General features: G+C 38.3%; 9 protein-coding genes and 3 long non-coding RNA genes across 18 annotated transcripts; 6 read left to right on the top strand and 6 right to left on the bottom strand.

The window, feature by feature from the left end:
• The first annotated feature begins 1,321 nt into the window (after window positions 1-1,321).
• On the top strand, window positions 1,322-46,612 carry cicb (capicua transcriptional repressor b). Of its 2 annotated transcripts, XM_084385012.1 has the most exons (21): window positions 1,322-1,599; window positions 7,949-11,813; window positions 24,344-24,493; window positions 24,788-24,944; window positions 25,939-26,047; window positions 26,439-26,621; window positions 26,728-26,860; window positions 29,733-29,920; window positions 29,995-30,127; window positions 30,297-30,394; window positions 32,956-33,796; window positions 38,272-38,411; window positions 38,507-38,667; window positions 38,859-39,040; window positions 39,513-39,980; window positions 40,390-40,706; window positions 41,240-41,394; window positions 42,633-42,784; window positions 42,897-43,031; window positions 43,128-43,253; window positions 44,722-46,612. In XM_084385012.1, the coding sequence occupies exons 2-21, from the start codon at window positions 8,051-8,053 to the stop codon at window positions 45,006-45,008; spliced, it is 7,878 nt and encodes a 2,625-aa protein (XP_084241138.1). In that variant the 5' UTR covers window positions 1,322-1,599; window positions 7,949-8,050; the 3' UTR covers window positions 45,009-46,612. The 2 variants fall into 2 exon arrangements, with proteins under 2 accessions (XP_084241138.1, XP_084241139.1); XM_084385013.1 differs by lacking the exons at window positions 1,322-1,599; window positions 7,949-11,813 and adding an exon at window positions 21,150-23,655.
• A 3,886-nt stretch (window positions 46,613-50,498) lies between these two features.
• Window positions 50,499-61,341, bottom strand: znf526 (zinc finger protein 526). Its single transcript, XM_084384695.1, has 8 exons — window positions 60,935-61,341; window positions 58,600-58,972; window positions 58,349-58,509; window positions 57,243-57,350; window positions 53,727-54,517; window positions 53,511-53,637; window positions 51,455-53,041; window positions 50,499-51,371 (listed from the first exon to the last, which is right to left on the bottom strand). Exons 2-8 carry the CDS (start codon window positions 58,853-58,855, stop codon window positions 51,210-51,212), a joined length of 3,192 nt encoding a protein of 1,063 aa, XP_084240821.1. The 5' UTR covers window positions 58,856-58,972; window positions 60,935-61,341; the 3' UTR covers window positions 50,499-51,209.
• Window positions 61,342-61,888: 547 nt separating this feature from the next.
• On the top strand, window positions 61,889-78,318 carry gsk3ab (glycogen synthase kinase 3 alpha b). The gene is made up of 10 exons (XM_084435438.1): window positions 61,889-62,319; window positions 65,267-65,454; window positions 66,486-66,569; window positions 66,721-66,831; window positions 66,964-67,094; window positions 70,712-70,916; window positions 71,001-71,096; window positions 73,962-74,148; window positions 76,415-76,492; window positions 76,595-78,318. Exons 1-10 carry the CDS (start codon window positions 62,145-62,147, stop codon window positions 76,657-76,659), a joined length of 1,320 nt encoding a protein of 439 aa, XP_084291564.1. The 5' UTR covers window positions 61,889-62,144; the 3' UTR covers window positions 76,660-78,318.
• Window positions 78,319-80,863: 2,545 nt separating this feature from the next.
• On the top strand, window positions 80,864-98,288 carry znf574 (zinc finger protein 574). 2 transcript variants are annotated; one of them, XM_084385191.1, is made up of 7 exons: window positions 80,864-80,936; window positions 84,273-84,436; window positions 86,739-88,119; window positions 89,271-89,727; window positions 92,460-92,554; window positions 95,255-95,685; window positions 97,426-98,288. In XM_084385191.1, exons 2-7 carry the CDS (start codon window positions 84,275-84,277, stop codon window positions 97,942-97,944), a joined length of 3,045 nt encoding a protein of 1,014 aa, XP_084241317.1. In that variant the 5' UTR covers window positions 80,864-80,936; window positions 84,273-84,274; the 3' UTR covers window positions 97,945-98,288. The 2 variants fall into 2 exon arrangements, with proteins under 2 accessions (XP_084241317.1, XP_084241316.1); XM_084385190.1 differs by having other exon boundaries at window positions 89,268-89,727.
• Window positions 98,289-105,482: 7,194 nt separating this feature from the next.
• grik5 (glutamate receptor, ionotropic, kainate 5) lies at window positions 105,483-179,003 on the top strand. Of its 2 annotated transcripts, none has more exons than XM_084385989.1 (22): window positions 105,483-105,763; window positions 105,968-106,058; window positions 109,732-110,964; window positions 159,973-160,137; window positions 160,817-160,975; window positions 161,745-161,842; window positions 161,938-162,103; window positions 165,459-165,637; window positions 165,895-165,948; window positions 167,264-167,425; window positions 167,513-167,665; window positions 167,860-167,964; window positions 168,532-168,639; window positions 169,087-169,290; window positions 169,476-169,589; window positions 170,833-170,942; window positions 171,122-171,295; window positions 171,433-171,598; window positions 173,699-173,924; window positions 175,707-175,835; window positions 176,585-176,706; window positions 177,661-179,003. In XM_084385989.1, the coding sequence occupies exons 4-22, from the start codon at window positions 160,020-160,022 to the stop codon at window positions 178,264-178,266; spliced, it is 3,153 nt and encodes a 1,050-aa protein (XP_084242115.1). In that variant the 5' UTR covers window positions 105,483-105,763; window positions 105,968-106,058; window positions 109,732-110,964; window positions 159,973-160,019; the 3' UTR covers window positions 178,267-179,003. The 2 variants fall into 2 exon arrangements, with proteins under 2 accessions (XP_084242115.1, XP_084242114.1); XM_084385988.1 differs by having other exon boundaries at window positions 176,585-176,751.
• Window positions 179,004-179,271: 268 nt separating this feature from the next.
• Window positions 179,272-186,780, bottom strand: LOC311306714 (uncharacterized protein). The gene is made up of 6 exons (XM_084435257.1): window positions 186,643-186,780; window positions 185,665-186,027; window positions 184,816-184,924; window positions 184,418-184,443; window positions 180,710-180,741; window positions 179,272-180,552 (listed from the first exon to the last, which is right to left on the bottom strand). The coding sequence occupies exons 1-6, from the start codon at window positions 186,686-186,688 to the stop codon at window positions 180,307-180,309; spliced, it is 822 nt and encodes a 273-aa protein (XP_084291383.1). The 5' UTR covers window positions 186,689-186,780; the 3' UTR covers window positions 179,272-180,306.
• Window positions 186,781-188,140: 1,360 nt separating this feature from the next.
• On the top strand, window positions 188,141-204,332 carry LOC311275570 (cell adhesion molecule CEACAM20-like). Of its 3 annotated transcripts, none has more exons than XM_084384694.1 (8): window positions 188,141-188,207; window positions 188,414-188,734; window positions 200,001-200,276; window positions 200,392-200,646; window positions 200,923-201,037; window positions 201,378-201,418; window positions 201,584-201,618; window positions 202,112-204,332. In XM_084384694.1, the coding sequence occupies exons 1-8, from the start codon at window positions 188,156-188,158 to the stop codon at window positions 202,259-202,261; spliced, it is 1,245 nt and encodes a 414-aa protein (XP_084240820.1). In that variant the 5' UTR covers window positions 188,141-188,155; the 3' UTR covers window positions 202,262-204,332. The 3 variants fall into 3 exon arrangements, with proteins under 3 accessions (XP_084240820.1, XP_084240819.1, XP_084240818.1); XM_084384693.1 differs by having other exon boundaries at window positions 201,581-201,618; XM_084384692.1 differs by having other exon boundaries at window positions 201,578-201,618.
• A 5,322-nt stretch (window positions 204,333-209,654) lies between these two features.
• Window positions 209,655-211,780, bottom strand: LOC311276149 (cell adhesion molecule CEACAM16-like; the record flags this gene model as incomplete). The annotated part of the gene is made up of 5 exons (XM_084385687.1): window positions 211,683-211,780; window positions 211,281-211,601; window positions 210,286-210,561; window positions 209,916-210,170; window positions 209,655-209,710 (listed from the first exon to the last, which is right to left on the bottom strand). The coding sequence occupies exons 1-5, from the start codon at window positions 211,732-211,734 to the stop codon at window positions 209,655-209,657; spliced, it is 960 nt and encodes a 319-aa protein (XP_084241813.1). The 5' UTR covers window positions 211,735-211,780.
• A 27,808-nt stretch (window positions 211,781-239,588) lies between these two features.
• Window positions 239,589-242,237, bottom strand: LOC311276351. The gene is made up of 4 exons (XR_014625061.1): window positions 242,074-242,237; window positions 241,869-241,927; window positions 241,516-241,681; window positions 239,589-240,090 (listed from the first exon to the last, which is right to left on the bottom strand). It is a non-coding gene; the product is annotated as an uncharacterized lncRNA (long non-coding RNA).
• A 4,426-nt stretch (window positions 242,238-246,663) lies between these two features.
• Window positions 246,664-276,898, top strand: LOC311306944 (cell adhesion molecule CEACAM20-like). 2 transcript variants are annotated; one of them, XM_084435593.1, is made up of 9 exons: window positions 246,664-246,745; window positions 246,987-247,307; window positions 250,489-250,764; window positions 250,880-251,137; window positions 251,272-251,398; window positions 251,734-251,774; window positions 274,226-274,248; window positions 274,474-274,624; window positions 274,786-276,898. In XM_084435593.1, exons 1-9 carry the CDS (start codon window positions 246,694-246,696, stop codon window positions 274,821-274,823), a joined length of 1,287 nt encoding a protein of 428 aa, XP_084291719.1. In that variant the 5' UTR covers window positions 246,664-246,693; the 3' UTR covers window positions 274,824-276,898. The 2 variants fall into 2 exon arrangements, with proteins under 2 accessions (XP_084291719.1, XP_084291720.1); XM_084435594.1 differs by lacking the exons at window positions 246,664-246,745; window positions 246,987-247,307; window positions 274,226-274,248; window positions 274,474-274,624; window positions 274,786-276,898 and adding exons at window positions 249,938-250,336; window positions 252,020-252,042; window positions 252,249-252,399; window positions 252,559-254,809.
• A 3,614-nt stretch (window positions 276,899-280,512) lies between these two features.
• Window positions 280,513-281,924, bottom strand: LOC311275626. The gene is made up of 2 exons (XR_014624959.1): window positions 281,830-281,924; window positions 280,513-281,754 (listed from the first exon to the last, which is right to left on the bottom strand). It is a non-coding gene; the product is annotated as an uncharacterized lncRNA (long non-coding RNA).
• Window positions 281,925-286,499: 4,575 nt separating this feature from the next.
• LOC311276527 lies at window positions 286,500-287,443 on the bottom strand. The gene is made up of 2 exons (XR_014625071.1): window positions 287,268-287,443; window positions 286,500-287,061 (listed from the first exon to the last, which is right to left on the bottom strand). It is a non-coding gene; the product is annotated as an uncharacterized lncRNA (long non-coding RNA).
• Between the last annotated feature and the right edge of the window lie 915 nt (window positions 287,444-288,358).

Genomic DNA, 288,358 nt, shown 5'->3' with positions numbered 1-288,358 from the left:
TTTAAATTTGTATCAGTAAAAATGTCTAGAAAAATGTGCCGTAAAGAACTTTACCTTAGTTATTTGAATAGCCTACATCTACTACACTACCACACAGTGTCGCGTGCACGTATGTTGATAGCTTTGTGCATTTCAACATAAAACCGACAGAGGTCGCTGTACATTGCCTTAACATTTCAGGATGGCGCTTGTACTTGATTCTGTCTACAACAGCGATTATGTAACGACTTCTTTGCTTCTCGAAGGAAATTCACAACGAACATCCATTCTTTGAATGTAGTTATACGCTTCAAGCGTCCATGTGTCTGAATATGACGTTCTATATTTAACTAAACCGAACCGTTTGAAAAAAAGATTAAAATCGGTATTTATATTTCAACTAATTTTTTTAAAGTAAACTAATTTTCCTACGTGTTTTAAAACTGGCTCATGTCACTTTCATCAGTCGCTAGTATGTTGTCCTACTACGCATCAAGCATGGGGTTAGACGAGTACGTCAGGCCACGCCCCTTCCATCCAGCTGGTGGCAACATGCTTGATGACTTCATCGCTGAGTTTGATCATTGGCTCGTCACGGTGACCCTTCTGGCCAATCGCACAGCGGTACGATGACGTCACCTCCAAAATCCTGCAAGGGTTGTATGGATGGGGCGGGGCACAACGGCACATACGTTAGAGACAGCGGAATACGGCGCAACGATTGGCTCTCGCACACGAGGTGAGGGGCTGTTGCTGAGAGAAAAGAGAGGCAGAGTAGAAAAAAATCGAGAGCGAGAGCGTCAACAGTGTCCATCCCGTATTCATAGTAGTGTGAAAGTGAAACGGTTAGTCAGAGACCCGCACAAGAGGAACGTTATTGTGATTAAACGAATCAATTTAGTGAATTTGCCTTTCTATTTCACCCTCAGAACTTGATAGACGACTAAATTTGTTTCATTTGCAAACGGTATTAAAAAATGAATAAATAAACACCCCGAGTTGATCAAATTAAAACTAAAACTAAAGATTATTGAGAAAACTATTGATTTTAAAGTGATGTGTAGTGCTGTCGCTTGTGGTAAACACGCACCTTTATTTAGGTAGCGAAGACTCGTATCGCGTTATTGGCCAGCGCTTCTTGAACACCTCCCTAGTGCCCGCCCACACCCTGTTCCTATGGTTCCCAACGCTCTCATTGGATACTGTAACTTTTGGAGCGAGCGCCGGCTTGCTATCTAGCCTCATTGCGATTGACCCAAAGTACCTGGCAATCAAATAGAATAAGCCAATGAGAAACGCCTCTGAGTTTGTGCGGTCTCATCCATAGGCTACTGTATCTGTCAGTGCGCGCTGATTGGCCAGGCTGGCCAGCTGTTAGTGGTTCATTCACCATTTTGTGACTGTAGTGGAAAAGGGATTCACATAGTTTTTAATCCCTGTCTGAGTTGCTGTTGGGAGGGGGGCAAAGATGTTTTACGGAGGACCGATATAAAGTAAAATTCCCGACAGACAGAAGACATGTATGGACGTTGCACGCCACTTCAGACGAAAGGACAGAGCCCATCTGGAATTTGCACCGTAAATTCATCGGTTACCTCCTAAATATTTCTGCTTGTTTTGGTAAGTAGTTATTACTCAAAAGAACCCACCGCTAATGTTAGTGCCAATCCGTTTTTTAGACATGACTGTTGTGTGCAAAGACAAATGGAGAACAAACCAGCTCACTAAAATATCAAGGAAGGACCCAGAGCAAGAAGAAGGGAGGGGGTGGGGATGCAGAGTTAAACTTCGTCAAATGTTTTTAAGACAGCGTTCAAACCAAGCTTTTGGTTGATTCAATAAGTTACTCCTTTCCGAATTGTTTTGACTGAATGGCATGAGTTTGAGCAACTTGAACAGAGCAGACTGGCACTCATGCACTGCGTTACGCACTGGCAGGATTACGCTCGAGGAAGGATTGCACTACAGTACTAGCGAGTAACAACGTCACGGCGCCAATGTAAAAACAAACAAATTAATAGTTCACTCCGTATCTGACACTATTACTCGGACTTACTACGCGCTGTCATCGGCTCATTACCAGGACGGCTCCTAAAGGTGGATAATTTGCAACTTTTGCTGCACGTACGTCCTTTATAAACATGAACAACCTTTGCGTAGTGTGCACGTAAGTACGAGTGTGTTTGAACACGTTTTAAATCTTTCTTTTACTCTCTCACAAGGCCCTGCTTGTCTAATTTAGCTGTTTCGAGTCCTTGGCATAGTACTCCCGTGCCGTGACATTGCGAAGCGCTGCGAGTACTAGTACTACCACCGGCGGCTTCCGTGCGCACTCTGACGGTATACGCTTTTTATTGTTGTGCATTATTCCAGCGGCTCATCTCACAGTCCATACATTTCGGAATACACCCCTATAGAATGATAAAACAGCCTTTAATCCGAACAACAGTTTTGTAGTCAATTAATATTGTAATATATTTAAAAAAAAGTACAATTCAGTCCACACGGGCCTCCTTGAATAGAGTCTTGTTGATACAAGTGGCTTCATGTTACACTGTTACTCTGAGATTTTGCCATTTTTAAAAGATGCACGTTAATATAATGCACTCTGATGTTAAAGAGTGTGTCCATAACGATGGCTCAGTTTGCCTGCATTAACACCATCCGTCAACTCATTTTTCATCAGGTCATATGTGCAACTATGTATGCTTTTAGTAATGGTAGGTGTGTGCCACTTTTGGTCATGGTGGATAAATGAGTGAAATGCTTCCATGTCTGACTGATGGTGGTGGAGTGTTTATGGGATGTTGTTTTGGACAGCCTTGCTTCTACGTCACTCTCTACATGTACTGCTTCAGCATCCATACAGTACGCACTACATGTTTAAGTGTAATAATTATGTTTAGCTACTGATTTGAAAGTGTCTGAACTCTTTTGCAGGGTATTTTTGGAGTGTAAACTGCTCGACTGCTGATTTTTCAAAGAGCGTGGCATGTGTCCCTGATGCCCCTGTGTCTGTCGTCTCTTGAGTTTCTCCATGTTTTTACTGTTTCATGTGTGTGACTGTAACACCTCCTTTGGTGACCCACTTTAAATAGTCCAAATAAAGCAGGTAATACAGTTGGAGATGGTCATGCTTTTTTGGAGGAAGGAAGCCATAGCACCCATGCATGCCCCTGAGCTGCACGGCACTGCACTGCTGCAGCCCTGCACCCTCCTGTATGCCCCAGAATGCACATTTGCAGAACAATCTGTGAATGAGCACAAAATGAGTGTTGATACGCAATGTGTTTTGTGGAGTGGGCAGATCGTCGACTTGACAATTGCACATATTGTGGTGTATGGCACTGTCGTGGGTGGTTTTTGTTGCTGTTTTTATTTGGTAATCTGCAGTTTTTATGTTTATTTTGCTTCGTAACACTGCGCTGGAGCGACTCACTGTAAGACTTATTCTTCAATTAAATCCGAGTATTGCGAAAGGCTGGCATACTGGCATCACCACTGCGTGTGAGTCTGTGTCCCCCTTTTCTGTTACCCTGTCTCACATCGGTTCGAATATATAGATAGGTGCTTTTTTGACCCCTGAGGGCAAAGAGTGTGTAGATGATACACGGTTGTATGTTCATTTGAGCACACGGTTGCTTTATTGACGACTGGTCCACCGTGAGGAGTGTGTATGTGTGATCTTGCGTGTTTGGCATTGGTGTGTGACGCACAGTATATGTAGGCTTCGATTTATTTTTTTCATTAATAGGCTAATTGTGCAATATCAGTAAGTATTAATCATGGTGTATTAAAGCTCGATATTAAATTGATATCACATTTTAATCTGTGTGAACTGAAATATGTTCTGGCTCATTTGATTCACCTTAATAAATGTATAGTCTCTGAATAATGACTGTAATTGAGAAGGAAAAACAAATGGCTTCGTAGAGCCTTATAAAGGGGAAATGTTCATTGTTAATTCTGAAATAAATCATTTGACCTTTTAGGATCAAGGTAGTAGTTCAGTGACGGCTGAATGTATCTTGTCTATTTATCAATTTAAGTCAAGCATATATGTGTTTCTATTGTTTTGAAGTGGATTAAGGTTGTAATGAATACTGTTGTTGGCCTGAGGAAAAGGATCGCAGGTTTTACAACAATGTTCACACAGACCCATAACACAGCAATGTTTCAGGTGAAAACTCTCCGCTTAGAGTGTGTGCTTGGATTGGACTTCTGTCATATGGCTGACGTCAGTTTTTCTTGCTTTAGTTAGACCTTCAATACAGGTATCATGCTAATATCTAAAATGCTGAGACTTAATTCAACCAGCTGTATTAGTCACATACATAAGAGTCAGAGCTGTCACAGTCACAGGAAGTGGACCCAGGATTAGTGTGTGTGCGTGCCGTTTAGCATGACCATTGTTGCACAAATTAAATATATGAATGTTTTTACCTATATAGAATCTCATTTGTAATATAATTATTTTCAAAATACATTAACCTGTCTACTTATAACTATATGTTATAGGCTAGATGGATATCACAGATTGCTTTGGTCTCATGTTAGAGTTTTTCGTTTGTAATTCCTGTGCTATTTAGAGTTGGTCCTATATAATATAATTTTTAATAATTTTTGGATACTCGATAATTACTATTTCATTAGTCTGTATTTTTTTTCCCATTTACCTAGAAATGAGCACATCTGAATATTTGGATCTAGAAATTAAGGAAGCTATAGGCCTGAGATGATAGTGATTAAATTATCAAATGTAATTTCCTGCTAATTTATCAGTGGTTCAAATTCAAAAGACGTAAATCTTTGGCTAAATAGTGATTTTGTGGATTGTTCAAGGTCACATGTTTCCAAGATTGTAGGTTGTGCAGTTTGACATCATCCATGGGGTTTTCAGTTTCCTGAGCAGGAATTTCTAGAAGCTGCAGGGTTCTCTGAATTTATGCAATCATAGCAACACTTTTTCACAACACGCTTAAGCTTCACAGTTGAGAAGAATATATATGATCATGCTATATTTCAGATGGCTGTGATGCATTTCTGATCATGGGCATGGCATGAATTCTGTCAGCCACAAACAAGAAGTTGAAAAATCGTTAATACTAAATTATACCCAAACTTAAGGGGTTATGTTGGTTCGACATCAGTTAGGCAACAACTTCCCTTATCATATATTAATAGACCAAGGACAAGTGAGACACAGCATGTTCAGAGTTTATTGTAAAAGACTGTCATATCCTTACACTATACAATATCTTCATTGCTTTGGATATTCCAGTTATGCTTTCACTTTTAAGAACAATATTTATTAACATGAATGTTGTGAATCCCATCAGTTGTTTTAATTAATGTTTTATTAATATGAATATATCATTTCATTTAAATGATATGCATAGTTGAGTGACTCTAGCTGAATATAAACTTCTAAAGTAATATTGTAATACACAACCAACGAATGTTGTTCTTGAAATGTGTAATAAAGCAGTCTTTTGAGGTGAAATTGGGATATGTTGCCAGCAGACATGTGTGGTAACTTCCTTTTTGAAGATTGATCATGTAGTTTACAAGTTTATTACCACATATAGGCTTTTTATTTTATTTTGAATTTGCAGATTCTTAGTGTGTTTCATTTGAACTGTTTTAGTTTATGGATCAGATCTGGCCCTTAGTATTTTGTGCCATTATTTGCTTTCTTTTTGACGTCCCGAAAAATACACTGGTTACTCATGGGCACTCACACATTCCTTATTGTTTTAACATTGCCAGGACTTTCTGACTCCTCATCAGTGGGGAAAACATGATATAAAATTACACTGAGGAAAGAAAGGCTTAATTTTTTGACAGTTTGTATCTGATTCATACATTGTGTTCTGATATGTGCATAAGTAATTAAAGACTATAATTTTTTTTTAAATAATGTTTTGTTTTTTTAATCCCAAAATAATATGCTGTCACAGTCTCTGAACTAACCATTTCAACTTTCTCACAAATTCACTGTCTGAATGTTCAAAGATAGATTGTTTATAATGGGATCCTGAATTTAGAGTTGAGCTAATAACATTGTTTTCTGTATAATATTCCATGTAGTGACGAGGAAGGAAATCTCTCCATTGCAAATAAACAGTTTAAGGTCACTAGGAACAGTGGGTGGGGTGTCTCTTGGAATGACTCAAAGAATTCCCCAATTCTCCTTTTAAAGCCATCTCTCACAGGAAAATCCTGTGCGTGTTTTGTTTGTGTGGGAGTGTCTTTTTGCACATTTTTTGTGAGTGGGCGGGAGTGTGGAATAGTAGAGAGAGTGAGAAACTGAGTGTAGAGGAGTGTGATATCACACACGTGTTTGTGTGTACGAATGCATAAGGACTGGCGGTAAAGGAAGACTGCTATAAAATGCATTTTATGCGTAGAGGAGCGAATGTTTGTGTGTTTTTTTTCTTGCTGAATTCTGAGCCTGATTTTCCCCAGGTTTGTGTATTGCAGCGTGACAGCAGATGCTAAATATGTCTGTTTTGTGTGTGTATGTGATGTGGTGGGTACGGGAGAAGCACACACACACTCGGGTGCCCACAGTCTGTACGCAGAAGGGTGCTATGGATCCCCCTCACAGCATGTGCATGTTTGTTGATTTTGGCATTTCTGATTTCACATTACAGGGCATACTTCAATATTTACAACCCATACAAAGCATTCTTGACAAATTATAATTAGCGTTATTTAGACTGTGAAAGCATGCAGGTCTACTGATGTCATATTGATCATTTTTTTATTTGAATACACTCAAGAGAAGACATAGCCTATATGTGGAATTTGTTTTTCGGCAGCCAGCATGATTAAGAGTAACCTCGGTCTTGCCTAATGCAGCAGAATCCAGGGCTTAAACTGCCATCATATGCCATCAAATCTGGTTATCTTGATTTTGGAAGTTGGGATAAAATTCAGACATTCTAATAATTACTTTGAAATGATAAACACATATATTTAAATTTATTTATTGACCTATTTATTTAAAATATCTACGGTGTTCTGTTTTTGACAAGCATTTAAAGTTTTTTAGGCATGTCAGCTAATACATGCCACTCAGAAAATCCACAATGTGCCAAAATTAAAAACAGATATGATATTTGTGTTTTTCCTACTGATGTGGTCGTGGATATATTTTTCTTCTGGGCCCTTCTGTTGTCCCTGACAATGTGACGACAGTGGATGAATATTTTTTTAAATGTCCAAATTATACATTTGTTATTATTTTTATGTGCATTTGCTAAAATTCAATATTAATTATTTTTTTTATTTTTTTTTGCCTCAAATGGAAACCTATAACCTTGAATTTAAAAAGCTATATCACTGACCTTTACCTATAAATTTAACATAAAATGAAACAACATTATAAATACTTTTTTAAGTGTTTCACCTATATGACATGGAAATTTACAGTACTCTTTCAGAACAGAAAAGTAAAATAAATAAGCAAAATATCTAGAAAGACTTAATATCTGTTCTGCACACCATGGAGGTCACGTGTCTATCACAATGCATCAAGTCTAAAATTGTTATTCTCAATGGCACCGATTGATATGTGACTTTCACCCGGTGTGACTTTCAGTGTGTCCTACAATTATTATGTTTAATTTGTTTACAAAAAATAAAATTATTTTTAACTTTACATGAATATACTTTGATCATCCAACCTCACTGTCAGAAAAGTACTTGATGTACTGAGGGAGTGTGTCCTTTGCTGAAGGTTTCTTCATTGTGCATATGAACTATGAAGTTTGTCTGTGTTATAATTTAGCACACTCACATTTTACACTGTATTCTATTTAAATAATTTTAATCTTATCTAAAAATCTACTTAAATATAGACATTAAATGACTTGATGTCTTTTACCTTTTTGTGTACACAGCACTACTTTTACTATTTGGTCACATTGTCTCTCTCTCTGACTCTTTTCCTTCTTGTTAACAGGTTGTTTTGAGAAGAAATAAAAGAAACCTCAAAAGAGCCAATTAAAAGGGAGAAGAGAAAAACGACAAAAGGGGGAAAAAGATATTTGCCAAACTAAAAAAGATGAGGCCACCAAAGAAACAGAGAGGACGCTCTCCTTTATCGGCAAGAGCAAAAGGAGCAAGAAAACGAGTGGGCAAGCTTGAAGGACATTCACAAACAACACCGCCTGCACCTTCACACCAGAAATGCACTCCATCCAAAGAAGATAGCTCTCAGGACAAGCACATCAACAGTAGCAACATCTTAAACAGTGAGGGGTTAAATAAGCAAATAAGAGAAAGGACAATGGAAACATCAAAATCTGAAGAGAATGCAGTAATTGTGAATAAAGCAAAAAGCCCCAGGAACATTACCACTAACAATTTAACAGATAATACAGACTCAATCAAGATAGCCAGCAATGCACAGGAAAATTTACACAGTAATAGCACAGACATCTGTAACGCAAACACACAAAAATGTACTAGCACAAACAGTAAAGCTAGCAACCAACATGTAAACAGCACTCCTAGCAATACACAAAACACAAATAATACAGCCAACAGTTTAAATAAAAGCAACTCTTCCAGTGCCAACCATACTTCCACCACACCCTCCAGTCGAAAAACAGCCACTTTTAAAGCCAGGGTACCCAAGAAGAAATACATGTATGAACATCAAGCTTCCAGTACCTCTTCCATCAGTTCGATCCCTGTAGCCCAACTCACTCTTCATAGCAATCATCTAAGTTCTCCACACAACTCCATTTGTCAGAGCACTACTCCTGTGGTCAGAAATGATTTGGTTAAAGCAGATTCTGATCTAGACAATAGTGAGAATAGTAGGAGAGAAATGGGCAAAATAGCAAGCACAGAAACTCCAAAAGGAGATAGAACGAAGGGTGATATGTTGAAAAGTGAGGTGCCTTCTGAGAGAGAAAAGGTGATGCAAGCGGTGGAAGTAGATGGATATGGGGATCAAGCCCCAAATTCTGTGCGCTCATCATCCACAGACACAGCCAGTGAACATTCTGTGGATCTGGAAGTACCTGAGCCCTCTTGTGTGCAGCTAAATTCAGGTAACCATGTAAGAGTGTCAAGAAGATTCAACCTGTCCAACAATTCAACCCTGTCTGTCCTCCTGTCCCCCAATCACACTCAAACTGAGAAGAGAGGGTCTGCAACAATAGCGGAAGCATTAGCTAAAGGACTGAAAAACCAAAGGGTGCTAGCACGTAGACGGCCAAGATCAAATTTAAAGGATGATGAGAAGCTGATCAAGGAATGTGTATTTATTTGTGGTGTGGTGCGTGGGTCCAGTAGAGAGCAGCTGAATGTAGAGTTGCAGATTAATGGGGAAGGGACACTGCTCTCATATCCATTTCATACTTTAGTAAGTCGCCCACACCAACCCATTGACCTCATTTTAGACGCCCCACCCCCAGGAAGTGATCTTGTGGAGGTTGGGACGCGTGTTTGTGTGCCTTATGGAGGAGAAAATGGTAGGGAGTGCTACAGAGAAGGTGTGGTTACTCAGGTAGACTCTCATTCAGTTTGCCCCTACATGGTGCTTTTGCAGGAGGAGTTAGAGCAGGAGAAGGAGAGGTGTAGTAATGAGGAGACGCAACAGACATCAAGTTCACAGACTGTATGCGTTGCCCACCAGAACTTGCGCCTCCTTGTTCCACCATGGGATGGGGTTATGAGAGAGAAGGAACGAGAAGAGAGAGAGCACAGAGAGGAGATAGAAGTGGAGAGGGAACTATGTCAGTTAAGTGAGGGAATGGATTTGGTAACTGCAGGTACTCCCAGGGAGAACTGCAGATTCCCATCTCCACACACAGGGGTTCATCACTATGGAAGCACACATCTTTCATCTTCAACTTCACCAGCAGTTGTGATGGTAGCAAACAATATGTTTACTTTATCAGCTAGGATGGAAGATGAGGGAACTGGGAATAGAGAAAGAGTTAGAGAAAGAGAACACGAGCGAAAGCAATTGCAGTCTCCAGAGGTGGACATGGAGGTTTTGCGGCTCAACATGGCACCACTCAGAGATGGTGGAGGACACTTAGTCTCAGGGGGACCAAAAGCATGTCCTCCTAATCAGCACAGACAAATTTTTTCCAAACCTCCTGGGTATCCAAGTCCCATTACAGTGATGCGAGGCATCTCTGGGACATCTTTAGGAAGTCCACGGCCAACCCCTTCACCTGCGATTTTAGGGTCTGATGGAGGGATCTCTCACCCTATGCCACCCTCTGTGCCTCCTTCCCCTAGCTCCAGGGGTTCTCTGACACCTCTGGAAAAGACTCCTACACCTTCACAGACCTCCACCCCAATTCCAGGGAGTTCTGCCTCTTCTTCTGCTTCTTCCTCAAGATCAAGGACACCTTTGTCAGTTGCCCAACAGAAATACAAGAAAGGCGATGTGGTTTGTACACCTAATGGAATCCGTAAGAAGTTCAATGGAAAGCAGTGGCGGCGCCTGTGCTCACGAGAAGGCTGCATGAAAGAGTCTCAGCGTCGTGGCTACTGTTCTCGTCACCTCTCCATGCGTACCAAAGAAATGGAGGGAGCAGTGGGAGAGAGAGGGAGTGGAGGAGGTGGAGAGAGTAGCTCAGGGACCGTCACCCCTTCAGATCTTCGGGGTCGTGCTAGCAGTGAATTTGATTGGGATGAGACTTCTCGCGACAGTAGTGAGACAAGCAGTCGAGGTACTGACTCTCGTCCACGTCTTGGCTTGCCTTCACTGGTTCCTCAAGATTACTCTCGTTTTGACTTTGATGAATGTGAGGCTGCAACTATGCTGGTATCCCTGGGCTCAAGGTCTGTAACATCCTCATTCTCACCAATTTCAAATCAGTCCCCATTCTCACCTACACCTTCCCCATCAGCATCACCACTTTTTGGCTTTCACCCTGCAAATTTTAGTCCTATTACTGCCTCTCCAGTCTTGCCTCCTCGCCGCCACAAACACCCAAGTGGTACCAACAGTGGTGTCCCAAAACATGGAACAGGAGGTACAGAGAGGGAGAAAGACAGACACCTGTCTGGTATTGTGCCATCCTTCCACACCAGTCTAACCTTCACTGTACCTATGAGCCCAGGCAAACGCAGGACAGATGCCCCTCCTCCCCCAACTCCACTGTTGCAGGAATATGCCAAATCCGATCAGGAACAAAGCTGTCGTGACCCTTCCCATGTAACAAATCTCTGCATTATCTCTCCTCAGACCACTACTGTCACACACCCCCAAAGACTGCCTTCAGCCACTGCCTCTTCCCCACCAGCTTCTCCCCTAGGCTTAGAATCAGGTTCACAATTTACAGTCTCCCAGCAGCCTTTGAGAGACTCTCCAGTAATAGTGAGAAATCCTGAGGTTCCTTTAATAAAGTTTACAGAACTCCCACTGGCTAGAGTTGCAGCGGTGGACAGGACCAGTTCCACAGAAAACAGCCAAACTGGTGTACATCTAGAGACAGGACTACAGGTTCCTGTTCCAATTAACGCTGCTTCCACTAATGGATCTGTCTTACTGCAGAATCCCACCTCAACTCTTGTTCTAGTGTCTACTACCTCTTCCATTCCAAATTCAACCCCTGCAGGTCTACCTACGCAATCCAGCGCCACTTTAGCCTGCATATCAGTGCCTAGCCTCGTCCCAGGGCCTGGTCTCATTGGTGCGGGTGATGGAGGGGGACAAGATAAGAGTGCCCAAGTGACGCTGCAGCAGCCTGTCCCTTGTCACCCTGCTCCTACTGCCCTGCTGCCACTCATACTTCCCACAGAGACCTTGCATCCTGTGCCATGCAAAGACATCATCATGGGGCGACCTGGAACTGGTAAGAGAATTCTATATTTACATTTAATGCTAACACCAAATATTACGTTTTTATTCCCTTGACAGATGTTGTTTTGCTTCAATTACATGATAACACATAGGAAAATGCCAAGTTAAACTGATTCAATAAAAATTTAAAATAGAAACAATTTAGAGAATATAGATACACCATTATTGAACAACTTTTGTCTATGCACACAAAGTGTCAAAACAGATTGAATGTCATTTTTAAAATGTGTTTTAAAAGACTACCACAAATATCAGATTTTAATCATTAAATTAATGTAGTGAAGCTATTAGTCATAATTGTTTTAATGGAAAACAGTTAACATTGCTCTTCTTGAAGTTATGTAACTTATCAGTAGCAAAACTATTTTACTGATTAAGTGTTTTGTTAGTAATATTTTTAGTCACACACAGTATTACATTGATAATATACCCTGGCATTGGTGAATGTTTGGTTCTGATTGGTTTTGATTTTTAGATGTTGATTAATCTTCAATAACTGCAGTATTATTAATAACTTAAAGAGAGTTTTTTGGGGGGGGGGTTATTTCTTTGTTAAATTTACCAGAAAAATAAAAATAAAGAATAAAGAAAAAAAGAGTTCACAATTTTTTTTTATTCTGTCATGATTTGCTAACCCTCATGTTGTTCCAAACCAGTATGACCTTCCTTCTTCTGTAGAACATAAAAATATATATCTTTGTCCATAAAATGGAGGTCAATGGTAACCAAAATTGCTTGGTTACCAACATTCTTTAAAATGTCTTGTGTTCCGCAGAAGAAAGAAAGTCATACAGATTTGGAATGATAAAAGGGTGAGTAAAAGATGACAGAATTTCCATTTTTGGGTGAACTCTCTTTAAGTTATTGAAAATACTGCAGTAATTTAAAGATTAATCAACGCCTCAAAACCAAAACCAGTCAGACCTTTTAACCAATCAGAACCAAACATTCACCAATGCCATAGTATAAGATCAATGTAATACTGTGTGTGACAAAAAAACATTACTATATTCTAAAACATTCATTCCCATTCAATTCAGTATAAAACATGGCTTTCTAGAATACTTTTCATCTCATTCTGCAAAATGTTTTGTATGATGACCGTTAAACTGTATAATTGACTATGGTAGTTTCAAGTCTCTTTTTTCACTCCACAAACTATTCCTTTTACATAAAAATAATTTGAGCTCTGTCAGTTTTTTTGTTTTCTCGATAATGATTGGCTAACAGTATATTTCTTAATAATAAGGATATTTTTTAAAGAGGATATATATGTTTATTGGCCCTAACTGGTTTTCTCATTATACTAAATTACAAATGTAATATCAAAATATTTTTCTTTGTGATATTTTTATTTGAAAGCACTGAAAATTACCATTTATATTTAAAAAAATAATAAATATGATTGAAATATGTTTGCATACATATTTTGTATTATTACAAAGGATTCTGCTTCAGTTTTTACATTTCCCTGTATTTTTCACCAACCACATTTTAACATGACGATTAGTTTCTGCTGATGAAAAGCAGTCCCACAGCATGGTCTTTCTATCACCTTTCCTCACATGGTATCTTTTTAGTTGTTTCAGTGTTAGAATGTTGCTGTGAAATCTGACTTAAAGACTCTATCTTTGTCTCATTTTGCCACAAAATATTTTCACTCATAGCTGCTGGCCTGGGTATTTTGTATTATGTGTTGTATGTATTTTTTTTTATTACAAACTTTTACACATCCTGATATGGTTGACCCATTCTCAGCTATAGAATTAGTGTACCTATAGTTCGAAAGTAATTTAATTTAACTGTCCTGTAATTTCCTGATAATTTAACCAACATTTAAATTATCCATAGTCCCCATTTGTAAATTCAGACACATAGCCTACTCTTTCCCTAAATTATGCATTTTTTTAACTTTAGCTCTTTGAAATGCTCTTTTGTCTTTATTTTCTACTGCTTTATTTCAGATTCTCAAATTGCATAATGATCTGTTTTTTCTTAATAGAAAAAAAGACACTATAGGACCAAACACTTGTTCAAACATTCCTTTTTTCCCCATTTTTAATTAATATATTCTAATGGCACATCAAAAGTATGATTTCTCAGTTTCAGTGCTTGTAAATAAAAAAATATCACAGAGAACTATATTTCTCCATATTTCAGATCATTTAAATAAAATCTAGTTTTAGGTTGTGTTCTGCTGGGTCTTGGATTTTGCAGTGTGGTTGTAATCATCAGTTGCTGTAATAGTGGGTTCGATTAGACGTTGCTCTGGTTGTGGCACTTGCAGTGCTGTTTTTAGCACAATATTCAAAACATGGTCATTACATGTTACATGGAAAAAAGAGAAAGTGAAGTAAAAAAAAAAAAAAAAAAACTGAATTGAATAGCCAAACCCTGAACTAAAGTGTTTGATTTAGTTTAGTTACATGTGTTCAGTTGTGAATGTGCTGTGTGTGCTAAGGAATGATGGAATGTCAATTATACAGACATAACTGTGTCAATTTGATGGAAGTTGTTTTGTATGTGGCTTGAATGCTAAGAGTGTTTATATATATATATATATATATATATATATATATATATATATCGTGTTTGAATGTTTGATAAACCTTATTAGAGGGAAAGGGAGTGTGTGTTGTGAAATGATAACAGGGCCTTTGTAAAGATTTAGGCCTGATCGCGTAGGCCTGCCTTGACACGCAGGCTCGTGAGAAGGACGTTAACACAGAGAGACAACACACACAGTCTGTATAACAAAATTGCAGACCTGCACTGTAAAAAAATTGCCAGGAATTTACAGGATTAAAGAGTATTATTTTACAATAAATTACTGTAGTCAGACATTTACAGTGAAATTAATGCATGCTGGGTCATTTTCTTAAGAATTACTGTTAATCAACAGCATAATGATGCAGACATCACAGTAATTTACTGCCCTCCTTTTACTGTGAATTCACATTATAAAGTTGACTTTGTAAGAAGTTACCACTGTAAGAAATTATATTGTTTAGTACTGTAATTGTTTTGAAGTCACCATAATGGTGATTAGTGTTCCATTTGCTTGGGATCTTGGACCTTGTATATTCATATTCAAATGTCTGATCTAGCCACGTCAGAAGTGTGACAAATGAAACATTTGTTAAAACAATGACAAGCTAGAATATAAAATAAGCTAATTGGCTGATTTTAAGTTAGTCAAACTATACTATTATTAGCGTTTTTTTCAACATGAAGATATTTTATTTCAAATTCATAATTGTTTGTAGATGGATATTTCACAATAGTAAAGCGGCTACTGAGATTTATCTTGGAAAGGTGTGACATCATGTGACAAGACTTTTTTTCTTCCCTCACCTAATGATGCACAGACATCAATACTCGACATACAAAACACATCAGTGGTGGCACTCAACAAATAATAATACAAAAAAAGATAAATTCTGAACATTACAAAATAAACAAACAACACAAACTGCTAAATGTGAACCAAAAATAAGTTCAGCAGCACAGATAAAACCAACAAGAATCAAGAACAGCATAATCTATTCATGCCGCACTGCGTGCTGGGTACCTTCATAACACCATATGCACTGTAGACATACAGTATGATATTTTAGATTTTACAAGACATTTCCAAAAGTGAGTTAGATACAAGAGAAGTCCTACTGTGGAATTTCTGGTAAAGTAATGCGAGTAGTAACCTGGAATATACTGTAATTTCTCACTAAAATTTGTAACAGTGTGCTGAAAAGAAAAATAATCCATAAATTTATAGAATCTGCGCTAAAGGTTTTTTTTTTTTTTTTTTTTTTTTGCCTTTATCTTTTTAATGGAATTTTGTATTGCTGTATACACTAATGAGCGCTAACCTCTGAGGTTAACCTACAAAGGATTATAGGCATTATAAGAGACCAGTACTCTGAAATGTAATTATTGAAATGTAAATGATAAATATTGTTCTGAAAAAAACAATTATTAATATCTTTTTAATATATCATGCAAAATTAAACAGAATATGCTGAACTCTTTTTTCTTTTTCTTTTTCTTTAGCTGATCAGCTGATTGTGGTACAAATAAAATTTTGCAATGCTGCCAATGTTTTATGATAATTGGTAACCTTTTAAATTCATACATTTAAAAAAACATTTTTATTTTCAAAGTTTGTTAGACTGAGGAGTCAGCATTTATTTTTAAGAGACAAATAAAGCCTATGTTATGGGGACTAATAAAGTATAGTAATATCAGAAATGTTTGATCTCGTGGGGAAATCTTTTGGTCACCATGAGAAAAACTGCTTATAAATCATATATATATATATTTTCAATGATGGTTATCCTAAGGGTTAGAATATACAGTTTGTACAGTATAAAAATCATGTATACAATACAGTATAAAATGTCCTCGTAATGATAGGTGCATCAACGTGTGTGTGTGTGTGTGTGTGTGTGTGTGTGTGTGTTTGTACATAACCATATTTTCGGGACTGTTGTTGTTATTGTTTCTTATTGTAAAAATGCAGAAAGTTTTCTGTTAAGATTAGGGTTAGGTTTATAGAACTAGCTGTATATAAAAACAATAGAAGTTTATGGAATGAGCCTAACTAAGTAAAATCCTGTTGTGTGTGTGTGTGTGTGTGTGTGTGTGTGTGTGTGTGTGTGTGTGTGTGTGTGTGTGTGTGTGTGTGTGTGTGTGTGTGTGTGTGTGTGTGTGTGTGTGTGTGTTCTTATTTCAGATGTATTTACGTAGCGAGTGAATGTGGATGTTTAGGATTAAAGAGAAGATTAGTCCATCCATATATATATATATGTGTGTGTGTGTACGTATGCATTGTCCTAATCAGTTATGCATGTTTACTGTTATTTTCCCCAAAAGTGCAAAGCAATTTTTATTTGATTTATTTCATAACTACATGAAACATCATGAAACAGTTACTATAAACATCAGGTTTATGTTGCACATTTTTAACTGATAAAAGAGACTGTATAAATATATACAATCTTCAACTCATCACTTTAATTACATTTTACGTATTGTAGACTGTTTTTATTTGGGGCTATAGTGTAATTTTGTCCGTATTTGATGCAGGGTTTCCGATAGGTCTCTGCCTCAGTAGTGCATAGAACAGGATCTCTTCCATTTATGTGCAGAGTTTCGAGTCGCCATCTGTCGTGTAGTCTAACTCTGCAATGTTTATCACAAATATGGTAGAACAGTGTCTCCCTTTTCATCAGTGCTGTACTCATTCTCTTTAATTTTTTCTTTTCACCCACTTATTTGTGTCGGCCTTTTCTACTCTTTTCCCTCACCTATTTCTCGCTCTCTATCTTTCTCTCTCTCTCTCTCTCTCTCTGGTGCAGTGCAGAAGTCTTGCTGTTCTTTCTCTGATCAGAGTTTTCCTGGGAATGCCAGCCATTCCTTTTTTTTTCTTTTTTTGGGGGGTTTCTCCTTGACAACACAAACATGTATACATTTCTATAAATATAGGCAGCATGTTATATAGTGTTTTTTTCATTACTATGTTTTATGCCATTTTTTCCTCATAATCTATATTTTAAGGTGCATGTTAGAATTCACTGAATGTTTGATTTCTATGTTATATCTCAAGGGAGATCGCAGGATCTAAAAATGTATTCTCGTAAGACTCTTGCACATACATTCACATAAAAGCCCCCATCTCTGGCTGTAATCTCTCCTTCACTCAATTGTGTGTCTGCCAGAGCTGTGATCGCCTTCGTTTTTTCCCATAGAATGGTGCTGCCACCATGTGAGAAGAGTGTGCCATTACAAGCACTCAAGAAACCTACCTGCATACAGTTTCATAACAACCTTTCTTTTTTTTTTTCTTCTTTTTTTTTTTATCTGTGGTGCATTTCATGGACCTGCACCAGATTCTATCTGACGTTCCTAGCTGTGGTAATAATGTTATGAGTAAGTGAATCAACAGATATGTACAGAAATCCAACATGCTGGATTTTTGGTTAGCCACCATTTTCATTTCTTTTCCCCTCCATTTGTCCTTTGGAAAATAGCTGGAATGCTGGTACTGGCAGATGGCAGCAGCAGTAGTGATATAAATATCTTACAAAAGGGCTGTGTGTGTGTAGATGCCATGGTCAGTGGTCACCAAAGCGGCATGAGTAACAGTACCCATAAAGCTGTTGCCATGGAAACGGGGAGTGGGATTTTTGAGATTGTCTTTTAATCACATTAAAACAATGATTGGATAGGAGGAAAAGAAAGGTTTTGGAGCACTGGGTTTACACTATTAACCCTTCAGTCAGCTTCGGCCATCTCTGTTTGTGAGAACTGTCACTCACAATGGAGTAACTGTTTATTTTTTTATATTTTACTGCCATTTTCATGTATTTAGATATGTACATTTTATTTAAGTTAGAAGTAGTGACTGATTGATGTTATATTTTGCTGTGAGTCATTCTGGCTGGAATCAGCAAGGAAAGAGTTAAGAATTTGTTTACTATAATCATAGTCTGAGCTGGAAGGTTTTGGCCTTCCCTCATTGGCTGTTGCCAGGAGCTCCACACAAGCTCAGTGGCTGAGAATGAAGAGCCCCTCCCATTGCTCTGACATTGTGTTATATAGAGGAGACATGTCTCTTAATAACCCATTCTTACTTCAGTCCAATGTACATGGATTTCAGTACATCAGTTGAGACTGTGTAAGTATGTGTACCCACATAATCACGTTTTCTATCACAAGTCCTTATTTCTTAGTCCATTTGCAGACTTTTTGTCTCTCCTTTCCTGACGTTCGATTATCATCTTCCCACATAGAGCGAGTGAGGCCGTTTTCACAACTTTCACAACTCCCTCCTCCCCTCCTCTCCATAGAATGACTCTTGTTCTATTTTTACACACCTGACTTGCACAGTTTCCCCTTCCCACCCATTTTCCCTCTCTTTTCTCAAACATTCCACGACCACTGATATTTTTTTTCATCCACTTTTGAGTGTCTTTCTGTTTCATACTAGTGTATGTAATGTGTAGGATAATCTTCTGGCAGAAATATAGAGTGGAATGTATTACTCAGATAATAGTATGTGGTAACATTATAATATTATTTGGTCACTGTGTTTGTGTGGAAAATGTCACTACGCTCATGTCTACAATGTCTCTGTATTTTCTCTCTCTCACACACAAATCTTCCCCATTGTAGCGTGACTGTTTGTGAGGGGACTGCCTGACACTGGGCACATGGCCAATACCCCTCTGACCCATACAAACAAACCAGTCAGTGAACTCAGCACACACACATAGACCCACACACCGGCCTGCTGACACTCATAGGCGCCGTGAGCATGCCCCTGTCATGCTGCCTGAGAGTTGTATACACTGATAATAGTGTTTTTTACAGTCACCTAACCACTATCAGCCAATTCGTGGTCAATGTCCTGATGGCAGTAAGCGTGGTCACGAGTTTATTCTCTGACCTATATTACTGCACTCAACCAAAACAAAGTTCGCTGTGCTTTAGTATATACTATATATAGTAAAAGATGGGGAAACACGATGGCATGTGAAGAATACTTCTCTCTTTCTTCATTTGGCTTTGTTTTTTGCTGGTCTGCTTAACATTTGTGACGTATGTCCAGCTGTATGGTCTCCAAGAAAACCTCTACCCAATGACAAATCTTATTTCAGTCCTATTTTCTTTTAACCAAACACACTAGCCATAGACCAAACCCATACACTTGCCCTCACTTTTCACTCCTGAGAAGTGTTACAGCAGACAGGTGTTCGGTTCACGGTTTATTATATATATTTTTTAAATGTATGTACATTTATAACACTATACTTTGTATTATATTGGCTTTGCATCAATTTACAAGAAACTAGTTAACGCTGCTGTGAGGGTGTTTCTAATACAGCGGTAAAATGTATGTCTTTCTCTCTTCTGACTGTGGTTATCAATCTCTCTCTATTTTTTTCCTCTCTTTGAAAGTTGTGAAAACACTTGTGGAGTTGTTCTTTTGCTATTTGAGCACATGGAAACACAAATATATATATATATATTTAATGTAGTCTCTCATTCACTTTTATAGAAGTTTACCCAACTATGATGACTTCCGCTTCTGAGAAACAAGGAAATGTGAAAAGGGTCCATTGTGAACTAAAGTGTTGAAAATTGCAGTGTAGAAAATGTGCAAATTGTATAGTTGAGTTTACTTTGTGAGCAATGAGATCAGTTTGCATTTGTTGGCAATGCTTGTGCCTTATTTTGACAATTCATATTGACTGGAGTTGATGTGGCTTTAGTGTGAGAGGAAGTTAACATGTTCAGTTTCCTCAAGTTATTTTTGCATTAGTTACACAAACATTATTAGTGATGTATATTTTTTTGTAAAAATGTAAAAGTTATTTCAACGCCAAATTTAAGTTAAATGTATTGCAATTACTTACATTTTCATTTGTTTTATTTACTTTAATGTGGGTAAATAAAATATAAGTTTGTCTGTTTCAAAAGTACTATTAAAGGGATAGTTCACCCAAAAATAAAATTCGGTCATCATTTACTCACCCTCAAGTTGTTCCAAACCTGTATGAATTTCTTTCTTCTGCTGAACACTAAATAAGATATTTTAAATAATATCAGTAACCAAACAGTTGATGGACCCCATTGACTTCTATAGTATGGAAAAAAAAATACTATGGAAGTCAATGGGGACCAGAAACCATTTGGTTACCTACATTCTTCAAAATATTTTCTTTTGTGTTCAGCAGAAGAAAGAAATTCATACAGGTTTGGAACAACAACCATTTTTGGGTGAACTATCCCTTTAAATAGATGTAATATTTACGTGTGTTTATGGCGCCCTCTTCTTTGAAATGACCACAAAAAATAGTATTGCATTTTAACTACTGTTATGAAGGGAGAGAGATTGTCCAGGCTATATGAGGATTTGTTGTCACACATGCCTTTGAGTCTTATAAATCTGTCCTAAAATAATGCATTCGTTAACCCATAATAAACGCAAATCCCCGAATATGTATCGTTCCTGTTATGACCTGCTGTGCCTCTTTGCCAGTTAAGAGTACCGCGGCAGCTTCAACGTCACCGTGGGACCAAATATCACGAGAACCCACGTAAAGTCATGCCCCAGATTCTTTCGGGTGTTAATGATTTATTAGCTCGTTTTCAGCCGCGTCCAGTGAGACGACGAAAGGCAAAGCTGATTTGCATATGACTGACATTCCAACGCACGCTTTCACCAATCAGCGTGTCGGATTGTCTTACGATAGGTTGCGTCGTAGACCAATCTAAGAAAGCATTCGAAGAGTAAAAGGCGGGTCACGGGCTGGGCGAGGTTGACACACACGCTGATAGAACGAAAGAGGGCAGTCTACTATACAACAGGAGGAAGAGGGAGGGAAAGAGAAAGAAAGAACGGGTTTGCGAAAGAGAGAGGAGAGCGAAATCGAGGGAAGAGTCGTGGCCAACTGAGTGATGTTATGAGACAACGGCTTCTTTACTACGAGCACCTAACTTACAAAGCGAGCAGAGAGGAGCGCGTGAGCCGTCGCGGGTCGCCTCGGATCGGAAAGTGACCCTGATGCAGGAGAATCGCACTGGACTTTAGGGGCTGTTCTTACTATTAAAACCCGTCATTTCATCACAACAGCACTGCGCCGGATCATCTCTGACCAGCTTTTCTTCTCTGTTTTGTATTTCCCCTCCGTTGTCCGTTGCGGGTTAGAGCACGGCGGAGTTTGGCCGTTTCGCGCAGTCATATGTTAGTGGGTTTCTTACTAGTTTCACGAGTGTGTCAGAGGCGAAGGCGAGGAGTTTACTGGACGATTAGCCCTTTGGATGAGACCTATTGGGGCCGGGGTGTGTGCGAGGGAGGGGGTGTCGGAGCGGGCATTTAACAAGAAGTCGCTGCAACTAGAATTCAGTTTAAGGGAAACGTGCTTCGTTTTTAAGCCCGATTCAGATTGAACTTGATCAGAATAAACCCTCCAAGGGAAAAGTGTAAGATAAAGGAGAGCAAGACAAAACGATGCTTTCCGCGTTAAGGATTAGAGGATCAGCGTGCGGTTGTACAATCTACAGGGGTTTCATTTTCTTTGACAATATGAGATGCTGCTATTATTCTGGATATAGTCAGAAGTGGAATTTTGTGGCGAACTAGTATTTATAGCAAAGTGTAGACCATTTCAGTGGCACGAAGACTAGTTCAAAATTAGGAATAAAAAAGATTTTGTGTGTATCACGAACAGTAATTACAACAACGAACAGCTACAGTGCTACTACAGTGTAACTAATGATTGTTGGTCAGGTGTTGCTTGCCTATTTCTCTGTCTCTGTCTCTGGCTTTGGTAGTTTCTCACTGCCGGACACGGTCGTTTCTTCCCTTTTTTAAATATGGGTGTTTTGGCGTAGTGCTACAGTTTTGCGCCGTGACATGAGGACAGGTTCTGTTGTAGCGCCCGGCGGTGCGGATGCGATACCAGGGGCGTTCCCGAGGGGACGGACTCATCTGGAACTGAGCTGCTGAAACCAGGTCCGGATCTCCCACATGCAGCCCCTAAACCAAAGTGGCAGTACAGAAAGAGTCCGGTTACTTGTATGCTATGCAGGATGTAATTATGCGTTTGTCAATCAGATATAAGTCGGGAAACCAGGCTGTGTTCGCCAAACTGATGAATTTGGATCAGATGTGGATCTGATAAAGTGCACTGACAGCCAGGGAGAATAATAGTGGCCACGTGAAAAAGACAGATGTGTATTACATATGGCCTTTTATTATTAAGCATTTGATACATATCACTTCCCTGCCTGGAGGATATTATCTTTCGTTAATCTTTTTAAATAGAAAATCGCTTCCGTTGTGTGTCGCAACCCAAAGAATAAATTACACTCGTACTGCGGGTGTAGTAGCACCATGACCATGCTAACCTGCTAATTTGGCAGATTTGGGCTTCCCATTTTCGCGACGATTTACTGAGATAACCGTGTTCACGTTTTAGGCATTGGTTATTTAATGCCTGTATTGCTCTTTTATTTTTATAAATGTAATTTGTTGCCAAATTAATTATTAATCGTGATCTTGTACATGTATACCCGCCTGGGCTGAGGTGAGCTCAGGTAGCGGACTGTTGCACTACTCGAGCCCGAGGATGACCGAGAGGCCTACTTAACCCCTTCATCCCCGCAGCTATCCGTCAATGTAAACAAGCTCGGACAAGGAGGGGGCCAACAGGACCAAAAATATACTACATCATCCAAATAAACCAAACCCGTTTCCGCATTTCGAACAGCAGTCTATATAATAGTAACTGTGCACCCGAAAGTGTTTTAACGCCAAGATCGTCATTTGTTATAATCTGCGCGTGCCTGGAGGTGGAACGGCGCTTTACTCTTTTCTGTGCGGTACCTGATAGCACGCTGTCATCATTTTTACTCGAATATGATCTGGTGTCTGAGCCAATAAATCTGAGAAAACAGAAGGACGCGATCATGAACTAAAGATTAGTGTGGCTACATGTCATAACAAGAACATTTGGTACCAACATGAAACTCCAGTAGACGGATGCTGGCAGCATCGATTATGGCCGCGTATTTTCATCGCTGGACTCAACATCACCTGTCTGGGAAAAGCATCATGTGGATACTTCATTTTTAATTGATACTTCATCATTTTAATCAAGGACTTGTTTTTACCTAATATCAGATGCACGTTTGAAACAGTACTTCTGTTTAATATTACATGTTTGTGGAGTTTTTCTTTAAAAACAAACAAACATTTAAAGCCTCTAACTCAACCATGTTTTCATCGGAAAGCCCGCAGTATCTTCGCCAAGGACTCAGCATGTTTGGTCAGTCATTATTACTCAACGTGTCTGCAATTTTTTCCCCTTATAGAATGAAAAAATGAACTATTTTGCAACTGAAATTAAGTATTCGTAAATAGTGGTATTGTAGTTGTAACAGCATCACAAAATATTTACTGATTCAAATTATTTTGAAGTGATTATTTGGCGCCAAATACTGCTTTCTTCATATCATTCGGGAACAATATGTCCATACACTTACTGTATTCATGATAGTCAGACTTTTTTTGTAATGTATGACACTCGTGAAACAAAACTGAGCTTGAAGCTACATTAGTTTACTCTTATAATGTTAAAATATTTATGATAGCTTGGTTTAACAAAATAATAGCTTTCATAAATAATATTAAACGTACAGTTAGCCTGCATCTTTAATAATATGAGATGTTTTGGTCCGTTATCCTTGCTCTTCCTTTTTCATTTTGATGGCTTTTGTAAAATTACTAATGGTTTAGATATTATGGAGAGTGACACTGAAATGTTATATCATCAACATAAATAAATATTGAGACATCTTTTTATTCCAAGCAGCCAATGGTATAATATTTATTATATACATAAACATCTAGTCATTTATGTGGCTTGTCAGGATTTGATTTGGCTGTTGATATGGTTTATTATTTGGTGTTAATACTGGCTTGAATGAATAATGCTCTGTTATTTTCTCCTGTAGTGTGGACTAATGTTGAGCCCAGATCGGTTCCAGTGTTTCCTTGGCATTCATTGGTCCCTTTCCTGGCACCCACCCAATCAGATCCATCGGCACAACCTGGTGAGGGCCAACAAACTGTCAGTCATCCGCAGACAGCTTCTCTGAAGAAAGGTAATTTACTTTGTACATCCATTGTTTGATTCCAAAATTAGTTTGTTATCCTTTTGAGATTATAAAAAATATATATTTTTGTGGTGGATATTAAAAACATTTGGAAGCATATTTCCTGGGATAGTCCGGATTCTGTTATGTATTTGGCCTCCCCTATCACATCTGCAGTGACTCTCTGTAACTCTAGCCTCTGTAATTTAGCCATTACCTAGTGCAACGATTGACCCCCGAGGTTGCCAGATTGGAGGGATTCATTAAAGATGCTGTAATGAATAACTCGTCTTTCACTTTCAGAGTCTCAAAGCGGGTCAGTGCTGAAGGAGATTATAGAGGGAGCACATGACCCTTCCTTACGCCCCACACCCTCCGCTGATGAACTGCCCCCGGAGAGAGAGAAGGATGCGGAGCGAGAGAGACCTGACAGTGAAACAGAAAGTGACGTGGATGATCCGTGAGTGGTCTAGTGTGTGTTGTGTGTGAGATGCGTCATTTTGTTTGAATGTGTTTTGTTGCTGGTATTCCTTTTTGTGGAAAGAGCTGTATAATGGCAGCACAAAGAAAGGGAGAACAAAAGCATTCCACTTTCTCCTGTGTCTATGAATGACAGCAGCATTTACATTAATGAACTGTCATCTGAATACACTTCTTTCACTTGTTTTTCCCTCTCCCTTATAATTCACATATAAAATTCTGCTCCATGTGTAATCAAGTCATCTGGTACAGTTCCTGCTAAATGCGTTTTACCCATTAAGCTTATTGTATTATCTTTGCATTAAGGTGTTATTGACATGTGAAGCATCCATCTCTTTAATATTGTACACTGGATATTACAGATGTGCTCTGTGCAGCTCTGTGCTTTCTGTCTTGGCGGTGGGCTGCAAAGCAGTAGCTCATTGACACTGTGCATTGCAGTTTTCAGTAATTGGCTCGGTGCTTTCTGCTGTATTGTTTCACGGCACAGTGAAGGGCCCTGAGGGTTGCAAAAGTGAAATTGGAGGATCTTTTGAGCCTGTTTTGGTCCACAGTAGCTATACGGTTGTGACAGTGTAATAATTATCAGTTAACTAATACCAAAATGCTTGTATAATAGAAAAATCCATCTTAAAAATCATGTACATGCAAGTAGAAATACATTATTCTAATGTCTCTGCAATTAATAAAATAACTCGGATGATGATGGTGGGTTCTCATGCTTGTTTAAAATAGGCCTCTTGGATCAAATGCTTCTTTTGTAGTGATGCTTGTAATGTGAGGAAAAATATTCCTTGTAAGCAAGAAATTGAGATTGTTTCAGAGTGAGCTGTTTACATGTTTAGTAGAGGTAGATGGGGGGAAATATATCAGTATTTGTAGTAGTATTATACTGGGATAATCAACTGATTCTGGACCCCCACTGATTCTCCTCCTCTGTTAACATTTAATATTAACTGGGATTTTTGTGTCAGGTTTTTCCCCGGTGTTCTTCCTGATCCGCCAATTTCTGCATCTCCTGGAAAGCGTAGATCTCAGTCCCTCAGTGCACTGCCCAAAGATGACAAAACCAGTCCTGGCAAGGTAAACGTTTATCATTTAAAAGTTTGGGGACGCTAAGACTTTTTAATGTTGGTGTGTTTTAACATATTTTAAAATGTAATTTATTCATTTTTAACAGCCATTACTCCAGTCTTCAGTGTCACATGATGATCCTTTATGCTGATTTGGTGCTCAAGAAACAATTCATATTATTATCAATATTGAAAACAGTTGTGCTGCTTAATAATATTTTTGTGAAATTCCTATGAAATTCTTAGATTAAAAGGAAGTTCAAAACAACAGGATTTATATGAAATAGTCATCTTTTGTAACAATGTACAAGTCTTTACTGACACTTTTTGATCAGTTAATAAAAACTCACTCTCTTGCACAGACACATTCACTCATTCCTTCTTATTCTTTCACTTTACAGAGGGAGAAAGACCACATCCGGAGACCCATGAACGCGTTCATGATCTTCAGCAAGCGGCATCGTGCACTGGTTCATCAGAGACACCCAAACCAGGACAACCGCACTGTCAGCAAGATACTTGGAGAGTGGTGGTATGCCTTGGGACCCAAAGAAAAACAAAAATACCACGACCTCGCATTTCAGGTTACTCCAACTGTCTTACATTTGCAGATATGCATGTTTAGACACCTAAATAACCCCCATTAAGTCAATCCAGCCCTTTGTAAATGTTTCTGCCATTCTTTCACAGGTGAAGGAGGCACACTTTAAGGCACATCCTGACTGGAAATGGTGTAATAAGGACAGAAAGAAATCCAGCAGCGATGGACGTGGTGTTCCAGGGGGCAAAGACATCCGCGAGAGGAGCATGTCAGAAACCACAGGTGTGGAACAGGACAAGCAGTGCAGCTGTCACTGTGTTAATGTGAATTATAGTTTAACAACTGATGCACTTTTTTAAAAGTAATTGTGATCTAATTGGTTCAATATTTTATAAGCCTTTTTAATAGTTAAAAGGATTTTGAATTTTAATTGCTCAACAATAGGGATTTTATTTATCACTTGGCTGATATTTTGCATCAGTAAAGTTTTTTTCAATTATACAAAGATAGCTGCAAATTATATATTTATAATCAATATTTCCAAGAATCCCAAAGACAGCAATACACTGGGGGGAAAATGATGGCATACTTGGCAAAACATTAGTTTAGTTTTGTAGATTAGTCATTCTTCAAGCTAGATAATTTGACATTTTTTTTAAAGTGTTTTCAAGGCATAAAATGCATATAGATGATCAAGAAATGTAAGATATAGGGCTGACCGATTAGGGCAAGTTTGGTCTCCGCTCCTGCCCCAACCCCGAGTCAGTTTCCCATAAATCTTTTTATGGAATTGATTTTTAATGATAATCTATTGTGAGCTATGAGGTTGTTAATCAATGGTAAATGCTTTTGTTGAAGCCATCAGCCCACAGCTTATTTTTTTTTAATACTCATATTTAGCAGCACAATTCCTGGTGAAAAACTACAGTAGCCATGATTGTGCCAAGAAATCTGCACCAATCAGAATTGTGCAGTGCAAATGCACCAAAAGAGCTCTCGGCAACCGCCCACTCCCATGAAGCACTGCGAATGGCGAAACAGAGTCAGTCTCCCCACGTTCTCAAACTAATTCATTGTTTGTGTATATATGCATTTTTTTTGCAATAAACTTGAAATTTAGTTTTTATATACATGATCAACAACTGAAAAGTGCCCCTATTATGCTAATTTAAAGGAACACTCCACCGTTTTTTCATATTAAACTATGTTATTCCCTTAACTAAGACGAGTTGATTCACACCTCTCTCGCCTCAGTGCGTGCACTCAATCGCTCTGCCGCGCGGCGACACTTTGATAGCACTTAGCTTAGCCTAGTTCATTCATTAGGATCCAAACAGAGATGAAGCTATAAGCGACCAAACACCTCCACGTTTTCCCTATTTAAATACAGTTACACGAGTAGTTACACGACCAAATATGGTGACACAATAAAACGTGGTGCTTTTCTAAGCGGGTAAAAAGGATAACTATAATGTATGGCGGAATAGCACTTGGGAGCACTTCGACTCGGCGCAGTAATAGCATCACTCCTGAAAAATCCTCTCCCCCTCTCACTTCTGTTATTAGAAACAACGTGACTTTTTACTGCGCCGAGTCGAAGTGATTGTTGTGATTGGTCTATCGCTTACAGCGTGTGTCAGAAACTAAATGGCCATTACAATATAACAAATGTACACACTGTAAAGACAGTAATGATGACACTGATTTTACCATATCAATTTGAGCGCAGGAGTGATGATGAAACATTGGAAGATCTAGTTGTTCAACCCAAACCTCCATCGCAAGGATGAATTCAGCTGGACATTTCTCAGTGATACACTACTCAGTTTGTCGTACATTATGAGATGTTGCAACTGTAATTCCTCTACATCAGCATTAACAAGTGTATGTCCATCAACAAACCGATGTGTATATTTCTGTGTTGTGGGAACTGTATTATTAACATTATCAATAACAGTGCTTACGTTAGCCAAGCACTAACGTGAATTACTGTTGTAACATTAAAGTTTGTAAAACAAATCTTGCTCCATCCTTTATTATTACTCAAAGTGGTAATAATAACAGACAATCTGCATTAAAGGGATGATTCGGAGTAAAATCAACCTACGGTCCTTTGCACCATGACCTCGAGCCAAACCCCCCCCCAGAAGCCGTTTTTCCCTTGATCGAACATTATTAAAGTTAGAGCTTATTTAGAGATATCAGCCGAATGGCTTAGTGCAGGCGCTAATGGATCCAAGGTTCTATCTCGTAAATTACCCCACTAATAATGCCCAGAATGGTACCAAACATCTACAGTGGTACAAATAGGTTCTGTACTCATAAAACGAGGCATTGGAAAGTTTGTAAGTACATCAGGAGTTTATTTAAATAACACTTGCCTGATGGCTCATGCTACTGCTAACCCGGACGTCAAGGTCACTTCCGTGATTTGGGAAAAGCCCGTAAAAGTCCTGGCAGAAAGCGATGCATAAGGATGTAGTGTAAAAAAAGCTTCTGGGGGGTGTTTGGCTCGAGGTCATGGTGCAAAGGACCCTAGGTTGATTTTACTCCGAACCATCCCTTAACACAGTTTTAGGTAACAGTGGCCCACAGCTGATTAGCAGAAGTATTTCAGTAAGACATTAATAATGTGGGTTAGCCGGAGACCTACACAATATAAATCCCCAAAACTACTAATTTGCCAATCCTGTGTTAACCTCGCAGAGATTTGAGAAACAATCCTCCTGTTGTATCTCTGTGGTAATTTTAACTACTGACTCTTCACATCCTCATCCTTTGGAAGTGTTTACAAAGAGAATATGCTTCTGTAGCGCAGAAAACAGCGTCTTCTTGACATGCACACAACACCAACAAGCTGCAGTGTTTTAGGGTGACCAGTGAAGACCATAGGTGGGAATTATGCAGATTTGTTACATTGTTACGTATGCAGGTCAATGAAGTGAGACTGGAATTACTGACGGCTCGTTTCGGCAGTTCACAATCGATTCTTTCTTTTGAGAGACAATAACTTTATGTATCGTGCTCTTTAATCTTTAAAACTTTGCAGACCTTTTACATTGAAAAAGGGAAAAAGTGGATGGGCACTTGTGGTCTGTTGTTTATTTTTTCCATTGTGAATGCACAAAATATATAGTAAATTCTTCTATTTCAGAACCTCCATCTGTTTCAATGGGGATGGAGCTTAAAGGTGTGGGGCCTGGCATGGTGAGCGTGTCAGAGCGAGGCGGAGGTGAAGGACATGGTCAATTGCCCCGTCCTCGTGCCTTCTCTCAGAGCGCCATGCACAATCTGGAGAGGAGCGAGAGAGGCAATCCACAGGCACTCGCTGAGCTCGCACAGGTATTAGATGCCCACTTGCGCAAGTGACACATTTTCAGAGATTCATGCTCAACTAACTCTTCCTGTATTTTTAGATGTGTGGTGATGGTGGTCAGGTTGCAAGGCGGGGTGCTCTCTCTCAGACGCAGAGGGGGGTAAGTGAGGACATGACAAGCGATGACGAGCGTATGGTCATCTGTGAAGAAGAGGGGGATGATGACGTCATTGGTAAGTCAGACTTCATTTTTCTGAGACACTTCCTCTGGTCCTTGATTCCATAAGGGTCTTAAAAATACATTATTAAGTGAAGATGTACATTTCTTTTTGTAATTATTTATTAGCAATTGCGTCATTCTGTTGTAACGGTTATTGTTTGCTATTGTCGTGTCTTGTTCAGAGGACTCATATCCGGGTAGCTCTATTGACCTGAAGTGTAAGGAGAGGGTGACAGACAGTGACAGTGAAAATGGATCTGGAGATGAAGGAGAACGCAAGGTACCATCTCACATATTTTATATCTGTCTGTGTTAATTGCACAAAAATGTGCTCCTTAAAGGGATAATTCACACAAAAATGAACATCTTGTCATCTTTTACTTGCCCTCATGTTGCTCCGGAAAACAATTTAGGGTAAAACTGCTTGTCCAAATAGTGAAAGTGAATGGATTTGCTGAAATCAAAACAGGGATGTGATGTAATAGGTGAGCCAATTTCCACCCACTACCAAAGAAACCGGCAGTGGCTTCTGCTTGTTCTTAAAGGCTGAATAATTCCAAAATGAACTTTGGAATTTGACAGAAAAATATAACAAAGAATATCATTTACATGTAGCGCATCAATTCTGCGTGGTAAGACTCTCTCACTCTCTCTTTGCGTGTGTGAGAGAAACACAGAGTGGTCTCAGCTAAGCAACGGCACTTTCACACTACAGTTTACGGTGCGTTTAATATGCTGCAATTGAGATCAATTGCAATAGTGCACTTTAAAAATATATCTGTGCTAAACCTAAACTTAGCCTCTAACTCAGAAACTGGCTAGTGAAATCTAACAATTTATCATCCAATTGGCTAATGATAGGCATTATTTAGTCGCCTAGTAGGAAAATGTAGTCAAATGTGAGTGATTAAATTGCGTTGTAGAGGGTTGCAGTGGAATTGGCGTTTTGTGCCGCTTTATAAAGGCAGAGCACCAACCGGTATTCACACACTTGAACGTCGTTGCAACGGCTGTTTTCTGTGTTTTTTTCTGCCAACCTCCTGCGCCCCCCTGCAGTGCCTGTGTGCCCCTACTCCTCACTGGAAATGAGATTTACAAGCTACTGCTCTCAGAGTTCATTGTCAGTGAACAAAGACTGAAATTATGGTCTTTTTCTTACACAAATCTATCGAATGGCTACCAAAGACTTGAAACATAGAGCACAGTGAGTGTGTATGGAAAAGAGAAGCATTCATACTAAAGGCCTGTTCACACCAACACAAATGTTTGGCATGAAAATTCAGTTCACATGTGATTTTCAAACCAATGCATAAAAACGGTTGATGGGCTTAATGAAAATGCAAAATCACTGTCTTACAGTAGGTGTCGCTGACCCCAGAATATGCATTTGCATATTTATTGCATTATTATATGAATAAGTCGGTGTGTGTGTAAACCTTTTGAATTGGATGATCACGGTAAATTGTACTTTTGTCATTAGGGTAATGTAAATATCTCATGTAGCTTCTAAAGGACAGTGATAAAAAGATCTTTAAACAAAATGAATAAAGCAAATGTACAACCCACAGTCTTAATGCATCGTGTTGCCATCTTGAGCACCAGTGAATGTTTTCACCTTCACCTAATAGTCTCTCAGTTGTCCACAGAGTAGGATGATGGATCTCAAAATCATACTGTTAAAAAGGGTTTAATTATGCAGAAGATACTAGAAAACCAAAGAATATAAGGAACCTGGAGGATTTTTCTGAAGAACAGTGCTCAGTTGAACTGTTCAGGACAAACAAGTTACTCATGAACAACTATCACAAAACATAAAAACAGTTGTTGATCATCCAGGTAACAACTCGCACTATTAAAATTCAAGGGTATATACAAATTTTAACGGGTTCATTGTGTAAGTTCAGTCCTTATTTTGTCTTTTGGACTATGTCAACATCTCTGTTGTTATGTGAAACAGCTTATTCAGGACAAAAACTAATTCTAAATAAAAACATGCAATTTTTATGATCCCTTTTATTTTGTCAAAATTATTAAAGGTGCTCTAAGTGATGTTGGGTGACGTCACTTCTTGTTGGCGTTCAAAGTATTGTCAAACAAAACGGAGGCTAGCTAGACCCTCCCTCCTCCTCATCCGTGCACTAACCGCCCAACCCCCACCCCCAAATCCTTCTTGTCGGTTATTGGCTGGAACAGTTTGTTATGTTTCGTGGTGCGGGTTAGCCCAGTTTGTTTTTGTTGCCGTTTGTGGAGCCTGGGCTGTCTACAGAGACCGTGTTTTTTACAGCGTGTTCAGGGGACAGGCAGCTAGTGGATGGTGAGGAGATGTTTGCTGTAATTGACAAAAAATGTTTTGGCCTAAAAAACATGTGACATCGCTTAGAGCACCTTTAACATCTTGCATATTAACCCCTCTGTAAAAGAAATTCAGCTGCGTTGACTATGCAGATGTTGGTGTTGGTCTGAACAGACGCATTAACAGCCGTTCATTCAAATTAAAATGTTTATCAAACTGAATTGTTGCACCAAACATTTGTATTGGTTGTGAACGGGCCTTAAAAGTAAATAATTACAGCGTTTTGGTGAACTATCCCTTTAAGATAAATATAGTCCTGCAAAATAGTGTGATATGTAGAACGCTTTGCTTTCTGTTAAAACTAGAAAATTGCTTGTAGTCCTTAAGCTTTTTTCCAAAGTTAATTATTAATAAAGTTTACAGAAGGTCATTATACAGTATTTTTATTAACTGGTAAAAGATCTGTGTCATTGCATTTGCCTGCTGCCTATGGCAAATTTATGCTCTTTTTGCATACGTGCCACTTTTCTCTTATTCTTTTTCATCAGAGAGTTTTTGCTCCAGTGATTTGCTCCTCGTCTTACGGCCCTGGTCATGGTCGGAGCGTGTCTCTCTCCTCCTACCCCACTTCTAGACGTTTTAGCGACACTTCCTCAAAAAGAAAACGAACAATGGAGGGAGGTGATGGAGAGCGAAGGGAAGGTGAAGGAGGTGTGTCCCAGTCCTCTGCAGGTCAGTCCATCCTGGTCAGTTCTGGCGGGGGAGTGTCGTCAGTTCTAGGAGCGGTGAGAGTGGCGTCCACTGTCGTCACAAATGTGGTGCGTCCTGTGGTCAGCACACCAGTGCCGATCGCCAGCAAGTCCCCTCACGACAGAAAACCTGCTCCGCCCCAGACACAGCTTTTCATCGGTCCTGGTTCCACAGGAAACGTGACAACAGCTTCTGCTGGAGGGGGTGGGTACTCTTCCTCATCATCGCCCAATCCTGTTAGTGCATCAGCAGGTCAAGGGGGGCTGGTGACCAATCTAGTTTTGGGAGGCACATTCCAGGCTCCGCCCGCTGTACAGCTTGTCACACCTCCTCCTCCACAAAACTCTGTTTCCCCAGCATCGTTTACTCATAGTAACGGTCCGCTGCCTCTGCCAGTGCTGCAGTCGCACATTCTCCCCTCTGCCTCATCAGGCCAAAAACCGATAACACAGGTCCAGTACATTCTCCCTACCCTCTCTGCCAACAATCCCAAGAGCCCCTCCCCTCACCAGGCCAGTCAGCCAACCAGTATCTTCACCCTACCCACAGCTCTGCCCACTCACGCCTCACTGGCCAACGGGAAGCAGTCGGGGTACGTCTCCAGTCCAGCTGTGGGAGTTGTTAGCCCAGGAGCCAGAGGTGAGGATACATACATTTAATAAAACAGAACTCGAATATGTGTTAAATACATTGGTATATTAATAGAGTACTGCAGGGATGACGTCAAAACCCAGAAGGCTAATTCGCTACTGGTTCCTTCGAGATTTTCCTATGGGTTTTTATGATGGGGTTTTTCAATTTATGAGTAAAATAAGGTCTGTGGTAAACATAATTTGATGATACTTTTTGTTCTACTATGGACATTTTGTTCTGCAATGTAAACTGCACACACTCACACCCCAAACATTCTTATCTAGTTACTTATTAAATACATTTAAAAAAAATAATCATAACAGATTCAAAATCCGCGTGTTTGATATGAGTGTGTATAATTTACGATGTAAAGAAAAACATCCAAGTATTGTCAAGTTATGTTTAAAACTAGGGCTGCACGTTTTCAAGTTTTTCATTAACCGTTAACCGAGGCCCTTAGCGGTTAATACTCGGTTAACCATAGTGTGCGCGCCGCGGGTGAGACATATCCCCACGACCCCACCACTATTTTCTAAGGTCGATATTGTATAGAGGGTTTTCACCTACGTCACGATTTGGTCAGTTACCCGGATGCGCGGCCATATTGGAGGTACTCGGATGTAAACAACGGCATGGATTGCACTGTTTATGTACTATTGAACACATTGTTACACTCATTTCTGATGTCTAAACCATGGGAAAAACACATGGAAGCTGCGAAATCATATAGAGAAGGACTTGGTAAGCAGGAAAGAGCTCAAAATTTTGACAAACTTAAGGTAATATGTGGTAAAGATCTGAACGATTTTTTCGTATCCCGACATTGGCTACGTTCAGATTGTCAGTCCAAAAAAAAGCACATGAAATCAGTTTCAAGCTACATCCATATGTGGTTTAATATCCTATTCAAATCACATATCAGGAAATCCACCAGTCTGAACGCTCTTTCTCGTGGTTTATGTGACTTTCTCACGCCACGTAAAATATAAACATCAGACGTTGTTATAGGGAACATGCTGAAAGTCGCTGCCGAAACAAGGTTGTGTTAATGCAAAGTGCCGGACGAGCAGAAAATTATTATTTTTGAAAAGTATTTTGAAACCGGCGCGGATGAAAAAGAGTTGTGCATACAGTAACCTACCAGCCTCCTACAGTTCTGCAGCTCGAGACACAGTAGTCCAGCGCGGCGGCTATACATTTCCATATTGTAAAATTTAAATAAGAAAACATTTATATTGCAAATGCAAACCCCTCCATCAACGCAACATCATTGCCGTATTGTCAAAGAGCTGCGTGGACACACAAATCGGTTCTGAACAGTTGCAATACAGTGTGGACATCATTTTAGATCATATTCCAATCGGATACAAAGATAATCGGATTGACAGTGTGTATGTACCCATAGTTAACTATTATACGTCAAAATTTTAGCCATAGTTAACGCTTCATTTACACATGTGGCTGATGCTGCGCCTCTCTCAACCACAAACGCCATCTTTCATCAGTTTTTTGCACTCTTCTCTTTAACTTTCGGCAGTCTATAGAACTAGAAATGTTTTTTCTCGGTGCGACCGATGAGTACAGACCAAAACTTGACCATTTTTCAGAAGCAATAATCAGCCAAATTTGCGAGTCCGTTCAGTTCAATGGCACTGTTTACGTTCAGTACCTCCAAAATGGCCGACTTCCGGATTGATGACGCGTCGTGAAAACCCTCTATTGTCCCCACCACTTTTGAAACATCTCGCGGCAGGAATACCAATACAAATAAACAAAACATCTCCAGTTAACTAGCAGAGCATTCATTTCGTTCGTTCGTTTTTTTTTTTTTCTTTGGCGATCTAGCGCTGAAATGTTTTGTTTTTTAAATCAAGTGATCAAAGTGCTCGTTGCCGCTGCGATCGAGAAGGGTCTTGTAAAACGTGCGGAGGTATTATTAATTCGTGGCCACGAAACAATTCACCTGAATATTCACCCGTTCACATCACACACACACACCAAAAAAAGGAATAAAAAGCTGTACGAGAATAGTCGGCCTTCACTGAAGAGCTATCTTCACAGGTAAGAAAAACAGTTTAATAATTATTAATTCGTGGCCACGAAATAATTCACCTGAATATTCACCAATTCACAAAAAATAGGTCTTTAGCATTCACTAATTAATAGTATCAAACTGTTTTTGGCCACGTTGTAATTCGTTAAATCAAAATGAGGGAGGGAATTTGTTCAACGTGTCCACGATTTATTAAAACGAGGGAACAAATAAGTCATCGTAACAACTAATTATTTAGATCAGTGGACAGGGCGCATAAGAACAAACAGTGAGAGAGCCCCGGCCGCGCGCGCGCACTCTCACCGCCTTCAAACAACACGAGCGCTGTATTGCTCTCTCTCCCTCGCGCATATCAACACAATAGTAAAAGGTCGGAAGACCGATTGTGTTTTATAGATTAGTAGTTTGTTCAGATAAAGTGTTTGATTAGCAAGTACATGTTTAGGAAATGCATAATACAAATTGTATGGGTTAATGTAACGGTAAACGGACTCTGCGGGTAAAACTGTTGTGATGAAATTGCGCATGCTCGAGGTAAAACTGCTGGGGTAAAGCTGTGGCTCTGCGGCTCTGCAGACAGATATTATTGTGCTGCCATCAGTGGCGCGGATACTATGTTTGTTTCTGGCTCGCGCACGCTCGCGCACAGCCTTCACTCTCGCACAGCCTTCACTCTCGGACGCGCGCTTTCTTTGCCCGCTTCATATTAGAAAACTGGTCTAGCGGTCTCTGGTGGTGCAAAAATGTATTACAACTAAATTCAGTGCACGCCATTGACGCCACTTAACCGAGCAAAATGTTTCACTCGGTTACGCAATTTTTAACGGTTAATCGGTTAACCATGGACACCCCTATTTAAAACAGAACTTAATCTACTTATAAATGTAAAAGCCCATCTTGAGGGAATCACTGACAAATTATTCTTCCGGGTTTTGACATCATCCCTGCAGCACTCTATACTTTTCCCATTTAAAAACAATAGCCACGTTCACACATGAAACCTGTTAAATTGCAGTAAAATTCCCAGATTCGCTTTTTTTTAATCATCTGAAATATGCTGCGTACTTATATAATGCTGAATGCGTGTAGTGACGTCGCCACTCAGGTTTGGTAACTTGTCCGTTACCTGGCTTCCAGTTTCACTGTAGCTGGCGAAATGCACTATTTGAGCGAAGTAAACACAAGTTAATAATACAGTTAAAATAAATATCTGATTATCCTCCATAACGCGTGGTTGCTATTTTCATCACTTACAGTCTGTAAACTCTTTATTTTATTACCAAGGCAATGACTGACGCATTTGTATTTCATTCATAAGAGCTCTGTTATCAGCCCCACAGTGGAAAATTAAACCGGCATGGAATAGAACGGTTAAGCAACGAGAACGGTTTGGCCCGGCAGTGGAAAAACGGCTATAGAGTACACATACACGCACACAAATACGAGCGAAAAACAAATCAGTTTTAGCATAGGTGTCACTAGTGTCGCAGGAACTACATACTTCACCTTTAATGTTAATCGTGGGCACATAGCCAGTTGGCCTGAGCTGGAGGAGAAAGTTTACAGAACAGTGTGCTGCGGCTGGGCCAATGTTGACATGTTGTGGACAAACTAATTAGTGAAAAACATTCTAGGCACATATACAAGCTGAGCGCGAGTATGTGCGGTTGGAAATGTCTGTGTGTGCACGTATCATGCTGATGATTACAATTCCGCCACGCACTGTATGCATACCCTAACATTACAAATAAAAATTGAAGTATACACTGGGCTTAATTTGGGCAATTATAAAATAATACGAATAATTTTATTTGAGACAGACGAGGAGTTTAAAGTGGCCGAAGTAACTCTGCAGCATGTCAGAAATGGAAATGTGTCAACTGACTACTACTGACACACTATTTAAACTTGCAGTGTAGACCGCTTTATGAATTATAATCGGAGGGATTTCATTCCGATGCACTGGTAATCATGAAATTGCTGGATCTGTTGACACATGAACTCCAAACAGAAAAGAAGTACTTTAAAATCTTGAATTAAGGATATCTGCATACATTCATGTTGTTTCTGTTCTGTTTACCGTAAGAGGGGTTATTGCTGCTCTCCCTGCTCTTATCCATGCTAGGCTGCATGGATGCGCAGGGAGTTCTTGCCCAGAACGGAACCATACCGCCAATCCATACTGTATGCTAATTGTCAATCGTATTTTACGATAGTGGTCCTGACAGAAAAGGCTGTATGTGTGAAAGTGCCTATTGTCTTCTTCATTGTATAATTACATTGTATCATCATGTTGGCTTTGGGTTTTACAGGTACTGTTCTCTGTAATTTTGTACTATGCCAGATAAGACAGTCTGTGCAAGACCCAATTATTTTAAACACTCTTTTTCTCTCTCCCCCCCCCCCCCCCCCCCCCCCCCCCCCGCAGTGCAAACACAGTCACCAGTCTTGCAGGGCAAGATGCTGGTTCCCATGGCAACAGTGAGGGCTGCTCCTGCCCCCTCTCACCAGTTTCCCCTGGTAGCCCCTCCTCTTCCTGTTCAGAATGGAGCACAGGCAGGAAGCAAGGTGAGATCTCAAATGGGACATTCTTAAATAACAAATTTACACTGAATAGCATACCTGTATTATTCAGCATGTTTTCCTGTTTCCTTTCTGTCAAGATTATTCAGATTGCTCCGATGCCTGTCGTCCAGTCGCAACTGCCCTCCACGGGACCAGCGCAACCTGGGAGCCCATTTTCTGTTACTATGGGAACAGCTACAGTGGTCGCCCCAGGCTCTACCCCGTCTCAGACCGTGCTGCTACCGCCCCCACCAACAAGGTAGATTGCACACTCTCACAGGCATACTTATACTCACCTAGCCGCATACGCACAAACATCTCCCCCACTCTTATTTTAACAACTCCTACACTCCTGAAGTGCTGCAGCACTAGAGAATAACCCTGCCTTGCTGCTCTCTCTATAAAAGCTGTCTAATCTGGTTTCTGTGAATATTACTTTTTCTCCCACAGAATCACTTATGTACAGTCCACTCCTGGGGTTTCTTCTCCTTTGCCATTAGTTTCCACCACAACAGGCTCCTCTTCTCAGACAGCTCCAGCAACACCTGGATCTACTTATGTGCAATCACCCCTGGCGACCTTTGCAGCGATCGCTCATCCAGGACAAACTTTGGTGCAGCCACTGATTGCAGGTCAGTTGACTTATAATGAATATAATTTAATAAATAAATAAATGTATTATCTATTTAAAGTGTCACATGATCCTTCAAAAATCATTCTAAAATTACATTATTATTATTATTAATGTTGAAAACAGTTGTTCTGCTTAATTGTTTTGTGGAAACCGTGATGCACCTTTTCAGGATTCTATGCTAAATAGAAAGTTCAAAAGAACAGCATTTATGTTAAATTAATCTTTTGTAACACTGTACTCTTTACTGTGACTTCTGATCAGTTTTAATGCATTCTTGCTGAAAAAAAGTTTAGCAAGCTTTGCAAATAATAAAACAACTTCCCCCACACTTTATGGACTTAATTTCAGTATTTTACTTTTTCAAACAAATCATCGATCAAACGATTGCAAAAATTATTGTTTGTGTTGTCTTTTTTTGTGTTAATTTGCATATTGAACGTTTGTAAGTGTATTGTCTTCTGTTTCCCTAGGTCAGCCGTCGCTGCTGGCCCCAGCCCAGTCTCCCAGCGCCCCTCACGCTCCTGCCATCACCGCCATCTACACCCCTACAAATGTGACCTTGGCAACTGGGGTGGTGTCTGTGGCGACTGTGTCTCCAAGTGTGGTGTACACAGTGTCCAGTTCCTCTGGCCTATCTTCACACATCCTTCCTAAACACACAACACCAAACTCCATGACCTCTGTAACCTTGGATAGGCAGGGGAACATATCTGCACATTCTGAGAGACAGTTGCACCAGGAGAGAACACTGGACCGGCAGCACACGGACAGTCAGGTCTACACGCAGTCGTCTGAGAGACAGACAGAGAAGCTCTCTCTTTTACAGCCTGACAAACAGTTCCAGGTCCCGAGTAAGGGCAGTAGCAGCTCAGTTGCCCCTCCACAGGGCACTTCAATGCCACTGCAGCCTGGAAGCCCTGCTCAACCCTCTCATTCTGGTATGATAGACCTTAAAGAGGCCAAAGTATACCATTTTACAAAGTCTTGATTTAGTTTTTTGGGTGTACTAGAATAGTTTTTCATGCTTGAATGTTCAAAAAACACCTTATGTTTCACATATTTTGCATTGCTGTAGCACCTGACCCAGTCTGTCTGTATTACTCTGTATAGTTGCTGTCTCTATGAAGACCCTCGTTCAGAAAAAGTGCTTACTGATATAGAGAATAACTCTCTTGTGCTTTGTAACTTTGCAGACCTTTTTCATGCTCAAACAGCAACACACTAAAGAAAAAAAAGCATTATAGGTCCTCTTTCACATCATATACCCCATCTGTTTTCATGGTGGGTATGCGCCCAGTGGCGATTACTTTTAAGACTACACACAGTCCCTCTTTTCTCTTTCAACAGGCAGTGCTCCGGGGACTCCCAAACTGATTACTGCGAGGCCTCCTCAGAAAGTGAAAGCCACAGTGGCCAACATCCCAGTGGGCAGTTATGATGGAGGAGGGAGAGGCAAAGAACGAGACAAGGAGAGGGACAGGGAGAAAGAGAGAGAGCGAGAGCGAGAGAAAGACAAAGAGAGTGGTAGTCGGTTCTCATTTGAGATAGACAAGGCATCTGAGACGAGCTCTCCAGCAACCCTTCCACCAGAGGAGGGGTCCACAGACTCTGTAGCAGAAAGTGGTGCACATAGTGGGCGTGGCAAAGAAGCAAACGCTAAGGAGGTTAGGCTCATTAACTTGACTGTCAACTACATGATAACCTGAGTGATTAATAGTAGTTATATTATTTATTATATCAAAATATTCCCCCACTTTCACAGATAAGCCTAGTCCCAGACTAAAATGCACGTTTGAGCTGTTTTAACTGAAAGCAACTTGCACTGGCATATCTTAAAATATAACAGTGCCATTGTTTTGTCTCAAGATGCACACCAGCAATGTTTTTTTTCTAGGGTACATTTATAAAAGCTACTTAAATGTCCTAATTGAATCAAGGCCTAATCCTGGCTTACTCTAAGCCCTGTCTGTGAAACTGGGCCATTAGGTTTTAAATATCAGATATCACTAGGTGCAGTAGGCAAAATAAACAAGTTTGTGTATATGTGTATATATATATATATATATATATATATATATATATATATATATATATATATATATATATATATATATTTATTCATCGTTTTTATGATAATGCTAATTATTTATTCATTGTTTTTATGATAATGCTAATTCTGTTTTTTTACTCTACTCAGGCTGAATGGAAGGACTCCCACCCTTCTTCTCCATTACCTCCTCCCTCTGGGTCTGATCCTGCCCCACCTCAGTCTCATGGTGATAAAGATGCACCACCTAAAAAAGTCAAGGCCCGCCCCCCACCACTCAAACGACCATTTGATTCTGTTGACAAGTATGTTTTTCTGAAATGTTTTTTTCTGGTTTTTCTTGAGACTGCTGTGATTTATTTCCAGCTTAATGTATCTCTAGTCATCATATGTTTGTACTAATTTATCAAAAGTCTTAAGGTGCAGTCATATTGATAAAATGTCTCAGACAATAAGGTCCATTGTACAATGAAGTCACCTTAAAACCAAGCAGCTTTCTGTTGGTCAGCGTGGTAAATTCGTGTGACCAACTTGAACCTGATGCGAAATCTGCGTGTGGAAATCTTTCGCCCTCTCAAGAAAATTCTAATCATGTGGATTTCAAGTTGCTGAACAGTGCAGTGTTTCCCACAAGATTTTGTGAGACAAAATTTCAAAATTAAGAACTCCAACCCATGTTCAGTGTGCAAATTGAACAAAGAAATTTTTTGATGAATTGACCTGCACCTAACCTGTAAAGGTGACTCAAACCTCTTTTTAGTTGTGATATAGTGTCTCTGTCTATATTACATTCACCCTGGTGTTTTAGGAAGCCAAACATTTATACTAATATTATTAATATTCCTATGACAGTAATGTAACCATATATTGTAAAGCAAATTCAAGTTTAAATAAATGAAAATAAATTACCCTTTTGTGCTAATTTCTACACTTTTTGTAGAAAAGAGCTTTTATTTTGATGGAAACTTGAGACGTTCTGAGATGCAGAAAATGCCGGATCATGAGCTGATGGCGTGAGAAAAGTGAGCACTTCACTTTGAAACACGCAGCGCAAACAGACTATATACTTTTATTCAATCACCGTCTTTTGCGATTTGGTAAGGGCACAAAACCATATTGCACTTTCGATTTTAGTTTGTTTGGCAGATACTTTGCCAAAGCAATGGCATAAAACAACATTAGAGACCTTTTATGTTATTACGAGAAGTTTGAAATATTTTCGGATCATTATGAAACTGTGGTTCATTATGAAACAAATTATTCTAAAAGTTTTTGTGCAAAAATTGTGTTCAGAAATTACAAACTTTAGAATTTCTTTGTGATTCTTGGTAATTTTTGTACAAAGTTGAGTTCACGCAAAAGTGTCACAAATTACCTCGTTTGATTGTTGACTTGGAAATATTGCAGAATCATAAATGTTATATATAAAAATGTATTAGTTGCATTCCTATTTATATCCAGGTTTACATGAAAAAAAGAGAGACTTTTGGACCCCACTGCATGTGCAGATTGTTCAGAATCTTGTGACTGGTCATGTGTGCAGGGTCCTGTCAGAGGTGTACTTTGAAGAGCGCTTCGCAGAGCTGCCAGAGTTCCGTCCAGAGGAGGTGCTGCCCTCTCCAACCCTGCAGAGTCTGGCCACCTCCCCACGAGCCATACTGGGCAGCTACCGCAGGAAGAGGAAAAACTCCACTGGTGAGAGTAACATTCAGACCTCTCCACAGACTGATGAGTTATTGAGTTATATGAGTTTTCTTGCATATCAAATCAAAAATCATATAGCCCTCAACCCCACTTCTGTATGCAGACCTGGACTCGTCCACAGAAGATCCCATCTCTCCAAAAAGGAAAAGCCGCCGCAGATCTAGCTGCAGTTCAGAGCCCAACACACCTAAAAGCGCTGCAAAGTGTGAGGGGGAAATTTTCACCTTTGATAGGCCAGGTAATACTCCACTACCCACAAAACCTTCATGATTCTGTAGCCTATGTTACACGGATTCAACTACATTATAATAACCCTTCTCTCTCCCTGGTAAAGATGGAGAGGATGTACTGGGGGAGCTGGAGTTTGAAAAGGTGCCCTACTCCTCTCTCAGGCGAACTCTTGATCAGAGGAGAGCTCTCGTCATGCAGCTATTCCAGGAGCATGGCTTTTTCCCTTCAGGTAATGCACACATTTGGATAGAATCCTGTACCACCCACACAGCTCACAGAGCACACATAAAGCTCATAAGTGCAATAAAATACAAATAATTTGCAACGCTAATCTGATGTTATGGAAATAACATAATTCATTAGACCCACAGTTTTCATCCAGGGGGTTCCTGGACAGATACAATAAAAATATGCAATCTTCTTTAAAAATACAATGTAATAGTAAACCTATAATAAAAAATGTTAAATTAAAAATATATTATGAATATCTCAGAAAGAATGCATTTCACTATTTCTTTTTTTCTTGGTTGAATAAGCATAATTATCTGCAAGATTTGCCCGATTAAAAAATTCACTAATTAATCGCACATTTTTCTATAATTAATGGCGATTAATCGCAGCTCACGAAGTGTTTTATATAATTTTATAAAATCTTATTTTTTCAATCATTCAATTTCCAAATTAATGTTGAAACGAGAAATAAATGCGGTATATTTTAAATATTTGATCTAACAGGTAGGAAATATACAGAAATTGGATAGTTATTAAACACTGCACAGTTTTCACTGCATAAATTATAAATTAAATATAGATAATTTTTTTTACAATTCAGTCTAGAGCAGTGAGTTTTGTCCGTCCAAGCGCGAAAGAGTACTCAATGCGGCTGGCTCGCGCTGTCTAAAGCAGCTTTCTGTGCGTGTGTGTCGTGAGTTGTGTGTGTGTGTCACACAGACAGGAAATTTAACAAACAGTTATTGGGAAACTGTGGTGGGTGGACCTCGGTTCCTCTAGGAGGGTCCGGGGGCATAAAAATCTGTGAGAGAACTTTCTGTGATGAAATGTAATAAAACATGAATCTCAACTATGTTTGTGGTTGTGGCAGCTGAATAAGTGCACTTATGTGTCACAATAATGTTTCATTTTGATTTGATTTTAATATAAAAAACATTCATTTGAATTTCACTGCTTTACTAGTTTTCATAATGTAGAGTGTGTTCATTTATATGATGAATATAATCAATCAGGAGACAAGATGAGGTCAAATAAACCCTGTGTATAAACTGACATTCTCTTGATTTATGCTTCCATGAAATAAATAAATGTATGAAATGACAACTATCATGATTAATAATTGTAATTCAAATTTTTGGCATAATAATTACCAGTGTAATCAGACAGTCATCTGTCATTTTTCTCACCATCAAATGGTGGAAATCTACAAGTATGATTTCTCTTTTTTCACAAAAGGAGAATTTTTAAATGCTGTGCTGATCTCTCATTTCCATGCAGTTGCAGTTGCAGTTGCTCAGTTGTGTGAGAGACAGAACAAAAGTTGTTGCTCTTCTTGATGTTGGCTGAGTCCAAGTTGGGCGTCCCTGGGATAGTCCAATAGTAGTTAACCTCTCCTTTTCAGTTCCTGACTCCATCTAATGCTGTCTTTCTCTCCCCCTTTCGCCCCTCTCTCTGTCGGTCAATAGCTCAAGCTACTGCTGCGTTCCAGGCGCGATACGCTGATATCTTCCCCACTAAGGTGTGCTTACAGCTCAAGATCCGTGAGGTCCGGCAAAAGATCATGCAAACGGCAGCTCCGTCGGAATCGGCTGGCATTTCAGATCTTTCCTCGTTACCGGGGCCTTCTGGGGTGGCGATCGGTGACATGGCTGTGGGGGCAGACCCTCAGGAAAGAGATGTGGAGCGAGAGCGGGAGCAGAACAGCCCCGAGGAGCCCAGAAACGCTGGCGATTCACAGGACTCCACCAGATGAGGTTGACGGGCAGACGGATGGCTTGAAGACCAGATGTCTCCCCTCAACGTCTGCATGATCTACATTTGTTGTCTTGTCTCTGCTATGACCGCCTGCGAAGGACATAGAGAGAAAAAGCAAGAGCAAAATTTTCATGTCTATGGAGAAGATGAGGGGAGACGCCTTAAAACACTTTAGGGTTTTGAAACTTTTCAGTATTTTACGTGACATTGAATTATGAAAACGTTACATTTGACACGCGCAGACACTTGCCTACATAAACACAGACACTCTTGAATTTACAGCATTATCCTAGTCATTAGGCTTCCTTTGGACTTTGAAACTAGTGGGCCTGTCCTATACGCCAGTGAAGTCACAGTGCTGCTGATGTCTCTAGAAAGGCGGGATGTATGAGGGCACCCAATCCATTTTCAGACTGAGTTTTGTTCATATGGCCTGATTGGCAGTAGTTTGGCCACAGGTGTTTTTTTAAATTGGTTCGTGGGTTACTGCAGGTCATTGTGAGGCGGGCCTCCATTGGCTGAGTTTAAGTGATAATGAAGACTTATTGGACTTTTATTTTTGATATTTTGTGTTTTTATTTCTTCTGTGGTGTTTTAATTTTGAAGACTTTTCACGGAGAGCTTTGTTAAGGCACTGAAAACCTTCGGAGAGGGACTCTGAACTGCGTGCTGCCATTTGGAAACCTTTCGTCCTATGATTGGCTTTAGTGGTTGCCAATCAAACTGGAGTCATTCCAAAGCCTCTGATTGGCTAGCCATGAAGGAAAAGGTCATGGAAGGGAAGTCAACAGGCACATTATTGCCATTGATTTATGTTTTTCCATATATTAAGAGATTCCACATATTTAAACATTTCTTTCTTTGCCTTTTTTATTCAACTTTTCATGAGCTGGTGAAGCACAGAGCAATGAGAATGTTGGGAATATATTCTTAAATTTACCATAATAATTTTATTAACTTTTTAGAGAAGAAACTTGATTTTTCAACAAGTAATGCTACAGGTCATTGTTATAAAATTATCTCTCATTATTACTGTTCTTATTAATGCTTTGTTGTTCTTGTGGATCTGATCCTTATAACCTATATATACTGTATTCCTATTAATATACTCTTTCTTTAGCAGAAACAGAGGGATGAGTTCACCCTCTTCCCTCACTCCTAGAGGCCCTTCCACTACCTTTTTTTTAAACATGTTTCTCTTTATCTTGGTATTCACAATGTTTTATTTCTTACCAGGAAGTAATTACATAGGCCTTTGATGTAAGACACTCCAAACATCTTTCTGATAGTTGTATACTTTTACTATTATTATTATTATTATTATTAATTCCATTTGCCACTTACATTCCTCCCTTTCATTCCTCCTCCTGTCACTTTATCGTTCTTTTCTCAATCACTTTAAGGCTGTAAGGTGGGACTGGGAGGCCATCAATGGTAATCTTCTCCTGCACGCTGGTCTTTGTTGTACATAAATGCCGTAAGAGTCCAAAGACTCTACCATCAGATTAAAGAGCAAAAGCATCATTGGAAGGAACAAAGCCAGTAACAGGAAATACAATTGTAAAACAAAAGGATAAATAAAGAAATATGGTTATAAACTGTTATTGCGTTACCTTGTTTTGCTGCTTTACATATCAAAGAAATACTTTATACTGATAAGTTCTACATTTTAACTGTATCTCTCAGTATACAAATAAACAGATGTTCAAATAAACAGCCTCTTCTCCGTTATACGCTGCACACACACACACACACACACACACACAAAAAAGACTAGTACTATCTCTTCACTGGACAGTGATTGGGTGATGTCATACACGTGCATTTTGATTTTCTTTTTAGTAAAACGTCATTGATCTGTTTTTGTGTGTGATTCTGGGATGTAAATGTTCTTTTTGAAATGTGAAAAAAGGTTTGGAAGGCTCATAGTTCATCAAGCTATTAGATGCTTCTCGTGATTTTTAAGAATAAAGGGATGATGGGCTGTGTCCATATGCTACATTGTGGGTATTTGGTGTTGTACAGGAAATCAACCTACAAAGCCAATTACAGTATGGAGAGACTAATAGATTCCATGTAACATCAAAAACAGATTTAAAGTTCACTCAAACAAAGTTACAGTTTTTCTCGATTGTTAAGACACATTTCTTGAAAGCTGCTCTCCTTTTCTCTAAACTGAACACAAAACCCAATTTTCAAGCTACATTCACAAAACCTCAGACTCTTCTTGCAAAACCAAACTTTCACCTCAAAACAGTTCAATCTGTGCTCAAAACTGAACTATGTTGTCAAATCACGCCCCGAGTCAATCAAAATTAAAAACACTACTGAACAGTCACTAAACACTACGTAGAAAAATAGAAAACACAATGCTCAGGACATGAAGCTGGAGAAATAAATGTTTGTTCACTGTAGGCTAAATGCATGTTGCAAAACAAAAAAAAACCTATGCATTTAGCACTTGTACAAAAAGACAAAACAGAAATCTTGTGCATTTACACGTAGCACTTGTAAAAACAAACAGAAATCTTATGCGTTTGCCACTTTTGTACAGTAAGCCCATGTAAAAATAAAGTACAAAAATATACAAATAAGTGCATTACTCAGCCACAGCATCATGTCTCCGTACTGGGTCAGGCCACAGGACTTCATCCACATCACAGGCCACATTTTGTCTGGCCAGGCAACGGGGGAAAAAACCCCTGGCATGCCGTATCCAGGCTTGGCATGCCTCCACACCTCTGTCACCACAGGCAAGTCCCATGGCTTGCAGGAGATTTACCCTGGTGTAAGGTTGGCGTTCATATACCTTCCACCGCCATGAGGAGAAGAATTCCTCAATGGGGTTTAGGAAAGGGGAGTACGGTGGAAGCCAAAGATTGATAAAACCTTGGTTCATATCGAACCACTCTCTAACCTGGAGGGCTCTGTGAAAACTCACATTGTCCCAAACAACAACATAGATGGGATGCTCATCCTGCTGCCCTAACAGAGCATCTCGCATGTGATTGAGGAAAATGAGGAGCCGGTGAGTGTTGTAGGGCACCAGGTTGGCATGATGGTGGACAACCCCATGATTGCTGATGGCAGCACATAATGTGACATTGCCACCACGCTGCCCAGGAACACCAACAATGGCCCGATGGCCAATCACACTACGGCCTCTCCTTCTCCTTTTGGTGAGATTAAACCCAGCTTCATCCACGTAGATGTATTCATGGGGTCTTTCCATTGCATCCAGTTGAAAAACCCTCTGTAGAAATAGATATCGTTTTGGAAGTGATACAGAAAAAGTGATTTAGGCCACTACAGTAAATCACTACTTAGGAGTAATCAACATTGAATGTGTCTGGATATATGCCAACCTGTACATACTGGAATCTTTGCTCTTTGACTCTGTCTGAGTTGCGATCAAAGGGCACTCTGTATAGCCGTTTCATGCGCAGTCTGTTGCGCTTGAGGACACGATCAACAGTAGAGAGGCTGACACTGTCGATACCCTCAAAATGTACATGGTCCTCAATGATCTTCTGCTGAATTTCACTCAGTTTAATGGCATTGTTCTCACGGACCATATCAACAATTAGGGTCTCTTGGTGTGGGGAGAACATACCTGTCCTCCCACCCCCATGTGGCAGTCTTTCAATTCTACAAAAAGAGAACATGGAGTTACAAAAAAAATATACATGGAATACTAGGCCTACGAACAGTTAGACCAGTGGTTCTCAAAGTGTGGGGCACTCCCCACTGGTGGGGAATAGAGACGTGACAGGTGGGGCGCGCCAAACGGGAGGAAATTTTCCTTTTTATGCCTTTCTATCTTTATCCAGACATCCCAACTGTCCCGGAAGTTCCAGGAGTCTCCCACATATTGATAGCGGCTCCTTGACGCCCGCAAATGAGATCCAATCACCCGGAATCGTGCACTAGAGAGTGACTGCGCGCGCATGTGTGTTTGTGTGACTATAAAGGCATATTAATATTAGCGGAACAAACTTTCGCGCCCATAGATATATGTGTAGCTATATCTATGTTTCGCGCCGATGGGTAGCAGGCTAGTGTGGGCAATAAATAAATTGTGCAATGCAAAACAGGCTCATTGCCGCCACTAATGCAGGGATAAATAGACCTGTCTTGCCAAATGTATTTATCTTCTTTTCTTTTTTAACAGATTGCAAAGTGGCACTTTTATTGCTTTTCTATTTTTGAACTTGATACAAATTATGACACAGCTGCACTTTTATTTTCTCTATTTTTGAATTTCATGCAAATTATGACACAGCTGCACTGTGTATTTTTTTAACTTTCTGTTATTTGATGTAGATAGTTTGTATTTAGATATAACTTGTTACTATACTGATACTACTTGTTAATTCAATAAATTTGAACATTTTATTTCTTTAGCATGTTGAGGCAGGTGGGGCTTGGAAATTCCCCCTTGTCCAAAGTGGGGAAGAATTACCGAAAAAGTTTGAGAACCACTGAGTTAGACCAACCCTCCATTACAATACTACAGTACATTGGTACAGTGATGTACTGAAACATATTTACTTACAGTATACTGTGGTACAGTATATAGTATGTCATACAGTAATTGCTGTCAACATTTACATACTGTACTATAATGTCAAAAAAAGGTAATTACCTGTTCTTTTCTCTAAATCTTCGGATTATGGTGGACACAGTGAATCTACTGATGTTTGGTTGTACCCTTTGTCCAGCCTCCCTCATGCTCATACCATGGACAAGAACATGGTCAATCACAGTAGCTCTGATTTCATCAGATATTACTGTTCTTTGTCTTCGCCGACCTCCTCTCACACAAACTCTTCCTCTCAGATTTCTATCCATTGTAGGGCCTCACAAACAGTGCTCTCTGAACTGGCTTACTGTATATGTTCCCTCACATCATTAGCCACAAGTGTGATCAATTTTGAGTTGTTGTGTTCAAGTGGTGACACCTGTGCTTTAATTGTGTTTGACTATTGTCACCTGTGCTCAACATTATGCAGCACAGGTGCATCACAATGAAAATGTGTTGGCAAGTTGTGTCTAAACAGGTGAAAAGTGCTTATGGTTTTGCCAAAAGAGTGATTGATTCAATCAGTGGGTTCAGGGAACTGAGCATTTGGTTCAGACAATAGGGTTTAGTGTTTTAGCAATTGAGAAAAACTGTAATATACCTACCCTCACATTGTTCCAAACCTGTATGACTTTCGCTGTGGAACATTTTCAAAATGTGTCGTTGTGTTTTTGTACATTCAATGAAAGTCGGGGCGTTCCAATGTTATTTCGGCAACATTTGACTTTAATTGTATTAACCAAAACAGTTGAAACATTCTTCAAAATATATACCTGTTCCACAGAATAGAGGAAATGATGACAGAATGTTCAGTTTGTAACTGTCCCTTTAAGGTGACATCGTGATTTCTGGCTAGTTCTGTTATAACTGCACTTCCTCAAAGCAATTACAAGCGAGACAAAGACGAACAGTTAAAGTTTATTAGCAAGACTTCTCCAAATCAGCATCATAACATTAAAAAAAGCTACAAACATTCAGTGTACAGACAGAAATGTGATGTATGTAACACATGGGGTTCCTTTGTCCATCGCAGTGATGGTGCATAATGTCTGTCCATGATGAGCACTAACATGTTTTGTTTTCCCTCTTCCCTGTTGTTTTGTTCCTCAGCTCAATGCCCTTAAACTACCTCCTCGCAATAACTGCAGCTCAAGAATGTAAACTAGGAGTCATTTTCAGCCGTCCTGTGGTATCAACTTGCTCCACTGTCTATGGGTGTATTTCTTTCTAAATCTGTGTCATCATGCCTTCTGTCAGAACAAGAGTGTCATCAGCAAGCCAGACTGTCCATTCCTAATCCCAAAACAGGAGCAATTTTATCACAGACTTCAGTTGCATCCTCTAAAATCAGCCCTATTTTTGTCTCAAAAAAGTCTAAACAAGGCTGAAAAATATTTGAATGGATCTATTCGAGTGGCTTTTTGAGGTACACTTATTCACACATTCAAGAACTTCAATGGAAATCAATACAACGTCTTGAATTTGCAACACCTTGTCTTAGACGGCCTAATTCAACTTGTCCTTTTTTGTCTCGATGCTTGTTCTGACCCATCTGACATTACTTAAGCTCATTTTAATCATGATATTCAAATCTCCAAGATGATGGTCACTGTCCTCTCATAACAACTGCAGGTTGTCCACAGTGATGGCCTCCATGTTGATGCCACCCTCCAGTGCAGTGTGGTACAGCTCGATGGCCTCTGCCAGGTCTCCGCTTGTCTCAATGATGGCTATAGTCTCTCCGAACTCATTACACATGATAGTGGGAGTGCCCTGAGTCTGAAACAGTGAGAAAATATAAACCATTACTTGGTGCACAAAGATTTGACCAAAATTGCACAAAGCAAAACAAGCATACAGACCTGTGTCAGGTTAGATGTCTGTATCTGAAAGACCTGCTGCTGTCCAAGCTGGCAGAAAGAAGGTATAGCTGTTGCCATGTCCATATCGGACGCCTCCACAACAGTGACGGTTTCTGAGTTGGATTCTGCGAGCACTGCCTCTCCGCTGTGCTCCGGCTCTTGTTGCTTTTGGGAGCGAGCGTGAGTCTTCCGATGGTTCCTAAGGTTGGAAACGGTTTTGAATGTCTTTCCACATTCACCGCAAGCATGCGGCCGCTCGCCCGTGTGTGTACGCCGGTGTTCTGCCAGATGCATGCTCTGCACAAAGCCCTTCTCGCAGAACTCGCATCGGAACGGACGCTCACCCGAATGGGTGCGGAGGTGCTCCCGCAGGTGCGTGTTCTGGCGGAAACGTTTTCCGCAGATCGCACAAGGATACGGACGCTCGCCGGTGTGAACTCTCTGGTGTAGCGTAACGCTTGAGGCTGAAACGAACAGTTTTCCACACACCGGACAGGGATGAGACTTCCCAAGGCCGGAGTTGGAGCCTCGTGGCCGGCCGGGCCCAAGTCCGTGACTTAGCTGGTGCAGGCGAAGATTTGCAGGAGAGTTTAAGCGCTTGCCGCAAATAGTGCAATCCAGATTGGGTTTGGTCATTGAAGGAGCGCTTTGTTGCTCGGTGTCATCTGTTGAACCCTGCTGACCTCTAACCTGGGAGTCCTGGGAGATGCAGTGAGGCTGAGTCAGGTCGGGATGCTCCTCCAGACAGTGTATGTCTCGCTGCCGCTTGCGCAAGAACCCCTCGGGACAGTGCGGGCAGGGGTAAGGTGCCGGCGACCCTGGGTGGTGAAGGAAACGATGAGCTACGAGTTTAGCAGGACGGATGAAAGTGGCAGAGCAGTCTGGACAGGGCGAGGGTGTTGCATTGCTGTGAAGATGCTGACGGTGTTGACGTAGATTTGACGACTGGCTGAAGGCTTTGTGGCAAATGTCACACCGGTACGGACGAACTCCCGTGTGTGTGAGTCCATGGCGGGAAAGATTAGCAAGAGAGGAAAAGGTCTTTCCGCATACGCTGCACTGGAACGGCCGCTCGCCCGTATGCGTGCGCAGGTGGTTTCGCAGATGGATTTGCTTTTTGAACGGTTTCCCACAGATGTTGCATTTAAAACGCCTTTCGGTCATATGAGTCGTTCGGCGATGGCGCAACAGACGGACCTGCGAGGAGAATCTTTTTTTACAGATAGAGCACGGAAACTTTGGATCTTCCTCAGCAGCAGGAGTCCTGCGTTTACCTTCCTCTTCTCCCCCTCCTCCTCCTTCCACATAGGCAGTAGCTGAATGGTTTGGGTCGTCTGTCAGCATTTTCCCTCCATTTTGGTCTTGTTCTGTGTTTGAGTGTTCAGCATAAAGCCCATTCTCTGTCGGCTCTGAAGACTGGGAGACCACGGCAATACCTTCAATGAGCACAGGACCTGTGTCGCTTGACTCTTTTCTGTCATCTTTCACAGGAGGAATTGTCACCAACTGTCTTTCTTTCCTCCAAGCAGTCTCTCGTTCTCTTGCTCTCTGGATGATAGATAGAGGAGACTGCTGTGCCAGTACAAACTGCAGAGGGGAGATACATATTTTTTCTTGTTGTTAACAGTTCACATTCAGTTCCATCTTAAGGAAAGAAAAGTATATAAAGGGTCCTTGTGGATAAAACAAATAAAAGCACTAACAGTGTACATTCAATTGATTTTAGTTTTTAGTGTTATTTTTTATTTAGACAAAACAGTATAGAATTTTAATATGAGGCATTTGTCGCTTATCAGCCAAAAAATGTAACATAATTATCAAAATATCAGTTTTGGACAGAATTGTAATATCAGTGCATCCCAACTGCTTTTAAAGATCGAGTTCAATTTTGTGAAGGCCAAAGATAATCTAACGGATATAATAGGGGAAATATTGCCCGATATATATACAATATTGACCAATAAGGATAAATTAGACAAATTTATCTCTAATATCGACTGATAAATAACACGATGCTGATCTTGTGCATTGCTAATTTCCTAAAACCGACAATTACCTGAGAGACTGGAGTGGTTGGCTCACGTACTCGGTGAGTGCGGCGATGGTACAAGAACTTGGTCATGTTGGTGAAGGTTTTGGCGCAAAATGGGCATTTGTGCAGTGGCTCAGATGTATGGGATTTCCTAAAAGTGGGGAAGACAACACAAAAATGCAATGTTTGATTTGCAAATCACAAGCAAGTTATGATATTTGGCTGTAGAGTTTGTATTACCTGTGTATCATAAGAGTCATCTCTGTGGTAAAACCATGTCCACAGTCCACACACAGAAAACGTGCCTCACCGGAGTGTGTGCGCATGTGTGTCTGAAGGGACACCAACTTCTTAAACACTTTATCACACTCTGGGCACTCGTGTGTTCCTTGTTCATGCACACGAAGGTGTGCCACAAGCCGATTGGCAGAGGTGAACGTTCTTTTGCACTCCTCACACTGAAGATTGCTGGATGAGACGGACGCCGTCAAACCCAAAGCAGCTGAGCGGGCAGTGTACGTACGTCTCCCACCACTAACTTTGCCAACTTTGCTGCATTCTTCTGATCCGTCGCTTCTTCCTTCATCTTCCTTAACCCCAGAACTGTCATCATACCCCACCATCACCCCAGTGTCCCCACTCTCTTTGTCCTGGCCTAAGAAGTGCTCCCCCTGGTGTTGAAGGAAATCCTCTGGTGTGCTAAACAGCAGATTACACTCAGAACACTCATAAGGATGGATAATTAAAATTTCCTCATTTTCCTTCTTTAGTGTGTTCACCTGGCCAGAGGAAGGGAGAAGGTTCAAAGTGGTCACATTGTCCAGCCGGATAGGATCGGTGGGTAAGAGAGGGGCGAGGAGTTTAGCTTTTCGGAGAGTAGCTGAGGCAGAACCGTCAGCGATGGCTTGGGCGGAGCAGAACTGTAGACGGAGCATCGCAGAAGTGGAGCCGGGCATGGAAGCGTTTGCTGGCACTAGCATAGTTCTAGGAGCGCCTGCAGTTTTAGATGGGGTTTCTTGCTCTCGTAGAGCCTGAAAAATGAAAGCAACAAGGGTAAGCTAAGAAATAGGGATCTACAACATCCTAAAACAATATGGCAATAGGCACAGACATTATCACGCTGAACCTTCAGAATGAATAAGATGGGAACAACCTGGTGGCCGAATTCAAGATATGTCTTAAGCGAATTTCCTGGAAGTTCGTAAGAATGTTCCCAAGCACAATTCTTGAAAAAATATTAAAGGTGCAGTAAGCGATTTCTGAGATTCATTGTTGAATACTGTAGATATCCAAACAAACACACCCCCCTCCCTTCATTCTTCTTTATCATAGCAGAGTTTATACAAGCAAGAGTTCGTTGTTAGTCGCCAGCAGCACACACACGAAAACCAATGTGACTTCCGTATGGAGCAGAGACAACCCAACCTCAGCGTCAGTTTTCAGGCCTTCAGGTCTCTCCAGCGCTAGAAAGCTTTTCTTATATTAAAGGAACACGCCGACTTTTTGGGACTTTAGCTTATTCACCGTATCCCCCAGAGTTAGATAAGTCCATACATACCCTTCTCATCTCTGTGCGTGCGTAACTCTGTCTGACGCACCCACCGCTAGCCTAGCTTAGCACAAAGACTGGAGGTAAGCGGCTCCATCTAGCATTCTGCTCCCAATAAGTGACAAAATAACACCAACATTTTCCTATATACATGTTGTTATTTGTATAGTCACAGCGTGTACGAATAACAAGGTCACATGAGACACAGCCATCTTCTAACCGTAAACATACTGGGAACTATATTCTCAGAAGGTGGAGCACTGCTACTTCTGCGGAGTGATTAAAGTCCCAAAAAGTCGGCGTGTTCCTTTAACATGGGTCCTAAACAGTGTTGTTTTCGTCAACGATGACGATAACGAAATGATTTCGTTGACGCACCTTTTTTTTATGACGATAACGCGACGATGACTAGCTAAAAATGGCTCCAAGGTGACTAAAACATGACGAGACGTTTTCGAGTTTTCGTTGACGAGACGAGATGGAACGAAAATTATTACACGTCTGACGGTTGAATCATCACGTATTTGACACAATAAAGTCTTGTTCCGTTCCGTATTTTTGAGAATTAATTCAGTGCAAATCCATGACAGACACATAGCTTCTAATATGTCAGACTATGAACAAAGACATTTGTAGGCTATGAGAAAAAAAACCGACGGTGCGGTAGATACTAATTTCTCCCCCTGTTTGTCTATGATCAGCGTAGCTTTTTTAACATCTTGGAACATCATCAGAGAATGCCCTTTTAATTGGTCGTTTCAGTCATTGTGAGTCACGTATCGTAGCAACGATGACGACAAGTGACAACAGCGGGAAATGTAAAAATGACCTCCGAGCAGCCGGCGAAAAAGAAAAGAGCACAGAAATGTAAAATTGAATGGGATTAAAATACCCGTGGCTGGAATGCGTGAGGGACAATGAATACAAGGCCAATTGTACCATATGCCGTCGCGTTTTTTTTTTTTCGTTTGTCACGGCGGAGTGTGTGATATTAAGCAGCACGCATCAGGAGATAATCTAATAATTCTATTGAATAAATTCGCACAGAAGGCTACAGAAAACTGTTGTGTTTATCTTTCTTCAAATGCAGTCTAAGCCGGTGAGTTTTGAATGTTATTGTATTTGTTTAAGTTAAAAATAAAACGTATTATAAACTAAACAAATCCATGGTTCATTGTTGGCAAAATGATCATGATAGCCTTTATATTTCACATCTATGTGGTTCAGTCTTGTATATTGATTAGGCCTACTTTGCTATTCTATAAATATAAAGGCATTAGGCCTAATACGTTGTATTATAATATGCTATATGAAATATATTTATCTAAATGTATCAATTAGTTTCCACAGTATTCACCAGAAGTAATCATTTCAGGGGTTATTTTTCACAAAAAAAAATTATGAATTGCAACACTTCCTACAACCTGTCAAACCTAAGCCTATTTCCAATACTTTTTAACCTAAATAAATTGTTAAAGACTTTTTTTTTTTTTTTTTTTTTACTAAAATTGACTAAAACTTGACTAAAACTTTTTTGTGTTTTCGTCGACTAAAACTTGACTAAAACTATCAAATTTATAAGTGACTAAAATGTGACTAAAACTAAAAAGCATTTTCGTCCAAAAGACTAAAACTAAGACTAAAACTAAAAGTGCTGCCAAAAACAACACTGGTCCTAAAGCTCTTGCCTGATCATAACCCTTCATTTTCCAGTGATATTCCTCTGACCTTTACTCTTTTGTAAAGTCTCTCAGCCATCTCTCTTTCTTCAAATCCCCCTCTTGCTCTCTCTCTCTACTCTCTCATCAAGAGTGTTGATTGGCTACAAGTTTGTTGTGGTGCTCTTTCCGATCCACTTTCAACAGCGTTTTACAAAAATGGCTTACTGCACCTTTACTGAACTGAAGTTGCCAAATACTGACAGGCTTTGGTGTTTATCTCATTACATGGCAGCTGTGGCTGAAGATTTGTTGATTAATTCAACGAAAACCATCTCAAAAAATATTTTTGTCACGAAAAGCTTGATGGAAGTTCAGCACTCAACATTACGTTTTTTTAATGTGTCGTGTATTTTAAGTATTTTTTTATTTTTTATCTAGATTTTTATTCTTTATTTTTATACCCGTGAAATTTTGTGACACCATATTTTAACTACAGAAAGAATGTATTTGTTGTGTGTGTATAAATGTATGTAGTATGCAACAGACCTGGGCTAGGGTCAGGATCTGGCCTGCCCTCTGTTCATCCAGAACTAGATTTTGCACATTAAGCAACTGAACCGGAGTGACTGTACCATCTGCCTGAAGAACATATTCCTGAAACAGAACACAAAATGAAATTAGACTGTTTAAAAGATAACAGTAAGAGTTTCTGATTAATCACAATATTCATTTGAATGATCTTGATAATGATTCTTTAAATGACAAGACAAATCTTTTATTCTCTGAATATGTACCCACGCAACTTGTTTGTTGAGCACCACAAGTGTAGACAGCTCACATATATTAATAATTGATTTCTCTATTAGACAGCAATATTGTCTTACTGACACTACAAGAGTTATTAGCTCGAATCTGATATTACGGATTCGTTTTGTTTATTTAGTATGTCAATATTAGATATATATATATATATATATATATATAAGGTTACATTTAAAGCAATGGCTGAAACTGAAACAATTCTGTGAACACTGACTGTACAGGATACAACACAATGCATACAAACATAAAGTTGCATATGTTAGCATGCACAGACATATACACACTTTTGTGTTTTGTATTGTTAAATGTGTCTAGACTCTGTTTTATAGTGATTTCTACATCCATTTAAGCCCATATCTTATTGCATGTATAGGATGTATTTATTGTATGTATTTTAATAGTTATACATTTTTAATTCAATACTCTGTCATTTCTGTTTTAAATTTTACAAGCCTAACCAGGGACAGGGGTTGCAAATTAGTCATGGCTATAAACCTGTATGCATGGCATCTACTTTGTATTCTTTATAAAGCAATGTTCTATGCATTTGTCCCTGTCAAATAAACATTAAATAAATAAAAATATCTACACTACTTCTTAAGTATTGTTTTATTTTGCTGGTATCCACATAACTGCATAGTTTGTTCATTTAAAATTCCCATTTTCATAAACAACTCAAAAAAGTCAAAAGGTTCATTAGCTGAGAGAGAATTTCTTTCATATACAAATTAAAATTACAGCTGGAGCATTCCCAAATGAACCGGAAGCTGAGCGAATCAGATCTGCATGGATACCCAGCTCTGTTTATGTGTGTGTGTGTGTGTGCTCACTGTGTCAGCGTTCAGGCTGCTGTGGGTGGTGCTTCTGCTGTGTGTCTGTCTGTGTGCCAACCACAGTTCAGGTGTCTCAAAGAGAGCCAGGCATTCCAGACACTGGTACTGGATTGGCACTTCTGCGTCGACAGAATCCACCTCTGTGACCTCACATAGCTCTGAAAATAAAGCATTAAGGTGCTGATTACACGCACTTCCAAAGGAAACAATCTGACGTGTACAGCACACATAATAAACACCGCACTCACCCTGGCCTGCCTCTCTCATGTGCAGCTCTTGATGCAGCAGCAGTTCGTCAGGGTTCCTGAGGATGGCTCCACACTCCAGGCACTGATACTGGCTCTCTCCAGCGTCACAGTCCTCAAAGCTCGGCAGGATCTCCACCTCGTCCCCCTCTGCCCCGGTGTGGATCTGTTGGTGCACCAGCACCTCCTCCAGCGTATTAAAAAGCTGCTGGCACTCACTGCACATGTACTGATGCTCCACATACTCCTGCTCACTCATGGTAACAGTTTAAACCTGTTCAGATGCGAAGACTTTTGCTGGGGTTATGATGAGTCACAGCCACTGGGTTCAGTATATATTCTCATGCCAGATATGAATCTTAAGCCTAAAAACAACCTGAAACAAAAAAAAAGAAAATCCAATGTATACAGATTTGTCAGAAGACAGAGTCCCAGACAAATTGTCTGGCCTTGCACTTCCATTTATCGTTTAGGAGCAGATTTCCACAGGCCAATAATTAGATATTACAGACATAATTTATATAATCATCGAGACATGGGACAAAACATGTCAAACCACTTTATCTGCCATTTAGTTTAAAAAAAAAAGTAACATTTCCACTTTGAGATGGTCGCTATAACGTTCTTAACACAACTGTACAATTTCATTTGATTTTCTCTTTATTTTATCATTCAATACCAGACCATAACCCAGTAATCCATTTATATCAGTGTTTCTCAACCTAGTAGCAATATTAAGTTTAATATTCGAAGTCCGTCCTAAGCTGATATGTACCCCGGCATACAAATCAGCCTAGGACGGGCTTCGAATAACTTAAAACGCGCAGCATTGTTCAATGTGTTGACGTAATTTCCACTGAAACAGGAAGACAGGGCTGGACATATCCAACAGATCCTCCCCTTTTTTTAAAAAGCCAATAGCGTTTAGTTTATAACACAGCTCGGCCAGAGCCGTTGAGCTCGTTAAAGCCGCAGTTTCCTCCTAATCTCTAATCGTTTCTCCTCCTAATCTCCTCCATATCACTTTAAAATATAGCATTCTGTGCAGAATTCAAAGGGGTGTGATATGTTTTCTGGTCTGTTATCCTCTCTGTGCTGTCGTCTCTGGACCGGAGCAGACTGTGTGCGCGCTGTGGCAGTTTGCATGACAATAACGTGAAACCAGACTTCATTTGTCTAAATGTAAAGCATATTTACACTGTTCGAACCATGTAGAAAATAGTAATGTGTGAACAAGTGATGGATTTTAGCCGCAGCTTCAGCATCTATTTATAATGTAGGGGGTTGGACGCTTTAGATTCTAGAGAGCATTTGATTGGACAGAAAATCTTATAAGAAGCTGAAGTGCAGAGGGATGTCATCAAAATCATTTATCCACATTGGCGGAAGTGAGAGACGGTGGCTATATCTGAAGTCAAATACTCTCTCTTTAGGTACTTATTTTGAATAAGTTATTACTTTACGACCGCTAAAAAAGTATGTGTAATAAGAATGTGTGTAGTATGAATGTAATCTGGACATACTACATTCACCATGTTGTCACCATCATGTGACCTACCAGCGTCAGTTACGTCGCTTCACTGCCAGTCCTCTCCTGTGGCCTCACGGGATAGTAAAGTGTCCATCGTATGCACACTTCAGAATCTCGCCGGAAAAAGTAGGTCAACCGGATACTTTTTGCCTGCTCTTTTATGAGTACTGTGAATTCAGACATACTTCTTTTGTCACATACTGTTTTTCGCCTACTATATAGTAAGTATGCGATTTCGGCTGCATCCTACGTTTTAAATGCTTATTGCTTATGTGAATTTTGTCATTGTTTTGAATGCTTAAGTGAATTTTGTCATTGTTTTGGAGCACACTAGCTTATGGATAACAGTAAGGCTAACATATTCATACTGAAAGCCAAAAAAAATAAAAAAACGTCACATTTGATTTCATGTGGACTTTAATATTACTACTAGGTCTTGAGAAAAGAAGGTTAGTATTTTTATATCTCTTTTTTATAAGGTTTCACAGCTGTGTCCCTACTTTTTGTCAACACTGTCAGATATTTATGAAAATATTTATTTAATATTATATGCACATCAAGTAGAATTCTCATACTTTAGCTTCATATTTTACCTAATCCGTTCATGACATATGGCAGTTGTGTAATATAAAGAGTCCACATTTTGCTGTCTATCAGTATCAATAAACGAGAAGACTATTACGGGTGCAGATATTGAAATCCAACTGATTGACAATACGCATTATTATCAATCAACTTCTATCTAGGCAGTAATAATGTAGTGCACACAGACAACAGCATTTAGCAGGTTTCACACGAGTTGTTTACCTTGTGGCGAGCAGTTGGTGGCGCTCTTCAGATTTTGCCAGAGTTTATGCAGCGCACCGCTGTCTCCTGAGCGAGCCACCCCGCTGTACGGCGGTCGTCAGGCGGCGCTCTTCACTTTTCCCCGCAGGTCTAAGATCGCTGAGGGGAGGCCTTCTTTCCCCAACCGTTTCCGAACCTCGCCTCGCACGCTGCAGATGGGCAATCCCTCGTGCAGCGCTCGTCTTTACGGTGTTCACAATGCGTTTCTCACCGCGAGAAACCAGTAGTAATCAGCGCGACGCACTGCTCGTTGAGTATTTATTAACGTAAACAAGATCGTGGGTATGGAAATGTACCGTTTGTCTGGCCTCTGTTCTTGCTCTGTGCTGCCCCGCCCCATGGGGGTTCGCGTGTGGCTTGTGCAAGGCGCTGATTGGATAGAAAGACTGCCTGTCAAACTCTAGCTGCTGTGATGGACAGTCTAGTGATTGAAGCATTTTTGCATGCTAGGGTATGTGAATGTGAGGCTGTATCATGATGTAAAGGTCCCTAAACCACCAATAAATTCGTTAATAATGAAACATCCCAAAACACAACATGTCCTGCTATGAGAAAACTCAGATAAAGAGGCCATTTACTGGAAGTAAAGTGAAAATAGTCACGCAAATGATATAAATTGACATCAAAACATTGCCATTCTCATTTCCCAAATTACTAGAAGGGAAAGCACTATTTGACTTTCATGCAAATGGCCAATTTAGACTGTACTGTTTTAGGGTTCTGTAATGCAGGTCTTTTCATTCTTAAATATTAAGGGTATTAAACATTCTTTCATTTTTAAATCATTTCTTTTTATTTTACTGCAATGATAATATAAAAGGCATTTACTGATTTTTCATACAACTGTATTATTATATTTTGGGGTCCTCCTTGGCATGAAATAATAATGAAAAGCTGCCCATTCTTGTGGTGCAGGATCTCTGCACGTGAGAGCGTTGTTGAACTTCACTACCCAGAAGACAATGCGCTCAGAGCGTCATTGTGCGTCAGCTCCAGTTTCCCAGCCAGCAACCACACAGAAGAAAGAGGAGGCGCACAACCTTACCGATAGAATAGTTCAGGGATCTTTATTTTTTAACGATTATTGCTGTTTAAATTGACATATACACTACGCGCCTGGGCCAGTCTACCGGCACTCTTTACCCCCGCTCTGGCACACACGAAACCCGATATGAGCGGCAGCGGGCGGCCCAGGACTAGCTCGTTTGCTGAGCCTCCGGGGGTCCCTGGAGCCGCTGCAGCCGCCGCCGGATCAGCCGTCGCCGGTGGAAGCTCTTCAGGAAAGACGGGGGGCGCGCAGGCCTCAGCCGGGAGTTCGTCTGGTTTCGGAAACCTAAAGCTGGGCAGTGAGTATCATTCAATGACATCACACGACGATCACAATAAATGTGATGATGGTAGACTAATAAAAGCCGAAGTGCTAGTCAGTGTAGCATGATGTTCATTAATTTGTTTGATTATTTTGTAATGATCGCGTTAACCTACTTTAGGCGGCTAACTGGCTAAGCTAACGTGAGCTTGTTTTTGTAGACGGATCAAGGGCTTTGATTGCGCTAACTATATTAGCTCGACAATCCTTCATCAGAACAAGGGCTAAACACATATGTTATGATCGATATAAGTGCATCATATTTTTGGCCCATTTCAGAGCTGTTTTAAAATACGAATCGTGGTCTGTTGGATGTTTAGACGTCGTTGTGTTCTTCAAGATGTGCTCGCTTGGCAACAAAGCTCAGTTAGCAGAACATCTAACAGATTGTATCTTCAATTCTGCTTTTAATGTAAATATTTTTTATCTTATGCCACCCTGGATGCATTTAATCGCATCATAACTGTCCTTAACATTATTCTGACCGTGAAATTATGTAAGTTAAGAATAGAGAGAACTAAAGTGGTGTTTGCTTGTGCATATAATTAAAAGGAAAAGATCAGAATCAATATTTACAACATGTTATGAATGGAATGTTTAACGACTCCCTAATCACAATCTAATAGATCATTACTAAGCTTTGAATTTAAACACACTGTCCTCCTATGAAGGAAAATTACCATTTTGTAAATTTGTGGTTGGGCTACTGTGAAAACTAGTGTTTTCCCTGGAGGCATAAACCTCTTCATTTGGTGCTCTATAAATGATTCCCAGTGACTGCAGTGCTGGCAGCAGCGTTCATCTGCACTGGTGCTGACTGCTGGATTTCCATGGGAAGTGGTGATGGGTGTTATTACTAGGAATGAGGGGAGAACAACTGGGTGGATGGATGTCCGACTGTAACCCATGGTCCTCTGAGAAACCTTGAACCAGTTGTTACAACACACAACAGCCATTGCTGTTTTTGTCTACATGTTTTCTTCAGCCTAATATCCATTTTTTAATTGGCCTGCTGACATTTTGCACTCGCAACCTGATACATTTTAGCCACATTTTTATCAGGAGAAAAGCAGTTGAGTTTCCTTTTACGTGCATATTCCTTTACATATGTGTAATATATATTATTAGATTTTTATTTGCAAATAGATGAGGTATATATACACAGTTCTGCTGAAATCAATGGCAAAAGCATCCTTCAGTGCAGCTTTTTTCACTGAAAGCCACTAAGTAGCATAAACATGACCGCTGACTGAACACAAGACAGTTTCGTTGAATGGCCTTAAATCTCTCTCTCTCACACACACACACACACACATCATGGGAGGTAATACTAGCAAGTATTTTAATGACAAGCTTTGGTTCTGACATTTCAGAATCATGACAGTACAGGTTCTATGTGGTGATTTTGTGAGTGAATTATTCAGTCACGTGACTGGTTTAGCAATTTATTCTGTGAATGTTTCCCTCATAGTTAATGCGCTCGTCTCTCTGAATAAAAATTGATCCACCTAAAATGTAAAAGTGTATTTTGGTGTTTCTATATTGCTTTTTTAAATGCAACATCCAAAAAATTTCATTAGATCTTGTTTATGTGATGGCCATATTAACTGGCCATTAACTCACGGTATCCCGTATCCCACTTGAAGCAGTGTAATTCTGATAAAAACTCAATAGCAGCAACCCGTCTCCATCATGCATGACAACAGCTGTCTGCTCCGCTTTCATCCAGCAAATAATAATTTTGCCTTGTAATGAAACAAAGCATTTGTTTTGGTAAATCTGTCATTCCTTTTCTAAATCTAAACTGACAGGAATTGACGGACAAAACATCACCCTATGGCTTTGTTTGTCTCCAGGCATCCCCATTATCCAGGTCTGCTCTTGTCCACAGGTGGAAATGTGGTCAGATTTTAGCTTTCTCATCCTCCACCCGTGTTCAAACAGACTTAAAGGTGTTTCTGCTATTTCTAGTGATAAGCTCTGCTCGTTGTTCTGTTGTGTTTGGACACGCTTCTTAACATGGGTGTTGGATTACTATTAACACCTGTCAGACAGAGTGGCAAAAAGGCATAGCCTGCTGGATAAGAGAGCGCCGATGAGTTTAAAAAGATCTACCTGTTGTAGATCAAACACTGGTTAGCTGTTTGCTTGACACAGCCTCAATATTTTCATGTTTAATTGAATTTCAAGGAATAGTTCACCATTTACCCACCTTTGTGTCAATCCAAACATGACTTTCTTACATGGAACACGAGGAATCGAGGCATTTCCTGTGCAATTATAATAAATGGGCACTGGTCATTTCAGGCTTCAAAAAGCATGTAAAGCACAATAACCGAATCATAAATCTTGCATGCGACTTGTCTTTTCAAATCACCTACTGATTAGAAGTATTACTAATGTTTTTCTCAGTTGAAATTACATGGTAGCTTCATAATTAATACTGTCAGCCATTTTACTGTGTTTTTACCATGAGGAGCTTGTCTACCACAAATCCTGCCGCATATAATGACTACATGGACGTTACACAATTCTCATAGAACACAAATTACATTTTACACTCACATTTATTGTGCCAAGTAAAAATTTCCATTTTCTGGTAGTCTTAGTCAAAATGCTGCGTTATCATCCCAGAGAAATTACATTATTTTCCAAGCGGAGTAGTGAATAATGTAAAAAAAAAATGAAATGAATGCTACATTTTTGTTCATATAGGCCTGGTTTCACAGACATGGCTTAGATTAAGCCAGGATTATACCATAGGTTGCTGACCCCTGATAAAGCATTTACTTCAGGTTGTACATGCTAACACAGGCTCGCATGGTGTCAATCTTCATTGTGATTCTATTGATCTATGACAGTCAGATGTTTCAGTCAGTGACCATTTGTTTTGTTTTTTTAAACTCATTTTGTTGTGTCTTTAGGGGATAGTGGGAAAGTGACAACGGTAGTAGCCACACCAGGGCAGGGTCCCGACCGTCCTCAGGAGGTTTCGTACACAGACATCAAGGTGATCGGGAATGGTTCGTTTGGAGTGGTGTACCAGGCTCGACTCATCGACAGCCAGGAGATGGTGGCCATAAAGAAGGTGCTTCAGGATAAACGGTTTAAGGTAAGTATGAGAAAACATGCATATGTGCAAACTAATGTCAGTATGATAATAAAAACACCCTGAAATATATCAAATCTGCATGCACACACAAGGCAGAATGCTGCTTTCCAAGTCCAAAATGAAAGGTTTTTACTTTTAATGCTACATGCCTTTTAAATCGGGCTCCTACAAGCACGTTGTAATTATTTTGACAAGTTGCGATTTGAACTGTGATATAAACGTTCAATATCTCGTGTTGCTTTTGCTTAGATTTCAAAGCTAAAAGAACAAAAAGGCTTAAGATCGCATCGAAACACCCCCTTTCATGTTCAACAGCTTGTTCATAAAATACAAAGTAGCAAGCAATGCCTTATGACTCCAAAGTAAGTTGTTTTGTTCAGGCTCGGCTGCCTTGAGGAAGTGTTGCTCTTTACATTTTCAGAAGACCTGAACCTCTTTCAAATAGACCCCAAAGTGAACCAAAAAAAAAAAATGTTTTCTTCCCTTCAACATTGTACCTGGGCTTAAAGTCTGAGCTTAACTTTTTTTTTAAATCCTCTTTAGTTGTAATAGGGTATGAGTCCACATTGTTTTTCCACTTAAATATTAAGTAATAATTACAATTATTAAATTATGTAATTATTCAATATTTAAGTTGAATTAAGATATACAATTAGAAATGTAGTGTAATATAATGCAGTCATAGTTGATCTCATTCTGTCTGCAAAACTTGATTTTCTGCATCTTTTACATTTTGTATAGTAATTTGTAAGTTATTCAAATGTGAGCCAGGAGTACTTGCCGTTCACAACGCTTGTAAAGCTTTAAATGGCAATCTCTCATCTCAGACCTGAGACGCATGTTAATATCAAATGTAAATGGAACCACTCTGAGTGTGAAAACACTGAATCATGAGTGTGTGTGGTATCTTACAGCCAGCATAGGGCTGCACATTCAGAGCAACACATTTTCGCAGATGAATTCATTATAAGATAGATGTTTGATTTTCATCCGCTTTTACCGTTCTTCACACGTCATTTCTTTGTCTACAGAACCGTGAGCTACAGATAATGAGGAAGTTGGACCACTGTAATATTGTCAGGCTACGCTACTTTTTCTACTCCAGTGGAGAAAAGGTAGGTTTTTCTATCCAACCTTGCTTTTTTTTTTCTTCAAGTTTTTATATCCCATCAATATTATTTTTTCAAATTGAATAATATGTTTGAAGAATATTATTTTTCTTTACCAAACTAATCTGCATTCTCTTCTCTCTCTCTCTCTCCTCAGAAAGATGAAGTGTATCTAAATCTGGTGCTTGATTTTGTACCAGAAACCGTGTACAGGGTGGCACGCCATTTCAACAAGTCCAAGACCACCATCCCCATTATCTATGTCAAAGTAAGTCTCTGTGTTATCATGACTGTTGCTACTGTGCCCATTCATATGTACATGGACAGTAAACAATAACATCTTTCTCTTCTTCTCTCTTTCCTCCCCCACAATTTTTCTATTTTTCTCTTTCTATCTCAGGTGTATATGTATCAGTTATTTCGCAGTCTGGCGTATATTCATTCCCAAGGCGTCTGCCATAGAGACATCAAGCCACAGAATCTCCTGGTGGACCCAGACACAGCTGTACTTAAACTGTGTGACTTTGGCAGGTGTGTGTCCTGACACTTCTCTGTTTGACATGTATTTGCAGTGCACCCATATATAAGATGGTCTTTAGGCCCCAGCATACTCCAGACGAAGTTCTTTTTTTGCTCTTTGCTTGGGGGCAAAAATGTTTGAAATACCTGAGCTGGGGTAGCCTATACTGTTGGCGTACATCCCAATGCCGCCCATTCTGCTAGGAGCAGTGTTTGGCACTCCAGTCAAATCATGACACGTTAATAGCACTTTATACAATAAATTGCTTTAAAACAAGCAGCTTTATGGTATTAAAGGGTTAGTTCACCCAAAAATGAAAATTCTGTCAGTAATTACTCACCCTCATGTTGTTCCAACCCCGTAAGACTTTCGTTCATCTTCGGAACACAAATTAAGATATTTTTGATTCAATCTGAGAGCTGGCTCACTCCTCCATAGGCTTCTATGTTATTGAAACTTGCCGGCCCGGAAAGTTAGTCAGTCCCTCCAGTTTTCCGCGATTCCGCGATCGCTGAATACAACGCAAAATCAACAAAATGTCGAATTTTTTTGCAATCCTGCATAATTCCTAATTTAACTGCAAAATAATCACAAAAATGAAAAAGACCTCACAAAACATTAAATTATAATCACCCAATTGAAACATCTCTAGTTTAATAAAAATTTCAATGCATTTTTACGTGGATACAGATGTTGCGGGAAAAGGGGAAACTCCTTTTCCTCGATTTACTGAAGCCTATAATGTAAAACGCATTTTGCAGCTGCACAGCTAGCACAGTGAGTGTCTGGCTCACTCATTGGCTGTGCTGCGGCAACTGCACATCCAATGGTGCGGGCGCCTCTATGATATTAGTCCCCGCAAAAAACGCCGTTTTAGCAGGTTTAACGACTGAAGGGACAACTTGCCAGGTTACTATAGTACGGCCGGCTACGCAATACTCGTTCCCTACTCTCAGGGAACTGAGGTTACGATAGTGACCGAGTAGTTCCCTTTCGAACGGTCACTTCGTATTGCGTAGCTATACACAGTGGGGACGCCATGCAAAACGCCGCGCTATAAGTAACTGGTTTCCTTAATGCCTTCTGTAGAACTGTGTGTAAATCCTGAGTTGAGGGGTCCTGAGCTGCAGTATAAATTACTACACCTGCTGTTAATATTTACATAGGTCAGGTAGAAAAATTGCCCATAGGTTGTTTTAAAAGTTAATTTGAGAATTTGATTAGACCAAAATAAACAAGCTTTATGCATTTTGTTTGTGATTTGTGTCATGTATGACTATTGTGCATCTGACATAATACTATTATGGTAAATGTGATGTCCTAATTATAAAATATAAAAACCGCAAAAAATGTCACAAATTTCTGGAAGTTACCACCACAAAATCAGTCATTTTGATCGCAAAAATCGTGAAATCCTGGAGGGACTGGTTAGTAAAGACAATGTTTGAAGTATAACAGCGCAGCGCTTCTGGGTTGTACGTCAGAACGTAGGCTCACTATTGGCCGACGCTGGTCATGTGTGTGATTCTGGCCAATAGTGAGCCTACATTCTGATGTACAACCCAGAAGCGCTGCGCTGTTACACTTCGTGAACTCACTCAGAGGCCCACATAGAAGAAAATGAATAGTTGAATAAAGTCGTTCTTTATTTATTTTTGCGCACAAAAAGTATTCTCGTCGCTTGATAAACTTATGGTTGAGCCACTGTAGTCACTTGGACTATTTCAAACATTCTTTACTAACTTTCTGGGCCGGCAAGTTTCAATAACATAGAAGCCTATGGAGGAGTGAGCCAGCTCTCAGATTTCATCAAAAATATCTTAATTTGTGTTCCGAAGATGAACGAAAGTCTTACGGGGTTGAAACAACATGAGGGTGAGTAACTACTGACAGAATTTTCATTTTTGGGTGAACTAACACTTTTTTTTTTTTTTTTTAGCTTTAAAGGGTTTGTGTTACTTTCAATTAGAATTACAGCTCTTCAGTGTGTTTTTTTTATTTATTTATATTTTTTAAACTCGCATCTGTCCTTAATGGACTGAAAAGAAGTAATGAACCTGAGAAGAATTCTGGAGACCTAAAGCACACCTAATTATGGCCACCTAATTCGCCACAGGCCAGTGATAGTTCGAAGGTGTTTACCAGCCAGGAAGTTTGCTTTGGCAAGCAGTTTTGAACATTTTGAAGAATATCAGGCCAAACAAAAGTCACAAGTTTGTTGTTTGATTATGCTTTAAATGTATTAGAGCCTTTACACTATGATGGGTCTCGTAACAGATGGGTTTGCTTGTGTGCCAAACTTGTGTGTATTTGTGTCCTGGATTGGGGGTCTCACAAATAGATTTAGGGTGCTTTCAATTAAGTGTGAAAGCAATTTGGACTTGGGTGCTGCTTTGTTCAGGAAGTAAAGTGACCTGCGCTTGCATTTTAGCCAATGACGACATCTTTAGTTCAACAAAACACATGTAAGGGATGACAGGGGTGGGGATTTCCCTTGGATGTGAGCGTGCATTGTAATCGCGCATAGTGAATGCAAGCAGAGCGGCAAATGAATGGCTCGCAATCAGCGGTTTCCTTTAAAGTGTTCGTTAGCAAGCAGCATAAAGCCGCCTTCATGTGACGCTCATACAGTAAATCCAAGTGCGGTACACTCTGCTTTTGCATAATAGCACTAAATGAATGAAAAACTAGTGATGTCAATCGATTTGAAATAACTATCGCACATTTTTCTGTAATAATTTCACACTGAATGTCAAAATTCATGTAGAAACAACAGAAAGACAGACGGTTTATTTTAAATGTTACTATGGATGAAAGGCAGTAATAAAGACAGACTGCAGCAGGTAGATGAGGCTGCTGTCACTTTAAGACCTGATCATGTACATGACGTGGATCTGACATGCATCCGATTTTTCTCAACTCTTTACATCCATTTAAGACTTTTTAACCAATTTAAGACATCATTTTATGTTTATATCCATTCAAGTGCAAAAGATAACTCAGTGTGGTACTGGCTAGCTGTCTGAAGTGACTTTCTGTGCTTGTGTCTGTTGTGTGTCAGAGACGCTTTACAGACAGCACGCCAGTTCTGAATTGAGTTCTCTTTTGCACCTTATTGCCCTTGAATTGTTTAAAAGTACTTGAATATATGATAGCATGACCATTTAATGTAACGCAGCCAAAGAATGCCAAAAAAAACCACACAAAAAACTGATGCTCTGTTAATCGCATTAAATATTTAAGTGTTAAACTGATAAATAAATAAAAACTCAATTCATTCGTTTTGACAGCCCTATACAAAACACAATGTATTGACCTGCGTCCTGTTTTCCATCATGCGGCGTGCTCGTTTGTGATGACGTTAGATGAACGCAAATGCACCAGGGTTTGATAGAATCAGGTTGAGGGGAGCACCAGGAACGATCGCGCTCGAACCACAGCAAACCTGCCCAGTGTGAAAGCCCCCTTAGAATCAGATCTTTGATGTGATTGATTCTCAATGCAGTTTTATTTTTTAGCAATGGTGTAGGGTTTTTTGTACACCTTCATATGCTGCCCACTACATCAGTTTTACACGCGTGTCTCGTTGATAACATGTTTATAATCCCCCGTCGTGTTGTCTCCACAGTGCAAAGCAGTTAGTTCGTGGGGAGCCCAATGTGTCATACATCTGTTCGCGGTATTACCGCGCTCCTGAGCTAATATTCGGAGCCACGGATTACACATCCAACATTGATATCTGGTCAGCCGGCTGTGTATTAGCAGAGCTGCTTTTGGGACAGCCCATATTCCCCGGTGACAGTGGAGTGGACCAGCTAGTGGAGATCATCAAGGTGAGAGGAAAATCGGCATTGTTTTGTGTTTTATGAGTAAGCATAGACGCACATTATAATTTTCTCTCTGTCCACCCTCTGCAGGTTTTGGGGACCCCGACAAGAGAACAGATCCGAGAGATGAACCCCAACTACACAGAGTTTAAATTCCCACAGATCAAAGCACACCCTTGGACAAAGGTAAAGCACCTGTTGCTACACTAGCCATGAAGGTTCTCAGTTGGCTCACGGAAAGAAACATTTAGGTCTTTACTGAAGGTTAAATTGGTGATGCACCAAAATGTTTTTTTACAGAAACCCTCATTTATTAGCCTGGAAATCCAGACCTAAATCTAAAAGATTAATGGTCTGGCGTCGATTAATGAAAATCGGCCAGCTCGAGGGGCGGCACCAAGCATGCATTTGAAAATCTCACTGCACGCAATTGGATAACACTACGACCAATCACAACAATAAACCCCATACGCTACCAGCGGAGCTAACTGGTAGATTATACTCTTACCGTATCCGGTCGGCAAAACAGCAAAAACGATTCGAGTGGCGTCTTCTGTTCCTGTTTTAGATAAAAAGCCAAGTCTAACTCATTCATTATAGCAGCCAAAGCCGTTTCAAGCATCTGGTTTTCATCCATAGCCATCTTGCAATGTTTACTAATGACTTCGACGTCACCGCTCTGTCGTCATCTGTTTAGCTCGCCTCTGGCCCGCCTATATCAGATAACCCGATGTGATTGGTGCAGCTCAGATCAAGGGGCATATTTAATGAGCATCATTACTTGACACCAGAGTAACTCGCTGAGCAAATTCAACTTGTGCTCTCGCGAGAACTCTGGATTACCAGGGTACTCATTTATATGAAAACTGAAACAAAAAAAAATCTTTTTTTAATAATGAATTCATCAAATTTCAATACTTTAAATGAAAACAGTCTTCTATGTTAACTAGGGCTGCACGTTTTCAAGTTTTTCATTAACCGTTAACCGAGGCCCTTAGCAGTTAATACTCGGTTAACCATAGTGTGCGCGCCGCAACCCCGAGATAGGCGTAATTTGCGGGTGAGACATATCCCCACGACCCCACCACTATTTTCTAAGGTCGATATTGTCCCCACCACTTTTGAAACATCTCGCGGCAGGAATACCAATACAAATAAACAAAACATCTCCAGTTAACTAGCAGAGCATTCATTTCATTCGTTTTTTTTTTTTTTTAGGCGATCTAGCGCTGAAATGTTTTGTTTTTTAAATCAAGTGATCAAAGTGCTCGTTGCCGCTGCGATCGAGAAGGGTCTTGTAAAACGTGCGGAGGTATTATTAATTCGTGGCCACGAAACAATTCACCTGAATATTTACCAGTTCACACACACACACACACCAAAAAAAGGAATAAAAAGCTGTACGAGAATAGTCGGCCTTCACTGAAGAGCTATCTTCACAGGTAAGAAAAACAGTTTAATAATTATTATTAATTCGTGGCCACGAAATAATTCACCTGAATATTCACCAATTCACAAAAAATAGGTCTTTAGCATTCACTAATTAATTATCAAACTGTTTTTGGCCACGTTGTAATTCGTTAAATCAAAATGAGGGAGGGAATTTGTTCAACGTGTCCACGATTTATTAAAACGAGGGAACAAATAAGTCGTCGTAACAACTAATTATTTAGATCAGTGGACAGGGAGCATAAGAACAAACAGTGAGAGAGCCCCGGCCGCGCGCGCGCACTCTCACCGCCTTCAAACAACACGAGCGCTGTATTGCTCTCTCTCCCTCGCGCATATCAACACAATAGTAAAAGGTCGGAAGACCGATTGTGTTTTATAGATTAGTAGTTTGTTCAGATAAAGTGTTTGATTAGCAAGTACATGTTTAGGAAATGCATAATACAAATTGTATGGGTTAATGTAACGGTAAACGGACTCTGCGGGTAAAACTGTTGTGATGAAATTGCGCATGCTCGAGGTAAAACTGCTGGGGTAATGCTGCGGCTCTGCAGACAGATATTATTGTGCTGCCATCAGTGGCGCGGATACTATGTTTGTTTCTGGCTCGCGCACAGCCTTCACTCTCGCACAGCCTTCACTCTCGGAAGCGCGCTTTCTTTGCCCGCTTCATATTAGAAAACTGGTCTAGCGGTCTCTGGTGGTGCAAAAATGTATTACAACTAAATTCAGTGCACGCCATTGACGCCACTTAACCGAGCAAAATGTTTCACTCGGTTACGCAATTTTTAACGGTTAATCGGTTAACCATGGACACCTCTAATGTTAACCATTTAAAAATTGCACCTAAGTTTTTATATCAACTTCTTAATGATATCATTTTTTACTCGGATTAATTTGAAATATTAACAAATTAAACGGCTGTAATAAGTTTTCATGACAGATTTATTTAAAAATATCTTAAATAACAACAGTTGTAAATGTTTCTCTCAACCTATGTTTATTTGTGTTGTAGCTAGTAGTAAAGTGGAAGAGAACTTTACAAGCTCTGCAGCTTTAACTGAGGTGTCTGCAGCAATCTTTTAAGCCACATTCAAAAGCGTCAAACTACATTGTTTGAATTTCATTTTAAAATTGATAGAATTTCAAAGCTCAGACTTAATGATGTTTCAAAAGTATATCAGAGAAAAAAAAAAAAAAAGCTTATGGCGATTGTTGTATGGCAGGTGCGCTTTAAATAATGTTTAGTGAAGTTTTGTTCACGCCGCAGCTGAAAACGGCATAGCCTAAAAGATCTTTGTTCATCAAAATGAAGATCATCAAATTTGAGAAATCGGTATTGTCAACCCAGCCCTAGCATCCACACAGCTGACATGTTTCGCTGGTGTAGCTTATGTGCACGAAATAGACACTGACTAATTTGCCATCACTGTTCCGGCCAATAGTTTTGGCCCTCCAAAACTGTATAGAAAAGATATTTTCGGTTGCTGAAATTTTGGTGCATCACTAGATTAATCAATACCCGATGCTATAGATGCAAGTCTTTAACTTCTAAACTGGTTAGATGTGACGTTTCCCTGTGAATCTGTGCGTTTGTGTTAGGTGTTCAAGCCGAGGACCCCTCCTGAAGCCATCTCATTGTGCTCTCGTCTGTTGGAGTACACGCCGGTGACGCGGCTCTCACCGCTGGAGGCCTGTGCACATGCCTTCTTTGACGAGCTGCGCCAGCCCAATGCACGTCTGCCTAATGGCCGAGAACTTCCCCAACTCTTCAACTTCAGCCCTGTGGGTGAGTTGAACTGAGACAACTGCCACTTCTGTTCAGATTCAGCCTTGTCGGATTAATCGGATGCTCATGCTCTCTCTTTCTTTATCTCTCCCTCTGTCTCTATCTCACACATGTTAGGAAAATCTTGTGGTTTAGTACATAAAGGCGTTGCTTACATCTAGTGAGCTGATTTTCTCAAATGCCTGTGTGTTGTCACCTGTCTACAATAGTATTTTACCTAGAATCTAATGTTGTGAGTGACTGATCTGAAATGTTCTTTGTAGACAACAATACAGAAAGCACTCAATACCATCCTACATTATTATGAATAGAATTCTAATAAGCTACAATGGATAAAATCGTCACATGCAACAAAAAATGAAAACTATTTTGTTCCAAATTAATTCTGCCACTATTGATGATCCTAATTGTCTTTCTTTAAAAAAAGTATACTTACTGTATACTTGTCAATGCTAAAGTGTATTTTTTAACATTAGAATACCATTTATTACTGTAAAGCTCTGCTGTTTTGTTGTGAACATGTGTCTTTAACTTTAACTACACATTGTCAAACGAACAACCAGGCAGTAATTAGACTGATTTAAGTCTAATGAACCTAAAAGTAAACACAGCAAGAAGCAGTGGTTCTCTGTTTAAAAAAAAAAAGAACTATCCTTGTATAATAAATTAGCTTGATTAAACCTTGAGCATAAGAACCAGTTCATTTGTCATTAATTTGTGATTTGGGCATCACAGCTTGCACTGTTCATTATTGTACTGCAACAGAAATTATCCTTAATTGCAGAGCAAAGATCTGATTAAATTATATCTGATTACTGCATATAGACTCATAAAGCATTCTTGATCAATATTAAGCAGCACAACTGCTGTCAACATTGATAATAAGAAAGCACAAGTTTCTTGAGCACCAAATCACATTAGAATGATTTCTGAAGAATCATGTGACACTGAAGACTTTAGTAATGGTCAAATATTATTTCAGCAAAACTGAATTTTCAGCAGCCATGTTGCTGTTTTTACTGTATCAAATAAATTCAGTTTTGGTGAGCATGAGACTTTAACATTAAACATTAACTTTAAATAGGGGTGAAACGGATAATCTGTACACACAGCCGCAAGCACCCGAAGCGCGCGCAGAGAGAAAGAGAGATAGAGAGGCGCGTTTCAGAACACTGAATTGATTCTCTTTCTCGTTTCCTTACCCTTGAACGGACACACAAACACAAAATTATGTCTAAATCCCCGTCTTGCCAAGTATTCTCTCGTTCATGTCATAAGTGAACAGTTGAGAAAGAAACGGATGTTGTTGTTTTTTTTGCCGATCCGAAAAATGATCCGATCCGTGGCTCAAAAACTGTAAATGATCTGAACAGTGAATTTTGTGATCCGTTCCACCACTAACTTTAAACATTAACCCCTGGTTTCACAGACAAGACTTAAGCCTAGTCCCAGACTAAAATGCATATCTTAAAATATCAGTGCCTTTTTTTTTGTTTTAAGATGCACACCAGTAATGTTTCTTTTCAAAGGCACATTTATAAAAGCTACTTAAATGCCCTAATTGAACTAAGGTCTAATCCTGGCTTAATCTAAGAACTGTTTGTGAAACCGGCCTATAACTTCTTACTGACCCCAAACTTTTGAATAGCAGTGTATACAATTTATATATATATTAAACAAAGTTTAACTTGAACATAAAATTCGTTCACTTCAGGTATAATTACAATAATGGCTTTTGAGATCACCCTTGACTGTTGACAAATCAGTGTCCCTTTAGGGCTCAGTAGTGTCTGTTTGTTAAAAGGCAGCAAACTATAAAGTGGCCACTCATTGAGCTGAAGTGCACACTCAGTGTATTTATACAACTAGTGCCTATAGGAACAATGTACTGAACACTCCTACTCCAAAAGAAAGCCTGATATGATTTGATGCATCTCCAAATGAATCTTCTCCCACTGCAATAGATCCTCAAAATGAATCCACAAAAGTGAACTTAAGCTAAAATGACAGTTGAGTGGTGTAATTTTAGGACCTAGACTATTTTTTTGGTCTGGAGCTCTGACAGTAGTGAGTGGAATGGTACATTTTGTCATTCAAACAATTTTCATTGAACCTGTCACAACACATGCCTCAAATTTTGGCCTTTAGGAATCTTAGAGGGTAACATAATTTTGCTTCCTGCAATTTGAGACTGCTTTCACATCCAGTGACGCAAGTACAAAGCCATCTATATTGATGGCTAACATCTGTCTTTCTCTCCCCGCAGAGCTGTCTATCCAACCACAGTTGAACTCCAATCTCATTCCTCCCCACGCTCGCTCGCAGACGACACCTGCCTCGCACGGTACTGATCACACATACATGCCTCGTGTCTTTGATTTGCTCTTCCTGTCAGTCTGTATGGATTTGAAAATGCACATGTCCTGAAGTATTTGTTTTTCTGCAGAGGGCGGTTCAGACGGTCCAGCCCAGTCTGGTCCAGCACCGGGACCCCTGAGCAACAACACCTAATTGTTCCCTCAGCATTACTTAGACATCATCACCCCTCTCTCCTCATCCCTTCTCTCTCATTCCTCTCTCTTTCCCAGCAGCAGCTCCAAACAGTCTCTCTTGCACGCTCTCACAAACACACGATCACTCACACTCGTCACCTTGTTATGTGTAATCATGTTCTCCCATGATTGTAGAAGTGTGATGCCCAGATGAATAGCGTTGATCATCACAGGAGGTCGATTTAAATTCAGTGTGATTATCAACCCATGATTGAGTTGATTATCATCTTTAAGTTTGAACAGTGGGAAGGGCCAGTTAGGGCATGTCTGCCCCCTAGTGGCAGGAAGAGCACCGCACAGTTACTGCTCTCTGCCTGAGATGCCATCCATTTGACATTTTAATGAATGATATATGATATCAAGCTCCTTTAAATTCGTTTTTTTGCTCTTAAAATGATACATTTTAGCTTTCTTTTGGAGTTCTTGGACAAAAGCAAGGACTGCAATGTGTTTTATAAAGCAGCGAGCATGAGATGTCAGTGTTGTGTGTGTCCAGATGTGTGATGTTTCTTTGCCGAGACGAAAATGAGCAAAGAGTGTCTTAATATGTGCGTATGTCAATTTTAAGTAATCATTGCACACTTGTGTTTTAAATTTTTTTTTAAGGAGATTATTTAGCGGAGCAGCTGAGACAGGGTTATCTGGGTTTTTGTTTTGTCAGTTTCAGTATAAAAACGTACTCATTTTGTTAGTTCTTTGTGCATGTGCATGCACACACACACACACACGTATAACGCATAGGTCAATCCCATCAATAGCTGTGTTAGCTGTTCTGTTTGAATACAGAATTTGCATTATGGAGTCTACACCTGTGTGTGAGTGTTTCTATACATTGGTGTGCCCATTAAATGTGGATTTAGTGGATATTCATCCAAATTACACGATACATGAGCCCACACGCACACCATGGACACTTAGCAAATGAGACTTTGAAACAGAGCTGTTTGTCTTTCCCTTCCTCCCTCCATTCTCTCTCCTCCTCTCTCATTGCTAATATTGTAAATGCCATGTACCTTTTATTTTGTTATTTTTGTTATTGTTATTCTATTGTCCTTGTAATTAGATTTTTCTCCTAGTGGAGCAGTGCTGGTATGAACAGAAACCAGCGTTTTTCGGTCTCTCTCTCTCTCTCTCTCTCCCCCTCCCTTCCTCCTTCCTTCTATCCCTTCATCATACAACTGTACATAACATTTCATCCAGCCTCTCTCTGCGTCCAGGGAGGAAGACGAAACTGAACAAAATTTTGTTTTTACCTGATATCTCTTTCTCTTACTCTCTCTCCTTTCCCGCCCCCCTGCCTGCCTGCCCTTCCCCCTCCTCATCAGTGTTAATTCTGATCCTTTTATTTATTGTATTGCTGTCTTGATTCTGTTTTTAACAATCTGATGGGGGAGGGGTTTTGTGTGTGATGTCAATTGATGTAACGTTCATATCTCAAACTCTGGAATATTGTCTGATGGAATGTTCTGGAAAGGGCAGGGACACACTACCACCACACACCGGCTGCTCGGCCCATCAGTGAAAAGATGAACGGTTAAAGGGAGAGAGAGGGAGAGATAAACAATGTTTTTGTTTGTTGGTATAAATAATAAACTCATTAATAAAGTTATAAAATGTCTCTGTGGGTTAAATTGTTTATTTATTCATGGATCATCCAATCGTTTTAATACAATTTTGAAAATTAAAGGCCTTGACTTTTTAATACTGTAAAAAAAAAAAAAAAATTTTAATGTGAATATGCTTCTACTCAAAAGGCTAAAAAATAACAGAATTGTTGTTACCTTCATTTTAAACTGTAATCACCATTCCTACTATGCTACCGTTCAAAAGTGAAAGTTTTAGAGAAATATTTTCTCAGCAAGGATACATTTGATCAAAAGTGGCTGTAAAGATAATGTTTTATAATGTGACAAGATATTTCTATTTCAAATAAATGCTGTTCATTTGGAACTTTCTATTCATCAAAGAAAATATGTTTTACAGAGAAATATTAAGTAGCACAAATGTTTTCAACATTAATAATAATAGGCAATGTTACATGAGAAGCAAATCAGTATATTAGAATGATTTCTGAAGGATCATCTGACACTGCTGCTTCGCCATCAAGGAATAAATGACATTTCAAAATGTTTAATTGGAGAACAATTATTTTCACAATATTACTGTATTTGTTTTATTTAACCATTAAATGTATATTTTCGTGACAAATTTTTTTTTAAATTATGTTTGTAATTGGCATTAAAACTTATTGTTAAAGCATAGGTGTAGGCTTAAAGGTTAGGTACAAAATACTGCCATCATAACATTCTGAATAAAATAACCTTGTTTACGTGTTAGTTAAATGGAGAGAATAATTAAACTGCTGTCTAGAGCTCAGTAGGGTTGAAGTTGATGCCCCAATGATCACCAGTATTTCAAATCTGACTGAACATTCTTCAAAATTCAGTAGCTATGTTTTCGAATTAGCTCATAGCTTCAGCTGAGGCCGGGTCATGATTTTGAAATGCCTTATTGCATTTGTATGATTGGACATTTGCATTGCCTGGCATTCAAAGAATAACGGCATCAGATGTTCACATCGGAGTAGATTTTCAATTAAGAACTGAAACTATGTGTTTAGACTGATCACTGTGCACTGAAAACAAAAGCCAATCAGGACGTCTTGGTTGTCCTCTATTCACACAAAGATTGGGTATTAAGGTTTGAGATTACAGGGTAGAGATATGAGATTAAATCACGCAAAAAAACAAACAAAGGTTAATGTTGTTTGTGTTGATATGACCTTATAATCTTCATCATTTTTAATTATAGTCTTAGGCCTAGTCTTATGTTACTGACTGCATTCATTTGCCAAGGCCATGAATGAATTTGTTCTATTTTTCTTTCAAAAAGGTGAAACTCCACTGTCTTTTGTCTAGTGCATTTGCAAATATTCATTAATTCCACATTTGTTGGTTTTTGAGCAATATGGTGGGCAACAGCCATTACAATTGTATGACAAACAATAGGCCTGCCATTATTTTCTTCAATTATTCAAAATTATTACATTTCTTATCCTAAATGTAACCGCCAATAAAAATGGTTTGGAATCTGTATCTGCCAAACAATTGAGTTATAACAGATAAGTGTTTTCACAAGGTGAAACAATTTATGAGATGCGCTTTACTACAAAACAGACCCAATCCCTGAGAAGGAAGTAAATTGTTGATATGAATCTCACCATTAGCCTACTATTTAGCAAATCTGAAACAAAATTAATTCCCTTATCAAACTATATAAATATAAATGTATCTTGTTCATGTTCTTATAACATTCCAAAGTATGCATAAGTGTGAAGAGAAATTATGCTTAAAGGCTAATTTCCAAGCTTCTAGTGATTGCTTATAATAATTCGACAGTTTAAGGGTCAGACAATAGCAGAAATATTAATCCGACACACATTTCAAATAATAAATTGGTGATATAAAACCATATAAAATTCTAATGGGCAAACAATGTTTTATCCAATTGATTAAAAAAATAATATTAATGGGAGGGCCTACTGAAATCAAGAGCATTAAGTCTTCCTTCTGAATAAGTTCTGATAATAGTTTATCTTTTTACATATTCAGTCCTGTTTTTCCAAATAAACCTAAATAACGTTCTATCAATATCTAAGCACATACATACAAAGAGAGCCTCGGAATTCCCTCAGTCTGGGAAAGGAGAACACATCTAAGGATAGCCAGGTTCCTCTGAGACCAGCAATTAAAAAGTTACAGATGGACATTTGCAAGTTTAAATACCAAGATATCTAACCACATACATCTGAAATGTCAAAATTATGAACAGTCAAAATCTTTATTTACTATGATTGACAGAAAGGCCATAGGCATCCGAGAACAATTGTAACGCCTCTAAGATAATGGAAACCATTATGAACTCCCTTGGCCTTTAGAGTAGACAAGGATACCTTTCTATGGATGTCTTTATAAAGGGTCTGTACAGTCCTTAAAAAGGACTTTGGTACAGTTTTCACCCATTCTTGACCAAAGCCGAAACACCGAAAATGTTATTTATTACTGATGTGATGTTGAACCCGCAGAGTCCCAGATGACGCATTTTTGCAAGTAGGCTGTACTTTAGAGGAATTCTATTGGTGGAGTTGAAAAGTGCTGTGGACCAATGACATCGCGCTTTGTTGAGACGTTAAAAATAACATTTCTGACAGATACGAAAGGACTGGGCCATAAATCGGTGAGTTGTTTATTTTATACAACGGGAACAATGTTTTTTTTTTTAAAGAGTAATCCAAGGTTACCTACAGTATCTGTAATTTAATAATACCTGACATCTCGGAGACTCGACTGGGGGAGACATTCGCCCTTTGCTAACGGGCGGATTCCGCCAAACTACCACCGAAGAAGCGCGTGCCGCCCTTCTTCGGCGCTTCTCGCTCGCTCGCGCTATGCTTTCAATGTTTGAGCGCGACCGAGCACCCACAGCGGCTGCACTTTGAACACATAACGGTCAATAAACCAAAGACTGTAGTTCTGTAAATATATATTTATAACATATGAACTGTTGTTTAGTTAAAGCTAGCAGGCTAAAAGCTAGCAGGCCAGCAGAGGCCGCTGGTTGAGGCTGTTGGCTAACCGGTGTTAGTTAGCTTGTGTCGGGTGCTGTGATCGTGCTGCTGTCCATCCAAATCCTCCAAGTGTAACACAAGTTTGGTGGAAGAGAGAAACCCTTGTAGTCAATTAACCGGTTTTGGTGTTTGATATAGACATCGTTAATGGTGTATTATCATTATAACTGAAGTTCAAGAGATTCATTAATATCGGTTGTTTTATGACATTAACTATTATTTATAAAGTGTCCTATGACTGATTTGCAAATCCGTTATTAATGATTTTACATCTGCTTTTTGACAGTACTGTCTAGAAGGCAAAAATGACTTTTCTTAAAAATAGTTTTGTCTAAAATTCAAGTAAAATCACACGTATTATAAATAATAACAGTAGTAGTTTTAGTAATGTAAAAATGTATATAAATATAATTACAGCTCAATATTAAATAACTATTAAGTATTATACCATTTTTTATTTTACTTATTAACTTAATGAATACTATTGTTTCCTTTTGAACAGTAATATTTGGTGATTGTTGGGTATTATCATCCATTGCTGGATCTGTTTAGAGACCTACCTAACTTTACCTGATGATTTTTTAAAATATATATTGTTAACCTCGTATTGAAGAAGACAAATATTGGTCATTGATCTGTAACTATTACTGAATAAATTGGCCAGGTTAACCTTACTGACATAAACTATACAGGCCATTGCCTTCTAGTGAAAGGAGGGATCATTTCATATCCAGATTTTGCAGGGGTGGACAAAGTACACAACTTCCTTACTAGTACAGATATTACTGGTCAAATATTACTCCGTTACAAGTAAAAGTTGTAAAAAAGTACTTAAGTATCAAAAGTAAATGTCAGCGCATTGTTTTATTATTGTTGTATGTAAAACTTACAGTGCCTTATGCCTCTGAATCTATGCCTGCCAACCCTCATATCAATATCATATTTATTTCTAGAACACAGTTCCAGTCGTGGGATTGGATGTGAGATTGAATAAGTGCGCTCAATAATGTCCACAATGGTTTTGGACACCCAAATGGCTGTTCCCTCAAATAGTGCCGTATTTAAAGTTTTTTGGCTTTTAGTATGAATATGTAAGCCTTACTGTTATCTATAAGCTAGTGTGCTCCAAAACAATGACAGAATTCGCATTTAGAAGACCAAACCCAACGTTGAAACTGAAAATCAGGTTGATGTCAGAATCCAACGTCAGATTGACATTAATCTCCAATTTTGGACAGACGTTGTGTTGTGGTTGAAAATGAAATCGGGTTGACATCAGAAACCAACATCAGTCGGGTTCTGACGTCAACCCGACTTTCATTTCCAACCAAAATCATCCCCTGACTGACGTCACTACTTTCTACTCAAGGACCTTGACAGAAATGTAGTTGAGTAAAAAGTACGCTATTTGTCTTTCAAATGTAGAGAAGTTAAAGTAAAAAGTTTCCAGAAAAAATAATACTCAAGTAAAGTACAGATACTCAAAAAGTGTACTTAAGTACAGTACTCAAGTAAATGTACTTTTTTACTGTCCACCTCTGAGATTTTGTTGTTTACATACATTTAGGTGCAGCTTTGTTTTTCATATGTTTATGATTGTCAGGATGAATTTGACTCCCATTTAAGCTTGCTCTGTGACATTTCAGCTGTAATTATTTAGTCTTTTGTGCTGTCTTGATAAATTATGCTGAGTGAAACTAATGAGCATGGCTTTGTTTTTACCACAGTTTGCACGTCATGTAGCGCTCAGCCCCCTCATGATAACACTGATAACATGCTGTAAGGACAATTCACTTGCCATCTGCAATGGAATGTCTATTATTTCACATTCATCCTCCTTTTTTTCTTAAAACAATCCAGTCCATCCTCTTCCTGTGGCCTCATGGAGGTGTGTGGCATGCAGCCGAATCAGCCAAAAAAGCATTGCTGGTTTTAAACAGATGTAGTAACGCCAAAGGCTGCATTTATTTGATCAAATAGTAATTTTGTGAAATATTAGGCTACAGTTTAAAATAAATGTTTTCAATTTCAATATGTTTAAAATGTAATTTATTCCTCTGCTGGCAAAGCTGAATTACTCCAGTCTTCTCTTTAGTCAAGAGAAGTTTGTTGCTCAAGGAAGATTTCTTCTTATTCAATTTTTTTTTGTGGAAACTGAAACTTGTTGAAACTGATTCTTTGCTGATTAGAAACTTCAAAAGTTTCTTTGATAAATTTAATGCAAAAAACAAAACAAAACCAAAAAAACCTAGGTCTACATTACCGACAACAAACTTTGAAAAAATGACTATTGTAGGTAAAATAACTTTAATCCTTATAAGTAAAGAAATGAAGACTGTCAAAATATATATATTTTTAATAATCACAATTACTTAATGTAATAATGTTGAATACAATAATTTTGTCGAAAAAAGGAGCCTATGCATTAAACTTTCTAAAAGTTATCTTTCTTTTTTTTGTTAAATGAATGTTAAAGGGATAGTTCACCCAAAAATGAAAATTCTGTCATCATTTACTCACCCTTAAGTTGTTCCAAACCTGTATGAATTTCTTCTGCTGAACACAAAAGAAGACATTTTGAAGAATGTCGACCAAACAGTTGATGGACCCCATTGACTTCCATAGTATGGAAATAAAAAATACTATGGAAGTCAATGGGGCTCATCAACTGTTTGGTTACAAACATTCTTCAAAATGTCTTCTTTTTCAGAAATTTCATTTTTGGGTGAACTATCCCTTTAAGTGCTAAATATGTATTTAAAAGATTTAGTAGGATTGCTGCAGTTTATTTTTCTTTGTACTTTTTCTGTTGCATCAAAAGAGGGCGCTGTTATTGGAATCAGACCTTTAACGTTTTACCCTTTTATCAAATGTTTTCATTTCTTGGCTTTATAGAAATGTGTATTATTGTTTTATATCAACATATTCTTGTTTGTTTCGAGCAGCCATGGAGTCGTCTTCAGTGTACATGTGCTTTCCCTGTTATCGGGAGTTTCCCACACTAGAGGAAGTGCTTGCACATCAGATGACCTGCACTGCAGAGACTCCACAACTCCTGCCCAACGAGACGCCTCTCGAGGCTGCAGCCGCCGCTGCTGGTCTATCACAGGTACACACACACACTTCACCCCTAAACTAATTCAAAGGTTTATCTTTCTGATTAAACTCGGCAGTCCACATAGGAAGTCATCTCTTTCCTAAGAGTCACATGACGTAGATGGATTTGTCAAATTCCTTCTCATTAAATAATAATTTTTCTTTGTGGTGTTCCTCAGCGTTATCTCTAAATGGGGTGCATTAACATGCGTTTCCTGAAAGCCAGGGAAAAATGTAATCTATTTTATTCCCTTAAAACCCCTTGAACTCGTAACTATAATTATCTCAAATAGACTAGAAAATTTGAAGAGCAGCTTCCCGTAATCCTGAATGGTGAACTGAAAGGATATGTAAAAGGATCATTTTGTAAGCGTGTGTTTTTTTTTTTGCGCAGCTTCTAATTTGCCTCTTCACTACAGGGGGGAAATTAGGCACTTGAGATTCTGTCATTTACGTTCTGATGTGAATGCACTTTTACTGTAGTTGTTGTAAAAACACTCAAGTTTGAATGTGTTTATAATGATTTGAATTGCTCCCTTCAAGCTAGTTATTAGTCACAGTTGAAAAAGACATTTTCTGTCTTTCTGCTTTTTAAACAAGTAGCAAATCACCACAAAAAAGTGAATCAAATGAGAAAATGTGCCTTTTTCATTATTGCGTTGTTACAGACGAGTCCTCCCACACAACTATAGCTATTTCTCTATATCAAGGTTTTTATGTATTTTATATTAATATATTTTTTTATTTACTTTTTTTTTTTCACATTTATATTTCTTTGTGTGTATTATATGCACACACACACACACACAGAAAAATCAATGTATGTTTTTACACAGATGTGTAAATTTATTAGGTGTATGTGTGGAAACAAGTATGAATATTATAGATTATTGACAGACACATTACCAAACACATTTTAAAAGTGACATTTATTATAATGGGTTTATGTAAATATTGTTTTAAGTCCACTTAAGTTAAAAGTTATAATGTTTTCTAATTATTATTAAATGTTAAAATGCTAAAAATGCTGTATTGGCTTGTTGTTAGGCCTTATTTTATTCCCAGAAATTGAAAAAAACAACAACTATTTAATAGATGCAAATAGAAGTAAAACCCAATTACAACCCAAGGAACAATTTATTGATTTTCAAGTATATCCAAAAGCAAGACCCACACTTATGACTCAGACACAGAGACAAATAAAGACATGAGGTGACGTGAAGATATGTTGTTTTTTTTAGCATTAGTTATTTTATTACATGTTTTTATATCAATAGTTTTCACCTTATTTTTAGTATTATATTATAATGCTGCTCCATATCAGCTGGTGGACGAGACGAGGCTGCAGTCTGTTCTGCCCATTCGCAGTGTCATCGTCTCTTTGACTTTGTTTTTAGATCTCCATCTGCTCTTATCTCATTTGAAACATCCACGCTGAAAATAGATACAACATAAGTGCATCTGCCCATCCGATTTATGGATGTCCTCAGCAAAACCTCACTGTCTCTCTGACTCATCCTCTCTACTCTTAATACCCTCTCATCAAGATGGCTTAAGTGGGTGCTTAAACTATTAAAAAAAACAAAAAAAACACACACAAACAGTTTTGTGCCATGTCAGTTCAATAGGCTGTCGCAGCCGGTTGCATCAAATGACGGTAGCACGGACCCCCACGCCGTGCCCTTAGTAACAGTGAATGTTAGCTTGAATTGAGTGTGACATGAGCTAACTCTTTGAGTGGGTTTTTACATTCGGCATCTGGGTGTTTCCTTTCTGTGACTGTGTTCAGGGAGAAGATGAATCTGTTTGTACTTTTTAGTGTATATAAAATATTAAAGGAGTTGTACAATGCTGGTACAAGAGGACATAATGTCCACACTGAAAAGCTGGGAATAAAATCTAATTTAAACCTGCAAAAAAAAAAAAAAAAAAAAAATTTGAATAATTTTTACAAACACGTCAGTATGTTTTTAGACTCCCTGGAGAATTTATAATAAGTCTATGACAAATTGTCTAGTATCAATGATAAAGAGAAGGAAAAATCGTTTTCAAATGTTTTAAACGCATGTGTGTAATTTTAATTCATATAATATATATCAAAATGAATTATAGTTCAGAAATCAAAACATGCAAATCCTAGTAGGGGTTTATTCAATTAATTGTAGTTAAGAGTAGCATTTTTAACTGTATTTATAAAAATAAAAATAAATCTAACTAAACAAATGACCATCAGATCTTTGACCCAAATTCCTTCTACAATTGTCATAGCATGTAATCAGATAACTTGATGTGTATGTTTTCTGTCATCTCACTAGGTGGCGATGCAGGCTATGTCCGTTCCCCAGATCCAGACTCAGACAGCTGTTGATTTGTCTACTCTGCTAGCACAGAAGAAAACTTTTCAGTCCGATGCTCCGCGTGTTCTGTACCAGTGCGCTGACTGTGAGGTTCTCTTTGATGCGCTGTCACTGTGGCAACAGCACCGCAAGATGGGCTGTTGTCTGGAGACGGGACCTGGTCCTGGAGGAGAACAGAGTGAAGAAACTCTCGAAACAGTAGCCCAAACGCTGCCTGGCCAGCCAGAATATGAGGACGCTGAGCAGGCACACGAACAGATGGAGGTGACAGAAGGAGGACAGGAGGGCACTAGTCAAGTATTTGTGGAGGTTTCTGAAAGAGTTGCGACACCTGCAATCTCTCAGCAGGGCGTAGCAGGCGACAGTGTCCCCAATGAACCTCCAGAGGTCCCGGTCACCCAGGAAGCTGTGCCCGTGGAGACCTCGGCTCAAGAGAACAGCCCCGTCACAAGGCGAAGGGGGCAGAAGAAGGCCAAACCCCCCTCCAGCTTGCTCTGCGTGGAGTGTGGACAAAGCTTCAGTATGGTTCCAGAGCTCGTGACTCACCGCAAGACTCAGCATGGCTTGAAAGACGCCCTACACCGGTGCACGGTGTGCGGAGAGGGCTTCCTCAACACCACTCTTTTCCTCTATCACCGTAAGCAGCACCGCTCAGAGGTGGAGGACGAACCCAAGCAGGCACCACCTACCATTCCACAGCTTTCCACAGCCATGCTGGAGGCCCCAGGCGAGGGACTTTTGCTTTTAGCCACAGCGGGAGAAGGCCAGAGCCTAATGGAGGTGACCACTCTGGAACAGACCATTACTGAGACCCCTGGAGCACATGTGGAGGTTGAGGTGGACAGCGATGGGATGAGAGGAACTGAGGCTCTCCAGACCGAGCAGGAACCTGCGGTGGAAGGCACCGAGATTTTGGTGGAGGAAAGAGACGGAGCTAAGCAGGACGAAGGAATGGAGGTGGTCATTGATAAGATGGAGATGGAAATGAGCACTATGGTTGAGGAGACCCAAGCAGAAGTGGAAAGTAATGCCATAGAGGAATCTGTGACGGGACCCTCCTCTGCTTTCCTCTGCCATCAGTGCGGATCTGTTTTCACTTGCGATCAGGAGTTGGCCACACACCGCAGAACCGAGCACGGCCTGGAGGCGGCGTTGCACACTTGCACTGAGTGTGGGGCTGAGTTCATGAGCACCACGCAGTTCCTGTACCATCGCCGGGAGCATAAGAACACAACTGCGGGACATCAACCCGCTGCTGAAGTGAAAAGCAGACTCTACCCTACTGCAGCTCCAGCTATTGTTGTGAAACCCAGAGACAGCGTGAACCTCAGGCAACCAGGTCAGACTGAGTGCACACAACACAATTCCAAAGAGACCTACTAAGTAGGATATCCGTACATGCTCTGTTGTTTGGGCGGTTTTCTAACTGATAATGTTTATGGTTCTAGGCTGCGCTGGGTCTTAAAATAGTCAGACCTCAGTACATTAAGTTACTCAGAAGAGAACTTTTGTACAATTGAGAAATTGTTGAAAACCATGCTTAAAGGGCTAGTTACCCAAGTCTGACATTATTTACTCACCCTCAAGTTGTTCCAAACCTGCATGAATATCTTTTCTTCTGCAGAACATAAAACATATATTTTGCAGAATGTTGATAACCAATCCATTTTGGTTACTATTGTTAATTCCTTTTTATTTTATTTTATGTATTATTTTATGTTCCTCCGAAGAATGAAAGTTATACAGTTTAGAACAACTATCCCTTTGAGTAAAAGTTTTAAAGTTACTGATTAATTATGTTTTTGAAAGCACCAAATTAATTACTTGAATCAGAGCTTTTCAGTTTGGGATCTGGGAGCTGTGTAATATTTCAGAGAGGGAAAAAAAAGTCATTTATGCAGAATAAACAATTTGCATAGTCTTATTCTGCTTTATAGTGACTGATCAGAAACTATGATAATAATGATAACTATTTTATTCTATTTTACAGATACTATTGTAATAGAAAATAAGAAATAAAGTAATTGCTTAAAATGCTTAAAACAAAAAAGGAATTAATAGACTGGAATAGAATGCATAGAGTCAGATTTTTTGCAGTGATGCCAACTTTATGTATCTGGACATTTTTTGATCCACAGCTCGCAAGAACATATTAAATGTATTATATTACACTATCTTTCAAAAAATTGGGGTCTGTGAAATTTTGTAATGTTTTTGAAAGAAGTCTTATGCTCAAAAAGGCTACATTTATTTGATTAAACCGTAATATTCTGAAATATCATCATAATTTTATTAATATGTGAAACTGATACCTGCTAAGTACAAATTTCTAGTATCTGATAGTGACAGATTGTGATATGGTACATTACTTAATCAGTATTTCACAATGTTCATAATGTTTAAGCCTGTAACGTATCAAATGAATTTGATATTACATGGACAGTCTCTTCTGTTTAGATTCCCCATTAACCGTGTTTCTGTCAACAGCAGCAGCAACAGCAGCAGCAGCAGCAGCTGGAGACGGTGCCATTGAGGCCCCCGCCAAGCTGAGCCGCGACTGGTCACGCACCGCCCTGCCCCACGAGTGCCCACACTGTGGCCAGGGCTTTACACGGCGCAGCCGCCTGCGTGAGCATGTGTTCCAGCACACGGGCGAGAAACTCTTCAACTGCAAAATTTGCAAAAAGAGCTTCCCAACTCCGGCCAACCTGCTGCGTCACAACCTGACCCACGGAGGATCCCGCATATTCAACTGCCCCCTCTGTGACAAGCGCTTCTTCCAGCCGACGTCACTTAAACGGCACATGCTGATTCACCAGGGGAAACCCCAGGAACGCAGGGTCAGAGGCAGAGGGAAAGGCAAGGGACAGTCAAGTGATGGGCGTCTACACATCTGCCCAGAGTGCCCAGCCAGCTTCAAGTTTGAGTCCCAGCTGAAGAGTCACAGGTCTGTGTTTTTTTTTCTAAATTCATTATTTGCTCACCGTCATACATTTCTTCTGCAAAACAAATTTTTTTAATTTTTTTTTATGAATTAATTTTTTTTGTCTGTGCAATGAAAGTGAATGGGGTCCAAAACACAGAAAAAAAAAAAAACACTTTCAAAAATATCTTCTTTTGTTTTCAAACAGATCAAACAGCCTTTTAGAATGACACAACTGTCTCTTTAAATAAATTCATCCTCCTCCATAGCTTGTTCCCAGAGTTGATTGATATTAAATCTGACTGTAAATAGAGATGGAAAGGTATGAGTAGTCAGCAAGAACCTAAATTGTCTGGCGACGCTTACAAATCCGATTTGGTTTTCAAATCCGATCTTTAGGAGCGACTGTCCGCACTGTGATTTAGCAAGTGATGAAATCTGATCCGTTTGTTCAGAGACGGTGTAGTCAGTATCCGAAGCATCAACATGGCTTGCTGGAGTAATGATGTAAGGAAGCGTCACCACGATGCCAGACTTTCTCAAACAACAAGTCAAACTAGCTGTCAGTGTGGGAAGAGAGGACGGAAAGCTGCTTCTTCTCCTGTCTATCATGACAGCTCTCTGCGGTGCTGAACTATGAGGCGTGTGAACAGATGCATTTTGTGTATATAGTGAAAATTATGTATACAGTTGTAAACATGGAAAGTATTACGTGTGTTTTTTGTTTTTTTTGTGCAACAGATAGGCCATTTTATTTGAGTGGGAACTAAAGATGACACCAGACCAATCACAGAGATGTTTCTGTTGGTTAACAAGCTCTGTTAGTGCCCTTCCTTGTTATGGTCTGTGACCCTACAGGTTTTTCTGTACCAGAAACACTTTGCCTGTCAAACCGTACAACGTCAGGAAGAGGTCTGATTAGTCTCTTAGAGAAGTGATCAATTAAACAAGTCCCTCTGACATTTCTCACTGACTCCCATGTGATGTATTTAGCAATGCCTTCATTTGACAGCCAGTCAATGTGAATCTTGCAGAAATCCGAACAGGAGCACTAAACAGTCACCCTGGACATTTAGCATCTTACTGTTGTGTTTATAGGATGTGGCTTTGCTTTTGCTGCTGGAAAAATGATAAAATAATACTAAAGAAAAGGGTGGCAGATGCAAAAAAAGTCAGCAAAGATGCATTAAACTAATCAAATTTGTCAGGAAATACAGTTATTATGTTTCAATAGATTTCTATTTAAAAATAAGCGCTATTAATTGTTTTAAACTTTCAATTGATCAATGAATCTTGAAAAAAATAAATAATTAAGCAGCACAACTGTTTTCAACACTGATGATTAGAAATGTTTCTTGAGCACTAAATCAGCATATTAGAAATGAGTGGAAATTAATGAGGGGTGAGTTGAAAGATTGAGTGTTCCCAGTACAGAAAACAAAAGAAATGTAGCTAAACATCATGCTAAGTTATATTTGAGAATAGTTCATCTACGAAAGGCTTTGATGATGTTTTGACACCAATAATAGGTTTTCATATACATTTTTGGTTGTGGTTCTGTATTTAGTTTTTCTGCTGTTTAGCCATAAATTAATATGTAATTTGAATTACAATTGAAAAAATGTTCTTATTAAAATGTTTGCATAGCTGAACACTTAGGGAGCTGCTGATGGGGGAAAAAATCAATAGAGTGAAAGCTTCTTTCTACTGAAGTACCTTAATGATGGTCTAGTGCAGTGGTTCTCAATTCCAGTCCTCGTGACCCACTGCTCTGCACATTTTGTAGGTCTCTCTTATCTGACACACTCAGTTCAGTTCATGGAGTCTCTCCTAACGAGCTGATGATCTGGTTCAGGTGTGTTAAATAAGGGAGACATACAAAATGTGCAGAGCAGTGGGTCATGAGGACTGGAATTGAGAACTACTGGTCTAGTGTGAGATATGACTCCTTCCCTTACACGATTACAGTCTTTAGTGTCATCAGCATTTTTACTACATTTGAACGTGCTGTTGAATGGGAATTACCCCGGTATAAGTTGAATTCTTCTAAACGAGTTCAATAACCAGAATTGCAGAATGCCCTTTTATAATACATTATGTAAGATTATAATGCCTATCTAATTATTTTAAACTCTATTCACAGGGGCTTTCATTACTGAATTTCTGATAATGGTCTGTGGCACAGGAGTAAAACACATTAATGCTGCATTAGTACAGGGCTATTATCTCTGAAACATCAAAGTTTCTTGGTTTTCCAGAGCACTGATACAGCTAATAAGCATATGTCAGTAATTTACTGAAATTGCGTTCTTAATTGAAATGTCAATAATTAAAAAAGAAATTCTCTTTTTTTCTTTTCTTTTTTTCCCCAATCATTTTACTGAGGGCACTGGTTAAGATGACATTGCCATGATTCTGAGACGTAAATATGAGCAGTAATTATTGATGTCAGCAATAATTACTAAGGACCCTGGTGATTAGGATCCCAATGCGAGTGGGCTTTAAGACATTAATAGAGGCTGCCACTCTCCCGCACGCCTATGTTTAATGACTTTTCTTCAGCTCAAAGTTGAAGCTGCATTGTTTTTCCTTGATGTTAATTATACCTTTATGCGAGTGCATGACTGTGTGCCTTATGAAATGTGGGTGAATTCAAACGTGGCTTTTCTCACATAGCGATTGTTTCTGGATTGGCTCCAGGGATTGCAAGATGCAGCCTTTCTTATTCACTTTCTCTCTTTTTTTCCCTGTTCTAGACTCCTACACACCAGCCATCCCTTCCCTTGCAGTGTGTGCGGGGAGGCATTTATACGACGCAAAGAGCTGGACCTCCACTCTCTCATCCACCAAGGTCAGCCTACAGGAAACAATTACACATTCAGCCTTTTGTCCTTACGAGCTCTCATTCACACACTATTTCTTTTGCGCTCATGCGTTAGGATTAGGGCTGTCGTTTGATTAAAAATGTAATCAAATTAATTAAACCATATACCGATTAATTAAATTAAGCACATATCAATATTTGCTGAGAAAAGGCTCCAAATTAAGATATTTCAAAGGCATTATATCATTGTGGCAGACAAAAGCATTGAATAGACATTACAAAAAGTAGCTTTAGAAGTCTAATGTATTGTCTGTATATAAAATTAATAATTGTATTATTTTGTTTTTATTATATACATAATAATTCTAGTGAATATAATATATATATATATATATATATATATATATATATATATATAAATGTAATTTATTTGGTTAATATATCTCTCTCACTCTCTCTCTATTTATATATGTATATGTGTGTGTGTGTGTGTATGTATATATATATATATGTATATATATATATATATATATATATATATATATATATATATATATATACACACCGCGTATACTAAATGAGGCAATTGTGTTGCTTTCAAGCTATTTTAAAGCATTAAGAAATTAATTTTCAAGGTAAAAACATTGAAATATGTCATTTTGGTGATCAAAGATTAGTTTTCAGGGATCAAATCATTGACTACAGGGGGACTTTAATTGTTTTAAATATATAGGCTTCTAAAGCTACTTTTTGTAATGGCTATTCTATATATTAAATGCAGTAAATGATCATAGACATCCCTAATACACTCACAAACTCACTCAATTCTCCACAGCTCTGTCTGGGTTCATGTTTGTGTATCTGACCATACACACACCAACTCTTTGACAGACCTGTTAAATGAATGAGCTTTCATCGATTCCTTCCCAGTAAATAGATGGGTTCAGAGGTGACATTGATCAGGATGGCTTGTGTGTGTATTGATAAGATCAGCTGCTGATCACTATCACCTCTGATCAGAGCCTCTTACATGTATCAGTCCCCTGCCGCAGATGTTCCTCCCTTCAGCTAAGCAGAGGGAGAGAATGAAGCAGGATCATTTTTTTGTATAGATGTAAACAAGGGAGTGCAGGGTTGCTTAGTAGAAGCTTTTAAAAGCATGTAAAGGTCAGTGAAGCAGTCACCGTCTGATAGTTTGAATGCTCTGCATCTAAACATCACATCACCTGATGTGACCTCCATAAAGTGCTGTTATTTCTGTGTATGCGCTGTGCATTCTGTGAAATGTCTGTTTAAGCTGCCCTCCCTCTGATTGGTGCTGTGTAAAATAGGGGGATCTTTTTGTGCGCTCACGTTTGTTGCTCTCTTTGTCTGCAGCCCTCTTTTCAGATAAGGAACAAACAATACGTGTTTGTTTTTATTCATTTGATAAGAAGCCACAGATGTATTTTTGCTTGAGTGTGTGTAAGGAAACGTGTGCATAAACATAAGTATCTCTCATGTGCAATACATCAGAAGCCAAGGACTAGAGGGTCTGTGTGGCTGTCCATTTCTCTTATTGTAGATAAGAGCTTTTTATGTGAGTGGGGTAAGTTGGCCACTTTTAACTTAAGTTGTCCTCTAGTCAAGGAGAAATGAGAGAGAAGTAAAACTGTGACTATAACATATGACCATAGAAATTTTAAGGTCCATTGGCACAACTTTCCCCACATTAGTGGGTAAAATGTGTAATTTAAAGGGCTAGGTTGAATTGTTAGGTAATGTCAATGATTCATATTTCAATAGCATTTGTTAGAAGAGCCACTGGCACAGTTTACCCTGAAGCATCTGACACACTTACCCACAGCTACCATTTTGGATAAAACATTTTTTTTAATGGCTTAATGGATTGACATTTCATTAAGAACCTGGATAAATGTGCTTTTATATAAAATAAATGTTTACCTGCATGTAGAAAATGTACTTAAGCATGCAAAAAATTAAACTAAAAGCTTAATCTCTCAATCAAATATTTGATGGACCTTTTCTAAATATGGTCATGTGAAAAGAAAAGGGTTGCACAGTTGCTATTGTAGTATTTTTATGGTATTTTGGGATATCAAAAGCTGGACGAAAATACCAAGTTGCGCATAAAATCTTAAAATGCAGGTAAAGTGTATTTTATATCAATTGAGGCAGATAATTTGTTGTATCCATTAAGAAGACGTGCGTAAACTACGATGGAAACACATTTACCAAATAAATTCCTTGATGCGCAACAATAAACTTGTGACTTTGTCTCAGCAGATCATATGATTGGATAACTGGACTAACCAGAAGACCAATTTCATTGCACAGCATTTCAAATGTTGTTTTAGTCATTCTGAAATGCCTGAGCCAAGTCTGTTATCAAAATGAATTGGTATAATTACCTCCCAGAACTCAACTGTCTTTCACAATTGTGTTCCCACACATCAGGCATCCGCCTCCGAACGAAAGATAACATGACGGTGTTTGTTTCATCTGTGCGCTCTCTGAGGTGAAAATAGTTTATTATGTTAGAAAAAAGAGCTACAGTGACTTTCCCGATTGCAGCATCTTCCATTTTTATTATTGAGAATTTGCACCAGTTTCCCATGAAGTGGTGATTTTGTTTTCTTGAACACGTGATATGGAAATGGTGCTTTTTTTGCACATTTTGTATGCCCCGCTCTCAAACCCCTGCATTCCCTCTGTCTTTGTTTGTAGATAAAGAACCAAAGACGTGTCCTAACTGCGGCTCTCAGTTCCTGAATCAGACCGTGCTGGACACACACCTGCAGCGCTGCACGGGGGAGGAGACGGGACGCCGCAGATATAAAGGTCAGGGAAGGGGCAAAGTGGGAGGTCAGCTGGAGTGCGATATGTGCGGCCATCGCTGTGTGACTCAGGATGGTCTCGACCTGCATCGCCTCTCCCACACGGGTCAGACACCCCTGCGGTGCCCGCTCACCCCCTGCAGACGGCGCTTCGCCTCCAGTGCTGCTTTAGGGGAGCACCTCGTGGCTCACTGCTGTGGAGCATTAGGCAAAAGAAACGCCCCGCGCCGCTTCACCTGTGAGTTCTGCGGGAAGGAGTTTGCCTATGCGTCCACCTTCACCGTTCACATGAGAACGCACACCAACGAAAGACCCTTTGAGGTACGTTTCTTTCAGGAAAGAGAGAACCTGAATGGCTCAAATATGTGCTGGTTCCAGTGTTCATGTTTATTTCAATCTTTTGTTTAGGTTTTGTCATGCATAAAAGTCCTTTAATTTAAACATTTTGTCAATTTTAATATTATTCATATATATATTACTGTTACAGGTCCCGGGCAGTCGGGAGGACTGTAAGCAGTTTAAAAACTTAACAGTAAATGAGAGAGACAATAGTTAGTGGTTGCTTAAAGGTCCTCTTTGTTGTCTTTTAATCAACATTGTACTTCAGAGTCATTAAGACACTTTGAATATATAACATATAGATATTTAAATCAAATCACAATAAATAAGTAAATAAATAAATCAAGATAGGAGCCAAACCATATGTACAGACATGCTCTAGCCTAATTCACACAACTGGCTAAACTCGTAAGTATACACGAATGGACTTCTTTATGACAAAAGCATGTATGTATATGATATGTATATATATATACACATGACATTAAAACATGTAAATAAACATTTGATATGAAAATTAATGAATTTAATAACTAACCTTAACAGTAAATGAGAGAGAGAGAGACAATAGTTAGTGGTTGCTTAAAGGTCCTCTTTGTTGTCTGAGGATGCACTGCAATCGTCACGGCAACTCCACTCTCTCAACTACCAACCAGAATTCGGAAAATGCAGCTGAGCTGCCCAATGTAAACTCACTACAATAATAAAACTTATATATAATATATATACAAGTAAACTGAAATAGACATGTGTAGGTAATAAAAGAAAGAAAGAAAGAAAGAAAGAAAGAAAGAAAGAAAGAAAGAAAGAAAGAAAGAAAGAAAGAAAGAAAGAAAGAAAGAAAGAAAGAAAGAAAGAAAGGAATATATACAAACAATCCAATATCCCTGTGACCCGGCTAAATTCAGGGTGGTCACATTACCATTCAATATCATTAGTATAATCATAATGATATTACCATTACATATCATTAGTACATTTTATTTTTTATTTTTGTTGAAAGAAATTTAAACTTTTATTCAGAAAGGATGCATTCAATTGTTTAAAAGTAAGAGTAAAGACCTTTTATAATTTTACTAAATATTTCTATTTCAAATAAATGCTGTTCTTTGAACTTTCGATTCATCAAAGAATCCTGAAAAAAATATTACCATTTCCACAAAAATATTAAGCAGCAACTGATTTCAACATTGATATTAAGAAATGTTTCTTGGGCATCAAAGCAGCATATTAAAATATTTTCTGAAGGATCATATGACTGAAGACTGGAGTAATGATGCTGAAAATTCAGCGTAGCCATCATAGAAATACATTACATTTATAAATAAATTTAAATATTAAAACTTTTAATGTATCCTTGGTGAGCATAAGAGACTAATAATTTTTTTTTTTTTTTTTTAAGTATAAATATTTAAGAAATTTAAACATAATTAAAAAATATATTTATCAACATTTACCTAAGCTATTAAATAGTTGATAAAATATTTTATGCTTATTTATTTGCTTTTATACTTATTTATTTACATTTACATGTTGCAAACTTATATTTATCATAACATTTTTTACGCCATACATTTTTTGTTTTTTCACAAGAATTTTGTCAGATCTTTGTAATAAAAATCATATGTTCATATCATTTTCGTCTTGTCTACACATCATCAGTCATAATCAGAAAATCTTTCATCATCAAAATATTTTCACACTTTCTCACATCTGTTTCAGTGCACTCATTGTGGGAAGCGTTTCCGGCAGCTTCCGCACCTGCAGGATCACGAGCGCATTCACAGCGGCGAGCGGCCGTTCACGTGCTGGGTGTGCGGTAAAAGCTTCAGTGTGGCAGCCAGGCTAACGGAGCACGCCCGCGTGCACAGCGGAGAACGCCCGTACGTCTGCCCTCGCTGTCCCACCGCCTTCCGCTCACGACCCAACCTCGACAAACACATGCGTCTGCACGCCAACGACCCCGTGGACCCTTCTGCACAGCTGGATGATGATGCAGCAGTACAGACCATCCTCTTAGTACAGGAGTCTGCCTCATCTTCACCATCCTCCTCGTCCGCCATGCCCGTGATCCAAGAGGGCATGTTGGTGGCAGAGGAAGGCAACTCTGTGGTCTTCCTGCACCCTAACCTTAGCATGCCCAGCATCACTGTGCCCTCTATAAATGTTCCCAACATCTCTGTAGTGGCAGGTCAGGATGTGCCTCACACTATTGAGGTTATTTTAGAGGAGACTGTGTAAAGATGATGTGGGGGGGGTATCAACCTAACATGATTTAGTTTTTTTTTTGGAAAGGCAGATTCAGCAATAGATAAACAACTGGTCAGGACTTAAGTCTATTTGTACGTGTGGATTTGTGAGAGACGCCTCTTTGACTAGGATATATTTTGCTTTTGTGATATAGATGTACAAGGATTCAGCATCTTTACCCTGGAGAAAACCAAATCACAAAGCCTTTTGTAATTAAATTTGCCTCTGTAATTACGCTTTAATTTTACCTTTTCATTTGAGTATTTTATTTGCCTTTAATACGAAAAGTGGACCATCATTTGTGGTGTTAAATTTTAATAAAAAGCTTGAGCTTGTTGGGGTCTGTTAATGTTTCATTTAAAGAGATTTTTAAGTGTGCACACAGGAATACAGTCGCTGAAAGTGTTCTTGTCAGCTCACCGATGACTGCGCATGAAGCTTGGGCCAGTCAGGGAAAAATTGTTTTTGCTGATCAATTTGAATGAAATGAAGGTGCAATGACACAATTTTTAATCATCTAGTTTTATTCTATACTAAGATTGTTATTGATTCTTGCACCACAAACAATCAGAATAAAAAAAAAAGTAGCTTATTTTGATGTTTTGACTAACACACTAAAGCACAAGTAAAGTATTTGATTATAATTTTAACTGCAGTGTTATTTGATGTACTAAATTGCAAATTCATCATTACAAATGCGTAGTTAAATGTATATTTAAATACATGCCATACAAGTTTCAATAGAAATTACATTAAAGTATATTTTAGTTTGCCAAAAATGATTGTCTGTACATTCGGCAACACACTTTAACCCCATTTCAAAAACAGCAGAAATAATTATCAAATTAGTAAATTAGTCTTACTTTAAGATGAATCAACTAACTGCATGTAATAAAAAATTTAACTATACTACATGTTCATTTAATTGTAAATAACATGGAAAACATTACATTTATTTCGCTCTGAAGTATATTATTTTAAAGTATTATTTCCTTAAGTACTGCCAAAGTGTACTACTTTTTCACATGGCTGTAAAGGTGATCTTTATAATTATTATTGAACTGAATGCAACAAAATAAAATCTACTGCTTGAGTAGATTCAAAATATCAGGATCCAACCATCACTGAAATAACTGTCCTGAAATATCACGCTCATGTCTTTGGCAGTCTCTTTACAATAAAATAAAAATGTGATTGCTTGTTTAGGCTTGGTTTAGAAGGCTTGTGTGTTGCTTTCCGCCTGTCAATCATAATGCGCGTTCACAGCTGGTAGTCCATATATGGGAAGCCGGAAGCTGAGTGCGTGATTTGGAGGGTGCGAAAATGTTGGCAACTTCTTGGAACGTCTTAAGTAATAGTGTAGCTGTTCAAGGGAATATTTTCACCACAGTTAAACACAGGTAAAAATACCATGGATGGCGGAAGTTATAGAAAGGCTGGTATCACCTTTAAACATTACCGAAATGTAGTAATAATAATAACGAGAATAAGCAATTCTTCAGCTTATGTAGTTCATTATCCTAACTTTAGGCTATTTTCGGTTGCTAAGCAACATAGAGATATGACGCACTGATATATAATGTGCGGTCCCATGTGTGCGGCGACTCGGAAAAATGGCCAGATACCTGCAGGAAAGAGGCATCATTTGTCCAGCCAATCTGCCTCAGAATTGTGTGCTGAGAACCAGGCCTGTTTTTGTGCAGGCACAAATGAAACAACTTGGGGAAAGGCGTTTTAAAGAGTAGTTCATCCAAAAATTAACATGTTTGTCTTTAATTACTCCTCACGGCGTTCCAAACACTTAAGACTTGCGTTCATCTTGAAAATATTGAATGTCGTTAATATCGTTCATCTTGAATTTATTAATATCTGAGCAATTTCTCTCCCTCCATTGAGAGCTTCGCAACAACCACTTTGATGCTTCAGAAAGTTAATACAGGGACTGTAAAACTAATCCATAAGAATTGAGTGTAGAATGGAGTGTACTTTTACTCACATAAACGTTCATCAACTCACACATCAGTTTTAATCTATGGTTATGATAAACAGAAGCTCAAGCATGTTCGCTTGACTTTCGTGAACCAATGAGGTTCGTTCTCATATGGTATGCACTATCTATGCAGCAAATTCGAGCTTATGCAAGAACCAAAGAGATTCATTCTCTGTGTTACACAGCACGTTTGAGCTTCTCCTAGAACCAGGGGCGTAATTTGTGGGGGGGTTGGGGGGAGATAACCCCCCCAATATTTAGATCTATGCATTACAACCCCCCCAATATTTATACCATGATCACAATATCAGGAGGCATACCCAAACTTCAACCCCCCCAATGTTCAAACCAAATCTACGCCCTTGCCTAGAACCAATGGGGACGTTCATTCTCGTGTGTTATACAGCACGGTTGAGCTTCTGCAAGAACCAATGAGGTTCATTCCCGTTTGTTATGCGGCACGTTTAAGCTTCTGCAAGAAGCAGTGAGGTTCATTCTCGTGTGTTACGCAGCACGTTTGAGCTTCCCCAAGAACCGATGAGCTTCATTCTCGTTTGGTACGCAGCACATTTGAGCTTCCCCAAGAACCAATGTTCTCACACGTCAAGCAGGTTTGGTTGAGCTCATGTTTATGTTTACATAAATGTTTACATGTAAACAAAAGCCTGAATTAAATCATATAACTGTACGTTCACACCGGCGCCGGCGAAAGCTAATTTTGCCGCTCTCGCCGGCGCCGGTGTGAACGACGCCGGAGAAAGATTCGGGGACGCCCTGATGTAGATCGAAGGCGTGATCTTTTTTTAAACTTTGCGTTCTCTGGAATCCTCTCAGGCGGAGGACTTCTACATTCTGATTGGTTGCCGCCATAAAGTTGACCTGACCTCAACTCTCCTCGCCGCTCTCACCGCCCAAGACGCGCCGCGCCGCCCTCAGGGCTCTGTCCACCAACAATTCTTGGAATAAGGACTGTGTCATTCTCATCAAGGTCCTTTAAAATATTTTAAAGTAAATAAGTAATTAAATGTGTCCCCTGCCCCTGAAATTTATTTCATAGATTTTCATTTGCCTTCAGACAAGAAATGTGACTGTCATCCACGTTTCTTGATAGTGAAGGATCGCCTTATTGAAAATGAATGACTTCCGGCCACTTTGACGCTCTCGCCGGCGGCGGTGTGAACGCACAGTTAAGCGATCATGTCTCTTCAGAAAATTTTGACTAAAACGTTCTTTCTTATGGATTAGTTTTACGATATCTATGAACTTTTTGAGGTGTCAAAGTGGTAGTTGTGTAGACTGTCAATGGAGGGACAGAAATCTCTCAGATTTCATAAAAAATATCTTAATTTGTGTTCCGAAGATGAATGAAAGTCTTACAGTTTGGAACATGAGGGTGAGTAATTAATGGCAGAATTTTCATTTTTGGGAGAACAATCCCTTTAAATTTCTCCTTTTATTATGACATTCACTAAACCAGCTCCCCTGAGGACAAACATAATAAATGATCCTGCAGTTTGCCATATAAGTGATGACTGCAGTGAAACCAGTACTTTGGGCTCTTTAACTGCAAATCTCGTCATGAATTTTCACTAGTTGAATGAGGTTTGAGTTGAGCTCCATTACCTCAGCTCATTGAGAGATTGAGGCTAAGTAGAGCCATTACTGGAGCTCACAGCGTTTGCCTGCACTTGGTTCTTTGCTCCCTCAATTTACTCCTGGCCGCTGAACTCCTCCCCCATAAAGCTGCTGCATCATTATGATTATTCCCATAAATGATAGACGGTGATATCAAAACAGCATTCCCCTTCCCTGCACTGAATTCCCAAATAACTATGTGATAGATATCTTCCCCAGCTCATTAATTTACAGACTTTGTCTAGCAATTACTGCGTGACCTTCATGTAAATGTGCAATTTGCCAATTTAAGATGCACCGGGAGTTTTTCTTTTTTGGCATTGAACTGCTTTGGGGGACAAATAAATAAGATAATCGATTTATGCAAAATGCTTTTGATTGAATCTACCTTCTGTTAACAACATAGTTGATAATAACACAGTTGCTTTTGAACCATGCAGAAAGGGCTATAATGGATGTTATTATAGAACCAATAGGAATATTTTGGGTTCAGTACAAGTTAAGCTCAGTCAACAGCGTTTGCGGCATGATGTTGATTACCACAACAATTCATTTTGACACGTTCTCCCTTTTTTCAAAAAAACAAACAAACAATTAAAATCTGGCCACTTAAAGTGGAAGTGAATGAGGCCAATCTGTAAACATTAAAATTCTCACTGTTTCGGTAATATAGCTTCAAGACCATGGGTTTGAAATTAACACCCAGTAACACACCAAATGTGGGTGAAAATCAACCAGTGGTGGGTAACACATATCACTCACTAGCAAGTTTGGCAGATTATGATTCATTAATTGTCCTCCTATGATTCATAAATTGACAAAAAAATGTCCTTCAACCAGGAGCCTCCAACATTAGAAAAAAAAAAAAAAAGAGTAAAGAGGGTCGCACACTGAACGAGAAGCACCACCTCTTTAAAATTCAAATAAATTGTTTTTAAAATTACAAAAAATAAAATAAAATAAATGGTGTTATAAAAGTAATTTATTTTTTATTTATATTTTATTTTATTTCTATGGTATTCATAAGCAGATTTAATGATAAACATATTTAAATCTAAGTGATTTCTGGATTTCAATCTGGTTGATTCCTAATGTTTTTGTTTTGGCCAGTTTTGAATGGCCAGTAAATAAATCATTTTGTTGCTAAATTGTCTAGAGTGAAAAAGAACATTTAAAATCTTGCTCAAGACCTTAATATGTTAACATGATATAGTGTGAAACTTTTTTAATTTATGGGAAGTTAATAAGTTGTGTAAAGTCCAATTTTACAACTTTTTGCCATATGTCAAACCCCCCGTAAAAATGACAAGAACAACTTTACAACTCAAATCGTATAATAGCCATATATATCCTTCAAAAAATGGCTAGGCCTATATATATACTTCCTTTGTAGGTGCCTCACCATAACCTTGAGTTTAGCTTTTTCTGTTAAAGAAAATTAGTGAACAGTTGTTGTTATTTTTTGTGGTAATCCGAGCTTAACCTGTACTGAACCTATTCCTTTAATGTTTACTTGCTACCTAAATCAGATTTCTTAGGAACTCTATGGTGTTTTATATAAAAAAATTTTTTAGGAATCATGCAGTGAAGTTGAATTGATTAAATATTATCAACAACAATTCTGGAGAAAATCAAGCCTTCAAAAAAAAAACCGTTTTGGTTGCCTTTATCCTTGTTTTTGTAAATTTTATGAATATCAGCCCATAAGTACAAGCCATGAGGCTGCATATTCAGTGATGAGCTGAACCTGCTGACCTTACAGTACACCAGTGAGTAAAGACTACGAGTGTCTGGTACCGCAAACGCCTGACCCTGATTCCGCTACAGCAGTTTTACTCGTTCAGTGAGCGACTTCGATGCGATGAGGCTTGTTTTGTGTTTAAATGATAAAGATATTTGCAGGACGATGCATATATTTTTTTGTGGTGTGTATATAAGTCCTCTCTCTCTCTGCATCTGTCTCTTTGCTGAGGTAGCTATACCTACTGTGACTTTGACAGAGTGTTCCCCCTTGTGTGTTGCCCCTCTGTGTATGTGTGTGTGTGCTATATCCGTACTGCAGTGTATGTATGTGCTGCCCGAGACATTAACAAAAGAGACACATGAGCTTGATTGTATGTGGAAATGATGCTTTGGCCCTCGTGGAGTATTGTGACCCTTTGTCTTTGTGTGTTTGAGAGAGACACTATCCTATCTGTGGAGAGAGCTATCATATGCCGGCTTCGGCAGTGTTTGGAAATGCCATATTATGCTCATGTGTGTTTTTGAAATGGCTACATGTGTGCACAGCCTCCTGTTGAAAGGTTTGTCATGCTTATCTGGTCTAGTCGGGTCTATTTCTCTCTCGTTCTCTCTCACCCGCGCTCTCTGTCTGCCGGTCCTTCTCGTTACACTGCTATACCATCTCTCTCTCTCTCTCTCTTTCTCTCTCTCTCTCTCTCTCTCTCTCTCTCTCTCACACACTCCCCCCTTTCCCCCATTTATTGTAGAGGTTGTGTGACTGGAATACTGAGTAGCTAATCATTATTCCACCAGTGAGGCACAGTGCACAGGCTGAATGTCGATTCTCTCTCTCTCTCTTTCCTTTTCCCATTCCCTCCTTTTCCCTATCCCTCCTCCATTCCCTCATCCCTCTTCCAATTCACTCCATCATTCCTCTTCCTTTTCCCTTTCCACCTCTGTGTCTCCTTCCCCTCCCGTTCAGTCCATCCTCTCTCTCTCAGCCTTGTACCCTTGGGTTTCTGCATGTCTCTGTAAGACTAACAAGGAAATCTTATGGAAATGAGGAATGTATTCAAGGATTTCCCACCGGTTACAGGTATAGAACACAAGGCTTTCAAACGCGTCATCCCTGCGTCTTATTGGAGAGTGTTGGGTTGCATCAAAAGGGGATTCTGTGCTGATGAGGCTGCGGAGCAGAGCAGAGGTGGAGAGACAGCTGTTGAATGCATATTTAGCCGTTTCAGGGAAACGGGGAGAGAGAGAGAGAGAGAGAGAGAGAGAGGGAAAGGGCGGGATGAATCTCCTGTGTGTAGACAAACAGGGCTGCAGTGAGGGGGACTCCTGCTTAACAACAGGTGCATATGACAACCCTTAAAGCGACACAACACGCAAAAGATGTTTATCAGATCATTAAAAGTGAATAGCTTCGGTCAGTATTGCAATAATGTGCCCGTGGCAGTAAACTAATTCGTTTTTGTGTCAAATTAAACTTTTTTGTTTGTATAAGAATAAAGGTAAAATAAAATATATTATAGGTTATTATAAAAATATATTATAAATATAACATACATGAAATAAATACATAATACATCATTTTCATTAATATAATTAATAGAAATATTGCATCTATAATATACAAATGTATGTGTATAGGCTACTGCATATACATATGTATTGAATGAAATTAAATAAAACTACATTTAAAACATCTCAAATTAAAAATGATACAATAAATATCTTTTAAGAATAATAATTCAATTATGTTTTATTAGCGAAATCTCTAGTTTTCAATTAATTGTAGAAAATTTATAACCTGTTGGGTATCTGTTAGTCAGCCTGTTGTGTATTTTCAAATACTATCTGTATGTGTGTAGTCTGAGTTGGCATTGTGACGTCTGCTACCTGTGCTGCAAGGCACGTCAAGTGTTTTACGCTTGTGACGCTTTTTTTCACTTATTTAAATACTTGTCTGAAGAAGATGGTGATCTCACTGATGCTGGCTGAGATTTGTCTTTGAAAAAGGAAGAGGAGGAGAGAGAAAAGGAGAAAAGGGCTGTAGGAAGGAGTAAGAGCTGATTGGATTGGAGGGAGAGCAGAGGAGGTATGGGGATACAATGAGCTGAGAGAGAGAGAGAGAGAGAGAGAGAGAGAGCGCATATGAGGAAGGGAGGGGGTTTGGAGTGAATGCAGCTTGCACTGCTGTGCTTTGGAATTACAGCTATGAACATTGTCAGGGACTTGTAAAAGAAATGAAAGCAAAGGAGAAAAGGACAGAGGGTGGAAGAGAAACATTGCAGAGCCTCTTGATGCTCGACGCTGAAGAGAGTGTGTGAGAAGACAGAAGGAAAAGAGGAGGCGCACCGAAGGAGCTTCACACGATCCTCTCTCATCTTCAGTTCCTGAGCAGATCGGCCTGTTGTCCCCCATCACTGGGGTCGTCATTGGAACTGTGTCTCACCGAGGGTATGTGTGTGTGTGTGTGTGTGTGTGTGTCAGATCACTGCTTATTCCATTATGACTGTATTATTCACAGCTCATAAAGCACAACTACGGTGTTTTGGTGGCTTGCTTTTAAAACACTGAGTGAAAGAGTATATCATGCCGATGACTGACTGACTGTGTGTGTGTGTGTGTGTGTGTTGCCGGCGTGTGATTGGTATTCTGTAGACAGTGTGCAGTGCTCCAAACAGGCTCTGCTCAGAATGGCTCCACAGAGCAGGGATTGTGTTAACCTGAGGAGGACCACTCTCACACAGGGGTGAGTTTTCAACAGCCTCTCATGCTCTCTCTTTAGCTCTCTGGTTTTTCTTCTAGATCTCTCTCTGAAGTCCTCTCTTTTTGCTTCATCTCCCTGTCATAGATGTCCTCTGGCATCACTCTTGATGAATTTCTCATTTGCTGTTTCGTTAAATCTCAGTGCACCGTTCAGATCTTCTCCCCTCTTTCCCTCTTCCCCTCTTCCCCTGTTTCCTGATCTCCCTGTTTTTTATTCTTCTTCCATCCTCTAGTCTGAGTCAGAGAGAGAGCAAGGCTGTCTTCTTCTGTTGGCACATTTTGAGGAAATTTGGTAGTATTGGTTGCCTCTCTCCTCTTCTCTATATCATCCTGTTTCTTTCCTCATTCGTACACTGGAAATAATCATCTTCTTAATCAGTATTTTGCCTGGGATAATTCAAAATAATCCAAACAACCTTAAAACAAGATGAAAAATGTATATGTTGAAGTAGGTTTCATTGACATTTTAATGTATTCTAAACATACTTAAATCAATAAATTTTATTTCGAATAATTATTTTTGAGGTAATAGAGACATGTTTTTTTTTTTCCTGAGAATATGTCTTGAATTAAGTACATTTTGTTTCTTACCTCATTCTTTTTTCGTGTTTTAAGCACAAACCTCATTAAATTGTTACATTTATTCTTAAAATACTCCCATTTATTTATGCTTACAACATGGGACCAATGGGGCAAGACATATAAATTTAATTCAAGAACGTTTTTTTCTCTCAAGTCAACTGATCTGGTTAAGGATAAGATTTTCCATACTTAGTTTAAATTAAGGGTGAAGGCAGAAATCCTTCCTGTTGCACACATTTGGCACTGTTGCTTGTGTCTCTCTCTGTTATATCTGTGTGGTGGACACTGTTGCTCACTGTTAACCGTCAGATCCAGCTCACTCATGCGCTCTTTTTCACATTTTTTTGCACTTCTTTGTGTGTGTGTGAAGAGAACATGGCAGCTCTTGTCTGGTGCCTCAGATGTGGATTTCTCACATTACATCGATCCAGATTTCTACCCTTTTGTCTCTGTGTCCTCCAACCTGATACACTCACACCAGATCTCACCTCCTCACTCTCACACAAGTGACAGTGTGCTAACATGCTAAATGCTCCCATAGGATTATTTGTGTGTGGATGGTTGTGTATTGATCAGTAGCATTTCAGAGAGCTTTAAAAGGTCACAGTTCAGGCCTGGTCATATTTTAGTGTCCATCTTCCCCTGCATTTCACCCCTTCTAGCTTTATTAACTGTTTTACAGGGTTTGTGAGTCAGCAGGCCTTCAACCCTTTGCGTTTAGGTGTGTGAGTATAAAGAAGGACTTGTCTGTGTTGGTAGAAGGAGTGAGAGAGCAGGGGGACTGAGGGGATGGATGGCCCAAGCAATAGGAGGAAGGGATGAAATGGAAAAGAAAGATGCATATTTGAGTAAGTCGCTCCTGAGAGTGACGTGTGATAAGCAAGAGTGACACCAATGTCAGGACTGAAACCTTTCACTGAGATGCCCTCTCACTTCCCTTCACTCTTCCTGCCTCTCCACTTCTATTATTCTTTCATGAGTTTTTTGGTTTCAACTGTCAATTTAAATTGTGTAATTTAATTCAGCGGAATTGTGTAATTTAAGATAGAGCATCAATAAAATAAGAAGTAGAAAAAATAAGATGCCAATAAATGGTGATTTAAAATTGTGTTGCTCTGCGTTTGCTAGGTGGCAAATCAAAAGATCCCAACAATAAAGCTGCGGTCACATTTACTGTTGTTCAGTTGGTTTTCAATAGCAAAATCCAGTTTTCAATAGGAACCCACAAGAACGGGAATTTCATGTGAGGTTAAAAGATTTTTTGTATATTTCGTCTTGTTGGTCACGTGGATTCGTCGCATTGACCAACAGAAATCTGCTTAGTGTGTAGTTGACTTCTGTGTGACATGCTTCATACTACATCACTACACTCTTGACAATAGACAATGGGCCTTTTTGCCCGCAAAGTTTCGCTAATGTGACTCTATGGCCTGGTTTCACAGACAGGCCTTCGTTAAATTAGGACATTTAAGTAGCTTTTATAAACGTGCCTTAGAAAAAAACATTACTTGTCTGCATCTTGAGACAAAACAATGGCACTGACATATTTTAATCTTTATATATATATAGTTATGTATAGTGAAGAAAAGTGTGAAATCACATTATTTGAGTCATAATGTTTAGAAAAATATCACTTTTTCTTTGTTCCTGCCCTTTAAGGGTTAAAACTGTAATTGGTTGCTGAGGGTGTACTGCTCAAATATGAATTTTGCTGCAAGAGCTGCATAACTGACCTCCCCATTAGTTATTCTCTTATTCTGTCTCTACCCTTGTCTCACTGTCCCTCTGTCTCTGTCTGTCTCTTCCTCTTTGTCTCTACACCTCTCTGCACCCGCTCCTGTCCTCTTTTTTTTCTCTAACTGAGCACATCTTTTTAATGCAGTCCTTTTTTAACGTCTCATTCTCACTCTGCCACCGTCCATGTCGCTTCCTCTCCCATCTCCCATCACTCTTTTTTTTTTCTTCTCTCCCTTCATCCCTTTCCTCTCCCCCTCCTCCCCTTCATATCAGTCCAGCTGATGAGAGAGGCACCCTCATAATCAAAGCATGACATGGAGAATTGTATGGAAATAAGAATCTGGATAGAACAGCTCCACGCCTGGGATCCACCTTTAAATACATGATCTTTTCATATTTATAGAACAGTCCGTCACACAAGAGAGTTTGTCGCTCTGATTAGGCTGTTATGTGACATGACCACCTGCAATTAGTCAGTCAGGGAACCCATGCCCAAGTCCGCTCAAATCCGATACAAATCCTTAGTCTGTATGTTTGTTTATTATTAACACATTTCTATTAGTCTAAGCGAAATTCTCATTCACAACACATTTTTAGTTTCTAATATTAATTTGAGTAAAACATGATACAAAAAAAGATTTTGGAATTTATTTGATCCAACAGCAAATGATTGGATCATGAACAGCAAGTCGGACGCTAGAATTGAGTCAAACCTGAATTATAGTTTAAAACAATGCCTAAGTAGTTATTTGGCTATTGATTAACATATCTGATAGCCAACAGCAAAGAAAAGATGTTTGTTTTTAATTAAAGATTTACAAGTCAACTTATTACTTATTAAAGACTATTTCTTTGATTTTGGAATAATGCGCACCAATGAATCATTCACAACAAGAGCAGGCACATGCATTACGGATGTAAATAGGGTTATGACTATCTATCCCTGACTTTATTAGTAGTAGCTAGTGTCAGTTAAGTCATGATACACTACTTCACTGGTTTTATTGTGTGATAATGAGGCTGTGTTTTGATTGGATATTGATTGCAATGTAATGGTCTTGTCACATATGAGCACATCCATTCAATAACATTACATGAATTGTATTGACACTGGTATACTGTAATATAAATGTGTGGTGTAACTGAATTACAACTGTAAGTGTGGAGATATAATGTGAGCCACTAAGTACTATAATGAAATTGTAGTTTTAATTCAGAAGAATCGGTATGGTATTTCAAAACTCTCTCGTAGTAGTCATATCATCATTGAAGGTTGCCGTCTGTACTACAGCATAATGAATAATTGATCGTGAACATTTCTCGCTGTTTTTCCTCAGCTCTTAAGCAACGCAAGGCCACAAGACTCTGATGAGCTGATGAGGAAATTGTCAGTGTGGCGACAGATGTGACGCTCCTCCTCTCCCCGGCGTCAGCTGCGGCTCTAGTCTGTTTGCTTCCACGGACCTCGGAGCAGCCAACTCGACCCGCCTCCGTCCTAGAGGTGCCATTCGCAGGAGAGAGAGGGAGTGTCTGGTGTGCCACAGCTCATTCCTGAACTCCTGACGGGAGGAGCCGTGGGAATTGGAGGGATAGCTGGATTGATGAGGGTGTGGGAGAACAGAGCGTGAGCCGCTCTCCAAATCTCCACCCGAGTGCTGGCTCCTTAATCATTTCATCCTCTCAGAGACTTCAGCTTAACTTATTCTGGAGGATTTTTGCTCTCAGACTTGATATCTTTCACTATATGTTTTTAATCTATTCTAGTTTCTTTGCTCAAGTCAATGCTCCCTTCATCAAATGTGGCAGGTGGGCCAGAAGAACGATTCTCTGTGAAACTAAAAGCAATAACGTGTAAGTTAGAGTGAGGCTGCACAGGAAAGCAGGGTAAAAGTGCTGACTGGTCTTGGAGTGTTTGAGTTGAGTGTTCAAGTGTTTATGTGCGTGTATGTGAGACTCAGAAGGCCTGTGAGGCAATGGATGATGGTTTGTGCGGAGAGCTGACAGGAAGAGGCAGCTAGACGTCGGAGGAGAACTGAAGCCGTTATGTGTGCGCAGGAGAGTGCGTTTGTGTGCGAATATGCGTGCAAGAGCGTGTGATTGTCTCTTGGAGTGCAAAATTCTGAGAATTGGCCATTATTGCCGCTCCCTCCTATTTTTGTGTCGGAGCTGGCAGGGTCAACATTAACAGCGGGAGAGAGAGGGACGGATACAGCAAAAAATAAATAAATAAGTAACAGTGACACTTCAGTTTTTTTGTCACCATATTTTTGATGCCCATTGGGGATGTTCCTTTTCCTCTGAGTGCTTGAGCTTTGTAAAAAAACTAAACAAAAAACCTACTTTTGTCCCATCGAAATGGATTATTATAAGAATCACAGCTTGTGAAGGGCTCTCAGATGGATCATTTCTAGCTGGAATACCTTCTCCTTTGAGACTCTCCACACCACTCCATTTCTGTGACTTTCAACCTGTCATCCTAGAAGACGTGTTGCGATTCCCCGGAGGACTGCGTTCACTTGTTACCACGGCAATCCATGGCACCCTGTTCCTGACAAGGTCTGCTTCATTCTGTGAGTATTTTTATTCTTGCTGTGTGAGTGTGTGCATGAGTGAGCATTTGGAATGAATCTGTAACAGTTGTTTAGGCTTAAAAGGCTTTAAGCTTGTTTGTTTTGCCGGTCATGTAATGGTACGCTTGAAGTGATCGTACATGTTTTTTGCTTTGCAGACAATATGAGCCTTTTATTGCTGTGACGCCCACCTTACTCTGTCACTGCCCATTAGATAAAGTTCCACTCATTTGTTTTTGTTTTCTCTTGTGTAACCTTCATTGTGTGTGGATTCGGACGATCCGACTCCCTCCATCACCTGAAACTGAATAGGGATGTGCCCTTAAACAGCCCAGTGAACTATGAATAACATCACCACACACTCCCACAATATACACTTCCTACAGTGCTCTGCGGGCCTGAATATCCTCTTCTGAGTAAATGGAGTGCATTTATGGGTTTTTGTGGGAAGGCATGTAATAGGCCTATTTGAGCTTCTCGTTCACATTTGGGATCCAGATTGTTGCAAAGTGTTGCAGAATCTGAATTGAAGTGCACCCAAAAATGGAAATTATCCCATCATTTCTCACCCAGCCATCCTAGGTGTACATGACTTTTTATATTTAGCCAAACACAATCGGAATTATATTAAAATGATATTATAGCTCTTCCAAGCTTTATAATGGGAGTGAATAGTAACTTAGGTTTCCATCCATTCATCATAAAAGTAATCCATATGGCTCCAGGGGGTTAAAAAAGGCCAGAATCACTGGCTTCCTGTTACAGCCATAAGCGAGTCTAGTTCTCTAGAGGTAAGAGTGACCTCTGACCCAACACGTAACGAAGACGGAAGCGCAGAGGATAGAGCAAAACAAAACACCGATCACGAATTATAAGTCTAAAATGAGAATTTTTAAAGAGAAATGTCAGAGGAGCTTGCGTTTGTTGCCCAGTCCTATTTGTTTGAGCCGCGAGAGGTGTCTAATCTCACCTAAGCTTACACTTCTCCTCCATCATACGCTGGAACTCGACTCTCTCATGAACGCGCAGACGGACGTTACCGGAAGCTAGTGATTATAGTTTGAGTTATAATCAGAGGTGTCTAGTAACGAAGTACAAATACTTTTAACCCCCTGTGGCCAAAACTGGTACTGCAATCACTTTCAAATTACTGTAGAGCGGTGTATCCCCTCCCCCTCCCCCCTGACTCGAGGTTGGCAGATAGGCTGCAGGATCCAGCACGAACGTTTGTAGCTGCAGCTGTGGTAACTAGAGCTGAGCTGGCAACCCGGATGCCGAAACACTACTGACTTCGTGATTGATAGATAGGTGGAGGGTGGGGCATCAGGCCAAAACACAACATGACAACATCAACATCAGTTGAGGGCTGCAACTTCACTTTTAAATGACAATATCCTGGCCGGACTACTGTTGTCAGTGATATAAGTATTTGAAATGAACATGATTTCTAAATGTCTAGTGACAAATCAGGGCCATTTTATGATTAATTGAAATACATTTCTTACATACAGCTCCTTTAAGTAGAAATTTGGGGTATCTATACTTTACTGGAGTAATTATTTTTCAGACGACTTTTTACTTCTACTCCTTACATTTTCACGCAATTATCTGTACTTTCTACTCCTTACATTTTAAAAATAGCCTCGTTACTCCTATTTAATTTCGGCTTGTTTTCATTCCGGCTTTTCGTCGTTAAAAAAAAAATTGCCCAATTACACAAGCGGTTTAGATCTGAGTCCCGCCTCCTGAATTCCTTACATTACTTTTACTTTTATACTTTAATTAGTTTTGAAACAAGTACTTTTATACTTTAACTTGAGTAAAAAGCTTGAGTTGATACTTCAACTTCTACGGAAGTCTTTTTAAACCCTAGTATCTATACTTCTACCTGAGTAATGAATGTGAATACTTTTGACACCTCTGGTTATAATTATGGATATTTTTTTACAAAAACGCATCGCTTTAGAAAGCCTTTATTAACCCCCTGGAGCCGTATGGATTACTTTTAAGATGGATGGATGCATTTTTTTGGGCTTCAAAATCTTAGTTACTATTCCCATTATCAAGCTGAGCCAGGATATTTTTTAATATATAGGCTATCTCCGATTGTGTTTGACTGAAAAAAGAAAGTCATATATACTTAGGATGACTTGAGGGTGAGAAAATTGAGGTGGAACTCATCCACTGCACTATATGGCAGAGCGTTGCTCGGACGTCTAATGGCTCTCTTTTTTTATGCTTTTATTGTGCTTATGCATTATTTTTGATGCCTGAAACTTCACTGTAATTGTGTGGAAAAGAGCGACCAGTACACTATTCAAATATCTTGAGAAGCGTTAACAGGTTATTCTTCCACAAAAAAACCCATCGTATATGTTTGTGGGTGAGTACATAATGATAGAACTTTTGTTTTTGGGTGAACTATCCTTTCAGCATTACATTTGAAACTGAAAACTAGAGGTGTTATGTAATCTCCTCAGTATGTGACTGTTCACCACAGGTTTAGCAAATCCTTTTTGACATAATGGATGTGTCTCTGCTCTAATAGAATAGCATGTCCTTTTGTCCTGCTGTTGTACTCCTGCTTATTGAGAGCAAAAACACTTTTAGCCAAACTCTATTCAACTTTACTTGAAGGTGTATTTCCATCTTTGGTTGCTGGTGCACATATGTGCATGTTTTATTTAAACATTTTGATGCTTAATTGACATTACTGCCACCTATCCAGAGTCTGAATGCACAAGGCAGCTGCTGCTTTGACATCAACCAGTACTGTTGCCATATCAGTGGACTATTGTTACTTCTGTCTGGGCTACAAGTATTGGGACAGGCTCAGGTGTCCAAAAGCATTACGAGAGTTTACACTGCACTAAAATGGAACGTTCAGCGATAAACCTTCGCAGATTTGTTAACAGTAAGAAGCAGCTCTGTAATATCCTCATTCATCTCCAGTAATAACCTGCCAATTCTTATTAGTTATGTCGCATTACTTCATACGTTCACACCATTATATGATACCACAGAAAGATCATGCTGGTCTTATCAGCTTCTGTACAGATTGAAAAGATGAATGAAAATGATACTGTAGCTTACTTGGAATAAACAACAAAGCGGGATTTCACAAATACGATGAGGCCCTGTCTGGACCCGTGTCTATGTAATTTTGCCAAACCGAATGTATCAGATTCTGTGAGAATATCCCTCTCAATATAAGCCCCAGATTTATTTCTACTTGTTTGGAGAACCACCTGCAAAGTAATATTCAGTGAAACTGGAAAGGCCAAGCAAGGAAATAAAACTATGATTGGTGCACAGTAAGACATGAGGAGGGTTCGACAGCGAGGATGAAAAAGCAGCTTTATTGTAATGTTAGAGATTTCTAGCAGAGCTGTATTTGGCAGCAGTGAGGAGAGGATCATTGGATCTTCACTGAATGGAGTTTAGTGTAGTTTGTTCTTCAAGCTCCTAAAGATTCATTTGAGTTATATATTGTTCAGAATTGCACACAGTTCACAACACAGCCCTCCCCCCTCCAAGAGTGCAATATTGTGCAGCGAATGGCAAGAATGAAATGACCTCCCCTAAAAGTCGACATCACAAATATGACATCAGTTCCAGTTCAGTGGTTCACTGGCAGCAGGATCGATTGTATTGATCTGAATAAGAGCTTGTCAGGTGTATTTGTGCGTGCGTGTTTGGGTCCATGTGTGAAAGAGATTAAAAAAACCTCCTTGCTCAGTGATTTTTAAGGACACTGGGGAATGCATTTTAATGCCCTTCTTATATCCCAGTGTGTTCCTGAGTTGATCATCTGCCCTGCTGCACGTGAGTATGCAAAATGTGATAAATGGTGTTGCTTACAAATGGCATATTTACTAGTTCCTAGTGCATTGTTGTGCTATGCTGAGGCGCAATGTGCTGAGTAAAGCATAAAACAAATTCCTGGTTTGATTGATGAGAATACCAAGAATAACACTTGAAATATATAAACGGAAAAATGCAGATGGATGGTGCACAAAATAAAACTAGTTGATAAATGACATGGTTTCAAACCAACAATAGACAAAATCAAAAACAATGCTTCTATTATATTCCAGAATGTCTGTAAGACTGTTTAAATGACATTTTCGATTTTCTCCGAAAATGTTAGATCTCTGATTCGTAAGTGAATTGTCCAAGAATCTCTGTGTGTTCATGTGATTAGCTACCGGCACCCAATGTATTCTTCAATGTAATTACTTTGCTCAAGCATTGTTAGTCATTTATCGAGTCTCAACAGCTGATCGGTTTCTGAGAGCAGTGTGATCTGATTCAGAAAGTGCAATAAAACCTCAAGCTCTGTTGAGCCATGTGCATTTAGCTTCTAATATTTAAGTCTGAGTGTGCCTCAGTCAGAAGTCAAGGGTACACTTTAAATAAAAGAAAAAGAAACATGTTTGGTTCCATGTGCCGCCTCAGAGAGATTTTAAATAAATTGCTGATTTGAGAGCAAAACATTTGACTGAAACCTTTTCTGAAAAAAATGTTTGGAAGGGAAAAAGAAAATGACCTCAGATGTTATTTCAGACCTTTTTGAAGCTTTCTTCGTGACAGTAATGATATCCTTTTACCCCCTCAAGAAAAACGTAATGTTGAAGAGAAAAAAAAAAACCTGTCTGAGTCATTGTAATGCTTTTGAAGTCCTTTTGCTTTAGAGAAAATACATTGGTCACCCTCTGATTTTCATTTCCATTTTTTTTTCTTTCTGTTTTATTCGTTTTGAACTGGGCCAATCAGGTGGTGTCACAATTAAAATCAATCTTCCATTAAGGACAAGTGGCTTTGCCTGTCTGCAGCTCTTACCTGTAGGCCCTCATTTCAGCCCTACTCTGAAAAAGATCCATCTTTATTAGTCCTTCACACTGCAAAATCAATGGCAGTGCTCCTTCATAAGAGAAAACCATGCGAGTGAACTCGGGTTCTCTCATCTCTGCGGTTTTAGGCTCACCCATCTCACCCTACTACAAAAGACAAGCCACTTGGAGGGAGGCCATAGAAGGTGCTGGAAATGGCTTGAACAAATGAAATGTAGGGTAGTAGTGGATCATACAGTAAAGCTTCTAGGATTTAGAAAGATTGAAGCTATTTTCCAAAACTCTCAGGCATCATAGATGCTCTTATGCAAAATATGTTTCAAGAGATTTAATTATGCTGCCTTCTAAGATCCCTCTATTTGGTCAAAGGATCAATGACATTCATTTTGTTGTCCAGATAGATTTTTATTCTTCAAAAATACATTAAAAATGCAATTTATAAACAATCATTTGATAACACCTTTCTCATGATGAGCATTTTTTGAATTTCTGAATTAAAATTAATTTTGATATATTTTTTGCGATGAATATTTAGGGCAACTGCGCTAATATTATAATAATAAAATAATATAGGGGTGGTTTCCCAGACAGAGATTAAGCCTAGTCCTAGGCTAAAATGGCCCTTTAAACGAGATTAACAGAAATCTGCTTTCTCTGTCGTGGTTTTAAATGGTCCTAGACTTGGTCTATAGTACAGAGTTTAATAATCTGATTTCCTGGAGGAAGACTAGAGCTACTACAGGACTAAATTGAGGCTTAAATTAAACCTACCAGGAGGCAGGTTTAACCTCAGATTGACGTTGTGTTTCAAAGAAGACACATGTATTACTTGGATACATAAAGTGGTCAGAATTATTGGCACCCTTGACAAATATGAAGAAGAAGAAAAAATCACAAATAAATCATAAAAACCAAAAAATCGGAAAAATGTTTTTCTTTAATAGACATTGGCCACAATTAACGGCAGACTTTTATTCAATGCTTTTTGCAGCCTCCTTTTAAAAACAGCTCTAAGTTTGCTCCTTTAGAGCCTGATGAGTTTGGAGAACACCTGACAAGAGATCAGAGAGCACTCCTCTATGCATAATCTCTCCAGATCCTTCAGATTCCCAGCTCCATGTTGATATACTCTCCTCTAAAGTTTTCAATAGGGTTCAGGTCAGGGGACTGCAAGGCCATATCAGGGGCCTCGTTTGTAACCGTTGCGTACGCACAAAACAGGCCCTGAAAGAGGCGTACGCCACTTCTGACGCATAAGTTGTGATTTATAAAAACAAACTTGACGGGAAAATTAGCGCACATGCACGCAAACTCTGACCCATGCGTTTGAACGTTTTGGAGACGGAGCAGTTTGGCGACACCGATGGTGAGCTGAATGACTGACGGCAGATGAAGGAAAACCACTTTAAATCTTCATTATGAGTCCTAATCATAAATACAGTGCATGTTCACAATAACAGTTTAAACAAATAATGATTTAAACTATGCTTTAGGCTACATCTGATATACACATTTAGATTAAATATACCATTCTCATTAATGGAGTTAAGAACTTAAATTACATGAAATCATTACAACAAGAAGTTACAACACTTTTTATATTATAATAAATATAAATATTTGTAGTGAATGCGATGCTTTTGAACACTTTTCCTGTGGCATGCTGTGTTTTAATGTTTTAACTACAGCGAGGATTGCTTAGCGCATGATAATGTCTGAGGAAATATTTTTGCGCAAATAATGATCAATAATGCACAATAAGGAACTTTTTGGAGCACGCACACTTCTAGTAAGGATCCTACGCACAGTTTTATAAATGAGAATAGGCCCACAACATTAAAGATCCAACAGAGCAGTATATTTTATTGTACACATGGGATACTTTTTATGTATCAAACCCATCTTGAGTGCCTTTTTTATCTGACCATTGAACCCAAGATGTAATAGTGTCTGGCAACTGAATATGCTAGAGTTTCACTATTTTAGTACTTTTTTTGGACTTTCTATTTTGTGCTGTTTTCTTGACTTTCTGTTTTGTGAAACTCAACAACCTTTTGCTGCACATCAGAACTATATTCTTCAGTTTTACTCATTGTGAGGATTATTAAGGGAATTTTACCTCTTTTTTTTGTCCTTCATATTAATAGTCCTGTGAAACAGGAAGCCATGGCTGGACAATTTCTCGCTGGTGTGCTAAAAATTGTAAATATGAACGGGAATATACTTCAGAGATTTTACTCATAATGATTTGTTGGGGTATCAATAATTGTGGCCAAATTTCGCCATTAGATGATGGCAAAGACTGTCTTTATTAGTGAGTAAGTAAGTAGTGAAGACTTTTACATTTGAAAGGACTCAAACTTGTGAACACGGAAAAGCAAGATGCACCTGACAAATATAGGGCACGGAAAACCCCATAACTGTTTTTTTTTTTATTTGATTATGAATAGGCTATAGGATTGACCTGAAGGAAAATGCTGTGTCTACTGTAAATGCGAGGTACACTCGATTACTCGATCTCTCACAATACTGTACTCTAGCTTTAATTAACAATATCAATGAGATCAGACATTAAGTTGCTAAGAGTGGTTGCTAGGGGTGTTGTGTAGTGACAAATAGTACATAGTAACTGTGTTTGATTCGTTATCGTGAATAAAACACAGCTACTGACCAATCAGAATCAAGGATATATATATATATATATATATATATATATATATATATTCCAACTTTGTAATAGTTATATAGTGTATATGTATCTTGCTTTTCTTTATCGTAAACATTCTTATCTCACCCTACTTTCTAAGTCCACATCACATGTATTCTTTGTGGAGAAGGCAATCCCATTTAAGATTTAGATGCTATAGAAAGGAGCTGCCTGGGGAAACACACTAGGTTTTGGAACAGTTCAACAGTGGAATCTAATGGCTAAATCACAAGCTGCCTTTCTTAGTTGGACAGAGAAGCCCAATGGTTGCTCACCTAGCTTCCATTTTTGACCCAAAGTAATCTGTCTCATTGATTAACCATCAAGAGAGAAAAGCCTGAGACCTCACTGATGGAACAAAATCAACATCCCACCACAGACTCCACTGTACTTTTTCTCGCTGGAAATTAAATACTTTCACAATTTTGGGTGTCAGACTGAGGGAGCCTATTATTTTAGCCGTCCACTTGAGTTGTAGCTAATCTTGATATGGCCTGTGCATGTGACGGTTTTCACCTTGCACTTGTTTTAAGGCTCTACAGTAAACTACGAAAAGCTAATGTATCTGTTTTGGCAGGTGGTTTTGGACCTGGCAGGGGCACGAGTAATTTACAGGTTCTGTGAACATACTCTCAGGGAACTTCTGACTGGACAGTCCTTTGAAGTGCCTCGCATTGGCGTCTAATAAATAAACATGAGCCGTGTTTGCTTTCAAGTAAAGCAGCGGGAGAAATGGGCACATGCTCAGATGTGTTTGCTGCTGTCCCTGTGTTTGCTGGAATATGTTACATTAGATATCATGTCCACAGGTCGCAGTTTGTCTCCATTAAAGGAGTAGTTCACCTCAAAATGAAAAATCATTTTAGTCATTCTAAACCCTTATGACATAGAATAGTGATGGATGAATCATGAATAAAATATTCTTTAGAGTCAGCTTTTTTGAATAATTTTGATCCAGTTCAGAAATCCGGTCTGAATGATTCGTTTACAAATCACACTTATCTGGATCTTAAGTTTATTGACTATAGTTTATTGACTCCATCCAGAAATGAAAATTCTCTAATCCTTTACTCACCCTCAGAGATGTATGTATTCAGTATTATGTACTTTCTGTATTCAGATGAACAGAAAAGAAGGTTTTTAGAAAAAATCCATATAATATCAGGCACCTAACCCCCAATTGCTCCCCGGGTGCCACAGCAAAAATGGCTGCGCACTGCTCCGAGGGTCTGTGTCCACGGTTTGCTGTGTGTGTGTGTGTGTGTGTGTGTGTGTTCACTTCTCGCTACTCCTAATGTGTGTGCTCTCACTTGGTTAAATGCAGTGGATAAATTCTGAGTATGGGTTACCATACTTGGCCTTCACATATCACTTTCACTTTTCACTTTCATGAGAGTGTTGTGAAGCACTACTTCAGCATGTTATGAAGTGTGACATTGGTTGTGAAGCGATGGTTTATAGTAAAAAAAATTAAAACATTATTTTTTTCTTATATACCTATCGGTTTGAATATGATCTGGTTGCAGAGGTTAATATAACTAAAATCTATATAAAAGTTGTGTGGACAACTTTTAAGATGGTGTTTTAAAGCATGTTTTTTTTTTTTTTTTTTTTTTTTCATTTTTGACAGCTCCAGTTCCCATTTATTATAGTTGCATGGAAAAAAAAAAGTGATCGGCACATGATTCAGATTTTCTCATACACTAACTATTGAACAGTAACCAGAATATCTTTCAAATTCACTTTTTTGTTCCATGAAAGAAAGTCAGAGGGTGAGTAAATGATTACAGAATGATACTTTTGGGTGAACTATCCTGGTAATGTCATTCTTCCCCAGAGCGTGTGAATCATTTTCATATGTGGCACCACTTTGGTTTTTCTCAAGTAAATGTCACTGTATTCTAACAGCCTTTATAGAGCCTACAGCCTCATTGCAAGGTCAGGGTATGCCATCTTTTAAAGAAGTCTCCTTGAAATCACATGAGCTCAAGTGTTGTTATTTCCGTTGTCTGACGACAGTGTTTTTACAGTGATGTTAATCCATTTCACAGTGTTATTTCATCTTCTTTGTCTCACTTTAAAGTACAGTCAACGCTCCACTGACAATCCTTTAACTGCACCCTAATCTTCCAGCACTGTTTATAAGCTTTCAGAAAGAAAAAAAATTGTGCGCGTGTGTCTAGCTGTCCATCAAATTACTCAAGCAGTTAAACGGTCTGGGCGTCTGTCACAAACGCTTGAGTCGACTCATCCTGAACACCATGTTCTGATGGATTTCCCCTCAGGTTAATAAAGCAGGTTGTGGTTTTCACGGTACGCTGTTGTTTGATTGCAAACAGCTGGGCGCGTTGTGATCGCACCGGGACCTGCGTCATCGATTGACATTTGCCACCCTGTGAGGCCCAGACAGCTGTCACGCCACGTTATGGACACGACCACAGGGTTCGACAGTCCGAGTTAAATGGTGCAAATGTGTGAGGTGGCGACGTCTCACCGCCGGTCTGCTCTTTAATTAGCCTTCGCCATCAGCATGTGCCCATGCTGAATTATTTATCCTTGTGAGGCATTAGCACGCAAGGTGGATTCATTTTAATGACACAGAGAGGCCTGCGACTACGGCTATCCTCCTGTAACTTCTATAATCTCTTATTCTCCCGCTTTATACACATCAAAGTTTTATTTCAGATGTATAAGTTGAATCCATGTGAGGCTGGATGTATCCGTGCAAAATAGGTACTACAAAGAGAATGTGACGTTTTGACAGATTTAGCTGTAGTAGGGCTCGTTTTGATGGTTTAACTTTCTAGTCAAACTGGAGTAGACGGTAAAGACTTACACAGACATCTTAAGGTTAGATATGGTGTTGGAGAAGATACTTTGAAGCTGTAGCTTGCCAAGCTACTCATATTTTAAAGTAGTGAAACTACAGTCATGCTGCTCTTTTGACAGTTAGCTAGGCCTATACTATAAGCTACGTAACAGACCAAGTTTTAATGTAAATTCAATCAGCTTGCATTTTTGTCTTATTTTCACAGTTTAAGCAAAAAAATGTAACCTGCTGGGGGAAAAGCAATATTAGCTTATCAAAATACATTATTCTGAGTGCAAACAAATTGATCAAATGCATGTTCAACTGTTTTTACCACCCATCAGATTATATAAGGAAAGGCGTTTTAAAAAAGTTCAGATTGAGGGAGGCAAAATGTAATATTTCCAAGTGATCTCTCCACATCATTAATTCGCAGCCCACAGTTGTCTGTTGTCCTCCCAACCCGTTTGCTTGCAAACTGTGTGAGAGAGATGCAGCAAACGAGTGATATAGTTTTGTGTTAAGAGCGTGAGACAATATGAACAAACCACAATTCATTTGAGTTATAAAAAAATGGCAGGTAAATACTCTTAGGCTACGTTTACACGGAAACGATCTGAAGAGAAAACGCAAAAGTGATCACTTTTTATTCTGCGTTTAGACGAGCGTTATGGGGGGGAAATCTGCGTGCATATGGTGACGCAAAAGTGTGTGAAATTCAATGTAGTATGCACTCCAGGCGGCTAGGTGGCAATGTGAAGCACTGATCGGTGCCTTCACTGTCTAGCAGACTTTTGCGTTTTTACCGTTTAGACGGAAACGCGACGGTGGAGCGTTTTTAAGATTTCCACTCTGGAGGGTGGTTTCACTTTTTTGCGTTTTTAAGCCCCAAAAAACGCCGTCGCCGTCTAAACGAAAGGCACATCTGATAAAATATTTTTACGTTTTCACCCGCGAGCGTTCTCGTGTAAACAGGGCCTTAAAGGTTGTATCAGTGATTTCAGGCCCCCAAAAAAAGATCACATTCATCTAATCTTTCCTAAAGATCCGCTAGCTGCCCGCCCCATAAGCATGCCGTCAAAAAAACGCGTCTCTGTAGGCAGCTTAGGCTCTGAGATCTGCACACAAAAACAATTGGTTTCACCAACCACTCAAAACCAAAACAAATAGTGTTCCAACCAATCACCGACAGGGGGAGGGTGTTGTGAGGTTTTGTGCTCTTGCACGGCTGCACGCGAAGTCAGAGCTGAAGAAGAAGCTGGCTCAAAACCTCACAACACCCTCCCCCTGTCGGTGATTGGTTGGAACACTATTTGTTTTGGTTTTGAGTGGCTGGTGAAACCAATTGTTTTTGTGTGCAGATTCTCAGAGCCTAGGCTGCCTACAGAGACGCGGTTTTTTGACGGCATGCTTATGGGACGGGCAGCTAGCGGATCGTTAGGAAAGATTAGATGAATGTGATCATTGTTTTTTGGGCCTGAAATCACTGATACAACCTTTAAAGTCATTAATGGTACTTTTATAAATTGGCGCATATTTCCTTTAACTCAACACAAAAAGACACAAATATCACAGAAATCTTTGAGAAAGGTCACTGCAAATTTTGTGCTTTTAAAAAAAAAGTCAAGCGAAAACAGTGAGACTAAATAAAAGTAACTGCATTGAAACTAATTTAAACTGTAAATAATAATTTTAGAACATCACATGAAATAATTGAATGAGTCTTATTTGGCAAAATTAGGGTTTATTCAACTAAATATTTTGTTATAAAAACAAAATGCTGTGCAGAGACTTAAACCTGTGATTAGTTTTTTTTTTTTAAATCCACTCACAAGAACCGTATAAGAACGAATAAATTTGACTTTAATTAAAAAGATGTGTGCAACTTTTAACATTTATCATTTTGTCATGCAACATCACTAATTATTGGTAGCTTTGCAATGAAAAAGCTATAGTATTTTAACTACTGTCCCACTACAGAAAATTTTAGTTAGTTCAGGGTTTTCTGTCTCTTTATGAAGATGCAGTTCTGCACTAATACTGAACATCTATCTGTAATATAAGCACTGATTATAAACTCTTCCCTCACTACCTCTTCATGCTCTAATTTAAATCTTCAGCTCTACTGTTTCTTCCCCTCCAGCACTTTCTCTCTTCCCTCTCCTCCCTCTCCTCACACTCATCTCCCCTCATCGCATGCCTCAATACCATTGTTATCTTTATCTGTCTCCATTTCCTTCACTTTCCAAATACACACACATTATATGTTTTATTCTGCTGAGAAACCCATTTTGTCTTTCAGCAAATTCAGGAGGGAAAACGTACCTACTTTCTAAACTAAATAATTCAGTTCAAGCATGAACTCCGATATTTGAAGGAAAATCTAAATGTTTTCTTTTGTATTGTCTGACTGTCATGTCATTTTTATATTCATTTTAACACATTTAACAACTTGTTGTTTTGTGATGTCTGGAGTTTATTCATGTGGTGTTCATCTCAAAATAATTGTCACCACTGACATGTGGCAAATGATGAGTTGTTGAGTGTGTGTGTGTTTGTGTCAGAACTTAAAACAAGCTATTGAACATCTTGCATTTAAAAATATTGCTTGTCTACCATTGAAAGTGACAAATATTCAGGTTTCTAATGTTTTTTAATAATGTGTGTAAATAATAATCACTCTCTCTCTCTCTCTCTCTCTCTCTCTCTCTCTCTCTCTCTCTCTCTCTCTCTCTCTCTCTCTCTCTCTCTCTCTCTCTCTCTCTCGGTGCATGCTGGGAGTGTTGGGGTGCGTGTGGTGTGAGGGTGTTCATGAGGAGAGAACGATTGATTTCGGTTTTTTTCCGCCTTTTTTTTTTGCTATTTTTGTTTTTGTTTTTTTATGTTTCTAAGTTTATGAATGTTTGTTTATTTTCTTTCTAAGAATAACATTTGGTTTGTTTTGTGAGTGTTTGTGAGTTTTTTGAGGCGGCACCGGGATGGCGTCTATCCCTGCGGGGACAGTGTCACAGGTGTCGCTCCGCCATGGAATCAGGTGCGTACCGGCTCAGGGCGTCACTGTCGAAGACGTGTTGCTGGCAATCGGAGAAAAAGTTGGGTATGAAAACATTACTACAGCATCCAGGATGAATAAAGCAGTGGTGGTTTTTTTCGAGAAGCAAGACATAATAAATCAGTTGATAAGTGACGGAATCGTGGTAAGTGGCGATTTTCTTATTATCTCACCGCTTGTTGCTCCGACAACTAGAGTTACGATATCCAATGTGCCGCCTTTTATTCGAAATGAGGAAATCGAGAAAGCTTTGACGCGATATGGGAAAAAAGCTAGTGAGATTAGGATGATCCCGTTGGGGTGTAAAAACGCTGCTCTAAAGCACGTTATGTCCTTCAGGCGGCAGGTATTTATGTTCTTAAATGAGCCAGAGTTGGATATTTCGTTCAGAGTTATGCATGAAGGGAAAGCGTATTTTATTTATGCAAGCACTGGTAATATGAAATGTTTTGAGTGTGGGGACATCGGGCATAAAAGGCACACATGTCCGCACAAAGCCCAGGTTAGTGAAGTGGAAGTTAGGCCTAGTACTTCTGCTGCTGGTGGTGAGAGCAGTAAGTCAGCTCCTGAGGATGTGCAGCCTCAAACTGGATTACAGGTGAACATCGACAGTAATGGAATAGGTGAAAGTCAGAATGAAAACGTTCATGAAATGGTTGATTCTGGTAGAAGAAGTCATGGTATTTCTGAACTGGAGGACGCTAGTGCATTAAATGATGTAGCTACGGTTAGTGTTGAAACTGAAAGTGTTTCTAATGAAATTTCTGAAATGTCTAATTCTGGCGAAATGGGTGTCGCTGATACGGGGATGAGAGATGATGATGCTCTCTCTGATATGTCTGATATTGGATCACAGTGTGGAAGTGTGGACGATGTGTACACATTGCAAGATATAAATAACTTCCTGGATGGGACCTTTGGCAGAACTGTTGAAGTTAAGGAGTTTTTTTCTGATGAGAATAAATTCATTCATACAGTTAAATTGTTGCAGAGAAATGTAAGCTTTGATGCACTAAGCAAACAAAAAAGGTTCAGGTTGAAGAAGATGTTAACAAAGCTAAGAAAGGACAAAATGAATGCTTCTCAAAACAAATCAAATGTTTAATTTACACGGGGTGAACATTTCCTTTTGTTTTTTTCTTTTTCTATCCTCTTTATATCTTCTTTCTTCTATGGAGCTGTTGAGAGTTGCCTCTTTAAATATAAATGGGGGTAGAGATGGGAACAAATTAGCGATGGTATCAGAGTTATTTAGTATGAAAAAAAATAAATGTAGCTTTCTTACAAGAAACACACACTAGTCTAGATAATGAATCTGAATGGAGTAGATGGTGGGAAGGAGAAAGTGTTTTAAGTCATGGGACAAATACATGTGCTGGTATCGCTATTTTGTTTTCTAAAGGAATGAAAGTTAATATTTTGTCTGTTGAAGAAATTGTAAAAGGAAGAATATTGCTGTTAAAAATAGAATATGAAGGATCTGTGTTTATACTGATAAATGTTTATGCACCTAATAATGGACCTGAGCGTGTGAGGTATTTTTTACAGTTAAGGAGTGCTTTTCAAAAAATTGATGACAATGTTTGTACTATCATTGGAGGTGATTGGAATTGCACCATTGATTTTATTCTTGATAGAAATGGAGAGGAACCCCATCATGAATCAAGTGTTGTATTATTAAAAATTTTAAAAGAGTTTGAATTAATAGATATTTGGAGAAGAAGGAATATAGCAATTAAACAGTATACTTGGCTCAAAGTATCTAATAATAGGGTTAGCGGAGCTAGATTAGATAGATTTTATATAGGTAAAGAATGGAACAATAAAATAACGGATGTTTCTATCTTACCAGTTGGTTTCTCAGATCACCACTTGATATTGTTTGCTTTGAATATGAAAAGAACTGCAAAACCAAACTACTTTTGGCATTTCAATACTAAACTTTTGCAAGATGCTTTATTTTGTGAGAATTTTATTTTCTTTTGGAATGACTGGAAGTTGAAAAAGGTTTCTTTTGAAAATGTGCTTATGTGGTGGGAGGTTGGCAAAGCAAACATAAGAACTTTTTGTCAAAATTATAGTTCACATTCTACTTCCATGGTGAACGCAGTGATACAGAGACTTCAAAGGGATATACAGGCTTTGGAGAATATTCTTATGATAAATAATGATGATGGACAAATAAAAAATGAACATTTAAACAAAAAGAAAGAACTTGGTTCAGTATTACAAGAACAAGTGAAGGGAGCATTAATAAGAGCAAGAATTTGTGCTATTAAGGACATGGATGCTCCTTCCTCATATTTTTTCAATCTTGAAAAGAGAACTGTTAAGCAAAAGCTAATGTATCATCTTCGGCGGCCTGACGGGGTCATAACCTCTGATCCATTGGAAATAAGGAAACTGGCAGTTAAGTTCTATACAGATTTATATGATGTTGAGACGTGTGATCTTGAATGTGTGTCTGATTTGCTGAGTGATCTACCGAAATTGACTAATGAACAGAAGGAATCCTTGGATGGACAGATTACTTTCCAGGAGATCACTGAGGCAATGAGTCAGTTGTCAAATGGCCGTTCGCCAGGAATTGATGGTTTGCCGGCAGAGTTTTTTCAGGCATTTTGGAGTGTACTTGGAAGTGACTTATATGAAGTTTTATTGGAAAGTATAAGGAACAAGCTACTTCCTATAAGCTGTCGAAGAGCAGTCCTTTCCTTGCTCCCTAAAAAGGGGGATTTGTGCCTTTTAAAGAACTGGAGACCTGTTTCTTTACTGTGTATGGACTATAAAATTCTTTCAAAATGCTTAGCAAATAGATTGAAACATGTTTTGGAGGTATTAGTTCACAGGGATCAAACATACTGTATTCCTAATAGGTCAATTATGGACAACCTTTTTTTGTTAAGAGATGTCATTGATCTTAATCAATTCAATAATGTTGACCTGGGTGTGTTGTCGTTAGACCAAGAGAAGGCTTTCGACAGAGTTAATCATGTATATCTTTTTGAGGTTTTGAAAAGTTTTGGGTTTGGGAAGAATTTTATATCATATATTCAACTGCTATATTCTGATGTTTTTGTGATTGTAAAAGCTGGTGGAGGATTGAGTGCGCCAATACCTGTGCTAAAAGGGATTAGGCAAGGCTGTCCACTGTCTGGACAGATATATAGCCTTGTTATTGAACCATTGCTGTGCAGGCTAAGAAGGGACCTCAGTGGAATCAATGTAATGCATGGAATCTCCATATCAGCTTATGCTGATGATGTTACTGTTTTTATTTCAAATCAAAATGATGTTAATATTTTAACTGAAACAATGAGAAATTATGGAAAGGCATCTTCAGCAAGGGTAAATTGGGGAAAGAGTGAGGGACTTATTATTGGTCAGTGGAAGGGTGGGCAAGGACCTCCAAAACTACCTGGTGGATTGTTGTGGGAAAGAGATGGGCTGAAAATGTTGGGTTGCTTTTTGGGAAATAAGCAGTTTCAGAATAGGAATTGGGAGGGAATGCTGGAAAAGGTGTCTGCCCGATTGTTTAAATGGAAATCGCTATCACCATTGATGTCATACAGAGGAAGAGTTCTGGTTGTGAACAATCTGGCTGCCTCAATTTTGTGGCATAGACTCATTGTAATGGAACCACCTGAGGATTTGATTTGCAAGATACAGAGGACATTTGTGGAGTTTTTCTGGAGTGGGGAGCATTGGATTCGAGCGGCAGCACTCTACCTTCCCGTGTGCGAGGGAGGTCAAGGTCTGGTAGATGTGCGGAGCAGGATCTGTGCTTTCAGAATACAAGCGGCGCAGAGGTTCCTGTATTGTAAGGACTTAACCTGGACTGAGACTGCAAAAATGATTCTACAAAAAGCTGGTGGTCTTAAATTAGACAGACATCTGTTTCTGATGGAACTGCATCAAGTGAATCTGTCTGAGATTACACCCTTTTATCGGTCAATGTTGCACTCTTGGAGAACTGTTTTTAAAGTAGAAAGAGATGTTGAGGAATCCGGGAGTTGGATACGAGAGGAATGCTTGTTTTTTAACCCATTGATTCAGACAAGACTTTTGTCAGTTGTAAGCGTGCGAGAATGTTTACAAAGACATGGTATTGTAAAGTTGGGGCAACTTTTAAATAATGATCGATGGGAATCCATAGAAACCCTGAGAGAAGTGACAGGACTAAAGTCTTTGCGCTTGGCGGAGAAGCTGGTAGAAGAAATAGTCAATGCATTACCAAGTGGCTATAGGAAAAACATCGGACAAGGATTTCCGTCAGACTCAAGCAATGAACCCGACTTTCCAAAAATCAGAGTTGTTGCTGTCGTCGGTGAAGGACAGGAGGATGAATCTGTAGTCTCAATTTTGTCTTTTAAAACTCCACAGCTGAACTTGTTTGAAATGACATCAAAGAAAGCCATATACAACACTGCAGTAAAAGTTTTGCATCAAGTTTTACTCAGAGGACAAAAGATCTCGAGGTGGCCAGTTTTGCTAAAGCCAGATTTTCTTGTAAGAGATAGATGGAGAACTCTGTATAAACCTCCAGTCGAGAAAAGAACAGCGGATCTTCAATGGAGAATAATTCATGGTGCAATAGCTACAGACAAACATGTGGCGCACCTGAACCCAGCAGTAGGGGTGGGATGTAGGTTCTGTGGGGAAGAAGAGAATTTAGAGCATCTGTTTTTAAAATGTCATAGATTGGAAGGTCTTTTTGTTGCTCTTAGTAGGTTGTTTCAAAGTTTTGGTGAAGATTTCTCACATCAAGTTTTTATAGGGGGTGTGAAATATAACTTTTCAAAAAGAAGGAAGATGTGTCTGTTAAATTATCTAATTGGAACTGCGAAATTGGCAATATGGAAAACCAGGAAAAATCAGGGTTTACAGCTTAATAGTATAAATGTTGAAATGATGTTTATGAAGTTAGTAGCTGGCAGATTAAGGATAGAATTTGCATACTATAATCTTGTAAAAAATGAGATGGGTTTCAATGATCTGTGGTGTGTTAATGATGTTTTGTGTGTTGTTTCTGATGGACATCTGGTTTTGAAAATGTAATTTTCAATTTTTTATTTATTTTAATCTGTTTTCATATAATGTGAATTGTTGAAAATTTAGTGCTGTTTTAAAATAAAGGTTTTGTAAATCTCTCTCTCTCTCTCTCTCTCTCTCTCTCTCTCTCTCTCTCTCTCTCTCTCTCTCTCTCTCTTTCTCTCTCTCTCTCTCTCTCTCTCTCTCTCTCTCTCACACACACACACACACACACACACACACACACACACACACACGTATATATGGTTTACGGGGACTCTCTATAGGTGTAAGTGTTTTCATAGTGTAAAAACTTTATATTCTATCCCCTTACACTACACCTACCCATCACAGAAAACTTTCTGCATAAAAAAAAAACATAGTTTAGTATGTTTAAAAAAAAAAGCTGTTTGGTTACAAGGACACAGGAAGTCCTCATAAACCATGTATTACGTTGTAATGTCATGATACACATTTGTGTCCTCATAAATCATACAAGAACACACTCACACATATACATTATACTTTTGTTATTAGAAATAATTTGAAAGTATATTATTCAAAAACACTTATGTTTTTTTACTTATGTTTTCAGTGTACAGTATAACTTGTTTTCTCAGCTTAACTGTAACTAGCCATAAAGAAAATCACACTCATCCATTACATCCATTATTTTTGTAGAAATAAAACCACAATTTCTTCAGTGTCGTTCTATTCTGTTCCCCACCTGCTGTTTCCTCACTTTGCTCTTTTCAACATCCCATTTGCATGTTTGGTGAGAGGGTTTATTGAAGTGTAACCCCGTAAATTACCTCATCACGCCTCACCAGCACATATGTAACAGGCAGCATGGGTCGACACTGTACTCGCTGTGTGTTTTTACTCTTACTTTACTCATCAAGGCTCCATTCCTTTCTCTTTATATCGTGCTGTTTTGTCCCCTGATGTTCTGAGGGTTAATAAATAAAAATTTTTTTTTGCTGCACAACATTTCTCACAAATTTCTGTCTCTCTCTCACCGGGCCTATCTTTCTCTCTTTCCTGACCCTATTTATTGAGATTGAGGAGGCTGTTGTTGCCCCATGGCTCCAAAGTGTGGTGTAACAGAGAGAGAGAGGCAGTAAATCAAGATGAAGGGAAAACAGCACCCCCTTATTTAGTATACCCTCCTCTCCTGATTTGTCTGTCCTTCACCTCTGTCCAGCAGAGGACGGCGAGAGATGATGGGGGTGAAAGAGTGTTGAGCTGTTGGGGTAAAATATTGAACATAAGGAACTAATGGAAATGTGTTAAAAAGAGACTGTAGAGAGCATTGTGAGAACAGCATGATGAAGGTGCTTGAATGAGCTGTTTAAAGGGACACAAAGAAAGGTAGATGGCATAGCGTTGTGTGTGTGTGGTTCAGGTATACCCTACGTTATGGGGACAAAATGTCCAAAAGATGGGAATATCCAAAAACCTTGTTCTTGTGGGGACATTTTTTGGTCCCCATGAAGAAAACCGCTATTAAATCATGCTAAGTGATGTTTTTTTTTTAAATTGCAGAGAGTTTTCTGTGAAGGGTAGGTTTAAGATTAAGGGGTAGAACAGTTTGTACAGTATAAAAATCAGTATGTCTATGCTATGTCCACACAAAATGTGAAAACCCAACGTGGGGAGGGGGGAGGGGGGAGGGGGGAGGGGGGGGGGGGGGGGGGACTAAATATCCTCAAAAGGATTGTAAAACCTGCAATCATCTGCGTTCTGGGAACCAGTCAACAGTGTCCAGGAGGAAAATGGCTTTATAAACTTAGAAATAATGTCTTAATGACATTTTTTTAATATTGTATGAGGGTTTGGTATGTGGTTAGAGGACTGAAATATCATTAGCTCAGTACAGAAACAGTATAAGTCACTGGAAAGTCCATCAGAAGCTCAGATGTTTGAGGGAAGTGGATTTTGAATGCTGTGTTATAGGTAAATAAAAAAAAATGTTAGCTATATTTGGTCCGTCCAATCGAATATCGCACATTCCACGAATAACTAGTATATCGTTTAATAACGTTTTTTGTAAAACAGTTTTAACATTTTGGCGTCAGTAAGTAAAAAAAAAAAGAAGTCTGTGAATTTGAGAAGTCTTTTGCTTGCAAAGGCTGCATTTATTTGTTCAAAAATACAGTAAAACATTTAAATAATGTAACAACTGTTTAATTTTTAAATATGTAATAAAATGTTATTTATTCCTATGTTGGCAAAGCTACATTTTCAGCATCATTACTCCAGTCTTCAGTGTCACATGATCCTTCAGAAATCATGCTAATATGATGATTTGATGCTCAAGAAACATTTCTTATTATTATCAATGTTGAAAACAGCTGTGCTGCTTAATATTTTTGTGGAAACTGATACATATTTGAATGATTTATTTTTATTTTTTATGAAAGAAAAACTAATTATTTGAAACAGAAATATTTTGTAACATTATAATGATATATTTACTGTCACTTTTTTCAGTTTAATGCCTCTTTGCCGAGTAAAAGTATTCATTCCTTTAAAAAAAATCGTACTGACCCAAAACTTAATAATAACTCCAATAATAATAACTGTATACTCTAGTATTTTTCCTAAGATGTTTTAGCTCGCTTGGGACACCAAGCCAGGACTCTCTCAAAAAAAGTGACAGGAAAACAAACTATGTTAGTGTGTTGCAGCAGCCTTGTTCCTGGTGTCCTTCTCTGACTCTGCCATTATGTGTGTGCGAGAGAGAGAGAGAGAGAGGTGAGTCTGTGGGGAGAGTGTGTGAGAGAGTGAGTGAGTGAGGATTGTTCTCTCGTCCTCTAACGGTGAGCAGAACTAAAGGCCTGCAGCAGCAGCAGTGACATGGGAATTTACATATGTTAACAATGAGGAAAAAATTATTCAATTCACAAGGGCCAACAAAAAGAACAACCTTACATATCCTGTAAAGACAATCACTTTCTCTCTCAGGCCCTCTGTCTCTCTCCTGCTACATTGTGACTGATCTCTTCTTTTTAATGAGCCTCTACAACCCCTTAACATGAACAAATCTCTCTCTTTCTCTATCTCTATCCCTGTGTGTGTGCTGTGGTTTCTCAGTGTTCAGTTTCGAGGTACATTATTGGCATGACAAATGTTTGTACATTCTCATTGCCAAAGTGTTTACAGCTGAGCTGCACACAGATAAAACAGTGCACAGCAGTAACAATGTACATGTATCTTGTGCATCAGTACAATAAACAATGTATCTCTGTCTACATTGTAGTCGGGGGTCTGTCTCTCAGTCTTTGCACTATGGTCTCTCATTGCTTGTTTCTCTCTGTGCTGTGGTTGATGGGCTCTCTGGGTGGCACGTTGCATGGCAGGTGCCAGCCTGAATCTCAGTCATCACTGTTATTTTGCGCTGATTGCACGTGTTATTGTAGCTAATTAAAGAATGATGGACATTAAATATTAAGGTTGCTGTATAATTAGCACACTGAAGACAGCAATACCAAAGGCTATGCCCACTCACATTCACAGATAGATTAACAGAGATATAAAGACACATGCTCTCGCTCATATTTCCTTCACACTAACAATATTTTACAACACTTTCCCTCTTATAGATAAAATTACCAGATCCCGGCGACACTTCCAGGTTCCTTTGTCACCCCAGAAAAGAGCTGATTCAGCTGATTTAGATTAGCGCTTCATTTAAAGCGGCGCTATGCAGTTTTGGCAATTTCTTAACTGTTTTCTCGCTTTTTGCTCGCGGGTTTCTCTAAAGAGCTCCCCCTACAGCTTCGGAATAGATATTTGACAATAATGTCATTAAAATTAGAGGATTGGCCCGCCGGCCCAAAGTTGCAAGGTTTCCGCTCACAGGCGCTAGAGGGAAGCGTGACGGCCACCATTCAACCTGAAAAAAAGTAATATAACCATTCCAATGACTCCAAAGCTGTTCAGTTAAGGTAAAATAAGCTAACAAACACTGCATAGTTCCCCTTTAAATTGAACAGGAAATGAACAAAAAGTGCTGCATATGTGGTTGATAGAGATGCGCGGATGGGCTATTATTTCATCCGCAACCGCATCACAAAAATCATCATCCGTCCGCCATCCAGCCGCACCAACGTTTTTGACCAATTTTCAAAACCGCACCCGCCCGCCATCCGTTGATTTATGTATACATATATTTTTCATTTGATTGGTTCATCCGCCCGCCACCCGCCCGAATTTAATTAAAATATAATTTTTTCGTCACGTCATCCGCCCAATCCGCGGTTTATCCGCGGAGTCCGCGGCTGTAACCGCCAACCGCGCATCTCTAGTGGTTGAAACACCACGTATGAAATGTTTAGACATTGTCGGAGATTTGGACTCCAAATGAATTCAAATGCAAGATTTTAGATTTTTGCATTATCAGCCCAGCAGCATCACACAAACCCTGAAGTCACAATTTGTTTTTACCACGTATGGTGTCTTTTTACTTAAATAGAAGTATAAATATATGCATTTGTGGTAAAATGTGTTTTTATTGTTTCTTAAAGGTGAACTAAGTAACTTTTTTATCTTAACCGAACAGCTTCGGAGTCATTGGAATGGTTATATGACTGTTTTCGGGTTGAATGGTGGTCTTCTCGCACCCCTCGAGCCCCTGTGAGACGAAAAAACACCGTTGCAACTTTGGGCCGGCGGACCGCCGCAGCATCAGGAAGTATCGCGTGATATCAGGTCTCGCGATGTAACAAACTGCTTTACGGCACTGCACACATATACTATCTAAACATTTATATGCTAGCCTTCTGTGTATTATACATACCTAAGTGGACATGGCTCCGTGCGTTCACCGGGTTCTTTGAAAACAAATGCACATGACCAGCGGGAGAAGATGGGACGAGCCAACGGGTTTTGACGACAGTGTTGTCAAATATCTATTCCGAAGCTGTAGGGGGAGCTCTATAGAGAAACCCGCGAGAAAAAAGCGAGAAAACAGCGAAGAAATCGGCAAAGCTGCATAATGCAGCTTTAACAGATGTTTGGTATTTAATTAAGATACATAGTTTGTCTGCCAGGTATTTTTTTGTTTTAAAGGGGTCATATGATGGTTCTAAAAAGAACATTATTTTGTGTATGTGGTTTAATGCAGTGTGTTTACGTGGTTTTAGGTAAAAAAAAAGTCATTATTTTACACATACTGTACATTATTATTGCTCCTATATGCCTCGCCTTTCTGAAACGTGTTGATTTTTACAAAGCTCATCGTTTTGAAAAGCGCGGTGTTCTCTGATTGGCCAGCCATCCAGTGCATTGTGATTGGCTTGAATACCTTAAACGAGTGACGGAAATGCTTACCATATTAGGAACATCAGCTCCCAAAGCAATAATGACAGGTGATAATGTAAATTCGAGTCTGAATCTGATCCGGAAAATGCAGATGACCAATGTGTATGTGTGAGAATGTGTATTCAACAACCTGTTACACATTTGACAAATACTGTATCGAATTTTGGAAATATTTTTCTTCATTATGTCCATAGACAATGAGGTTCATAACATTGGCATTCATTGGATGGACAAAAAACTAAACAGAATAACATGGAAATGTTAATGATAATTGTTAGTTAACTGTTAATTTCATCTATAGGCCCTACATCCAAATGTCTCAATCGTTACACGCATACTCTCACAGTCCCTCTCTCTCGCCCACCCAAACAACTCTCGGTTGGTTCATTTAATCATGTATTTAAAAACATGACCCTGATTCCTGTATTTCACAAAGCATCTGTACTCTTTACTGATCTCACAGCCCATTTCAAAGTGAAGTATTAGATGCATTAAACCCTCGTGTTCATATCGAAGCAGCCGCAGTGAGATGTTTTTGCAGGAGGAGTAACTGTTATGTGATTACATCTTTCACAGCTCGAGAACACGCTAACCTCAGACTCGCACAATGTTAACTTAAATCCTTCTCAGGCTATTTTTCACACTTCTTCTGCTTGCTTCAGCCAAAGTAGAGGACTGCAGTGTAAATATTTGAGCAGTTTATGAATGAGCGTTTTTAAAATCACAGACAACTCAAAGCTATCTCTGAGGATTCGCAGATTATACATATTCAAAAACCTACACTACTGGAACATTTAGTTACACAGTACTTAAACAAATCCTCTGGCGCACACACACACACATACACATGGTGTACAAGTGTTAAATTGGTAGCTGCCAGATACCTGTGTGGTTTTTCATTTAGTTTTCCATCATCTGAACCATAACCTTGGAGACTGTTGGAGAATTATTGTTCTCATTAAGAAAACGGGAAGTGCTGTATAATAACTTTAGTATGTGAAAAATAGTCAGGTTGGTAGTAAGATGGAACGCAACTGACAGAAACTTGGTCGAAACTTCATACTTAAACACGCGTGCATAAAGGCACATGCACACATGCTGTTCTTTGTTCTGTTCCTCTGCAATCCACTGTCACTTCTGTCTGAGAGTTTGATGGAGTGTCAGCATACCTTATTCAAACAGAGCGGTGACTCCAGCCTTTCATGTGGCTCTCTTCTTCTGTCAGCATGCATTTCTCAAACAGACAAGTGTGCCTATACTTTCATGTGCTTCTCTCCACCTCTCCCGCTCTCTCGTTCCCCCACCTCAGGCTGAATCGCACCCACTAGAGTTGTATTTCTGCTCTTGCGGTTTTGACCCCCCTCAACTCTGATATATCTCTCTATTTCTGTGTTCGTCGCTCTCCATCCCTTTATTTCTTTCCACATGAAGAAGCTGAAGTGTACCTTGTTGCACATAATTACTTTTAGGGCCATCTGAAATCCATTTTTCTGCTTTCCTTAAAATTTTTTTCTTTGTCATATTCACCTTGTTTTTGCTGGAAATTACACATTTCATAGCAAGTGTTAAAAATGGATCACACATTTTTGCTTTAGACAACTACTGAGGGCATCATAATACAGATTGTTTTTTTTATTTCTCATGATTAATGAAGCACTCTGGAAACAAGAGAAACTCACGCTGGGAGGCAGTAATGTTTTTGTGTCAGGGATGCGCCAATTAATCATAAAGATATGCCAGGATATATACAGATGCAGGAAAAAGTACCCGTTGGATGTACTTGGATTTCTGCATAAATTGGGCATAACATTTTATCTGATCTATGACAAATAGTCTGCTTAAAGGTCCAGCAAAAATGCTTCTACAAAAAAGAAACAAATTGGGCATCATTCACACTCAAATCTTTCCAACTTGTATGTGCCGTACTGATTTTTACGCTCATTTTTTTTACTTCTGTCTCTTGTCCTCAGACCTATATGTATGTGCTTGACCATCAGCTGGAATGCCTGTGGTCACGCCCAATGAGTGGCAAAAAGAATGAGCGACAGCATTGGTTTTCAGCGTGAATGCCGTGAAAAACACACAAAACACATCTAAAACGGGAAATGGCTTTACGATTGACTGTACAACTACATTTAACAAGAAATCTGAGGTATATTTTTACAGACTGCCGAGAGCTACAGAACAGAGAAAGCAAATGGATCGCTGCAATTCATAGAAACAACTGGACTGCAGTGAATTGGATTTGCAATTATCATTGAGCATGTTTACATGCACGCCAATAAGCTGATAACTCACAAATATCAACTTATTGAAATAACCAGTTTTCCCTGATTACATGGAAACCAGTAACCATGACAACAAAAGTAAACTGCGGCGCGTTTACATGACTTTATTAATAAATTAGGCAATTCCTCTGTGTGACGACAAAACAATCATTTGCGTAGCTGACTCAGAGTATTTCATTTGTTGTATCGGTTGTGATGTTAAATAAAGCTTGCAACATGTCAGGGGAAAACTTAAAGCTCATATATTATCCTCTCATGCAGTTACAGATGCATCGTTTTGACTGAACCACTTCTACTTCTGCTGCACGAGATGAGAGGACATTTTTATAATTTTAAGGCTCATGAAAGAGTCTGCGTTTGTGATACATTTCCCTCTTCCTTTCCTGCAAAACATTTGAGAAAAAAAAATGCACGAGCCTGGAGAAATCGCAGATTATAAGCAAACTTAAGACGCTGTGGAGACATTACACGTCACATCAATGTCACGTGTCTTTATGGGATCTTTACTGGATGTGTGTGAACGCGCGCACAGATTCCAGAAAATCACTTGCAATGTGAATGAACCAAAATCAAACAATCCCAGGACAAATTATCGCTGTATTTCCCGGAATCTCTGTGTAAAAAGGGCTTTAGTGACACTCTGGGTCATGCAATGTCAACATTGCAAAACACATCGAAGAGTCTTCGTCTCATGTGAGTGTACACCATTCAGATGACCCTTCTCGTGAACATAATTTTTTTCTTAAAAGGAACCCCGACTAGTTGGCCTTATAAGATTAACGTTTTTGTTTTTATTAAAAAAAGCAGAAAATCCGTTCACTCGTAGGCCGCCATAGTTATTTACGTCTCAATGCATTCTGGGTAGTGACGTGTAAAGGTTGTAGCCGGTTGTAGCCTTCGTTTATTGTTTTTCCAATGTACCGGCTAGCTAGCTAAGTTTTGACAGTAGCGAGATGAACACATCTGCCGTTCATCCTTTTCAGTTTGAGAAGCTCACCGTAGGCTTAAATCAGGAGAATTGTTGCATTTTGCTAAATTGCAAAAAAAAAAAAAAAATTATTGCTAAAATATTACTGAAAAGAAAGGTTTAGAATTCCTAGTGATGTTTGTTGGAGGTTATTTCCAAAGAATGATCAACGCGGAAGACGATAGGCCTACTAAAGAGTTACGTGAAAATGAAGATTATCAGATAGTTGAGGAAGCGAGAGTGGGGCAAAACAGATGTCTGTGTCTGTGTCTGCGCGGCAACTGATCCTTGTCTAAACCTTTTTAAATTAGCACCAAACTATTGAATACATCTTTAATCGAATGACACACAAGTAGTGATATTTTTTTATGTCTTGAACTTACCGTGTAAACATGAAGGTTACAAAAGTTTGTGAATCCATAACAGCAGTGAGGAGTCATCGAACCTTTCCTGTACAAACGCACAATTTTTCGCCACTTCACAGTAAGACAAGTTGTCTATAAATAGAGAGTAGTTCAGCACTGTTACTCGTCTCTCTAGGAGTGGGCGCCCTGGGATGATGACTGCAAGATGCTTGATGATGAGAAGAAGAATCGTGGACTTCTCTGTTGCCGTGTCTACAATGTGTACAGCACTGTTTTTTGGAAGGCTTCATAGAGGCTTCAAAAAATAAAACATTGCTGCATGTCTGACATTTACAAAGGAGAATGTGGATGTTCCTCAGCCTTACTGATGTTTCTGTGGACAGATAAAACCAAATTTGCTTAGGGAATACAGAAATGCTACAGTACGTGTAGTGCAAGAAGAGCAACACACGAATCAGGACCTCTCAGTTGCAATGTGTAGAATTCTCAAGTTGGAATTCCACCAATAGAAGCTCTGCAGAAGGGGATGTAACTGGACAACTCAAAGGAGTAAATCAACACCAGCATGGCTTTAAAAGAAGAAAATAGGTCTTCTGAACTGCCTCATCCAGATTGAGATCCATTGGCATGACCTCAACGGACCAATTCAGACCAGAAATTGCTAAAATATTACTGAAAAGAAAGGTTTAGAATTCCTAGTGATGTTTGTTGGAGGTTATTTCCAAAGAATGATCAACAAGTTACTACATCAAAGATTTCACTTTCAGTGAAGTTCAGTGAAGACATGAAAACATTGGTTAGTTTCAATCAGATTTAATGTCCAGTTTATGCAGATCCAACAAGTTCACATTTTTCACGTTTTCCTGCAGCTGTGAATATACAGACTTAAACACAGACACGCTCCAGTAATAACACCTCAGTATCTGTAAGGGTTGATGTGGAGAGCTTTTAGCAGTGTCGTGTTGAGAGAGGCTTTTTTGTAAGAGAAATGTTCTGCTGGACATCAGTACAGTGAGTCCTTTACCATATACGGCATGAGTCAGGGCATCTCCCTCTTTCTTTCTCTTTCATCCATTAGCGAAAAATAGGACACTTCTTTTTTTAATCTGTCATATTTGGATTTGATCAACCATTAGTATCCCTGCAGCCTAAAAGACAAAAGTAAGGACTTCACTCTAGATGTCTCTTTGGATCTCATTATCTCAATTTACTCATTGCTGCCTCCATCCATCCCTATTATGATTAAGTGTACTCTGGGTCCATGTCAAATTGAAATGACTCTAATAGGATGGATTGCTAACTTGGTCCACATGGCAAGAAAACATTCTTGTTGACAGCAGATCTGAGAGGAAAACAACCCATCCGTATCCAGTCCAGTCACTGGATATGTATAGCCACTGAATAGCCACCAGCTCTGAAACAGTCTAGTAAGCTCATGAACAATAGCACTGATGTGAAAGCATGCAGTGAATTAATCATGGTTAGCACAGCAGACGTTTGTTTAGAATAATATTTTCTTGTCGAACTGAATGTACAATTGCTTTTTTTTAGTGCTTAATTGCTTTCTTCCAGCAAATAGTTAGATCACTGATCATTTTTATCTTTTAATTTTTATGAATAGTTGAAAAATGTAGCAGGTCTTTTCAAAAATATATACAAATGCAGTTCACACAGGAGATAAAACTTGAATACGTGTCCGTTTTACGTCTCTTTTTACCATGAAAAATACATGCAAAACAGTTTTTGAAAAAAATGACATAGATACGCTCTCAAAGCATAAAGAAAATTTGTTGTAATTATTATTGGTTACACCACATGACATTGTAGAGTCGTTAAATTAAAAATTTCTTTAAAATGTAACAAATGTTTTTCAAAACCATATGAAACCAACATGAATACCAAAAAAAGTACATTTCTAAGAGCTTGGCACATTGTGTAAAATGTATGGACTGAATGCATCTGCCAAAGTCATACATAAAGTCTTTAACAGTCTAATAGTCTAAAACACCTGGGGCAGTTTGAGTCTCTCCTCTTTTTCTGTGGTTTTTGCATCCCCATGCCTTCATCCTCCATTTCTGAAGCCCATCAACACATCTCCCCTTCATAATCAGTCTAATCTGGCACATCATTGCTTCCCCTCTCTCTCTTTCCCAAAGATTAAAATGGCCGCTTCACCTGCAGGCTTCATTACTCTTGTGACGATGTAATATCATGAGTGAACTCATTTGGTCAGAGATAAATGGTGTAATTTAGAGGTGTGGTTTTTCTTTAATGAAAGTGATGTAGATCAAGAACAGGAAGCCACTGAGTTTGTGGAGAGAGTTTAGCAGTTAATCATATACTTATTAAGAACTGTTTCCAACGTATGATGGTATTGCTATACCTAGGTTCATTGTTCATTTTGTTGTTCACACAAATTGATTACAGGGGCAGATTATCGGTTAAAAATGATTTTTTTTTTGCACAGTTCAATGCACGATATTATGTTATGACCTCAAAACACTTTTACCATAGTGCGTAATGTGTACACATAGTAAGCGTGCTCGGTAGCTCACCTGGTAACATTGGACTTGGGTACGCAAGTCAAGATAAAGAGCTTAAAAACTTGTAGAAGCAATCTAAAATGGCAAGGTTGCTACAGCAAATGTGTTTTAATCTCACATTTAATATTGTTAGGGAAAGGTTTAGGTTTAGTTGGTTTACTGTAGGTGGTAGAGCATTAAGCTTTTACAGCTTTTTCACCAGACGTTTCATTTCCGACCTGCTGATACGTACAACAGTGTTTTAAAACATTGGCGGATTCATGTTGATCTTTTTCATATAAAACTGAACAGCCCTAAACGTAAAAATGGAACGTAATATCATTTTGCAAATGTCGCCATCGGCAGGTTTTTCCAATGAGCCTGGGTTGGCATTGCTGCTGTTTGTTTGTAGCAGCTCTAGCTTTAAATTTTATGTCAAACTGCCCAGCACAAAAGAGCAGCTACATACTGCAGATGATGACATCTGCTGATTGCCATCAGCCATTTGACTGGCCTCTGAATGCAGAGTTCAGCAGTAAGTGGTGGCGCTGGGGTACATGAAAACAGTTGAAGTATGTTTACTGCCTTCAAAATATTCATTGGTAGGCTACTTGTCGTGTGGTACGGTATATACAGTAAACTCTTCTTTAATGTTTTTTTGAAGCACTTCAGATTCTGCAAAGAACCTTCTCATTAAGGACCAGTTTAGCTGTAGGGGTCTTGAGTGGACTATCTGGCTCTTTTGAGATTAAAAAGGTTTTTCATGTTATACATGAGGTCCTATAGACCTGCCTATGATTTTCTGCATTAGTATATCAGTATACCATGTTTTCTAAAATCTACAGAACAAAAACTCAACTGGGGGTTTTCAAAGTTGCTGTTTATTTTCATGCATATTATTCTATTGTGTGAGAAAAATGTTTATCATGATATTATGAAGACAACATTCTGATCACTAAATTAAATCATTGTTTTTATATTGTCATTAAACTAAAGCTGTAAGTTCCTTTTTTCATACATTTTCCTTTTTGTTTTGTTTCTAGTTAGCTTCTAAGTTGTTTATTAGTCCTGTCATCCTCTGTTCCTTGTCAGTTTGTCACTATGGTTTCAAATTGATTGTTAGTTCAGTTCAGGTGTGTTTCATTAATTATCTCATCAGCTCCTTAGTTTGCCCTTGTATATAAGCCCTGTTTCTGTGAGTTTCTTGTTCTGCATTGTTTGTTGTTAGAGGTGTGTTAGTTGTGTTCCTTTCTCCTGTGTATCGTTTGAATCTTCAATTAAAGATTGTTTGGATTATATTCTTCGTCGTGCGTGTATTCTACACAGCCATACTGTGCTAAAAGCAACTTATTAAATTATAATCTGCAAAATATTTACTTTGTATTTTGTCTTGTTTTCTGTCACGGTTCATCGATCCATGTGTTCATTTTGTGTATCTGTTAATATGATTGTGGGTGTGGGATCTAAGTGTGTGTTTCTTGTTTGTTGATTAGAAACCAGCTGATCACTTAATCAGCCCGCAGCTGCAGCTAGTTAATTCTGTTTGTTAGTTGCCTATATCTAGCGGGAGTGATTATTGCATGGTGTCGGTTCGTCATTTCTGTTTGTGCTCTCTTACCCAGTTCCAGTGCCTGGTTTCCTTGCGGAGATAATTCCTAGATCTCGTCTGTTCCCAGACTTCTGGAGATCGTTGGAGTCCTCTTCTTCCAGTTACCGTTTGACATCCGCTTCAAATGACATCCAGGTCGCCCGCCTGCTAATCGTGGTGTTTGAGTGTTTCCATCTGTTCAACCCGTTTGTCAATAAACTGCTTGCTTGCAATTGGATCTTCGACTCTCATTGTGACAGTTTTCTATCCATTCTTATTGTTAGATGTGTATTAACCTGAAAAAAATAAATAAATAAAAATCGATTCAAATGGATCAGTGTAGCACTTTTTACAAGAAATATTATTCCGATGTATTTTTACAGAACCCAATGAGTGACCTAAATGTGACAGTGATGAGGAGAAGCTCTGCAGAAAGATACACAAGTCTTTCAGCACCTCCTTGCTATAAAGTATTTATTTTTAAGAGCGTACTTCCTTTTGTCACGTTTAGGTTGTAATGGGAAGAAATAAAGGACTGGATTTAAATGCAGCAGTCTTTTCTTTAAACAAACAAAACAAAATACTCAGAGAACTCTTGTCCAGAGACATGAGAACAGAACAACCAAACTTCATAAGATGAGATCGGACAAAGAACTGAACAAAACACAGCTTAATTAACAGAGTGAACCAATCAAAGAAACAAGCTTACATGACTAATGAAAAAAATTAGTAACTAACTAGAAGCAGGAAAAAGGGACAAAGGAAACCAACTCATAGTAAAACTCAAACACAAATAAAACAAGACATAACCCTGACAGTTATGTGGTAAGTTTGGAAATGAAGTGTACCTATTTTTCTTGTGCAATCTACTTAATTGCGTTTTCACTTTGTGTGCACGATTTAATGAGAACATTTGTGCAAACATGATCAAATAGGATTGACACAATTATATTTTAAGGATGATTTTGTGCATGGCAAGGGTACTAAATGATACCATGCTGTTCACAATTATGACAATAATTGTTTTTTGCCCTTGCAACGAAAAATCCCTTGTATAGCGAAATACTTAGCTAACTGTTATTTGACAGTGGGCTATTATGCAAATGTGTAACATGGTGATGTAGCTAATCCTGCCTTCACATGCTATCGGAAATTTCCTACTTCTCACTTCTGAAGTACTGATTACGAGCTTGTCACGTTCAAGTGCTTTGTTGTCTGAAAGAATAGGAATCATGGACGACACCTGGTTTATTCTTGCCTATTTCTTGGGGAAGTCTTATTAAAGCCAAAATGTATTGAAGATATTTAATTTCCGAGTTTCCCAATAGTAAATACGGCTTGAGAGGGTGTTCACGTCCAATTTCCGACTAGGAAACTTGTATTTACGCAAAATTCCAATAGCACGTTAAGGCAGTATTAGTCACAGAAACAATGGCATGACTACTAACAAGGTGTTTTAGGCAGGTGTTTTCTGTTGGAAAGATGAACTCCTTTTGGCGTGGACTTTGTGCTTTGTAACTTTGAAGATCATTTTCAAGCACAGACAGCTAGACTTGATTTGATTTGATTTGATTTCGCCCTGCAGCTCAGGCAGTAAACCTGTACATATATCTATCCTGCTTCCTTTACAAATTTGCGGGAACCAATCACAAACTGGCTTACCCACCTGGCGTGCTATTGGCGGGTTTAATCCAATCCAATTCCAGAGCCGTTATGGCTCTGTCCAATTCCTTTTAACCTCTCGACGATGCTCAATGGCTTCTTTTTAACAAACAAATCGCTCGAGTGGGTGTAAATACCATTAACTTTCATGTTTTTTTTTGCACAACCTGCAAAAATCGCATGTTTCCATTGCTGCCTCTGCAAACCGCTGATCAACACGTTTGGTTACACATTTCCTGCCTGGAGTTTTCGCGTCGCTCTGCAAAGTACTTCACCCGGATCGTTGGTCTGATTGGTTGAAGGACTATCCAATTGCGAGTCATTTGAACTATGCCCGTTGATCACGCCTCTTGTGCAGTAGAAAATATATAGCAGACTCCCCAGACCAATGTTCAGTCTTAACAGATTGAGCTTGGTCTGGTGATAGCCAGACTAACAGACAGCTATACTACACACTAAAGAAAAAGGAAAATAAAAAAAGCATATAATAGGTGTCCTTTAAATATCAAACCACTACTATTTAGACAGAACATAGAAAGTTATCATTATTTGTCGAACGGGATCAGTGCAAGTAAATTATGACAGAAATTTTATTTTTGCCTGAACCATCCCTTTAAATCAAAAGCGCTGCTATAGACACACTATTTCTGTTTGGTTCAATGTTATATTGGCATTCTTGAGTCTGTGGGCTTGAGTACCAATAGGATTGAGGTGTAACACAGAAACAGAGCCAATTCAACGTTCCTCAGATTTCATAGCTGCATTCAGTATTACAATGTTTCCTGGAAGCATTCACTGCCTGCATTTGGATGTGTTTTATTCTCTGCTTTTTTTTTTTAAGTATTGGCTACCTGAGTCTGCAGGCAGCTCAGGATAGCAGTCCTCAGCTGGGGCCTGAAGCGTGGAGTTCGCTCAGACACTGGTTGTTTATTGTTTATCGTCTCTCACCAGAGACTAACCAGCAAAGAAGCATCAGATCCTTTCCGTGACCCTTCCCTGCTGTTCCCACAGAGCATCGCTACCCTGCTTTTATTCGCTTCCAGCTGATTTACACAGGATGAGTAAACACACAACCACACACCGTAACACACCTCGAGTGCACTACACACACACACGCACACGCTTCCTGTAAGTTGAATCGGCTGCATATACTTATATAAATATTCTCCGGTGAGGGAGAGCGAGAGTTGAATCAGTCTGTTGGGGAAAGAAGGTTCGTTCTAGGCTTTTTGTGATGGGTAAAGGCTGATAGATTTTTCTGCACTATGAGGTCTGTGTTATTTTTGTTGCCGAGTTGGACGCGTGGCAAACAGAGATGTTTGCACGATGCTGTTCTTACTCCTTTTATAGTTATGTTGGCAAAGGCTTCGGAAGAGCCCTCTTGTGTGTTGGTTAGCACGTCGGTGAACGTTGCACGTATGTGTGCGCGAGCATTTAAAGTGCTTTTCATGTGCTGTTTAGTTGGTTACCATGGCGGTCCGAGTTAAGTAATCAAATACAACAGTACGATCTCTCACTTTTATTCCATAACCCTACAGTTATATATAGACTCCTCCATCTCCACCCACTCTTCCACCCTCCTGCTCTCTCTATCTCTCCACACTAACTCCCTCTTCACTCTTTCTATCACCTGTTCATCTCTATCCGCTTTCATTCGCATTCTCCCTCTTGGATGTGATTTACGCTCTCTTATTCCCGCCTGTCACTTAATTACTTGGTTAACCAGTGGCACAGCACCCATTTTGTCCTCCTGCTACTCTTTTCTGTCTCTCCTGAAGCTTTGCGAGCTCTCATTTTCCTCCCGCCATACGTAATCCTCTGCATTGTGTGTGCATGCGCTGTCAGGTGATGAGTATTGATTGTATACTTGGCTGTAAAGCCATGTGATTAAACGCAATGAATGGGTGGAGAGGGGCGCACGATAAATCACCTGTATGCCACCGTGTGTGTTTGATTAAAAGGGTCTGGAATCTGGCCCTGTCTACAGAGCTTTGTATCCAAGGGTCTTTTGAAGGGGTCATCAGATATTAAGATATAATGAGCTGGAGGTGCGATGAAACAAACTGTAAATTTAAGGACGCAAAAGTCCCTCCCTAGACCATAAAGAGTATTTTATTTAGTTATTTATTGAAACAAAAAAGAAACTTGGGCTGCTTAGCAGTGCTTGCTGACTAAGAGTGCTAAAAAATAAATAAAGTAAGGAATAAATGATTGGACAGTGTCCTCCTTTAATGGCACATGTTTGAGTCGAAAGTGTTCCCATGTTTGCTCCCATGAGTAAACTGTCCAATAGCATTTGGGAATTTTACTACATTTATTTATTATATTATTGTTTTAACTTCATTTTAAAACATGAAATTTAATCATAGTTTTGAATATTTCCATTAATTTATCCATTTAGGAGTGGTCCATTTATTTAACTTTTTATGTTTGAATGATTAATTTGATAATTTATTCCATCATTTTATTTTGCCACTCCCAGTCTTCCATATGCCCAGTCAATGTAACAATGTAAGAGTAAAACGAGAAAGTTTGCCAAATCATGGCCTATTCCTGGCTGTGTATACCACAAGTGTGCCGTACAAGTCCTGAAAAGTAAAGCCAAAACGTTTCGATCGCTCCCAGCTGGCTGGATGTAATATAGCTCATAAACCCCGCCCTCTCCGTGTAATCTAATGGGGTGTTAGTGTAAGGCCCGCCTACTGGTCCAATGGCGGTTTCCAATAGGGCGAGTGAAGGTTTCTGCATGGTTGCTGTCTTTCCTTTCACGCAACACAACAAGATTAAATTAAATACATTTTCTCATATCTATTACCTTTCATCTGACTCCAATAATGAAAAAGGTTTTAATGATATCTGAGTATCATTAAATGTAAGTGAATGTTTGATTATTCTATTCAGCTCTTTACTTTATATTTTACCTGTTCATTAGGAATCTATGTCGCTTTGAGGTCCTCACGCCGGCCTTTTTAAAGCGGGTCTCACGATCACAAACTCGTCAGTTTTTGGTAACTAAACTGAGGTAATTGACTAATACCTTAGATGGTCGCATTCACGCTTACTCTATCTAAGATACTTTGTATAGTCCCCATAGATCTGTATACACTTGAATTAAAATAATCAGAGGTCATGACCACTACTACAGATAAAAGCCGACCAATATTACTTCTCGGGTAGTAGCTTTGGTTTGGTCATGACATGGTTTCCCACGTACACTTAGCTAGAGTAACATTACATTAAAACAGACTTAAGACTCACCCTATTTAGGCTGGTCGAGCAACATTTTGCTGTCCTAAACGGAAATTCCCTTTTTAGTCTTTACAGTCTAAGTACACTTGAACTAGTGCCAAATATTAGCCAGAAGTTGGTGTGCCGCTGTGCCCCATGCTCCACTCAAAACTGGACTTTAGTCTGTTACAACCTGACGCAGATTTGCAGTAACATACGCATTCGCTTAATCTACTTGAGAAAATAATTACAGAGTAAGTCAGAATAAATTCAAACTTAACAATTTATTAACCAGGTAATAAAATAATAATTTAAAATCCAATTTAAAGAATGAAATCATTAGTCAGTCATATACAATAACAATTGTGGTGGTGTCTGTAATTATAATTAGGTTTTGGTCCTCTATTCACGGGGTCACAAATGGGCAATCAGAATTTGTGATTTGTTCTTGATCCCTGTAGAAGAGAACACTTATTTACATACAGGAGGTGGTTTGAATTTAGGATCTGGGCACACCTTTAAGTGGCACATAATATGTCTCACCTTTTAGAACTTCTTGGAGGTTTGTACTATGGCTGGGAGAATGAGACCATTTTACCAGGTACACTGAGATGCATTTCAAATGATATCAAATATGTTTAGTTACTTATTGTACACACTTAACATTGTATAGATTTTGAGTGAGTTTTAGGTGAATTTTACAATGGTAGAGAGTAAAGGTGCGTTGTCCTTTTTTTTTTTTTACAGTCTATGGTGTGGCACCTAGAGCTCTGCAGATTCTTCTATTAATGTTTGGCCATGGGACCCACATTTTCCCATGGTCATTAAGCCGCGACCCAGATTTTTTTGAACTAATTCCAAATTAATACATAAATATACATAAAAATATTTATATATACTGCTCCTGATGAATAGAATGAACATCATAACTGCATGCAAATCCTTCCCATATAACACACAAAGCAGTTACTTTTTGGAAATTTCATGACTTACTAATTCACAACATAACTCTGTAGCGTGCTTGTAATTTCTTTTGCGCTTTATTTATAATGAAGTGATTTACAGCGCGTGCCGAGTGCGCGCTACGAGCACAGTATAACTGCTGACAAGCAAGGAAATACATTTTTTTTGAGGTGAGAGACTTTTTATTTTGTAACAAGTTACGAAAATAACGTTAGACTAATGACACTGACATACAGCCTGACATCTCACCTGACTACACAGAACATGTTTTTTCAGGCATTCTTTCCTTAAACTACACTGTGTAGGTGAATCTAGCGGTGAAATTGTATATGACTACCAACTGAATATTACTTTCTAGCCCCTCCCATTCTGAGGGTGTTTTAACTCCTACGGAGGCCGTATTATTTCAAATCTGCCGGCAGTCGCGAGTAATCTCCCCCTCGCATTCGTCACGGTGCCACTGAGTGTAAAAACGCGAAAGGCGAAGCTTGAATTTCCAGGTATGTCCCTCTTTGGCTAATGTATTTTCAAAATGGAGGCGCAACATGGCTGCCGCCATTCGAGCGACTCACTCGTATTCTAAATGGCAGATTCTACGCTTACGAGAATACTTGATTAGAAGTAATTACACATTAATGAACACATATCATTTTGAAAGAACAAAGTGTTTTTTGCTAAGAATCAACTTTTTTTTCAAAAATTACACAGTGTAGCTTTAAACTGTGTCTGACAGAAGTGTCAACAGCTTTCACTCGCTTCTTTCAAAATAAAAGTCTCGCATCAGAAAAAAATTGAATTATGTCTGTTTCTGTGACTGCACAGTCCGCAGCCCTTCAGTCTTGCGACCCACCAATTGAGAAACACTGTTCTAAAGGAACCCAAGATTAGAAATGAGCAGCTTTGAGTTTATTTTGAACAAGATCCTTTGTCATTTCATTTTGCCATTTTGAGTTGCGCATTTCTACCAGTTTTCAGATTGTGAAAGGTTCACTTAACAATGTAATACAGGCTTCACACAGAGGCTGTTATTGATGGATGGGGCAGTCAGAAACTATATTTGACAGCAGCAAACCTGCAAGCCAGTTTGTGAGGACTGGAGCACAGCAGCACTCATTGCAGTTGCTAATTTCTCAAGTGAAGGCGCGTTTCTTTAATGGTCCCATTGCATGGATTATTTTATTATTTTAGAATGTTTCCTGGGGTGCCCTTATAATATAAGTATGTTTTTTAGATCAAAAGTTGTTATAATTTAGAAATAAAAGGCATATTTCCTAGCCTGATTTTAGCCTCTGATTTGAACGCTCTGTTTGAATGGGCGTGTCTGCTGTGAGACTTCAGTGTAAACGCCCACTGCTGTGATTGGCTGACATGCTTGCATATGAAATATTTAGCATTACATGTGGAACTCTCTCGAAAACTTTTACTATTACAGCTATTATACGTTTTTACTAATACAGCTATCGGGGTTAACAAATCGTGAGAAGTTTTTTAAGTATTTAGATCTATTCCCATCACATAAAAGGTTGCAGTGATGAGCACTGAGCAGATGACAGTCTGTTGATCGCGTGAATGAAGACTGCACTCTCATTAATGCTTTCACCAATGCAAACATGAGGTAAGTACAGCAAGAGCTTCGTTGTGCAGTGTAATAGTGTCATTGATTTCATAACGAGTTTTGGCAAGTTGTGTGATTGACAGCTTGGGCGACTGGAAAGGGATTGTTCTTTGATTGCTTTCTGTATATATATATTAATCACAGTTTAAGTAAGATTATTTTCATCCTACTAAGAGAAACGACTTGAAGTTGATCGTTTAGTCACTGGGTTGATTTACTGATGCATAAACAGTATTGAACGATTTTGAGAGAAAGATTATCTGTCTGAACTTGAACAATTACACATCAGAAATTCACATAACCCACTGGTTCTTCGGAGGCTCGGATGAAGGAACTAAAAAAATACTTTTGTGTCCATTTGTACATCCAAACACTGAGCAACTGCCATGCTTCGCTCGTTTGCAAGCCATGATATCTCTCGAGGAAAAAACAGGAGGTAACCTTTCCCCTTATGACGACATAAAGGGAAGATTTCTAGATTCGCCCGTCTGAGCTTTCATTTTCTCAAAAATACCCAGATCTTGGTTTACACCCATCAAAACGTCTAGCCACTGGGGGACCATAGGCAGACTAGGGAAACTCATATTAAGGTTAAAAAACCTCATAAAGTGACATTTTCATGCATTATTTTCATGCTAAAATATGACTGCTTTTGGCACGAAGAAACTTAACTCAAATAAACTCAAATAAAAATAAATAAAAAGCAATCAGATTTTGGGAAACCTAAAAAAAAGTTTTTTTTGTCTCTCTGTGTACATGAACACTATAAAATCTAAAATTGTGGAATTTATGTTAATAGTTTCTGCGATCATCCTCTGATCTGTTATGAATGGTGGAAAGTTTTTTTTTTTGGAAGGAAACACAGACACCCACACATACACACATGCATTATGCATGTATTCAAACCCTTAGTCCCGACTCACTGAGCTATGAAACGAGGCCATGCTAATCTCGCATTTAATGTTTATGCTTCCATAAATACCAAGTCTTTTCGCTTATTTGGTTTTTCCTCTTAGCATATGGCCCATTACCATAATGACACATCGCTGGTGGCCTGATAAACATTTTAGCAGTAAAAATCTTGAGAGCTTGATCTGCGGAACTTTATTCAGGCTTTAATAAGTCCTCTCAAATTCTACCTGGGATTCTACTGGTTTAGTTAAGCTTAATTAGACCTCAGTGAGCTTGATAACTGGATTTCAACAGGCTTTCACTTATTTAATGAGATTCCGTTGTGCTTCCTAACAGGTGTCCCACGCGTTTGCCCCCTGAACCTCCAGGAATACTCAGTGTATACTCAGAAATTAGCAAGAACCCTGCAGGCCCGATCCCGTCTGAGTTGCTTTAAAAGGTGATGAGCTTGGTGTTGACTAATTCAGATGAACCCCCTGGGGGCTAATGCATCTCTGTGAGTAAAGTAGAGAGAGATTCATGTTCTCAGAGGTCAAAAGTTATTTAGAGGAATTAGTACATGCACTGTTGGTATTCACATTGTTTACTTTATTCGATAAAGATGAACTAATGAGGGTATATAATAGATAATAAAAAGATAGTGGGGGTATTCACTAAAAATGAATTGTGGCCATCTGCATTGCATTCTCAATAGCTACCTGTGTGTGTGTTTGATTATGAGTCTTATTATCAAGTTCCCACAAGTTAATATGACGTTCCTACGAATTACTATCTCATGGCCACGACATATTTTCACGTTCCCACGTGTTTATATGTCGTGGCCACGACAAAACTAAGATCTCAATTAATTAATGTGCATCCATGCTCTCGTTTTTTTCATAGTAAGATGGTATGATGCATAAAGGAAATAAGTTATTTAAAACTAGAAATTGTAATGTGTAAGCATGCAAAAAATTCCAGTGCGCATGTGAATAGTTTCTTGAGGGAACGAAAAAAAAAAAAGGCTCTATATGTTCGAGAAAATCAATGAAAACCCTAAGAAATTAAATAAGATTTACAGATGACTAGTACTATATACCAAATATAAAGCTGAAAATAATGCTGTATGAACCATTTATGTTAAATATGGTCTGACAATCTGAAAATCTATACTGAGAGGTATGGAAATTTGAGTCTGGAAAAGTATGAAATTTTGAAATGGAAAATGTGTAGGAACCCTGTTATTATCATGACTTTGTATCTTGCTCCTGCTCTTTCCTGACTTTCTTAGTCAAACTTTCAGGCTGATAGAAGACTTATATATTCTGGTAGTGATTCGGCATCCGGGGTCGGATCTAATAGGCTATATCTGACGTTTTCTGATGTGGAAATCCATCCAAACTAACATTTTGCCGTTGTCGGCAGGATTTCGGCACTTCTAACAACTAAAATAATTATGCAAATCGGGGAACCGCACAAACATACCAACAAAAATGGTGCTGAACACAATTTGCAAGGTGCAGGCTGTATTTGGATATATGCCAGGTTATAATGTTCTTCTCCATCATTTGATCATCATTTGATAATCATTTCATGAATAACTGCTGCTATGATCAATAGAAAATGTACACAAACATCACAGGCGATAATAGCGTGACGTTAATTGCAGCAGGCAATTTTGTGGGCGCGATCTATAATAAGCCTAATTTACACAGAAAGAAGCCGCGTTTGGACTGAAAAGGATGACTTAATTGATATAGACAAGCCACAGCGCAATTCCATCAAATTCTGTGTCTGATTAACTGGATTACTGGTGATTAGTAAATAATAGTAAAATGTATTCGTGATATACCACATAAAAAAGTGACGCAACTGTTTACACTCAATGTAGCATCAGCCTTCTTTTACACTTGGAAATAGACACTGCCTTAGTGAATCCGTAGTCTGTTAAGGGACTTTCGGTAGAGTAATGTGGAATAAGACTGCAACATCATATTATATCAATACGAGGCAGGAGCACAAACAATAATCCCAATGCTAAATAACCCTGTAATAATATTCAGTTTATGCCAAGTGAAAAGATCAAAATTCACTGTGTTCCATTTCCATTCTGATGAACTTCAAAGGTAAGAGACAAGATGAAAAACCGACATTAACTTCCTAAAATATCAGATGAATTCTCTCTCTCTCTCTTTCTCTTCCCATCTCACCCTGTTGCCACGGCAGCATAATCTGGCTATGAGAGAAAGGGACGGATAGTGCAAATGTCATCTGACTCATTTAATGTTGGTGTCAATATGTGTGTGAGCGTGTGCGTGATCGAGAGAGCAAGAGAGACAGAATGAATGTCACAATGTATCATAGAAACCATCGGTTGAGCTGCGACTTAAATTCATCTTCAACAAGCAATAAGTGGCCTTTTCTGTAAAGCCTTAAGTCTAATAAAAAGTTCATAAAAATTAATATTACTGCTGTTTGTAAAGGTTGAGTGTAATCCACTGAAACACTGACAGTTACTGCTCTAACATACTGACAGGGATGTCATGCATCTATTTTTTTATATTTGCGATATATATTTGAGATGGCACCAGTGGCAGTTCTGGCTCACTTGGTGCCCTAGGCAAGATAAGACATAACCAATGAAAGTAGTTAACCTAATATAGTTTTTTTTTTTTTTAACAAAGCAAAAATTCAACTGCACTTGACACCCAGTTGTTGGGCAAAATTCAATATTTATAATATTTATGAATTGGTCTCAACCCACAAGAAGTTAAAGTGGAATTAAAAAAAGTGCAACTTGCTGAATTCAAATTCAAATAAAGTCAACAGGTAATGACATTCTGGGGACTATAAAAACTTCAGACTTCAAGATTTTTAAACTTCTTTAAACCTTAAGACAAAGCCATCATTTAAAGTTTTCTTTAGGGCAAAGAAAAGTTACATTTTCAAAACTGTCAAAATATTGTTCACAATGTAGGCTACTGCAATTATGTGAATTGTCATGATGCGGTTGAGACAAAGAGGAAGCAGGATCCAAATGCAGCACACTTTATTCAATAGACTCCAGACTTTACAAACACAGATTAGGGAACAGGACTCCAACATCATCGCTAAACAAAACCAAGAACTCACAACGACTGAACTAAAACACAGGGCTTAAATACAAGGGCAAACAAGGGCAAACAAGCTAAACAAGATAACAAGGGGGCGTGGTTAATCTGAAACACCTGGGGAGACTAATAGACATAATAACAGGGAACTGCTGAACATGAAAAGACAGGGGAACACAGACTGACATCACAACATGAATATCAATTAATTTTAATCATACTTCTTTAAATTCCCATTTGAATTCTGCATCTGTTTGGTACCTCAATTCAAATAAAATTCAATTTCAGAAGAATTTTTTTTTTGCTTTATTAAAAAAAAAAAAAAATGTTTTTGGAAGCTGAATTTGAAATCCACTTGGCTCTGCCAAGGCAAGTGTTCACTTGGTTTAAATGGATATGTGCTCAGATCCCACAGTATGTGTTTGTTTTGTAATGAGGTGTACATATTCATCACCAGATTTGCTAACAGTGTTCTGAAAATCAGCTGTCTCGGAAGTGCTTTTGTGTTTGTGTCTGTGTCCTTTATCATATGCTTTACTCTTGTTTACCGCGGTCTGTACCTTGCATGCCTATATAAACTCAGGAGTCAGAAAGTGCCATGGCTCCCGAGAGCGTCTGCAGACGTCATGCATGAGGAATCATCATGTTTGTTTACTCTGCTAAAGGGAATGCTGAAAGAGCCTGACAGCTGAAATGCTCTCATTTAAATCTGTTGGCACAGCAGGGTCGGTTAAATCATTCATCTGACACAAAGAACAAGATTTCACATTGGTATAAGCCTTTCATCTTCATATCTTATCACGTATTTACAATGTACCAGCCCGAAAGTGTTAAAACGCCATAAAATATTCAGCAGCAACCAACTACACCTGCATCCGAAAGCTTATCTTTCAAATCCTGCCAAAACACTGGTCTGTGACTGGTGCGATCACGACTGTTGGATTGTTAATTGCATGTTGTTTATCTGTGAGTGGGCAGAGAGCGAATTGCTCTCGCTGTGAGGTAAGTCAGCATCCTATGTACGAAGTCCAAGGCCTGCGCCGATCACTCGTCCATCCGTTCATCCGTGTGCTCGTGTGTGTCTGTGATGAATCTGGATTTGACACAGATGTTTGTGCTGCACCTCAGGGCAGGCCTTGTCAATGTCGCAGAGCATATCTGTCAAAACATACATGGACTGGTGTTTGTGTGTTACGTGTGAATAGCATCAGTGACCCATGTTGTCAAAAAGGACAACTAGTGGAAACAGCCCCTCCTTTTCAAAAGCATGGAAACATTTGCATGAAAGTGTGAGAGCTTGGTGGAAATGCAAAGAGACATGTAGGATCACAAGGAGGTAAGAAAAAGGAAGGATCAACTGTCAAGCTGGCGGATTTTCTCTTTGTAAAAGTGAGAGGGAGCATGTGTGTATGTTCCAGGGTGGGTTAAGGACAAAGTAAGAGGCTCAAAGCACAGCACCACTGAAAGACTGTCAGAGGAGACTGAGAGTACACTGAATCAACTGATAGAAGAAGAGATGGAGAGAATTAGGGAGAGACAAGCCGTTTCTGACGGATTTGCCCATTGAGAGAAGACTCAGTAAGTTACGCCACTTTCGAAAGTGGATATTCAGCGTAAAAAACCCACATCTTATTTCCTAACCATCTGCCAGTTTAGTTCAACCAAGCTCTAAATGTGCTTAAATTGCACTGCACCATATTTATATTAAAGTGTCATGAAATGGAAAATCTTAATGTCTGATATTTACACAAATAAGACGGGCTGGGCAATTTCTTCCCCTCGAGATCCACTTTCCTGAAGAGTTTAGGTCCAACCCTGATCAAACTCAACTGCCAGCTTTCTAGTAATCCTGAAGACCTTGTTTAGGTGTGTTGATTTAGGTTTAAAGCTAAACTCCACTGAAAAGTGGATCTCGAGGGCCAGAGTTGCACACCCCATAAGAGGTTACTTTGCAATAAAAACATACTGCAAGTTTTATACCTCAAAGCTAACCCCTCAGTTAATTTTAGTTTTCCACACTTCTGAAATGCTAGGATTTGAAATTGCCCAAGTCGTGATGTTATGAATGAATGTCCTCTACACATCCTCTATACATATCATTTTATGATGCCTTTATGACCTTTTTGGATCTTCTAAGTTTTAATTTCAAGGGGGTGTGCTCTTAACAACTCAATCACAAGAGCGAAACTGCTGTGAGCATAAGATGTCAAGTAAGAATGTCTGATGTTGTTCTGTCCCTTGATGTAGACAAAATGCACCTCCAAAAACTGTCCATACCCTTTCAAAAAGACTAATATGTCTATTAGAAACTATAAGAAATGCATGGATGAAGTTTTTTTTTTTAAAACATGCCAGCGATTTACAAGAATTCTTTAACGAGATTCTTTTCTTAATTATTCTCAACATGCTGCCATTTTTTCAGATATCAATTAATTATAGCAGTCTGACGAGTTACAATACTGGTTTTTAAAACTATACATAGCCTAGATAATAGATTTTAGCAAGTGAGGAATTATCATGCTGAAACAGACTCCTCCAAAACACACACAGCCAGAGCAGAGTGTGCAAAGCGTCATAAGAGACGGCGTTAAATTACCTCATGTTTCAAAGCACACGACATCATAATACTAATGAATGTAAACAACTTAAAGAGCTCTGACTTGTACCACCTGACCGCTGCTGATTAATTTCAGCGTTGATAGTGTTTCCATAGAAAGGCATAAATCGGAGTTTAAGGACAGCTCCAAATAGAACGTCACGGGTTGCTATCTCTTAAAGGAATAGTTCACTTAAAAAAAAAAAGAATATATTTTGAAGAATGTCGATAACCAGACAGTACCATAGAAGGAAAAAAAATACAGTCTGGTTACCGACATTCTTCAAAATATCTTCTTTTGTGTTCAGCAGAAGAAAGATACAGTTTTGAAACAACTTGAGGGTGAGTAAATGATGACAGAATTTTCATTTTTTAGTGAACTATTCCTTTAATTACGGTAGTTACATGGCATGAACGCAGCATAAGCTCATTGTTTTGGTTCAAGAAGAACTGTAAAAGCTGGCTGTTGTTTGTTTGCATTGCTTTGTGACTGTCTGTCTAAAACTCTGCATAACCTCATGAAACGCCTGCACCTCCAGCGCCAGTACCTGATTGACATCCCAGTGTACAGTAGGTGGCGGTATAGAGAGCAATATTTTTTTTCTATTTTTACCCAAAATAGAAAATGTGAGCATTATGAAGCGCTGAACTTTTTTCAGTCATACTCAACGGCGGAGGGCTTTCAAAAAGTACCCATTCAAAAGTACACCTCTGTACCTTATTTACACCTAAAGGGTGCCTATTTGTACCATAAAGGTACATATCCTAAAATGTTATAGTACCTTTAACATACATTTAGTGTGACAGATTGTAGTAGTTTGCTGCATCCTCCACAACCAAGCACTCAGAACCGACCCACAAGAGGGCTGTGGGTCTGTTTGTGGTGTTCCCTGATTTGTATATTTACTTTAGTAAATGGGGCTCAGATAGCGGGTGCAAATAAAAGGCATCTTCATTGAGTGCAATTCATTCTTAGTGAATTGCCCCTCAACACGCCAGTTTGTGTTTGTGTTCGCTCATGATTTCAGAACCCTAATGAAGAGGGCTTTTGATGGTTTTATTAAGCTCTTGTGCTTTCGGCCCATGGAGTGCCAGGAGGGACACATTGCGGGTGTCTTTTCCTGCCTCCACTCTGGAATCTTTCCACAAGTGGAAAAGGCGAAGATAAGAAGGGAAAAGGCTTTCTCGATGCTTCCTCTTCGTCTCACAGAAGCCTGGTGACAACTTAATGTGTCTGTATCAACCGGCACTGGCAACGCTTGCATCCAGCACTCTCATTTCACAATCCAAATCAATTAAGGAGAATGAATCACTGTGCTATTATTATAACTGTCAGATTCACTTCTTACTTACAAAGATGAAGAAGAAACAAATGAAGCGCCTGCTATCTACTCCTCCCTTTCCCCGAGGGCTCCCTCTTCAAGCATATTCTCTCCCGATGTCTCCTTTTTCTCTCTGTCTTTCATTCTCTTTTTTCTTTCTCTCTGTCTTTGTTCTCCTTTCGTTACCCTGCTTTTTATTTCAGTCCCCCTCTCCGCATTTCTTGTCACTTCTTTCTTTTGCACTCCCACCCTCTCCCCTAAATAATTTAGATTTTACAGTTTACTTGCCGACTGCCAAGTATCGTTTTATTCAGCCATGCACATATGCAAAACAGCGGGTGTGAACTTTAGAATTATATTTGCGACACTGGTCATTAGTATTTGCCTGCAATAATTATAGTACGGCAATAATGGGTTCCTCAATTGTGTATACACACGCTGTTTCATTTCATTTCCTCTCTTTCTCACTTTTCGTGCCCTGCTGACACATCCAAAGTGATTGAGAGAAAGAAAGAGCAGGGAGGAGAGATGAACAAAGAAAGAGGGAGGAGAAGTACATCCATCATTTCTTCCCTGTGGTCAAATAAATCTTGTTTGGTCTCTAAAGGTCAGAGTTCACAGAGATTGCTTTGAGTTGTGTGTGTGTGTGTGTTTGTGTATGTGTGAGAAAGTGTATGAATCAGATACATCAGGTGTTAGTATGTCCCTGTGATTTCCCCGTGCTGCTGTTTGGGACGTGCGTGACACGGTCATGACCTGCGTCAGCAACCTGTCATAAGATTCCCTGATTCATGATGATGCTTCGCACAACACTGTCAACTCAATTGAATTAATAATTGTATTCAGCAAGACTGCACATTAAGATTTCTATTTCCAATAATTGCTGTTCTTTTGAACTTTCAAAAAAAGATAACTGTTTTCAATATTGATGTTTCTTGAGCACCCAATCAGCACATTAGAATGATTTCTGAAGGATCATGTGACTGAAGACTGGAGTAATGATGCTGAAAATTCTGCTTTAGCACCATAGGAATAAATTACATTTTAAAATATATTAAAATAGAAACCAGTTATTTCAAATTTTAATAATGTATCACTATATTGCTTTATTACTTTACTGTTTTGATCCAATAAATGCAGCAAGGATATGGTGAGGATAAGAGACTTCTTTCAAAAACATATAAAAATCTTACCGACTCTAAACTTTTAAACAGTAGTGTATACTGTATCTCCTAAAGAAGCGATGGCACAGGGCAGACCGGGGCAAGTTGTCACAAGTCCTTTAAAAGTCCTAAATTAAAGAAATGCTTGTTTACCAAACAGTAGGTTTGAATGTTGGTTTAACAATTTTGTGAATTCTATTCTTCAAACTAAAATGTCAGTTTCATTATATCTTTACAATTTAGTAATATCTGTTGGATAAACAAGTGAACATAAAACCACTCTATCATAATTCAGGCAAAGGTTGAACTGTGTTCTCAGTACAAGGACATTTTTCATAAATGGCAGGTCGAAACAAAACCATGCCCAAAACAATGGTTTGATATTTTATGTTACTTTGTACATTTGTGTTGCCTTAATGAATTGTTTTGTGTCTACCAGCTCCCGTGGCAAGTTGTCACAAAAGGTCAATGAGTGTGCTGTGAACTGAGTGCTTAAAGTCCAACTGAAATCAAAATGGACCCTATTTACTTTGTTAGCGCATATTACTAGTCTTGTGGTGAACAATTAATCCGTGCAAGTTAAAACACGGAAAAAAATGTTTTGGCTTCGTAATCTTTAATCAAAATCTGAAAATGCCCCTCCTCTCTGCATTGGAGGACCTTCCCTGATGACGTATGCTTGACGGCTTGGGTTGAGAAACGCTTAACCACTCCCCTCAAACCGTTAGTCTGTAATGAGCGAGAGATGGAGAGGAGGAGCGCTAGAGTAAAACCCTGCCCTCTGTTCAATATTCCTTTTCACTGGAAAATACGACACAGCACTGGAGAAAAGTCGTTTGCAACTTCCGGTTCACGTGGACTTTAAGTGGAATTGATCAGTCAAGATTTTTTTTATTTTGTCTTTAAGTGCTCGCATATAACAAAGTTAATCTCATTTGTGTGTTGATCTAGGGGGTGCTATAGGCAGCAGAAGGCATCTCCATGAGGAGCGGTAGAAGATGCCGGAACTGCCAGCGCTCCTGCTGTCGATTTACTTCCGCTTCCTGTTAGTCACCGTGGTTACCATGCCGCCTTCTTCCCGGAGCCAGACCCCTGTTTTATCATCCGTGCGGATGGGTAAGATGGGTATTTTATTGCACTTAACCTAACCAAAATCTTTCAAATGTATTACTATGAACTGCATAAGCGGAACAAAATTATTAACACCAGTTGAATGGGAAAATTGACAAATTTGCTCTCTAAATGTCCCTTAAATTGTAAAGTTTTATTCCTGGTTTTTAAGGATGAGGACCAAAATATTGTTATATACCTGTAGATAGAATTGGAAACATATTCTCCCGCCTTTTAAAAGTTTGCTGTTATAACTCACAATTATTCAAAAGTTTATGGTCAGTATGCTCTCATGCTCACCAAGGCCACATTTACAAATTGACCCCAAGCCTTTGAACAGTAGTGTACATGTTTAGTTTAATTTTATTATTTACATTGAATATTTTTCCAACTGACCTGTGACCTCATCAGAACAGTCCTGCAACACATTTTGGAGTCGTGGCCCACCAGCTGAGAACCATTGATAATAACCAAAGTTATTACATTAGATATGCTATGAAATTCAGAATCATTATAAATAAACTGTATTGACTTTATTATTAATATTGGATATGGTAGATGGTTCTTTTAAAGGAGTGATTTTAAATTAGAAAGGTTGTTATATATTACATTTATATAACTTTTACCCATTCTTGTCTTGATTTCTCTCTACTTTGTCTCTTGTCCTCCTTCTCTCCTCCTTTAGCGGCAATTTTGGATGACAGCTCTGTCTGTGGGCGTGGGGAGCGGTTAGCTTTAGCGTTAGCACGCGAGAACATCAACAGTGTAATGGAGGGCCCGGCTCGTGCGGAGGTCGACATATTTGAACTCCAGAAAGACTCTCAGTATGAGACTACAGATACTAGTGAGTCATGCATAAAAAAATGCACACACACACACACACACACACACACATTCCTGCACACTTAACAAAAAGAACTTTAAAGTGAAGCAGTACAGCATACAGTGACTCAGAAAGGCAAACAGAGATTTGAGGAATTAAAGGTCCACTGAAGTGCCTTGGTTTGTATGATGCGTTGATGTAATTTCCATTGAAACAGGAAGCTAAGGCGGGACATATTGAATGACTCCTCCCCCTTTTCAATTAGCCAATAGCGTTTAGTGGACCTCACAGACTGCAAGTCGTGCTTGACAGCACCATGGAAGCGAATCCGAGTGCTGATGATACGTTGGATTCAATAGTAGAGGTGTGAATAAATTATAGCCATTTCATTTTTAACCAATGAACAGTTGGAAAACGGAATAAAACTCGAACGTTTGAGCAACCGAACACACATCTCCAACCCATATTGCTCAAAGTGACATGTCAACGGTCGCTTTGGCCAGGTGGTATTTATAGCATAGGGGGCAGGACGCTTTATATTCTAGAGAGCATTTGATTGGACAGAAGATGTGATGAGAAGCTGAAGTCTGCGGTGATGTCATAAATATCTGTGATCCATTTTAGCGGAAGTGGGAGACTGTAAGTTTTGAATGCTTATATCTCCTAAATAAGAATTTTGTCATTGTTTTGGAACACACCAGCTTATTCATAACCTAAAGGTTGACATATTTATACTAAACGTACATTTTGATTTCAGGGGGCCTTTAAATGCTCTACATTTTTGTCATAGTGTGCCAGATTCTGCCAAAGGGTGTGGTCTCTGTGATTGGCCCCGCCTCCAGTCCTGCCTCGGGCTCCATCGTCAGTCACATCTGTGGGGAAAAGGAGGTGAGCTTCATTTAAATATTCCACATTTATTTATTTCATGTTAATTCACTAACCATAATCTTTTTCCTTTTGTTCTTTAAACTGCTCTCTCTCAGATTCCGCACATCAAAATCGGTCCGGAAGAGACTCCGCGGCTTCCTTACCTGCGCTTTGCGTCTGTGACTCTGTATCCTAGCAACGAGGATCTGAGCCTTGCCATCGGAGCCATCCTACGCTCCTTCAGTTACCCATCGGCTAGTCTGGTCTGCGCTAAGGCCGAATGTAAGTTCAAAACCTCTGCTCTGCTCATCAGCTGGTCTGGTTTCCTTCGAGCTTGAATATGTAAAATTATTCCAAATGGAGAGCAACACACATTTTAACGCATATGATACTTATAATTAAGATTTAGAAGTCTTCAGAGAAATTTTTCCCATTCATCCGAAAACTAAAATTTCCACTGGCTTTAAAAAACCTGAACATTTAAATTGATTTCCATCTGCCCAATCAATCATCTTCTCTCAGCAAACACTCAAGTTACAATTTGTATTCCAGACTGAGTGAGATAAAATTGCAAAAGTTCTCAAGAACAGACTCTGATAATGACACTGCAGTGCTTCCTCACTGCAAGCACTAACAATTACTTTGCTGTAATAGGTAGCTGTGCCAATAACACATACTGCTGGGCAATTACGCAGCATGTCACTGGACAACATAACGTTAACGTTATCTGAGAATAAATCCCCACCCTGCTGCGTGTGTTAATGTGTGAGACACCGCCACGTACGCAGAGTGTGTGCATGTGTGTTTGTGCATTTAGACGTTCATGTGTTCAGAGAGGGCATCGCTACATAATGCTCAGCTCTGACCCAGTTGGCTGCACTATGGTTGCTATGGCAGCAGAGTAGGTGCAACTTGCCACTCATCAAGCTCATTTAAAATGGTGGCAAGAGATGGAGAGAGGCTCGCTGCTGCGCAACAGATTCTCGTTAAACAGATAGAAAGCCATTTCGCAAGCTTGTTTTGACAAATGTTTTCATGTGTATTGTGCACAGGGATTTTGTAGTCAACCTCATTGCCTTAAATTTAGGAAACTGTCGTCTGATGCCACACACTGTTTTTCTCTGGTGACCTCTTGTCAGACTAAAAAAGCATGAAAGGAACGACTGAACAACTGCGTGAACACATTCTAAGTCTTTATCAAAGCAGAATTTGACCATGATTTTTGTCTCCTGAACTCGCAAGCTCTCCAAAACTTAGCCATCTGCCTTACTGTCTACGTTCTACATAAGTAACATGCTTTTGCATTAAAAAAACCTGAGACACAGGGCAGTGGAATGAAAAATGCAAGGTATAGAAAGGCGTTTTTTAAAGTTTAACCATACCTTTAAATCTGTGTCATGCGAGAGATGCTTCAAAAGGCACAAGCACAACGGTCAAACATGTCAGTTCACATGTTCACATCGAAAAACAATTGAAAAGTAGTGAAGTGTAATGCAAAAACAAAGACTGTGTGAAGGCCTCTAAGTATGATGGAACAGGCCTGCTAACATTTTATTTTGATGGTCCCCCAACAGACATTCTACTGATTATAAGTAACTTTTGCAACTACATGTCAACTTATTCTAACCCTAACCAAATAGTATACTAATACTCTAATGAGAGTTAGTTGATATATAGTGGCAAAGTTACTTAATATAGTCAGTAAAATGTCTGTTGGGGAGCATCAAATTAAGTGTTAGCAGATATTGAGCAGACAGTCTACTAATACTCTAATGAGAGTTGTTAGTTGACAAGTTACTTATAGTTAGTAGAATGTCTAAAATGGACTAACAAAATAAAGTGTAACCCAATCTTTCACCCTCACTTGGTTTAAAAATGACTTCTGTGACCCAAACAATGCTTCATGCATCACTACACTTGACAGTGGTTCTTTTTACCTGTGAAATTTCACAGAAATTTTGCCACTAGCTATGTTTCCATCCAAAGTTGCGCATTTAACTTGCGCTCAAAATTGGAATGTGGCATAAAACATTTGTGAATAATGCACCGTTTCCATCCAGTGAGCTGAAGAGAATAAAACTTCCTGATAAACTTCCTGTTAAACTGGTGCTAAATATCACTAAGAAAAATGGAAGTTGCTGCAGTAGGAGAACTCCACTGTATATAATAGTTTTGTTTATAAAAATGACTTGCGCCTCAGAGCGTGCAGACAAAACACAATAAAGTTATCTTGCTTTCTGAAGCGGATGCTGCTGTTTGGGTACGCAGTCGTGTAAGACAGTGCAGGTAACTATGCTGAACCACTTTGATGACAGACTTTGCTCGGGTATTTCAGAATGATCAAAACAGCATTTCAGACTCTGTGCAACGAGACCGGACCGCTGGTTAGTGCAGTTATGCGCCGTCCCATCGCAAAGTCACATGTCTTTTTTGATGCGCACCAAGGAATTTATTCGGTAATGTGTTTCCATCGTAGTTTATGCGCATATTTTCTTTGCGGATACAACATTTATCCAACTCAATTGAGCGCATACGTTTTTTATGCGCATCTTTTCAATTTATGCGCATTTTGGTGTTTCCATCCCTAAATATCTCAAAATACGCATAAAAATAAGTGGATGGAAATGCCAAAATACGCATAAATTCTTACAATAAAACATAAAAAAATACATAAAAAACGTATGCGCTCAATTGAGTTCATTGATTGACCACATCTTAGTAAGCTTAAAGATAAATAGTACACACAAATATTACATTAAAATAATCAATGTTAAATAAAATAGAACTATTTTCATCAACACTTTCAGTAAGTTTATGTATAATCAACTATCTTGGATTGTCCACCATCGTGGATTTATTTATTCACTAAAACACAATAATGGAAACTCTATTTTGGATGTATTTCTTCACTGTGCTCAGTACAATTGTGGGATTTCCTTTTTTGTTTCCATTGAATTTAGGCATCTCATAGTTAAATGGCTACCGTTTAGAATAGGTTTTGCATTGGGAAAATGCCTATGATGTCCTACAATTCTGGCAGCTCGCTAGGTTTTGGAACTGAGCTCTAGTCACTGTCACACATGAGTCATTAAGCACAAGGCTGGTCTGGGTCTGATAATGTTTGTTTCAGAGTGTCACAGCACTGGTCTCTGGTGGAAAACAGAAGATCTGAGTTCACGTTATAAAGCAGCTGTGGGAATAAGTCAGTGAAATATCGAGAAAGAGACAAATTTAGTGGAATTAAGTGAACAGATAGGACGAAAATCAGAATGAACGAGAGAAATCAGTGAAGGAAAGACAGAAGAAGGGTATTGAGAGCAAGAGAATGAGTGTGTGGAGAACATTGATTTCTCTCCTCCCTCAAGCTAATTAAAGTTTGGCACTGGCTTTACTGGCTCTTTCTCTGCATGCAGGCTCCCTTGAGAGCGCAGCTAGTTATTTACATTTTCACTGGGCTTTGTGTTGCCACCGACTTCACAGCAGCATTGCAAACGGACAGATGCATGCTGTTAACAAACAACCTCAGACACAAACCATATCAGGTACACTACATGGAGCCAGATTTGGCCCTTAATTCCAGTGGGGTGTTTGAGCGTCTATATGCTTCCGGGCCAACAGCTCGCTTTCTTCCCCGCAGGTCTGTTGAGACTGGAGGAGCTGATAAGGCGTTTTCTGATCTCTCGAGAGACGCTGTCAATCAGGATGCTGGATGACAACCTTGACCCCACGCCTTTACTGAAGGAGATTCGTGATGACAAAATAGCCACAATAATTATTGATGCTAACGCATCTATTTCTTACCTTATACTGAAAAAGGTAAGCGTACAGTTACATTATCTAAATGATGTTGCTTTGGCTCATTTCACATTCATTCATTCTCGTCTTCGCCCACTTCAATCGCTCACCTTGCAATTCAGCTTTGTTCAATATACCTGCATTTTAATGTACAGATAGACACTATAAATATCATATTTCTGCTCAAGGACTGTATTCCTTAATGAGCACAATAAATGTTCTGCTTTTTACATAATGAAATTTTTTAATTGTCTCTTTCCTCTTGCCTGTCTTTTTAGGCATCAGAGTTGGGAATGACATCAGCGTTTTACAAGTACATCCTCACGACTATGGTAAGATAGAGGAGGAGTTCTTGGCCTATTTTCCTGTAGATATATTCATGCCTGGAGCCCCATCTTTTGTATTAACAATTCATCTTTATTACGCAAACCCGCTCACACTTCTCAAGCCAGCCTCCTCACAGCTTGAACTGCATTACATACATTTCTACTGTATAACCTACAAACACAACACACACCTAATCTACACTACTAAAACATATAGTACTAGTCTAACCTACCGTGTTATATTCAGCTTAAGGCTGGAATCCATTACACAAATCGGAACACATTTTAAAACACTAGGGATCATACACTTGCTGATTTTGTTAATTTTTACAGAAAAAAAACAGGACATTATACATTTAACGACTGAGGATCACAAACTACCAGACTTTTAAGTCATTCTGAACACACGCAGATGCATGTGCCTTGTTGCTTGGAGACAAATGACAAATGAAAATGTTTTTAAATTGGCTCAAAATATGTCTGATTTTCTCTGACTGGATAAATCATAGTCTGAAACTAAAAACATGAGTCTGTGCTCATCATACACTGTGATTTTCTGTGAAATCCGTCAACTCAGTAAATCATGTCATGTTCACCTTATGCACTCTACTGAAAACTCTAGTTACTAGTCTAATCGAACACTTCACAGAACCATACATACGCTACTAAAACCTCTAGTCAGTAGTCTAACGTATCACTCAAATCTAAAGGCCACACTAAACTGACATCAAAGAACTAGCATAGATGAAAGCCGAAAGCCGACTGTAGTGTCGCCTCATGTCAGCTGCGTCTGGGTCAAAAACTTGCGCTTGAACACATTGCAAAGACTACAGCCAACAGCCAATGAGCACAAACGTTCTCTGTCTTCATTAGAGGAAATAACTTTTCATACCAGAAGGTGGAAGTATTCTGTATTCATCATTCAAAAAGGGAATGAGCTAGGACTGCAGATATCAAGTTACATTCATGTTTTTTGAAATCCTAATCAAATCACATTTCTGGAAATCCGCTTCAGCCCGACTGCTCAGATCGGATTTCACGTGGCTTATGTGGCTTTCTCACTAAAACGTAAACATCAGACATTTATAAATTAATAAACACTGTTACTGCATTCCTGACATGGATCAGTCATTAGATTTAAGAAACTTTGGTTCCCTGTTCGTTATATTTTGAAATAGGAGGCGGTTGTAAATCTTCACCATTCTGATCCACTCAAATACCAATTATCCAGTACTATTCACGATTCTGATATGAGCTCTGTCTATATATATATATATATAGTACATATATATAAAAAATAAACCTAATTGTGTGTGTGCAGGACTTTCCGCTGCTGTGGTTGGATGATATAGTGGATGAGCAGTCTAACATCGTGGGCTTCTCAATGTTTAACACCACCCACCCGTTTTACCTGGAGTTTATAAGGAGCCTAAATCTGTCCTGGAGAGAGGGCTGTGACATTAACCCGTACCCCGGACCAGCGGTAAGACACGAACAAACACAAAAAACTATATAACACACAGAATGCTCACCCTAAACTCTGTGTGTGTGTGTGTGTGTGTGTGTTCAGCTGTCGTCGGCCCTGCTGTTTGATGCGGTCCATGTGGTGGTGAGTGCAGTGCAGGAACTGAACCGGAGTCAGGAGATTGGCATCAAGCCTCTTAGCTGCACCTCCCCTCAGATCTGGCAACACGGAACCAGCCTCATGAACTACCTGCGTATGGTCAGTCTGTGTGTGTGTGTGTGTGTGTGTGTGTGTGTGTGTGTGTGTGTGTGTGTGTGTGTGTATGGGTAAATTCAATTCCACTTGAAAGTCCTTCAGGAATGTTTTCTGCTTAGAGAGCACCCATTGTGTTATCAAAAGTAACATAGCTGTTTCTATTCTCTTTCTCTCTCTCTCTTTAATGTTTTGATCAGGTGGAGTATGATGGCTTGACAGGTCGAGTTGAGTTCAACAGTAAAGGCCAGAGGACCAATTACACCCTCCATATCCTGGAGAAGCACAGGGGAGGCCACAAAGAGGTTAAAGGCACATTTACTTAGATATCTAATTGAGGACATTCCACAGACTTCTACTGTTTTTATATACAGTAACCCTAAAGGCCCGGGTCTACTTAATTTTTCTTGTTCCACTCCGTCTTCCGCACAGTTGAACGTGCAAGCCTTTCAAAGTATTCTCCTTTGGCCGTGAGCGTGGAAAGACGCATTATGCATGTGCGAGTCACTCGCACATGCGCTGTGTTGTACATGCAACGTCCGTGTGGTCACAAAAATTGGGCTGCGCACGGACTGGGTGTGTGGACGTCCGCGGACCCTCCTGATGACGAAAATTCCGTCACGCGGATGGTACGCGGACGTCCGAAGTATACTTTGGCCTTAATCCTTACAGAAAAAATTCTGCACTTTCACAATTTGTAAAAAAAAAAAAAAAACAGACCAAATAAGGACATCCCCAAAAGGAGTTTTTGTCAGATTTAGTTCACTTCTGGGTACAGATTTGTAACAGATTTAAGTAGGACACACACATATTTTGAATAGTGCTACCATCGTTGTTTTGATTGCTTCATTTCTGAACCATCTCTGTGTTAGATTGGGATCTGGTACTCTAATAACACTCTGCTGATGAACTCCACCAGTCTGGACATCAAAGTCTCTGAGACTCTGGCTAACAAGAGCCTCATCATCACCACCATACTGGTGAGAACCAACTGCACCACAGCAGGCCCAAATAGCCCACTTATGTTCACAGGAAGTTTACCACATCTGCATCAGTAATTCCTGTCCTAAAACCTAAACTCTTAATTCATTATTTACACAATGAAAAGACAATTTACATCAATATTGATTAGAGAAGGGACAAAAATGAGGAACTGGAATATTTCTTAATAATGTTTTTCATGTTAGAAGTTAGTGTGCGTCACCTGAAGACAAGGTAAAGCAACATCTGCTCCATCTAAAGTAGTGAAATTATTTAAAATTCACTGCTGTTTTCTTAATTGTGATATTGTGATAAAAGAATAAAATGTAAAATGTACAAAACATGTACAGTTTTGAGTGATATATTTTCATCCAATAGAGTAAGATGAAAGTGATGGGGCCATGAACTTGTACTAAATACAGAAATGTGTGTGTTTGTGTGTGCAGGAGAACCCATACATGATGAGAAAGGTGAATTACCAAGAGTTTGAGGGGAACGAGCAGTATGAGGGTTTTTGTGTGGACATGTTGAGAGAGCTGGCTGGTATCCTCAAGTTCAACTTCCGCATCAAACTGGTGGACGATGGCCTGTATGGGGCGCCTGAACCCAACGGCTCGTGGACGGGCATGGTGGGAGAGCTGATCAACAGGGTATGTAGTCGTTCTCATCAACTTGTTTTCTACTGAAATAACAAGTATTTTCACACAGTTGCATTCAATTAAATTCTATGTGATTTTCCTTACTGTGTCTAGATGACTTTTCTAAGAATTTATGTTGTGCTTCTACAATGTTTTATTGCTTTCTCCTTCTCTCTCTCCTTCATTCTTTGGAGCAGAAAGCTGATATGGCTGTAGCTGCTTTTACCATCACATCTGAGAGGGAGAAGATCATTGACTTCTCAAAACCCTTTATGACCCTGGGCATCAGTATTCTCTACAGGGTCCATATAGTAAGTCACAAACACACACACACACACACACACACACAGAGAAAGAGAGAGAGAGAGAGAGAGAGAGAGAGAGAGAGAGAAAGAGAGAGAATCAACACAGTGGCATCAGTTTACGTAGTCTAACAACTAAAAAATACACAAACATATTCTTTGTGAACTAAGTTTACACATATACAAAGTTTAACATAAACTTTGTGTCTAAGTTTACCTCAGACAACAAACGTGATAAGATTTATTGCTGTGGACTGTCAGAATGTGATAGGGCTTGTGTTCAATATGTGGGGAAAAACAGTTGCAACAGTGTATTTAAAAACATTTCAATTTCTGTGCTTTTCTAATCAAATATTGTGCTTAATTTAGATTCATTTGACTAATGAATTGAAATTAATTTTCATTAGGAATTTAACTCATAATTGTTGACTGATTTCAGGTTTTAATACCCTTAGAGAGACCAATTGTGTTATAAGCAAAACCTGACCCACACTCACTCAAACGGAAACCTGGTTAGTGAAATATTGGCTATATGTCTTTACTTGGTAAACACTAAACCGCAAGTTCTGCTTTCGATGGAAGAGTATTAAAAATCAATTTCTGGTGACTCTGTTGCGCCGTTTTGATCAATAGCGCCATCTTGTGTCCGGAGTAAAACATGCTAGATTAAACCATTTGAATGAACTGAGAGGATGAGAATCATAAGATGATACATGTAACACACTCGAGGAATAACACTAACTCCAGAACGTGTTGGCATCAAGGTTCTTTACTGTCTCACACTGAAACTGAAATTACAAAACATGAACAGCACATGAGATGACGTTGCTCATGCAGGCACATGGTAACACATAACAACAAATGCGCATGCAGCACCTCGATTAACTTTAATATTTCCTTTGATCCATTCATGTCTAACTGACACCATAAACTTCACAATAATAGACATTAACAAACAAGCACATTTCTGTTTTCGTCTTAAAGACAGAGTGCATCAATATCAAAGACACCTTCTCACATATAATTACGGATTGATCTGATTAACACTCTATATTGAGCGATTCACCGCTGTAACAGCATAATTAACTTATGCCTTACTCCTTCACCTCACACAACAGTTTGTGCATGTATTTGATATGTAACACTGCATTTACTTAATAAATTAACACTTAAATGTAATTAATAGATTGAATATTCTTTCCTTCCTTCAGTTGCATTCATTTACCTCTTTTTCTCTTCCACTGTCTCTCAGGGTAGGAAGCCAGGTTATTTCTCCTTCCTGGATCCCTTCTCACCGGCTGTTTGGCTCTTCATGCTGCTGGCTTACCTTGCTGTCAGCTGTGTGCTTTTTCTTTCTGCTAGGTACACACACAAACGCACACCAACACACTCAAAATCTGCTAACGATCATGGTCTTAATCAATGTGTTTGTCTTGTTTTCCGTTAAAAATATCATACCCTTTGTAGTATAGTGAAGAAATAAACATTTAATGCTCCATGCTAGATTTCTCTCTCCCTATGTGTGTGTGTATTTGTGTCAGGTTGAGTCCGTACGAATGGTATAACCCTCACCCGTGTCTGCGTGAGCGCAAAGACCTGCTGGAAAATCAGTACACGCTCGGAAACAGCCTGTGGTTTCCTGTCGGGGGCTTCATGCAGCAGGGGTCAGAGATCATGCCCCGAGCCCTATCCACACGCTGTGTTAGTGGGGTCTGGTGAGTTTGAGCGTGTGCTGGGGCTCCATATGTGTTGATGTTCATTTTAACAGAGTCAATGGACACATTACACAGCGCAGCTATGGGCTTTTTGCACTCTGCTTCCATCATTTATGTCCTCTCTCTCTTTCTTTTAGGTGGGCATTCACTCTTATAATAATCTCCTCATACACAGCGAATCTGGCTGCTTTTCTGACAGTGCAGAGAATGGAAGTGCCAATTGAATCGCCCGATGACCTGGCTGATCAAACCAATATACAATATGGCACCATTCATGGAGGAAGCACCATGACCTTTTTTATGGTACAAATCATTTGATACTAATATTTAAGTGTATACACATCTATAGGGACAGAAAAATGAACACATGCTAGCTTGTTCATTCATATGTGAATCATACACAAGTATACATTTCATTAACTTAGTGTTTTTACGCATTTTTACATTTATTCCAAAATAGTAACTGAAGGCAGTAGCAATTTAAACAATATATTTTATTTGTTCTTTTTCATCAACTTATTTTCCTCAGTCATCAAGCTCGATAAACACTGGTCACAGACACAAAAATGTACCTTTAATTTCCCCAAGCTGATTGCTCACTAAACAAACCCCCCCCCCCCCCAAAAAAAACACAGTCATCATGTTTTCAGGCCATTACAAGTTTGATTTTGACGTGACATAAAGCGATGATATCTAAGTGGCTGAGTTGTTGCTTACGTTTTAATTAGTCTGCCCATTAACACCATCATTTTGTTAATTTAGACGTATTTGTGAACGTGCACGAAAACAAGAGGCGGGATTTATCGCTCAAACCAATCATATCCATAGTGCGATAGAGGCATTGCCTCCTCTCACATGACTTGCCACTTTCATTCTTAATTACCCACCACCAAACCCACGTCCTTGCTTCAGGTTGAATGATTCTCATTGGCTAAGAAATAGATAAACATAGTAATTTTCCACACATATACAGATAGACTGAAGCATATCTCCATCGATTAGGCAGCTGACACTCGGACCCTGAAGTTAGGCACGACGTGACTTTCCAGTTCTCAAATTTGGGTTGTTGGGCGCCAGCCTGTCCCGAACAACAACTCAGTCAATCTCCAATAATGCCAGTGGTTCCTTAACCTGTAACCAAAAAGACTAACACACACACCGACACAGCTTTTCCAAGGTTGGATTTGGCCAGGCTCTAACTATAAACAGTAGAGTCGTCTCAAAACATCAAGATAATGCGTTCTTTCTCTCAAGGTGAGGACACTTTAGTATAACGCAGTATAGTAAAGCTTTAACAAAGAAATGGTCCCTTAAACTATAGACTTCAATGACCCCTGTGACCATTGCTGTCAGAGTACCCTAGAAAAACAGAAGAATGTATTGACTCATGTTGAAGACATTTCTTAACAAAACAAAACATCTTTCCATATTTCATTTCTGGAAGCCAGGCTAAATGAGCAAGCACTGTTACTACATTCAGATATCAAATACAGACATTAGAGAATACATGAAAAGAACATTTCAGTAACCACACTGGTAACTTCTATAACAAAGTAAAATCTCACAAGCCTAGAGAAGTCATTCAACTCATGTGATATTTAGAAGGAAAAATATTGATTAATACCTTAATTATAATCACTCATTACATATACATTGAAGCAGCTGTTTATTCCAAAATCCACACCCTTCAATTTTGATTTTTTTGTTTTATTATTTTCCAGTTTTTTAAGGAGGCACTGCCTCCCTTGCCTCCTCGGAGGAAACTCTCCTGAAATATATGCATTGATGAATCGTTTGTAACAAGATCAATAACAAGCATTTAGAAAATAGATAGGGTGGATTTTAATTTCATGTCGACTTCGAAACATCTTTATTGATGTAATTAAAAAATAAAATTGACAATATTTATAAAATGTAAAAAAATAACTAAAAATGTACTAGTCTATAAGGTTGTAAAATTAGCCTAAGTTAAGTCTAAATCTCTAAAAGATTTTGTGTGGGATACAAGTTTATATAATAGATGTAAGCAAAGATTTGTGCCTCTAATGCTTTATGCATCTCCTTTCACTGAACATCTGTTGAAAAGGGAAAATGTGTTAAATATTTTTAGGCTCAATTTTGTACCATATTCATGGAAAGGGCCAGCAGGCATATATTTGCATCTGTGTATGGATGGGCTTTGTGTCTCTTGTTAATTTTCTTGTTGGTTTTTCGTGTAGAATACCCTTGGCTTAATGACTGTGTATTTTCTTATCAGGTTTTTGTTTGCTCAGGTGTTTTTACAGTCTGTGTGTGTGTGTCTCACTGTTTTCTTTCTGTTTGTTATTGTGCATGTCAAATAGAGTTTAAATGTTTATTTATGATGTTTAAACTGATGAAACATCCTCTCCTCCCCTCTCTCAGAACTCCCGTTATCAAACGTATCAGCGGATGTGGAACTACATGTATTCTAAGCAGCCCAGTGTCTTTGTGAAGAGCACAGAGGAGGGCATTGCACGAGTCTTGAACTCGAAATATGCCTTCCTCCTTGAGAGCACCATGAACGAGTACCACCGCAGCCTCAACTGCAACCTCACCCAGATCGGAGGCCTGCTGGACACCAAGGGTTATGGCATCGGCATGCCTCTAGGTAAGAGAGAGGATCCCTCGATTAGTAAAATTAAAAGATAAAAGTATACTTTTACAATGGAAGCCTCACAGGCAATGTAGCAGCAATGTGAATCATGTGGTTTTGAAACCATAACAACTCAAAATATAAACCTGCTCACTTTCACTTTGCATACAGTTGTAATCAAAATGATTCAACCCCCATCGCAAATCAGATTTATTGGCAAAATGTACAGACTTTCAGCTGTTTGCAATAAACAAATCAAACAAAAGTAATTAAAATAGCTTAACACAAAAATGTTTCAAGTGGTTTCCCCAAATTCAACTGAAAATGCAACTTTTAATGACTTCTGCAGTCTCAAAATGATTCAACCCCTTCATGGCAAGCATCTTTAGTTCTTAGTAGAACACCCTTTTGCTGTTATGACCTGCTGCAAACGAGATGTATAACCAGACACCAGCTACTTTTTTTGTGCTTTTGGGTCAGTAGTGATGCATGTCTTGGAGTTCTGGCATGGAAACCGCATGCGTTTAGTACGCGCCTTACTGTGCAAGCTGAAACCTCAGTGCCTGTTGCCACCAAGTCTTGCTGCAGGTCTTTTGCAGTCACTGCAAGGGTTTTTCTGAACCTGCCTTCTCAGAAATCTGGTTGCAGCCGTTGATAGCTGCCTTTATCTGCCCCATCCAGGTAGTGTAACCACTGTTCCTTTAACTTTGAACTTGCGAACAGTGCTTCCAACATTGTCTAGGAATATTTAGTTCCTTTGCTATCTTTTTGTATCCTGTCCCTTGTTTGTGAAGGGCGATGATATCTTCTCTTAACTTTTTGGACCATTCTTTTGACTTAGCCATATTTCTAACATGCAGTCAAACGTGACACTCAACAAACCTAGCCAGTTCAGATATTTCATGTGTTCTAGCTGAAGCACACCTGGTGCAACTAATGAAGCCCTTGATTAGCTGCATCAGGTGTGCTTGAGATAACACACATTTTGCAGATTTGTGCTGTTGTCAGGGATTCTATTCCATGGGTTGAATAATTTTGAGACTGCAGAAGTCATTAAAAGTTGAACTGCAAACAGCTGAAAGTCTGTACATTTTGCCAATAAATCTGATTTGCAACGGTGGTTGAATAATTTTGATTGCAACTGTATATATCCATATACGTCTACATATTTCTGTCATGACAACTCTCTGAAAGATAAGCATGGTAATGGATATGGCAATGTTATTGTATTTGGTCTTGGTGGAAAAGATCTGCTACGCTGCTGCTGCAGAGAAAGTACAGAGACTGTCAATACATTTATAGACATTGCTGTGAGCATGTAAGACATTCTTCTGTGCTGCTGCACATGTAACATACATGAAATTACTCCCCATGAACAATTGCGTAAACGCTGCAGCTTGAATGCTTAGTAAATCACGCCACAAGACTGTTAAACATAATGCTTAGATTATACTGTTATGATTTCTTATTTAATAAGCAAACCACGCAATATGCACAGAGAAGTGGAGTAAAAGAGTGTTCACTTATCTTAGATGTTGATTTCAGATGCTTTCCGAAAGTGCGCTGCAGACTGCTCACAGCAAACTACCAGTAATTATGTAAGCAATGATGAAGAAATATTTAAGATTCTGCACTATTTCTAGGTCACTAATAAATTAAGCGAGCATTAATCATGTAAACTCATTTGACTGTCATCAGACATACTTGTTTTTAGATGTGTCATGATGTGAATAACTTATTGGCACTTCCTCATGCTAGATCACAAAACGCATACATCTGCATTATTCCGTCTCCCAGGTTCTCCTTTCAGAGATGAGATCAGTCTGGCAGTGCTGCAGTTGCAGGAGAATAACAGGTTGGAGATCCTGAAGAGAAGATGGTGGGAGGGAGGGCAGTGTCCCAAAGAGGAAGACCACCGTGCCAAAGGCATGAACCTCTTCTGCACCTCAACACAATCATTTCCCACAGACACATCCCTACTGAAATATCCAGTTTGTACCGGTAGCTGTGTTCAGAACATGTTAATTGGTCAAAAAGCTACATTGTTGCAAAAAAACAGCTGGTAGTTCCAAAAACCATTGGGGGGCTAGTTTGTTTCTGGTCCAGTATGAGCTTAAACCAGCTCATAACCAGCTAGAAACCAGCTACCGTGTTCCAAAACACAGGGGTTTCACACACCCACTGTAACTGTCAAATGCAAGCAGTTTTGCATGTGTTTAAAATCGCGATAAAATGGAAGTATAGACAGTTCTTTTCTTCCATATTTTGACGTACATCTAAGTGAAACGGGTTCTTGAAAAAGAAAAAAATGTAGGACAGGCACTTGATTGCTTGCTGATTAGATTGAGGCAGATCTGAATGTGAGCTTAAAGTCGACTGTGTGAAAGAGGCGGGGTTTGGAACAGACTAAGTGTTTGGAGAAGTCTGGCATACGTCACCAGAGAGAGGTCTGTCATTTTCTGAATGTCAAGTGACATTTTAATATAAAATTATGAGATAAAAACTAAATTAAATTTTTTTTAAATGCATAGATGAATCGTTCACAATAATAGGGAAAATAGGGTGACTTTCCATTTCGTGCCGATTTAAAGAATATATATTTAATATTTCTATGTCTGTGATGAAAGATTGTCATAGATGCAGATTGTTTAAAAGTGTTTAATTCACTGTTGCAGGTCTTGGGATGGAGAACATTGGCGGTATATTTGTGGTGTTAATCTGTGGCCTGATTATTGCTGTGTTTGTGGCTGTGATGGAGTTTGTGTGGTCCACACGCCGATCAGCTGAAACAGACGAGGTACGGCCTCTCTCCTGCGACCGCCAATATCACAGTCACACTACAGTAGGTTACCAAAGCAACCCGCCGACTCCTCGCGTTAGTGTGTGTTGTAGTGCAGTCGAAGTCAGTGGTTGTCACGGTGTGCATGTCTACTTGTGTAATATACTGTATAGTTCTGTGATATTCATGTATATGCACTGCCAGCCAAAAATGTTGAAATAATTAAGAATTTTTTATGTTTTTGAAAGTTGTCTCTTATGCTCTCTTAGGCTTGTTTTTGTGTCAACAGTAATATTATTACAATTTTAAATAATTGGTTTCTATTTTAATATATTTTAATATTTATTTCATGTGATGACAATGCTGGATTTTCATAAACATTTCTTAATATCAGTATTTGCTGCTTAATATTTTGTGAAATCAATGATACATTTCCTCAGGATTCTTTGATGAATAGAAAGTTCAAAAGAACAGCACTTTTAATCAATTTAATGCATCCTTGCTGAATAAAAATTATTTCTTTAAAAAAAGAAAATCTTACCACAATTTTTTAAATAGTAGTGTTGTGGTTTCCACAAAAAACATTAACAGGCACAACTGTTTTCAACACTGATAATAACTAATAAGAATTGTTTCTTGTGGATCATATGACAATGAATGATCATGTGATACTGAAGACAAATGATGAAGTACGACAATTCAGCCTTGCCATCACTGGAATAAATTACATTTGAAAATATATTAAAATAGAAAACAGCTAAATTGTAATAATATTTTACTGTATTTTTGATCAAATAAATTCCCCCATGGTGAGTATAAAACTGCTATTTCAAAAACATTAAAAATCTTTATCATTCCAAACTTTTGACCAGTAGAGTATATATGTACATATGTATCTGTGATTTATACTTCTGTGATATATATGAATCTTCTTTTGTTCAAGCCTTTAATATATATATTTTCAATATTCAGGTGTCCGTATGTCAGGAGATGTTGACAGAATTCCGTAACGCTGTTTCCTGCAAGAAAAGTTCTCGTCTGCGACGCCGCCGCCCCCTGTCCAGCTCTCTGGCCCTTCGGCACCCCACCCGCATCACTTTAGGGGCCCCGCGGCCCCTGCGCCTTGTCAGAGAGATGCGCCTTAGCAATGGAAAGCTCTACAGCGGTACGGGACCCCTGACGGGAAGCTCAGGGCCAGGAGGAGGCCCCTCAGACATGGGCCCCGGGCCCCAGCGACTCCTAGAGGACCCGTTAGGTGCCAACAGCACCCCCTCAGTGGCCCTGGGACCGCCCGCAGTGACAGTGCCTCTGCCGCGAGGCTGCACTCATGTGCGCATTTGCCAGGAGTGCCGGCGTATCCAGAGTCTCCGCACAACCTCTTGTACACGAATCCCTCCCTCCTCAGCCCCTCTGCCTCGCCTGGCTCCGCCCCCTCCTCACTCATCCTCCAATACAGACAGTGAAGGGGGAGGCGGGCTGAGCCCATGCCGGATAGGACACTCCCCACCGGCAAAAGGCTGCACTTTACCGCCACCTCAGTCTAGCAACAACACAGACCTAATGGGAGAGCAGAAATGAGGAAAAAAATGACACTGTCAAAAGGGGAGACAAAAGTATGACGCATTTCTGCAATATTTGCCCCCTTGTTCAAAATCATAGACATATGCGCTTTCCATCTTTTCCTTGGTACGACAGAATTATCCTTTTCTTTTGGATAGCCATGTGTCATATCAAGTATTCTTTTGTACTATTGAACGATGTACTATAACAGTGACCATGTCTGAAGTAACCTTGAAAATGAGTTAAGATTGTCCGCCTCAGTCTGAGGATTTAGAAGATATTAAACTTCCCCTGTGACTCTGATCTTCAGGCGGCACACAGACGCCTGCTTGAATTCAGAGGCAGACTGTGGCACAGACTCTCCTTCCCTTCCCTGACTGAATTCTCTCTATGTTACCATAGAGGTCACACACAGGAAGTAGCACAGAGACGCTCACGTCATTCTCTCAATGACACCGTACAGATCAGAGCCAGACCGCGACAGAACGAGAGCACACACGTTGATGGAGGACAATGACGCTTGTTAATTAAAAAAAAAGTTGTTAATTAAAGATATTCTAAACAGATATTCATACTTTTCTGTACTATACTTATTTTTAAATCCACTGTCTGTGTAATTTAATTCTGGGGTTGTGTTGTCTGAATTGGAAATTAAAAATAGAGATACTTTATTGATACCGAGGAGATCAACTCTGACTGAATATGTATGTTACTGGAAATGAGGAGCTGTTTGTTCATTAAAACATGGACTTTGATCTGTCTTAAGAACTTGTGAGTCCATAAACAGTGCTGAGATCACACCACATACCTCAACACATATTTGCACACGCTGCATTTACCACAGATCAGTGTTTTTAGAAACAGAAAGTCAGACATCTGTTGTTGTGGTTCAACTTACATTTGTACATTTTCCCGCTCACATCACATGCACTGAAAAATGACTGATGAAAGAAGGAAGGAAATAGCAGAAACACATGTTCAAAAAGGTCACAGAAACTCTTTTTTATTTTTTATTTTAAAATAAAAATGTCTATACAAATGTGAATTGCATTATAAAATTATGCTTATTTACATAAATATTAGATCAGAGGATATTTTAAGTGAATGCATTAAGGTCGAGGGGGTCAGTTTTAGGAGGTGAGTTGACCTGTTGTGTTAAAACTATAGATTGACAAAGAAACTCATTTGGAATAAAAAAATTAATGAATTTGTCTTTAACAACATGCATTTTTCAACAACAACAAAATTACTCTCAACCCTAATGCTGCAGACTGGATTTAGTTTTTCTGCTTTCTGCAGACAGAAATTGAATTTCTTCTAATTCAAAATCAAAGCCAACAAAGGGATAAAAATATGTGACAAAAATATGTCTCGTAATCAGCACATTTCTTTCATTTTAAGAAGATTTTTGACCTTTGCATAGACCACACCGAATCAAGTCTTTCTCTAAAAAGAGAACAGGCACTCTTTTTTTACCAAAACACTGTCAGCGTCAGTTTTTGGGCCATTTTGGCAGAATAACAATTAAGGCCTGTTTACACTAAGAATAATAACTATATTAGTGCCACACCAATGTTTATTTCAGTTGTATGCTGCAGTTATGCCATCTGCCGCTTTAAATGCTCAAGGTGACTGGATTCTAATCGGCTGATGTTTTTTTAATCATTTATCAGCTGAAAATAGTTTTTTCTTAAAGTGATTCCGGTGATATTGTTCCTCTGTTATCGTTATAGCTCATGGTGTGGTTGTGTGGACTTGCTATTGTTAAGGTGATGATACACAGGGCAACTTTTTAAACAATGTTGCTGGGCAATGTTGCTGTCAACGGGCAACCAGATGAGACACAGGGCCAACGACCTATCTAAATTATCCAGATAGAAATTTATTGCCCATTTCCAATGGGAAAGTGGCCAAGCAACAATTGCTCGGCAAGATTGCCCAGCAACATTGCTCAAAAAGTTGCCCTGTGAATCATCACCTTTAGAATTAGAATGATCATTAACTTGGCAGTTACAGTTATCGTCATTGGTGTGATCAGCCCTTTATTGTCTCTACTGTTCAAACACCTAATTCTTCAATAGAAACCTGCAGTGGATGTGACTTTGTACTCTTTTTTTTCACCTGTGCATACACAGTTTCCTGCTCTTCTGTGTGGACACCTAAAGCCGTCTGATTGGCTGAGGCTCGCAGTGATGTTAAGCGACTACTGAAGCAAACCGCACCGTATTCGATGTCCCCTGATGGTGAGGTGCTTCTGTTGACTTTGCCTGTTTTCAGTATCGTGGCATCAGCACAAGTGACATCCTAAAACATGGGTGAAGAGAAGTTTAGTCATTTACTGAAGCTCGTGGCCTATTTGGCTCTTATGAAATACCATATGACTTGAGATTCAGGATTGATTACGTCTCTCACTAGATAAATTTTTTTCTCCCACAGTCATTCTTACAGCAGGTATTCTCACCTGTTGTAGGTCATCAGGGCTCTGAGTTGTATCTAGTAAAGAGGTAAAACACTGGTCAAATAGCAGAATGATTTCAAAGTTTGGAGCAGCCATCTTGACGGAATAGAAAATGCTAAACCGCTGGTGATAATACAGCCAGAGACGGGCTCTGATACAGCTCGTCGCGAAATATTCATCTATTCTTCTGTCATGCCCGAGTGATGCTGTGATACGATAGCCTGCTAAGCTTGTGTATGCTTTTAATGAAGCTCCGGTATAGCGTGATGGGAAGTGAATAAGGTAGCTGTAAATGTCACCGAACTCAATGTCAGGAAGTTTTTCTACACATAAAATGTATGTTTCTATGCCTGTAAAAAGAACTTGTGGTGCATCATATGGATCTATGATTCCTAATTCCTTTATCTTCCGTATATTTCTTTTTGTGATGACATGACGTGAACAGTTAGCTGACGGCCGCTGTGCTAGTAATAGATAGTGGTCAGTGTTCGTCTAAACCAGTGACCGCGACACTGAAGTGTGTGAGAACAAATGAATAACATCAGTGTGAACCACGAATATTTATTTTATTTGGATTAAATACTTACATTTTAATCATTCTGTGTCATTTTTCAATGTCAATCTTTTCTTTATTTACATGTTTATTCCCAAAATGCTATATTATTCAAAGTAGTTGACTGTCATTCTCCTCTACGCTGTGTACGTTATTGATTAAATAGCCTAGCCTATTTAACATCGTTACAGGCACCTCACGAGCATTCATTCATTCAACTATTTTAAAAGACTGGAATAAACACCAGCACACACAAGCAATCTTTTTTATAGTCAATTTAATAAAAAAATGTAAACCCAACAGGTATGAAATGTCAGAAAGAGAAAAAAACTGTTAATGGGAAGACGAGCATAGGACTGCTGCAGCTTAGTGGATACATATATTTAGCCTATTTATTATTCAGATTGCACAGTTGTAAAGAAAATATATTTATAGGGACATTTCAGCAGGCTCAAGATAATTAATACAGTGACCATTATATTATTTTAATCAATTTGCAGCCATAAAACATGTGATAATCCGCATTCTCATGTATGTAGGTGCGCATTCCGTCAAAATGGCTGACACGCGGCTAGGGGTCACGTGACTGGGAGATCCCTATAGGCCTATATCACGAAAAAATTGAAGACCGGAAGTACGTCTTTTAGTAGGGATACGGCTCTTCCGGTTAGTTCTTTACAATGGCGGAGTCCGATAGATACAGCTGGACCAAATCTCTCCGCAACCTGCCTGAAGTCACATATGACGATGTGGTTCGGATGGTAAATGAAAACTCTCAAGTGGAAAAGCGTGAAAGCTGAGTTATGGCTGTCTCGTCCTGACGCAGAGCAACCCGGTGCACTACAACAACAGCTGCGGGCCGTTCGCCAGTTAGGTAAACGTTTCTATGGTAACAGCGAGTTGGACCAATCAGCAGACGTTGCTGCTACGCTTAGGATTGTGGGTAGTGTAGTTTTTTTTCATAAGATCGCGGATAAAACATGTTTTTCCTAAAACAAGGTTGATTTCATACGAACTTATAGCTTCTACAGGAGCAAAAACCTTTGTTTCACAACCTCATAGCTCCTGGTCAGTCTACCTCGGATGGTTTAGACATTATGGCTGATAATCTAAATCCTTATGGAGAAATACCGTTGACCGGAAGTTCTGAATCCCTACTCCGCGCTCCGGAAGCAGGAAGTGTGACATAGGCCTATAGGTGTGACTTGAAGTGCAAAAAGAATTGGGAAAGTATAGCACCCCCTAAATGGGCCCCCTTGGGCCACGGGACATTTTTTCATTGTTTTTATCTGAAAATCTGTCCCCATTATTTTGAAATCTGTACTTTTAGTTTAAAGTCTGTACTCACCGGTTTTTAAGCCATGCTCTCAACTTTGCAAGTTGTACATAAACTGTACATAAACCATATACAGCGGGGAAAATAAGTATTGAACACGTCATCATTTTTCTCAGTAAATATATTTCCAAAGGTGCTATTGACATGGAATTTTCACCAGATGTTGGTAACAACCCAAGTAAGCCATACATACAAAGAAACAAACAAAAATAAGTTCAGAAATTAAGTTATGTGTAATAATGTGAAATGACACAGGGAAAAAGTATTGAACACATGAAGAAAGGGAGGCGCAAAAAGGCATGGAAAGCCAAGACAACTGCTGAAAACTTACAGTAATTAAAAAGCAATCCAGCCCCCTGTCAGTGGAAATTAATAACAGCTGGTTCAGTCCCAAATGATGGCCTACAAAAAGCTCTCATTGCCAAGGTGTCACACAAGACACATCTCATGATGGGTAAAAGCAAAGAGCTGTCTCAAGACCTTCGCAACCTAATTGTTCCAACACATAATGATGGCATTGGTTATAGGCGCCATTCTAAGCTTCTGAATGGTCCAGTGAGCACTTTTGGGGCCATAATACGGAAGTGGAAAGACAATCATTTCACCATAAATTTGCCTCGACCAGTGCTCCTCGCAAGATTTCTGATAGAGGAGTGAAAAGAATAATCAGAAGAGTTGTCCAAGTGCCAAGGACCACTTCTGGAGAGCTTCAGAAAGACCTGCAGATAGCAGGTACTGTTGTCTCAAAGAAAACAGTAAGTAATGTACTCCACCGCCATGGCCTGTATGCACACTCACCACGCAAGACTCCATTACTGAAGAAAAAAGCATGTTGAAGCTCATTTACAGTTTGCTGCACAACATTTGGAAAAGCCAGTGAAATACTGGGAGAATATAGTGTGGTCATATGAGAGCAAAATTGAACTGTTTGGATGCCATAATACACACCATATTTGGAGGAGAAATGGAAGTGCACATTACTCTAAAAACACCATACAACTTGGTGTTGGCTCTTGGACAACTCTTCTGATTATTCTTTTCACTCCTCTATCAGAAATCTTGCGAGGAGCACTGGTCGAGGCAAATTTATGGTGAAATGATTGTCTTTCCACTTCCGTATTATGGCCCCAAAAGTGCTCACTGGACCATTCAGAAGCTTAGAATGGCGCCTATAACCAATGCCATCATTATGTGTTGGAACAATTAGGTTGCGAAGGTCTTGAGACAGCTCTTTGCTTTTACCCATCATGAGATGTGTCTTGTGTGACACCTTGGCAATGAGAGCTTTTTGTAGGCCATCATTTGGGACTGAACCAGCTGTTATTAATTTCCACTGACAGGGGGCTGGATTGCTTTTTAATTACTGTAAGTTTTCAGCAGTTGTCTTGGCTTTCCATGCCTTTTTGCGCCTCCCTTTCTTCATGTGTTCAATACTTTTTCCCTGTGTCATTTCACATTATTACACATAACTTAATTTCTGAACTTATTTTTGTTTGTTTCTTTGTATGTATGGCTTACTTGGGTTGTTACCAACATCTGGTGAAAATTCCATGTCAATAGCACCTTTGGAAATATATTTACTGAGAAAAATGATGACGTGTTCAATACTTATTTTCCCCGCTGTATATGGTTAAATAATTCATTTTAAAATCAGTTCCTATTTACATTTAATCATTTAGAAGACACTTTTCCAGCATCTTACAAATAAGAAACATCACAAGCAATTAATCATGAAAGAATCAGCGATATGTGCAGTTTAACACTGAGCAATTCCTTTAAAAAGAGAGATTTTAATCAACTCATGCTTGAAGTTTATACTTACAGTTTGCGGAAGTTCTGCCGGCTCTTCTGCCATGTGTAGCAATATAAAAAGAGAAATGTTAAAGGTCTTTTAATATCTAAGCTCATTCACTTCCCTATTTAATATCAGTATGTCCTTTTTTTAGTTCCAGGTTTTGCAAAGATAATCAAGATAATGGAGTACATTGCGTTTTGCATAAGAATAAAATGTCTAATGCTGGCACAATTTCTTGGTTTTACCTGTATGCATACAAATGCACGGATCAAAAATGTAACAAATATTTATATAAAAATGTGTACTAAAAGCTCTGTGTTTCGCTCTGCTAGTTGGCTGTTGGCATGAATCTGTCATAATTCAATGTAGATCCATGACATTACAAATTAAGAAATTGCTAAATGCTAAATGTTTTAGTCACATACCGTCTGTTGATCAGGAACAAATACCCCACAGCAGCTGTAATCACAGTGATGAACACTACAGCAGTCGCAATCCCTACAGCCTCAGCGATGGACAGAACAGGAGGACTGCCTGTGGACAGACATTCAGGAGGGAGATCGTAATAAAGCAGCAATTTAGCAAACCAGTGGGTTTTGAAACAGCATTCATGATTGTAATGCTATTACATTAATTAATAGATAATAGATACATGATTGTAATTTTGTAATGCTACAAAACTTCTATTTTTCATTCTCATTTTTTGATTTCATTCATTTTAAGCAGACGTATCACTGCTTATATGGTTAGGGGTTTGTTCTAAAGCACTCACTTAAAGTATTAAACTTATGCTGAGTCGACCATTTGTAATAGCAAGATGATACCTATAATTGTGCCACTTTTTTAAGGGAGGTGCACAATTACTTGTCACAGAAATCAGACTTATTTTTGCAATGAAATAGATGATCAAATTCCATAGATTTGACTGCATTAACCCGAGCTCTGTCTATATCTCAGAGGCTGTGATTGGCTACACCCTAACAACAGGATAGCAATGCGGACAATACGGTGGCATCAGGAACTATTACAGCAGAGGCAAACTCAAATCGCCACCACAGACAACCGGAGTGATCCAAACAGTGACATGTCCCAGAGCAGCTCAGCCAATCAAATTTGAGAATAATTTGGGTACTGAAATTTGACCCCCACCAGATTACAGTATCTCAGTCCTCAGTCCCCATGGTTAGGTTAAGTTGTAGAGGTGGGTGTAGAGACAACAGAGTTTTGACAGAAGTTGGTAATTTCATTGGTAATTTAAATGAACCGTTACATACCTTCAATGACTTTAAGAGTGGTTTGTCCTTTATAACTGCCGCTAGGGAAGGTTGTGTAGTCACAGCTGTAAACTCCCTGATCACTCATCCTCACGTCTCTGATGATGATGGAGGCGTCATAGATCAGAGTTAAGTTTGTACTGAAGCTGACTCGGTCTTTCAGAAATGTGTCATGCAGAAAAAGCCCATGGTTCATATTAAAGATCATGATTTCATATGTATTGGACTGATTGTACCATGTCCACTGTACTTGAGATATTTTGTCCTTTGTGTTTCCATGGATGTATTGGCACAACAGTGTGACATCATGACCCTGGTTCCCAGTAACCTCAAGATGGGTGAAAACTTTCTGTCCATGCAGTACTGGTGGAGAGAGAGAGAGAGAGAGAGAGAGAGAGAGAGAGAATCTATTTATTATAATGTATGTTTGCTAATTTTAAGCAAGTTTGATTTATCAGCTAATGTCTACACAGGAAATGTCTCGAGACAACATGACAGGGAGTGCTTATTAAAAAAGAAAAAAGGCACAGAAAGAGTTTAGAAGAATCAGTTGTCCTTATTTACTGTACATATGTCTAATATGTTTTAATCATCAACAATTTATTTTATTCATCCATGTTTCTTGATTCTTAAAGAGATCTTGACAAATTCAGTTAAAATGACGAGTTTCATATCAATGGGAGGAGAGATTCAGAGTAAATAAAGGAGAAAATAAAAAAATAATGATTATTGATTGTAAAAACAGTATCTGTAAATATTATGAGAGTTTATAAAATTCTGTATGACAACTATGTTAGTGCGAACAAGATTTAGCACAAAAATCATTCCACAAAGGATCTAGTTTAAGAGCAAAATGTAATGAACAACAACAACAACAACAACAACAACAACAACAACATTTTCAGCAAATCACATAATTCTATTTCTATAAAATTCTATAAAACAAAAAACAAATCAGTAAATACAGTATTGACTTACCTGTAAACACAGTGGTACAAGACAGCAGCAAAGGTAAGTCCATCATAAGCTTTAATTTCTAAAGTAATGGCACACCTTGTGTAAACACCAGTCCATCTTATAAAAGAACTTCAAACTATTCAAAGACATAAAGGGAAGATAAAACAGCTGTCCAATGCCCTGACCATTTGTAGATAAAGACCTTTTAAAACAGCTGCTGAAAAAAGCAGAAATGCACAGGCATATTTCCTATCGCTGCATTTGCAACCCAAAACATGCTGTGGCTTTTGCTTGTGACTCACTCTGTGGTGTGCACTTTTCCATTCCTAATTATTCACATTTAATGACCCAATAAAGAAAGTAATTATTAATTATTAAAGTAATTAGATAATTATCTTTATCTTTACCTTGCATGGAAATTTGATTGATTTGACATTTTGAACTGCTTATTTATGGACTTTAATCAGTAGGCCTACACAATATTTTATAACACTGTGACCAATCATATTCAAACCTGAACTTCTATCAAATTTGTATATTTTTGGCAGACAAATCAAATTGAATTAGCAATTACCAACTTTAAAAGAAAATCAAGAGAATAAACAGCAAATGTACTGTTTAATATAGACAAATCTGCTCCATATGCTTCATAGATCTTATGGATCAGTACATGTAACCTGCTCATGTTGTGGACAGGAATGTTATTTACAGAATATCAATATTTCTCATTTTGATGTTGATTACTTGTTAGATTTTGACCAGATCAAGGGTTTACATTAGCCAAGGAAAAAAAAAAAAAGTGCCTAATATCTAATAGAGAATCCTTGAATACTGTATGTTTAAATACTGTATAAGATGCATTTTTAGACATCAAGACTCATTGTTACATCTGGCTTTTATTTTCATCATTCATGTCACAAACAACAAAGGAAATCCAATTGAACTTTTGGTGAAGTGAGATAAATAACTATAAATGGCAAGTAGTGGAGACTGGGGATTATCCATAGAGGTATACAAATGTTTGCCTATGTTATCTCAAACATTTATATCTCAAACAACATAAAGTTGTTTTGACATCTACAACTTACCCCTAAATTGTTTATGTAAACTACCAAGAATGCTGTTGTTATACCTATCACCATGGGTTGAGTTGTAACAGTAGGTACAGTATACATATCATCATTAAAAAAAAACTATTTAAGTGGGTGTACATCTGGTATTAAAATTGGATATCAAACTGAACTGAAACTGAGGGGGACAATAAACTGCAGGGCGGGGCAGAAAAGTGTCATTCCTGCAAACAGTAGTAAAGTAAAATAGCGAGACTGAACTTTCTTTAATTTAGATGTTACATGACTGAAATGATATTTGCTCTTCCACGATCAAATCTATGACATGACTCGTGTTAATATCCAGCGCTAGGTGGCGCAGTGAGCTCTGCACTCTAACGGCCGTTGATCATTAACTGAAATTTGATATAAATAAATAGTTCAGATGATTTGAGCCGCAGATCCTGACAGATGAGAGCTCGATCATGATTGTTTCTAGTCGTTTATACTGGACGCTGTGGATGTTGTCTTGTTTTGGTGAGACTTTTTAGAAATGAAATGCTGTATGTTGAATTTCTCTGTATAAAATAACTAGTTAGTCCTATTTTATTTAAATTCAGAAAAATCTATGTCTGCCAATTCATGAAGCTGTTCTTTTTTTGTTACCAGTAAAAATAACTAGGCTACAGTAGTTGGATTAGTTAAGTAATTTAATTGTATTATTTGTCTTTTTTTTTTCTTAGGACAATATTTCGGTCAATATCTGCAGTTTCCTGAGCCGGCTAATGGAGCAGTGGGAGGAAGCGTGGTGCTCGCCCCTAATAACCCACCCTCCACATCCATTTTTATAACCCAATGGATTTTTACTACAAATCCTATTATTTCGGTAACATCTGGTGAAACTACAGTAGACCCCGCATATGAAGGCAGAGTTAGTTTTGACAGCAACACACTCGCTCTGGAGCTGCAGAATCTGAGACTGGGTGATTCTGGAAAATATAAACTCAGTTTAACACTTACTGCTGGAGATACACTTACAGGAGAAACTTCACTGCAAGTGTTCGGTGAGTGTGTTGCTAAAACTTGGTTCAGCATTTTCTGTAAAATAATATCCTGTAAATATTTTACATTAAATTAACAGAAAACTACTGACAACCCCTGCTGTCAGTATTTTATTGTTAATTTACTGTTTCCCTTCTGTAATCTACTTTACAGTATGTTATTATTCCAGTATGCTGAAATAATACCATGCAAGTAAACACATTTCATTTGGAGAAACCGATTTGAACTATTTAAAAATTAAAAACTATTAGTATTACTCCTGTGAAATTATTTCATTTGAGTCCACTAAACAAAACATTTCTTAATCAGTGTTGGGTGTAATTTATTGCTAAATAATGAATCACTGTAATTTAATTACTTTTCCCTTGAAAAAGTAAAGTAAGGGATTACTCTTATTTTTTCTGTAATTTGATTACAGTTAGGCTACTTCTGATGTAATTGCATTAAATACTGTATAGAACAATTATATATACAGTCATGTGGAAAAGAAAGTACACCCTTTTGAATTCTATGTTTTACGTATCATGACATAATAAAAAAAATCATAGATTTTTAGCAGGTCTGAAAATAAGATAAATACAACCTCAGATGAACAACAACATGGCATGACATTACTCTGTGTCATTATTTATTTAACCAAAAATAAAGCTAAAATGGAGAGGCCAATGTGTGACAAACTAAGTGCACCCTATGATTTAATTGCTTGCAGAATCACCTTTAGCAGCAATAACTTGAAATAATAATTTTATAAATGACTTTTTCAGTCTCTCACATTGTTGTGGAGGAATTTTGGCCCTCTCTTCTTTTGTGGGCATCTGTTTGTGCACAGCTCTATGAAGGTCCCGCCACAGCATTTCAATCAGGTTGAGGTCTGAACTTTGACTGGGCGTCTGGGCCAGTGCAACACCGTGATTCTTTTCTTTTCAGACATTCTGTTGTAGATTTGCTGCTGTCGGACAGATGGCCTCTCACCTTTATAAGATTGTCCGGGGCCCGAGTCATCAAGCACGGCATCAGCATCGGCATCTTCATTTGACTTTATTTTGAATATTCATTCACGCCACACTACAGGCAAGCAGTATATAAACAGTGTCTTTCCTCCTTGGTATTGTTTTAACACACACCTGAATGCTCTAGACCAGCAAACTGCCAAAACTTCTGCTTTTTTAGAGTTGGTCACAATTGCTGATGATCAGTTAATGGCATTTGATTAGCAGCGCCTGACTGCTACATACCCTCTTCGTTTCTATGGAAGCAGTGAGGGTGCACTTAGTTTGTCACACATGGCTTCTCCATTTTGGTCTAGTTTTTGTAAAATGTGCCATGACACGTTGTAATATGTCATGTGTTGTTTTTCATCTGAGGTAGTATTTATATAATTTTAAGACCTGCCAAGGACCAGATGATTTTTTATTTTGTCCTGATACGTACAACTATAAAATTCAAAAGAGTGTCCTTTCTTTTTCACTTGACTGTAAAACAATAGTGGATTTAACAATCAAAATTTAGCGTCTAATGATAAAACGTATGTTTTAAATGTAATGTTCTCCTTTTAAATACTTTGGTCAGTTCAAGAATAATTTATGCAATTTTATATTATTTATTTTAAAGAATTAAAAGAGCAGTTTCATTTTTGTCCTTGTATTGGTCAACTGGTTGACTTTGATATTTGATTTAGAAAGTAATTAGTAATAAGTAATGCAATATATTTTAGAGAGAGTAATTAGTACAGTAAATTACCAACACTGATAATTAGTAAAGCTAGTAATGAATTACTTTTTTAGAGTAACTTACCCAACACTGCCCTTAACATAAAACTAAACTGCAAATTGTCTTGGAAAAGTTTTACCAATATAATAAACTTTTACAATAATATGTTATGCTATGGATTTTTATTGTTTTCCTTTTGTCCCAGGCCCTGACATTCAGTTTTTTTCTATGAAAATCCATTAAACATAAATTTTATGCATTATAAAGTGTGGCAATTTAAAGGCACAATATGTATTTTTTTTGCTTTAAAAATATAAAAAAATCACTATATCTATGTTATATATTTTTTAAAGTTGTGTATTTACATTATCCCGACAGTTCCAATTAACTTCTAAATCCAGAGAAATTAATATTTTAATTCGAAGACACGGACCGTGTCTTTATTTCCGTTTTGTCGCCGTCAATGCCGTCATATCCGTGTTGTCTCTGGTTTCCGCTCGTGCTGCCATGGCAACCAGAGCTATGACCCAGAGCCCTCTGATAGTAACCAAAACTGACGCGGACAACTGTGTAGTTCGCAATGTCTATTTGCACGCTGTTGTTGTTTCGTTCAAACATTATGGACCATGACAAGCAGACTTTGGATAAAAAAGGAGAACTAAAACGAGAATCAATATCAGCGCTGTGTTTTCGAGATGCCTATATAGAGGGTTTTCACCTACGTCACGATTTGTCAGTTACCCGGATGCGCGGCCATATTGGAGGTACTCGGATGTAAACAACGGCATGGATTGCACTGTTTATGTACTATTGAACACATTGTTACACTAATTTCTGATGTCTAAACCACGGGAAAAACACATGGAAGCTGCGAAATCATATAGAGAAGGACTTGGTAAGCAGGAAAGAGCTCAAAATTTTGACAAACTTAAGGTAATATGTGGTAAAGATCTGAACGAGCTAGCTTCTCTAACGTTAGTCCTTACTTCTTTTTCGTATCCCGACATTGGCTACGTTCAGATTGTCAGTCCAAAAAAAAGCACATGAAATCAGTTTCAAGCTACATCCATATGTGGTTTAATATCCTATTCAAATCACATATCAGGAAATCCACCAGTCTGAACGCTCTTTCTCGTGGTTTATGTGACTTTCTCACGCCACGTAAAATATAAACATCAGACGTTGTTATAGGGAACATGCTGAAAGTCACTGCCGAAACAAGGTTGTGTTGATGCAAAGTGCCGGACGAGCAGAAAATTATTATTTTTGAAAAGTATTTTGAAACCGGCGCGGATGAAAAAGAGTTGTGCATACAGTAACCTACCAGCCTCCTACAGTTCTGCAGCTCGAGACGCAGTAGTCCAGCGCGGCGGCTATACATTTCCATATTGTAAAATTTAAATAAGAAAACATTTATATTGCAAATGCAAACCTCTCCATCAACGCAACATCATTGCCGTATTGTCAAAGAGCTGCGTGGACACACAAATCGGTTCCCTTTCAAGGCGGTCACTTCGACATTACGTCACTGACGTATATGGGAACTCCCTTCCTCCTCATTTCCACTGAAATCTTATAGGCTAACGCCAGCTGGAGACAGCTGGCCAATTGACGCGAAACATGCAAATGCTGACCGGACCGCGGGCAGTATAAATAGCATGGGCGCGACAATTACGTCAGAATCTCTTTCTTCACGCTAGAAGTCTTATCTGAAGTCATCGTGGAAGTTGCAATAGAGGTTACTCACCATGTTTCCTCCCCGCATCCGATGGCTGCTAACTTACATGCCAGATATGTGCGGGTCCTATCGACTCGCTCTACCCTAGCAAGGATCAACCGAGGCCGCACTCACGACGGCGGGCATGTGCCGGACAGTGCGCGCCCTCAGGGGAATAAACCCGGGCATCAGCGGAGATGAGGCCCACTGCCGCCAGCAGGCCGCTGGTGGGCCCTCTCCCGCCCTAAGACGAGTATGACGCTGCCCGTCGCCACTCCGGTCCTCTTCGCGGGCTCGCTAGAAGGACTCGACGCGAGAGGCTCTGTTGATAAGGATACTTAGCCCGGTATCTCAGCCAGGCTACTTCAAGAAAGATTCCGTCTTTCCACGGCGTCCTTTGGTAGTCGTGCGCAAGACGCGCGTCTAGAGAGACGAGGCAAAGGCCATGGCTCCGTGTCTAATAAGAAAAAAAAGGGAACTACGGATGTTATGAGTCTCTAGCATAGAGGTCTCTAGCCGTCCCGCTCTGACAATGGAAAGTGCACAGCCGCAATCCGGTGAGTGTTGTTTACCCCTAGTCAGTCTTGACTACGGGGTTGCGCAGTCGTTACCGCTTATGCTGTTGACGCTGGGCCAACGTAACATTACATTTTGATGTGCTTACAGCTTATGTTGTCAGGCTGCCCTGTATCCTTCAGTGCAACTGGCCATGCTGATTTAACTACGTATTCACAGTTGTTGTCGCTACGCCACTGACGCTGTGTTTATGTACACACTGCACACTGAAATGTGCTATGATTTGTGCCGTTATATATTGCCCTGTATCCTTCAGTGCAACTGGCTATTCTGATTCAACTATGTATTCACAGTTGTTGTGCGATGCCACTGACGCTGTGTTTATGTACACTGATATGTGTGTGTTATGGTTATGCCACGATATTGCCCTGTATACTTCAGTGCAACGGGCTATTTTGATTACTACATAGTCACAGTTGTTGTGTGATGCAACTACGCTGTGTTACGTACACACTACACACTGTTATGTGTTAGGATTTATGCCACTATATATTGCCCTGTATTTTTCAGCGCAAATGGCTATTCTGATTTCTACACAGTACATTCGCAGTTGTTGCGTGATGCAACTGACGCTGTGTTTACGTACGCACTGATTTGTGTTATGAATTTTGCCGTCGTATATTGCCCTGTATCCTTCAGTGCAATGGCTATTCTGACTACTACGTATTCACAGTTGTTGCGCGATGCAACTGACGCTGTGTTTATGTACACACTACACTACACACTGATGTGTGTTATGAATTTTGCCGTTGTATATTGCCCTGTATCCTCAGTGCAATGGCTATTCTGACTACTACGTATTCACAGTTGTTGCGTGATGCAACTGACGCTGTGTTTACGTACACACTACGCACTGATTTGTGTTATGAATTTTGCCGTCGTATATTGCCCTGTATCCTTCAGTGCAATGGCTATTCTGACTACTACGTATTCACAGTTGTTGCGCGATGCAACTGACGCTGTGTTTATGTACTCACTACGCACTGATTTGTGTTATGAATTTTGCCTTTGTATATTGCCCTGTATCCTTCAGTGCAATGGCTATTCTGACTACTACGTATTCACAGTTGTTGCGCGATGCAGCTGACGCTGTGTTTATGTACACACTACACACTACACACTGATGTGTGTTATGAATTTTGCCGTTGTATATTGCCCTGTATCCTTCAGTGCAATGGCTATTCTGACTACTACGTATTCACAGTTGTTGCGCGATGCAGCTGACGCTGTGTTTATGTACACACTACACACTGATGTGTGTTATGAATTTTGCCGTTGTATATTGCCCTGTATCCTTCAGTGCAATGGCTATTCTGACTACTACGTATTCACAGTTGTTGCGCGATGCAGCTGACGCTGTGTTTATGTACACACTACACACTGATGTGTGTTATGAATTTTGCCGTTGTATATTGCCCTGTATCCTTCAGTGCAATGGCTATTCTGACTACTACGTATTCACAGTTGTTGCGTGATGCAACTGACGCTGTGTTTATATGCTCACTACACACTGATATGTGTTATGAATTTTGCCCTTGTATATTGCCCTGTATCCTTCAGTGCAATGGCTATTCTGACTACTACGTATTCACAGTTGTTGCGCGATGCAGCTGACGCTGTGTTTATGTACACACTACACACTGATGTGTTATGAATTTTGCAGTTGTGTATTGCCCTGTATCCTTCAGTGCAATGGCTATTCTGATTACTACACAGTACGTATTCGCAGTTGTTGCCCGATGCAACCGACGCTGTGTTTACGTACACACTACACACTATATGTGTTATGATTTTGCCGTTATATATTGCCCTGTATCCTTCAGTGCAATGGCTATTCTGATTACTACACAGTACGTATTCACAGTTGTTGCGCGATGCAACTGACGCTGTGTACACACTACGCACTGATATGTGTTACGATTACGCCGCTATATATTGCCCTGTTCCTTCAGTGCAACTGGCTACTCTGATTATTGTGTATTCACAGTTGTTGTGCGCTGCCACTGACGCTGTGTTATGTACATTGATATGTGTCTATGATTTATGCCGTTATATATTGCCCTGTATCCTCAGTGCAACCGGCTATTCTGATTAACTACGTATTCACAGTCGATGTCGCTATGCTTCTGACGCTGTGTTTTGTACACATCAATGTAACTAGGCTATCACGTTGCCCTGTATCCTTCAGTGCAACTAGCTATCCTATCTAACTGTGCATAGTCACAGTCGTCGCTACGGCGACTTGCACTGCATCTGTGTACACAACTGAAGCGTTATGCTGTTATGTTGCCCTCAATGTAACTGACCATTGTGTTTGAACTGCGCATATTCATGCAGTTTCGGTCGCTTCGACGACTAGCGCTGCATTATACACACAGATGTTTTAAATGTGCACACTGATGTGTTATGCTGTTATGTTGCCCTCTATCCTTCAGTGCAACAACCAGCTGTCCTATCTAACTGTGCATATTCACAGTTCTGTCGCTATGGCGACTACACTGCACTTATGTACGTACAAGGACGTGTTTTTGCTATTTTGTTGCCCTGTTCCTTCAGTGCAAAACTAGCTATCCTAATCTACCGTGCATATTCACAGTTTCTGGATGTATGTACGTGCACGGATGTGTTACGCTGTAATGCTGCCCTGTTTCCTTCAGTGCAGCTAGCCATCCTGATCTAACTGTGCATCTCAGCTACGGTGACTTATGCTGCGTTATGTATATACATGGATGCGCTATTCTTACGCACTTGTGTTATGCTGTCATGTTGCCCTGTATCTTAGTGCAACTAGCTACCCTAGTCGAACTGTGCATATTCACAGTCTCTGTCGATACGATGACCTGCGCTGCATTTATTTGCACATGCATGTGTTCATGCTGCGGTGTTGCCCCGTATCCTTCAGTGCCTATACTGAGCTACTGCGTATAGTTGGCGCTACAGCGACCGATGCTGTTACGTACATTGCTACGCTGTTATGTTGCCCCGTTTCCTTCAGTGCAACTGGCTATTCTGTACTAACTCGTATACTCACAGTTCTAGCTACGGCTACGACTGTGTTTGTGTACTTCTGAGGCGCTATGCTATTATGGGGCTATTATCTAACTGCGTATATTCTCAGTTGTTGTCGCTACGGCCACTGGCACTGTGTTTATGTACATTCAGTTATGTGTAAATTCCTCGTGACCCCCTTACTGGCCTATCATCCCCGGTTCACGGACCTGAGAGAGTTATGGGGCTCCCCCATGACTATCCCCCTCAGACGATTGGCACCCCAGCCCCAAGCTGTGGAACCTTCTTGTGTGTCCGCTGCTGGGTCCTTAGTTGAGCAAGACACTTCACACTAATAAGTGCTGAGAGATCTCTTTGAGAATGACCTTTCCACCTGCTCTCGCCCCAGCGAAGCACTTGGAGACCTACGCTCATTCTACGTGAATGATGTTGCATTGTCTCGGACCTAGTGACTGCAGCGTCACTCTCCGTCCGATACCAAGCTGCGTTCCGAAGTCGCTTAAACCGTTCAGAGCACAGATTGATCCCTGCCCGCCTTATCTGTTGAGCCGTCAGCCTCACAAGTGCTGTTGGCCCTGTAAGGGCTTTGCGGATGTACGTGGACCACTAGGAAGCAGTCTGACTAGCTGTTTGTGTGCTTGGTGGATGGTACTAGGGACTGAGACTTTCTCACTGAATTCGACGCTTTTCAATGTGGTTTACTGCCTACGGGATTTAGGTATGCTGGCTGTCTTCTCAGAACACGTTCGCCAGGGTTTCAAGTTTTATGTACTGCCTATAGCGTCGTGGGTTTGGTGAGTTTTATTTATGTACTCATGAACTGTTACCACCAGCTGTACAGTAGTCTGCATTATGCAGAGTTACCATTGCTGCTAACTCTGTGTTATGACTATAATGTATATAATGACTATACATAGCTGTTTCCGCATTACACAGTAGTTTTCAATGTACTGTTAACTCTGTGTATGGCTGTAAGGTTATGCAGCTGTCACCGCTATGCCGTTGACACTGTGTTAACTCTTGTGCTTGAGTGCTTATGGTGTTGTGCTGCCCTCCAGTGCAGCCTTCGCTTCATTGCATTGGATATGCAACTTGGTAGGTCAGAACAGACGTTTCTTGGTCTAGTTTCGCCTATCAGTTCGAGTGCTCCTGCGGCGCTGCTGGCTTAGAACTGTTGTCTCTCGTGGGAGTGTAGCTTGACCCCGTTCAGGGCTTATCTTCTCTGCGCTCACGGCGGGATTCTATACAGTTCCCATATACGTCAGTGACGTAATGTCGAAGTGACCGCCTTGAAAGGGAACGTCTCCGGTTACTATCGTAACCTCGGTTCCCTGAGAGGCGGGAACGAGACATTACGTCAGCCGCCGTGCTCGCCGTTTGATCAGCTGTGCTAGCGTTCAGTCTTGATTCTGACGTAATTGTCGCGCCCATGCTATTTATACTGCCCGCGGTCCGGTCAGCATTTGCATGTTTCGCGTCAATTGGCCAGCTGTCTCCAGCTGGCGTTAGCCTATAAGATTTCAGTGGAAATGAGGAGGAAGGGAGTTCCCATATACGTCAGTGACGTAATGTCTCGTTCCCGCCTCTCAGGGAACCGAGGTTACAATAGTAACCGGAGACGTTCTGAACAGTTGCAATACAGTGTGGAGTGTGGACATAATTTTAGATCATATTCCAATCGGATACAAAGATAATCGGATTGACAGTGTGTATGTACCCATAGTTAACTATTATACGTCAAAATTTTAGCCACAGTTAACGCTTCATTTACACATGTGGCTGATGCTGTGCCTCTCTCAACCACAAACGCCATCTTTCATCAGTTTTTTGCACTCTTCTCTTTAACTTTCGGCAGTCTATAGAACTAGAAATGTTTTTTCTCGGTGCGACCGATGAGTACAGACCAAAACTTGACCATTTTTCAGAAGCAATAATCAGCCAAATTTGCGAGTCCGTTCAGTTCAATGGCACTGTTTACGTTCAGTACCTCCAAAATGGCCGACTTCCGGATTGATGACGCGTCGTGAAAAAACCATCTATAAAGCTTCAGTATCTATATACTAGACAGTATATAAACGAGAGCTCCACGTCCGAGACTTCGACCGCTCCTACATGTACTTTATTAAACAGGTGAGCACATTTACATGAAACTAATCAATGTTATATAGTTCAACAATGATAAAATGTTAGAATATGATCTGTATGTTATTCTAATGTTGATCTAGCTTACTGCTAGTCAGACAAACTAACACATACATTTCAACACATTCAAATGCAGTTTAGTGTGATAGTGTAATGTTAGACCAAGTGAAACAGCGCTGCATTACCTCACAAGTTTAATTTGTCTAATAAACTGACCTGTGAGTAGTAATTCTGCGTGTAGTTCGGTAGAATGAAATGTCCATAGCACTATTCCTTTTATATCCGTGGGACTCGCATCGCGTTTGGAGCTGATAGCTGTCTCTTAGCAATCCCGACCTGCTTCATATCACAGTCATGATAAAAACATCGATGTATTCAGTCATCCATAAACATTAGATCGGCCGGCTTGACGTTGACGACAACATCCATAATTCTTAGCATGTGTTGCGTCATCAAACTACGCCTTTGTTATTGTAAAGAGGTTAGCGACCCCTAGTGGCGAAAAATTCCATACTGTACGTTTAAACAGACACTGAAATAAACCATCTCAATATTTAATGGGAATTGATTTATATATATATATTAGAGCTGTAGCGGTGCGTCGATGACGTCGACGCGTCGACGCCAAAATTACGTCGACGTCATATTTTTTGCGTCGACGCTTCTTTATTTATTATCTATTTATTTTTTTGCACCATTCAGTGTTTGCACCATTTTTTGCAGCTCGCCACACACACACCGCCCGCCGTGTTATTCTGCCATGTTTTCTCCCTTTCTTTCCAAACCGCGACAAACGCCAGTCTCCTTTCTCTGCAGAATGCCACAAATCCGCTCAACCAATCACAGCGCACCATTCCACGCATTGTAAACAGTAACGGTGGCGCTCTGACACCCGGCATCCTAGTTTTCCTTATCTACTTTGCACTTTTTGATCAACAAACAAACAAAAAAAATAATACATTGATGAACCTGTGGTGGATTCTGCCGTAGGGAAGAAACGTAAGCCATCGAAATCTAATCATTTACGTGAGGAGATTAAGAAGATGAGGCACGCGGGAGGAAGAGAAATGCCGACTGATGCTTGTTCTCACACGACAGCGTCAAACTTCTGTCGAATGCTGACACGTTAACCCCAGGGGATCTTTTAAAAAACTTTCAATTCTTGTACTCAAAGTCAACGAAAACCGAGCAGGACCTAAGCCATTTTACAGCTGATCGCCGTCAAAAAAGAAGGTCGCCGTCGTTCAGAAGGTATTTCTAGCGATGGCTGATTGAATGTAGCCTATGTTTAGTCCAGATTAGTATTGACCGAGTTCAGAGGCTGTCATATGTGGATCAACTTACTTTGTTGTGTATTTTCAACAGTTTCAATGTGAAAAATAACTTTTATATTGATTCAATGGATTAATTGCATGAAAAAAAAAGGATTTATCACATTTATACTATATTATTCAGAAGTAAACATTGTAGCTGACAGTGTGTTTATGTCAGAATGTTTATTTTTAAACCACAACCTTCTAAGTGCTTCTTTTACCAATATATTTAACATATCTTTTGCATTTCTCATCCAAACAACGTCAAACTTGGCACTGCACTTACTCGTGCCCAGACAGCTGTCGAGTTTGAAATCCATCGGAGTAACGGCTCGACAGAGATATGCGAATAACAGACAGGATCAATAATTCCAATTAGTCGTTAGATTAGTCGACTAATCGATAAAATAATCGCCCGACTAATCGTTTAATTAATAATCGTTTACCCCAGCCCTAATATATATATACATTTGACACAAATTGCTGCTTTCCTTAATTTTTGGCATCATGTCCATCAAAACAAACAGGTTTACCTCTAATAAAAGGGTGTTTATCAATGTGGCGCAATACTATAATTTGCTAGCCATTTGTTAAATAAGGGCTATAATGGTTGCTTGATTCATCAGACTTGTACTCACATCTCTCTGGTTGTTGTAGTCCAAATTTGGCAAATTTCTGCCATGCAAAAGCACAAGTGTTTTTTTTTTTTTTTTTTTTTTTTTACAAATGTTAATTGGGTCCTAAATGTGAAAGACTAATTTTAGATCCAGTGTATTTATTCTTTCTCTTTTGTTTACACAGAAAAAATATCTAATGTCAGTCTTATTGGTCCAGAAGAATTATTAATAGAGGGCAACTCAACTGCTAACATCACCTCTGAGGGAACTGGCAGCATCACCTCTGTGGAGTGGATGAAAGATAACAGTCCTCTGTCTCCAAGCAACCGCATCATCTTCTCACCTGATAACAGATCAGTGTCCATCAGTCCAGTGCACAGATCAGACAGTGGGGAATATCAGTGTACTTATAGAAACCCTGTCAGCTCTGAGACGGCAAAACACAGCCTGATCATCAACTGTGAGTGTTAAACATTTAAACATCAAGATGACTTGAGCTCAAACCTGATGAAATATAGACATACTTCAGTGCTCAGTTTGTCCCTCTAACAGTGAGTCTCTTGTGTTTGTTCTAGATGGACCAGAAGATGTTTCTATTGAAGGTCCGAATGTGGTGGATTTAGGGGTTCGAGTGTCTCTGTCTTGCTCTGCAAATTCTGAACCTTCTGCCTCATTCATCTGGAGGTTTAATGGAACAGACACCAGTGTGACCACAGACACTTTCACCATAGAGAAGACTGACTTCACACACAGTGGAGATTACGAATGCACTGCCTCGAATAGTGTCACAAACAGTAGTGCCTCACAAAGACATGCTTTACTAGTTGAAGGTAAGTGTTACAACTAACTCTAAATGTGTTTTCAACTTTTGATAACCAGTGTTTTGACCTTAGGAGCATGTCTGTTACCATTGGAGCTTTCTGTTGTCATCATTTTCTGCTGTTTTGTATGTACATCTCTATTGCTCGTAATTGCCTTGTGTTGTCTTAAATATATATATTTTTAATTATTAAGGTTTTGATACTGTGTATTTAAAGTGTATTACAATTATTATTGTGTGCAGTATATGGCCTTGGTGCCCTGTTTTTTATTGTATCTTTCTATAGCTGTTGGAGGAGGAGGACTGACAACAGGAGCGATAGCTGGGATTGTCATTGGAGTTTTAGTGGCAGTTGCAGGCATTTGTGGTCTGTTTGTCTATTTAATAAAAACTAAGAAAATGTAAGTAATCTGGCACCTCCTGGTGTAATTTGTAATCACAGCTTTAATTTGACATATTATATACATTGTTACCATTAATAATGTGTGTACAAATCACAACTTGTATCAGCTTCCAACGGGTCTAAATCCACATATAACCTTTGAAGATCTCCATGATTAAAAAATATTCTTGTGAGAGATCAAACTCAGAGTTTATGGATTATCCAATTACAGTAAATTTCCCTAACATTCATTTTTTTTTTTGCTGTTTTTTTTTAATACATAATACAATGAAACTGCATTTTTGTGAGACAGAAATGTAGTAAAGATTTTAAATAATTTATTTGTCTTAACTCTACAGCCCAGTGTTAAAGAAAGAACGAAAAAGAAAATCCAGTGGAGGTATGTTTCTTCGTATACCAACATGAGTATGGTTTGATAGAGACAACACTGATACTGACGATCATCCCATTATAGATTTCAGATGATCTATTTACATTACAAATGATTCAGTACATATTTCTCTCAGTATCAAACTTATTGAATGTTTCTTTCTTTAAGCAGCAGCAGCAGCAGCAGCAGCACAAAGCCAGCAAGAGACTGTGAGTGACTTTCAGTTTTTTCTTCTCATCACAACCATTCTTTTCATTATAGGACCCAATTTTAAAACTGTTAATCTGATGTCAAATGACATTTTACAAACACTTACAGTAAAGGTGTTTTTCAATAGTAGTAACTGATATTCAGTTGTTCTTCCTCTTCTGTCTCTTGAGTCTTTTAACTCATAGCGGTAATTAAAAAGTGTATGGCTTTTATAGCAGGAGGGATGTGTGTATTTTTACTGTCAGCTCAAATGGACTTTAATCATTCACATATTACTGCACAAAAACATGCTGAGGATTGCAATTAAACTATGGATGTTATTAACAAAAATTCAATCATGATAAGCATTACCACTGATTAATAGTGGGCTTTCTGTTTCATGATTTAAATGTCAGCAACATAAACTTTTTACCACAATTTTAGCTCAAGAGACATCGTCATTGTGTCTGATGTTGTGATTATAATTTAAGAAAAACAAATAACTATTTGTAGGAATCAAACTATGAAGAAATCATTGATATCCAGAAGATAAGAAGAGATGGAGCAGTTCCGGTGAATAGGAAGGAATCTAATATATACGAGAATCCCGGTTTTGAAGAAAGTGAGGACAATGAATATGAAAATGTAAATGTAAAGCAGTGAGTTTCAAACAGTCCAAGGGCTCCTTTACCTCAGGTGAGCAAGTTAATTATATTTAACCCTTTGATTCACAAGCTATGCAAACCCCTTCTAACGCACAACATGGGTCTAAAAAGACCCTTATTCATTTCCTATGTTATTTCATGCATGGCTGGGCATTTTTTTGTTTCATCTTTTGAAATCACTTTATTTCAGCATTTAATATTCCATGATCTATGAATTCCATGATCCATTAATATACAAAATATCTTTTCAATGATCACAAATTATTATTTTAATATTTCCTAGGTTTTGTGTTACTACATCAAATTTACACACATGGGTCAAAAATGACCCATCTAAAAAATGACCCATCTATGCAAGCGTGATAAAACAAAAGATTAAAGACAACGTTTTGTTAAAAGAACCATTTTAGCAATTATTTAGATCCACACATTTACTGTAACACTTACAAATATTTATTTGCCACTTTGTCACGCATGTGTACACACATACACATATAACCGATAACACTGAAATTGAACTGTAGTGTAGTGAAACTGACGTGAATTGTGGTGAATGTGAACCAATAAAATAAAATAAAAATAAACTAAAATCACACGGGTACAGCGCCATCTCAGATTGCCATCTCAGTGCTTACATGCCTCACAAATGACAACTACACGTTTGTGCTCCTTGCACACGGGCCTGGTGCACTCTTCGATTGGCCCTCCTGTCTGATGTCCTCCTGTGGCCGGGTGGTGGATGCGTTTTTTAATTTTTATAATTTGTTACATTTATATAGCGCTTTTCTATGTATTCAAAACGCTTTACATGGAAGGGGAGAATCTCCTCAACCACCACCAGTGTGCAGCATCCACCTGGATGTTGTGACGGCAACCATATTGCACCAGAACACCCACCACACACCAGCTTACTGGTGGAGAGGAGACAGAGTGATAAGGCCAATCAGTATATATAGGGATGATTAGGAGGCCATGATTATGGAAAGAGATCAATGGGCAAATTTGTCTTGGATGCCGGGGTTAAACCCCTACTCTTTTACGAAAGAAATCCTGGGATTTTTAATGACCACAGAGTGTCAGGACCTCGGTTTAACGTCTCATCCGAAGGATCCCACATCTTCTCATTGCCTCTATAGTATGGTTTTGAAGGTGGGGCGTGCCCTCCAAGCGCCTCTTCACGTGGGGCATGACAAGCTCATTGACCACGCTTCATCATGACAGGCGGTATGTCTGGCTGGTTCTGGAGAAGAGTCCACTGACAGACGTAAAGGGTGACCGATAGCATTGATATATGACAACAAATTAAAATGACGAAATATGGAGATACAAGGTTTCCGCCCAACAGCAACAGTATATATTTGTATATAATAACGTTCTATTTCAACTTTTATTTTGTTGACCTAGCTAATATTAAATAGAATATGTCAACAGCAAGCTAGCTAATAGTATTGGACATGCTTCTCTTTCTAACTAGTAATGGATTTCAAGGTCAAGGTAACCGTAGCCTAACATTCAAATATTATATCCAGTTGTCTTTCACAAAATTACATGTATGACTAACATGTATGAAATATTCAAAAGCAGCCGTGTTGAGTTCTGAAATGTGTGGCAGGTGAATAGTTTTCTGCAGTAAATATGTTTCTACTTACAAAAATGTATATATATCAAAGGTTCCTAGGGTCATGTGTGTAAAATTGATGTAGAAATACAAAAACTGTGTTTGTTTATAAAGCAAGAAAGGAAAAATAAAATGAGAATGATTTGTGGAAATCAAAAACAAGATATTTAATGAATGCCTGGATTAATGAAAAAAATAAAAAAACATTTCTTTCAAAGATTCAGCAAAGAAACACTCAGCCATGATTGAAATAACATAGGGAATGAATACGGGTCATTTTAGACCCATGTTGTGCATTATGGTAGTGACACAAAAAGGATTTTTAGTCGAAAAGTAAGTAAGGAAAAATTTAAATAAGGATGTGTAATGATCTAAAACAAGATAATTGAGGAATACCTGGAATACTGAATGATGAAATTAATTTCTTACATAGATATAGTAAATGTGGATAGGAGCAGGCTTCACTCAATGCTTGTCAACTTTAAGAGTGCTGGCCTAGCATAAGTACAGAAAATCAAATCTCAGTCGGGTCACTTTAGACCCATGTTGTGCATCAAAGGTTTAAATCCAGTCTGTCCTGTTGTACAGCATTATACTGTATGTGTGCTTTGGCTGCATCATAAAACACATGTATTCTGTCCTGTAGTCCTGCAGTAACATTAGGAAATCATTTGCTTGGATTATTTTATCATATGCTTGTGTAACCTCTCTATTCGGGTATCAAACCATCCTGAGGAAATGAAGACTGAAACATCTTTCTTTCTTTCTTTCTTTCTTTCTTTCTTTCTTTCTTTCTTTCTTTCTTTCTTTCTTTCTTTCTTTCTTTCTTTCTTTCTTTCTTTCTTTCTTTCTTTCTTTCTTTCAAAATACAGGCCTACATTAAATCTATTCAAACAGAACTCAGTAGAACAGATTTAACAGCTGTTCTTTACATAGTCCTACATATTTCCCATATTGTCTGTTTATTTATTAAATATTTTGGCTTGTTTTTAAATATAAATTATATTTATTTATAATTAATAAATTACTAATTGTTGGCTGATCACATTCAACAAACAGTTTATCAGAAATCATCAGATACATCCTCATTCTTTCTTTCTTGGACTGGGAACATGCAAGAACTGTGATTGTGGGTAATAAAAACAGAAGTTTCATTGTTGAGATTCACCTTTGGACCCGAGCACAAAGTCATACAGGGGAAAGAAATGAGGAAGAGACATGGTCGTAAATAGGGAGTTTTGGTAAAGAAATTGTTCATTATCTTTTTCAAAGACTGCAATATAAATACTGTCCTGTTATTTTAATTTTCTTTGCTCGAAATGAAGAGTTTGTCTTGTTCATTCCACCTTCTGGTTCTGGTTTTCAGCTCTTTTGAATATTTAAAAGGCCACATACAGTACTGTAGATTTTTTTCTTCATGATGTGATTACACTGACATACAAATGATAAGAGTTTAGATATAGTGAGTTAAACTTTAACTAGTTTTTTTTTTTTTCATGAGGATGAGTGATATTTTCATCATGGATGAATTCTGAATGAACTGCAGGTACCAAAAACTGTCAAATGTCCACTTTTACCACTTCACCACTGTGTGTTTAAAACAATTTAATACATTTGTTTAAATTATATAAGTACTGCATGCATGAAGTTTTCCACTTCAAATATAATATAAGGCTAGATCATATAGCAATACAAGATTAAAGTCGTAATATTTTGGAGAATAAATGTAAAATTACAAGAATGAATTCATAGCACGACAATAACATCAGTATGAGAATAAAATGGTCATTTTTGAGAATAAAGTCAAAAGGATGTGGTGTACCATAGAAACATGTTCTTTACTATCACGATCACCAGCTGGAGTGCCCTTGATAGCCACCAGAGGGCACTCCACCCCAGATTATTGTCATTCCCTCACAAACTACATTTCCCAGAACTCACTGCCCAGTCTCATCATCCCTGACTGTATTATTCAGCCATGTCTCATTATCTCATTACACCTTGTTAACTCTGTCTATATAAACCCGGAATACTCAATCACTCTTTGTGAAGTCTTGTATGTGTCAGCACTGCATTTCTGAGTGTTCTGTCTCTGGTTTCTCATGTTCATGGTTTTTGAGGCCTCTGCCCTGGGCTCTGTTTTATGTTTTTTGGATTACCCTTTAATAAAATACTACATTTGGGTTCTCAACCTTTGCAGTTCATGACAGTTTACATGTTATGTTTACACATTGATTCATATTTATATAAGAAAAAAGCAGGTTTTATACTTGAAACAAGTATTTGAGGTAAGGCTCAGTAGCAATATGTAATGCAGAAACTCTCCCACTGAGGCTTTGCACATATTCACTGCAAATTACATTGTATATGTTGTTTAATGTTATGTTTACATATTGATTCATATTCACGTTTGCTATTCATGTGTTTGCATGGTGGTTTTTTAATGATATTTTAAATGTTTTATTTTCATGATGTTTTAAAAATTCTGTACAGTTGTAACACTTTAATGTGCTAAATTAGATATTAATAAATACTGACACATCTACCACTCAGATTGTTGTTTTTTCCCCCTTTCAAATATTTATAATTGATGCAAATTTAGCAGTAATTGTGTTACTTTGTTCTTAATCATTCTCACAGTGGTAGCAGACTTTGTCCCAGCATCAGTGCAGTAAACATGGGACCAAAACACTTGTTTCAACCGTCCCGACAGTGCCTCCTGCCAGTTAAACCCCTTTTTTCCATTAAACTAAAAAACTCTGATATTGCACACTTAAGGGTGTGTTGCAGTACTATTACACCTGCCCTATTATCATTACAATGACACATGAAACAATCAATACAACTTGTCAGTAAAAAAAAAGTAGCGCATGAAATAATTCACTTACCGCACTCAAAAACAGCTTTGCGGCTTTAACTCCAAAACGGCATGACGTAAAGAAGAAATATTTTCGCAGGTCTGGTAGGCATTGCGTGCTGTACGTGCTAATGAAATTTGACGTACATGACATGAGTAGTTTTCAAGGAAATCTTAATGGTTCATCCGTCCCGCGTTTCAATCGTCCCGGCTCTCCCCTACTATCTAAAAAATAAGTACTAGTAGCATGAAAATATACTAGTACATTTTAAGGATTAAATGTTAAAACGGCTTGCCATAATAGTAGATAATGCATATCATGAATATCTAAAATATCTTTATCTTTGCAAAGAAATTTGATTGATTTGAGCTGCTAATTTATGGGTTTAATCACTACACATTATTTTATAACACCATGAACAATCACATTAAATTAATTTAGTATATCTTTTTGTCAGACAAATTAAATGTGATTTAACTGAAGTGAATTGGCAAAAATTGCCAAATTTATAATAAAAAAAAAAAAAAAAAAACAAACAAAGGACTACATACTGTATAGACTGCTGAATATACCAAATGTGCTCCAATGTGTACTTTATGTACTTAATATAGGCTATTCCATGTAGCTTAAACTCCTTATGTTGAGCTGTGGAGAGACAGTGCTGGGGCTTGTGTTACTTACACAATATCAAAGTATCTCATTTTTATGTCAATCACTTGCTGGAGTTTGACAAGATCAAGGGTTTACATTTATAGAATATGCAGGGTCGAAGCACAGCTGGAGATCGGGAAGTCTGAAGCAGAGCCAGTGCGACGATAGACCAAGGTGGAGCCAGAGGGACGAGGGATCCCGGCAGAGCCTGAGGAATGACAGACCATGGTGGAGCCGAGGGAGCCTTGAGCCATGGTGGAGCCGATGGGTCAGTGGTGGGGTCTGGCTGATGTGCTGTGGTGGACGTGGCAGAAAGTTGGTTGGGCTCGGGGATGGAGTGAGGACTGGAGATGCAGGTGATGATATCAAAGTCCATCATGGGTGAACCCATAATTGATGTATTGCTGGAGTTCCCCAGGGCACACAATGACAATGACAGGGGATATCACTTTCCTGGGGGCACCACGATTCGACCGAAAAGGGCACTTTCACTTTCACAATTAAAGGGGCAGGGGCTCAAGCCCATCCTGGCACTATGGAAGCAGTTATTAACCTTAATTTGACTACGTGTTTTATTTATGTCCGAAACATAGCTCTGATTCTCAGCATTGCAGCTCAATTTCCCATTATAGATCAACTAACATGATCATTATAAAGGGGATTAAATAACAAAATACATTTACTAACACATATTTGACAATAGGAATATACAGTTAACAAGTTTGTAAATATTTTAAGAGAAATAAAAAAGAAATAAAACCGATACATCAGTCATACAGCGCTTATTGTGGCTGTGATGTGTATGTGCAAGCTTGATGCATCGCCATGGAAATAATAAGTTGATACATTTAAAAAATAAAGGTTGCCTCAAAAAACTCATGCAGGGGCTCAGCTAGAATATTGAAGAACTCACTCAGAACTCCAGGACGCTACACTGAGAGAAACTGTAAATATATTGATACATATCAAAATATTGGTTAAAATATGTATTATGTAATATGAGTGAAAATATGAACATTTAAATAACAATCATGTACTACGAAAAAGCAATATTAACAGGCAATTGAGTTTTGCAAATAGGCTTTTACATTAACTATGATTTAAAAAACGAATCATTACAAAACTATGAAGATTTAAAAACAGATTAATATAAACAAAACTTTTTGATATGTGTTGTGACACGATTTAAATGAGCATTTATAAATGACAGCTTTCTCTCAGTGTAGCATCCTGGAGGGATCTTGAAGGCTATGGGGCACACACATTGACCATAAACAAACATTTCTTTAATTGTTTTTTGGGCCTTCAGTAACGCTCTGGATCTCCGTAATTCAAGTAACAACATTTGTTCACAATTCATCAACGCAAACTCACGTGTTTGTGGTAGTTTTTAGCCCTTAATTAGCCACTTTTTGCCACACAAAAGCTCAAGCTCTCCTGCTGTTTTACAAGTGCGAACTTGGTCCTAACTAAATTTCATTCAGTGCTCACTAAATATGAAAGACTCATTTTAGATCCAGTATATTTGTTCTTTCTCTCTCGCACAGAAAAAAGATATCTGATGTCAGGCTTATTGGTCCAGAAGAATCATTAATAGAGGGCGACTCATCTGCTAACATCACCTCTGAGGGAACCTAACTACTGGTAAGGTGTTTTTTTATTATTATCATTTTAAATGATTTTGACAAAACTTCTGTTTTTATGTTTTACTGTAGTAATAGAAACTTTGTAATGATCAGGAATTGATGTAGCAAATTTTAAACTTTAATGTTGTGTCTTCATTAAATCTGGGTACATCAGATTACAGCATTGATGTTAACATTCCATATGATTTCAAATGTATTTTCAATAAATTTAAACAAACATAATGTAAAATCAACACCACATCATAACATTGATTCAATGACATTACTATTGTTATTTTGTTCAAATTTCAACAGTGTTTCAGCATAACTGAGGGTGCAAACGTATAATGTTGAACCAACATCACATTATAGCATTGATTCAACAACCATACCTTTGATATATATTATACTGTATATCATTTTTATTCAAAAAATGTGATTAAACAACAGTGTTGTAGAATCAACAACACTGTAACTTTTACTGAATAACATTACCACTGATTTTGATAATGTTTAAAACTTCAACACTGTTTTAATAATAACTGAGGGTGCAAGAGAGGATGCTAATTATTATTGTAATTTTAATTCAGTTCCATTGACATTGATGCATCAGTGCTTATTTAGCATGATTTAAATGGTTTATTGCCATCTGGGACCTCTTTCTCTTCCTCCTCCTCCTCCTCCTCCTCCTCCTACTGTGGCAAACACACAAGAACAGTAACAGACTATTCAAAGCACAAGAACAGTTAAAACAAAGTTCTATAAAACAGAAAATAATTATTAGAAGTACATATTTTTTTCAAAATATACATTTTTAAAAATAGAAAGTATCTTTGTATAAGTGGTAAATTAAGGTTAAAGCATTGGTTATCACATTTCAGGTTAATTTTAACTGCTTACCTTTAACTAGTAAAGCATGTCTTTGTGAGGCACTTCTCCTCGTGACACTATTCAAGGCAGTGCATTCGTAATCTCCACTGTGTGTGAAGTCAGTCTTCTCTATGGTGAAAGTGTCTGTGGTCACACTGGTGTCTGTTCCATTAAACCTCCAGATGAATGAGGGAGAAGGTTCAGAATTTGCAGAGCAAGACAGAGACACTCGAACCCCTAAGTTCACCTCTTTCAGACCCTCAATAGAAACATCTTCTGGTCCATCTAGAACAAACACAAGAGACTCACTGTCAGAGGGACAAACTGAACACTGAAGTATGTCTATATTTCATCAGGTTTGAGCTCAAGTCATCTTGATGTTTAAATGTTTAACACTCACAGTTGATGATCAGGCTGTGTGTTGCCGTCTCAGAGCTGACAGGGTTTCTATAAGTACACTGATATTCCCCACTGTCTGATCTCTGCACTGGACTGATGGACACTGATCTGTTATCAGGTGAGAAGATGATGCGGTTGCTAGGAGACAGAGGACTGTTATCTTTCATCCACTGCACAGAGGTGATGCTGCCAGTTCCCTCAGAGGTGATGCTAGCAGATGAGTCGCCCTCTATTAATGATTCTTCTGGACCAATAAGCCTGACATTAGATATTTTTTCTGTGTGAATGAGGGAGAATGAACAAAGACACTGGATCAAAACGAGCCTTTCACATTTAGTGAACACTGAATGAAATTCAATTTAGTGTGGCTCAGGGCAGTACTGAAGCAACAACAACAATGACAGAAATGTTTATTTATGCTTGAATAGCCTAGGTGTTTTAAAGCCTATACAAGACCCCTTTAATATGACCTTAAGATTAAAAACACCCTTTTATTAAGGGCAAAACTGTTCGTCATGATATAAATTGTGTGAAAATCTATATAAATAACTTCATGATTAATACTGAGATGGGTTTTGTTTGAGGTTCAAACAATAAAATTCCATGCCATAAAAGGTAAAGTTCCAAAGGTACTAAATGACGAAAGTAAAAAGTCTTAATGCAATCATATTGCAACAGCAAAATGTAAACCGTATTTTATTTAAAATCAACCTACATCCATATTTGCATGTCTGGTTTACAACACTAGAATCAACCAGCTACCTTGAGTAAAAGCAGGCATATCTAAATTATCAAGTTAGTACTTCTGCTTGCCACTTTATAATGTAATTTTTCCCTCATCCATGATTCTTGTTTAAATTATGCATATTAAATTTACACATTAAAAGAAACCAACCATATAATTCACATAATTATTAAATACACATTTTTGTCATCATCTATTAGACATTTAGCCTTTGCTCAAATAATAAACCAAGTTTTAGCAAACACACTCACCGAACACTTGTAGTGAAGTTTCTCCTGTAAGTGTCGCTCCAGCAGTAGGTGTTACACTGAGTCTGTATTTTCCAGAATCACCCAGTCTCAGATTCTGCAGCTGCAGAGCGAGTGTGTTGCTGTCAAAACTAACTCTGCCTTCATATGCGGGGTTTACTGTAGTTACACCAGACACTACTGTAATTATAGGTGTTGTAGTAAAAAACCATTGAGTTATAAGAATGGATGTGGAGGGTGGGTTATCAGGGGCGAGCACCACGCTTCCTCCCACTGCTCCATTAGCCGGCTCAGGAAACTGCAGATCTTGACCGAAATATTGTCCTAAGAAAAAAAGACAGATAGATAATCTTGCAGGTGTAATTAAATTTAACACAGCATTATTGAATTGCTTAAAAGGCTCACCAAAACACAACAAAATCCACAGCGTACAGTACAAACGATTAGAAACCATCATGATCAAGCTCTCATCTGTCAGGATCTGCAGCTCAAATCATCTGAACTATTTACATTGGTTTTCAGTTAATGATAAATGGGCGTTTTAGAGTGTAGAGATCACTGCGTCAGGAGTTAACACGAGTTGTGTCATAGATTTGATAGTGGTAAAGCAAATAACCTTTAAGTCAACTGGGCAGGGGACAGTTGTAACATTGTGTGTTTGTGGTCCCATCCACGTTAAATGCACTGATGCTGGCACAATGTCTGTTACCTCTGTAAAAATTATTTAGAGCATATTACTGTTAAATATAAACACAATGTTCAGTGTTCTATTCTTATAACTCAATGGTCTTTTACTTCAACTCTTATTATTTTAGTAGCATCTGGTGTAACTAGTGTTCATATACAGTAAACGATTTAGCCAAAATGATTAAAATTACATTTTGAGAGTCAAAATTCACAAAAGTTAACCTTCAGTTAAATAATTGTTACTGCAAGTTAAAAGAAACTTTTTTAATATTACACAGTTGTGGTATATACTTATATAGGAAATTACAGTATAAGATAAACCAAACTAGTAGTTCACTAAACAGGCAATATATACAAAATATTTAATGTAAATGATACATATCAAACATAATGCGAAAAACATTTAAAACAACATTTACAAAACATCATGCAAACATCTATGAATAGTAAACATACATGAAATCAATACATAAACATAACATGAAACAAAACATGTATTTGCAGTGACCGTGCAAACAGCGAGAGTTTTCTGCATTACATTATGCTTCTGAGCTTACCCTCAAATACAGTACTTTGATGTTTTTAAGTATGAAACTGTTTTTTCCTATGTAAGCAACTCTTTCTATTGTACAACACATCCCTTTGAGTTTATTCCCCAAAAATGACAACTTTAGTCTTGTATACCCACAACATTATTGTTGTAATGCTGTGAATTCATTCTTTTAATTTTTTATTTATTCTCAAAATATTACAACTTTAATCATGTATTGCTACTTTATTCTCATAGCCTTATATTTATGTGGAGAACTTGATGCATGCAGTAATTTTACTTTTACGCAGTATCATTTACTTATCGCTACAACAAAATAATGTTGTATTAAATTGGGTTAAACAAATTTTTTTCACATACTGTTGAAGTGGTAAAAGTGGACATTTGACAGTTTTGGTACCTGCAGTTTGTCCAGAATTTAAATCATGATGAGCACCAACCATACTCATGGAAAAAACACACAATCGCAAGTTTAACTTTGCATTTGTTTTGATAAATCAGTATCAACACACAGAATGTAGACTCATATAAAAAAAATTAAATAAAAAAACCCCCTGAAAACCAGAACCAGAAGGTGGAATGAACAAGAAATTAAATTTATTTTGAGCAAAAAAAAAAACAAAAAAAAAATCTTGAGTTAAAATTATTGTTACGGCTCAATTTTGTTTTGGGTTTGTTCTGTTGTCTTCTCTTTTTTTTATAGGTTGCCAGATAAGGATCCACACCTGTCGTGAATTTGGAAAGCAGTATTTAAGATGGCTGTCCTTATCCTGCAGTTGTGCTCAGGAGCTGGGCCTTCATATTGTTTTTCTCTTTATTGTTGGCTTATTTTCTGTTGAACATCTATTTTCTTTATCATATAACCCCTAGACGTAAATAAATATTTTGTTTAATTTATTTTTGGACTCTTGTTGTGGAAATGCTTTTCTCAACTTTTATCAATAATTGTAAGACAGTAGGATATCTCAAAGGTTAACAAAGATCAGCTTTATTTCTTGCAAGAAATGGCTGTTCACACATCAGTCAGTCTGATATGAGAAGCGCCCCGACTTCTGCTTTTTGCCCAGCTTAAATACACAAAACACATCCTGGTCTGTTTAAAGATTGCCTTAGTTACCTTAAAAGGCAACACGTCTTTGTTCAAGATAAATTCTATCTAGACAGAACAATATCATGCCTACATACAAGTTCCTGTTTTTAGCTGCAGCTTTTTCACACATTTTGCTTATATCTCTATTTTGATCTGAGCTGCACACATACTTTTCACACTTGGAGCACACAAAAGGACACTTGAAGTACAAGAGGTCACTTGAGTGTGTATAGTCTCTCTGTTACTTAGTCTCCTATAACTCAAAACATTTTGTCCCTGCAAGCTTGTCTTAACTTATGCTTTTCTAAACACTTGATTACATATCTTTAATAACGTGCTTTAGCTTATATGAATATATTTCTTTAAATGCTTGAGTAAAAATAAAGTAAAAGATGTTAATACAAGTTGTACACTTCTAAAAGTAAAAAACACATCTAAATGTAAAATTCCATTACACTCTGCTCCCTTTATTTTGTTACTTCCTTGAGCCGGAATTAACATTACAAATAACAGGGGAGTAGATATATTGCATTCTTTGGAAAAGATAATGAACAGTTAATCAAACAATATAACTTCCACATAAGTAACGGCCATATAAATTTGTGAACCAAACCTGTTTATGGTCAGAACAAAATTTCACTGCTTCATTTCTTTCCCTGAGTGACGTATTCGGGTCTAAAGGTGAAATTAGTCATGAATGTAATCTCTGTTTTTTATCACCCACGATCACAGTTCTTGTATTTTCACAATAAGGATGTATCTGTTGATTTCTGAGAAGCTGTTTGATGTGTAATTATTAGTAGTTAAATATTAGCTATAGTCTGAGTAATATATTAACTATAAATTCATATTGTTTATATTTAAAAACTAGCCCAAATATTTAATAAACGATCATGGGCAAGATGGGAAACATGGACTATACAGTATAAAGAACAGCTGTTACAGTTTTTTTACAATCTCTATGACAATTTTTCCAATATTTTTTGCAATTTTACTCATTTTAAAATTAGTAAGGGGCAAATTTAAAACGGTTAATTTCATGCTCAAAATCACACATTGTAAACTAAACTCCAACATTAATTTTCAAAATACAATAATACACTAACACAATACACTATGTCCCCCAAACACTATCACATGTTCTCTTCCAACAGGAGCATTTAGTCAATCATAGCACAATGTCATAAAACACTAACATCAGATGGAATTACAGAAACTGCATTATTGAATATATTGTCAGGTCTGCCCTTGTACAATAGACAGTAAGGGGGGGGGGGGGGTAAATGTGTTAGTAAATGTGTGCATTTTGTTTCTTTTGCTGCAGAAATTCAATACAAAAAATAAAATAAATAAATGAATGGCCCTTCTCAGAGTAGCTTTATAGAATGTATGGTTTATGAAAAAAAGAAGAAGACAGAGACAGAATTGCTGCAGTAAAGGCTTTATTTGCAACAAGACATTTCTGCAAGATAACAAAAAATATGCAATATAGCTGCCATTTACAGTATTACTGTATGTGGAAAATACAAAATATACAAACAGAAAAAAGCCATCTTCTAATCTGCTTCTTATTACTTCTCCTTTTGGCCACATGTTCTCATCCACATCACACCTGACATCTTCTCTGGCAAGGCATCTCGGGAAGAATCTTCTGGCATGCCTTATCCACCCCTGGCAGTGTTCAGCTGTGATGTCTTGGTATGCAGCATCCATTGCATCCAGGAAGGACATTTGGTCCTGTGGACGATGCTCAAAAACATTCCATCTCCAGGCTGAGAAAAACTCCTCAATGGGGTTGAGGATAGGGGAGTAAGGGGCAAGGAAAAGGGATATCATCCTCAATCATACCTCTGCATAATCTTGTCCTGTGTGTGTGTGTGTGTGTGTGTGTGTGTGTGTGTGTGTGTCAAACAAGAGATATCACCTGTTATCCTGTGACAAGCCTGCTAGTCTGTGTTGCTGCATCCGCTCATGAAGCCCTGAGGCTTTCTCCTGACTGTTTCGGAAAAAGATTCAAAGCTTTGAGAGTGTCGAGAACAGCGCCATCTGGTGCTTATTTAAAATAAAGCAGCCAGAAGCCTGTGTAAGCCGTTTATATACTGTCTATGGTGTAAGCTCTTGTCAGATGAAGCAACCACAACACACTCCATAGTTTCAATGTTATGTGTACAAATAAAAGCCTTACATGTTTGTTTTTGATTTGTCCATTAAATAAATTCATTTACCCATTAAAGTGTGACAATAAAATATAACATGAGCTTATATGATTCAATAAGATTTCCAGTTTTTCTCAATTGCTAAAACACAATTTCTGAAACCTTGCTCCATTTCCTGAAAACATTAAACACAAAACCTCATCTTCAAGCACTATTTACAAAACCTCTGACTCCTCTTGCAAAATGAAACTTTTGCCTCAAAACAGTTTTTACCTGTGTTCAGAATCCAACACTGTTCTCAAATCATAAACAAAGTGATCAAAATGATATACACTTTCAAACAGTCAGTAAACAGTACACCAAAAAATATAAAACACGTTGTTCAAAACATATAGTACTCAGGGAGAAGTACATTTTTTATCTAAAAAAAAAATTCATATTTTTGTCTTTGATGAACGAAAACATGTTCTATCATATAGTAGCTCAAAATTAATCCGAAATTACTACTCTGCTTTGCTCTTTGCTATTTTTTTTTGTTCTTCATCCTCCTTGTACCCCTATTTTTACAGTACTGTACCCTGCATCTCACAAACTTGTCCTTTGTCCCTGTGATACTCTAATTCTTGTTCTTTGTTGATATGAACCTGCAACCAGTCAAAATCTATTGAGCAGTCAGTACTGTAAACAGATGGAAAGCTCAATGTTCAGGGCCATACAATTTGTTCATTACAGTTTTTTTCAATTGTTTAAGCACAATTTTGAAAACAGGGCCCGGTTTGTCAAAACACTACACACAATTAGCACAACACTACACCAAAGTAGCACAACACCTCTGATAATGTGCAAAATGGAAAACACTTTTGTCAAAACTATACGTCTTATAAAAACCTTATTTTGTTGTCATAACATTAACACAACCATCATATGATCTGATTCTGTTTGAATCAGTTAAACACTCCTGTGCTCAACCTAAAACACTTTTAGCATTCACACAGATGAACACCACATGACACCAATTGTGCATACTAATGAAAATATTTATTTCTTTTCATGTACTCAAGTCAGCAATACTAAAAATTTCAACAGAACATTCATAACAAAACATTTTCCAGTTTCCATACACTATTACTGAACATACCATTGTACTGTACGCCTACAGTAATACAGTAACATAAATTACATATCCAGTTCAGTACAAAATAAAATAAAATAAAAAACTAAACATCTCTCCGCCTAGCTGGATCTCGTCAACATCACAGGCTATATTTTCATTTGCAAGGCAACGTGGGAAGAATATTTTTGAGTGACGAATCCACCCTTGAATGGATGCTGGTTCAATTTGATCACATGCTTCCTCCACAGCTTGAATGAGGGGCATCTGGACATAGGGCCGGAGATCATAAACCTTTCCATCGCCATGCTGAGAAGAACTCCTCGATGGGGTTTAGGAAGGGGCAGTATGGTGGAAGGTATTGAACTGTAAATTGTGGGTGTTGATGAAACCAGTTTTGGGCCAGAGCAGAACGATGGAAAGCAACATTGTCCCAGACGACAAAGTATTGCATTTGGTCCCTTTGGTTTGCTGCTGTGATAATATTGTGCAATCTGTCTAAAAATGTGAGTGAAATCTGAATGAAGTCAGTGTTGTAAGGACCCAAGCTGGCATGGCAGTGGGGGACCCCATCCTGTGTAATGGCAGCACAAAGGGTAATGTTACCCCCACGTTGCCCTGGTACATTGACAATAGCCCTGTGGCCAATGATGTTTCTTCCCCTTCTTCGCACTGTTGTCACTGCTGTACTCTCAGTCCAGCCTCCCTCAGTGTTAGTCCGTGCACTGTAAACCCGGATAAGTAGAATTTACTTAAAAAAACCAAGGTAACTCGTTGCCTTACATTTTTTAAGTAATGAAGCATTAGTTGAATAAGTGAAGTGGACTACGTTCAATGTACTTAAGCCCATAATGGAATGGAATAGTACATTTAAGTTGAATGTACTTATAACCGAGTTACAGTAACTGAAGATACTTAGTTTAAACAATCATTCCCCACCCATTTATTTATCTCAGCTTGTTAAGTAAACATTACTCCATTACCAATTCAACTAAATTGTATATTCTAATGGGCCCAACTTAAATTTTAGTTACTGAAACTCAAAATATCTTTCAATCAATAGAGCCATGTAAAATACACACATACTGCAACATTACACTGATCCAATTATATTTGTTATACATGTCTTTTTTTTAGCAACAAAAGAAACAAAGCCATGGCCTAATAGGCTTCTAGTGTGTAGTTTCCTCACATACTGTATTTTTACAGCACTAGTACAGTAAAAAGCATTTACAGTACTCCACTATAATTACCAAATACAGTATATACCACATACTTTTACAATATTAAACTTATTTTACAGGGAATGCTGCTTTTATAATTACATAATTAAAATATTATACGGCAAGTTTTCATAAGAGTAGCCACACTAGGAAAAAGAAAACAACATTTTCTGGGTTTTAAAACATTTATTTTGGTTAAATGCAAAGATCAGAAAATCACCTTCTGTGAACATGTTGGCTGAATTTTTTAAAACATAAAATGCAATTTTAACACTTTAACAACAAACAGGTAACACTGAGCGCTTAATAAAATGGATAGTTCACCCAAAAATCTTAAATTAGCACATGATTTACTCACCCTCAAGTCATCCGAGGTCTATATGACATTCTTCTTTCAGACGAATACAATCAGAGTTATATTAAAAATGTCCTGGCTCTTCCAAGCTTTGGAAGTGATGTGCTGTTTCTGTTTTGAAGTCCATAAAAGTGCAAACGAAATCCCATTCAAAGTCTGCAAGTTTTCGCAGAAGTGAGGACACCTGTAGGCTTACAGTGTTCATTTTTTGCACAGCTTGGCCAGTTTTCTTTGAAGTTACTTGTCCTTTCTTTGTTTTTGATCCACGTTCAGGATTGATGCCAGGAAATCGCCTAAAAGGGAAAAAAACAACAACAATGAAATATTATGGACTGAGATTATATATTTTGACAGAGAGAAACAGCACAAGAAATGTGTAAATAAAAACCAGATATCGGTTTTAACGACTAATTTGTTTGGATAAAACTAAACAACATGAAAAAAAATGCAATGCTGGATGTTGTGATCAATAACTGATATTTCTTCTGCCCTGGTTAAAATACATCAACTCAATGTGTCTGTTTACAAGCGCACTGTCAACTAACTAATTTAACTTAATTGCAAGCCTTGCAATGTGAATTGCATACATGACTACATGGATAATGTTAAACATGACGTTTACCAGACTAAACTGCATGTTTGCACCCAAATATGAAAATTCTGTCATTATTACCCACCCTCAAGACTTTCGTTCATCTTCGGAACACAAATTAAGATATTTTGGATAAATCTGGGAGGTTTCTGTCCCTCCATTGACATCAATGTCATTGCGACTGTCAAAGCCCAGAAAGGTGGTAAAAACATCGGTAAATAGTACATATAACTACAGTGGTTCAACCTTAATATTATGAAGTAACGAGAATACTTTTTGTGTGCTAAATAACCCCAAAATAACGACATTGTTTAATAATCTCTTCTTTTCCATGTCATTCTCCAACACTGTTGACACAGTGTAAACAGTGCAGCGCTTCTGGGTTCTACATCAGAATGAAGGCTCACTATTGGCTAGCTCCTGGGTCATCACACACGACCAGAGTTGGCCAATAATAAGCCTACGTTCTGACGTAGAACCCAGAAGCGCTGCACTGGCTTTTTTTCAAGGCTTGCAGCTTGAAATCTATAACAGGGTTTGCGTTCTCAAGCCACCAGGCCGGAACGCGTTAAAGGATAACTCTTGCCAAAATGCAACCTCTTTTTGTTAATCTACCTGAGGCAAACTTTCATTTAAAAGCATAATTAGGATGGAAACGCCACTTAAGTTTGACCATATTTTCGTTTAAATTGAACTCCAGCATTGAGAACATTGTTTGTGTACACAGAGTTGTAATAACTTTATTCTAGAGCTGCTGTAAAGCCTAAACAATCTATGTTACTGTACTTTCCTATTATCACTGTAAAGCTGCTTTGAAACAAACTATATTGTTAAAAGCGCTATATAAATAAAGGTGAGCTGACACTGTTTACACTACGTCAACACGTAGGAGATTGACGTGGAAGAGTAGAGATTGTTGAATAATGTCGTTATTTTGTTTTTGTGCACAAAAGGTATTCTCATCGCTTCATAATATTAAGGTTGCACCACTGTAGTTACATAGATTATTTAAACTATGTTTTGACTACCTTTCTGGGCCTTGAAAGTTGCAAAGACGTTGCTGTCTATGGCTGGTTCAGAAACCTCTCAGATTTCATCAAAAATATCTTAATTTGTGTTCCGAAGATTAACAAAGGTCTTACAGGTTTGGAACGACATAAGGGTGAGTAATTAATGACAGAATTTTCACTAATCCTTCAACTAAACAACTTGCACTGACATATCTTAAAATATGTGACTGCCACTGTTTTGTCTCAAGATGCACACCAGTAATGCTTTTTTTTTATTATTAGACATTTTTATAAAAGCTGCTTAAATACCCTAATTTTATTAAGGCCTAGACCTGGCTTAAGCTAAGCCCAGTATGGAAACCATGGCCATATTGTTTATACCAGTAGTCAGCTTAATAAATACTGTCAAGAAGACAAGTCACAATTCAGTCTAATATTTATATGAATGGCAAATATGCTAATGACTAACCTCTGAACAAACTCAAGGTGCTGCCTCTTCCTGGTACTGCAAGCTGAACTCATAGGAGGAGGCAAACAGCGCTGCCAGGCCAGTGATGAAGATGCTGTTATCCTTTCCATACACACCTTGACCTTCCAAACGTAATATCCAGCACTGGTCGCTTAGAGATTGACCTGTAATTGAAAAAAATAAAATAATTAATAATTAAAATAACTATTGTGGGTTTCACTGAGGTTCGATGTAGTTGTCTATTCATAGTTCTATGAATTACATTTTTCACCTAAACATTAAAATTGATTAGGGTTAGAACGTTAAAACGCACTGGCATATTATTTTGCTTGTTTTAAGCATAAACTCACTTAATTTTGACTTATTCTTTCAGAAAACAAGACAATTTTTACTTGTTCTTCATGTAAGAATTTTAGATATCTGGACTGGAAACAATTAAAAAACACTAGAAAAACATATTTTGCAGTGGGGTGAGTAAATGATGGCTTTTCATTTTAGGTTAAAACTAACCAATGTTTACATATCAAGAAATATAAAGTGTGGACTCTCTGACAAATGTAGATTGCTGGACATCAGCGTTGCAAATTCCTGAAACAATTTTTACAAAGGACAGCACAACCATGATCAACAGAACCAAAACATAAAACATATTACAGATTAATGAGATTTGTTGAATAATATCTACTTATCTGCTTTAAGGATAACACCGTCTAACTTCTCTTTGAATTGTGTTAGTTGTAGGACCATGGCATGGTAATCAGGAATAAAATATATTTGAAAATAGCATTAGGTTAGGAACATGGATTTTCTTGTGCTAGCAAAACTCTGACAACGATTCAAAAGCACAGGATCACAGAACTGACAGCATTTTTTTTTTTTTTTACCACATATAACGTAGTTAGATACTATAACTGTAGCAGTAACGTTACACTATACTTAAAAGCACTTACATTAGCACTGGACCGTCATCAGATTACAAACCCTGAAACGAAAAATATATATATCAAAAGCACATCGTGCAAATTACATGGTAAATGTTGCCTATTATGTGAATTGTCGAAGTTAACGTTACTTGGTAAACATGTGGAACAGAGTGAATGCTTGCGAGGCCGCGGTAACGTTAGTAAACCGCGTTCGCAAAATCAAACCAAATACGTGGAAACAATGTAGAAATGCAAACGCAAAGAATATTGGCTTACCGTATCACTCAGTTCAACAATTTTCCATCTTCTCAAACTCTAAATCCCACATCGTCACAGGCGCAGGTTAGATTATTCAGATGACAAATTCTTCCATCCGTCTTCATGTAACGTTAATGTCGTCCATTTTCTGCTGCGAGCTGCGTCGCAGGCAACTGTTTGAAACACGAACCGAAGCTCACAAAAGCTTAAAAATTGCTCACAGATTCGCAGACGCTGTTTATCTTGATGACAGGAATGATTATTCTGTTCATTTGAATCCCGCTGACAAATCAAGTTTGCCTGTACTGTCTGCTCGCGTCGCGTCACATTTGAACTGAATTGAGCGCGAAAGAAATCAATCCCACAACGCAATACAGTATGATACTCGATACTGTATATTACGAATTTATCGGGTTGAAAACAGAAATGTGCTGTATATTTACAGCTGTTCCGTAAAAGATACATCATTCTGTATTACGAATTTAACACAACAATAACGCCCAGAAATCACGAACTTGCCCATGACTCCATCTGGAAGTAATTCGCGATTTCGTATTTTGTTTTTGACCCTCTGAACTTACCGTTGGACAGGCAAAACTTGGTGATTTTAAGTTGTTTGAGCTCAAACACATAATTACAATAAGATAGGCCATTAAAAAGTACAGTTTACTCAGAATTCATAATTAATGTAAAAAATGACACATGTTTAAGTAATACAAACTCAGTTTGTTTGAGTAGTAACTACTGATTTGACTTAAACACTCAATTACAATAAGAAAGGACAAGAAAAAGTTCAGTTTAATCAGAATTAACAAGTAATGTCAATAAATTAGGCACATTTAAGTAATATAAACTCAATCTCTTTGAGTTGAATCAAAATCTGGGTTTACAGTGTGGTTTATAACATGGTCCACAATTGTAATGAATTTCGTTACACAGAATTGGTTGTCTTCTTGTGCATGTCCTACCCCTCCTCCAGGTCTTCCTCTCCCTCTCCCTCTCCCTCTCCCTCTCCCTCCACCCTGTTCTCTCCGGATTCCCCCTCTCATCCGTACTCTCCCTCTTCCTCTGACACTGTACATTTTTGTTGAAGACAGGTGAACTTACCTGTTGCCATTTTATAGTGCTAAAACCTGATTCGTGTGTCTACAATTAAGCCCCAGTGTGTGTGCGTACCTGGTGGCTGTGTTTAACCAACTGGTTCATGGGTGTGTTCATTTGAAAGTCCTTGCTTTGAAATTGCAAGGAAATAACATCATGATACATTTCTGTGTCAAATGCATACAAGTGTGTTTAGTGTTTTGCAAATCACTGTGTGTAATGTTTTGCAAAAAGTGTGAAGCTGACAATGTGCTTACAGTTGTGCAAATCTAGCCTTGTGTTTTGCTCCTTGAGTGTAAGGTTTTGCTAATTTTGGGAAAGTTTTAATTTTAGTGTGTAAGCAATTGAAAAAAACTATAAATGTGCTGCTTCTTGTCTTTGGGCTGGGTCAGGCCAGGCCAGAGCACTTCGTCGACATCACAAGCAATATTGTCCCTCCTCCTTTCTTGCCCTCCACCTCCTCCTCCTCCTCTTTCTTGCCCTCCTCCTCTTCTTCTTTCTTGCCCTCCTCCTCCTCTTCCTCCTCGTCGCCCACCTCACATATACGCACTCGTCCTCATCCTCTCACATTGTTTCTTCTATCCATTCTCAGACTTTCTCCTTCCCACCTTCAACAACCTGTTTGCTCTCTGAACTGGCTTAAATTGGTTGTGTCACATCATTTGAAAAAGGTTAAATCAGTTTTGAGTGGTTGTGTTCAATCAATGACATGTGTTCTCTATATTTGATTGTTCCCACTTGTGTTTACCAGTATGGATGACATGTGCATTAGAGTGCAGAATGTGTTTTGAGAATGAGAATGTGTTTAAAGTTTTGCTGAAAAGTCTAAGTGAGATCTGCAAATTGTGCATGTGAAATGGTTTAAGGTATTGACAACAGACTGCACAATTAGCTAAATGAGTTCAGTCAACTGAGACCTTTGCTCAGCCAATGAGTTTTAGTGTTTTAGCAACTGAGAAAAACTGTAACCGTCATCAGTGTAATGGCAGGTTATTGCAAGATATGCATCACTCTCTTTTCAAAAGGTACACCTTTGTACTTAAAGAGTGCATTTAAGTCCCTCAAAGGTACATATTGGTACCAAACATGTACATATTGGTACCAAACGTGTACATATTAGTACCTAAATGGTACATATTAGAACCCTTTTGAAGGGTACTGTCCCAGTGACAGCTTTTGTACCTTTTTTTCTGAGAGTGATATATGATAGAAGTCCACATATCCGTTGCTAGAGACACAGCAGTTGCTTTTTCCATGTTAGCCTTGGCCTTCCTCTTTGCTTCTTCATATTTTGAAGCCACCATTTACTTTAAAGCCTTTTTGAGTTCACAAAACATTTATAGTAAAATTATATTATTATAGATACAGGTATATTAGATTATACATCAAAATCGACCTCTGCTAAACTCACCTGTCAGGTTTGGATTATATGGATCAAGGGCATGGATGAGGCCCCTGAAACCCTCATCCTCAACCACTGTAAATGGCTGCGAGTCTTTTATGACCATGTTGACCAATGCCTCATCAACCATTTGCTTATGAATAAAAATCATGAAGCAACGTCCTACTTTGTGTGCTTTTATGATTGTTCTGGGGCTGTGCAGTCTCATGTAAAGCTCTGAAATGCCTTAGCATGGATGATGTGCTGTTTCCATACACAAGCTTCTTTTAACACACACCATCTCACTTTCTGAAAAAAGTTATTATGAAAGTTATAAATTACATACAACAATAAAATAAGTAAAATTTAAATTTAAATTATATATGATGCATACATACATTGAAAGCTAAAAGCTATAAGAAATGCATACATACATTGGAAGCTATAAGCTCAAAATATTCCCAGATAGGGGAAGTCTTCCTTTTTTTGGCTGTTGCCATTGCTCTAACTACAAACCCCTTCACCAAACACCAACACCCTCTCCCCTCTCCCCAAATCATACCCTAACCCCAAATACCAACAGCTTAGTTACCTAAAAAGTCAGGAGTCAGTGGTCATCATCTCCTGTGTGCAATTCCTGACAGCAACTACCAGTGCCTTTCACCCTGGCTGGTTGCAGCCTGGTCCTTTTCAGTTTCATTGTCCTGTTCTGCATCCGCCTAGACGGCCGGTGTAGAAGATTTTATTATTTAGAAAGTAAGTAATTTAGCTACATATTTGTACACTAATATTTCCTCTGTGTGTGACTTTGGTTTGACTTTTGGAAGCCTGAAGAAAGGCATGGAATGTTGCCTCCAGCAGAAAATTCTATTCTGAGAAGTCACACGGTACAAGACCTTTACCCAAAAATATCTATAGGGTGTGTTGCCATTTTTGGAAAAGGATGTATGGTATATATGTGTGAGCTGAGTACAAATCTGGAGCAATCTTCTGCATAGGATGCTCAGCTTTGTTGTAAAATAAAGTGTATAATATTTCTGGCATCAAAGATCTCTGAGAAGTGATTTCACAAAAGAGAGAAACCACAACACCGGCAGACAGCCTATTTTTGACATTTATCTGATCCTCAATAAACCTCTGCAACCAGCTTTCGCTTTTGGGTCCTTTTCGCACTGTGACAGTCAAACCAGGCTGTGACTCCACAGGAATGGTGGAATACCACATTGTCCCATATTTGCTTAACTTCAGTCAGCTGTTTCTCAGTAGCAATGGAATAAAATACAGGCTGTATATTTGTGTTTCAGTTTGCAGTAGGAACAGCTGTTCAGTTTGACTTTAGCCTATAAGTTAGATTTAGAACATGATGTTATCTGTTCTTACATACAGTGTGAAAGCATTAGTAAATTTGGCAGTAAAACTTTTTTGATCTTGGTTGAGCTTGTGTGTGAAAGAAGTTCAAGCATTTAGAATTTGTGTTAACTGTATGCATTTTGCGTCAAAGCAACAATAAATGTGTTAATTGTACACAGACGGATGTTGTGCTAACTGTGTTAACAGAAAAATTGTCAAAAGTATTGAAAAAATTGTCATAGGGTATAGCGATCGTAAAAAACTGTGAATCTGTTCTACTGAGTTCCCTTTCAGTCGGTCACATTTGATGTACGTAGACGTACCGACGTATTGGGATCACGGCAGGGAGCCTATCATCTTTGAGTGTTAACAGAACGAGCCATTGCACATTGCCGTGCGAGATTTGCATCTCAGCAGCGCGGGTATAAATAGGAAACGGATGCAAGCACCATTTGTCTTTCGCTTCGGAGCCGAACAGTTTCTGTATGTCTCTGAAGAGTGTGTGTGTGCCAACGCTTCTTCGGGAAGAAGCCAGTGTCGGTGTGACGGCGCAAGACAGCGGTGGTCGCGAGCTACTTACAACTCTCAACTACTGTTTTCACAGCATTGTTTGTTTGGTTAGATGGCGTTACATCTGTGAGTGAGTGCTTCACTGTGCGGGCAGCACCGTCTCCTGCCAGTGTTGCTGTGGCCATTTCCCCTGTGTGCTTCGGCACTGAGAGAGCTAATTCCTGAAAGAGCAAACACTGGTGTAGCAAATTAGCTCAAAATAAATGTTAATAATCATGACTTAAAATTATTAATTATGAATATTTGGATCAGTTAATATAATTAATTTAATGTAGTAAAATGAATATTACAATCAATATGTTTGTCCCTTGGAACACTCAGTGTTAATTGTTTATTAATTCTAAGAAATATTAATTTGCGGAGGAGGGAAATGTCTTTCTTACTGTACAGCACTACTAAGAGCCTGTAGTCAAAATCTAAATCGTAAAATAAACTTTGTTGCAAACAGAGAATCAGAACCAAATATGTATTGTGCACAAGTTTTATTAACTAATTCACAAACATAACTAATCTAAACACACACAATCACATACAGTGAAAGTATTCAGACCCCCTTAAATTTTTCACTCTTTGTTATATTGCAGCCATTTGCTAAAATCATTTAAGTTCATTTTTTTTCCTCATTATTGTACACACAGCACCCCATATTGACAGAAAAACACTGAATTGTTGACATTTTTGCACATTTATTAAAAAAGAAAAACTGAAATATCACATGGTCCTAAGTATTCAGACCCTTTGCTGTGACACTCATATATTTAACTCAGGTGCTGTCCATTTCTTCTGATCATCCTTGAGATGGTTCTACACCTTCATTTGAGTCCAGCTTTGTTTGATTATACTGATTGGACTTGATTAGAAAAGCCACTGTTGTGGAAAAAAATTATCTTTTCTTTGTATTTTATTTTCAATGATTTAGCAAATGAATGCCATGCGTTCTTTGGATGTATTTTGAGTTTCTTTTATGATGCTGATACAGCTGGAAGGTGTGTGTGAGACTTCAGAGGTGAGAAGACCCCCGGGCTGGGGAGGGTTCAAGGGGGGGTCCCTTTTGTTATTTTGTTTAGTGGGGGCTGTAAGAGATAGCCTTTGAATAGAACACTATAAAGTAGCTGGTCAACCTCTGCTCTGGGTCTCACTCTGCCTGCAGCTGGACTGTGGGTAGACTGGGAACATTTCTTGCAAGAAATAAATATCTTTTAAGGACAATTTGAATCCTGATGTCTCTTATGCCTGATGCTGTTTTGTTAGTTATTGTTTTTGCCACAACAATTGGTGTCAGAAGTGCGATCCATGAGGTTTCTTCCGGCCCTGAGAAAGCGTATTGACGGACTGATCACCCTAAAGCACAAAAGGCTTTAGTCTTACCTCGCCGAATTGAGAGAGAAGAGCCAAAACTATCAGGGCCAGGAGGAACCCACTGGAATCAGAAAGAACTCGGTGGCAGTAAAAGCATCTCGGGTAAGAGACAGTAAAATTATTTTAATTTGTGTGGTGTAATTTGATACAACTGTGGGTGAACCATAGTGGCTGGAACAATCTCTTTGGTACGGGCAGAGAAGGTTTTCGAGGGGGAGATTGTCAAATCAAGTATATTTGTATAGCGCTTTTCACAATACAGATTGTATCAAAGCAGCTTCACAAACACAAAAGTCAAGTCAAATTTTATGCCGAAAACTAGCTCGTAAGTGGACGGAAGAGCCACACGTGGACGGAAGAGCCACACGGACGGAAGAGCCACACCTGATTAATTAGTTTTACTCAAAATCTCTGTAACCTGAGGAAGTCTTGTAAAAGTGGACGGAAGAGCCACACCTGATTAATTAGGTGAACCAGAATTAATCGAGCACTAGAAAGTGCTCACGGAAAGATTGAGTAGACCGTAATTACAGGAAGCATATTTGCTAAACCTTGCCGATTTGAGGTGACAAAATCGGATCTGTTGAAGACGTTTAACAGATTATTAGACGCGCGTCGAAGGAAAATCCAGGAGAGATAGAAATCAGCCAATATGGGGTCATCTCAAAGCAAGCTTGAACAAAATTTTATAGGCTACACCAGTTTTTCTGTAAAATGGGAAAAAATTACAGCCAGAAATGCATGCAAGAAATTGGGAAACGGAAAATTGTTAAACAAAGGGTTGTTGTAGTTTTGTTCATGAGTGTAAAACTGTGAACAGACAGTAGTTTGTTGAACTGAAGAAGATAGAAGAAAACGAAAATAAATGCAGAAAGGATTAGCATTTAGGGAAAGATAGAATGTTTTTAGAACGTTTTTCTTGATAGAATTTACAAACAGTGAATTGTTGAATGGAAAAGAAGCAGATAAAAAGAGAACAGAGTCGATGCAGAAAGAACTGGCATGTACTGTAAGAGATAGAATTCATGGAACTATTTATGAACGCCTGTTAAGGTAAATTAAGTTGAAATGGTATGAAAAGTGAGTTTTAGATAAAATAAGGCATTGAGTATGATTAACAGGGATTAACATGATATAAAGATAAGGAATGTTTCATTAAGTAAAACGATTGTCTTTTGAACCTAAAGGGTCCAGCTATGCTGGGAGTACAGCAACAGCGCTTGCTTGTTCAAACCAGCTTCTGGATGTTAAATGTATACTTGTTTTGTAATCAGTGTTGTTGATGATAATATCAAATTAGAAAATGTCCAAAGATTGGATATTTTGTTGATATTAAGCCATTTAAGGAAATATATTGTTTTATAAAGGAAATTATGGGTTGGAGATAATTTCCCTAGACACGTGTGACTAAAGTTAATCAGAAACTTTGTGAAACCCATTTAGAATATTTAGATTTTCCGTGTCGCTTATGAAAATTAATGTTCTGCCAATAATAATGATGTGAATGTGCTTTATTGTATTAATGTTATGAAAACAAGGGTATTTAAGAATAGATTGCCATATTTTTGTAACAAGAGTTGAAGGTGCAAGCGGCTAGGATAGCTGTCTGTGTAATTTAGAGACTGAGAAGATTTAGAGAATCTTGTGGTTTCTGTGAAACAGTAGAGATAAGTGGGACTGAATAATTGTAATACAATCTTGTGATTTAAGTTGAATCTGCAAACTAACCATTTGATAGAAGAATAAGCTTTTAAACAGTGTTGATGAAATTAATGACACGTTGAAGTTTTAATACTGTATTGTTGGATTACAAATTTATTAAATGTTTAATTTAGTTTGCAACAGTAAAAGTTGAGTACATTGAAGTTAGCATTTTAAGGTTAGGTTAGGATAATGGTATCAACAGTTTCTGCCAGGCTGTTTTCTCTATTATAATTCACCCTATTGTCGTTAATGGCTCGAGCCAGTAGCCCCAAGACACACCTTTTGTCTTTAATGGCTCTTCGAGTCCCAGTATCACTCAGACTGATGGGATTAGCACACGAATGATTCGTCTATGCAATTTGCAATGCTGTTGTTATGCTGACTGAATTAGGATAGGCCAGACATTCAGTCTAGGGTGGTAACTGAACAGTCCTGATAAATAGTGAGATAAAAGAGAGCAAATGCTGTAAGCAGCTGCAGAGATTTGCAGATGATGTTTTGTAAAAGTTTGATTGTGATTGGAAAGATAAACAATAACTTAACTGGCTCCAAACAAAGAAAGTGCCAAAATGACACAAATTTAGAGAAAAGTCTGTGTTAATATGGGTTAGAAAGTAGATCAATGTTAATATGATGAAGATTGTTTCAGCTATTGAAATTGAATTTGCAACTGGGACTGTAAAAGAAAAGACAGAGAACTGCTTATCAATGGCTCTGTTTGCATTTCCTGAATACAACACAATGTTTCAGAAGTGCAAAATAGGATGAAGCTGTTAGAAAGATAAAAGGCAGAATAACAGAGAGTGTTTTATTGCAGTCAGCTGGGTCATTCAGTGACTGTATGCGCACTGTATGACTGTAAAAGTAAATGAGGGAGAAATAAAGTTGATAGTTGGAACTTTTGAAAGTTGTAAGAAGATTGAAAGATTTAAGTGTAAGGAATTCCTTTTGAAAGGAAAGAACTATAACAAGTACCGGTTGACGTAAAATTACGGATAAGACTAAATGAGTTGCAAAATATTTTAAAAGTACCGGTCACTAAAAGGATGATTTTGTCTTGAATGAAACGCTTTGATAAGGTTTTAGATGGTATGGAGAGACAAATCTAATGAATGATTTATAATGATAATCAAAAAAATTATCACAAGCAGGGAGCGCAGCCTCAAAAGTTGAATCATAGAAGCAGATTGATAAACTCCTAGAGAAAACATTGAAGTCAGGTATTAAATTATGGCAATTGAAAACCTGACAACTAAAATTGAAATGAAATTTTCAACGTTATTAAGACCTAGAATAATTCTTATTATTTCTTTAAGATAAAATAAACAGAAGCAGTGTTACAGGATTAACAGTTGCTAAATGTAAAATGTGTAAAAGGCATTTGATTAAACAAAGGCTTGTTAATGTTGATTTTAAAAGAGGGTTTGCTTATCTAAATCTGGCATGTGCTGTGACTGAAACTGCCACAGTTTCAGTGCAACAGAGACTCATTCTGAGTGGATATTATGTCTAAATTACAATACATGTAATTCATGGAAAAGATGCCTTAAGATGGGCTACAGTTGAAAAAGATGGTAGATAAAGTCTGAAGTTAAAAGTTTATGAGAATGCAGTGTACCAGTCCTGAATGCCTCAGGAGTCTCTCTCTCATTCAATATCAGCTGAAAGCTGTTGTCTGAGCCTGTGTAAAGCACAGTGTTTCAGTTGAAAATCATAGACACAGAGATGTTAAAGGAAATCGTTGCCATTCAAAGGGCAATTTGTACTAAATGTTCTAGAAGTAAAACTGAATGACTTTAAAGAAGTCTTTAAAATAATACTGTTTAGGACTTGTTTATTTTAGGACCAGAGACTTTTAGCTCTCATTTTAGCTTCCACCATAAAACAGGGCCGATGGCTCCGGCTACAGACGTAGATGTACACTGAATGTACGATTGTGATCTAAATTCACTGACTATAATCTAAGCAGCTAGGTTGCTACCTTTAAGATGATTACTGTTGTTATTAATCTGTCTCCCTATGTTTAACACTAGTAGGTAGTCCGAATGGCTCTGATGACTCTTGAATGCACCTTTTCCTAAGCTCCAGAAAACAACAGTTTATGTTGAAGAAAACGGTCACAGATTCTGTGATGGGAAAGAGCGGTAACCAAGTGTGTACGTTTTCATCGTGACAAGTGTCTACAACTATGCCAGGGGACAACACCCTGAAGAAAAGACAATTATAAAGAGCTGATCTGAATGGGCATTCAAGAGCCAGCAGAGACCATTGAACTAATAATTATCTGTTGTGGAGACCGTAACAAAAAACTTCTGTAATGTTAGTGGCCTGATGGGCAAGGGAAAAAAATGCAGAGATTGTGTTGATGTTGAACTAATGTGTCAATTCTGACTCCTGCAGATCATTAGACATGACAAAGGACCATTATAAGATATGGTGGTGGCTAAAGATGAGAACAGCTTGTGATGAGTCAAGAGAATTTCCTGGAAAACAAAGGTTAGGTAAATTGGGTATTTAAACTAAAGATAACCTTAGAAAAGATCATAGCATAATGTATTTTAGATTGTTGTAATGGTTCTAATTTGAGTCAAACATTTGTATTTTGACATGTGTGAACTATTAAGGATTGACTATGACTATGATTATTTTAGTTACAGTCCTAGGAGGCTGTTGAAAAGATTATTCGCTTATAGTGAGAGAGAAAGAGACTGCATGAGTGGAGGAAGGGATGGTACTCTGTCTGTCTTTCTGTTATCAGTCAGCCAAAGAAAGCTGAAGCAAAGTAATAATTATGCACCAAAACAATCCAGCTGACTTTTCTAAAATCAAATGAATAATGAACAGACATGCTTTGAAATTGGTTAATAGGCCATAAAACATTAGATAAAAGATACAGGAAAAGGTTAGAATGTCACTTAGAATTTAAATCTTTTTAGATAAAAGATATTAATAAGAAATATGAGCGGTTCATAGTCAGGGAAGAGTGTGAGTGTGAATTCATGTTTTGTACAGTATGTGTTAGTTTAGGACAACTATTCTGTCTGAATAGTGTGTATACATGTGTCATTAACCTCTGGAAAGAGTGTTTTAGCATTATAGATGGGTTAAGTAAGCTGAGGATTGTGAGTCAATCTGATGAGAAGACAACACAGAACATAGGACAAGCTTTAAGTTGATTGATCATCGAGCTCTGTCTGTTAGATATTACTTTGGTAATTTATGATGTACAGTAAATTTGATTTACTTTCTGGACAGGTTTAAGTATTGATGTGTAAATTAGAATTGTGAAGTCGTAGATAGCCGTCAGTCATGTGTTGAGAAAAAAGTTATAAATTTGACAGCAACAAACACGTACAGTAGGCTAAGTAAATATCAGATTATCCAGAGAGCCCTTAACAGTTATGTATTGTAAAAAGGGGAAGATTGTTATTCGACTGACGTTGACGAAGTGTACTGACGTTGACAAAGTGTACACGACCTGACCTGACCAATTGATGACCTGGAGAATGTTTGTAGATGACAGTTGATTAAGAGACCAAACAATAGGCCTGAAAATCAAGAAACGCTGTGAGACTAGGGGCCGTTGCCTTAAAAAACAATTTGATAAGAAGATGAAATTGTGGCTTTAAGTAATATTTTTATTTCAGAGGCAGAGAAAGATGGGAAATTTGGCTGAAGGACAACGTTTGGGTTAGCAAACTTTATCCAAACAAATGTTACCAAATAAATATGAACAAATATTGCAGTTTTCCTTTAGCTCAAACATTAGAGTTTGGCACCTGTAACGCCAAGATCATGGGTTTGATTTCCGAGGGAAAGCAAGAACTAATAAGAATGTAAATGTGTACCTTGAAATGTGGGTCGCTTTGGATAAAAGCGTCTGATAAAAGCAAGAGAATTGTATTATGATGCACGAGATGGGTCGTGCATCAAGAGGAGGATGATAACAGTTGCCAAATATGGTTTACTAAGGGGTTCAGATTTGCTAAAAGCAACCGCACAGGTGGGATCTGTCTGTAAGTGTGCAAATAACAAAGATTGTTTCAACAGGAAACGCCAGGGCAGATGTGGCAACAAAGGCCACGGCATGACAGCCGACAAAATCAGGGCAGAATGTGCCCAATAAAATAATGGCTACGGCTAAACATCCTAGCCTGGGCTATTATTGTGGCAGAAAGAAACAGTGCCTAACCTTGCGCAGCGCTTAACTTAAAATTTTAATTTTGCAGGATGTCAGGATGGATTGAATCAAACAGAACTGATTCTGTATTGTTTTGTTAACATGAGCAATGTGGGTTGAGTGTTTTTTTCAGGGGAAAAGGACCCTGAGTGCTATTCAATGAGCAAGAAATTATCCGGTGATATGTTTCAGGTTGAAAATTCCACAGGTCACAACCAAAAGGGACGACAAGACAAGCGGTCACTAACAAAATCACTTAAGGTCTGCTTTCACAGGTGACAGCAGACAGTAAATGACTCATTCCAGTGGGGGTGCGATCGTGATCTAAGGGAAAATCTTGTAAGGATTTGAAAATGATTGAAGAGTGTTAGACCTGAGTCCAAGCATCTCACCTTAAACTACAAAACCAAAGTCAGCAACCCCACACGCCAACGCAAAGAATAAAGTGGGGGGGATCAATGATATGTGCTAGAAACATATCTCCCCTGCCTACGGTAGAAAATCCTCTCTACGGCATGCAAAGTGTCATATTGGTGAAAACGGAACATCCATGGGGCAACGAGATGATCAACATATCTGGAGAAAATGTTGACCAATTAATGGTTGAAGAAAAGTTTTGTGATTTTATTTGATTGAATCAAATTAGGGCTTAGTCAGGTAGAAGATCTATTAATTAATGTGAAGTATGGTGATAAGAAAAAAGACGGTATGTAATGGAAAAGTCAGGGATAATTTCAAACAACGAATGATCAAATTATAAAACTTTTCTGGTTAGATTTTATTAAATAGATTTTAATTAAATATAGCTTTAGAAGTAAAACCATTTCCTGACAAAATATTGTGATTAATTGAAAAAGGCTGAATACATAGTGTTATGATTGTATGTGTTATTCTGATAATTTTCTTATCAATGGGTACGGTCTATCCTAAGGGTGAACAAAATTATGCAGATCGTACGAGTAACAGAAGTTGGAATTATAATCATTTATGTTTTTTTCGGTATTATAATATCCTTTATTCTTACTATACTTTAAGTTATACTGGAGTGCCTGAGGGTCCGATTTATCGGGAATGCGGTAGCAGTGCTTATCCATTTAGCCCGGCTTCAGATAAAATGTTTACTTGCTTGCTGCTAAATTTTTATTTTTTTTATTTTTATTATTTCTTTCAAGGTTCAAGTAGAGTGATCAGGTATATGAAAATCAGATATGAAAGGTAACTGTGATGTAAAGACTTGAAACAACTCTTATCATTTATGGGTTTGATGCAGAATTAGAAACAATCGTTTTTTTTAATTTTGAAAAAAAAAAAAATATATATATATATTTTTAAAGTTGTTATGACCAAACCTAATGTTAATGAAACCAAATTGTTTATCAGAGAATGATAAAGAGGAGGAATTGTTGTGGAAAAAAATGATCTTTTCTTTGTATTTTATTTTCAATGATTTAGCAAATGAATGCCATGCGTTCTGTGGATGTATTTTGAGTTTCTTTTATGATGCTGATACAGCTGGAAGGTGTGTGTGAGACTTCAGAGGTGAGAAGACCCCCGGGCTGGGGAGGGTTCAAGGGGGGGTCCCTTTTGTTATTTTGTTTAGTGGGGGCTGTAAGAGATAGCCTTTGAATAGAACACTATAAAGTAGCTGGTCAACCTCTGCTCTGGGTCTCACTCTGCCTGCAGCTGGACTGTGGGTAGACTGGGAACATTTCTTGCAAGAAATAAATATCTTTTAAGGACAATTTGAATCCTGATGTCTCTTATGCCTGATGCTGTTTTGTTAGTTATTGTTTTTGCCACAACACCACACACCTGTCTATATAAGACCTTACAGCTCACAAGTGCATGTCAGAGCAAATGAGAATCATGAGGTCAAAGGAACTGCCTGAAGAGCTCAGAGACAGAATTGTGGCAAGGCACAGATCTGGCCAAGGTTACACAAAAAATTCTGCTGCACTTAAGGTTCCTAAGAGCACAGTGGCCTCCATAATCCTTAAATGGAAGACGTTTGGGACGACCAGAACCCTTCCTAGAGCTGGCCGTCTGGCCAAACTGAGCTATTGGGGGAGAAGAGCCTTGGTGAGAGAGGTAAAGAAGAACCCAAAGATCACTGTGGCTGAGCTCCAGAGATGCAGTCGGGAGATGGGAGAAAGTTGTAGTAAGTCAACCATCACTGCAGCCATCCACCAGTCGGGGCTTTATGGCAGAGTGTGGCCTCTCCTCAGCGCAAGACACATGAAAGCACACCTGAAGGACTCCAAGATGGTGATAAATAAGATTCTCTGGTCTGATGAGACCAAGATAGAACTTTTTGGCCTTAATTCTAAGCGGTATGTGTGGAGAAAACCAGGCACTGCCCATCACTGTCCAATACAGTCTCAACAGTGAAGCATGGTGGTGGCAGCATCATGCTGTGGGGGTGTTTTTCAGCTGCAGGGACAGGACGACTGGTTGCAATCGAGGGAAAGATGAATGCGGCCAAGTACAGGGATATCCTGGACGAAAACCTTCTCCAGAGTGCTCTGGACCTCAGACTGGGCCGAAGGTTCACCTTCCAACAAGACAATGACCCTAAGCACACAGCTAAAATAACGAAGGAGTGGCTTCACAACAACTCCATGACTGTTCTTGAATGGCCCAGCCAGAGCCCTGACTTAAACCCAATTGAGTATCTCTGGAGAGACCTGAAAATGGCTGTCCACCAACGTTTACCATCCAACCTGACAGAACTGGAGAGGATCTGCAAGGAGGAATGGCAGAGGATACCCAAATCCAGGTGTGAAAAACTTATTGCATCTTTCCCAAAAAGACTCATGGCTGTATTAGATCAAAAGGGTGCTTCTACTAAATACTGAGCAAAGGGTCTGAATACTTAGGACCATGTGATATTTCAGTTTTTCTTTTTTAATAAATGTGCAAAAATGTCAACAATTCTGTGTTTTTCTGTCAATATGGGGTGCTGTGTGTACAGTAATGAGGAAAAAAAAATGAACTTAAATGATTTTAGCAAATGGCTGCAATATAACAAAGAGTGAAAAATGTAAGGGGGTCTGAATACTTTCCGTACCCGCTGTACATGGGTAAAATGGTAAGTGACAGAATGAAACTACGGAAAAGATCCATTTAACTATGAAAATAACCTTCAACTTATTATTTTCAGAGCACCTCATACTTGCATGGCCTTTGCAGTGAAAGCTTTTCGTGAAGTTCCTGAAGAAGGATTTTGATGGTTCCATGAGTCTCAATCGATTTCTTCACATTGAGACAGCAAGGACAGAGATAGTAATACTCAGGAAGTCAGACAAGATCCATAAGGCTGAAGAACACTCTAGACAGACGATGCCACACAGTGTGGATACTCAGACAAAGATGTAGGAATCAAACTCAGCATGGAAACACAGACAAGGATGCTGGTTGATGTAAACTCTAGACCGGTAATCCACAGTGTGGAAACTCAGAGGAGGATGCAGGAATCAATCTCAGCATGGAAACTCAGACGAGGTAACTGGCAACGAGAACAAGACATGAATAACGAACCGACAACACGCAGTTCAAACACCAGCTAGATAAAGGCAGCTGACTAGCTACAGTTGTGAATTCTGATTAGATTGATCAGCTGTGGTTACTAGGCAACACACACGCACTGACACACACACACCCACATACACACAAACACACCAGACATTAGCCGCTTTCCGACCGGAGGAACCTTTTCACAGTTCCTAGAACTATTGGCTAAAGTACCCGGATGTCGGCGTGTTCGCACCGCAGGAACTAGGAACGATTTTAGTTCTAGGAACTCCATTTGGAGGAACTAATTCAGGTCCTACTTCAGAGTAGGGTCTAAACCAGCGCTATAGGAACTACCCGTGACGTTAGTGTACGCTGACTGACCGAACGCACGCGGAACACCAGCACCCGCCATTTTTAAAACAGCTAACGTTATATGTAAACACACAGATTATAGCCTATATATTTACTCCAGAAGCTAACTATACAAACATGGAAAACAGTGATAGATGGGTCTCTAAACCTTTATGCTGAAGAGAAAATCCAAACGCAACTTTGAGGGGACCAAGCCAAACATGATTATGTTTATCTGCCCAGCTAGCAACACTGGACATCAACCACACGGCATAGGCTAATAACCTTTTTTCATATACTATCTACTTTCTATAACAGTTCTATCTAATAAGATGTTAAACAGTACTGTTCTTCTTCTTCTTCTTTTAGTTATCTGGCCGTTTACTCCATAGGAGCATTACCGCCACCTACTGAATATTTTATCCACCTGGGTGATGAATCTGTATTGTTTTATTTTCTTTTCTTTCTTTCACCTTTCCTTCCTTTCCTTTCCTTCCTTAAAAAAAAAAAAAACAAAATTGAAGGGGGGGGTGGATACCCCACCCACCCCAAAGGATCAGAGCCCAGGCTTCAGCTGACGCTGCGTGTTCAGCTCCTCCAGCTTCCACACTGGGCTCCTCAGCCTTTAAGGCAGGCAGAGGCACCATACATCTCACCCTCAGACCCTATATTCCTATATCCTGTAACATATACCTGTAACCTCCAAAAAGATTAAAACAGCCCTATATATCTAAACAGTACTGTTAGACAGATTGCTAACTAATGAACACAGAGAATGCGAGCACTGTTTGCTCTGGCGTTCTCAGCGCCGCCAAAATAAAGGTCCGTCGCGCCGTCAAAATAAAAGTCACCGTGCTTGGGTCACTCCCTTACCCCTCCTACCAGTTCCTATAGAGACAGAGCGCATTTAGGCCACGCCCACACCCAGGGGGAAAACAAACCAACCGTCCCCATTGACTTTGCATTGCGAGAGGCTGCCTCCTTGTCATTTCTTGCTTCTAACAAAAGACAGAAAAATGCCTAAAAGCTGCTGTGTGACAAGGTGTACAGCAAACAAGCTAAAAAAAACAGAAATAAGTTTTTATTAGCTCTCGACCCCAAAAAACGAGTGTTTAGGACATAAAAGTGGATACAGGCAGTTGAGACAGAGCGTCACGTGTCTCATGACTCTGAGAACTAACTTACGCCCGCTGGAGGAGACCGTAATCGGCAATACAGGATAGTTTATCTTACAGAAATATAATATATAAAGCTGACATTTGGATATTTGACTCACCAGTGACCAAATGTTTAACTTACTGCACACGTAGTGTATTTTTAGTGCATACTGAGTGTCAGGATCCCACAATTTACCCATTCGTTCCAGCCTGTATCCACTTTTATGTCCTCAAACGCTCGTTTTTTGGGGTCGACAGCTTATGAAAACTTATTTCTGGGTTTCTTAGCTTGTTTGCTGTACACCTTGTCACATAGCAGCTTTTAGGCATTTTTCTGTCTTTTGTTAGAAGCAAGAAATGACAAGGAGGCAGCCTCTCGCAATGCAAAGTCAATGGAGAGCGTTGGTTTGTTTTCCCCCTGGGTGGGCGTGGTCTTAAGATTATGACGCGTTGCGCTCTGTCTCTATGGCCACTTGGCCAGTGCGAACGCAAACAGCAAAACCGAGTTTGGGGGAGAGTAGTTCTTAGAACTGTTTAGAAGTGGACAGTTCCTAGAACTAAGTTCCTAGAACTACTTGGTCGAAAAGCGGCTATAATGAACACACATGAACCGTGACAGGTACCAAAACGCATCCCTGATGGAGTTATACACAAACAACAATGTTGCATAATTGACTATTTTGTGTTTATTTTGTGTCATAAAAATAATGTCATAATTGCAATACAGTGATACTAAGAAAAAAAAGAAAAAGAAATGCTACACTTTGAAAAATAGTTATTTTTCTATAATTATTCTATAAAAGTCTAAACATAAATCTAAAACCTTGTAAAAAGATGTATACACTGCAAAATTTTTCGTTGTGAATTTACAATAAATAATTGGATAAATTTTGCATGACTTTCACAGTAAGGATTACAGCAATATACTGTGAAATATACTCACAGCAATTTACTGTAATTTTATATCTGTGATATTACAATGCATTGTTGTAAAAGCACAACTGTATACTGTAACTTCACAGCTTCAATGACAAAGCAATTACTGTGATATTACAGTACATTACTGGGGAATTACAATCTTTTGCTGTACATTGTTACAAGGCCCTGTACTTTTACAGTGTGTACTTTGAAAGTAATGTACAAGTTGACAATAATATACTGTGAATTTACAATCATTGTACAATTAACCCCCTCCCCCCAACAAACAACTCTGAGGTAAAGTCAATGTTAGCCCAATGGCATATTTATTAACAAATACATATTTTTCAATGTACAGCAGATGCCAAGAACTTCAAGAGTTCAAGAAATTCAACTTTCTAGTCATAAAAGTCAGAAAATGCAGAGAAATTGTGCAAACTTGCAATTCAACTAGCTGTGTCACAATAACAGTAATGGACAGGATGGGAATGAGGCCTTCATGGCAAGATAAGAGAGCGATGAAGGAATGTCGTAAAAGGGTCAGGCGCTCCTCTCAGTCTCAAACATTATAATGAGTCCACACGCAACAGCATTGTGTAAAAATCTTGTAGTGCAAAGTTGTCTTGAAAAATTACAAAAAGAACAAGGCTACTCAAAACTGAGCCTGACAACTACCGCTGCAAAAAAAAACTATGATGCCCACTCAAAGTCAATAAGTTTCCTCAAAAGGGTGCTCACATGAGGGTTCATTGTTGTCCGCTTCTTGGTCTTTGAGCCTCTTTCAGGATTGATGCCCAGGAAGCACCTGTTAATAAGCAAAGATAGTTTCAGTTTCAAATAGACTTACAGTATGTATTGCAGACAGCATTTATCAAGGTGTGCTTTTTGCTGTGCTTTTTCCCCACATCAAACCCTAATAGATTTATAATCCAAACTTGTTAGATCTTACTCTCACCATAAATTTTTTTTAGCCATTTTTAGCCAAGGTGCCTCAGGTTAGGTTTGCCTGAGACAAATAGGGTTGATTTTCTACTATGAGAGGCCATATCAACGTGTGCCGCCACTGAAATGCATCTTCACGCAATTGGCCAGTTGGTAAATTAAAACCAAACCCTGTTGAAAGTATGACAAACATATCCTTTTCAATAAAGGGCCTGAGAGCATTTTGTTCTGCTTTGAAAGAAAATTTCATCTACTTCATTCAATACATTCGCATTTCGCAATAGACGTTTCAAAATCATCATCACATAGCCTGCCCCAAAACAAAATAAATAGCTGTGATTGGACCAGCAGGTATTTGTCAGCATAACATGTGTAGAAACCCAGACTGATCTGCAGAGCGAAATTGAATGAGTTCGCGAGATCAGGGTGGTCTCACCAGGCTAGCCTCAGGCCCCGTCCACACTACTGCGTTTTAGTTTAGAAACTGAGAATTAAAACGAATACGATCGCCGTCCACACCAGCGTTTTAGCTGCATATTAGAATTGATCTCCGTCCACATTAAAACGACTGAAAACGCGTATCACGTGACCATTCACCAACACTGGGCATGCGCGTGCCGGTGTAAACCTAGAGACTTTCAAACATAGACTGTAAAAAAATGCTTTCAAACATCAAAATGTCATTTATTAATATGTATTTGTGTCAAAATGACATATAAACATGTTTTCCTATTCTATTTTTCTTGGAAACGCTTCCAACACGCTTGCGTGTCGCATGAAAAATAGGCGTCGGTTCTATATAGCATGTAGTGCTATGCGTTTACTGCGCGAGCCGCACCTGAGACGCTTCCAAGAGGCAGTTTCTTCTTCTTCTTACTGTAAGAAACTGTTCCAGCGGGTGGAGTTTACTGGTACTGAATATTACCTGTGTATACTCCATGACTGATGACACCCAATCATAGAGCCGAGCGCGAGCCTCTGCGTCATCGTTTCTAAAGTCCTCCGTTTTGACCCGTCCACACTAAAACGCCCTCCGGAGTTTCAAAACGAAAAACGGGTCGGCAGCGTTTCTAAACTTCTCCGTTTTGGGTCTCCGTTTTTGCCGTTTTAGTGTAGACGGGAGGTGTAAACGTAGCAAAGGGTCTCCGTTTTTAAACAAAAACGCGGTAGTGTGGACGGGGCCTCAGGTACCTCGTTTGTCAGCATTTTAGACCTCAAGACACTCATTGAGTTGGAAGCCTGTACTATAATGTGAATTACAAGATTAAATGTGATCTTTATAAAATACCTTTGAATGAACTCCAGCGTTGACGATCCAGCGGCAGGATACTCAAGGTTGAAGACGTAATAGCTGCTGAAGAAAGCAGCTACTCCGTGTAAAAAGAAAGGGTGTGGGCCCATCACGACATGTCCCTCGATGGATATAAGCCATCCAGAGGGCTTCATCATGTCACCTGAAATGAACAGATACAGCATTATGTGTTATGAGCACTTTGCGATCTGCTTAAGATACAAATGGCTATACAAATGTAATTATTATTATTATTATAATTATTATTACTTATTGTGGTCTTGTAGATTTCTAGAATGAAAACAAAATAATGAGTTAGAAATGTCGATACTAGATCAAAGTAACATTACCTTGAATGATCAAGCAGGGGCTGCTGGGGAGTTCTGCAGTATTGACCAGTGGCACATGGCTGTAACATAGTTAACACACAATAGCATGGATTTAGGATAAAGGATAAATATTGTTCATTGGTCAGAGGTAGTAAATCATGCAAGGTAAATGTTGATAATGTAATCACTCATTTTGCATTTTAAATATTTGAATAAAAAATCTTACATCAACTTCAAGCATCAAACTCTCTCTGATGACCTGGAAAGAAAAGAAAAAGGAGAAATTACACAAATGCAACCAAAAATAAGAATTTCAGTTTGAATGCAGATTATGATCATTGATCATTGTAATTTAATTTTAGCCGTATGTCAAAAATGATAGTGGTATATATATAGTGTTTTTTTTCTGTAGCATTTTGAGATTGCTCACTCAATGTAACGTGCATTTACAACTTTTACAATTATTATTCATTCATATCAGGACAAGTGGGAAACCCTAATGTTAAAACCCTCCCGTTGTCGAACACGACATGAGACTAAAGGGGGTCGCACACCGGATGCGCAGCTCGAAGCCGCGCCGCGCAGCGCCACGTCTTTTAAATTCTAACACATTATTCTCTATGAGAGTACACACACCGGCGGCGCCTTTCGGCGTCTGTCCGCGACGCCCAGCAACGGCTCAGGACCGTGTTCAAAATCCTGCCGCGCCACAGAGCGCCATTTACATGGTTTTATATAAAATTTACATTTATAGAGATGTATATCTTCCTCTTACATTCTCATAGAGAATAATGTGTTCGAATTTAAAAGACGTGGCGCGGCGCGGCGCCGAGCTGCGCATCCGGTGTGCGACCCCCTTAACAGTTAGCTCAATCATGTTGTAACTAGGATATCCGCTGAAACAAAATATTTTTTCATGGACCGTTTGAATCACTAAGTTATTAAAGTTAAACAGCTAACGGTTAGCCCTGCTAATCTATGATAACCTTGACTAATTACAGAAATGTGCACACATAAATAGTAATGTTTGTCCCATCATTGGTTTTTATAAACTTTACAAACACCAGATTTGTCTAAACGGTGATAGTGACATGAAAAATTATAGCGAAACTCTCTTCATTAGCTACTAACATTACTACTATTAGCAAATGCTGCGAGAGAACTTTCAACAATTCCGGGCACTTGCTAACAAAATGTGAACTGTGTCATGCGATAAACGTTTATTTGAAAGTAAATATTATCATCATATTAAAATAACATGGGTGTAAGTGCTGCAAACATGTATGCTACTCACCTTCTCCATTCAGCCCGGAAATTCAGAAGAGGGACACGACCGCGCCTTTTCAGTTCAAATTCAAAACAGTTCGGTTATGTCATGTGACTTTCCAGGGCATAATTTCAATACAATATTTCACTGTAATAATACTGTTTAATGCTGTGAAATCCTTTTTTTTTTTCACTGTGTTGCTGTGATATTACAGACCTTGTTGTGATATAACAGCAGGTTTTAGATTGCAATATTTTACTGTAAAATAAGAGTTAAATGCTGTAAAATCCAAGGATACTGTAGTTTTTACAGGTATTCATTGGGATATTACAGGGAAACTTAATTACAACAAGTTACTGTAAAATAATACTGTTAATTATTGTGAATTGCTGGTAATTTTTAACAGTGTACCCATGAGGAAATGGCAAATGAGCCACTGAGTAATGCTTTGAAGTCATCTGTAGTTAAAATTTCATGGTATTCATTTTTTTTTTAAGGTGTTCTTGTGGATGGCAGCAATCTTCCATTAAACCATGGCACATTGTCCATGTAATCTCCATAAATGAAAATGATAAATGTGGATCTTTGTTAAATTCACAGTTTTGTTTTCACAGGGAAGTTTTACATTTTTTTATGTTTTTCATTTTATTTTATTTATATAAATTTTAAAAATACCTTAAATCCCTCCAACACTGCACAAATGTAGAATAAAAACATTATACAGTATAAGTGATATCACATTTGTTTTATAAAAATTGCTTTATTATGTTACATTATCACATTTTATTTTCTGGGGTCTCTGGAGACACCAACATCCTGAGTGTACATTCAAAATAAATAGCGGATAAGGGTTAATTAAAAGACAGATACAAAATAACAATTTAAAATGTATAAAAATTACTACATTATATGCTTATTAACTTTTGAGTTGAAAATATTATTAATTGGAAAAAATTATTTAACGTAGTAAAATCTTTCAGTCACTAACCCTGCATATGAAGGTAGAGTCAGTTTTGACATCAACACTTTCGCTCTGGAGCCGCGGAACCTCACATTGGATGATTCTGGAGTATACTATTTGAATATAATATTTGAAAGACTGACTGTGACATTTAGTGGTGGAGACAGGACACGTATAGGAGAAACTTCACTACAAGTGTTTGGTGAGTTTGTTGCTAAAACTTGGTACAGTATTTACTGTAAAAGATTATCCTGTAAATCTAAAAATTCAATTAACAGAACATTACTGACAACCCCTGCTGTCAGGATTTTACGCTTAATTTACAGTACTCCTACCATAATCACTTTACAGAATGTTACCGTAATAATACCATGCAAGTATTACCTGCACAATTAAATACAGTAAAAAAATAATAATTTTAGTCCACTAAACAAAACATTTCTTAATCAGTTTTGGGTGTAATTCATTACTAAATCCCTATTCGGATGGTAATTGTTTCTCATGGGGTTGTAAGTTATTTTCAACATTTACAGGGGCTAGTTAGTGATTTTATTACCGTCCGAATCCAGAATGTCAGGGTTTTTCGTCCACCACCCACACAATTGGCCGAATTACCTGCTGTTTTTTCTAGAACACTAAGGTTGTGTGGTAATTTAATTGCTGTCCGAATTTCAGGTCTCTGAGTTTACAAGAGGAGATCAATTCAAAATTCACTGTTTAACCCTCTGAGCCTCTTCGGTCAAAAATGGCAGAAAATTTTTACTTAAAAATATATATATATTTTTTTTTTGCTTCATCGGAAAATCACGGACATGATTTGGATGTGTTAAAGGATCGGGGGAAAAAGGCACAGTTGGCTCCTTCAGAGTCAAAAATGACTGACAGGAAATTAATGGGAAATATGAAAAATTACAAAAACTCTGAGAATCTTTTAATGGCTGCAAATGTCAGCCACTGTGTAAAAGTGCACAGCAATGAAGGGGTGACACTCCAGTGAAAAATAGACATATTTATGTACCACTAGAGAATTTATAAGCCACTTTATATAGAACTATACAGGCAAATGCTAAAACACTAAACCCCATTCTCTGAACCAAATTCTCAATAGCCTAAACCAATTTGTCAAATAAATCACTCTTTCTGTAAAACATTAAACAAGTTCAGGTAAAACACTGTTTGCAAATCTCATGCACTCTTTTTGCAAAACTCTAAACACATTCTCATTAAAACAAATTTCAACTTATGTTTCAAAACGCTAAACACAGGCAGGCAAAAGTTAAACACAACTACAACACAGTTGTCATCGATTACACACAACGACTCAAAATTGTTCACACTTATTTCTAATGATGTCAGTTCAGAGTGCCAAAAACTCAAAATGTTGCACTGAATGTTGATACCAACAATGGATGGATCATGGAAACAATAAGAGGGAGAGAAGGAAGTGTATATGAGGTGGTGAACAAGGAGGAAGAGGACGAGAAAGAGCAATGTGTGGAGTCAAGGCTGGATCTGACACTCCAGAGGGTTTTTCCCTTTGCAAGAGACGACTGCTTGTGATGTGGACAAAGTCCTCAGGCCGGACCCAGCATGAAGACATGAAGCTGAAGCAGAATCAATCTCTCACTGACCTTGATTTTACAGTTGCACAACTCTTTTGAGTGTACTGACATGCTTTCATTTTGCAACTTTTGCAGTTGTGTCACTGTATTTTCACAGTATGCAAGTGCTGAATATACAGACATTCAATAGGCCTGTACAATTTTCAGTACAATACTATACTTGCAGTACATACAGTATACAATTTATTCTCCTTACTACTGTAAGTTGTGATTACTATACTTTTTTACGTTATTGCAAAATGTTTTTTTACTTTGTTACAATATACTTTTTTTTCTGTAACTGCATGCTTTGGATTCTGTGTTCTCCATTTTTTGATGTGGTGTCTAATGAATGATCAGTAGTGTTTATAATATTGACTCGCTGTGTGTATGATCTGAAAGCATTGTTTGATTTTGAGCACAGATGAAATGGTTTTGAGGCAATTGTTTGATTTTGCCAGCAGAGTCAGATGTTCTCTGAATATCGTTTGAAAATTTGGTTTTGTGTTTAAGGTTTTGAGAAAGTGAGTGATGGTTTCAACAAATGTGTTTTAGCAATTCAGAAAAACTGTAATGTCATAATTTCCATAAACTTCCTGTCTTCCTTATATTTGGTTTGTAAAGTGTTTTTGAGCTTCTGGAATTTATGAGGGTCTGAATAATGTTGGTTGGTTTGTGCCAGTAAGAGGTATAAAAAAATCTAGTGAAAATATAGCATTTGTTATATTTAGTAAAACATGTAGGCTACATACCTTAGACCCACCCAATAGCAAGAGTGAATCAGTAATATAAAATAATTTATTTTAATTGAATAAAGCAATTTAATTTGGATGTTACCTGACTGAAGTGATTCATTTAGCTCTTCCATGATCAAAAACATGACTCGTGTTAATATCCAGCGCTAGGTGGCGCAGTGAGTTCTCTGCATTCTAGAACTGCCGTTTATCATTAACTGAAAACTGATGTAAATAGTTCAGATGTTTTGAGCTGCAGCTCCAGACAGATGAGAGATCGATCATGATGGTTTCTAATCGTTTGTACTGGACGCTGTGGATGTTGTCTTTTTTTGGTGAGACTTTTTATAACTTAAAACTGTGTATTGAATATCGGTATAAAATAACTAGTTACTTCTATTTTAATTATGAGGTAATTGCAGAAAAATGTCTGCCTTCTACTGAAATTGTTCTACTAATTTAAAATTCACTACAGTAGTTGTAGTAGGGCCTAGTTAACTGCAGAACAAACAAATTTAAGTATACATTTAGTGCGATTTTAACTTTCTTTTCATTTCTTTCTTTCATAAAACACAGGACAATATTTCGGTCAAGATCTGCAGTTTCCTGAGCCGGCTAATGGAGCAGTGGGAGAAAGCGTGGTGCTCGCCCCTGATAACCCACCCTCCATATCCATTCAATTGACTCAATGGTTTTTTACTTCAACACCTATAATTACAGTAGTGTCTGGTGTAACTACAGTAACCCCTGCATATAAAGACAGAGTTAGTTTTGACAGCAACACACTCGCTCTGGAGCTGCAGAATCTGAGACTGGGTGATTCTGGAAAATACAGACTGACTCTAACACCTACTGCTGGAGGAGCACTTACAGGAGAAACTTCACTACAAGTGTTTGGTGAGTGTGTTCTATGTTACTAAAATGTGGTTCAGGGTGCAAGGTGTTAATTTGGGCACTCTTGTGTCCCAGGGATGTTTTATTATTATTATCATTTTAAATTATTAAAACCACACATAGTATTTAAACTTAAAATTGTTATGGAAATCGCACTAAAATGTCTTGGAAATATGTTACTGTTATTATCTAATTTTAAATACCTTTTAGGCTATATTGTTTTATTGTTTATTAAATCTTGTCTAATACCTAAAATTTCAAGCTCATATCTATGACAATTTTAATAAAACATATGAATTATTACAAACCTATGAAGACCTAAACAGTGAAACATAAACCTTTTTGATTTAAATGAATATGTTTCATAAATTAATACTTTCCTTCAGTTGTGGCATTATTTTCATTTCAACAGTTTTACTCCTGATAAAATAGTGTTCAAAGTCTGAGGGTCCTGTTGGAGGGGTCTTGTTGACCATGGGGCACACATATTTAAGCACAAATAACCCTTTTTTTCATTGTTGATGGGCCTTTTCTAATGCTCTGGACGACGGTGCCTTGAAACATAAAGCCTCCCTGGCCCCTGGTCAAGGGCCCCTGAGCATTGGCCCCATTGGCCTGGTCAAATACATCCCTGACACATTTAATACCCTATAGGCTAATGTGAATTTCCAACATTGATAATAAATCAGCATATTAGTAGTGTATGTTGGTACAAAATATTTATATTTTATAAAAATGCTGTTCTTTTTCTTTTTCTTTTTTAACTCAGAATCCTGAAAAAGTATCAAAGGTTAGAAGTATATCAAAATAGAAAACCATTTATTAAAATTGTAGTAATATTTCACAATATTATTGTTTATATATATATATATATATATATATATATATACAGTAAGATTTTTAAAAGTTTTTTTTTAAATAAGTATCTTCTGCTCACCAAGGCTGCATTTATTTGATAAAAAACAATAAAAAAATAGTAATATTGTGAAATATTATGACAATTTAAAATGACTGTTTCCTATTGTAATATATTTTAAACTGTAATTTATTCCTGTGATCAAAGCTGAATTTTCAACATCATTACTCCAGTCTTCAGTGTCACATGATCCTTCAGCAATCAGTCTAATATGATGATTTGATGCTCAAGAAACATTCATTATTATTTGTCAATGTTGAAAACAGTTGTGTACAATTTTATTTTCAAAATTCTTTGATGAATAGAAAGTTCAAAAGAACAGCATTTATTTAAAATGGAATATTTTCTAACATTATAAATGTCTTTACTGTAACTTTTGATCAGTTTAACTCATCCTTGATGAATAAAAGTAATGATTTATTTTATTTATTTCCCCTAAAAATAAAATTTTAATTCTTACTGACCCCAAACTTTTGAAGGGTAGTGTTTAATGTTACAAAAGCTTTAGATTTCGGATAAATGCTGTTCTTTTGAACTTTCTATTCATCATAGCATCATGAAATAAAAATGTAAATAACTGTTTTCAACATTGATAATAATCATAAATGTTTCTTGAGCATCAAATCATCATATTAGAATGATTTCTGAAGGATCATGTGACACTGAAGACTGGATTAATGATGCTGAAAATTCAGCTTTGATCACAGGAATAAATTACAGTTTAAAATATATTTTTTTAAATTTTAAATTGTCATTTCACAATATTTTTTTATTGTTTTTTATCAAATAAATGCAGCCTTGGTGAGCAGAAGATACTTCTTTTAAAAACATTAAAAAATCTTACTGACCCCAAACTTTTGTATTTTTTATATTGCCCCCTTTTTGTATTTAAAAAGGGGCCAATATATATATATGCCCCCCTTTTTTTTTACATTTGAGCCCCTGCCCCGAGGAACTCTCTGCATGTCCCTGGTCAATATACATTTACATATTTAAAAACTAAAATTGTATTTGCTAACATTAGTTAATGCACTGTGAACTAACTTGAACAAACAATGAACAGCTGTATTTAAACTAATGTTAACAAAGATTAATAAATACTGTAACAAATGTATTGCTCATTTTTAGTTCATTTTAATTAATATATTAACTTGTGGAAATTGCAGTAATTTGTAAGAGACCATTTCTCACGTTGATCACACGAATGCGTGTGTCGTTTATTTTGAAGGAAAAACACAGAGTAAACAAAAGCGTTGTCAAGCGCCCCACGTCATCACCATAGACTGTAAAAAAATAGGTCATCACACATTCAGAACAACATAAAGGGACCGTGATCCCTGAACAGTTATGAAGAAACACGCTAAGAACAAAGTGCTGCATTTACAATCAACAGTGTATAGAACTACGCTTAACAACAAAGGTGAATTATGTATATCACAATCACTACACACTAATGTTAATAAATGAGTGTCATGAACTGGTATCCTTCTCTATCTCTTTCTCCCTCTTCTGGTCACACTCACACATACACACACACCCTTTTTTACACTCCCGCACACACATCCTTCATTACACACACACTTGTCAGACTTTGTCACCTTCATTCTACTCAGCTGTTTCTCATTACCTGTTGCCATTACACTCATCTCTTACACACCTGTCCCCTCTTTCTCTCTGATTAGCTTTACTACTTCTAGTTCCCGTCTCTTTTTTCTTCTCTGCCAGATTATTAACTATGGATACATAGCCTATGTCTTGTTCTGTCTTGTTCTGTCTTGTTCTGTCTTGTTCTGTCTTGTTCTGTCTTGTTCTGTCTGGTTCTGTCTGGTTCTGTCTGGTTCTGTCTGGTTCTGTCTGGTTCTGTCTGGTTCTGTCTGATGCGGTCAAGTCTTGTCGACCTTTTCTGGCTATATGTTTGCTAAATCTGTGCTTTGCCCAGTTACCCTGCTGTTATAGGCTGTCTGCCGCTGCCGGTTTCGCTCTGTGAACTCTCGTGGACCTGCTCACCCAGCCCAGGGTTTTCTGCTGTTTTTGTTGCAATTAATCTAAGAGAACCGGTATTTTAGTACTTAAATTTGAACTAAATGAAAATGAGAAATATTGCCTATGAAACAAGGTAAAATAATTTGATGTATGTTAATGTTTGTTTATTCAAGTAATGAAAATGTTACTTATGGTTTTAGATTTTAATTAGCAATAAGTGCTCACTAAACGTGAAAGACTAATTTTAGATCCAGTGTATTTGTTCTTTCTCTCTTGTTTACACAGAAAAAATATCTAATGTCAGTCTTATTGGTCCAGAAGAATTATTAATAGAGGGCGACTCATCTGCTAACATCACCTCTGAGGGAACTGGCAGCATCACCTCTGTGGAGTGGATGAAAGATAACAGTCCTCTGTCTCCTAGCAACCGCATCATCTTCTCACCTGATAACAGATCAGTGTCCATCAGTCCAGTGCAGAGATCAGACAGTGGGGAATATCAGTGTACTTCTAGAAACCCTGTCAGCTCTGGGACGGCAACACACAGCCTGATCATCAACTGTGAGTGTTAAACATTTAAACATCAAGATGACTTGAGCTCAAACCTGATGAAATATAGACATACTTCAGTGCTCAGTTTGTCCCTCTGACAGTGAGTCTCTTGTGTTTGTTCTAGATGGACCAGAAGATGTTTCTATTGAGGGTCTGAATGTGGTGGATTTAGGGGTTCCTGTGTCTCTGTCTTGCTCTGCAAATTCTGAACCTTCTGCCTCATTCATCTGGAGGTTTAATGGAACAGACGCCAGTGTGACCACAGACACTTTCACCATAGAGAAGACTGACTTCACACACAGTGGAGATTACGAATGCACTGCCTCGAATAGTGTCACGAAGAAAAGCGTAACCTCACAAAGACATACTTTACTAGTTAAAGGTAAGCAGTTAAAACTAACCTGAAACTTGTAAACATATGATAAGCAATGCCCTCACTTTAATGTACCACTTAATTTACCACTTATTTAAAAATGTTTAAGATAGTTTTTATCTATAAATAAATCTTTACTATAGTAGCTGGAGGAGGAGGAGGAGGAGGAGGACTGACAACAGGAGCGATAGCTGGGATTGTCATTGGTGTTTTAGTGGCAGTTGCAGGCATTTGTGGTCTTATTTTCTATTTAATAAAAACCAAGAAAACGTGAGTAATTTTAAAATCACATCACAGCTTTAACACATTTATTTTAGAGAATTTTGTCAGTGAGTTTCTTTGTCACAACTTGTGTCTTGGTCATTAATAATCTTTGTAAATCAAAGTCCTAATGATCAAAATCCCATTTTTATATGATACTATACCATATCAAGTACAGTCATTTTCTCTTAAAACATGTTCATATTTTAGTGGTATTTCATGCATAATAACAGAATGACTATGGTCTCAGTGGAAACTATAACTGTCATGCTGCCTTTTTGTGAGACAGAAATGTGGTAAAGAAAAACAACTTTTAACAAATTGTATTTATCTTTACACTACAGCCCAAACATGAATGAACAACAAAAAGGACAAGCAAGTGGAGGTAAGTTTATTATTTATTCTTCATAATACCAACATCCCAGACAGCAACATAGTGTTCAGGGCTAGATCTGGATTCAGCGTGTACCATCTGCGGGACGGATCTGGGCTGACACTGTTGCTGTCTGGGATGAGTATGATCTGATTGAAACAGCACAACTGTCTTCCCCAGTTGTAACAAGATTGACTGATAATGACCTGTAAAAGATTTCAGTATCAAACTCACTGAGTGTTTCTTTCTTTAAACAGCAGCACAAAACATACAGGAGCCTGTGAGTGACTTTCAGTTTCTGTTTTCTACTCAGCACAACACTTTTTATGCAGTACAGTCATTATTGGCATTACCACTGTTTAATAGTGGGCTTTGTTTCACCATTTAAATATCAGCAACATACTTTTACTTCATGTGACATCATCATTGTATATGACATTGTAATGTAAGAAACAAATTAATTTAGTTTTAATTTGCTGTTTGTAGCACTATGAAAGAACCCTTGATTTCCAGATGACCAGTGGAGATGGAAATATGAATGAAAGGAATATATATGTGAATCAAAGTGAAAATAATGCCTATGAAAATGTAAAACATGGGTTTTCAAACAGACCAAGGGCTCCTACACCTCCACCAGGTGAGCAGTTTCATAATATTTATATCCATTCTGTCCCATTTTATACTTCATGTGTGCTTTGGCTACATCACAAAATAAGAGCTATTTATTCTGTCCTGCAGTCGCAGACATTCAGGAAATCATTAGATTCTTTTATTTTATTACATTTGTTACATTCAGGTATCAAACACTCTTCCTGTGCGCCAGCGAGGAAGTGAAGACACTGAAACATCTACTGTATACTGCAGTGTTGTATCTTCCTGCATACCACACATTTCACACAGTTTGTGATGTTTCAATTGTTACATATGTATAGAGTATTTGTATTAAAATGTTTATTTGCAGGTCCATGTGAAATCTGACCACACAAAACGCAGTAGACAGCAGATTTAACACTTCTTTATAAAGTATTTTGCCAATATAAGAATGTGGTTCATTCAGCTTTAACACATTTCACCATCATAAAATCCATTTAGATTTTCTCCCAACATCAGTGTAGAAACTAACAAACATGCACATGATCACGGTCCTGCTAATGTGTAAATTATCTGCAATATTTGAGCAGTCTGTACTTAATATTAATTTAAATGTTTTCACTATTCCAGTGAATTCATTCTGATTTCTTTTGCAAATGTGTTTGTCAAATTATGTTTTTATATTTGTATGCTAATATTTATACTGTTGATCTCACAGAGTGTTTTTTTTTTTTTTTTTTTTTTTTGGCTTACACAAGTGGTACTTGAGACCCACTAAGTGAAACCATTTACTCATGTACACTTAATTTGTTCTCTTAGAAATCAAAACTCATTGTTCTGAGAAACATACATTTTCCACCCTGTTGCATTTCTGTTTGTTTTGTAAATATGAGTATGCAAGTCATCCTAATTTCTAGTGCTTTACAATACAGATCGTTTCAAAGCAGTTTCACAATAGTAACAAATTCAACTGAAAAGCAGCCAGAAGTGTCATTATTCAGCTCAAGTCAGTTGATTCAGTTCAGTTACAGTAAATAACTGTAAATTACAACAATTGTGCATACATAATGTATGTACAGTATTTGTGCACATTTGTTTGAGTGTTATGACAAACTCCTGTGCACTTCACTGCACACTGAACAAGCAAAAGACACAAGATAGTAGTGTTGTACATTTTTAACATCTGTGTGTAGTTTGACGTGTATATGACTAATCAATTGATGGTTTGTGTGTAGTTACTATGCAAAAAGAAGTGTTTGTTTTTGCAAGAAATGTGTGACGTTTTGCATGTTATGTGTATGTTCTGTGGTTTTGTGTAGAATTTCAAGAAATGGAGCCCATCGTTTCAGAAATTGTGTGTAAGAAATTTAAAATACACTAAATCTCTCAGAATTCATAAGAAAAAGTCATACTCATTCTTTTGTGCACTAGGCAAATAAAAGAAATGTACATTTATGACTAAATTCCCCTTTAGACCTGAACACAACATCACTTGGAAAAGAAACAAGGAAGTGATAAGTTTTGATAAGAAAATGTATATTGCTTTCATTTATATGGGAGTTATCTTGTTGTTTTATATTTCATTAATATTTTTCAAATAATTCAACTACTGCTTTGTTATTTTATGTGTAAAATGTATATTTAGCTGATCTATTTTCTTGTTTATTCTACTTTCTTGTTCTAGTTATCAGCTCTTTTATATACATGTTTTTCTTTATGGCTTACAACTAACGTAGCTGATAAGGAAATATAGTTAAACTTTAACTTTGATTGTGTTGTTTCGTGAGGATGAGTGAAGTTTGTTCATTATAAGTTAACTCTAAACCAGCTGCAGGGTAACACACCTGTCAAATGTCCACCTTTATCAGTAATCACATCACACTCTGTGGTACATATTGTATATAATGTGTTTACAATCATTTAACAATTGGAAGTAGCCTAAGGTTTAGTGCATTCTGAAGATTTACTGTACCAGTTCTCATTGTGGATGTGGGATACCACTCACTTTATACATGTATCACAATATCAACCACCAGTAATGAGTTGGCAGTAACCATAAAAGCAATTACAGGAGGCATTTTGCATGCAGTAATGTCAAATCTAAAAATGTGGTCTGTAAAAGTGGTACATGGGACCATAGAAACCGTGTCTGTTAAAGAATGATGATCCATCCATAATGTAGTCCGACTGGGTCATGTTCTATGGTAATTGGTGTCAATTGATCAATATCCTGAAACTTTCATGATCTAAATGTGGAATTTTGTTAATCAATTTCCATAAGAACAATGCATCAAGAGTAATGCAGTTACTTATCATTTTGAACAGTTGTATCAATTGATAGTTAGACCATTGTAATGAAATGAATACATCTCATCTCAGATGCAATGTGTGAGTTGCATTTTGAAATGGTAATACTTTGATGTTAAAGGGATAGTTCATCCAAAAATGAAAATTAGCCCATGATTTACTCACCCTGAAGCCACCCTATATGACATTCTTCTTTCAGACGAATACAATCAGAGTTATATTAAAATTTGTCCTGGCTCTTCCAAGCTTTATAGTGGGAGTCAATGGGTTTATTTGGAAGTCCATCAAAGCGCATCCATCCGTGATAAAAGTGCTCCACACGGCTCCGGGGGGTTAATAAAGGTCTTCTTCACTTCTTTTACGTGTAACAGTTATATATGTAACATAAAAACATCAAGACTCACTTTTCATGTTGAGGTAGGGCCTATTATGCATCTTGTGACCGCTTTCGTAGACAGACCAGAAAGATGACCTAAAAGAATATTATAAACACAGTTTAATACTTTGATGTAGAAGGAGTGTCATGTAATTTTCTTATGCTGTATTTGTTCATTAATTCTTATGCCTGTTTGACCGTGCTCGAAGAGTAGTCTTCGTTTAAAAACTGTACAAAGAAACAAGATGTAAACGGTGTCATCTGCTAGTGGGGAAAAAATAATTTACAATCAAGATTACAAACTTGTACAATAGATCAGAAGAGAGGGTTTCTGTATTCTGTCTCTTTTCTTATACGCCGTTGTCGTAGAGATTTTAAACTGTATATTAAACTAATCATGTTTTTAACATCTAACCTTATTTAACATCTAACATTGGAATAGGATGTACTGTATGACACCAATGGAAAACTTGTGTCTTTGACTGTGTGCGTATGTATGTAAAAATAACACAGTTTTGGGAAATGAAACTAGACAGTCTGTTAGAATCTTGTGACAGATGAAGTCACCACAAGATCAGAGTTTGCTTTACCTAGTAACAGAGGGGTTTGCATATGAAGAACCAATCAAATAGTGGGGATATTATGTAATGCAGCCTGACATTTTGTCATACCTCTATACTATAAAAACTGTTGTATATGTGTTTTACGGTGGGATGTCTCAATGGAATTTGTCTGAGATCCACCGGCCTTGATTCTTCTTGGGAGAGTTTCTCTGAGAACTGCTCGAAGACTCTCCCGGCCGTTATTAAAGCATTTAGAGGACATTTGCTGAAAGTCTGTCTGTTCATTTCTGCTGCGCAGCAGGTCAGTTTAGGGAATCAAGTAAGTTAGAGTAAGAGACTCGGCCAGATGTCGATTGAAGACGCAAGAGCTGGAGTATAAAGGTTATTAAGTGTCGATTGTAGACGCTCTGTGTCGATGAGTAGACGCAACAGTTTTATTATTTATTAAGTGTCGATGAGTAGACGCAACAGTTTTATTTTGGATAGTTAGGTTAAGGGAAAATTCCTCTACACCGTACACGTAGTAAATTGTGCATTCTTAATTGTTGCATAAAGCTTATGCCCGAATTGTATCCATAGCCTTCACAAAGGACAGGTAACCTTAGTCCTCAAATGTGATTGCGTTACAATAATGCATTACAGTCCCTCTAACAAATCTGAATGAATCTATTTACATATTGTAAAATGTTCATTACAACTTATGGGAGGATCTGGGAGTGTTTTGTTTATGTCAACTTATACTTTTTGTATTGTTTGTTTGTTTTTGCGTAAAGAACTACTTCTTCAGCTCTTGGATGTTAAATCATTTTAAATGTTTGTCAAAAGAAAAATAATCTGTTATCATGGTTTAGTTGTATTTTAAAACACTGCTTTTTCTTAAAAACGTGTCAGACTTACGTATTTGGTAGCATGATTATCTTGTTTCATTGTGTATTAACTCCATATTTATCAGGCTGATATTTGTAGAAATAAGAAAAGTAAATTTATAAAACAAAAAGAACAAGTTAATGGCCTTGTGTCAGAACACAACAGGTATGAAGATATGTTTGGTTTTAACTTTTTATGTGAACTTTAAAGCTAGATTATCCTTTGAAAAGTGTAATACAAAACATTTGATTTTGGGGAAAATCTGGGAAACAACCTTACATATGCAGTGTTTTCACCAACTGACGAGCCATGGACCATCCTTAATGCTGTCATTGTGTGAGGAACTGTTTGGAGTATTGCAGCACCTATTTCTTAAAAACATTGCATCAGACATATCATATTTTTTACTTTATACTTACTAGGAAATTAATTGAAATTGAACCTTTGTTGAAATAAGAACAGTACATTTTATAAAAGAAAAAGTACTATCAATTAATGGTATTGTGTCAGAACACAAGAAGTATGAAGAAATGCTTTTACATTTTTGTTCAAACTTTAAAGCAGGATTATCCTTTGAAAAAGTGTAATACAAATCATACAGTATTTGATTTTGGGGGAACGTTGGAAAACTAGTGTCATTTAGCTTAATCTTTGGTTTTTAAGGGACATTAAATATTCTCATGAGCCCCACTGACCCCGGAAGTCACGAGTTCTGAAGACCTCTCATGTGTAGATTCACTCAGTTGAAAAATGCTGTTTTGTAATTTACACATCTGAAATTAAGGACTAACTTGTAGAGTCTTTAACAACCTCCAAAATCGAGGAGGTCGAAGGGCATGTGTCCATGTGTGCTATAGTAGCCTATCATCAGCTCTCCCCAAAGTCTGTTCATGCAGCCAACAGACAACCTGTCGCATCAACAAATGGTAACATTTTAAAATTCGACATATATTTTGAGTAGATAACCGATAGTATATTTTCTGTAAAGGTTCTCACCCTGTGTGTTTCCACACTGATTAAGGATAGTTCGGAAGATGCAAGAAAAGTAAAAATAATATACAACTGATATGTGCAACAGATCATAGCTAAAAAGTAAGATTATGCTTTGAATTAAGACGAGTAAAATGAAATATTCACTCAAGACAAACTTTACTTATGCTGTGTCATGGAACACAGAGGCACATCTCGTCTCTGAAAATGTGGTGATTTTCTAAAAGATACAATTTAATCTAAATAAGAGCAATGTCGAGTCCTCGGATTTCTTTAAAAACAACACCACTGTGACAAACTTTGACAACATGTTTCATGTCGCATGGACAAAAATACTGGTTAAATATTTTTGTATAACTAAGATCTAGGATGACTAAGCACAGTTTTTGCTTTAAAATTGTAAAGTTTTTGAACAGACGCTGTTTATTAAAAATAATAATTTAGGTTAAATTTAAGCAAAATCATTTCTATGTCATAATCATATCTATATCAAAATCATAACTATAAGTCTTCAACATGGATAATAATGTGTTTCCTAATTATATACATAATACATTTTAAACACAGATGTCAGTGGCCGGTGTCCATGTATTTTTTTTCTTAATCCTTTGCAGTAAGTTGTGATGTGTGAGCTTGAACTTCTGTAGTTTCTCAATAATGAGTTATCTGTCTGCACAAACAAAGCATAAAGAGCACACATAGGGTGCTTTTCAATCAGAGGGCTGCATCCTGAGGCTGTGTCCTTCTTAGACCAGTCCTTCTGAGGCTTCTAGATTCTTCCTCATTGAATGCTAGAATGAGACGGTCTAGTAAGTCCTCAGAGCTAAAGTGTTCCACCCTTGCAGTCACGGCACGAAAATACTTATCCAAAAATTAGTTTAGGAAAAATCGATATGACTTTCTATTAATGCAATATAGTGCATGAGAATTGCATGGCAACCACCCATCAGAGGTCTAAACCCTGCTCCTGGAGACCACTGTCCTGCAAAGTTTATTTCCAACTGTGATGTTTTGTAATCCTGAAGAGTAGCTGGTTCATGTGTGTTTGATTAGGAGCTAAACCCTCCAGGACAGTGGGTCTCCAGAAGCTGGGCTCAAGACCTCTGGTTTACATCATGGGCTGTGTACAACAAAACAAAAGAAAATATAAATGCCTCAGAAAACATTTTATCACATTTAATAAATAACACAAGATTTTCCTTTTCTGTCAGTTTTATTTTTTTTATGAGTTTCGGTGCCATGTGAGTCGCATTACAGGTATGTTTTGACTGAGATTATAACTGTATGATCGATAGCAGCCTGGCTGGTTAAATTCAAATCTTGTGTTTGTGCTGTATTTTATATTTAAGGTGCGGGCCAGCGTGCAAGGGACATTACAAGGGGCTTTGGGTCTCATCTAAACCTCTATTTGGATGCTTGTTTTGCTGTCTGCTTCGATATCATCGGACTTGCTACCGTGACTTATCCTGTTCCCGGGGTCTGAGGAACTGCACGATTTCGCTGCTGGATTGGACCGACAGACAAGACTATTAAAGGGTTAGTTCACCCAAAAATGAAAATTCTGTCAGTAATTACTCACCCTCATGTTGTTCCAACCATGTAAGTCTTTCGTTCATCTTCGGAACACAAATTAAGATATTTTTGATGAAATCTGACAGAATTTTGACTCCTCCATAGGCTTCCAGTGTGACCGAAACTCACCGGCCCAGAATAGTTATTAAAACATCGTTAAAATAGTCCAAGTAACTACAGTGGCACTACATTAAGTTTATCATGCGACGAGAATACTTTTTGTGCGCAAAAACAAACAAAAATAACGACTTTATTCCACTTTTCATTTCCTTCTCTCTGGGCCTCGTAGTGTGTTTGCGCTGCGCGTCTGTGTTGCACGTCATCCGACGTCATCACGCAACACACACATGACCGGCGTCGGCCAATAGTGAGCCTACGTGGTGACGTGTAACACAGACGCGCTGCGCAAAAACACTACGCAAACCAACTAGACATCCAGAGAGAAGGAAATGAATAGTGGAATAAAGTCGTTATTTTTGTTTGTTTTTGCGCACAAAAAGTATTCTCGTCGCTTGACATACTTAAGATTGAGCCACTGGAGTCACTTGGACTATATTAACGATCTCTTTAATAACTTTTCTGGGCCAGCAAGTTTCGGTCACACTGGAAGCCTATGGAGGAGTGAAACATGGCTCAGATTTCATCAAAAATATCTTAATTTGTGTTCCGTTGATGAACGAAGGTCTTACGCGGTTGGAACAACGTGAGGGTGAGTAATTACTGACAGAATTTTAATTTTTGGGTGAACTAACCCTTTAACTCTTTGTTTCAGCTTGTGTGAAGGCGCACAGTGCCTGTTCACTTTCTGTTTGCGTTAGCAGTGTTTAACACAGATCAGCTGGACTGTTGGTTTGGGCCTTTGGCGGGGTGCCTTCACCATCGATTATGTGCTGTGATTAACCAACTTGAATCAAAGCCTTAAAATGCCCCTATTATGGATTTTTGAAAATGGCCTTTCATGTAGTGTGTAATATAGCTCTAAGTGAATGAAAACATCCTGCAAAGTTTTAAATCTGAAAGTCTACCGTATATAAAGTTATTGTCTTTCAAAAGTAAGAGTCGACTCTGAGTCAGTGAAATGAATCACTTTTCAAACGAGTCATAAGCCGTTTCGTTGTGACTTCAAGATGAAACATTAGCAAACTGGTGTGGTGAAGTATTGAGTCCAACTGAAGTGATGGGTCCCGGCTTAGGACCCCATTAGTATGACAGTGCAGGGGCGTAGAATTTAGTAGGTACGCTAGGACATGGCCCTACCAATGTCCAGTGACACTTGTATGTCCCTATCAATAATTTCGATAAAAACTTAAAATATATTTATATATAACCACTGTTGGCTGGTTGTGTCTTGAGGTTTTTATGTATTAGGCTTATTTTATTATAGAGTATTCTACATAAATAAAAATAAATACCTAATTTGTTCAACCTGTAATGAATGGTGAATCATTTTTAGCAAAGGAATTACTTTGGAGCCAGACACTCGTTTTTCTTCGGACAGCTCTACTGTGGCCAGGTGGAATGGGGCGAGAACATATACAGAATTTGCTGATTGGCTTCATAGTCCTGTGCATGAATTGGAGCTATATCAGTTTTAAGTGAGGCAAGGGATGCTCCCACAGTTTGCCTTTCGTCATGCAGCCGTTGAAGCATGTGAAAAGTTCTGTTTCGTGTTTCCACTTCATTCACTAGTTTAAGAACTGGTCTGTTCATCTCTTGCTGCACCTGGGTCAACATTTCTTTGGCAGATGTGCTGCTTCGAAAATAGGTGACCACTTTTTTTTGCTTTGTTCCGAATGTCACACAGAGCTGATACCTGATCAAAAGACTTTTTAACCATGGTGTTAAGTGCATGTGCAATGCAAACTGAATGTCTCACTTGCAGAATTCTTGCACAAGCAATCATGTTAGCTGCTGCATCTGTGACAAGACCCTTCACTTTGTCCTTGATTGCCCAATCCATCATGACATTCTTTTTCACCAGGGCCATATTTTCCGCTGTGTGCCTGTTTGGGAACTTCTCAACACCCAACAACACTGTATTCAGCTTATAACTGTCATCAATGTAATGGAAGTTTATTGCAAGATATTCATATGATAGAAGTCCACATATCCGATGTTAGAGACACAGCAGTTGCTTTTTCCATGTTAGCCTTGGCCTTCCTCTTTGCTTCTTCATATTTTGAAGCCACCATTTTCTTTAAAGCCTTTTAGAGTTCACAAAACATTTATAGTAAAATTATATTATTATAGATACAGATATATTATATAGATTTTACATCAAAATCGACCTCTGCTAAACTCACCTGTCTGGTTGGGATTATATGGATCAAGGGCATGGATGAGGCCCCTGAAACCCTCTGTCACGGGTCAGGGTGTGTCACTGGCCCCTCTCTGTTGTTTGTTTTTGTCCTGCCATTTCTGTAGCTCGTGATGTGGGCAATTAACACAATCCCGAGCTGATCTTCCTCACCTGTCGCTCGTTTCCCCTACCCTTTATATTCACCTTTACCCAAAAATATCTATAGGGTGTGTTGCCATTTTTGGAAAAGGATGTAGGCTATGGTATATACATTGAGGAAAATAAGTATTTGAACACCCTGCTATTTTGCAAGTTCTCCCACTTGGAAATCATGGAGGGGTCTGAAATTGTCATAGTTGCATGTCCACTGTGAGAGACATAATCTAAAAAAAAAAAAATCCAGAAATCACAATATATGATTTTTTAACTATTTATTTGTATGATACAGCTGCAAATAAGTATTTGAACACCTGTCTATCAGCTAGAATTCTGACCCTCAAAGACCTGTTAGTCTGCCTTTAAAATGCCCACCTCCACTCCATTTATTATCCTAAATTAGATGCACCTGTTTGAGGTCGTTAGCTGCATAAAGACACCTGTCCACCCCATACAATCAGTAAGAATCTAACTACTAACATGGCCAAGACCAAAGAGCTGTCCAAAGACACTAGAGACAAAATTGTACACCTCCACAAGGCTGGAAAGGGCTACGGGGAAATTGCCAAGCAGCTTGGTGAAAAAAGGTCCACTGTTGGAGCAATCATTAGAAAATGGAAGAAGCTAAACATGACTGTCAATCTCCCTCGGACTGAGGCTCCATGCAAGATCTCACCTCGTGGGGTCTCAATGATCCTAAGAAAGGTGAGAAATCAGCCCAGAACTACACAGGAGGAGCTGGTCAATGACCTGAAAAGAGCTGGGACCACCGTTTCCAAGGTTACTGTTGGTAATACACTAAGACGTCATGGTTTGAAATCATGCATGGCACGGAAGGTTCCCCTGCTTAAACCAGCACATGTCAAGGCCCGTCTTAAGTTTGCCAATGACCATTTGGATGATCCAGAGGAGTCATGGGAGAAAGTCATGTGGTCAGATGAGACCAAAATAGAACTTTTTGGTCATAATTCCACTAAACGTGTTTGGAGGAAGAAGAATGATGAGTACCATCCCAAGAACACCATCCCTACTGTGAAGCATGGGGGTGGTAGCATCATGCTTTGGGGGTGTTTTTCTGCACATGGGACAGGGCGACTGCACTGTATTAAGGAGAGGATGACCGGGGCCATGTATTGCAAGATTTTGGGGAACAACCTCCTTCCCTCAGTTAGAGCATTGAAGATGGGTCGAGGCTGGGTCTTCCAACATGACAATGACCCGAAGCACACAGCCAGGATAACCAAAGAGTGGCTCTGTAAGAAGCATATCAAGGTTCTGGCGTGGCCTAGCCAGTCTCCAGACCTAAACCCAATAGAGAATCTTTGGAGGGAGCTCAAACTCTGTGTTTCTCAGCGACAGCCCAGAAACCTGACTGATCTAGAGAAGATCTGTGTGGAGGAGTGGGCCAAAATCCCTCCTGCAGTGTGTGCAAACCTGGTGAAAAACTACAGGAAACGTTTGACCTCTGTAATTGCAAACAAAGGCTACTGTACCAAATATTAACATCCATTTTCTCAGGTGTTCAAATACTTATTTGCAGCTGTATCATACAAATAAATAGTTAAAAAAATCATACATTGTGATTTCTGGATTTTTTTTTTTTAGATTATATCTCTCACAGTGGACATGCACCTACGATGACAATTTCAGACCCCTCCATGATTTCTAAGTGGGAGAACTTGCAAAATAGCAGGGTGTTCAAATACTTATTTTCCTCACTGTATGTGTCAGCTGAGCAAAAATCTGGAGCAATCTTCTGCAGAGGATGCTCAGCTTTGTTGTAAAATAATATTCTGGCATCAAAGATCTCTGAGAAGTGATTTCACAAAAGAGAGAAACCACAACACCGGTGACCGGCAGACAGCCTATTTTTGACATTTATCTGATCCTCAATAAACCTCTGCAACCAGCTTTCGCTTTTGGGTCCTTTTCGCACTGTGACAGTCAAACCAGGCTGTGACTGCACAGGAATGGTGGAATACCACATTGTCCCATATTTGCTTAACTTCAATCAGCTGGTTCTCAGTAGCAATGGAATAAAATACAGGGTGTATATTTGTGTTTCAGTTCACAATAGGAACAGCTGTTCAGTTTGACTTTGCCTATTAGTTAGGTTTAGAACATGATGTTATCTGTTCTTACATACTCAAGAAAGGATTAGTAAATTTGGCAGTAAAAATCCATTGTTTTGATCTTGGTTGAGCTTTTGTTTAAAAGAAGTTCAAGCATTTTGAATGTGTGTTAACTGCATTTTGTGTCAAAGCAACAAGAGATGTGTTCATTGTATAGCCTACACAGACTGATGTTGTGCTAACTGTGTTAACAGTTTAGAAAAAATGTCAAAAGTATTGAAAAAAATTGTCATAGGCTATAGCGATCATAAAAAACTGTGAATCTGTTCTACTGAGTTCCCTTTCAGTCGGTCACATTTGATGTACGTAGACGTACCGACGTATTGGGATCACGGCAGGGAGCCTATCATCTTCGAGTGTTAACAGAACGAGCCAATACACATTGCCGTGCGAGATTTGCATCTCATGCTCCGCAGTGTGGGAATAAATAGGAAACGGATGCAAGCACCATTTGTCTTTCGCTTCGGAGCCGAACAGTTTCTGTATGTCTCTGAAGAGTGTGTGTGTGCCAACGCTTCTTCGGGAAGAAGCCAGTGTCGGTGTGACGGCGCAAGACAGCGGTGGTCGCGAGCTACTTACAACTCTCAACTACTGTTTTCACAGCATTGTTTGGTTGGTTAGATGGCGTTACATCTGTGAGTGAGTGCTTCACTGTGCGGGCAGCACCGTCTCCTGCCAGTGTTGCTGTGGCCATTTCCTCTGTGTGCTTCGGCACTGAGAGAGCTAATTTCTGAAAGAGCAAACACTGGTGTAGCAAATTAGCTCAAAATAAATATTAATATTAATCAATCATGACTTGTAATAATTAATTATGAATATTTGGATCAGTTAATAGAATTAATTTAATGTAGTAAAATGAATATTATAATCAATCAACATGTTTGTCCCGTGAACACTCAGTGTTAATTGTTTATTAATTCTAAGAAATATAAATTCCTGGGGGAGGGAAATGTCTTTCTTACTGTACAGTACTGAGTAAGACTGTAGTCAAAATCTAAATCGTAAAATAAACTTTGTTGCAAACAGAGAATCAGAACCAAATATGTTCTGTGCACAAGTTTTATAACCAAACATAACTAATCTAAACACACACAATCACACATACATGGGTAAAATGGTAAGTGACAGAATGAAACTACGGAAAATATCCATTTAACTATGAAAAGAACCATCAGCTTATTATTTTCAGGGCACCTCATTAAATGTATACTTGCATGGCCTTTGCAGTGAAAGCATTTCGTGAAGTTCCTGAAGAAGGATTTTGATGGTTCCATGAGTCTCAATCGATTTCTTCTGCGTTGAAAGAAGAAATGGTGACGAAATGGTTTGTTTGCCTCTGTTCACATAGCTGGAGTGCAGATTGTGAAGCAGAGCAACCAGGAGAAGGAAGTCAGAAGAGTAGATGTGATTGACTTCTGCATTGAATGAAGAAATTGTGCCAAACTCCTGATGTTGTCCTTGATTCTGTTGTGGTTGAGAGAGTCCTCTCTCTCCTGAATGAGCACATGGCTGGTTGTGGATTCCTCAGTAGGGAATGACGAAGGTTGAAGAGAGATGTACAAAGAACATTTGGCCAAAAACGAGCGACATAACTGGGGCTCACCGGAGTAGAACGCTGGAGGCGGGTGGCGGGGCTCAGTGGTGCGAATGGTCTGAACCGCAGAAGCTGGGTTGAGCGCGGCTGGATGTTGAACAGAAACCGCCTCGGTCCTTAGTTGCTGCAACTGTTTAGTTCATTTTGAAACTTGGGCCACCAGCACCTGGACAGCGCAACCCGTGGCCATCGTCTGTTCCTTCTGTTGTTGCATGCGAATATTGCTTTTCGACAGGATTTCACTCAATTCAACCACACTTGCCGGATCCATAGTGGTCGGTTCGTTCTATCACAGAACAATGAGTCCCAAGATCCAAGAGCAAGTGCAATGACAGTTTATTGAGACAGCAAGGATAGAGATAGTAATACTCAGGAAGTCAGAAAAGATCCATAAGGCTGAAGAACACTCTAGACAGACGATGCCACACAGTGTGGATACTCAGACGAAGATGTAGGAATCAAACTCAGCGTGGAAACACAGACAAGGATGCTGGTTGATGTAAACTCTAGACCGGTAATCCAACAGTGTGGAAACTCAGAGGAGGATGCAGGAATCAATCTCAGCATGGAAACTCAGACGAGGTAACTGGCAACAAGAACAAGACATGAATAACGAACCGACAACACACAGTTCACACGCCAGCTAGATAAAGGCAGCTGACTAGCTACAGCTGTGAATTCTGATTAGATTGATCAGCTGTGGTTACTAGACAACACACACGCACTGACACACACACCCACATACCCACAAACACACCAGACATAATGAACACACGGATCCATGAACCGTGACAGGTACCAAAACGCATCCCTGACAGAGTTAAACACAAACAACAATGTGGCATAATTGACTATTTTGTGTTTATTTTGTGTCATAAAAATAATGTCATAATTGCAATACAATGATATTTTAGAACTAAAAATAAATAAATGCTAAACTTTGAAAAGTAGTTATTTTTCTATAATTGTTCTATAAAGTCTAAACATAAATCTAAAAATGTGTAAAAAGATGTATACCCATGAGGAAATGGCAAATAAGCCTCTGAGTAATGCTTTGAAGCCATCTGTAGTTCAAATTTCATGGTATTAAATTTTGAATTTCAAGTGTTCTTGTGGATGGCAGCAATCTTCCATTAAACCATGGCACTTGTCGATGTTATCTCCATAAATGAAAATGAGAAATGTGGATCTTTGTTAAATTCACAGTTTTGTTTTCACAGGGAAGTTTGTTTTTAAATGTTTTTTTTTTTTTTTTACATTTATTTATATAAATTAAAAAATACCTTAAATCCCCCTTAACACTGCACAAATGTAGAGTAAAAACATTATAAAAGTGAGTGATATTATATTTGTTTTATAAAAATTGCTTTATTATGTTACATTATCACATTTTATATTGTCTGGGGTCTCTGGAGACCCCAACATCCTGAGTGTACATTCAAAATGAATAGCGGATAAGGGTTAAAAGACAGGTAGGGGGCGCTACATATTACAGTTTTTCTCGATTGCTTACAGGTTTTTCTGAATGCTTAAACCCTAACCGTGATTCTTATAGCACAATTTCTAAAACTATTTATACTGAGTTTGCAAAACTAAAAGCACAAACACTGCTTTGCACTCAGTTTGCAATTTTGTAACACAAAACTGCAAAACTGTAGGTACAATCCACTGCACAGCACTCTTTTTGCAGAGCTGTAAACACAACTCACTGCTTTACACTCAATTTCCAAATGATCAACACACTCCTAGCAAAACTATACACATGTATGGCTATTATTTACTCTATTTTGCCAACTGTCTGGCACACTGTCACATGTGAAAACTGTTTTAGATAATTAGTTCACTTTGCAATCAGCCTAAGCACTATAAATAAGCCACAGGTAAGCTGTCCGTGTGGAGTACAATGGAGGGAGCAGGAAGAGTGAGAAGAGTGAGAATTAGAGGAGGCAGAGGAAGAGGACGCGGAGGTGAAGAAGTAGGAGGAAGAGGAGGAGGAAGAGGATGTGGAGGTGAAGAAGTAGGAGGAAGAGGAGGAGGAGGAGGACGTGGAGGTGAAAAAGCGAGAGGGAGAGGACAACAAGGACAAGGAGGTGAAGTTAGAGGAAGAGGACAAGGAGGAGCAAGAGGAGGACGAGGAAGGGTAAGAAGAGTAAGAAATAGAATTACTGATGACATCAGAGCTACAATAGTGGACCATGTAATCAACCATGGAATGACCCTGAGGGAAGCTGGCCAACGGGTTCAGCCTAACTTGAGCCGCTACACTGTAGCAAGCATCATAAGGACATTTCGAAATGAGAATCGGTTAGCACAGTCACTTCGCACTAAGTTTTGTAGCACTGCCATACTCTAATGAGAATACCATGGCATACATGTAAAAATGCTAAAATTGTTACTTTACAGAATTGCTAGACGCCCAGATGCTGGCGGCAGAGGAAGAATGTTCACTGCAGAACAAGAGACCCATATAGTCAATATGGCTACGAGAAATACAGCAGCGCATAATTGAGGATGACACCACCTTCCAAAACATACACAATGTGAGCATTTCTGTATTATGTCGTGTACTTGCCCGCAACAGAATCCGAATGAAACAAATCTACAGAGTCCCTTTTGAAAGAAACAGTGAACGTGTAAAACAACTGCGATATGACTATGTGCAGGTAAGCTATAGTATCATTGGTAATGAATCTGGAAGTGCATACTGTAGTGCTGTGCTGCATTTGTTTTGTCTTGTCCAGAGAGTGATGGAGCTAGAGGCAGATGCCTTGGGTCATGAGCTGCTTTTTGTGGATGAGGCAGGTTTTAACCTCACTAAAACAAGGAGACGTGGCAGGAACATTACTGGACACCGTGCCATAATCAATGTCCCAGGACAACGTGGTGGTAACATAACTATTTGTGCAGCTATAAGTCAAAATGGTGTTGTTCACCATCATGCAACCCTAGGCCCATATAACACTGCACACATTATTACATTCCTGGACACCTTACATGACATGCTCACTAATGTTCAGAGACCAGAGCAGACCAGATACGTCATCATATGGGACAATGTTAGTTTCCATAGGGCTGCTTTGGTCCGCAACTGGTTTACAGATCATCCATTCTTCACTGTACTCAACCTCCCCATACTCTCCATTCTTGTATCCAATTGAAGAGTTCTTCTCTGCCTGGTGCTGGAAGGTCTATGACCGTCATCCCCATCAACGCATAGCCCTTGTACAGGCAATGGAGGAGGCATGTAGGGATATTGACCAGGCATCATGTCAGGCTTGGATACGGCATTCCAGAAAATATTTTCCCCGGTGCCTTGGACTAGAGGACATTGCATGTGATGTAGACTAAATTTTGTGGCTGGACCCAGAGAGACAACATGATGTAAACTGATTTTTTTTTTTTGTTGTTTTTTTTGTGAAATTACTATTTTGTGTTTTGACATGGAAAAAAAACACTTGTGTTTGTTTTGATGTGTGTAAATAAACACCAATACTTGAAGTTTGGATCCCTGTATGTTTACAGAACTATGACAAAAGTATGACCTCAAACTGACATAGCCTACCTTGTGCACAGAGAAAGCAAAAGCCAGATGTGTTTTTTATTCATGCCATCAGTGTGTAGTTGGCGCATTGTGTGCTTATTAATGTGATTGCTTGTGTTAACTGTTTGATACGAAAATACCATTTTTACAAAGGTTTGAAGATTTAAGCAAGGTTTATTAGCTTTTGCAAGAGAACTACAATGTTTTGCTGATTTGGTGAAAGGTTTTCTTATTTGCATGTAGAGTTTTGCAAAAAACAGCCAATAGTTACAAAAATGTGCTTAAGCCATCAGAAAAAACTGTAAACAATCATGTATTTACTATGCACTGAATGTTGATACCAATAATGGATGGAAACAATATAAGAGGGAGAGAAGGAAGAGTATGTGTATAAGAGGTGGTGAACAAGGAGGAAGAGGATGAGAAAGAGCAATGTGTGGAGAATGTTGTCAAGGCTGGATCTGACACTCCAGAGGGTTTTTCCCTTTGCAAGAGACGACATTGCTTGTGATATGGACAAAGTCCTCAGGCCGGACCCAGCATGAAGACATGAAGCTGAAGCAGAATCAATCTCTCACTGACCTTGATTTTACAGTTGCACAACTCTTTTGAGTGTACTGACATGCTTTCATTTTGCAACTTTTGCAGTTGTGTCACTGTATTTGCACAGTATGCAAGTGCTGAACATACAGACATTCAATAGGCCTACTGTACAATATTCAGTACAATACTATACTTGCAGTACATACAGTATACAATTTATTTACCTTACTACTGTAAGTTGTGATTACTACACTTTTTTACATAATTGCAAAATGTGTTTACTTTGTTACAATATACTTTTTTTCTGTAACTGCATGCTTTGGACTCTGTGTTCTCCATTTTTTTATGTAGTGTCTAATGAATGATCTGTAGTGTTTATAATATTGACTCGCTGTGTGTATGATCTGAAAGCATTGTTTGATTTTGAGCACAGATTAAATGGTTTTGAGGAAATTGTTTGATTTTGCCAGCAGAGTCAGATGTTCTCTGAATGTGGTTTGAAAATTTGGTTTTGTGTTTAAGGTTTTGAGAAAGTGAGTGATGGTTTCAACAAATGTGTTTTAGCAATTCAGAAAATTCATAATTCATAATCGAAAAATTCATAATTTAAAAATTCTAATCTCATAATTTTGATTCAATGTCTTAATTTCGACTTGTCATGATTTTGATTTAGTAAGTAAAAATTCTGACTTTTCAGTTTTATGTCATATTTATGAATTAATAAGTATGTCATAATTTCGATTTTATTTTGTTTGTGAAGTGTTTTTGAGCTTCTGGAATTTATGAGGGTCTGAATAATGTTGGTTGGTTTGTGCCAGTAAGAGGTATAAAAAATCTAGTGAAAATATAGCATTTGTTATATTTAGTAAAACATGTAGGCTACATACCTTAGACCCACCCAATAGCAAGAGTGAATCAGTAATATAAAATAATTTATTTTAATTAAATAAAGCAATTTAATTTGGATGTTACCTGACTGAAGTGATTCATTTAGCTCTTCCATGATCAAAAACATGACTCGTGTTAATATCCAGCGCTAGGTGGCGCAGTGAGTTCTCTGCATTCTAGAACTGCCGTTTATCATTAACTGAAAACTGATGTAAATAGTTCAGATGTTTTGAGCTGCAGCTCCAGACAGATGAGAGCTCGATCATGATGGTTTCTCGTCGTTTATACTGGACGCTGTGGATGTTGTCTTGTTTTGGTGAGACTTTTTATAACTTAAAACCGTGTATTGAATATCTGTATAAAATAACTTCTATTTTAATTATGAGGTAATTGCAGAAAAATGTCTGCCTTCTACTGAAATTGTTCTACAAATAAAAAAAATCACTACAGTAGCCTAGTTGTAGTAGGGCCTAGTTAACTGCAGAACAAACAAATTTAGGTATACATTTAGTGCGATTTTAACTTTCTTTTCATTTCTTTCTTTCATAAAACACAGGACAATATTTCGGTCAAGATCTGCAGTTTCCTGAGCCGGCTAATGGAGCAGTGGGAGAAAGCGTGGTGCTCGCCCCTGTTAACCCACCCTCCATATCCATTCATACAACTCAGTGGTTTTTTAATACAACAACAACTATAATAACAGGATCGTCTGATGTAACTATAGTAAACCCCGCATATGAAGGCAGAGTTAGTTTTGACTTCAACACACTCGCTCTGGAGCTGCAGAATCTGAGACTGGGTGATTCTGGAATATACAGACTCAGTGTAACACTTACTGCTGGAGGAACACTTACAGGAGAAACTTCACTACAAGTGTTTGGTGAGTGTGTTGCTAAAATGTGGTTCAGCTTTTAAGCATAAAATATATTGGCCTAAAAGATGATGATATGAACGGAATTTAATAAATATGTGAAAGGGAAAACGGTTAGCCTACATAGTCTATTTTGTCAATGTAACATGCTGTACATTAAACAAAAATGTGGATGTGTAAAATAATAAGATTGTTTCTGTAATCTAGACATGCAAGGTGTTAATTTGGGCACTCTTGTGTCCCAGGGATTTTTTATTATTATTATCATTTTAAATTATTAAAACCAAACATAGTATTTAAACTTAAAATTGTTAGAAATGCACACTAAAATGTCTTAGAAATGTGTTATAATCTAAGTTTAAATACCTTTTAGGCAATATTGTTTTATTGTTTATAAAATCTTGTCCAACACCTAAAATTTCAAGCTCATATCTATTACAATTTTAATAAAACATATGAATTATTACAAACCTATGAAGACCTAAACAGTGAATTACACATAAACCTTTTTGATTTAAATGGATATTGTTCACAAATTAATACTTTCCTTCAGTTGTGACATCATTTTCATTTTCATTTCAACAGTTTTACTCCTGATAAAATAGTGTTCAAAGTCTGAGGGTCCTGTTGGAGGGGTCTTGTTGACCATGGGGCGCACATATTTAAGCACAAATAACCCTTTTTTTCATTGTTGATGGGCCTTTTCTAATGCTCTGGACCATGGTGCCTTGAAACATAAAGCCTCCCTGGTCAAGGGCCCCTGCGCATTGGCCCCATTGGCCTGGTCAAATACATCCCTGACACATTTAATACCCTATAGGCTAATGTGAATTTCCAACATTGATAATAAATCAGCATATTATGTTGGTACAAAAGATTTCTATTTTAAATAAATGCTGTTCTTTTTAAAACTTTTTTAACTCAGAATCCTGAAAAAGTATCAAAGGTTATAAGTATATCAAAAAGATTAGTATATTATAAACCATTATTTTAAATTGTAGTAATATTTCACAATATTACTGTTTTTCTTTCTGTATTTTTGATCAAATAAATGCAACCTTGATATATATATATATATATATATATATATATGCCCTTTTTTTACATTTGAGCCCCTGCCCCTGAGGAACTCTCTCCACGTTAATTTCAACATTTACATATTTAAAAACTAAAATTGTATTTGCTAACATTAGTTAATGCACTGTGAACTAACTTGAACAAACAATGAACAGCTGTATTTAAACTAATGTTAACAAAGATTAATAAATACTGTAACAAATGTATTGCTCATTGTTAGTTCATGTTAATTAATATATTAACTAATGTTAATAAATGAGACCTTATTGAAGTGTTACTGTTATTTTAGTACTTCAATTTAAACTAAATGAAAATGAGAAATATTGCCTATGCAACAAGTTAAAATAATTTGATGTACGTTAATGTTTATTGTTTATTCAAGTAATGAAAATGTTATTTATGGTTTTAGTTTTAGATTTTAATTAGCAATAAGTGCTCACTAAATGTGAAAGACTAATTTTAGATCCAGTGTATTTGTTCTTTCTCTCTTGTTTACACAGAAAAATTATCTAATGTCAGTCTTATTGGTCCAGAAGAATTATTAATAGAGGGCGACTCATCTGCTAACATCACCTCTGAGGGAACTGGCAGCATCACCTCTGTGGAGTGGATGAAAGATAACAGTCCTCTGTCTCCTAGCAACCGCATCATCTTCTCACCTGATAACAGATCAGTGTCCATCAGTCCAGTGCACAGATCAGACAGTGGGGAATATCAGTGTACTTATAGAAACCCTGTCAGCTCTGGGACGGCAACACACAGCCTGATCATCAACTGTGAGTGTTAAACATTTAAACATCAAGATGACTTGAGCTCAAACCTGATGAATTATAGACATATACTTCAGTGCTCAGTTTGTCCCTCTGACAGTGAGTCTCTTGTGTTTGTTCTAGATGGACCAGAAGATGTTTCTATTGAGAATGTGGTGGATTTAGGGGTTCGAGTGTCTCTGTCTTGCTCTGCAAATTCTGAACCTTCTGCCTCATTCATCTGGAGGTTTAATGGAACAGACACCAGTGTGACCACACACACTTTCACCATAGAGAAGACTGACTTCACACACAGTGGAGATTACGAATGCACTGCCTTGAATAGTGTCACGAGGAGAAGTGCCTCACAAAGACATGCTTTACTAGTTAAAGGTAAGCAGTTAAAACTAACCTGAAACTTGTAAACATATGATAAGCAATGCCCTCACTTTAATGTACCACTTATTTAAAACTCTATATAAAAACTATATATAAATAAATTGGCTGCTGTTTTAGCTGGTGTTTTAAATTACTTTTACATTTTTGATGAAGGATAAAGTATTGTGTGCAGCACATGATCTTCATCTGTTGTTTCTTGTGTCTTTACTATAGTATCTGGAGGAGGAGGAGGAGGACTGACAACAGGAGCGATAGCTGGGATTGTTATTGGTGTTTTAGTGGCAGTTGCAGGCATTTGTGGTCTTATTTTCTATTTAATAAAAAACAATAAAATGTAAGTAATTTTAAAATCACATCACAGCTTTAACACATTTATTTTAGAGAATTTTGTCAGTGAGTTTCTTTGTCACAACTTGTGTCTTGGTCATTAATAATCTTTGTAAATCAAGGTCCTAATGATTAAAATCCCATTTTTTCATATCAAGTACAGTCATTTTCCCTTAAAACATGTTAATATTTTAGTGGTATTTCATGCATAATAACAGAATGACTATGGTCTCAGTGGAAACTATAACTGTCATGCTGCCTTTTTGTGAGACAGAAATGTGGTAAAGAAACTTTTAACAAACTGTATTTATCTTTACACTACAGCCCAAACATGAATGAACAACAAAGAGGACAAGCAAGTGGAGGTAAGTTTGTTATTTATTCTTCATAATACCAACATCCCAGACAGCAACATTGTGTCGGCCCCGTTCCGGGCTAGATCTGGATTCAGCGTGTACCATCTGCGGGACGGATCTGGGCTGACACTATGTTGCTGTCTGGGATGAGTATGATCTGATTGAAACAGCACAACTGTCTTCCCCAGTTGTAACAAGATTGACTGATAATAACCTGTCAAAGATTTCAGTATCAAACTCACTGAGTGTTTCTTTCTTTAAACAGCAGCACAAAACACACAGGAGCCTGTGAGTGACGTTCAGTTTCTGTTTTCTACTCAGCACAGCACTTTTTACTTTATATTGACAAATATTCAGTCATTATGATTGGCATTACCACTGTTTAATAGTGGGCTTTATGTTTCAATATTTAAATATCAGCAACATACTTTTACTTCATGTGACATCATCATCGTATATGACATTGTAATATAAGAAAAACACATTCATTTGTTTTTTATTTGCTGTTTGTAGCACTATGAAAGAACCCTTGATTTCCAGATGACTAGTGGAGATGGAAATATGAATGAAAGGAATATAAATGTGAATCAAAGTCAAACTAATGACTATGAAAATGTAAAACAAGGGCTTTCAAACAGACCAAGGGCTCCTACACCTCCATCAGGTGAGCAGTTTCATAATATTTATATCCATTCTGTCCCATTTTATACTTTATATGTGTGCTTTGGCTACATCACAAAATAAGAGCTATTTATTCTGTCCTGCAGTCGCAGACATTCAGGAAATCATTAGATTATTTTATTTTATTACATTTGTTACATTCAGGTATCAAACACTCTTCCTGTGCGCCAGCGAGGAAGTGAAGACACTGAAACATCTACTGTATACTGCAGTGTTGTATCTTCCTGCATACTACACATTTCACACAGTTTGTGATGTTTCTATTACATATGTATAGAGTATTTGTATTAAAATGTTTATTTGCAGGTGTATGTGAAATCTGACCACACAAAACGTAGTAGACAGCAGATTTAACATTTCGTTATATTTTCATTTACCAATATAATAAGAATGTGGTTCATTCAGCTTTAACACATTTCACCATCATAAAATCCATTTAGATTTTCTCCCAACATCGGTGTAGAAACTAACAAACATGCACATGATCACGGTCCTGCTAATGTGTAAATTATCTGCAATATTTGAGCAGTCTGTACTTAATATTCATTTAAATGTTTTCACTATTCCAGTTTATTCTGATTTCTTCTGCAAATGTGTTTGTCAAATGATGTTTTATATTTGTAAGCTAATATTTATCTACTGTTGATCACACAGGTACAGTTTTTTTTTTAATTGCTTACACAAGTGGTACTTGAGTGAAATCATTTACTCATGTACACATAATTTGATCACTCAGAAATCAAAACTCAGTGTTCTGAGAAACATACGTTTTAGTGTATTTTAAATTGCTTACACACAATTTCTGAAACTATGGGCTCCATTTCTTGAAATTCTACACAAAACCACAGAACATACACATAACATGCAAAACGTCACACATTTCTTGCAAAAACAAACACTTCTTTTTGCATAGTAACTACACACAAACCATCAATTGATTAGTCATATACACGTCAAACTACACACAGATGTTAAAAATGTAAAACACTACTATCTTGTGTCTTTTGCTTGTTCAGTGTGCAGTGAAGTGCACAGGAGTTTGTCATAACACTCAAACAAATGTGCACAAATACTGTATATACAGTATGTATGCACAATTGTTCTAATTTACAGTTATTTAACTGAACTGAATCAACTGACTTGAGCTGAATAATGACACTTTTGGCTGCTTTTCAGTTGAATTTGTTACTATTGTGAAACTGCTGTGAAACTATCTGTATTGTAAAGCACTAGAAATTAGGATGACTTGCATATTCATTATATATTTACAAAACAAACAGAAATGCAATAGAGTGGAAAACTCTCTCAGAATTCATGTACATGTATGTACATTGTACATTTATGACTAAATTCCCCTTTAGACCTGAACACAACATCAATTGGAAAAGAAACAAGGAAGTGATAAGTTTTAATAAGAAAATGTATATTGCTTTCTTTCATTTATATGGGAGTGATCTTGTTGTTGTTTTATATTTAATATTTTTCAAATAATTCAACTACTGTTTTGTTATTTTATATGTGTAAAAATTATATTTAGCTGATCTATTTTCTTGTTTATTCTACTTTCTTGTTCTAGTTTTCAGCTCTTTTATATACTTGTTTTTCTTTATGGCTTACAACTAACATGCAGCTGATAAGGATTTATCAAGACAAATATAGTTAAACTTTAACTTTGATTGTGTTGTTTCGTGAGAATGAGTGAAGTTTGTTCATTATAAGTTAACTCTAAACCAGCTGCAGGGTAACAAACCTATCAAATGTCCACCTTTATCAGTGATCACATCACACTCTGTGGTGCATATAATGTGTATACAATTGGAAGTAGCCTAAGGTTTAGAATATACACATTTTTTTTTATCTTTTTTTTTCCCTGGAAATGTCTCCTAAATTGAACAATACCAGACAGAGAAGGAACGTCTGGATGTGCATGAATGATTACAGTACTATGTTGTATGTTCAGTTCCAATATGTACTGCAATATTGTTTACAGTTGTGCACAGCTCTACCCAAAGGGAGTTTATGTTTGTTGTAAATAAGTGTGTATTTTTTCTTTTGCACAATGCCGTGAACAAATTAGAATTGCAAAGAGCATATGCAGTAAAAATGTGAAACATACATATTCAGTGTCTTGTACTCAGTTACCTCACTAAATACAGTAATGTGTAACTTTACTGTATTTTTCAAATGGCTGTGCAAATAGTATATAGTGCTGTCTTGAGCATTTTCAGCTAGTGTCACCAAGATCTGACTTTTTTTGCATTGGAGTAAACTGTCATAATGAAAACATGACAAAGCCATTTGACTATCTTGTTCATAAACAATGGTGTCAAGACTTTTCATCTTGATGACACTGACACTTTCATTGACATGAATTGCTTTTAAGGAATGAGCTATCCATTTTGAGTAAGTGACACGCTTTTGCAGGTTATCAACTAGGTTTTGCAGTTTGTACTAATTGTTTTGAGAACTGCATTAACTGTTGTGCAAATGTAAATAGTGATGTGAGAAATGCACCAAAGCGACTGAGAAAAACTGTAACCGTAAATTCTATAAAGCACTCTGAGATGGGTATTTTTTTATTGAATTTCTTCACAATCTATGATCAATACAATATACTGTCTGTTGTATAAGGACATACCTGACACATATAAAATAATGCAGTTTACTGTAATTCCATCTGATGTTAGTGTTTTTATGACATTGTGCTATGATTGACTAAATCTTCCTGTTGGACGAGAACATATGTTAGTGTTTTGAAAAATTATTTGATTTTGAGACACGTTTGCAGTGTTTTGGTAGACATAGTGTATTGTTGCTAGTGTATTATTGTATTGTGAAAATTAGTGTTGGAGTTTAGTTTACAATGTGTGATTTTGAGCATGAAATTAACTGTTTTGCCAATTGTGTGTTGTAGGTGTGTTGGTGCGTTAAGAGTTTAGGAAATTTGTTACAAGTATTGAAAAAATTGTGTTACGAACCTCAATGTTAGTCTAATAATAATAATAATAATAATTCATTACATTTATATAGCGCTTTTCTCGGCACTCAAAGCGCTTTACATAGAACGGGGGATCTCCTCAACCACCACCAATGTGCAGCATCCACTTGGATGATGCGACGGCAGCCATATTGCGCCAGAACGCTCACCACACACCAGCACACTAGTCTAGGGGTTAAATGAAGTCGTAACAAAATGTAAAATAAAAAAAAAGTCTGACGGTCACATCAATCCCCTGATCCAGAAAAGCACAAACACAAAATTAAGCAAATATCTTAATTTATTAATAACAAAGGAAGCAAATCTTCAGGAGAGGGCCAGGGGCCTGTTTCAGAAAGGAGGTTAAGTGAAAACTCTGAGTATGTTAATCCTGAAATGAGGGAAACTCTTGAGTTTTCTGTTTCAGAATGGGAGGTATGTTAAACCTGAGAAAGCAGAGTAAGTCAAGCCTGTTTCAGAAAGAGAGGTAACTTATACTCAGAGTCAGTTACCATGGTAACTTACTCTGTGAACCTAACCTGGTCGGGAGCAGGTTTTCTTCTGTAAACCCAGAGTTTCTTTCGGTCTCCTCCCCTTTTTTAAAGGGGAAGTGGTGTTTAAACACCTCATTCATTCTTTCAGTACATTTTTATTAATAAAATTAATCTTTTATTAATAAATAAAATATTGCTATTTTTACTGCAGTTTTTTTCTATTTTTTTTTTTATAAGATTAAGTCTATATAACTCCTTAACTGGCAACTGAAAACACAGTAGTAGATTAGAGATACATAATGCAGTTCTAAACAAATTCTACAGAATTAAACTGTGGCATTTACTGGAAATCACTGAACTGTGTTCATCTGTGCAGCAGAAGTTGATGGACCGTCCTCCTGCTGTTCTTCCACACTCTGGGGGCGGGGGGAGAGATAAGAATACCCGTTTATACTTAGATTTAAACTTAGATTATCCACATAAAAATTTGAAAAAATCTGAATGTGTAGATTGTTTGATGTGTAGACACATAATATTAACATCACCTCTGTAGGCCTCTCTGTGGCAGCAGAAACTCTTTATCCCCATCGTCCTGTAAAGATGAGCATTTGGTCGAGTGCACTTTATAACACTATTTGTCATCATTTCTGGTACTTACAACTGCCGGGGGTTCTCTTGGGACAGGAAGCTCCAAAAGACAGATATTACCATCAGAATATGTTGGGACCAACAAAAAACCCAACCTCAAAGTAAAATAAATGGAAATATCAAAAATAGCCTATCTAAAAAATAACACATATGTAAACCTCTTACATTTTATGAAGGCCCTTGGCTCTTCGGGAGTGACTGGCTCTGATGAAGTCCAGGAATTCCCTCAACCAAAAATGCTGCTGCACTGCTAGACACTGGATGCTATTTGGTTATTTAATATGTCAAATGTTTGTGAAGTCAGGTAGCCTTCACCTATGATATGCTCAAGCCTTACCTGATTGAATTATGTTTTTATATTTAATTTTCAGCTGCTGCCATGTTCTTTTAATGCCTGCAGGATTGCTCCACATGAAAATTAAAATTAGGTTGAATAACATAGGCCTACTGTTCTTCCAGTTTCACCTCAGATATTAAAACAGTTGGGCAAGTTACTCTAAAATAGTTATTTTATTTTCAACAGTGTAATTAGATTAATGTAATAATTACTATCTTTAGAAAATATTGGTCTACTTATTACTAATTACTAAATCCCATATCAACCTCAACCACTTGAACAATACAAGGAGAGACAAGAAACTGCACTTTTAATGCTTTCAAATAAACAATATACAATTGCATGAACTATTCTTGAATTGACCAAAGTGTGTAGAGGGAGAAGGTTACATTAAAAATATACTTTTTAAAAATGTATGTTAAATCCACTATTGTTTTATACAGAATTGTTCTATAGTCTATGCAGTAGCCTATTTAATGTAATTACTTCAGATTTTATTACCACACCTGTGGTGAATTATACGGTAACTCTGAAGTATTCGGTAACCCTGAGGACCCAAGCAATCCGATTGGTTCAAAGCACGTTTTATGGGTAATCGCTTTAGTGCCTGGTTATAAATCATACAAAAATTATTTTATTATAGAAGACGTTTGTACTACGTTTTAACGAGTCATTAATGTATTTAATGTATTTTAAATGATACGTTTCATATACTAGTATTTAACCGAAGCTATAGATTGTGAAATTAAACATTTCTCGTTGTTCGTGTGTTTTTTAGTTAGCTTAGATAATAGCATAGCATACAGCTAACGTTATCCGATGATCGTGCTATGAGCTTAAACTGCACTGATACTGCCTTACCGTATTCACAGCCATTCGTAATGCAATTATAATTATGTAATTATTTTTTATCCTCAATAATCAGCGCAATATGTTACAAGTACACTTTTATTTATTAAAAGAGCCATAAAATAATATTTATTTGTGTATATTACTATTTTTGCTATTACATTTAAATAAATTACTGAATGCTAGCTATGTTTTGTGGGCATAAATATTAATTGGTTGTCTAGCCTTGACTAAAGAACACTATAATGTAATTATGGAATCACAATCTTAATGTAATTAATCAAACACCTTAATTCATATAATAATCTTTATTTTAAAGAAACAACATGTTAAAGTATGTTTTGTGACGAAATTATTTGTTTTAAAGAAATAGGGCATAATATGTTTTTTTTTATTACAAGCATGTAATTTGTGTACTAATGCATATGATTTATGTCATAATAATTCTTAATACAGAACATCATACAACACAATAACATTTAATGTAATTAAATTAGAGAATCAATACTTATATAAAAATTGTATTAAATTACACAATACAATACATAATGAATTCTGAAACTGAATTATGAGATGTAATATATTACATTTTTATTAACACAAAACTACAAGCAAAATGCACATCGTTTTAGGACATTTATAGAGCTTTTTAAAATACACAACAATACAAAGCAGCTTTAAACAAACATACTCTAGTATGTCTTTACTTTCCTAAACACTTTTGTGATAGTCCTCTGGCTATAGATTGTGAAGATTTAAAAACCATTAATGTTGAGTTAGCTGTGTTAAAATATTTAATGAACTGTAAGGTTAAAGTTTTTTGAGAGCTAATGAGACAAATAGATGCAGTGTATTTTGCTGTATGAAAAGTCAAATCTTTAGTTTGAAGTAAATTCATGTTGTCTAGGCAAGTCACCTTTATTTATATAGCGCTTTTTACATTACAGATTGTATCAAAGCAGCTTCACATTGATAACATGAAAATAATACAACAAAGTTTGTTTCTAGAAGAAAATTGCATCATTGTCCACCCAAATTAGACAGATCAATAATATTGTTGAATATTAAATGTCCCCAAATAAGCAAGCCAAAGCCAAGGCAACAGTGGCAAGGAACCAAAACTCAATCAGTGACAGAATGGAGAAAAAAACCTTGGGAGAACCCAGGCTCAGTCGCTCAGTTCTCCTCTGGCCAACGAGCGAACAGTGTATGATTATGATCCAGGCAGCATTACAGGTCAGAGGTCAGATTGGTTGTGTCGATGAGGTCGGCACTTCATGGATGCGTCATGGTTGGGTCCACGTGCAGGTCCACCATCTAGTCTGGATACGGCCGGAGTCCACCTCACTTCAGAAACGGAGAGACTGGTTGACAATTCAGCACTGCGTTGTCGTCGCGTCCAGGCGTAGGTCCTTCATCTGATCTGGATACGGCCTGGATCCGGCGGACTGCGGTAAACCTCGGTATAAGCAGAGAGACTAATATTAACGTAGACGCCATTCTTCTTATGATGGAACGAGAACATCAGGATTTATGGGAAGTGTTCCCGGTTCCGGCTGGCCTAATCTATGCAGCCTAATATGGAATTATAGAAGTCTATAATGTGTTATGTGAATGCTAGGTCAAAGAGATGTGTTATTAGTCTAGCTTTAAACTGACTGAGTGTGTCTGCTTCCCGGACAATGGTAGGAAGACTGTTCCAGAGTTTTGGTGCTAAATAGGAGAAGGATCTACCGCCAGCAGTCGATTTTGATATTTTAGGAATTATCAACTGGCCGGAAATTTTGAGATCGCAATAGACGGGAACTCTGCAAAAACACACAAACAACACGTCACGTGCAACTGAACACTTGCAGTCTTTAGTGCTGTGAAACACCACTCACTGTTTTTGCTTTGATATGCAAGCCCAAAGGTGCAACGCAGCAGCAGACGCAGCTAGCCCGTTGAACCTGGGGTGTCATGGATGGACTGACTTGAGGGAACTCTGCAAAAACACACAAACAACACGTCACGTATCAAATATGTCCGCATTTAGCTGTTATCAAAAAGGTATCAAAGACATGGTAGATTCTTATAACATATAGCCCAAAAATTTTATAATAAAATCTTCTTAACTAGATAATAATAACCTGGTTCACAAACTCCCTCCCCTGGTCTGTGATTATTCTTTCAACCAGTCCATATGCATTAAATGCTTGTAAGACCCCTGTAGCCACCTCAACTGCGGTCTTAGACTTCAGGGATTTGGCGAAAACCCATTTGGTGAAGAGGTCAGTCATTGTGAGGACATAAATGTTCCCCTGAGGACTGGTTGGAAATGGTCCCATCAAATCCATTCCTATTACAGTCCAGGCTTTAGTGACCTTGATAGGGTGCAACACTGGGGCCACTGTTTTAATAGTATCAGTGCGCTGACACTGTGGACATTGGGCAATCTAAAAAAAAATTTGTAGGTGTTTGTAACATTACAAACAACAGAAACACATTACTTTGTACAACTACATCAGGGGTCTCAAACTCAACATAGGATTTTGAGGACACGACTTAACACCATTAAGTATTTATTATAATATGATCTTGTGGCCTCAATATAATATGTCATGGCCTCAACATAACGTACCAATGAGTTAATTATTTACACTTGAGGGGCTGTATGAAACCATCTCGTGGGTCAAGAATTTGAGTCTACAATTATCTTACCCACTTCGTGACGTCCGGAAAGATGCCTTGCCAGTAGTATGCGCTTGCAATCTTATTGCATGTCCTTGTTCTCCCCTGATGCCCACCTGTAGCTGGGCTGTCATGACAGTCCCGAAGGACTCGTTCCTTCTGTTGCTCATCCATGACAATTAGACGGTTTGATCCGTCTGCAGTCTTGTAATAAAGATGTCCACCTGTGTTAGAGACATAAAGAGGTAATGTGAGGGAACGCAACACACAGTAAATCATGTTATTTATTGAAAAAAATATTACGTAAAATTAGTTGTTTTATCATAAGCAAACGTAGCGGATACTGTAAATTACATAATACATAACACATTAAAAGGCAATGATATTTTTCTACTTCCCCTGCACAATGAACTTCTTAGCAGAACGCCTGACAATTCTCTTCCGTCCGGTGTCGGCGTTCCCTTGGTAAACTCCACGCTCCAGGTACTCCTTCACCTCAGCATGCAACGCAAACTGTAACATAACTTTAATGCAAAGCAAAAGTAATGATATTAGGTTGATTAAACGTATTAATTGTGCAGTCAATCGATCCAAAAAATTAACTCGATTAAATACACTTTTTTTCTGATTAAGCGTGATTGATCACAATCATAAACACTCAAGTTTCAGTAACACTGTATAATAACGTTCAGATGTAAGTCATTTATAAGTGGTTAGTTAATGATGAACTAATCATTTACAGAACATTCATAAATTATTAGCAAGTGATATACTAACATTTTATGTATGTTTTGTACATTTCGTTACAAGTCATTTACAAATGATTAGTAAATGATTAACTAATCATTTACTAAACATGAATATGCGTTTCATACATGTTTAATAAATAATGTTATTTTTTCTGTATGTATGTATGTAGTAATTAGAGGGTTCAGAAAGTGTTGTAAATGGCTTGAATACACATACAGATCATTTGTAACAGGTAAGTATCATTTGTAACAGGTAAGTGTAACACATTTACAAGTAATGAATATTTTACACTTTAGATTAGGGGATGCAAAAAGTGTTGTAAATGATTTATTCATGCGTTTACACATCTATAACAGGTGTTGAACACTGTAGTGTGTAGTGTCGTGTGTAGTGTAGTGTGCACTGCAGTGTAAGTGCTGACTGGTGAGGGTATAGACAGCTGTCTTCTCTGAAACACATGGAGTCTTTAACCACTGTGCACCTGATGTGAGCAAAACATACAGAAAAATTTAACATAATGAACATTTATGAAACGCATAGTCATATTTTATAAATGATTAGTTAATCATTAACTAATCATTTGTAAATTACTTGTAACGAAATGTACAAAACATACATAAAATGTTAGTATATTACTTATTAATCATTTATGAACGCATAGTCATGTTTCATAAATAATTAGTTACTCATTTACTAATCACTCAAAAAAAATTTTTTACAAAGCATACATAAAATGTTAGTATATCACATGCTAATCATTTATGCATGTTTTGTAAATGATTAGTTCATCATTAACTAAGCACTTATTAATGACCTACAACTGAACGTTATTATGAAGTGTTACCCAAGTCTCTATACGTTTTTACTATATTTTATAATTTAATCATTTCACATTTAATCTTCAGATTAATGTAGAAAAACATAAAATAACTAAATAAAGACATTATATTTTAAATACTTGTTTAATAACTTATATATATATAAATGAAGGCCAGTATCACTGATATTATACAGCTACTGATGTCTTGATAAATATGGGAAATAAAAAGAAATTGAATAAAACGTAAAACACTCTGCACTGCATAATTTATAAATTAGATATAAATGAATCCTTATTAAAGCTACAAAAGTTCTTTAGTTAGGAGCAGTGAGTAATTTTCTCTGTTCCCATTGTTATTTGATTGACCTCGTGTGAGACAACTATATTGGGTGCTGTCCCTTTAAGACCTGCAGTTGCCGACTGTCAATTACTGCTGCGCAGTGCGCACCATATGGTGCGCGTGACTGTCAGGACATGTGTGTGTCTTTTCGCGCTCGAATGTTTTTAAACCATTTGCTTTAAGTGCATGTTAAATGTAAAGCTAGCTAAAGAATAACAGAAAAAAAAAAAACGAATGCTGCGTTATTTTTATCGCGTTAAACTGGACTAAAATAATCGCATGCGTTAACTTTGATAGCACGAGTTATTAATATATTCAATGCAACTGTGCCAAGGTGCTCAAACTCGCTTTGATGTATTTATGCAAGTGCCTGCACGAGCTGAGGCCTTTAATTTTTAATTGTTCATTCGGCAAAAAAGACTTTAGTCCAAATTGTATTAGGCCTATAACATTGCAAATATTTTTTTTTTCCGAAAGAAAAGCATGCTCATGCAATAATGTTGAACTGTGTCTAAGTATCTATAACGGTAAAAATTATTACAGGCCGATAATTTCGTTTTTATTAAAATATAACTACAATTAAACATTATTAAAATACACCGGGTGATGGATATACTTACTGAAATGTTGGATGATGAGAAAAAAAAACAATAATTAATGTAAATTTAAATTGATAATTAAATTATATTTTTGAATTAAGTAAGGTAAATGTATTGGTCGCAGAGATGAAATTGTCCAGAGATATTTGGTCACAGAGATGAAACTGTCCAGAGAGATGCACAGATGTCCAAAGATGAAATTTTCGCAGAGACACTTTGTAGAATTTCTGACGAAAGGGACCTGTGAAACATGGCAATCGTATATATAGTCCCGCATTTAAAAAAAAAAAAGTGATGAGACATTCTCATTGGTCATTTTCAAGTGTCTTTAAAATGACAATATTTTATTGATGAATTGCGTTACATTGTTTTTTTTTTTTTTTAAACCTGTGTAACATATATATATTATAAATTGCCCTTTCGATGTGTGCAAAAATATTGTATTGGTGAAAAACGTTATCTCTAATACGTTTTTTTTTTTTTTTTTCTGTCATGTACAACCGGAATGGCAATATCATTACTTTTTGCATTAGAATATACAGAACAGGTGCATAAAAGAAATACAAATAAAACAAGAAAAATAATTATCATAGTATTAAACAAAAAAGATTGAAAGGTTAAAGGGGCTGGTTGTGTTTTTGTTTTGTAAATCATATTCTTCTTTAATGCAAACAATATTTATTGCATTCTTTTTTTTTTAAATCACTTTTAGGGCTTTTAAGACAAACTCATTAAGAAGTTTTCTCTCATTTACAACTCTTCTCATTTATAACTCATTTACAAGCAAAGTAATACATTACAAGTAACATCCATTACATAATCAGATCACTTTTTGATGTTATGAGTAAATAAATGCAATAAAATCACATACATTATGTAAGCACGTTACATTCTAATAATACAAATACATTTATTTACATGAATGTCACTGCAGATTAAGTATTTTCAAAAACACTATTCACAGTATAAGTATGAATTGTAGCTGAAATATAGCCATTGATGCATGAGGTCCACTACAGTGGACAGATAATTGATCAGATTTTTCTCCCAATCTAAAATCAAAACTTGAAAATTTTAACTGTGATATGACTCATTAGATATTGTTTGATGCTGCAATTTTTTTTTTACCTACAAGAGTCTCCTAGGAAAGATAGGAATGGTTGAATATTCCGGAGCAACTTGGCATTTCTGACTGACCATTGACCATCTTGGTTTGGAGGGAAAAAAAAAAAATCGAAACACAGCGGTTTGCCACTTGGTTGCAATGTATAGGATGATGCACCCGGGTCCAATAAAGAGGCTGATGTGCAACTATGCCATCAAAACCCGTGCAAATTTAAGCAAATGTTTTTTTAATAGCTGTCCACTGTAGTGACCACTATGCATGAAAGGGTTAATCCATATAAAACAGCGCTTAATCTTGCAAAGTATGTTTTGGTGCTACTGCTATCATTACGTTAGTAATTCATTAAGTTAACTATAAAGTGTCGCTATGTTGTAGATTGTTTTCATAGTTATGTGTGAACTTGTGTGTATGTGTGGTTGCATTAGTTGCAGCCTATAATTTCAGTTTTATTGATCAATAATAGCCATTATAAAAGCAGCCTAAAAGGTATAAGAAGCTATACAAGTCAAGAAATAAATTAAGTAAAACGATTCAGTCAAACATAAGTCAGCAGGCTACAACGTTAAAGATAAATAGCCTAAATAATTTAACGTTATATAAAATTATGAAACGATTTGCCAGGGAACAAATTATAGATTAATGATATCAAAGATCGTACACGATCGATACACAAGACCAGCGGCAGACTTCAGCATCTCATCAGCCGAGGTATGGTTGTTCCAAGCGGGATACATGAGCGCTGAGCACCCGGTGATCCCTTCGATCTCACATCTCCGAAAACGTCAGATCAAATTTTTAAATAGGCGCTATCTGTATAAACAAACAACATATTTGAGATTGAAACAACTACATTATCGACTGAAAAACTCTTAAAACTACATTTCGTGACACATTAACAGTAGTATTTTTAAATTTCGCGGTCTTTCTCCTGCTATTGACGCAACTTGAGATTTTAAATATTAGCTATAGAATATACACAATTTACATATACAATATACAATTTAATTTAATCTTACCTTGCATATAGCAGCGGGATTTAGCATTCTACATAAAGCTACCACATAATAACACTAAAACAGCTCACGTTAGCTACAAGTTATCGCGAGAACAGATTTAGATCAGGCATACTACTGGCATACTAATTGGGTCCTCAGGGTTACCGAATACTTCAGAGTTACCGTATAATTCACCACACCGGCGCTCGACGGCACACGGCACGCTGAACGGCTCGATCCTTTAAAAAGGGGAGACGAACAACGTGCCGACGTGGACATGCACTCATGAGAGAACATAAACCACTCACGAACGCAGCTTCAACACACCGATTAGGCATGTGAAACAGCGGTCGTGGCCGTCAATGAGAACAGGAAACGATCGCATCCAGAAACACACGAGTGAAACGTCATCCTGAAAAGGACGCGATCTTCACTCGTGTTGCTCTTTCAGGAAGAAAGTACTCTCTTTATTGTGCTGAAGCACACAGGGATCCAACGCGGCGACACAGCGGGGAAACTGCAAGCCCGCTGTGCGCACTCAACCGTTTACCAGCTGTGAAAACAGCTTTTGAATTAACAGTGTAGACGCAGCCGGCAGACAGGAATCGCGTGGTCGCTGAAGCGCCGTCTCACCAACACAGAGAGATCCCCTCCTGAAACAGCAGACTCGTAGAGTGTAAGAAAGATACAATCTTAAGCTCATTCACTCACGCCCGTTTCACACATACTCCGTTTGCAGTGCGTATGCGGTGCGTATTTTTTTCCGTACCCATGTTAACAGGTTAGAGCTTTCACACTGCACGCGGTTGCAGTCCGTCGATCCGTTCCAGTTGCGGTGCGTATACAGCAGTGCAGCGATCGTTTCCGCACCGAGTCTATTTCTGCTGTGCTGCACACGCTGAATTAAAGTGACAGCGCATGTTTCATGGTCAAAATGAACACAGAATGACCTAAAAATGTAGTAATTTCACCATAAATGCGATTAATTAAATAAAATGTAGTAATCTCACCATAAATGTATTTAATTAAATACTATTTTCACTTTAAGACCGGGGTAAAGCAAGGGAAACTACAATTTACCTCAACAAGGTAAATAACATAGGCCTATTATT

Source organism: Rutilus rutilus (assembly GCF_951802725.1).
Source record: "Rutilus rutilus genome assembly, chromosome: 17".
Classification (NCBI taxonomy): Eukaryota; Metazoa; Chordata; class Actinopteri; order Cypriniformes; family Leuciscidae; genus Rutilus; species Rutilus rutilus.
Note: the sequence above shows the minus strand (reverse complement) of the source record. Positions and strands in the feature narration are given on the sequence as shown.

Bases quoted from the DNA above. Each gene is read 5' to 3' on its own strand.
- LOC311306944 (XM_084435593.1), top strand. From the start codon at position 246,694: ATGATGGTTTCTAATCGTTTGTACTGGACGCTGTGGATGTTGTCTTTT. The intron at 247,308-250,488 runs GTGAGTGTGTTC...TTGTTTACACAG, and splicing joins AACTTCACTACAAGTGTTTG to AAAAAATATCTAATGTCAGT. The intron at 274,249-274,473 runs GTGAGTGACGTT...TGCTGTTTGTAG, and splicing joins CACAAAACACACAGGAGCCT to CACTATGAAAGAACCCTTGA.
- LOC311306714 (XM_084435257.1), bottom strand. From the start codon at position 186,688: ATGATGGACTTACCTTTGCTGCTGTCTTGTACCACTGTGTTTACAG. The intron at 184,925-185,664 runs GTATGTAACGGT...GTCTGTCCACAG, and splicing joins CACTCTTAAAGTCATTGAAG to GCAGTCCTCCTGTTCTGTCC. The intron at 180,742-184,417 runs GTAAGTATAAAC...CCTCTTTACTAG, and splicing joins CGGCAGAACTTCCGCAAACT to ATACAACTCAGAGCCCTGAT.
- cicb (XM_084385012.1), top strand. From the start codon at position 8,051: ATGAGGCCACCAAAGAAACAGAGAGGACGCTCTCCTTTATCGGCAAGA. The intron at 26,861-29,732 runs GTGTGGAACAGG...CTTCTATTTCAG, and splicing joins GAGCATGTCAGAAACCACAG to AACCTCCATCTGTTTCAATG. The intron at 29,921-29,994 runs GTATTAGATGCC...CTGTATTTTTAG, and splicing joins CACTCGCTGAGCTCGCACAG to ATGTGTGGTGATGGTGGTCA.
- grik5 (XM_084385988.1), top strand. From the start codon at position 160,020: ATGCCGGAACTGCCAGCGCTCCTGCTGTCGATTTACTTCCGCTTCCTG. The intron at 160,976-161,744 runs GTGAGTCATGCA...TTTTTGTCATAG, and splicing joins GTATGAGACTACAGATACTA to TGTGCCAGATTCTGCCAAAG. The intron at 170,943-171,121 runs GTACACACACAA...TATTTGTGTCAG, and splicing joins GTGCTTTTTCTTTCTGCTAG to GTTGAGTCCGTACGAATGGT.
- gsk3ab (XM_084435438.1), top strand. From the start codon at position 62,145: ATGAGCGGCAGCGGGCGGCCCAGGACTAGCTCGTTTGCTGAGCCTCCG. The intron at 66,832-66,963 runs GTAAGTCTCTGT...TTTCTATCTCAG, and splicing joins TCCCCATTATCTATGTCAAA to GTGTATATGTATCAGTTATT. The intron at 74,149-76,414 runs GTGAGTTGAACT...CTCTCCCCGCAG, and splicing joins CTTCAACTTCAGCCCTGTGG to AGCTGTCTATCCAACCACAG.
- znf526 (XM_084384695.1), bottom strand. From the start codon at position 58,855: ATGAGTGAGCAGGAGTATGTGGAGCATCAGTACATGTGCAGTGAGTGC. The intron at 57,351-58,348 runs GTGAGCACACAC...GTTCTGTTTCAG, and splicing joins GCAGCCTGAACGCTGACACA to GAATATGTTCTTCAGGCAGA. The intron at 51,372-51,454 runs GTCTGTATGCTT...TCACTGTTTCAG, and splicing joins AGACATCTAACCTGACACAG to ACTCAGGGCACTCCCACTAT.
- LOC311275570 (XM_084384692.1), top strand. From the start codon at position 188,156: ATGATTGTTTCTAGTCGTTTATACTGGACGCTGTGGATGTTGTCTTGT. The intron at 200,647-200,922 runs GTAAGTGTTACA...ATCTTTCTATAG, and splicing joins ACATGCTTTACTAGTTGAAG to CTGTTGGAGGAGGAGGACTG. The intron at 201,038-201,377 runs GTAAGTAATCTG...TTAACTCTACAG, and splicing joins TTAATAAAAACTAAGAAAAT to CCCAGTGTTAAAGAAAGAAC.
- znf574 (XM_084385190.1), top strand. From the start codon at position 84,275: ATGGAGTCGTCTTCAGTGTACATGTGCTTTCCCTGTTATCGGGAGTTT. The intron at 88,120-89,267 runs GTCAGACTGAGT...TTCTGTCAACAG, and splicing joins CGTGAACCTCAGGCAACCAG to CAGCAGCAACAGCAGCAGCA. The intron at 92,555-95,254 runs GTCAGCCTACAG...CTTTGTTTGTAG, and splicing joins CCACTCTCTCATCCACCAAG to ATAAAGAACCAAAGACGTGT.